This window comes from Crassostrea angulata, chromosome 3 (assembly GCF_025612915.1).
Source record: "Crassostrea angulata isolate pt1a10 chromosome 3, ASM2561291v2, whole genome shotgun sequence".
NCBI lineage: Eukaryota > Metazoa > Mollusca > Bivalvia > Ostreida > Ostreidae > Magallana > Magallana angulata.
In genome coordinates this window covers 44,241,048-44,513,384 of record NC_069113.1, presented here as the reverse complement: position 1 = coordinate 44,513,384, position 272,337 = coordinate 44,241,048, and the positions used below count along the sequence as shown (strand labels likewise).

The 272,337-nt window shown below is 34.6% G+C and overlaps 11 protein-coding genes, 1 long non-coding RNA gene and 86 other non-coding genes across 102 annotated transcripts; 6 read left to right on the top strand and 92 right to left on the bottom strand.

Moving 5' to 3' along the window:
* Positions 1-5,308: 5,308 nt before the first annotated feature.
* LOC128177607 (uncharacterized) lies at positions 5,309-20,922 on the bottom strand. The gene is made up of 5 exons (XM_052844379.1): positions 20,732-20,922; positions 19,056-20,458; positions 18,772-18,958; positions 13,469-13,617; positions 5,309-9,531 (listed from the first exon to the last, which is right to left on the bottom strand). Exons 1-5 carry the CDS (start codon positions 20,886-20,888, stop codon positions 6,175-6,177), a joined length of 5,253 nt encoding a protein of 1,750 aa, XP_052700339.1. The 5' UTR covers positions 20,889-20,922; the 3' UTR covers positions 5,309-6,174.
* A 4,215-nt stretch (positions 20,923-25,137) lies between these two features.
* Positions 25,138-26,029, bottom strand: LOC128177608 (complement C1q-like protein 4). Its single transcript, XM_052844380.1, has 2 exons — positions 25,772-26,029; positions 25,138-25,616 (listed from the first exon to the last, which is right to left on the bottom strand). Exons 1-2 carry the CDS (start codon positions 25,983-25,985, stop codon positions 25,168-25,170), a joined length of 663 nt encoding a protein of 220 aa, XP_052700340.1. The 5' UTR covers positions 25,986-26,029; the 3' UTR covers positions 25,138-25,167.
* An 18,799-nt stretch (positions 26,030-44,828) lies between these two features.
* On the top strand, positions 44,829-64,544 carry LOC128177689 (muscarinic acetylcholine receptor M1-like). Of its 4 annotated transcripts, none has more exons than XM_052844511.1 (3): positions 44,829-45,374; positions 57,314-59,508; positions 63,781-64,544. In XM_052844511.1, the coding sequence occupies exons 2-3, from the start codon at positions 57,651-57,653 to the stop codon at positions 63,951-63,953; spliced, it is 2,031 nt and encodes a 676-aa protein (XP_052700471.1). In that variant the 5' UTR covers positions 44,829-45,374; positions 57,314-57,650; the 3' UTR covers positions 63,954-64,544. The 4 variants fall into 4 exon arrangements, with proteins under 4 accessions (XP_052700471.1, XP_052700469.1, XP_052700472.1 ...); XM_052844509.1 differs by lacking the exon at positions 44,829-45,374 and adding an exon at positions 50,300-50,608; XM_052844512.1 differs by lacking the exon at positions 44,829-45,374 and adding an exon at positions 50,310-50,447.
* Positions 64,545-79,660: 15,116 nt separating this feature from the next.
* Positions 79,661-95,469, bottom strand: LOC128175383 (uncharacterized). The gene is made up of 16 exons (XM_052840953.1): positions 95,314-95,469; positions 93,517-93,696; positions 92,811-92,916; positions 88,629-92,503; positions 88,459-88,536; positions 87,958-88,137; positions 87,416-87,477; positions 87,182-87,289; positions 86,932-86,995; positions 86,263-86,334; positions 85,839-85,964; positions 85,624-85,745; positions 85,382-85,405; positions 85,112-85,190; positions 84,597-84,745; positions 79,661-83,443 (listed from the first exon to the last, which is right to left on the bottom strand). Exons 2-16 carry the CDS (start codon positions 93,641-93,643, stop codon positions 83,390-83,392), a joined length of 5,226 nt encoding a protein of 1,741 aa, XP_052696913.1. The 5' UTR covers positions 93,644-93,696; positions 95,314-95,469; the 3' UTR covers positions 79,661-83,389.
* Positions 95,470-95,590: 121 nt separating this feature from the next.
* On the top strand, positions 95,591-101,425 carry LOC128175385 (zinc finger C2HC domain-containing protein 1C-like). Of its 2 annotated transcripts, none has more exons than XM_052840955.1 (4): positions 95,591-95,740; positions 97,805-98,801; positions 99,129-99,734; positions 99,948-101,425. In XM_052840955.1, exons 2-4 carry the CDS (start codon positions 97,836-97,838, stop codon positions 100,200-100,202), a joined length of 1,827 nt encoding a protein of 608 aa, XP_052696915.1. In that variant the 5' UTR covers positions 95,591-95,740; positions 97,805-97,835; the 3' UTR covers positions 100,203-101,425. The 2 variants fall into 2 exon arrangements, with proteins under 2 accessions (XP_052696915.1, XP_052696916.1); XM_052840956.1 differs by lacking the exon at positions 95,591-95,740 and adding an exon at positions 97,573-97,698.
* Positions 101,426-102,353: 928 nt separating this feature from the next.
* On the bottom strand, positions 102,354-104,007 carry LOC128176906 (D-beta-hydroxybutyrate dehydrogenase, mitochondrial-like). The gene is made up of 4 exons (XM_052843429.1): positions 103,749-104,007; positions 103,245-103,328; positions 102,836-102,939; positions 102,354-102,578 (listed from the first exon to the last, which is right to left on the bottom strand). Exons 1-4 carry the CDS (start codon positions 104,005-104,007, stop codon positions 102,354-102,356), a joined length of 672 nt encoding a protein of 223 aa, XP_052699389.1.
* A 1,757-nt stretch (positions 104,008-105,764) lies between these two features.
* LOC128175387 (D-beta-hydroxybutyrate dehydrogenase, mitochondrial-like) lies at positions 105,765-124,857 on the bottom strand. Its single transcript, XM_052840957.1, has 6 exons — positions 124,602-124,857; positions 109,397-109,597; positions 108,837-108,989; positions 108,519-108,712; positions 108,013-108,243; positions 105,765-106,205 (listed from the first exon to the last, which is right to left on the bottom strand). The coding sequence occupies exons 1-6, from the start codon at positions 124,843-124,845 to the stop codon at positions 106,101-106,103; spliced, it is 1,128 nt and encodes a 375-aa protein (XP_052696917.1). The 5' UTR covers positions 124,846-124,857; the 3' UTR covers positions 105,765-106,100.
* On the top strand, positions 111,581-121,476 carry LOC128175384 (uncharacterized). The gene is made up of 3 exons (XM_052840954.1): positions 111,581-111,841; positions 112,260-113,595; positions 118,803-121,476. The coding sequence occupies exons 2-3, from the start codon at positions 112,443-112,445 to the stop codon at positions 121,223-121,225; spliced, it is 3,576 nt and encodes a 1,191-aa protein (XP_052696914.1). The 5' UTR covers positions 111,581-111,841; positions 112,260-112,442; the 3' UTR covers positions 121,226-121,476.
* A 1,849-nt stretch (positions 124,858-126,706) lies between the features above and the next one.
* LOC128175221 (uncharacterized) lies at positions 126,707-173,536 on the top strand. The gene is made up of 3 exons (XR_008242643.1): positions 126,707-126,836; positions 126,963-127,029; positions 173,064-173,536. It is a non-coding gene; the product is annotated as an uncharacterized LOC128175221 (long non-coding RNA).
* On the bottom strand, positions 132,302-132,390 carry Trnam-cau (transfer RNA methionine (anticodon CAU)). Its single transcript is given in 2 exon segments — positions 132,302-132,337; positions 132,354-132,390. It is a non-coding gene; the product is annotated as a tRNA-Met (tRNA).
* On the top strand, positions 133,257-133,329 carry Trnak-uuu (transfer RNA lysine (anticodon UUU)). The gene has a single exon. It is a non-coding gene; the product is annotated as a tRNA-Lys (tRNA).
* On the bottom strand, positions 134,037-134,109 carry Trnak-uuu (transfer RNA lysine (anticodon UUU)). Its single transcript has one exon. It is a non-coding gene; the product is annotated as a tRNA-Lys (tRNA).
* Positions 136,020-136,092, bottom strand: Trnak-uuu (transfer RNA lysine (anticodon UUU)). The gene has a single exon. It is a non-coding gene; the product is annotated as a tRNA-Lys (tRNA).
* Trnar-ccu (transfer RNA arginine (anticodon CCU)) lies at positions 136,440-136,512 on the bottom strand. Its single transcript has one exon. It is a non-coding gene; the product is annotated as a tRNA-Arg (tRNA).
* On the bottom strand, positions 136,874-136,962 carry Trnam-cau (transfer RNA methionine (anticodon CAU)). Its single transcript is given in 2 exon segments — positions 136,874-136,909; positions 136,926-136,962. It is a non-coding gene; the product is annotated as a tRNA-Met (tRNA).
* Positions 138,233-138,305, bottom strand: Trnaa-ugc (transfer RNA alanine (anticodon UGC)). Its single transcript has one exon. It is a non-coding gene; the product is annotated as a tRNA-Ala (tRNA).
* Positions 139,162-139,234, bottom strand: Trnak-uuu (transfer RNA lysine (anticodon UUU)). The gene has a single exon. It is a non-coding gene; the product is annotated as a tRNA-Lys (tRNA).
* Trnar-ccu (transfer RNA arginine (anticodon CCU)) lies at positions 139,595-139,667 on the bottom strand. The gene has a single exon. It is a non-coding gene; the product is annotated as a tRNA-Arg (tRNA).
* On the bottom strand, positions 140,029-140,117 carry Trnam-cau (transfer RNA methionine (anticodon CAU)). Its single transcript is given in 2 exon segments — positions 140,029-140,064; positions 140,081-140,117. It is a non-coding gene; the product is annotated as a tRNA-Met (tRNA).
* On the bottom strand, positions 140,530-140,602 carry Trnaa-ugc (transfer RNA alanine (anticodon UGC)). Its single transcript has one exon. It is a non-coding gene; the product is annotated as a tRNA-Ala (tRNA).
* Positions 141,459-141,531, bottom strand: Trnak-uuu (transfer RNA lysine (anticodon UUU)). Its single transcript has one exon. It is a non-coding gene; the product is annotated as a tRNA-Lys (tRNA).
* On the bottom strand, positions 141,891-141,963 carry Trnar-ccu (transfer RNA arginine (anticodon CCU)). The gene has a single exon. It is a non-coding gene; the product is annotated as a tRNA-Arg (tRNA).
* On the bottom strand, positions 142,325-142,413 carry Trnam-cau (transfer RNA methionine (anticodon CAU)). Its single transcript is given in 2 exon segments — positions 142,325-142,360; positions 142,377-142,413. It is a non-coding gene; the product is annotated as a tRNA-Met (tRNA).
* On the bottom strand, positions 142,821-142,893 carry Trnaa-ugc (transfer RNA alanine (anticodon UGC)). The gene has a single exon. It is a non-coding gene; the product is annotated as a tRNA-Ala (tRNA).
* On the bottom strand, positions 143,763-143,835 carry Trnak-uuu (transfer RNA lysine (anticodon UUU)). The gene has a single exon. It is a non-coding gene; the product is annotated as a tRNA-Lys (tRNA).
* On the bottom strand, positions 144,194-144,266 carry Trnar-ccu (transfer RNA arginine (anticodon CCU)). The gene has a single exon. It is a non-coding gene; the product is annotated as a tRNA-Arg (tRNA).
* On the bottom strand, positions 144,628-144,716 carry Trnam-cau (transfer RNA methionine (anticodon CAU)). Its single transcript is given in 2 exon segments — positions 144,628-144,663; positions 144,680-144,716. It is a non-coding gene; the product is annotated as a tRNA-Met (tRNA).
* Positions 145,124-145,196, bottom strand: Trnaa-ugc (transfer RNA alanine (anticodon UGC)). Its single transcript has one exon. It is a non-coding gene; the product is annotated as a tRNA-Ala (tRNA).
* On the bottom strand, positions 146,066-146,138 carry Trnak-uuu (transfer RNA lysine (anticodon UUU)). The gene has a single exon. It is a non-coding gene; the product is annotated as a tRNA-Lys (tRNA).
* Trnar-ccu (transfer RNA arginine (anticodon CCU)) lies at positions 146,498-146,570 on the bottom strand. The gene has a single exon. It is a non-coding gene; the product is annotated as a tRNA-Arg (tRNA).
* On the bottom strand, positions 146,932-147,020 carry Trnam-cau (transfer RNA methionine (anticodon CAU)). The gene is given in 2 exon segments: positions 146,932-146,967; positions 146,984-147,020. It is a non-coding gene; the product is annotated as a tRNA-Met (tRNA).
* Positions 147,433-147,505, bottom strand: Trnaa-ugc (transfer RNA alanine (anticodon UGC)). The gene has a single exon. It is a non-coding gene; the product is annotated as a tRNA-Ala (tRNA).
* On the bottom strand, positions 148,362-148,434 carry Trnak-uuu (transfer RNA lysine (anticodon UUU)). Its single transcript has one exon. It is a non-coding gene; the product is annotated as a tRNA-Lys (tRNA).
* Positions 148,794-148,866, bottom strand: Trnar-ccu (transfer RNA arginine (anticodon CCU)). Its single transcript has one exon. It is a non-coding gene; the product is annotated as a tRNA-Arg (tRNA).
* On the bottom strand, positions 149,228-149,316 carry Trnam-cau (transfer RNA methionine (anticodon CAU)). Its single transcript is given in 2 exon segments — positions 149,228-149,263; positions 149,280-149,316. It is a non-coding gene; the product is annotated as a tRNA-Met (tRNA).
* Positions 149,724-149,796, bottom strand: Trnaa-ugc (transfer RNA alanine (anticodon UGC)). Its single transcript has one exon. It is a non-coding gene; the product is annotated as a tRNA-Ala (tRNA).
* Trnak-uuu (transfer RNA lysine (anticodon UUU)) lies at positions 150,666-150,738 on the bottom strand. Its single transcript has one exon. It is a non-coding gene; the product is annotated as a tRNA-Lys (tRNA).
* Positions 151,097-151,169, bottom strand: Trnar-ccu (transfer RNA arginine (anticodon CCU)). Its single transcript has one exon. It is a non-coding gene; the product is annotated as a tRNA-Arg (tRNA).
* Positions 151,531-151,619, bottom strand: Trnam-cau (transfer RNA methionine (anticodon CAU)). Its single transcript is given in 2 exon segments — positions 151,531-151,566; positions 151,583-151,619. It is a non-coding gene; the product is annotated as a tRNA-Met (tRNA).
* Positions 152,027-152,099, bottom strand: Trnaa-ugc (transfer RNA alanine (anticodon UGC)). Its single transcript has one exon. It is a non-coding gene; the product is annotated as a tRNA-Ala (tRNA).
* Positions 152,969-153,041, bottom strand: Trnak-uuu (transfer RNA lysine (anticodon UUU)). The gene has a single exon. It is a non-coding gene; the product is annotated as a tRNA-Lys (tRNA).
* Positions 153,401-153,473, bottom strand: Trnar-ccu (transfer RNA arginine (anticodon CCU)). The gene has a single exon. It is a non-coding gene; the product is annotated as a tRNA-Arg (tRNA).
* Trnam-cau (transfer RNA methionine (anticodon CAU)) lies at positions 153,835-153,923 on the bottom strand. Its single transcript is given in 2 exon segments — positions 153,835-153,870; positions 153,887-153,923. It is a non-coding gene; the product is annotated as a tRNA-Met (tRNA).
* Trnaa-ugc (transfer RNA alanine (anticodon UGC)) lies at positions 154,336-154,408 on the bottom strand. Its single transcript has one exon. It is a non-coding gene; the product is annotated as a tRNA-Ala (tRNA).
* Trnak-uuu (transfer RNA lysine (anticodon UUU)) lies at positions 155,265-155,337 on the bottom strand. The gene has a single exon. It is a non-coding gene; the product is annotated as a tRNA-Lys (tRNA).
* Positions 155,697-155,769, bottom strand: Trnar-ccu (transfer RNA arginine (anticodon CCU)). The gene has a single exon. It is a non-coding gene; the product is annotated as a tRNA-Arg (tRNA).
* Positions 156,131-156,219, bottom strand: Trnam-cau (transfer RNA methionine (anticodon CAU)). The gene is given in 2 exon segments: positions 156,131-156,166; positions 156,183-156,219. It is a non-coding gene; the product is annotated as a tRNA-Met (tRNA).
* Trnaa-ugc (transfer RNA alanine (anticodon UGC)) lies at positions 156,627-156,699 on the bottom strand. Its single transcript has one exon. It is a non-coding gene; the product is annotated as a tRNA-Ala (tRNA).
* Trnak-uuu (transfer RNA lysine (anticodon UUU)) lies at positions 157,569-157,641 on the bottom strand. The gene has a single exon. It is a non-coding gene; the product is annotated as a tRNA-Lys (tRNA).
* Trnar-ccu (transfer RNA arginine (anticodon CCU)) lies at positions 158,000-158,072 on the bottom strand. The gene has a single exon. It is a non-coding gene; the product is annotated as a tRNA-Arg (tRNA).
* Positions 158,434-158,522, bottom strand: Trnam-cau (transfer RNA methionine (anticodon CAU)). The gene is given in 2 exon segments: positions 158,434-158,469; positions 158,486-158,522. It is a non-coding gene; the product is annotated as a tRNA-Met (tRNA).
* Positions 158,930-159,002, bottom strand: Trnaa-ugc (transfer RNA alanine (anticodon UGC)). The gene has a single exon. It is a non-coding gene; the product is annotated as a tRNA-Ala (tRNA).
* Trnak-uuu (transfer RNA lysine (anticodon UUU)) lies at positions 159,872-159,944 on the bottom strand. The gene has a single exon. It is a non-coding gene; the product is annotated as a tRNA-Lys (tRNA).
* Trnar-ccu (transfer RNA arginine (anticodon CCU)) lies at positions 160,304-160,376 on the bottom strand. The gene has a single exon. It is a non-coding gene; the product is annotated as a tRNA-Arg (tRNA).
* Trnam-cau (transfer RNA methionine (anticodon CAU)) lies at positions 160,738-160,826 on the bottom strand. Its single transcript is given in 2 exon segments — positions 160,738-160,773; positions 160,790-160,826. It is a non-coding gene; the product is annotated as a tRNA-Met (tRNA).
* Trnaa-ugc (transfer RNA alanine (anticodon UGC)) lies at positions 161,234-161,306 on the bottom strand. The gene has a single exon. It is a non-coding gene; the product is annotated as a tRNA-Ala (tRNA).
* Positions 162,178-162,250, bottom strand: Trnak-uuu (transfer RNA lysine (anticodon UUU)). Its single transcript has one exon. It is a non-coding gene; the product is annotated as a tRNA-Lys (tRNA).
* On the bottom strand, positions 162,609-162,681 carry Trnar-ccu (transfer RNA arginine (anticodon CCU)). The gene has a single exon. It is a non-coding gene; the product is annotated as a tRNA-Arg (tRNA).
* Trnam-cau (transfer RNA methionine (anticodon CAU)) lies at positions 163,043-163,131 on the bottom strand. The gene is given in 2 exon segments: positions 163,043-163,078; positions 163,095-163,131. It is a non-coding gene; the product is annotated as a tRNA-Met (tRNA).
* Trnak-uuu (transfer RNA lysine (anticodon UUU)) lies at positions 164,481-164,553 on the bottom strand. The gene has a single exon. It is a non-coding gene; the product is annotated as a tRNA-Lys (tRNA).
* Positions 164,913-164,985, bottom strand: Trnar-ccu (transfer RNA arginine (anticodon CCU)). Its single transcript has one exon. It is a non-coding gene; the product is annotated as a tRNA-Arg (tRNA).
* Trnam-cau (transfer RNA methionine (anticodon CAU)) lies at positions 165,347-165,435 on the bottom strand. Its single transcript is given in 2 exon segments — positions 165,347-165,382; positions 165,399-165,435. It is a non-coding gene; the product is annotated as a tRNA-Met (tRNA).
* On the bottom strand, positions 165,843-165,915 carry Trnaa-ugc (transfer RNA alanine (anticodon UGC)). Its single transcript has one exon. It is a non-coding gene; the product is annotated as a tRNA-Ala (tRNA).
* On the bottom strand, positions 166,785-166,857 carry Trnak-uuu (transfer RNA lysine (anticodon UUU)). The gene has a single exon. It is a non-coding gene; the product is annotated as a tRNA-Lys (tRNA).
* Positions 167,217-167,289, bottom strand: Trnar-ccu (transfer RNA arginine (anticodon CCU)). The gene has a single exon. It is a non-coding gene; the product is annotated as a tRNA-Arg (tRNA).
* Trnam-cau (transfer RNA methionine (anticodon CAU)) lies at positions 167,651-167,739 on the bottom strand. The gene is given in 2 exon segments: positions 167,651-167,686; positions 167,703-167,739. It is a non-coding gene; the product is annotated as a tRNA-Met (tRNA).
* Trnak-uuu (transfer RNA lysine (anticodon UUU)) lies at positions 169,091-169,163 on the bottom strand. Its single transcript has one exon. It is a non-coding gene; the product is annotated as a tRNA-Lys (tRNA).
* Positions 169,523-169,595, bottom strand: Trnar-ccu (transfer RNA arginine (anticodon CCU)). The gene has a single exon. It is a non-coding gene; the product is annotated as a tRNA-Arg (tRNA).
* Trnam-cau (transfer RNA methionine (anticodon CAU)) lies at positions 169,957-170,045 on the bottom strand. Its single transcript is given in 2 exon segments — positions 169,957-169,992; positions 170,009-170,045. It is a non-coding gene; the product is annotated as a tRNA-Met (tRNA).
* On the bottom strand, positions 170,453-170,525 carry Trnaa-ugc (transfer RNA alanine (anticodon UGC)). Its single transcript has one exon. It is a non-coding gene; the product is annotated as a tRNA-Ala (tRNA).
* On the bottom strand, positions 171,395-171,467 carry Trnak-uuu (transfer RNA lysine (anticodon UUU)). Its single transcript has one exon. It is a non-coding gene; the product is annotated as a tRNA-Lys (tRNA).
* Positions 171,827-171,899, bottom strand: Trnar-ccu (transfer RNA arginine (anticodon CCU)). The gene has a single exon. It is a non-coding gene; the product is annotated as a tRNA-Arg (tRNA).
* Positions 173,537-173,775: 239 nt separating the features above from the next.
* Positions 173,776-184,700, bottom strand: LOC128176905 (uncharacterized). The gene is made up of 17 exons (XM_052843428.1): positions 184,511-184,700; positions 184,015-184,178; positions 183,679-183,895; positions 183,136-183,219; positions 181,822-181,884; positions 181,023-181,571; positions 180,874-180,936; positions 180,227-180,612; positions 179,432-179,867; positions 179,083-179,320; positions 177,763-178,298; positions 177,297-177,512; positions 176,658-176,909; positions 175,834-175,910; positions 175,210-175,460; positions 174,634-174,882; positions 173,776-174,397 (listed from the first exon to the last, which is right to left on the bottom strand). The coding sequence occupies exons 1-17, from the start codon at positions 184,698-184,700 to the stop codon at positions 173,851-173,853; spliced, it is 4,518 nt and encodes a 1,505-aa protein (XP_052699388.1). The 3' UTR covers positions 173,776-173,850.
* Positions 184,701-186,164: 1,464 nt separating this feature from the next.
* Trnaa-ugc (transfer RNA alanine (anticodon UGC)) lies at positions 186,165-186,237 on the bottom strand. Its single transcript has one exon. It is a non-coding gene; the product is annotated as a tRNA-Ala (tRNA).
* An 871-nt stretch (positions 186,238-187,108) lies between these two features.
* On the bottom strand, positions 187,109-187,181 carry Trnak-uuu (transfer RNA lysine (anticodon UUU)). The gene has a single exon. It is a non-coding gene; the product is annotated as a tRNA-Lys (tRNA).
* Positions 187,182-187,540: 359 nt separating this feature from the next.
* Trnar-ccu (transfer RNA arginine (anticodon CCU)) lies at positions 187,541-187,613 on the bottom strand. The gene has a single exon. It is a non-coding gene; the product is annotated as a tRNA-Arg (tRNA).
* Positions 187,614-187,974: 361 nt separating this feature from the next.
* On the bottom strand, positions 187,975-188,063 carry Trnam-cau (transfer RNA methionine (anticodon CAU)). The gene is given in 2 exon segments: positions 187,975-188,010; positions 188,027-188,063. It is a non-coding gene; the product is annotated as a tRNA-Met (tRNA).
* Positions 188,064-188,470: 407 nt separating this feature from the next.
* Positions 188,471-188,543, bottom strand: Trnaa-ugc (transfer RNA alanine (anticodon UGC)). The gene has a single exon. It is a non-coding gene; the product is annotated as a tRNA-Ala (tRNA).
* An 871-nt stretch (positions 188,544-189,414) lies between these two features.
* Positions 189,415-189,487, bottom strand: Trnak-uuu (transfer RNA lysine (anticodon UUU)). Its single transcript has one exon. It is a non-coding gene; the product is annotated as a tRNA-Lys (tRNA).
* Positions 189,488-189,846: 359 nt separating this feature from the next.
* On the bottom strand, positions 189,847-189,919 carry Trnar-ccu (transfer RNA arginine (anticodon CCU)). The gene has a single exon. It is a non-coding gene; the product is annotated as a tRNA-Arg (tRNA).
* Positions 189,920-190,280: 361 nt separating this feature from the next.
* On the bottom strand, positions 190,281-190,369 carry Trnam-cau (transfer RNA methionine (anticodon CAU)). Its single transcript is given in 2 exon segments — positions 190,281-190,316; positions 190,333-190,369. It is a non-coding gene; the product is annotated as a tRNA-Met (tRNA).
* Positions 190,370-190,776: 407 nt separating this feature from the next.
* Positions 190,777-190,849, bottom strand: Trnaa-ugc (transfer RNA alanine (anticodon UGC)). The gene has a single exon. It is a non-coding gene; the product is annotated as a tRNA-Ala (tRNA).
* An 871-nt stretch (positions 190,850-191,720) lies between these two features.
* Trnak-uuu (transfer RNA lysine (anticodon UUU)) lies at positions 191,721-191,793 on the bottom strand. The gene has a single exon. It is a non-coding gene; the product is annotated as a tRNA-Lys (tRNA).
* A 359-nt stretch (positions 191,794-192,152) lies between these two features.
* Trnar-ccu (transfer RNA arginine (anticodon CCU)) lies at positions 192,153-192,225 on the bottom strand. Its single transcript has one exon. It is a non-coding gene; the product is annotated as a tRNA-Arg (tRNA).
* A 361-nt stretch (positions 192,226-192,586) lies between these two features.
* Positions 192,587-192,675, bottom strand: Trnam-cau (transfer RNA methionine (anticodon CAU)). The gene is given in 2 exon segments: positions 192,587-192,622; positions 192,639-192,675. It is a non-coding gene; the product is annotated as a tRNA-Met (tRNA).
* A 407-nt stretch (positions 192,676-193,082) lies between these two features.
* Positions 193,083-193,155, bottom strand: Trnaa-ugc (transfer RNA alanine (anticodon UGC)). Its single transcript has one exon. It is a non-coding gene; the product is annotated as a tRNA-Ala (tRNA).
* An 869-nt stretch (positions 193,156-194,024) lies between these two features.
* On the bottom strand, positions 194,025-194,097 carry Trnak-uuu (transfer RNA lysine (anticodon UUU)). Its single transcript has one exon. It is a non-coding gene; the product is annotated as a tRNA-Lys (tRNA).
* A 359-nt stretch (positions 194,098-194,456) lies between these two features.
* On the bottom strand, positions 194,457-194,529 carry Trnar-ccu (transfer RNA arginine (anticodon CCU)). Its single transcript has one exon. It is a non-coding gene; the product is annotated as a tRNA-Arg (tRNA).
* A 361-nt stretch (positions 194,530-194,890) lies between these two features.
* Trnam-cau (transfer RNA methionine (anticodon CAU)) lies at positions 194,891-194,979 on the bottom strand. Its single transcript is given in 2 exon segments — positions 194,891-194,926; positions 194,943-194,979. It is a non-coding gene; the product is annotated as a tRNA-Met (tRNA).
* A 407-nt stretch (positions 194,980-195,386) lies between these two features.
* On the bottom strand, positions 195,387-195,459 carry Trnaa-ugc (transfer RNA alanine (anticodon UGC)). The gene has a single exon. It is a non-coding gene; the product is annotated as a tRNA-Ala (tRNA).
* An 871-nt stretch (positions 195,460-196,330) lies between these two features.
* Positions 196,331-196,403, bottom strand: Trnak-uuu (transfer RNA lysine (anticodon UUU)). The gene has a single exon. It is a non-coding gene; the product is annotated as a tRNA-Lys (tRNA).
* A 359-nt stretch (positions 196,404-196,762) lies between these two features.
* On the bottom strand, positions 196,763-196,835 carry Trnar-ccu (transfer RNA arginine (anticodon CCU)). Its single transcript has one exon. It is a non-coding gene; the product is annotated as a tRNA-Arg (tRNA).
* A 361-nt stretch (positions 196,836-197,196) lies between these two features.
* On the bottom strand, positions 197,197-197,285 carry Trnam-cau (transfer RNA methionine (anticodon CAU)). Its single transcript is given in 2 exon segments — positions 197,197-197,232; positions 197,249-197,285. It is a non-coding gene; the product is annotated as a tRNA-Met (tRNA).
* Positions 197,286-197,692: 407 nt separating this feature from the next.
* Positions 197,693-197,765, bottom strand: Trnaa-ugc (transfer RNA alanine (anticodon UGC)). Its single transcript has one exon. It is a non-coding gene; the product is annotated as a tRNA-Ala (tRNA).
* A 597-nt stretch (positions 197,766-198,362) lies between these two features.
* Positions 198,363-198,435, bottom strand: Trnak-uuu (transfer RNA lysine (anticodon UUU)). Its single transcript has one exon. It is a non-coding gene; the product is annotated as a tRNA-Lys (tRNA).
* Positions 198,436-198,794: 359 nt separating this feature from the next.
* On the bottom strand, positions 198,795-198,867 carry Trnar-ccu (transfer RNA arginine (anticodon CCU)). Its single transcript has one exon. It is a non-coding gene; the product is annotated as a tRNA-Arg (tRNA).
* Positions 198,868-203,919: 5,052 nt separating this feature from the next.
* On the bottom strand, positions 203,920-205,536 carry LOC128176904 (uncharacterized). The gene is made up of 5 exons (XM_052843427.1): positions 205,254-205,536; positions 204,833-205,035; positions 204,617-204,718; positions 204,398-204,428; positions 203,920-203,995 (listed from the first exon to the last, which is right to left on the bottom strand). Exons 1-5 carry the CDS (start codon positions 205,484-205,486, stop codon positions 203,920-203,922), a joined length of 645 nt encoding a protein of 214 aa, XP_052699387.1. The 5' UTR covers positions 205,487-205,536.
* A 26,176-nt stretch (positions 205,537-231,712) lies between these two features.
* LOC128176686 (homeobox protein goosecoid-like) lies at positions 231,713-240,823 on the top strand. The gene is made up of 3 exons (XM_052843182.1): positions 231,713-232,308; positions 237,984-238,189; positions 239,939-240,823. The coding sequence occupies exons 1-3, from the start codon at positions 232,116-232,118 to the stop codon at positions 240,254-240,256; spliced, it is 717 nt and encodes a 238-aa protein (XP_052699142.1). The 5' UTR covers positions 231,713-232,115; the 3' UTR covers positions 240,257-240,823.
* Positions 240,824-272,337: the final 31,514 nt, after the last annotated feature.

The window sequence follows — 272,337 nt, the reverse complement described above, 5'->3', positions numbered from 1 at the left end:
TAGATAAAACTCCTGTCAGTATTTCAGTACTTCGATTTTATATGATGTTGATTTTTCGACAGCTTCCGCTTCATTCCCTCCAATAAAAACGGACAAAATCTAGCATCACACGAGAACCGCAATTGGTACTAAAGCTAAAGATTCTAGAGTATGATTACAACGCTGGAACAAAGGACTTTATTTGACATTGTCCTAAAATGGCCCCCTTAAATGAACATCATCAATTTGCTGTAATTCTTTTTTTTCTTCGTACAAATATATGTATATACGTGATTTTTGTCCATAATTTTCATTTTGATTCAAGTCCCACTATTTCGAAATTTTACATTATAAAGATAACCTTTTCCCGCCATTTTTGCATTTCTAGCATAAAACGGCTTGTTTTCAAGCAGTTTTTCTTTCAGAAAACATAGAGCGCGTGCTTGAACAAACAAAATACTTTAATCAGAGATCTATCTAGGCAAGACGCATAAGTGACAAAAATTTCCCTTGTTCAAAGCGTCGCTCTTTATTTGCCATTTGTTAAAAGATAAGAAAAATGTAAAATATTGATTTATTTTAATTGGATTATAATATAAAAATAGAGTCACTTCTGACGTCATATACTGCCAGTGCAAATAAATTAAATAAATAGGAGAAAAATATATTTTATAACAACTCTTTTAAAAAATAACATAACAATTTATTGTACCCGAAACACTTTTAAAAATGGCGAATTATGGGGGGGGGGGGCATATTTGACCCTTATCATAAATAGTTCTTTCATACCTATTTCCATGATGACTTGTAACCTAGACAGTAGATTGCTATAGAAAAGGGGTCTTCTCTACTTTAATATTTATTTTAAATGCACAATTATATCCATTTTATCATTTCCTACTAGCCAAAAAGATGATGCATTGTTACATTCCTATTTCAAATTAACTCAAAACGTGATTGTCTTGCAAAGCAAAATGATGCATTACAATTTATGAGCCTACAATTGATAAATTGTCAATTTTATAAAGAAAAAGAAGAATTTTTCATAGCTAAAAAGCCAATAAAACTTGTTAATAAAATTCTGAAGGAAAAAAACCTTTCAAACAAAGGTGGGCTGATAAAACACTTTTCCCATTTTTTCTAAAGTCGAAACGACATGTTCTATTTTATTTTATTACAGCTGAAGAGAATGAGAGCCAGCATTGGCATTCTGAATTCAAAATATGTTAATAAATCCTGAAGAACCATTTTATCGTCCATACCCATGCCATTGTTGCACATATTAGGTAAGATTTATATGTGATCTAAATTCACTGTTGTTGTAAAATAGTATTTCGAAATTTCAAAATTCTTTACTCAAATCTTCAATTAATGTATCCGAGTGGAACTGCTTGTTTTTGTTTGCAATAAGTATAATTCTACATAATTCTATTCTGTGAATATAGCATAATTGTATACAAGCCTGTATGGTTTAGATTTGATGACCTCACCATTACAGCTGATTGAAAAATGTTTAAGATTACAAAAATTTGGTACACTACTAACATAACTACTGACTAAAGTGTTTAGTTTTATTTGCTAAAAACCGATAATAGTAAACTTTCATTGTCATATATTATATAATTCATAAATAACAAATGTACTTGTATTATCTTAACGAGGCCGAGTACAGAACGAGTACGCACGCTTTCGCGCAGCGTTTCATTTGTATTGTGACGTCATATTTTTGCTTTGTTGACGCCATGGCGTAATAGTTTCAACTGCAGATATTCAGCAAAATTTGTTGCAAATAGCTCGATTGATGCGTAAAATTGATATTATATTGTGGAATAAACATAAATGTCTCGAAGTATAAGCTATATTTGGGCTCGGTTCGAAAACGTGAAGAGGGTTCAGCAAGCCTAGCCCTCTGTCACGTTTTCTTTACCCGCCTAAATATAGCTTAATTTCTAGCCTATATTTCAAGACAGTAACCATGTATTTTATATTAATGATCCTTAATATGCGATGTTATATATTTATTTATTACTTATATGCGTCTGAATGTTTTAATAATACTATAAATATCACCATTTCCGTCTTTGTCAAATAAAAAAATAGCCATTATCTGGCAAACTTGGAAATTGGGCATACAAAAAACAACTTTGATAAGACCCCTGGATCAAACCAGGAGGTAAAAGGTTTTTTTTATTTGACCATTTGATGTCTTTAAGCAATAACTTTAATATGTAGAACAGAAAAAGAAATCCCTAGGGCAGAAGTTTAAAAAAAATGTAAAAAAACGTGCAAAATTGATACATTTCAGGCAAAATCCCATAGGGTCCCATGTTAAAGATTAACAAACTTTGAGATGACCAGTTGAACAAACGGTGTGGTAAATGTCTGATTTTTTTTCCTTAAAATAATAATTATATCACTAGAAATTCATGTAAAAAATTTCATTAAAAAATCTAGGGCAGAAAAAATTAGACCCGGCCTCGTTAAAATGATTATAAATTTTATTAATCCTTTGGGCCTCACAAATAGATAACACAAGGGGACGATCGATTTTTGAAATTAGCCTAGTGCACTTTGAATTTAATGAAACAAACGTCCCGTGAACGACGAGGTACAGCGGCCCCCAGTTCCCTAGAGGATGGGTGTGTGCACGGAGCCGGTCCGGACAAATATCTTGTCCCCGATATTGAGTTGTGTGACAGCGGTTACTAAAGTTATCGTTGGTTCTTCAAATATTTACGGTGCAGCCTACCTAATGTCCAGGAAAATGCGTATAGACCTGGTACCGGGGCATTGAACCCATCATACACCGAAAAGTATGTATTTCCTTCGTTAAGGTGAATGTGATTGAACACCATATCATAAAAATTTTACATCTGTGTTATTTTTCTTGAGTCTAGGTAAGGGATATAAATCTTCAACAACTAAAGAGATAGAGGGAGTATGAGGACAAGGTTTTAAGAATTTGGTGACAATACAAATTGATTTCATCGATTTCATCGAATTGTTCCCCCTATTGGGTCACATAGTGAAAACAGTTAACGATGTGATACCTTTCAGTCTCACTGGACTATGTAACAGTTGGAAGCAAAAAAGTGGTCTGATTTGGTTCGTAATTTTAAGAGTAGAAACTTTATGCGAATTTAGCATTTTCTGCTTTACCTTGCTTGAAATAAAAGATACCACAGATTCTAAGTCTTCTATGTCACATTTCGATACTTTACTAGAAAAAGACGTTAAAATAAAACTAAATAATAAACATGATAATTTGAAATAACTTCCCATACATATGTAGCAATATACCATCATCACCTGCTTACGGGGTTTATGTTTCTCAGCTTATTCATTATGCAAAAACATGCTCTACATACGAACAATTTCTTAAACGAGGCAAGCTACTAAAACAAGTTTTTGGAACAAGAATATCAAGAACCCTGAATATTTACAGTTTCAACTGTTTTTGTCTGTGATAACATTACGAATCAATTTTGAACAATAAAACCCCAAAACTTATGAGTGATATAAAACCCAATAACTTCATGAATTATGAGTGACACAAAATGTATATTATAGCAAAACCGAGAAACGGTATTGACTGCGCCGCGTAGTAATACAAAGCATGTGCTGTGTAAGAAAATAGTGGTTTTAAAATAATATTGTTTTTAAGTTTACAAATTGGAAATAATATAAATATAAAATAAGGAATCATTCTTTAAATATTATGAGGTGATAATTTCTGTCAGAGTTTGGTCAAATATATCATCGGCTTTATTATATTTGACAACGCCCCGACCGAAATTATCACTTCATACTACTCAAAGAATGATTCCTTATTTCTTAATTAAAACATCTTTACGCAAGCACTATGGTCGATACAATGGCCTTGTAAGCAAGTACACTGTTCATTAAGACGCATTCTGACTGACGGTTTTCTTCATACGTGTAGACCATGATTATTTATACACCGGACTGACTACAGTTTCTTCCGTTTTTATCATCTTGACAATGAGCGCATAGCGGGTGCAACCGGTCGGTAGAGGATGCTCCTAGGCACCTGATCCCACCTCGTATGTATATACGTACTGAAGGTTCGTTTTGGCTCAAGGTTTGTATTTTGACCATCATTAGCAAACCAAATCATCAACGTTTTGGTTTTTTCCTATTATGACACTTTCCCGATTTTGACATTTACCTCGATTATGACATGCCAATTGTGACATGGAGCACACGGAAGTGCGACCAGTAAACAGGGGATGCTTATACTTTCTGGGCACATGGTTCCGCCTCAATTTTATTTTGGAGATCCGTATTGCTTTGCTTTGAATTTGTATTTTACTATATGGAAATTTTGGATGGTTGAGAGTTTGTTATTCTCATTTTTTTTAATTTTACCATCTAATATTTGTGTACTGTATTTTTCTTCATCTTATTTTATTACACGCTAGAATCCAAAAGTGCCTTGGGCATTCGCCCCATGGGCCCTACCAAGGCTTTGCCCTAGACCCTAGGCCTCAGTTCCTGCTTTCTTATTCCGCTACGCTGTTAGGTACCACTTGTTGAAAAAAAAGATAATAAAATTATACTTGATTTTATTGTTTATGGAAGGAAGTACGTCATGATATGGAGATATGAAGATATATTTAAAAAATTGAAAAAAAACCCTGATTATTAAGGTGTAATGAAATACATATACAATTGACGAAAACAAAACATGCATCCTCTCCAAAAATAAAAAAAATTAATTATCTTTTTAATTTAAGATATAATAATGAATTATGACATTTTTGTGAACGGTATCAATAACAAGAGGGCAATGGGCCACACCACTCACCTGAATCATTCTTCTTCGAAATGTTTATTAAAAGTATTGTAAGACTTTCATATATTTTCATATTTGACAATGTATTAAACAATACATAAAACAAGCCTTCATTTTTTACATAATATCGTAAGATTTAAGATACATCAATAGACCAATCCTAGGCCTCAATGTATTAAAGATAAGAAAATTGTAAAATGAACTATAAATAATTATAAAAGGCGAAAGAAGGTCACTGTGACCTTGATATGAGGATATGAAGATATGATGATGCTTACATAGTAAAATAAGTAAACGTAGCTTTTATTTCTTGAAATTTTTTTCAACATTTTTTCTAAATACTTTTATAATGATTTTAAGCCATCTCCGTGCATCATAATTGGTCGGGGGAGGGGGGGGGGGGGGTTCAGGGTTTAAGAATTTTGAACCTACATTATTTGAGGATGCTTGCATATTAAAATAAAAAATCCTAGCATTGTAAAATTTGCGAAAAATATTTTGAAACATTGTCCCTATATATTTCTTTGTTAAACTTTGAATCCCTCTTGGGGCCCCAGTATTACTCAGGGGTCACGGTTTTAACAATTTAGAATCTACATTATTCGATGATGCTTGCATCGTAATATCACAGCTCTAGCATTGTAGTTCGATGTAAACAATCATTCATTTCTGGTATATCGAAGATACACATCGTCTGTTCATCGTTTTGTAATTATCTCTCTGTTTTTAAGTGTGTTTGCCCTTTTTAAAATTTAGAATCCCCCTTACAATAGGATGCTTTATACCAATTTTGTTTAAATTTGGTCCAGTGGCTCTAGTGTCAAAATGTGAAAAGTTTACAGACAGACAGACAGACGGACGGACGTATAAAAGCTGTTTAGGAAATCTCACTTAGATCTGGTTTAAGTAAGCTAAAATATAATATATGAATTCATGAGTATCAATCGATATTAGATTCGCGCTATTGATCATTTATATATTCTTGATATTGTTTAAACATACTTTGATAATTTACTATTACATAAATGTAAATGGTCCAGTGGTTCTAGTGTCAAAATATGAAAAGTTTACAGACAGACAGACAAACGGACGGACAGACAAATATCAGATGATTTAAAAAGCTTACTTAAATCTGGTTTAAGTAGGCGAAAATGTAAGATATGAATTCATGAGTATCAATCGGTATTAGATTCGCACTATTGATTATCTATGTATTGTTGATATTTTTTAACCATACTTTGATCATTTACTATTCCATAAATGTTTTGTACATGTTAACATGCCGTAAATATTCACACTGTCTTGAGGCGAGAAAGTATGTATGAAAACTATTAATATTAAGGTTAAAAATCAATTATAAAAGCAATTCTCAATCTTATTTAGAAATTGTCAATAACGTTTCCAAAATACAGAACGATATCCCACAGATCATCAACGTAATTCTTGATTTCGTCATCAGTCGCTTTAGTGTCAGGGATGGGTGGTATGATTGCTATTTCAGTTCTTTCTGGAAGCTTTGTACAATTAGCACTATAAGGGCCCGCTTCATATTCACTGATCTTTGACATTTCTATTTGAAGAGACCGCCATACTTTATTTTCAATTCTTAAGGACCTGTTTGAGTATATTTCTGTTTCTTTTTCTCGAATATACTGGATTTTTTCACTTTTGACGATATACATTCCAGTCGTAATATTTCTATGGAAAAGCTTTCCACTCGAAATTTCGTCCATTTTATCTTCGTTTCCTTCTATACTTTTTATTCTATTTCGGTTTAAGTTTCTGTAAGATTGCATTTTGCACCTGACACTGACTTTATTTCTACGTGATTGGTCTGGTTTGCGAATTATTTGTCCGACGAACCATCTTATTTCAGGTAAATGAAACTGTAAGACATTTTGATGGTAATCCAGATCGCACATCCCATAATCACTGACACGGACTTTCACTATTTTTTCTGTTTTTGTTTTCAAAAAATGTGCCAAAAGAAGATTTTCAAATTTTTCCAAATGGCTGTTCATCGGTAAAAAAGAAAAGGAATATTCAACGCGACTCCTATAGCGAAATTTATTGGCCAAAAAAGCATCAAGTCTCTCTGGAAATGATCCCATGTATTCTTTTAACTCGGAAATTAAGAGGCTAGGTTCTTTGACATCAAACATGTAAAAATTTCCAAATGCAAGAACAATAGACAAATCACCGTGTAAAATAGTACTATATTTATTTCTAACGTTTTGCCACTGCGAAAGAAACATCCTTTGGAACGTATCTCTATCCCGAGAAGCATCTGGAGTAAAATGCAAAAGACGCGGAATATGTTTATCGATGTTTTCATGACCTTTTTGACACGGGCCCTGGTACATCTCAAATTGTATGACTTCGTGATCATCCGCAGCCCCCTCAAACAATATGGAAATGTTTTCTCCAACAGATAAACGACCATTTCTTGACGATTGCAAGGTTTTCGACTTTACTGCCAAAACGTGAAGAATCTCATACAGCTGGACTATTTCAGAATCCGTTCCAATTGCTTTCAATTGTATACCATCGATGTCACTAATTGACACGCAAGAGGAGTAAATATCGGCTTCAGAAATTTCCGTTAATTTAGAAGACGCATACGTTCTAGCGTAAACATTCGTGCCCCAAGATTCGACTGGAAGAAAAAAAGTTTCAGACAAGGGGCATGTATCACCCCCTTCTGTATGACAATCTACATTTAAACACAAGGCAAATTCCATGTAGATGTTCAGACACATTTGCAGAATGGTCTCCCTGTTTTTCGCAAGCCACTGAAGCGATATTATGGGCAATTCCCGGGAAATTAATAATTTTTGGATAAAGCATCTTGCGTTTTTACAACAAAATAGCAAAAGGTAAGAAATTGTACTTGGTCTTAGGTTGTGTATATCTACGCTTTCTTTTGATGACTCTTGTAAGAGCATGATAGGAATCATCCATGCAATGACGACATCATTTGGTTTAACAGCATCAACTTGCTCTAGTAGATTTTCTAAAATATACTGTGCAATAAGTCTTAGACTTGGATACTGACAAAGAAATTTATTCATATTTCTACTCATTTCAATTATCTTTTCATCTGTAACTAAAGTCATAAATCCCTCTAAAGATTTATTATTTTTGACTTGAATAGAAAAAGGAGCTTCTCTTGGAAAATCAGCTTTGAATGAAATGTCCTCAATGTTTTCCAAACAACTGATGCATTTTTCTAGATCTTCATTTTTTATTTCTAAAAACTCGATAAAGCATTTGGGCAAGATGATTCCGTGTTCGTGGCAAGTAATCCATTTTAAAGGAATATCATGAGGTATATTAGTCTGCACCGTTTGACGAAGGTGTTGAAGAAAAATGAAAGTCTGCTTTCGGTCCGATTCGTAAAACCTTATTTTAGTTTCAAGACTTCGGTCAATTTTTTCAAAGGCATCATCTCGCAAACCTTTCAGTTTCATCTGACATAAAATATCACCCACAGTCCATGGAAAACTCAATATCTGATTAGTCTGACTGTCTTTTTCTTCAAATGTTACTTTATACCATGCCAAAGCTTTCCTCAAAATCAACATACTTGTTAATACAGAGATGTTGTTAATTCCTCCGAATTCTTCGAAAAACTCTTTTCTCGTCCTTTCAAATAATAATGCAATTTGTGCACAACCTGTGCTTTCAACCTGATTGCCTTCATTTTCAAAGCAACTTCTGCTTTGTAGTGATTTGATTAATCCAGTAAACGCTTCATTCTCAGTTTCAATGCCATATACATTCATTATTTGAAGGAAATTCGTGTTGTATTTATTTCTTTGTGAAATGGCATGTTGAATGTCGCTTTCTGACAAAGGTTCAAATGTAAGTTCATACTCATCAGTTCGTGCAAAAGAATTTTGAAAGTAAGCTTTTGGATGAAATAACCGGCAACGGCTTTGAAGCTTTCCCAATACTTTTGAAAATATGAACCGGGGGGTACCACTCTTTCTCATAAAATATGGATACTTTTCTAAAGACCTGTATTTTTGAAATGAAGGTATATTGCCAAATTTTAAGAAGTTAACTGCTTCAGAGTACATATTGGCTAATTCAATACATGAGCTAGAAAATATTCCGTAGGTTTCTAGGTCTGCCATGACTAAATATGAATTTGCAATAGCATCTAAGTTGTCAATCTGTATGTAGTTTGCCAAAAACTCAATGATATCTTGGACAGTCATAGTATGGTTTAGATAACTTTTTTCTAATCTAGAATAGTTTTCCCGTGTTTCATTTTTAATTGAGTGAAGACGTTCATCCCAGCAAACAAAATATCCATCTCCATCAGAATCGCATTGATGTGGTTTTTGACCATGTTGGGAAAACACAATACAATCTACCATGTGTCCAAGACAAGGAATATCCACTGCCTCATATACTTTAAGATCTTCTGGGTGAAAGCTATTGCTTTTCATGACGACAACTTTACCCAATACAGTCCTCAAGTTTTTCATAAGATGGGATGGTTCTAAAGAATACTGTATAAATACTTGTCCAGATTCCAGTTTTTTAGTTTCGTCTACGCTGCCCATCATTAGTCGACCTTTATTAAGCGGTATTTGAATGCGTGACTCATCTTGAACACACTTGATCTTTCGATGAAAAATATTCATAAGAAGAGATCTAAAGAAGGGTTCGCAAACAAAACTAATCCCTTTTTGAAAAAGATTTTCAAAATCTATCTCGATTGATAGCTGAAAACAAAAACAGTCTATAGTGAATATCAAATATATCTATACTACTATATAAAAAAACAGACTCGAATTTCTGGCTTTTAATACGGATAAACTGGAAGAGTACTGTCTTTTGTTTTATATATTTTAAACATTATTGGTACTTAAAGATTACCAATTTGTTTTTAATTTTTTTTCAATCAAGCTTTGCTAATTAATAATAAACGAAAAATCTCGCAACACTCCTGATATTATCTGGATTTTTTTTTGTTTTTACAATCTTGCGCATGCGCATTAAATTCACGCAAATTATCTCATTTGCATGGATAAACTCAGAAACGATACTACAAATATATTTAATTTTTCATTGGAAAACTATATATTCTGTTCATCAAAGAAAATACTGGAGAAAACTCTAACACAGTGCATTTACAATGAAAATTTCTGAGAGTTTCAAATGTCAACTCGGTGTGTAAATCTAAAGCGAGTAAAAAACGTTGGTGAGAAAGTGTTGAATTCTTCAATAATATGAATATTAAGGTATTCGATGTATAACGACCACATTTTGTACCTTATAAATGAATGGTCCGATATTCTTAATCATGGTATCATTTTGAAGGTGTTATCAAATAAAAATACTCCACCAAAGGAATTTTTAAAATTTTGATTATGGTCCAACTAATGACACCTTGAATTTTGCATTGAAGTCTATGGGCAACGTATGTTTTATTCAGATATTGTAAAAAGTAACTTGAAATTCGTTAAACTCTCTTGGTAAATACATGCATAAACTTTCTTTTTATTGAAATATGAAATAAAATGAATCATTAACCGCAGATATTTTGATGAAATTAAAATTTTCTTTTTTTCATCAAGGGGAGATAACTCTAAAAAAAAAAGTTTAAAGTGCGAAATGGCAGCTCCTTATATGTTGTCTGTCATGTGAATTTGGTTCATTTCACTTTCATAGTTATCTAGCAATACATATTTAACTAGTTTAAAATGATTCAAAATTGGTAAATATCCCTTCATTATACATTGAATACCTTAAATAAATTTAAGATGAAAGGTGTTTACAGCCTCAAAATGGTTTGTTATGAATAATTTGACTCTTGTTTTCAATGCAGCTTCATTAATTTTCTCCAAAATCGTTGCGGAGCGATTCTGCAATTTTCTGCTACATTACAGGTATATGGGAGGCTTTTTTTAGCTGTGGAGAAGGACTGTCCCGACACACAATAAATTATTCTAATTAAGCAGAGTGTAGTGAAATTAATAGCATTATTGTAGGCTTGAAGCTTGGTTATGTAAATGTCAACAATACGGTGTGCTGATGTATCTATTTCGTAAATGTCCGATATCATATGCAATGTCAACCCGTGTTGTGTAGTATATATATATATATATATATATATATATATATATATATATATATATATATATATATATATATATATATATACACACACGAGGGTCAATAAAAAAATACGAAGACTTTTGTCATAGCTATGTTACTTAACGTCATATCATTACTAAATTTGGTAGACATAATTTAACAACAGTTTCAAACAATTTGCAAGAAAAAAAGTTAATAAATTCCTTTTTTTCTAAGAATTATTTAGAATATAATCCTGCAAAAATGAGGTCACGGCGCACGGTCAAAATTTGTGTTATGTCAACAATAAACCATATAATGCTGAAAGTAATATCTCTATAAATTGGGCTTAAAACCAAATAATATTGAAACCTCAAATTAAGTTTTGTCTTGTTATTCTATGTTCCAAATAAAGACGGGATATATTGTTTTGTCGAACAGATATTAGTAACTAAAGACAGATAGTCCTCTTTAGAATTGACTAAAAACATCGACGTCGCCGGACGTCACGGCGCAACGAGAGGTACAAACAAAATGGATTTAACCCAGGAAAAAGCCGACACAAACTGTGAAAATGCTAAATGGTGCAAAAAATAAGTCAACAATTATTTGCAAGTTTGTGTTTAACTGTAAAATATTTTGTGGGAGTGGTGGTAATTGTATTTTGAATATAAAACAGTCCGAAAGAGAGTAGAATATCTGTAAATATTTGGTCAAAAAATAAGTAACGTCAACCGACGTTCAGGGTTATCGTTACAGTAAACCAAGAGATAGACGGTTAGAAAATGAAAACTTTGAAGAACTAACTTATGATTCTCGAACAAATGTGTGCAAATAAGATATTAAGTGGTTCAGTGCAATTTTAAATTGTAAGGAGAGAGGCACAAGAGACTAAGCGTGATATAAAGATGGGGTTTATCTATAAACTGTGCGTGTTTAATATTGACGTCATGTTTTGAACGTTACCGTGCGCCGTGGTAACAAAACATGTTGTTTTTAAAAAGGGGTAACAAAAATACCGTTTCATCAAATGGACTAAAACTTCGCATATCAATAACATTAGTGTTGGTGCACAGATTAATCTGTTAAATATGACTTTCATGAAAAATATATGATAGACAGCCACATTGTCTTCGTATTTTTTGATTGACCCTCGTATATATATATATGTATATATATATAATCAGTTTTCCCGAAAAACAATTTCATAACTGATGTACGTTCAACTGAAGAAGGATGTAAATCCAGAAAGTGCTAGTGAATAGAAACTTAGGAACTTTTCATTTTCTTATTTTGATTATATATATATATATATATATATATATATATATATATATATATATAGAGGATATCTATAATATTGTGTGATTTTATATTTGCTTTATCCAACGAGTTGAAATGGTGTATATATTCGCGAGGCTTGCCGAGCGAATATAACCATTTCAACGAGTTGGATAAAGCAAATATAAAATCACACAGTTATAGATGTTCTATTTATCTCATACAATCTGATTTATATTATGAAGCTTTTGAGACAGTCCCTTGTGTGACCCAAATTGTTTTTTTTTCAAAGATTAAAAACGATGATGCAACGTTGTGTTATGCGGCTATTGTGACCTTGCGCAATACAATTTAGTACGTCATTCCTGAGATCTAACTGTTTTAATGTAAAGTTTCACTGAAATAAACCTTAAAATAATTTTTTAGCTCTAGATAATTTTTCTTAGAGCTTATTCACTTGATTAAATGGAAATTCCGATTAGAAGACTTGAATAATCAAGTTTGTTGACATACACAAAGTTGCGAATGCTCGTTAGTTTGAATTGACTCGAACGAGGAACAGATGTTGATGCATGATGTTTAATTAAACAAACACTAGGCTAGCCTTATGATTCAAAATTGAAAATAGTGAAAAAGGATGCTTACTGGTGGTGGAATAAAAGTCTCATGAAACATTATTTCGGTAAGTTCTTGTATATAAACACAACCAGAGCGCCCTGTTTTCATCGCGTCGTCAGGATGAACTCCTTCATAGTTAACGTAATTTGTAGTTTTATAAACTTCACAAAGCAAATAAAAAGTTGGAAGTGGGCTAAATTTATAAAAAATCTTGACAAACAATAAAAAAAGGGTCTTGTGGTTACGGTTATGAATAACTTTGCTAAAAAGGTGGGGGGGGGGCTAACCCCCCCACTCACAATAGCCCCCCGGTTCCGACGCCTGTGCTACGCAGTTATGTGTTTTCCTTCATATTTGTAATTTAAATCTTTGACAAAATCAATTTTATATTAATTTTTGTAGTATATATATAGTTATGTTGAAAGTACTAGCAAATCTTCGAAAATAGGTCACTGAAGCGTTGAAGCGAGGGGCTGTGTCAAAAGTAGTTCCGACCGGAAGTATTTGATATAGCATCACCCGTGTGATATAGCAAAGGTTTATCACACGGGTAATATACACCACACGTATGAGATAAATAAATAAATATATATATATATATATATATATATATATATATATATATATATATATATATACTCTGCGCGGTTTTACATAAAAATCCTCCGATATTTTAAAAGTTACCTTTTTGAGAGTTCTAAGGGCTACTTCATTGTCAAGAAGCATGTCTGACAAATCAAATAACATAGTCTCTTGGAGATCCTGAAAAAAATCGTCTTGAATCCCCAGTCCCGAAAGCAGAGTTATGACTTGACGGTTTAGATGAAGTCTCACTACAACAAGAAAATCTCATTTAAATTTGAATGACCTCCACAACATTATTATACAACTAGGTTTAAAGTATTGATTCAACTTAAATACAATGTATTTGATGTTTTACTTCACCAAATAACAATTGAAATGATGTTGTATCATACAATATAATGTCATAAAACATTTTATCATATCATTTTATATAATATAATATTATATGATAAAATATCATATCCCTAGGAATTTCATTTGATACAATATCATACAATACAAAGATATTTTGATTATATGAAATGACTTGCAGGCGGAAAAAACGAACAAGAAGCCCGTATGGTCGTATCGCTCACCTGAGCAACAATGACTTTATGTGGGCGTTTAAAAGATAGTGTACCATATGGCCCCTCGGTAGAATAACAAAAAATAAATATTGTAAAGTATTCGAATTTTACACTTCTATATTCATACACTCAATCTTTGACATTGTACCTTTATGGAATACCATTTTTACAGAAAATAAGAAAATTCTAGACCTATGCAAGATATACAACTAAACATTTGGTATGGGAACTCTGTTAACTTCCAATTCCCTAATTTTCGATCTGTTACATTTCTTCTTGAATAAGTCTACAAACTTGGAAAATGTCGACCCGGGTTTGCCTACCCATTTTACCAAGTTGGAATTCAAAAATCGTCAATAAATTCCAAAATACGCATCGTTATGCAGCAATATTTGCAGCGAATACAGGTATACCGGTGTTGTATAGCAGTTTTCCCCCATAGAAGCTTTTCCCCCCGGAAAACCTACTATATAGTAGCCTTCCCCCCGGGGGGAAAACTACTATATAGTAGCTTTTCCCCCATAGTAGGCTTTCTCCCTCACGTTTTTGGTTAAGATTTTATAAAAAATAATTATGGTAATCCAGCAAGAATTAAAATCAATGTTTCTACACTCCCATGTTAAATATATCTGCATTCATTTGTACAGGTTAAGTTTCGTCTTACCGATTTATTATTTTTATAGACAATGCTGAAAATTGAACATGTGTGTAATAGAACTACACATATAACTTTATTTAGGTAAATAGGTTAATAAAGTACTTGGTTTTACAAGATATAAAATTTTATGCATAATTCTCTGTTCTGAAATTGAAAGTGAAAATGTTTTAAGAATTTTTTGATAAATCTATCAGTCTGTCTGTCTGTTTGGGCAAATTTTATCCAGGCTAAACAACTGTTTTAGAGAAATTTTGTTTCCGATGTTTCAGAGCCCGATGTTTAAAATCCTATTATAATGATTATAGTGCATACTCTTCAGGGTCCAATATCCCATAAAATAGAGATGAACATATGATGTATGCTCACAGTGGCAGTGGTTTACCATTTGTAGATGACTCTGAAAATTTCAGCCCTCACGGTAGGGGCCCTCTGTGTCTCAGGACCCGATGTTTAAAACCCCATTATAATGATTGAATAGTGTTCCAAAAGTAGGGAACCGAATCTCAAATTCTAGAGATGACTACTTAGCCATATTTGCACAGTGGTAGTGGTATACCACTAGTAGATGACACTGAAAATTTTAGCCCCCATGGTAGGGGCATGTGCTGTTTCCGAACCCGGTCATTTAAAAGTAAAAACATCGTTTAAAAAATATACACACTCACTCAAATATTTCTTTATCAAAATGGTTAAAAATTACTTTGAATTCTGTATTTCTTTTTAAATTTACTAACAAAATTTTTTCAAAAGGTTCTCGGGTAAAATCAGTATTCTTCAAAACATTTAATCAATTCATAAATTGACTAATGATATAGGAGATAACTAGATAAATAAATCAATAAAATTTTATTCATAAAAGTAGCAACTGAAAAACAAAAATAAATAACCAACCTAAGCGCATTTGATATACGACTTTTTTTTTACTTGTTAATTGATTAGAAGAACAAGCTTTTATTTAAGAAATAAGTCAGCTCATCACAAAAGATGTGGTAGGTTTTTTATTGTTTTTTGATTTTTTAATTACCCTTGTTTCATTGTTCGTAGAAATAATATGGTACACAAATCTTTATTGCAAAAATATGAAATAAATCGTATAAAATTTTTTGGTAAGTGAATCGTATATATTGTTTTATGTCATCGTTTTTAAAATTGTAGATTTATAAATCACTTTGTAAACTAAAAAGCAGAAAAATTAGCAATTAGTGAATGATAATATATACATAAGGCTAGTTCAGGCTCCATTTCGCATTTTCCAAAGTAACCAGCAAAGATACCGACTTTGTTCTGGTTGTGAAGCCATTTCATTTTTTTTTTTAGATATTCACATCATAAAACCCCGCGTGTCGTAAAAAAATGTGTTTAAAAATATGAATATGAATATGCATAATTTTAAAACAAAATTGTAAATACTAACTTTACACATGCTTTTAATATATAATAAATTATAATTCCCTTTACCCATGATTTAGACCCCATCAATCAATGTAAAACATTTCAGTTTCTCATCATATCATTTAATCATGTCTCTCGTTTGATACTTAGAAGAAGAAATATATGATTGTATTTAAGACTGTTCATTCTTACGGTATTAATTTAACATTGATAGCCTTTTGTACGAAGGGAGTAAAACATTTCCACCTATTATTCCCTTCCTCTACAAAATTAAGTCAAGATTAGTCAGTTAGTTTCCTGGGAGGAGCTTATACGTATATGGTAATACATGGGAAAATTAAAGTTCCAAACCTGCGTATTTTTACTCAAATCATCGTCGGAACCCACTGGTTTTCTTTCTTTTCTGGCTTGGTATAATTATATTATATTATATTTTTTTGCCTTTGCATTACTGAGAAATAACCGTGAAAACTGAGCACCTGAAAAAATTCTTCCCCGCTTATCGTTCTTGATTTTGTGAATTTATGACGTCACACAGACCCACCGATGTAAACAATGCATCAAAACTAGTGTAATTTTTCAGTAGTTTATCGATTAAATTTTAGTAATTTTTGCATATATGAATGTGTCTTTCTTTTCAAATGAGATCATTTGATTTCGTAGTAGCCTACAGATGACTTAGTTTTAATTGGTCGTTAATGAATAAATCTAATATATATCAGCTTCTCACCAAAGTAAAATCATGATGAAGATCCCGTACTGCAGTGGAAATTTAACGAAAGAAATGCTCCAACATTAACAGCTGGTTAATGAATTATCCTTTTGAAAAAGTAACATCATTTTCTTCTTCAGTACGTATAATGATTGAGCTACATTTAAAGGGAATTAAAGCATTTTAAATGATTTGATTTATTTTGTCACATAAAAAAGTATAAGGCAGGCCAATGAAAATGTTTGAGGCATTGTGTACATAGTTTGTTTTTAAGAGCTGCTGTAAAATGCCGTAAAATTTTTCTTAAATTTTATTTTGAAATAATATAAATTTCTGACTTATTGATATATACATGTAACAATATCTTTAGAAAATACTTTGTGTACACGTGTATTAAATTTTTATTAAATAAGATCGCGGAAATATGGCATTTAAGGATTTAGAAATGTATCGGTAAAATAAATCGGTTGTTTAATAAAAATAGTTGTGAACGAATGTGAAGATTATCAACAGATTTTATTAAGAACAAGCATCAATAATGATAAAAAAAAAACAAAGAAAAAATTGCGGAAAAAACTGAGATAGAAGGGATCTGTGAGTAAACACCGCATATATTCACGTTGTAAAATCAAAACACCGCACATACAATGTACATGTTTCAAAATCAAAACTTTTGAAGAAATTTTTCTTAGACTAAAAATAATTAAATGGTAACATATTTGTGATTTTGAAAGCGAAACAATCAATATAATCGTGAAGCGAATGAGGCACCACGAGGCCTATAAGTTGTTTAGAAAAAAAATCACGTGCAAATGGGAAAAAAACGATCAGTTATTTTGAATTAAAAACATCGAAATAAAACATATATACATGCTTATATTAAAATCATATTATACTTGCATGTGGATCTATGAAGAAAATCATTCATTCTCCGTGCAGTCTCGAAACTGAATATGTACACGCTAAATATAAACGCACACGATTTCATTCCTTGAGAGAAGAAATACTGACGTGGTTGATTATTGTATAATTATACACGTTTTTATATAAAATAGTATTTTTTTCTTTAAAAATGCTGCAAAATGACATGGATATTTGTATTCACAACATAGCTTTATAAGGCTATTGGGTCTTACTGACGTCATAAGCAAGGGAGGTAAGCCGCGTAAGTCAATGTTCCTTTTCCCGATCAAGTGATTTTGATCGACTGTAGCGCTCACATTTTGCATAAAATATTCAAAAAACAATGTCAGTCTTATTAAATAGTCACTTATGAACTCATTCACGTATTATAACTCAATATGGTCAGGATTTCGTTTCATATGACTTTTAAAATGTAAAAAGTTTACAGACGGACGGACAAATTTTGTCAAAGGACATTGTGCGTATTATGCATTTTTTCCCGTAAAATTAAAGTTTTATAAAGAGTTTTAAAAATAAGGTGAAAGATAGTTGAAATTAACGAGACCGGGTCTAATTTGTTCTGTCCTAGATTTTTGAATGAAAATTTTTACATGAATTTCTACTGATATAATTATTATTTTAAGATAAAAAACTAAGACATTTACCACACCGTTTGTTTAAGGGGTCATCTCAAAGTTTGTTAATTTTTAACATAGGACCCTATGGGATTTCGCTTGAAATGTATCAATTTTGCACATTTTTTATATTTTTTTTAAACTTCTGCCCTAGGGATTTGTTTTTCTGTTCTACATATTAAAGTTATTGCTAAAAGGCATCAAATGGTCAAATAAAAAAAACCTTTTACCTCCTGGTTTGTTCCAGGGGTCTTATTAAAGTTGTTTTTTGTATGATCAATTTCCCAGATTTGTCAACTAATGGCTATTTTTTATTTGATAAAGGCGGAAATGGTGATCTTTATAGTATTATTAAAACATCCAGACATATTTAAGTAATAAATAAATATTTAACATCATTTATTAAGGGTCATTATACAAAATTCATGGTTACTATCTTGAAATATGTGAATTAAGCTATACAGTGTATTTAGGCGGGTTAAGAAAACGTGACAGAGGGCCAGGCTTGCTGAACCCTCGCCTAGCTGAAAATTTACCTGGACGAGAAACCTGCAGTACTTCTAAACATTTGGAGCTTGATTCGAATTTCTTCATGCTGTGTCGTATAACAAGTATCTCTCTATTCTCTCCCAGTGATGGATCCAGAGCAACCATTCCTTTACATCCACCGTAGCATATTTGAAAAACCGAGGGGACTGTATTTAAATTCATCTTTTTGGCAACCTAAAATGTGTATTTCATTCATGAAATAAACGTAAAAATTCATAAAGATTAAAAAGTATGTGATATTTGTATGTCAGATAAAACCAAAAAAAATTACCTTTGCTGCAAGTCTTCTTGAAATTTTCCCTATGCCGTCTGTAAAGCACAAGCCGTTTCTTCTGACATCTTCTTCAAAGCGAACTTCTTGATGTTCTTCCATGGTAAGCGTGGACAAAGACGGAGAAAAGCACAGCCCGATTTTTGACACATAAGATGCCACACATCGTTCCATGGATAAATCACCGCAGTTTTGTCTGATGAATTCAGCGGTGATTCCATCGTACGAACTAAAAAACCAAAAACTGTGATTTCGGAGTTCGCTGTTTGAACACCCCAGAAAATCGTAGTGACGGTCGTGAATTTCAAAACCATTTATAAAAAATCTCTTCATATCCTGTACCATTTTCACTGATCCATATGGGTGTATCCCGCAAACTTTGTCAAAGTCATCGTCTCGATAATCGAGTAGTATGAAATAATCGTTGTTGTATAGGCGTAATATTCTAGTCAGATGCACGGGTTTATTTGGCAGTAAAATGAATCTGGACGGAGAAAGTACAGCCATTCGAACACTTGTGTAGTTCTTTGGAATTTCATTAGAAAACTCACAATTTTGTGTTAGTAGAACTGCTTCTTGCATTTCCTCCATGAAATGAAAAAATGGTTTTTCACTAACTCTTTCTGTCATTTTTGCAAATACGTCCAAAGACGTGCATTTGGTAATTTTTTCCACAACATCCGAGTTCAAATGGTCGAGAACCTTATAACCTAACGAGCAGAGACATTTCCATGTGTAAACAGAGTCAAACTCATGAATTTCAGGATCCTTATTTTTCAACGCAACTCTGATATTCATTTGAGTATGAACAAGGCAGAAATGAGCCCTACGAAGACACCACTGTAGATCACATATTAGTGGACTCTTGTTTTCAAGACATAGGCAAAAACATGTCATTAAACCAAAGTGGGGGATTCCAGATTCACTACCTGGAATTCTAACTTTTTTCTTTCTAATAAGTTTTGAAAGTATTGGACTGCATTTTATGTTTAAAAACAAAATCGTCTCGTTGCCCTCTAAGTACACAATGACGTGTTTGTGTATAAGATCATGTGATAACTTGATCTCGATTGCAATGTCAGATATTGTTAAGACCAACAATGACAATTCTTCCTGAACTTTCACATTTGCATCAGCTTCCCAATGGTTAAGAAATTCAATGGGAGAAATCATACTTCCTCCCAAAACTTTGCAAGTGTGTTCGCCAGTTTCAAGTGAATCAGTTTTTGAAGTTTGTAAGGTATGAGTTTCAAGGGGCATTATCTGCAGCCAAGACATTTGTTCTATGGGTGGCTTAAAGGCCAACCAATGATTATAAATTGTTGCCAAGAATGCGTCATCCATTGATGTGGCAATGGTCCAAGAGCAGTCCCTCGTATATTTAGAATATTTTGGGAATTTTCCTTAAAATGAAAGTGGACTAATGTAAATGAACTTTGATTTCAAATTAATTTGTTATATTTCTAATCATATAAATAAGTTTAATCAGAATAAATAAGAGTAATCAGGTTAAAGTTTAACATTTCCAAACATTTAATAATAAGCTGATTTAAAAATTATTGAAGAATGATTTCAATTCATCGAATCTATTCCTAACATCTGCATTTGTAGTTTAGATCGAGTCAACTTTTTAGGAAAAAACCCTCCATTAATAGAGTACTAATTTAGATTCTTACCTTCTTTAGTCTTTATTTTGTCTTTTATTACTATTGTACTTGGAAGCCTGTTTAAAAATTCATGTACAGATTCTTCTTTCTCGAGATAAAATATATCTAGCTGATAAAAGTTCATCTTCTTATCATAGGATAGTTTGTCTTTTCTTGCTGTCGCCATTTCGAGTGATATCTTGAAACTCAGCTTTTGAATAAGGAAGTTCTGTAGTAGTTATATATACCTGCAGAAATTTCGAAGAATTTAAAACGCAACCTTAAAATTTAGATCCAAGTATTTATTGGTGTCTGTTATCTTTGGACTTCAACTGAATTTAAATGTCCAGGTGATGTTTTAAAGCATTTTCAGAAAATAAGATATTGCGTTATAAAGTACGCACATATACTTGCATTATATATATATATATATATATATATATATATATATATATATATATATATATATATATATATATATATATATATATAAACACACACAAACAACATGGCAATATATAATTGTCCCTATATGGAGTTATGAACGTTTATAAAATACAAGCTTTCGAAATGTCCTACTGAATCTCTAAAATTTCTCCAAAGCAATAATTATAAGGATTTGACAAATCAGTTCAAAATTACTACAAGTACATATGTATTTCCTTTATCAGAATTTTGTTCGTTTTAGAAAAGAAAGAACCAAAATATAGTTATGAACAGTGATAAATTTGGTGGTAATCTCAGCAATCGACCTTCGAATTCATTGCTGTTGTGTATTTCCAATGTCTTTTAAAGGTATTTAATCGTGGACATTCATTGTTTCAAAATGGCAATTAGGTTTTTTTTAATTAAGCGATATCTCTTACATCTGCCAACGTTTTTAAACATTACCCCACAAGGCCATTCACAAATAGTCGGTTTAGAGGTTAGAATGACACTATTAGTGTATACCTGCGTATTTTTTATTTTTAAAATATCAATATAATAATTCTACATATCATTGCTTAAATGAAACTAGTTATTTAAAAACATGATTGAGTTGCTTAGAGGTACGAACGTGTCTATAGTTCTTACATGAAATAGCAACACACAACTAGAACAACAGCAAAAAGAAAAGAATTATAGTATACGTGTCTTCAGTAAAAAGATAATTCATATAATATAAATTTTGAAATATACTACATGTATGTATGTTATCTGGTTTCGTTTACAACCATGTGAAATAAAATTTGGTGTCTGGTGGTTATAATTGATGGATTAGATTTTTTTAAATACATAGATGTATTTGTTATTTGTTCCTCTTGTTTGGCTGTACAACTGTTTAAGATTAAAATGAATGAACAGAAAAGTTTAGATCGTAAAACAACACTTAATGATGTTTTGCAGTTTCATACACTTTGGGTAAAACTCCGTTTACATTATTTTAGAGACAATGCATGTTTTCAGGAATTAACAGGTTTATATTTTTTTCAAGGAGGGGTGGTGGGTGTGTTGACAGTACATAATTGAAACCGTGCGTTGCAGTTATTAAGTCATAACAACGCCCATTTCCCTTCCAATAAAAAAATCTGACACTTGTTCATTTTACTTTTATTGTTTGACATGATTCATTGTATGTTTGAAAATACTTGTGTGTTCACAGAATTCTTTGTATAGAAGTATACTCAGTTTTTGCTGGTGTCCATTCAAAATATATGTTGATCTAGACACGATCTCGTTGCGAGCAACGAGGAGGTCTTCCGTCCGATTATTAGAAGGTGATGTGACATCAACGACTTTGATTTTTGATAACAAAACATGATTTGGAAAAGTGGAGTGAAGTACTAGTGCTCTTCTATATCGCTTTTTTATAAGTTCTCTTACTTTGCTTTTTAAAATACTTGCATTTCTTCCAATCAGATAGAAAAGATTAAACTTTATTACCTCTAGCCCCTTAAAACTCTAAAAACCCTTATTAGGTAAATGCATGAGAAAATCATTACATTGTTAGTATATAAAAACGTATTATACCAAATATTTCTTTTATAACTTTCACAAAATATGCTACAAATTAAAGACTTTAGAACTTCTAGTCCGCTAATTTTAGAGGTCAGTCCCTTTTTCTTAATATCAAATAAAAGGTCATATAATTTTAAACACATTCTGTTCAACAAGTGTTTAGAAATTCGTTACCGCTCTTGAGATATATGGGACAGAACGTTTTAGGGGCCCATCCCTTTTCTCCTTATAGAGGCCGTTCAGCAAATTTTGAAGACTGCATATCATTTAGTACATCATTTTGAGCATCTTTTCATCTATACAGCATTTCAAAATATTTTTCCTTTCTGAGATATGGGTGATCAAAATTTTGGATTTTAGGTTCCTAACAGCCCTAATTACGTAACACGTGATAAAATCAATACATTGTTTGGATGCATAACTGTAAGATAAACATATTTGCTTCTATAATGTTTCACAAAATATCCCTCAGTAAAGGGCTACAAATGAAGGACTTTAGAGCCATTTGGTCCGCTAATTTGAGGGGCCACCCCTTTTTCTTGATATCAAATGAAAGGTCTTGTAAATATAAACCTGTTTACATTACATGTCTTAACAAAATATTTTTCAAAAAAAAGAGATAAACAAAGAAAACCAGAAAAATTAACGACGTTTGTTTAATCTCAATTTTCGGGTCCAGGCGAGCTTCAGCGCCTTTTGACTCAGACAAAAATGAATGCCTAAAGACACATCTACTATCTTTCAACTACAATCCCTGAAAGTTGAAACTCAATATCTTTAATCGTTAAGGAGGAGATTTCAGGACAAACCGACCCTCTAAAAATCGCTAAAACGTCAATATCTCAAAAACGGATATGACATCATCAAAATAAAAAAAATACGTATAAAGCTTAGATCAATATCTATCAAATCTGAAAGTTTAATGAAAATCGATTGAGTCGTTTTTGAGAAATTGTGTGCACAATATTTGTTGAAAAAAAAAGGAAAAATAGGGAAGAAAAAGAAACAGAACGAAAACAAGTTGGAAACGGAAGACCTTAATTATCATTTAAATTGGTCCAGTAGAACATAACGTGTTAGATATGTTTGTATTAATCCCAGTGCTCCTGTAAATCAACCGCCCCGGACTTCACTCACTTCACCAAATCCCCACAACTATTAAGTGTTAGTCAGGAATTATCTCTCACCGTATTCGTTTTTTGAATATACTGAAAAACAACTTTTATTTATGATAGAAGGAACAAACAGTTATTACGTCAAGTCTGAAATAAGTGCTACGGTAAATGTTTACAGGTAATTTATTTAGGTTTTTTGACCTTCTGTCGACAATACATATACCTTCTGTTTAACTACTTCGCCAAATCCCCACAACTAAGTATTAGTCAGGATTTATCTTACACCGTGTTTATTTTCACAGGACACCAAAAACACAACATTTTCGACAGTGATTAACTTAAAAACAATCAGTACTTACATGTTATCTGAAGTAAGTGCTACGTTAAATGTTTATTGGTGCCTCGGTCGAAAATAGCTTTTGTTAATCATTATTCTTGACAATGTTTTGTCATCGAGTTTTTGAAAACGGAGAAATGTTATTTAACTGTAACGATGAAGATTTAGAATAGTTCTTATCACAGCACGCGTATTCAATGTAAAAAAAGTTCAATTAACGTTAATAATAATATTTAAAGACGCATATACTCTGGTTTGCTTGAATTTAATTAATTAATTAGGTTTTTTGTGCAATGTTACATGTATATCTTACGGCATTTCTTAAGTTAAATATGGATATTATATCGATGCTTTAGCGCTTGAGATAAAATATGAATTACATGAGAAGTCATTCGATAAATGTTGATCATTGCTACCCAACAAAGCCTTTATCTTCAGTAGTCGTTTATTGTCTTTGCTTATTTCAGGATTGTTCTCCAAGTTTTTAAGATATGGCGTATCTTTTAAACGATCGTGTGTTTTTTATTACGTTTTGAGAGGATTTTCTAGGATATCAAAAATGTTGTTACTACTAAAATAATTTAGAACAATTGAAAATAAATTTAGAACAAGAATTTGTAGTTATTCATTATAAAATTGAAAGCTATCTTTTATTGTAATATTTTCCGTAGAATCTACATTCCATATAACAGACGCGAAAGCACCATCAAAAACTTTCGATAAAAGGATACAACTTGCTGTATCCTTAGTCTGCAGTAAATTAATTGTAGTCAGCAATATTTCGTGTCTGCGGGTATTATAACGAGATACAGATTCTTGACAATTAAATGAGAAGGTTATTATAACAAGAAAAACTATATTTATTTACCATATCAAAATTTAGTTTATCTGGGATTTGACCAAAACTGCAGAGTCACAAATACAGATGTTTGATTTTCAAATTCAGCCAAAATGTTAGAAATCCATACCGAGAGTAAATCAGACAGTTTAAGGAAAGATTAAGCAGTATTTATAATTTAATGAAGCAAAAATCCAGTGAACGACGGGGTAGAAAGGCCTCCGCCTCCGTAGAGTGTGGGTGAGTGTACGGAGCCTGTCCGAACAAACACCTTGTCCCCGGTATTGAGGCGGGTGACGGCGGTTCCTGAAGAGATTGCGTAGTCGTCGTGGTTACACGCGTCGGCGATCAGGTGACCAAACACTTCCTGGTTTTTCATTAGTTGGCTCTCCATACATTTACGGTCCGGACTACTTAATGTCCAGGAAAATACGTAGAGACCTGGTACAGGGGCAATGAATTCACCGTCCACCGAAGAGTAGGCGTTTCCTTCATTAATGTGGATATGGTTGAACACTATTGGATGGTGATGTCCAAGGTTTGGTATATTTTGGGTTAGGTAAGCATAGAAAGCAACTTGCTGTGGAGAAGGATGTGCAGTTGGAAGGCTAAGTAAACGTTTCCCCCCTGAAAATATGAAACAGCTGAAAAGTGACCCATTTAAAAATTTTGAAACATTAAAATATGATGACAACTGCTTATCTTTTATCAATACGAATTAATTCTCTATAGAAAATTATTGATAGAAGAATTCTATCTTTAAATGTTTTATAAAAAAATACTGTTCTCGTCTTCCTTGGAAGATGAATGGCATCCACATTTTTCTACAGTTTCCGCCAAAAGTGCAACTTGTTGTTTTAAGACTTGGATTTCCTCCCCCTGTTGTCTTAGCCGTTCATCGTAACGCTCGTGGGTCCCCTCAGAATTAAGTCCAAGAACGTTAGAACCACTGCATGCAACCAATACAGAGAAGAAAAATACTTTTGCGTTATCCATGATATATTATAAGCTATTGACACTATAAGGTATATGTACATAGAATTAATTGACACTATCTAAGTGGAACAGAAAGATAAGAATTGTTTTAATATAAAGGCCAGGCAAACTCTGTTTGATAAATAATTACGCGAAAAACAATCCTTTTACGTTTTACTTTCTAAAAAACAATGCATTATCCCGCACAAATATATATATAGATTCCAAATTAATGTAAACCACACACGGTTTTATGTTTAGCTATATTGAGTTGTACCTCTGTTTAAAAATTGGATGTTCATGCAGGTTTATGTTAATGAAATCAATTTCAATTCATATCTGGTTGTTTCTTCCATGATCATCGTCTTTCAAATCGATAACATTGGAAAATTCATAACATAATGATATATTGCCAAATTGTCATAAAGTCAACGATTCAAGATAACGGCAGAGGTTAAGAAGATATCCGCTGAATAAAGGTCACAGTATACAATCTATGAAATGCTGACATATTAATATTAGATGATTTCTTCATTGGTTCATATGTGATGATTTGAAACATCTGTTTATTTATGTATAAAATATCTGAATTTAAAGATACAAAGTACTTAATTTGAGGTTTTTCTCAAAATTGAACACTTAAACGTTACCAATTTGTCATGCATATTTTTTCCATTTATGTTTTCTATATAAATATCTGTTTTTTTATGCGTTTTCTGAAATTTACTTATTTAAATATATTTTGCATTTATCAATCCTAAACCATGTGAATCCAAAAGGGGTCCAAAGTAACAGTATACTTCTTATGTAGGCAAAAAAAAAATTTCAGATATTCGATTAAAAATGTGCTTTGTATTTTGTTAAAGAATATTCAGTTATGTTCCATTCAGATCATCATAAACTTGTGTTATTTCATTGATTCAATATAACAAGGACTTTTTAGCCAGATATTTTTGAAATTTGCATTTTGTAAAGGTACATGTATTTAACTAAATGTTGTTTAAAATATTGAAAGTTTCTGATGTTTTATGTTGCGCTAAGTTTTAAAAGAAAGTGTACTGTACCTCTTTTAGTTTTATTTTCTATTTGATGAATTAAAAACAGACAAACTTGCTTTCTTTTTTACTAATTATTATTATTATTTCGAAAATAATAGGTTTGATAGAACAAAGAGCAGGACTAATTCGGTCCTTTGCGTTTATTTCTTTCCCTTTCTCACACGCGGTTGAGCCGAGTTATTCTTCTTTTCTCTTTGCCTTCATCGAGAAGCGATGAACAGTACATCAGTAGTTGTTTTTGTCCACGATATCTGGTCACATGAGGGATGCATCTTGGTTCCATGGTCATAAGAATAAATAAAAAGATACACTCTATGCACGCGCGCGCGGGCGAGCGAGCGAGCGAGAGAGAGAGAGAAATAATAAAAAGATGGATTTGTAAAAACTTTTACAAAGCCAAAAACTCGTTGCAGATAATATGTTGCTTCTTACATAAAGGAATTAGTTGAAACTCTCGTGATATTACATTTGTATGTAAGACATACATGTAATCGAATTACTTGATTGTAAATGCATACAATATTACATATCGTTATTTACATGTATGGTGTACACATATATCACTACCATTACATATGAATTAAACGACCACTTTGCAAGAAATAAAAATCTATTAACGATTACAGCAATGAATCGATGAACTATCCGTGGTGACATTTATGACCAAATATTGACAAGTACTGGTGAAAATTCATTTGTGATGAAACTTATAAGCATGCCTTTGTTTTGAATGCGTTAATTGTACTATTGTATAGCTGTTTGGACGTGTGGGAGACGGATCAATATCTTCACTTCACCCTTATTGTAGTTCACCCTCTAACAATCCCCCTTCCTGTTCTCTCTTTGTCATTATCACCATGTTTTTTGTTCGTGTTTTTGACGAGGAGGTGGCCGATGCGGACACAATTGTTTTGTTTGTGATACGGTGGGGGAGTGTTACACGTATGTTCACAATTATTTTGTTTGTGATCACAGTTCTTATATAAGTCTGTGAAAATTGTATTTATGCGTTTGTATTGTGTTCATATTTATGATAGCAGTAAGACCTGTAGAACCATGCACTTTTTATATATGTTTTAAGTACATGTACACAGATATCTCGAATAAAATGGATATGTCGAAGTGATTTAAAATTTGTTAGTCCCAACTACTTTTTTAAAAGGTATTTTATCCTCGATATCTCGAATACTTAGATATCTCGAAATTTTTAAACAGTCCCATCTAATTTTCAAGAGATAACGAAGTTTGACTGTATATGCTATTTTAATTACTTGAAAAAAAATATTTTTGTTTTTTTTGCTCTTACGATTACTATCAGCAATGTAGCATAATGAAATAAAACGTGTGGATTTCAACAGATTTTTAACCAGTTCTTTCGATATCTGAGCAAATATCATTTGATAAACAATCACAGTGCATGTGACCCACACATGCGGCTGAATCGTGAAGATTTTCTGTCGGTGTGTTGAACTATTGGCAACCACTTATGCGTACCAATTATTGAAAATATGTGTGACAAAGATGTAAAGAGGTACCAATAATAAGAAAGATATACATGTATACACGTTATAAAGATTATGTGGCTTTATGATGGCTGACCACTAAAATGAGCGTTTAATAGTAATTCTCAATTATTACAAAAATCGAACATCACAATTTTTTTTACAGTAGTTGCAATTGATACTTAAGAATTTCAATATAGACATACTTTTTACATGATTTTAAAATGAAGCTACATGATACGGTTCAGTCAACGTTTGGCATTTTTTTTTATAAACCTAGAAAACATTTTCTGAATTACGTTTTAATTGGTCTTTTCGATTTCCTGAAGGGAAACCCTCCCCCTGAAATCGTCGTAGTAAAAATATTTTTATCTCTTCTATATGTTAATAAGTAACGTCACCTTAAGATAGAAACTAGCATGTAACATAGCATAAACTTAAAAGATAGAGACCATTTTAAAAGTAAACATTGATAAAAGTTTTGTATATTGAAGAAATAGTAAACACGGATAAAGGTACTGAATATTGAAGAAATAATATGCATGGATAAAGGTACTGTATATTGAAGAAATAATATGCATGGATAAAGGTACTGTTAATTGAAGAAATAGTATGAATGGATAAAGGTACTGTATATTGAAGAAATAGTATGCATGGATAAAGGTACTGTTAATTGAAGAAATAGTATCCATGGATAAAGGTACTGTTAATTGAAGAAATAGTATGAATGGATAAAGGTACTGTATATTGAAGAAATAGTATGCATGGATAAAGGTACTGTATATTGAAGAAATAGTATGCATGGATAAAGGTACTGTATATTGAAGAAATAGTATGAATGGATAAAGGAACTGTATATTGAAGAAATAGTATGCATGGATAAAGGTACTGTACATTGAAAAATAGTATGAATGGATAAAGGCACTGTATATTGAAGAAATAGTATGAATGGATAAAGGTACTGTATATTGAAGAAATAGTATGCATGGATAAAGGTACTGTATATTGAAGAAATAGTATGAATGGATAAAGGTACTGTATATTGAAGAAATAATATGCATGGATAAAGGTACTGTATATTGAAGAAATAGTATGAATGGATAAAGGAACTATATATTGAAGAAATAGTATGCATGGATAAAGGTACTGTTTATATAATAGTACACTGCCATTACCTCTTATTTATGATGAATTTTAAAAAAATGGTCAACTACTACAACAAACATATGCAAAGACCATAATTATGTAATAGTACAATTTTAAGGTGTTTGTTTTTGTAATGAAAAAAGTATGTTTAAATCTTTGTTATATTTGATAAATCGTTGAGTATTCAAAAAAGTACGTATAAAAAAGTGAGTACAATCTTTAAAATTATTCATTTAGCATCATGGGATGAAACTGAGTCATTAAGCCAACAGAAATGTGAGTGAGAGATAACTGAAATGTGACTTAATGGCATTGTTATGTCATTCAGTCACATTCAGAGCTTTATCCTGTGCATTGCAATACAGTACCAGTTCTGGCCGACATGCATTAGTATAAATTAGCCTCTATGGTTAATCATCTGTTTGTAAAATCACCTTTCTGGCATATTAACCTAAGAACATCTGTCTATATGAAACAAAATTCCGATTTTGCAGAGGTAGGATAATTTTCCAACTGTTTGGTGCATGTTGATTACATTAATGATAATCTACGAACGCCATTCACGAAATTTATTATTTAACGCTATTCTTTTAAGCTTACTTTCAAAGTTTAGTAAGGAGACAGGCCTACAGGAAGAGCGTCATGTGTTTGTATCTATGTAAAATTCAAATCACGTTAATGAATCATCAACATTAAGATTTTTGTGAAAACGTCCCGTTAACATCACTCAAAACCAAATGAAATATTTCTTTTTGGCGAATCATTACCAAAAACATTGTTCTTTTTGGATACATGACAAGCATATGCATTTTCTTTCTAAAAATTGTTCAATTATAATAAGATACATAAACTGTTTAACAATTAAAGGAACATGACATGAGGGTTTTAATTCTTTTAGTTTTGTTTTCCTGCAAAAAGTGCTACTGTGATATGTCAACAAGCGAGAAGCCCGTCTCGCGAATTTTAAAATCTCGCTTTTCATTTTCGAACATATGTAAACTAAATGAAACTATGATAACATTTCGACATTCGCAATTTGATGGAAAACCGTTGAATCGCGGAATTAAGTACTCGCATAAAATAAGGAATCTACAGTAATGTATCCCCTTACGATAAATAATAGTATTACAAATCCTTATATATATGATAAAAGAGTACAGATTTCTGTTCTTTGGAAAACAAAGCAGACTATTTTAAGTACAGAACAATTATAATGCATTTCTTCCTTCAATGCAATCCTCTGCATAACTTTTCCTACATAAATATAATGAAATAAAAATGAAATTATTCTGATTGGTACTGGATCTCTACTGAAAACTTCAGATATCGTAGCAATAAATTTACCAAATGGTGTTGAATTATTGATGTGATATGCATGTATACATTTGTAAATTTATGCTCAGATTTGATATAGAACGCTATACGGATTATCAGTTTATGGCAAATGTTGATATTTTTAACTTCGCACCTGTCTATCAAGTCGATTACATATCATTTTACCCTAATTGATTCTCTGTTTAAATAGTACGAATTTATGGAAATTTGTATTTTCACCATCTATAAATAAGGTACACCTACATATCATGGTGCATCTGGTTCAATGGGAGAGGAAATACACTGTTATAACTATTAGTTATGGTCAGTGTACTTTTGCTAATTAAACCACATCAGCGGGATAACAAGTCCAATATCTGGTATATGTTGTCGTTTTATGAAGTCTAAGGCTCTGTAATACCACATAAGGCACTTTATAGAGCATAATCACCAAAGGTTAACCATGATATGTATGTTTTTTATATTAATCAATGAGCAATATCGGGAATTTGCATGCACATAGCACTCTCCAAAACGTCATCTATAGCTAGTTTAATTCTAAGATGAAGAGGCGAAATAACATACACGTACTTCAGAACCGTTTCTTATTTATCTGTTAATTTTTTTTCCAAATCTAAGAAGTCAAGGTTTAATTAAAATTTTTAAGTATTTTTAAAAGAAGCTAAAGCACATTCTATCATACACATTTAAGCCGACTGCTGGACGTCCACAGCTGTTTTGTTTGGTTGACAGACATTAAAAGCAATTGGCATTGAGCAGTGACATTGATTTTTTTTTCAGCAATGACATTAATGCCAATTAATGGCAAATTCTAAAACCGACCTAGAATCTAAACAGGTCGCCTGTATGACGTCGGCATTACTTGTCCAGACAGATTTCGGAAGGTTTTTTAAATATCTTTTTTAATTTTTAAGCAGGAGGGGAGTTGTCGGACGATCAATTTTGTTCCGTCGATCGAAGTTCTGATTTTTATTATATCAGTCGTCGTTTTTTTAAATTGTTGACATAATATTCCCTGAAAAAAACGAGCAAAGTAAGTAGATTTGGTCGACAGTCAGTCGGGGACTACCGGTTCACAGTCTGCCGATTGTCGACCGACTCAAACATCATCGCTGCAGCCCTTCGATAGTCGTGCAACGACCGATCAACTCTTTACCATTACTTCTTTTTGTCTTTACGGTCTTGTGAAAACATCTAATGTTACTTCTCTATTCCGATCAAATTTTTCGGCCGACAAATTGAAAAAAAAAATGTTTAAATTTCACAGAGGTAAAAGACCGTATTTTTTCTAATCGAATGATCGCCAAACGGCGAGTCGCAATCAACGAGCGGGATGACAATTAGATGGTACTTCTGACTGACTGAATATCAAATAACTTCTATGCATTTGCTTTTTTTCAGAATATTCCACGCAGTATCAGTCATCTAGAAATCGACGTTTGACGGGATAAAAACTCGACTCGATAAACACATACAGTTGATTTCGCACAAGTAAAGAAAAGCTAAAAAAAAAACTTCAAAATCGGACCATTTCAGATGACTGATGCTCTCGAAAGGGTCGCCAAATAACTCCGCCACTGGTCGCTTTTGGGTTCCGAAATATGGCAGATACATTCTACGACGCTACATGCTAATATACTAAAATGCTCTCTGTTTCATCTATGTATGCGAAAAAGAGAGATTGTGATATCATTTGTTTGCGTCTGCTTCGGACAAGAATGGCGTTATTTTTATATGTTTGGTCTAAGCAACAAATCGGCAGTTGTTAAAAAAATCCAATTATAAAACAGCATTACTTAACATGTTTGTTCAAAGCTTAGTTGAGCAAATTAGCTGTTTCTTGAATTGAATTGTTCATAAACATGTTATTGATCACTTTTTACTGTATTACATGTGCAAGCTTATACCAAGTCTAGAAAACTATACAAAAAGTAAATGAAATTAGAATATCATCTTACAAGACGTTATAGTATTAATTAAGGAACATGCACGCAAATCATTAGCTAAAATGACTTGGAGGGCAAAAAACACTTTGTTTTTATTTGTGGTCAATTTGAAGAACTTCGTTAAAGCATTTTATAGAAATTTATTGACATAAACCATCTGTTTTAAAAGACATTATTTTATTTCATTGTGATTAGGGTAATATGTATGCCTTGCATTTAAGCTGCATTAGAAATCTTTCTTATAAAACAGTCTTCTTGAAAAAGTTATCCGGATGAATTATAACATTATGTACATATGGTGACATATTTCTACCCTTACATGCAAGATAAATTATGTTCCATTTTGCATTTATGATGTCAGAATTTGACGATGGTAAAGAAGTTTACCAATATCAAAACATTTTCTGTACGAAGATTAATAACTTGCATGTCGGCATGAATATATGGCGTTAGGACATTATTATCTTGCATGGAAATCTACTTTCTGATTGCTAATTTATATCTTGCATTTAGAAATATGCCACCGTGTATATACAGTCATGTACTAGTGTTTTATCTAGTATGTTAATTTAGGTTTTTGTCTTATCCAAGAAAAAAAAATGATCATAATGATTATTGATAACGAAGGTTGAAGATATATTTAGAAGGTCTCTGCAGAGATATTTCCTCACAATCAACTGTACTTGTTCCTGAATAAAATTATGGGGGAGGGGGGGGGGACTAAGGTTAGTATTTCTAAAAGTAATAACATGGGTCGTTTAGTTTATACTATCCCAGCTTATTGACCACTATTTTCTTTCCGTGGGCGTTTGTTGATCCAGCTGTGTTTGGATCAACAGTAAATCCATAAGTACACAAGTCCTCAGTAGAGAATCACTGAACATCTGCTGTAGTAGAGGGCTCGGTGCATCGCATTATTTAGGAGTCGATGTGACAGGGATTGGCGAAGTCTTCTTATTCATGATATTTTTTTAAAATGAAGTAAAATTATTCATTTTGGTATTTCAGGTGAAGTTTATTTAAAATAAATGATGACCAAAAACCTAGAATTATTTTCCAAAATAACCAAAGGATTTCAATTTGACGAAAAAGAGATTAATTAGGAAAAAGTTGGATTTCTTAATGTGTATTTGTCAGTGAGAAAAACAGAGTTTTGTGTCACGCAGGTGCAAAAAATCGTGAAAATAACAAAAATATCAAAATAACCTCATTAATGAACAAGAAACCCCATAAACCATGCTTATTATAAGGTCTAATTAAAATCAAAACAAGATAATACTTTGATATGGTTAGAAATCAATAGAAAGCTATCCAGTAATGCAAACGGTGAATCAAAAAGTTTCCCTAATTGGCATAGTTAACAAAGAAGCCTATTTCTCTAACGAGTTTTATTCAAGTCCCTATCATTCATATTAAAAACGCGGTCGACTTAAAGAATCCTTATTTTCAAATTATAAAAGTGCTGTTTGTATACCGTGAAGGTATTCCACCTCTTTTCAATAGTAAATTGTTTTTATATCGTATTTCGTTTCTGGCACAGAAGACGCGGTCAGTGAAAATGTATGCCGAGAGATAAACTACTAATTATATCTTAAAAGATATCGCTTATCTTTGATACATGTATGTTGTTAAAATCGACAAAACAGCAGGACTGTGTATATAAAATAGTCAGTGTAACTTGGATAGCAAGGTTCAAATCAAGTTGGGTGATTCGGCCTTCCAACCGAAAAGAGGTTTTTTCCTTGTAAGTTCATTTAATTTAAATCCCAGAAGTAACTGAGGTCCTTATAATGTACACATTCGAAGAGTAAATATTCAGCATTGTTCTACGATCAAAACGTTACAAGGAAATTTCAGGAACTGTTTCTGAATTTTGTGAAACTCAATCACGGTTTTTATTTCTTTTTGTTAATTTAATTTCATAGAACAATCTTTTTTTTTTAAAATTTAAAAAAATATTTATGCTATTAATACTATTTTCTATGTTTACTAGTATATGTTGAACCACAAATCATGACCCTTGTTGGCCCTAAGCATCAGAGTAATCGTATGAATAAACCTGATATTTATTTTCCCCATTCATTTCCAAATTTTTAATCATTTATCATAACACGTATTTATTTGATTAGAATCATCCCACTTGTTTTCGGAAAAATAAAAAAAACAGACGGACCAGTCAAGTGTATAAGAATATGTATCTTTTATATGACGTATATTCAATAGGAAGTGCAATTGTTCAAAATATGTCATTATTGTAAAATAACATATGGGAAAGACCGATGCTTATTTGGGTATTTAAAAAAAAAACTTTAAAATCTCATGCAATTTTTGGTTGGTGCAGATTAAGCACAGTAACTACTCTTTAATTAATAGGGTAAACAAGATTCTGAAGATGTCGAGAAAATGTAATTAACCGTGTTGTAATTCATTTTTGCTGTGAAATACCCAAGTGCAAATCGACACCTTATTAATTAAGGTGAAGCAATTTGATTTGCTTTTTAACTTATATACATGTATATAGAGGGAACGTTCTATTTTGGTTCCGGTGCCTACAGCGACACATAACAAAATGGTCTCGTTCATTCTTCGCTGCTGAGCTAAATTCTTTCGTTAATCTGCAGTACACATGTTAGCGAGTGTGGAAGATAGATCGGTTTAGAAGTTCTAATCGCCTTTCGAAAATTTGTTGTCAATACTGGTACTCGAACCGACAACCCTTCGCACTAGAAATCAAACTTCACAAACCTTTCTTATTTCAGCTTCCATTAGTCTTTATTTGTAAAGACTGTTCAATCAATGCAAATACGTTACTGTGGAATCATTAGATTTCGTGGTGGCGCAATTTTCGTGGAATTCGTGGGTACATATCATCCACGAATTAACATCCTCAACGAATTAATACATTAGGGAAATAAAGTCATATATCTTCTGTAGGCTTAAGAGAATACACGAAATTACGCCCCCATGAACCTGTAAATTTTAAGTAATCCACGAAAATTGGCCCCCATGAAATTTAATGATTCCACGTTATTTGTTTGTACTCGTCAACGTCAAAACATGGCAGAGAGAAGGATATCACTACAAGGAGGAACGTAAACTCATCTACAAGTGTATCATTTCCTAGAATATCTTGGAATGTGCTTTGATAACCACAATTTGTGTTATTTCAATTTAAACAGTGAGTAGTTTTCACAACTGACGTTTCACCACAATGACAGTGGTTTCTGTTAAATTTCTTTTCTTAAAGTGCATGCTAAAATAAATTCGAATTGCATTTCTTGTGTTTCTGCGGGGAAAATAAACACTTATCATTTTTAAATATAAATAGGGAATTCTATGCCTAAATACACATGAAAACAGTTTTTTTTTCTATTCCTCTTCATCACACACAGAATGCTATCTGCATGTACTTTAAAAAAAATGCGTTAAGAGTTGGAGATGTTTCAAAATATACGACATCGATAATGATGGGCCCTTTTTTACTCCCTCGAAATTTGTTTCCCAATTAATATGGTTGAAGAGTTTATCTTGGCTGGCAAAATGGGAATCTTTGCTTTCTCGCACCTGGGACCGTAAACCTAGTTTCTTAATCACAATGAATTATCGGACAACGTTTCTATCGCGATATTGTTGATCACCCTCGTAGGCTTATTCTCGCTTCTTTACGGAGCTCTAAAGGGATGAAATAGTCTTGTTCATTGAACTAAGCAGTCTTTTCGTGCATCAACAAGCTTGCTATTGCACCTTAGCATATAACTGATAAAATGTACTTTTCCATACTTGTGAATAGTTTTTGTTTTACAAATACAATTTATTGAATATTTATCGCTTTGCATTTACAACTCAAAGATAATTTTATTACATAAAATAATTACTAATTTATACAAAAAATATTCTGTTTCAACTTGGAAAAAAAATTATGCCAACTGAATGGCATGATCAAGTTTGTTAGAGTTAGTGCCTACTGTATCTTCCAATATATATATATATATATATATATATATATATATATATATATATATATATATATATATATATATATATATATATATATATATATATATATTATAGAATTTCATCTATTTCATATGCATGAACTGAAGAAAAATAACAATATGTAAAATAAAACCCTTTCTTCGTTTGTTCATAGGGCTATGGTTGCAAGCATTGCAGAAAAATACCTTTCTATTTCACAACCAGCTGAAATCTACATGCTCTTTTGCATGGAGAAGGCTTACGTAGGCATTGTTTGCTGCATAATCCAATTATGTAATTTATTTGCATAATAAAATATGTTCAAATCCAATCAATCTACATGTTCTAGCTTTACAGCAAAGTTACGAGCATTATTGATATTTATAAAGAAAATTACAAGTAAGATCACAATTATATCTGTAATAAGTAATATTTTTCTTATTGCACATGTACCTATAATATCGAAACCTAAAAATAAACAGTGGATATGGCAGAAAACGAGAAAACATTACATTCTTACCATGTAAAAGACTTTCAATTCAAACGTATTTTTATGCTGAAAAAATACAGTAGAGTAATTTCTTTTACATTAACTACAAATGAACAATTTTGATTAGGATTCCCTTCCTCCAATTTCTTCTTTGCATCAATTTTGGTATTTGTTGGCATACAACTAAAACCTCATCGTTGAAACCTCGGATTCCTATAAATGCCAGGCACCTCAGCTGAGGAAACGATCGAGCCTGGCTTCCTGACGAAGTATTTTGATGCATCGTATAAATTAACTTGCTTAATATTTTTTGTTATATGTTTGCTAGGTTCTTCTTATTGTTTTTTTTTCTTGATGCAAAGGAGTTGGATTTTGTGGGTCAGCCTGAAAAAATCTTTCTAAAAAATTCAAGTTGTGTTACATAATTATCAAAGTCAAATAATTTGTATGTAAATAACGCGCTTGTTGCTTTAAGGTTCGTGTAAATACACTGACTGCTAAAATCAGCCATCAGAGATGAGCACAATTAAAAAACATTGTAAATCATGACAACTTGATCTAAAAATACACAGAAACTTACCTAAGCATTAAGTCTCTATTTTTTATTGCATTAGTTTTTAACATGTGGTCAAGAAGAAATACATGTAGATAGAAAGATTAACTATCTTGAACACGCAGCTGCCTCGAGACAAATCAGTACTTCCGGATCTTTTACTAAGATTAAGGGCATTCATTTTTTTCAACTGATCAGAAAAGTATTTAATATATCTATATAAAACTTAAACTGAAACTAAAAACATTTTTTTTCATCATCACTTGTTAAAACAAACGATGAATTTCTTAGTATTCCGAATTTCATGAAATGTGTAATTTTAAAACTTAATATATGTTGCCAAGATATATTTTTGTCTATAACTTTTTTTTTTTCAAAACATGGTTGGTGAATCATGTCTCTACTTGTAAACAAGATATGAAACAAGTTTCTGGTGATAGTTTGCTTTTGAGATTGTTGGAGTTCTAGATGTATCTGTAAAGAAATAAATGAAACACCTTTGTAAATATTTTGAGAGTATTGATTTGCCCTTATCTGAAGACGTTATAGCTAATAATAGAACGATTCATAAACACATAATCAAGTGTGTATATGAATTTAATGGCTGATTTATGTCCTAAAGATGAACTTTTTTTGCAGCATTCTTGTTATTTGCTTCATTAAACCTTTCAGTGGATAAAACGAAACCTAACCTTCCTGTACTCATCCTAATATCGCTTTGAACAGCGCTGGTCTTTGGACCTACTCATCGGAGCATTCTCATAATACATCACGGAGTTTATTAACATTTCATCAGTTTGGTAAAACATCGCGTGACGATGAAGTTGCATACGTCAACGGAATATATATCTACATGTACATTGCCTCTAAAATTAATGCCAGGCTCTAACCGCGCGATGCAAAATAAAAGTGACTTGTACACAATAGCTTTCAACGCAGAAAGGAAAACACACCTGCCTGAAGCTTGCATCCAGACGGGAAACACCTGTAAATACGGGAGGGGAGTTTATCGGTTTTCGCGGCAGTCCAGCAGGCGTGTCCGTGGCAATGGTTGCCAACACCGACCTATCAACGGCGCAATCTGACAGCATCCCCAAGCGGTCGTCATCGTTAGCTAATCGTAATTACACTTTCCTCGTTGGAAGCGCAATTCTGGAAAACATTTTTTAAGTTCATTAATTTTATTTAATCTAATCGATCTGATAATCGTGTCAGAATAATGGGATTGAAATGAAGAATAATACGCTTTTTTCTGAGAAATTTTCTTTGATGCGTTTTCAGAGGAATGTTAGCTGCTGTTAAATTAACCTGATTTTTCTACAATTGCGATAATTTTCCAATTTTGACCCATGCTCGCATCTGTTTTATTGAAACGTGTTATTTACATCCATGTGTTACGAAGTTTATGTAAATGAAAATTGTCCAATTCCTTTGAAATTGATTCTACCTTAGTCTGTAAACGCATGAAGGGAAAACAAATTGTAGACAATGGGGGCAAAGATGTTTATTAATAGCGTCATGAATTTGATATATGTGAAATAACACGTTTCGCCCTTCAATCTTGAGAGGCATCAAAACTTTACTTTTCTTTTCATTCCATGTTTATTATTGCTGTGCGCAATACCATGTATCTCCGGCTTCGGTTTATGATTATTTTGTGAGCAGTTGCCAGCCCTCCTATTCCAGATAATGGCTCTCAATCGGTCCAATATGCTATCATTCTTTATTTTTTCTCCCTGTGCGTGATTCAACTTTGTCAAATAATCTTTTTCCAATCTAAATGCAATTCATAAAGTTGTTATAAACACATCAAACTAACGATATAATTAACTTCACTAAAATATTGGCTATATTCGATTACCTACATCCCCAATTAAAATTCAATCTTTAACGAAAGAGAGACTCATGGACCCGATAAGTCAAACATCGCATTGCGGCTGCAAAATATTAGCACTATGCTAAATATGTATTCATCTGCACTTGTTGCAAGGGGGGTTCGAATTTATAATTCTTAGATGAACGGCATCTATATTGTAAACGTATGATACATGTATTTGGCGTGGCTTTTTTCAACAAGTTGGCGAGGATTTAAATTAACGCATTTCCGATTGTTCCTAATATATGCATGACATTTAGCAATGAACTTGAATCAGCGAAAGCGGCATTCCGCTAAAAACGCTAAATAGAATACACAGCCAAATGTAATACATTTGGTTTTCGGTTATTATTACCGTCTCTAGTGTTCAGATTCCCTGTAACCATGTAAAAGTCATATAAATTGGGCATTAAACAAAATGAGAACAATCAATCAATCAATCAAAAGCACGGGAGATAAGTTTTTAAGTTTTTTTTTAAATACGAATAATTTATATGACATAAAATTAGGTGTATATATTGAGTTTATGAAGTTCATTTTCAATCATTTCTGTTACCATCTCTAGCCTGCGTCTCCAAGATGTCTGACACATTTATCTTAAATCCAGTTCCTTTTCTTATTCGTTCATAAGCGTGTTTCGTCTTACACGTGGCCATCAAGGCAGTTGATAGGTCGTTTAGTACATCTGGTTGACAACTGTTTTACTGGTCTCGCCAGTAACCCGATCCCTCGAGACAACAAAACACCTGCCTCAAAGTAAAGATTATACCTGGCTGGTGGGTTTTTGTATCAGATATATCGAAGAGTTCATCAAAATAGTATATATCTAGACAACCGGAAGCCTTCCATCATTCTTGAGTTTCCATTTTTGGACAATGTAGTTATGTTATCGTAAAATATTAGATCTTCAATTACCATTATACATTTGGTATCATGCAAAATGCACTCTCACACAAATTTGTTGCTTTTAAACTAAAATGTTGAAGATTTGTCCACGTGTCACATTATGAGTTTTATCTATAACTTTGCCTGATATAATTAATCACGTATTTTAACATAAAAAGTACATCATATATTATATCAAATACCAGTACATGGATTCACATCTACTTTACATTATTATTGGAATGAGATATTGGTTTTTTTCCCCAAAACGTGCAGAGTTTTCCACCTTTCTGACATCTGAATCCAAAGCAGCGATTGTAGTATTGTTTTCATCTCTGTCATAATTACAGTGAGTAAATTATGTGAGAAAAGAGAGGTGGTTCAAGGTCCCATAATTATCAGTCACTTTTTGATCCACGTGCAGAAAAAAATCGAACTTGTGCCATATTTTTCTTACAAACCTCTAAAACATGCCAGACTTTTCATTGAAACTTTAGAGCACTAAACTCTAAGTTGTTTCCCCCTCCTATTACCATCTGTCATTGATTCACGGATTACTTACACTGAGGGGGGATTCGTTATCAGAAGCTAACTCAATGTTTGTTGTCATATGCACTGATAGACGACGTACAGTCTTCAGTGACAGATTTGAGAAGCGAAACTTCAACAAATATTGATAGAGAACAATGATTTCTTACCATAATCTTCCAAATCTTAAGAAACTAAGAGACCAACCACATCAGTGATAGCTTAACAGATACGGACTGGCAGCCTAAACACAATAGCAATACATCATAGCCAAAGGCTGACTGCAGATGTTGCACGCGGATTTTTACCGTTTATTTTCACTTATAGACAACCCGGCTGGTTTTAATGTTTCGCTGCCTAGTCATCGATTTCAATATTTGAAATGACCTAAATGTATGAAATTGATTTCAACATGAAACATATGCTATGGTATTAGTTTTAGTAAAAAATTTGCAAAGTCTACCATGCATATGCTTCAATTGGTTTTTTTTTACACGTCCATGCACCTACGAACAAATGGAATCTAATTAAAAAATGTTTACATCAATCTGAAAGTGTCACAAATGTTACACCGTGGAAATTTAAGAGCACATGTTGAGTGAATCATTACAGTAACCTTACTTCCATTAGTTAGAAAATCAGAAATAAATACCTTAGAGGATACACCCAGATTCGATCTCATCTAAGACGATCAAGTCGTAGTAACAAATAGCATGGGTATCACATGCAAGTGATCCTTTAAGTCAATGTGTGTTGTTTATGTCTCGATCGAGAATATTTCCATCACGTTTATATCTGTTCTTATACTGGGCTTCGTTTTGTACTCAAGACCATTGGTGAATGTGATTCTTCTGTATAGTAACGTGGTTACATGACTACCTTGTATATTTTATTTGATAAAATGAAATATATCAGAAAGGACAGTTCCGTACATTCGGGCCCGACTGTTATTTAAAGAACTAGATGCGCTAAGTATAATTACATATCGGCCCTGTTGAAATATGAAAAATCAAACACATGATATCTTTAATATGTTCGCCGGATTAGTTCATGTAGGACACCTCATGCATGGTTATAACTTTCGTTTGCTAAAATTCACGTGCGATTGGTAATTGTAGACTCCAAAACCTGACCATGTATACGGATTTTGTAAAATACAATGTATATAGGTTTTTGTCCAATTATCAAATTGTTTTAAAACTGGCTAATTCTCTAAATATTTTAATTAAAATTTCGAAAACACGGCCGATTTTTGTGTTTACGGTACCCAGTTCTTTGGTATAATTGATGAAGGTAGATTATGTTTTGGTCTCTCTGTATGTGTCTATGTACTATGTACATGTATGTGTTGTTCATTAAAAGATTGTCTGTTTTATCATTAGCCCATCAGAGGTCTACGAGGATTCTATATAATTTCTGTGTCTGTTGAAATAAAGAAGACTTCATACTAGTACTTAATAGTCTTAATGATTTTGCTTTCAATTAGTAAGTGGATGCTTGGAGCTATAATTGTATTGATGGACGTTAAAGGTAGGAGTTCGTGTAAAAGTTCAAATGATATTTGTCAAGAGTTAGTATGGTTGATTCGCAATCTTTTGTTACATTTAATTTTCGCAAAAGATTTGCTTGAACTTATTTAGGGAACTCGGCACAAAATTACAATTGTAAACATATTTGTTTTTATTAAAGAATCTGTTATTAATGACATATTTATGACATGTCTTTTTTAACTCCATTTGTCTTTACATGTATATTAATGCAAAACAAACGTATATCCACGTGTACAAAAAATTTAAACACGTGACTGAAGTTTTTATAATTTAACTTACCATGGTATACAAAAGTAAACAGACATTTTCGAGTAAAGTAATATAAAATAGTATATGTAAAAAATGATGTATGTATATATGAAAAGCCATCATATATCGCACTGCCAAGTCTATACAATTGTAAAACAAGGGGAAGCGATAAGTTCCTTGCTTATAATATCCCAACAGTAATGCTCTACATTGTATTTTATTTCAGATTTTTTTGAAAAAACATTCTTAATTGATCTCTGTATTATGCATGAACAATGTCGTCAGAATTCGATAAAGAATCAAGAATAAATGTGAAAAATGATTGAAGACGTTCGTGAAAAACAATAACACCTGCTTTTTATTTTCATAGAATATGCATGTCAAGTTTGCAGCGCCACCAACGACGGGAGCTCTTCACTCAGTTTTGGCGGAGGTGAAAAAACCTTACACATCACGTTAGCAGTTCCGCTTGGTCGCCATCCATAGAGCTGTCTGCGGATGCTGACACGTAGGTTCTGCTTCGAGTGGGTCTGCACGCGACCATGAACAGATAACTCTCTCTGTGGATGAAAATATGGACCCCAGGAAACACGATTTAAAGAGATAAACAAGAAGTTTCGAGAATTATTTCAAAAATAACAAAGAATACTGCCGTGACAGAAATGTCAAATGGAATACGTGTCTATGTTTGATTTTTATTGTATGATTACTCTACTATATGTGATCAATGCCGAATACGATTGAATGTTCAACTTGTTTATGATCATTTTAAGCATTTTCAATTTAGAAATGCAAAGGGGTCAGTTTTATTTGTGTTTGTACTACAAAAAAAACAACGCGTATCTACTTATTGAAAATTAGACTTTAAATTGCGTTTGATCATAGAATGCAATACTTATTGTAAATTATTGTATTCAGGTATGTGTTTTCTTTCAATGAGCATTTGTTTAATTGATGATAAGAATGTGGAAGAAATTAGATCAGAATGGTAACAATAGTAAAGATACGCATTTCTCCATTGTACAATTTTTCGCAGTTATTACATAATATAACGTACATGTAGGGTTTATTTTAGTTACAATTAAGTGTACACAAAATGTTACATCTATCTTTAAACTTGTATTCGAGACTTAATGTGTGGTGATAAATGGTGTAACACAAATTTGCAAATACTTTTGGATCCCCCACGCTAACATTCTCATGCTGTCTGTAATACAGAATGACACCAGTGTGTTCATTTGATCACATATTTTTACCTAGTTTTTAAAGCTTACCATTCTTCATAAGTGGCTTCATATGTTATTTTGAAAAACTTGTTACCTAGGTATTTCAAGAAGTCAGGACGTTATAGGCGTAAGAAGCCATTTCTGCATGATGTTGCTTTTTTGGTTGATACCTTTAAGCAGTATCTTCAATTTATAAAGCAAAATGTTTTTACTTATTTCAAAAATGCTCGTATACTTTGCTTAACAATCCGCCATTTATTATTTCTTATGATACCGGATGTGACAAATTATACTTCGGCAAAACACTTGAAATTTACGGGTACTCTTTGTGAAACTTATATAATTTTGTCTCAATTATATGAATCGTTTGAATATAGGTTTCAGCAGTTATAATGGAGGGATTGATGCAACCGGGGAAAGAGTTAAACACAGAGCTGTTAACTGTGAGGAACTTGACAATTTGCTAGACACCGTAATAGGTATGTATTATTCATATGAATAAGTCTATTATACACATACTCGGTAATATTATATAAAGCTATCAGTTGTGCGCGTGGAGACAAAAAGAAACTGTAAGATTTTATTAGATGTTATAATATTTAGACTTATTTACTGTGTACCGCAACCTCTCATGAATGAAAACAATCTCGATGCCAGTATATGATCACCTATAACGATATGACAGGAGAAAGGCAAAGCAGAGATGCAGAAGAAGATATCTGTCTTGGCTAATTGTATGGTTCTGATGCCATGCCATGGCGTTCCTGCTTCTACCAGAACCATCAATTAATTAGTTTTTAGAACAAACAGTGTGTCGTGTATGCATACAGCTTTTAAGTGTTGTATTGTCCGGACACTCCAAACCATCCAGAAGGGTATACTTTAGGATATCTTGAATGATGTGATTTTTTTCTTTACCTCCAATGGATTCACGTGGTCTGCCTTCAGATGTGTGTATTACTTATGTAATATGAATGTTTGGAATAGGCGGTAGGAAATATCTGTGATATAAACAGTTTACAGGACACGGTGGCTCGTGTGCTGTTTATCTTGAGAAGTGGTTAGCTAGCGCGATGTCTCGTGTGGACAAGGTAAGACTAATATTTACATTACATAGCTTTTTTCATTATAAACCTCCAGTTATTTCGTTGATTGAAAAAGATTAGGTTTTCAAAATATTCATTTCTCACATGACCCTTACTAATTGAATGGGGACCTACAGATGCCATGCGACCGGAACATGTAAATTCACTTAACTTGAATAGCCTCCTTAATCTTTGCTTAGGATACCTGTAAATAACATTCACGGAGTATCAGTGGGAAGGTCCCATTTTCAAAAACGGTACCATGTGTATGATATACTCTCGAATATATTTCACTGGACTTCCCTATGTTTTGGAAAATATTTATGAAACAATTGATATGATCATGATAATAGTTATCTGAAATTATTTAGTGTGATATATAGTTCCAAACGTAGACATTCATCACTTTGGATAATTTTACAATTTTCAAAGTTGCACGTTCCGGTCGCAAATTCGGTTTTCACTAGCTGTAACCATACTCAACACAGTATTGCTAGATGCTTTTTTCACATAATTCATGGGGCTGTTTGAGCAATTAGATACATGATCAAAACAGAAATTTCAAAGAGCCAAATCGCACATTCTCGTCATCACGAGAGTTTCCGCAACGCCGATGGTTCTTTGAGACAGAGAACAAGAAGACTTATAGCATCAGTGAGCAGTACTTATATCGTCACAGCCAATAATAAAACATACACGTGTTGATCCTTATCATTATGTGGGGATATCTATGTGTCGGATCAGTACTACAATAGATGTTATATATTTGACGTACAACATGCTGTAGCCATACTAGACATTACTTCATATGACTTACACAGTCAACACACAATATAACACACAAAAAACACACACCTTCCACTCCCCCCCCCCCAAAAAAAAATACATAAAAGCAAACAAACAAAACAAAACAAAACCAACAAAAAAGAACAAAAAAAACCCACATCAACAAAAACAACAACTTTAGGTTTAAAACTTGTAATGAATATGAATGAATTAGGTGGTATTGTACGCGAAATAAGACATAAATGCCGTGAATGCGTAGATAGGTCAACGTAGTAGGTTTCTTTTACGTTAAACCCTGGATTATTTACATGTTTCATGGCGAAACAAATACTGAGTACATTGTAATCTACGTATTCTTAACCAAGAAGTATCTAGAAGCAATCTTTTGATCGGTTTCTTATAATTTATTTAGAGGAAGTTGTTGGGTAGTATAATTTGCGTTGCCTAAATGTGGATATGGTTTTTCACAGTAAAAATCTTTTCTGGTGAATTTTTCTGATTTTAGATTAATATAACGGACTGATTATTTTTTCTCTATATAGCTAAAATTTTTATTATACTATCCAATTCTCTTATTTATACTGAGATATGGGTTATTCTTTTCAAAAAGTAATAATTGCCGATATGTGTCTATGTGTGTTCGTGGTGCTAATTAACCTTTAAGTAAAAAAAATCCTCATTTTCATTTTCTTTGGCGATAGAAAACAAAATTGATGCAAAACAAAATTAGAAATCCATTATCATAATGATATTTTATAATAATCTGCCTCTTCAGGGCACTCGCCCTGTGAATGCCAGACTTAGGGTTCCCGCGCGTTAAATATATTTTTTCTAAGAAATGAATTCTATTCTCGTTTTATGCCCTATGACCACTTATTACCGAATTTTAAGAAAAAGATATTCAATATTTTAATTCTTTTTTGATTTTTTAGCATTCCAATGCAATTGTTGATTGAGATACCGGTATCTTATTCAAATTTCCTACTTGAGTATTAGGTTGAGTGTGTTATAAATAAAATTTGTAAAGGTATTACAATTGGCTGTGTATTCTATAAGGTGTATTTGGCAGAAAGCGGCTTCCATATGAATAGTATTAAATAAATTCAGAAAACGCTAATATAAATCCACGCTAATAACTTGTTAAAAATCAATATCCGCCTAATATTGTGCACGCTAAATTTTATATACGTTTACAGTATTTTGTCATTATATAGCCGGGAGACTACAAATCGAGATTTGTGAGATTACAAATTGAATGCATAATGAGATATACAGTTGGAAAGTTATCGCAGTATATTTACATTTTCCAGTGTCTTTGCCTGTGATAACACTACGTATCGATTTTGTATTATATAACCCATAATACAAATGACGCCAAATTGAGGCGCCAGCGGGGTTTGCTTATTTATATTTTAAAATATTTAATCGTACGATGGCTTAAAATTATATAAATATAAGTAATAAGGAATCATTCTTTGAATATTATGAGGTGATAATTTCGGCCGGGGCGTGATCAAATCTATCATAAAGCTCTTCGGGCTTTATTGGATTTGATCACTCCCCGACCAAAATTATCACCTCATAATACTATGATATGATACATAATATTATGATACCAAACGACTAATTTAATGCAAAGTATCTCTTTTCTTTGTTAATATTGACGAGCGGTTTCTTTCATTCTGTGGCAGAGAACTGAAAATGTCAAGGCCGTTTTCCGAACTCTTCCGTTGCAAAGAAATGAGAATTCTTAAGTCGTTCCCCGAACCATTCTTTTGCAAAGATGTGAGAACAATGAAGGTTCGCTAGTATTAGTGTTGATAGGAGAAAAAGAAAGGAAGTCTTGTTTTTGTTGTTCGGGGACAACGATACCTTACAGAGAGAATTTCATTGATTAAAATATAAATACAATGCTACAAATGTTGAGTTATTAAGCGCGGAAAATAGGAAGATCCGTATCGTAGAACAAGAAGAGAAATGATATTCATGAAACAGTTCTTACTGATATGGTTTCGAATTTCAGACATCAAACAGTGGATCTACTTGCCATATCAGGTATCACTAATTGAATCTTGATACGTTTTCTTGTAGATTTTACGCCCTTATACTAGAAAATATATTCGAACCTGATAAATATGGTACATTCGAATACTAGTATTGGTCGTTATAAAGTAATACGAAAAAAGGTCTACATTTTAGAAAATGTATTTAGAAATGTGATCATGTGCGTCGAAAAGGGAGACAGATAATAATATAATATCTTTCTGCATGGTTAGAAACTATTGACGTCAGTCCAGTAATAATGACAACGTTTTTCTGCTGTTTGAGGGAGGTCGCCTCGCTAAGTGGACCTAATAGTGCAATACCGAGTGTTCGTGCTGATAATTAACCATTTTGATACAAACAGTCCAAGTCCTTCTGTTAAACACACCATACTGCAAGTTCTCTGCAATAGATAGCATCGTCTTGTCCAGATAAAGGCTTACGAAAAGAACGAAAAGTAATCCCTGGCAATGAATCTTCCGTCATCACTGCTGATTGGTGGGTTGTTTCACTAGAGACAGTACGTTTCTAAGTCATAAGTCGAAAATCAATCCAGCTTGTTTCTTTGACTTTCCTATACCACGTGTGCTCCATGTCGACCTCTTAAATCTACTTGAACCCAGACTTTCGGCATGTCTTGAATTTGTTTGGCTATGTACCGCGGTCATTAGATGGGAGCAGAGAGTCAAATCGCCGCGTCGCTTTCTTATTCATATGTTGGTCAGTGCATCTGGTAAATAGGTTCGTATGTCAATAAAGCTACATCTGTGCTGCATGAACAAGTCGCAAACCAAAGAAAGCCAAATAAATCTATAAGTTTGCCCCCTATTAACCTCTATCATTCTCTTTTCATTTCGTGGTTAATAATTTTACCAGTTGCAAGTAGGTATAAAACCCCCAAACCTTAGAAAGGTTTCTCATTTGTTTTGGCCAGTAGGTACATGTGTATGTAAAAAACACACTTTTCAAATTATTTTATGACCACTTCATTGTCCCATCAACATAAAATACATTGCCTTGGCCTCTACGCCCGTATCATGCCAATCAAGAATGGAGAAAGTATCACTAGGACGCTAATGAAATTATGTCAATTGCGGGTCATTTGGAGGAAGTTATATTGTATCAAATAAAACCGGAGTGAGTTCTTCAAGTTAATTTTATTAGCTGCCAATGCCCTGTTCGGGCCACTGACTCGGTTTATTTCTGTAAAGGATAGGCTAAAGCTGCTGAGAATGCTCTAAACAAGAAGTTTAGATTAGTCGGTTATACTTGGGAAAAAGATTGAGGAAAATACAACTTGTGAGCTCTCAACCAGAGTTGTTCTTCAACTGAATTGGAAAATGGGGTTCAACTTGACATTTAACCAATCGGATCTTTGGCATCAAGGATAAATCGTTGATTAATTCGTTCATTAATGATGGCATGCCGCACGGCAAATTGTCATGTTGCAAAATCTTTTCGCATTATTTTACCCCAATTGACAAGCGTATCTAGCAATTGTTTGAAAAATTCAATGAATAATTGAAGTCCTTAAATTTTATTTCTTCCAAGGTAACATCACAAAGTCAGATTACCCCGATTGCGTTTTAAGAATTGCGATCCCCGTGACTGAACTCAAATTGATGTTAACCAAGTACAATGATTACAATTATGTTTTCTTCCACAAAGTGCCAACCTTACGAATTACAGATTTGTAATCATCAAAGAATAGTTAACTTATGATATGGAGTCTCATTATTCCTAGACATTCTGACGAGTCTTGGGATCTGTATGCAAAACACTACCGCTTCCTTCAGCTGAGGAGTTCAGCATCATTTTTTTAATTATATGCCACGCAAGCTCTCTATGATACTCTGCAAAGCTTTTTTTAAATATCCAAACCATGACACTCTATTTACAAGCTTAACGCTTGCTTGCATGAAAAGAGCTGCAAGTTTTTATGTTATCATTCCATCACAAGATTAAATTTTCTACCCCAGTTCAAGTGTGATACTTTTGTAATTTCTATCCGCATCAAGACTATATGCCCTCATTAAACATCAAACATCACTCTATAACGCTAACTGCCCTCTGAAATTTTTCTAAAGAATTATCTTGCAACATCTGGTTTTTCTTGTAAGCATACCGTCATCGCATTATAGAAAGGTGGGACCTGTTTGGATCGCCAGACAGCTTGTATTTGACATGGCTGCACAGGGATGGCGATAAGTAGTAGCCAGGAACTGTTCGGTTTATTCGATTTACTCTCAGGTACTGATCTTAAACTTTAAGACACAATCAATGGGCAAATTCCTTCGATATGACGTTCGCTGTCGGTCAAGCTCTGAAACAGGTTTACCTAGGCAACAGGAAACACTTTTACTTTGTTTTTCACTGTGATTTGAAGGAATTCGTTATTGTAGGGTATTAAGGTAAGTTGTTTCAACTGTTTTACCGAAGTCCGAAATAATTTATTATTTCATATTATTTATTCTGCAACCATTTTTATATAGCGAAAAATCTAAGGCTATCAAGAAAAACTAGCACTACTGGTAGGCATACAGTTTTCAGTAATAATAGTTCCGTTTATTTCTTTCGTTTTCTTGATTTTAAATCTTAAATTTACTCTGAATATTGCTGCTTATACAAAACATTAATGTACGATTAATTAAAGATTTCGGCCTGTTTACATATAGCTGTCGCTGACAAACAGAAATAGATTACGTACATCACGATCATTGGGTGTAAATTGCGATTAGTATTCGATGCTCTATTTTTATTCAAGATGCAAATAACAGTTAATAGTATATTTACATGTACATATATATATCTTCGTTTACTTTATGTTTTTAAAATGACATATAGGCCAAAAAGCCCGTGTGTCAAATTTATATACTTATTATTGTTGATATACCATCTGAAAATGTATATACATGTAAACACATATGTCACTATAAATAAATAAACTACTACTACTTGTATACATATTAAAACGTTCCCATTAATCAGCAAAAACGAAAGAGAAAAAAAATTGTTTTTTTAATCAGACATTATGTATAAAAACATTGCCATTTTTCTGCGGAACATTGAATCAAAGTTCAGAATATAAATATGTTTGTATATTGACAGTTAAGCAATAATTTTCAGTAATATCTTTATTTTTTGTGTCTTTGTAATCTTAACACGCTCAGTCATTGGGTTTGTGTAATAATAGTACTGCAATTTTAAACGTTGTCATGAAAGTTACGATTTAAAAAAGACACCCCCCCAAAAAAAAATAAAAAACAACAACAAAACAAAACAAAACAACAACAAAACAAACAAAAAACTATAAACAAAATAATAACAACAAAAACAAAAAACATCAACAAGTAAAATAAACAAAAACAAATGTCATTTAAACTGACTTTTTATAGAAAACGATGCTGCAGTCTCTATATTTACTAAGTTTTTGAACTTGAGTTGAAAAGAAGTGCTTTGTTGATAAGGACAATACCTTCGAGTGTATGCAGAAGGAACGGCTTAAAAAGTTTCGCATTTGATGGAATATATTTAGATTTCAAATTTAAGTTAATGTATACAAGCATTTAAATGGTAATGGGATTCTAGCATTTGGAGTCCTCAATTTGCAGAAGAGAATCCTTACCAATTTGATATTTTCAAGCGTTATAAAAAGCTAAGTACTTTGAATATGTGTGGAGTTTTGCATACGAAAGAAACACTTCACTCTTATTTGAAAATCTTGACTTTTCGGAGTGTTTTAAAAAACAAGTGAATTTCACATATATATGGCGCTTCTAAACATAAACCTAGGCAAACACAAAAGTGATAAACATGTTTTCTTTCTTTTAGAGTGCATTTGTAAAGGTGTTATTAGCAATGATTTACCTGGCACCTATAAGTAAAATACACAATAAAACGGTTACTCTTTTACACGTATCCGTAAAAGTCAAATTCGAGCGGAGCGGATATGGAATTTTGGGGTTACTTTTACCTGTACTTTGACAATCTTGCTAGTAATACTATCAACTCCACAGGTAGATCTAACTAATAAGGGTCCAATTAGGAGTTGCAGAAAAGGCTGTCTCCACAAATACACGTAGAGAGGGATCAGCCAGCTAATTGGCGATGTTTGTTTAACGAAAATATTCCGAGTTCAGAAAACCATCGAATATTCCTTCTCATTCTGATTCATAGGAAATTATTTTTATATCGAATTAGCTATGAAGGTAAGCATACTGTATAGCTCGAGATTCGTATTTATGTTCTGTGTCTATGAAAACAAGCTTATTGAAAAGGGCTTATTATCTCAATATAGTTCGTGGTTAAATATTCAATGTATTTTGTCTACCGAAAATTTGTTGAAACCTTCTCGTGAGGTCCTAATTCTGTGGTAAGCAAACGATTTTTATAAAGATGGTTCTTTTAATCATTTTTCGTTGAGTTTTTTTTTTGGGAACGGACAATACGTCATAATTACGTAATATCTATTTAATTCATATCGTTTTAATGCCATATGTTCAGTTGTGCAGGATTACTCCTAAACAAAACCAATGGTAGGTTTCTCCCTTCCAAACGTCTTATGCGCATTTTCAATGAGTTAAAGGTTTTATCGATGTTGTAAGTTGTGATGTGCATGTGAAGTGCACGTGTCACTGCATGATACAGTAGTGTGTTAGGAAACATTGGAATCGTAATAAGATAATTGTGATATTGAAATTGATCCCCTTCTGAGAGGCCGATTCTTTAGGGGTTTCCATGCCTCTGTCATGTTGTAAATTTTGAATTAAATTCAAAATTTACAACATGACACTTCCATAAAAGGAGAGATGTATCTGTAAACAATGAAACTTCGACTAGCAATTGCTCGACGAAACAAACTACTAATGCAATCGAATAGATTAGTTTAATTTAAAAAAAGATTGGTCAACGTTTTCTGGGCCTGCTGTACAAGTATATCTAAAAAAAATTATATAGTTTTTGGGGAAAGAATGTGAACGAATTTTCGTTTAAATTGATTCATTTGCCAAATGGCAAGGCCTATTGGTATCAATAATGCGTTCGAGAATGAGGAGGAAATGGAGCAACGTGAAAATTAATCTTTGTAATTTTAATATGGTTCCGATTCCTGGCAGATTTAATAGCATTGCACGGAAGATAAGTCGTACTTTTTAAGCTGCATTTAACTTTTAATGAAGATATCAAATGAACTGGGTGGATTTTTTTTTTGCATCATTTTAATTTTGATTTCAATTCAGAGTTAACTTTAAAGAGTTTATTGAATGGTAAAATGTGACGACACTATTGTAAACCGTAATCCTTAAAAATATTTCCTTATTTCAAAGAATAATTACCGTTGGCGCATGTACATGTACTTTTGCTATGAGATGAGGTTATTGAACGAAATAAAGAATTGCATATGCCTCCACGTTGCATAAACTATTAACAAACATATTCCATACCTGAAATGCTAAGTCAAATTCATCATGTTTTAATTAATCTAGCGCTGACATTTTGAAATATGAACAAAATATATTTTGTTTAAAATGAACCAGACAATATTTGTGATAAATATGATGAAGATTCTAAAAGTGTTCAGATGTTTTGTTTTTATGAATGATACTGTGAAAACTATCCTAAGATGGCGAACTTTCTTAAATTGATACACACCAACGTACACGTACTGCTCCTATAAGACAAAGTCATTCACATTTGGTGTCAAATTTAGCTAGTAACATGGGATTTAAGTTGTCCTTTTATAATTAGATACGCATAATGGCTGATACCAGGTGACGTCTGCTTCTGTATAGGCACGTGCATATTTTGGACATACAGGTGCGTAACGAATGACAGGTAGGACAGCTGTAGTATACAAAATTTAACGTGCTTCCGCATTTCTTTTTGACATTTTTGTATCATTGTTTTCTTTACTCTATCATCGGTATAAAAGTTTTTGCGTTAACTTCATATTTTTAGAAATAAATCATTAAATTCTGCGTGTATCAATATAAGATACAAAAATCGTGTTTAAAATTTTTATGAGTCGTTTAAAGCTTCGCATATGTTGTCATTGGTCGAAACCTTCGACCCTAACCATCGTCAGTACACTGTCTCATTTCGCCGACTGGTGTAAAAATATCAACCATTTAAATATCCCCGATACGCCAAACGAGTGACGTATTCCACGCAAGTATGTCTGGTCAGAAATTATTTACGAATGTTTCATATCAAAAGCACCATATTGAATATTAGAGTCGGTTTATTGCAGTTTTCATTTCGATCTGATAAAGGCTTGACGGTTTTGGTTCCAGATTTATGATAGTAATCGTTCGTTTGTATTTAGAAAGCTGAAAGGAATGGCTTTGTTATGTATACGCGATAATGAGACTTATAAGAGCGAGTCGCTGCAGCTAGTGCGATCCTTTATTAAAAAAATGCTTTATGCAATATAAAATATACACCATTTTTTTAGTACGTTCCTATATGTACATTGTAGCATCATGGCCTTATATGTCTGATATGTGTTCATGAGAGTGAAGTGCGAGGGGTTAAATGATCTCTCAATCGGATTTCTAATGAGTCCTTTAACAAGATTAGTCAAGTTGAATGTAGATCATATTCCATATTTACCTATTAATGTCGTCATTTATTTAAGTAGGTCAGGAGATGTACTTTCTCAATACTTTTCTCCAAGATGGCCCCAATGCATTACTTCACAACCACTTTTAGTCAATACAGTTGTGGGACAGTATTAGTGTAGTACCCCCACAAAAAATTGATTGCCATTATTCATAAGATGAAAAATTCATAACCTTGAAACCGATTGTTCAAATAAAAATCCTTAAATAGGTATTGATTTTCGTTAATCACAATCCAGTTTTTTCATACTTCTTGAATTAACAATGTTTTCTGTATTGAATTCACGAAAACCTTTTAAACATTGTTTTCTTATAGCCTTAACCTATGGTAAAAATGAAAACCCAGATATCTAGCTAGTACATTGATCAATTTGCACAACTTTATGCACCATAAATATAAATGACACATGCTTTATATTCGTTGAAGCTTTTCGGAGTCATGATATATATAAAACTTCCTAAATACTACACCTGAGTGCATATTCTATACAAAATTCATATTTAATTGCATAAATACGTAGAACTTTTGGGGAAAAAATGATTTCGATGTGCAGGTATCTTAAAGAAGGAGACATAAATAAAAACTGCTTCTGTATTTAACATCCCATGTTTCCTATGTGAGAATACACGCTCTTACGATGTACGTATCTAAGCCATTGAATTACCGGCACGTTAGTCTCATCTAGGAAACAGATGCCCGGATCATATCAACCTCAGTAGTTGTCAACGGGTGTAATCAGTCTCGCTGGTAGTCAGTTTCCCCTTTCTCTCTCCACTGTCCAGTTTTTCTCTGATATCGATCGGCGAGTCAATCAGGTATCGGTGTTTGCTTTTTAGATAATCCGGGGACTTAGGCGGAATGCGGGAAAACTTTATTTACTAAGGTGCCTGAAGCACATCAGGCCAAAGTGGGAGACGGCCACTTGTTTTAGATCTTTTGTCGGGTTTAATTACGAATTTGTGGTGTAAGAGGTACTGTTTCTGTTTGGAAAGTGGATTTTGAAAGACATTTGCTCAGACATTTAAACCTAACTTCAGTGTTGATCGCTATTTCCCGTGTATTACATGTGAATTCGCTTTATGGTCGTGTATATAAACATGCATTTTTTACATGGGCATGGATAAATATTTTAACACTCTGTGTGTTGAAAATGTACAGGAAAGTTTCGTGAGCTGTTTTTCCTCATGATGAAACGGTATGTATTAATTAATCAGTCGCTCTCACGTCTATCATTAGCATCCTAATCTTCAAAGGCTATAATTAATGGCTCGAATTAATTTGGCACTTAAGGTAATTACATCAAAGGCCACACCAGAGTTGATGACCTTAATAGCAAAAAAATAATCCAGGTATTGCTGTCGTCTCTATAACTAATAAAGAATTTATTGTGTACGGTGGCTCTCGGTCCATGCTGTTTAACCAGTCGTTGGGGATTTCTCGCGTTCTAAACAAATACGAAAGTTTCATTCAGGTCTCGTTGAAAATTACCACAATAATGTAATTATTTTAACAAATTCTCGTCAATATCCTATCAATAGATTTAATCCTATTGGGTTTTAAATTCTCAACTAAAGAATGTTACATGCTTAATCGGTATACCATCTTGTCAAAAGCGCAAAATTGCTTGTTAAGTTTTTTTCTAACTACATGTATATCAAATATTGATATATCGAATTGCATTTGCACGATCTCATGTTGGAAACATGAACCAAATGGATTAGATTTAATGTTCATGTCCCGACGCATTAAAAATAATTAAAAATCAGGCACGTAACATCGTTTTGAAGAGTGTGTGGTGGGGGAGGGGGGGGCTTACCCAACGGCAAAATACAGCAAAACACTCGCGAATCTTCAAAATCCTGATCCATGGGGAATGAGGTGGGGGAGGGGGATTTTAATGTTCAGTGTCATGAAGGAAAAAATGGAAAAATGGTTCATTTAAAATGAAGAACAATTCACCAATATTCAAAATCGGAAAGGGGGGATGCGTAGTACCTAATACTTAAACTACTATTATAATACCAGCTTTATTACATTACCATTTTACACCGCACTACTTCAAAATTCAATGTTTTCTATACATACGTTATAAGAGAAATGAAAAATGAGAACTGAGGGGGTGGAGGTGCACCTTACTTTTTTTCGAAACAGACATGATGATACCTGCCTGGTTATCGTAATAACATATAAAAAATGAATCATCAAGCATTAAAATGTTTAAAAAGGAGCTGTTTCGAAAACTGGCCGGTACTATAATGGTATGCAAGAGAATCTAAGTTGAAGACTTTATCGGAGTAATTTCCTGGTTGACATACAACAGATAGGCCCCGTTGTATCGTTTGTATAAACCATTCAATGGCTATTGTAATTTCTTTCATGGTCCCAGTCGGACCTCCTATTGATACAATCGTACGCTTGTCTTTGGTGATTTTAATTTATATGCACAGTTCATGGACTGCATGTTCGGATAGCCTAAGATCGATAGTTTTTAATTTCAGGCAAAAGATTTCTTTCCATAATGAGGGAGACAAGAGGAGAGTCATCGAGAATTCCAAGACTGCACGTGACCGCACGCCATTTCAGGAAAAACTGACCTCTCGCACACCAAAGCATCAATGATTCAGTGTGTAACAATTATGGCGATCCACTTCTTGAATTCAAAAGAGGATAAAGAAAGGAAAAGTTGTAATGAACGTTGTCTTCTATTTTGGGAATTTACTTGATGAAATCGATGAAGTGTATTTGAATTAAGACGCAAGTACCTGTGTGAATTATGTATCCTTTTGTGCTTTACTCCGTTGTGTGAGGATTAAAGGAAAGTGATCTACATTTGTAATGGGTGTTGAAAACTCGTCGTCTGATAACCTGTTGGTGTCTGCTGTGGATAGTCTTCTTAGCAATGGAAGTACTCATTTCGGAGGAGGTTTGGAACTTCCTCAGCCCCATTGGAATTGCAGCTTGATGGATGTTTTAAACATATCGGATTGTGTTACTGTGATATTATCTCAAGATTTCCCCAAATCTGTTCCTAATTGTTCACTAGGAGATCATTTACCTTATAATTGTACAACGGACAACATTCCACACGTTTCGGACAAACAAGAAAAATCTCTTGCCAAAATTATCGCAATATCTATTCTGTGTGCAGTCCTTTCCATTCTGACGATTGGTGGTAACCTTCTAGTCATAATAGCTTTCAAAATGGACAAACAGTTGCAGACGATAAGTAACTACTTTTTGCTGAGTTTAGCTGTTGCTGATATGACAATCGGTTTTGTGTCGATGCCATTGTATTCAGTGTATATTATTATGGGAGAATGGCCCCTTGGTTCCATTTTCTGTGATTTCTGGTTATCTCTAGATTACCTAATGAGTAACGCATCCGCCGCTAATTTGATGCTTATAAGTTTTGACCGTTACTTTTCTGTAACTAGACCATTGACCTACCGTGCGAAACGGACGAGTAAAAAAGTTGGAATGATGATAGGTTGTGTATGGCTAATTTCATTGTTACTGTGGCCCCCGTGGATTTTTGCGTGGCCGTATATCGAAGGTGTTCGAACCGTTCCAGATAATGAGTGCTATATTCAGTTTTTATACACAAATGTGTATGTAACTATAGGAACCCATGTTCTTGCCTTCTGGCTTCCAGTAGCAATCATGTGTGTTCTTTATTATAAAATATACAGAGAGACTGAAAAAAGACAGAAGAGAATGCCAATGTTGTTGGCAACCAAAGATTTCAAAGGGTTCAAGAAAAACTTCTCCCCGGAACAAAACCTTATGTTTTCACCCAGGTCCTCGTCTTTGGACCTCGACGATGTGTACGACCTTGCTGAGAGTCTGGTTCCAGCTGAGAGGACATGTATGTCGCGTTGGTTTTGCTGCAAAATAGATCGCGATGACGAAGCTGATGAAATAAGTAGCAGCGACCCAGCTTCACCGATGAACCTGCTACAAGAGGAAGAAGAACCACCCGTTAGAACTTCCCACCATTCGAGATCTACCAACGGGTGCCATAGAAATGGCGGACCCGCGCGTTCAAATGGATTCGTCATTCCGCTAATTGCAATGGGTTCGAGTCGCGCATCATCTGTCATCACTTCTCCGGAATCATTAACCAAAACGTCCAGCGCGAACACAGATTTATCGGTAGTGACCAATGAATGTCAAAGTCCACTTCTTGATGATACCGACGAACTTTACACTATCGTCATTAATATCCCCAGGGAGGAATCAATTAATGTAACCCCTAGCCCATCTATTCAAATGATTGCGGACACGCCAGAAGTCAATCAAAAATACAAATCGGGACCAAGTCGGAAATCAGATTATGAACTAGAAAAAATATCAGAGGAAGCCATAGAACGTATCTCTGAAGGACAAGGTTTGGTGTCAAGCAGTGAATGCATACCGTTACCGAAAGGCACACCGGCGCTTGGGCGTCGAACTCGGTCAACCGACGCAAATAGAACTGCTCAGCAAGCGAGAATCGCTCAACAAGCTGCGCTCAAAGTTAAACAACAACAAAGGGCGAGAAAGAAAAGAACTGAGCGAAAGCAAGATAAGAAAGCTGCCAAAACACTGAGCGCCATTTTATTTGCTTTTATAATCACGTGGTTGCCATATCATGTTGCCACTCTCGTTGAAGTCTCGTGTCCGGGTTGCGTTCCACTGACTCTTTACTACTTTGGTGAGTACAATTGTCCAAATTAAGTTAAATCTCATTGCGTTCACCGTGACATGAACATCTCGTTTGTTCCAGCTGGTCTTAAGACGGCACGATCTCGGTTAAAAGGGCTAATTAAAATCGATATAAAAATGAATAAACAACAATTTCAGATTAATTAATGTCTCATTTGCGCAATTTGCACAATAAAAGATTTTTTTTCTATTATTGCGGAGAAAAAGGACAAATGTCACTCAGCTATTGAGATTTATTGAGAATAATCCCGATTTAGCCTTATGTGTGTAAATGTATTGAATTTTGATCTGTGTAAATGTATTGAATTTCGATCTGAAGCATTCAATTAATTGCCCCGGATTGATTTCCCCTTTTTTATTTTCTATAAAGAACCAAAGTAATTTAGAGTAGTTGCATTCAATTGGTCTTGTCATTGTGCTCATATTTCTCTGTTAGCCGGATTGCACGCAATGGTACCAAAAGCAATAGTTGAATTAGAATATTTCATTTTTGTAAAATGAGACCGATAAAAAAATACAAAAAATAAGAATAATCACATTTCAGATTGTTTATAGAACTGACATGATTTGAAAAAGAACCTATTGATTTCCTTTCACTTCCTCTTTTATGGTCATTTATTGGAAACCAATTTTAATCGTGTAGAGTCCTGTAACATATTAATTTAGAAAAAAAAACAAAGCAGAGAATGGACATTACATTCCTCAGTACTGTTGTCAGCATCCTGATAAAGGCACCTCAAGTACTTCATGATGCTAACACTCTTTAAGTCAGATATTTAATAAACATTACTTAATATTTTATTTCAAATGAAATAGGATCGGGATCGGACAGCAGACATGGTTTAGTTTTGTCCTCTCCTTACAAACAAGATCATGATAACATTGTGTAATTAGATTAATAATACAAGTATGGTGCATGAAAATAAATGATGTACAAACAATATTTGCATAGACATCAAGAATTAATGAATGAAAAAGGAAATAATGAAGAAACAAAATTGACAAAAAAAAATTAAAAAGTAATTTAAAAAATTGCAATACAAGCCACTGTCAGATCAGATACGTTATGGTAGATGATGGCACCGGCGAATACCACTCTATGCGTTTTGTATATAGATGTCCCTGATTCTTGTTATACAGTCAGCAACTTTCTACCCAAGGGATTGTTGGGGGTCTTATTTTAATTTTGAGGATTGCACTTTTATGGCATTTTAATTAAGAATTGTGGTTTGTAGCAGATATTAAGAAATAACCAATTTGTGAGGAGGATTAAATCTTACGCAAGATAAGACTAAATAGCGATCAACGCTGTAAATTGAATGTATCATAGAGTCCATGTACATACAATCCTATTATGTCTCTACACATCCTAAAAGGACATCGTAAAACTTTGTAATAGATAGGAAGCCATTTTATTATGATAATCTTTGTTTTCACTAAAATTTTACCAAAATTTTAAATACTGAGTTTCTAATACATTTTTGTTAAATTTACTCTTTGACACAATATCAGATTTCAAAGAATGTATTCTTTTCGCTTTAAATCAATTTAAACCATGCATACAGATGTAGTTTTATATTTTTCAGAATGCACTTTTATGAATTGCAGTGATTTGAGTTGATAATGTTGATATTGGCTAATATCGTTTTAATATGGCAGTCCATTATGTCCTAAATTGTCCCAAAGGATTTTATTGAAAAAGCAGAAGCTTTGTGAACGAAGTGATATGACGAAAAAGTTTTATATACTTAGTCTAGTTCATGAAGGAACAGACATGACATTTTGTAGGTTCTTTTGGCCTGTTTTATTTTTTTTCCTGGATTGATTTGCAAAGGGGTTCATTTTTTCTGGGAGGCATGAAAGTGTCGCTTGTCCTGCGCCTTAACGCCTGCAGACGTCACGGCCACCGGATGAAATTGACAGTTACCCGCTTTATAGCATAGTCTAATTACTATTACTGCATTATTACTCTTCAAAAAATCCAACATATTGCCGGCAGAATAATTCTCTGAGTAAGTTATTATCCTGAGGAAGCATCATCTTCGTGAATGCAAGACTAAGTTAGGTAATAAAATCGACGCTTTTAGCCGTCTCAAGATCTAATGAAGTAATGGGCACAGAAAGGGGGATTTAATTAATGTGTTAACTTGTATCTGTGTCGGAATGAAATTTGTCCTCTTAGGTTGGAAAGTATTTTCCTGAAAGAATATGTACATGACATTACATGTTCTCCTTCCCTCGCCTCTCATCGTGTACCGTTTTGTTCTTTTTAAGGACGTGGTCGATTTTCCACGCTATAAATATGGTTTCGTCGATTGTGAAGTCCTTGCATACTCGTCGAATGTAAAATCCTTGCATACAGTACTAAATTTTCGTATCCAATTTCGACTATATTTCTCATATTGTGGTTTCATAATATCTAATTACCAGTTACTAGTATATATTTCTTTTTACCATACACATAATTATTATCCTTCAGCAACAAACCAAGAATACCAACAACGTATACTCTGCATCCCACATATATACAAATTTAATTTTTTTAAAAACCGAACAATGTTACGCAGCAAATTTGCTACATACATATAGTCATGTTGATGAAACTGTAACAACATTGTGCGGAGTCCGTGTAACTCAATCGACGAGAGAGGACCCTAAATGTACAAGGAGAGAGAGAGAGAGAGAGAGAGAGAGAGAGAGAGAGAGAGAGAGAGAGAGAGAGAGAGAGGCTTGCTATAATGCTTTATTCGAAAACTTTAATTTGATAAGACTGCTTATTAAAAAGTCACAATTGTCGCTATGTACATGTAAAGTCTGTTCTACTGTAAATAATTTCTTCACGATAAGAAAAAAATATACATGTACAAGAAAACAGCAATTAGTATGTAATACATGTATAAATGCAAGTATCTCAGATTGTCTTTAAAGATTTGGAATGCTAAATGATATTTCAAAGTTCTTAGGGGTTTGGGTTATTTCGTTTCTAATGTCGGATGCCCCAGTCATTGCATTTTATCGAATGCACCACTCATACAATTGGAGAGTTATGGTAGTTTTACTACTTGCAAATTGTCATGATAGGTCAAAGTTAAGGTGAAGAAATTGATATAGCCGGTAACGGTAAGGTTAATAGCAATACTAGTACGTCCTGACATTTAGGTCAAACTCATTAATCGGAGTGAAAAGAGATTTAAAATATCTCTTCTAGTCATTTGTGGAAATACGGTAGACGTAAACTTAAGATATGTTGTGTAATGGACGATATTGGATCTATTGTGAGCATCGCCATCAAAACGGAGTAAATAAGTGAGGAAATCCCTTACACCATAAACCGGTAATGGTATTCCGATAAATCCTTATGTAACATATCGCAGTTTGCTGTAGAAACTTGCATCATCCCCCTTTTAATGAATGCGGGTACATGGCTGCTTACGTCACTGCCAAGAATCCAATGTCGTCAGGATACGTGCGAGCCAATTTTGTCCGATAAAAAAAAATGTGCTTCATACCGGGCTATTGTTTATTTGGACATCGATCAATGTGACGTGCTATCTAAATTCTTTTGTTTGTGATATAGTTAGCGTACATCAGAATGTTGATCATTTCTAGGTTTCTCAATATGACGATGTCAATATTAGTTAAACGAATACAAAGGAAGAAATTCGAGTGCATTGATATTCTTGGGCTGCTTGACAATCGGTGATTCTTATTGCAAACGATTGATATATTTTTGGAAACAATTATACTTTCTGTAGATTTTTTTGTTCTATATCAGTCTTCATCTATTTCACTAATATTACGCAAACATTTTTTTTGACAACTGCCCTCTATCCACCATAATATGGCTGTGTACGAACAAGTTGATGCAGTGAAATATTTAGTATTTTATTGACATTTTATTTTATATTCAAAAACAAATTATCCATCATCAGTTTGAATGAAAAAAAACCCGAAAAATAAAATGTCTTTACTGCAAAGAGAAGATATATCATTGATAAAGAATAGCAATTTCCCAGCCCTGTATAAATCGTACAAAGACTCTTTTTTCCCAGGAAATTTTCGAGACAATCATTATACTGTCCAGCTACTGTATCTTTTTCATCATAAATCTTCGTAATAACATTAGAATATGGTTACATTACATGCAATAAGTTGATAAATGATCGTATTCATTATAATATCAAACATGGTACCAACCAAAATGTATATCTAAATAAAGTTGATTTTTTTTTATATTTAATGACGTTTATTTTTATTTCAGCTTACTGGTTCTGTTACATTAATAGCACAATCAACCCTGTATGTTACGCCCTCTGTAATGCCAACTTTAGAAAGACTTTCTGGAAAATTTTGACTTGTCGTTGCGCACGCAACCGGATGTTGATGCAACGCCGAATGACGTCAACTTACTCATTTGGTGCTGCTAATAGGTGACATCACGGAAAAGCTGTAATTTAATCCAATGTTGTGCAAATAAACGACTTTATCATGACTGTTATACACAAATAGAATGCATGACTAAAAGTTTATTGTAAACGATGTACTTTCGAGAATTGACGTTGTTTGTATTTTAAGAAAACGATTGAGATCAGAATCTAAAAAAACGCACAATACTGAATCCGACCCTGCTTCTGTCTTAAAAAAATAAAATGTGTTTTATTCCTTATTCTGTGATACTTTGTGCACAATCATTTTTTTTATGAAGTGCACACTTAATGTTTATAACTTTCGTTATTTTCTTGACATAGGGTGTGAAAGCTACACTATCTAAGGACTTTTTATTGTGTGATAAAGAAATTAAGCTGCACGAACATAATGCACAGATAAATCCAAATGTTTACCGCATGTTTTGGTAACAACAGTTGCAATGGTCAAAATTTAAAATACATGTTATGATTGTCAAATGAAATAAATACTAGTATTATGAAAATATTTATATACAGGTTTTACTACCTTCAACATGTTGAAATGCTGTGTCATACGCAAATTTTATGTGTTCTACGTTTAATAAATGATACAACATTCTATGCTTGAATATATGTTTTTAATAAAACTCTCTCTCTCTCTCTCTCTCTCTCTCTCTCTCTCTCTCTCTCTCTCTCTCTCTCTCTCTTTTTCTAAAAGTCAAGAATCAAATGCATGTTATTGACGTTTATTTCCTTAAATTAATTGTAAAATAAATATTCGTAGCGATCATGATAAAAACGCCGAATAACCTATATTAAACTAATATGCTTTTAAGAATTTCCGGCGAACCGGATTCGGGGACTGTATTTGGTGAGAATTCAATAATCTCAAGCAATGGGATTTATGGCAGTCTTTTGAAACTGGCCAATCGGACGTTGCAAACTCTAGGAGTTTTAATTATCTAGGTTTGCAATATCCTGTGGGTATTTTTCAACGTGAAATAAAAACATTTCTGAAGTGAACAGGTTACATTGCAAAACTAATTAATGATTTAGTCTGTCGTTTTGGCTTCTGGGTGATTTAAACGTGCATTATACATGTAAAAACAGGCGTAAAATTGAAATTCTGTAAATACAGCTTTTTACTTTCTCCGCTTTTTACTCTATTTAATTGTCGACGACAACTTATGTATTTTAACTTTTATCATAAGTTGATATAGAATTACACCTTACATAAAATACTACCAATAATTAAATCATCTACAATTATTCTAAAAGATATAGAAATTTTCTAAATGCCCTATCTCTGGGGGAAAAAACCGAATGAAGAAGGTACATGTAAGTATCAAATATACCATGGATTCAACATTTATGTACAAGCAACATAATATTCCTCAGTTGGATTAAACAAAACCACCATGCACGAGCACACACGTGCGTATTGTCAGATGCAGACATCGAGCGTGCATCCTGCTGATTCGTCGGGTTGTTACATATTTAGAGTGCGTGTTTTGCCTAAAAGTCAGACTTATTTTGGTTACCAATGTTGGTTTTCCGAAGAGTTTATTTGAAAATAGCCCGAGGAGCTATTGCAAAATACGCTCGGGTTAGACTAAAGTTGATTAACGTAAATGAACTAAACAAGTATTCCACTACTGAACATGTCTGTCGTTATGTGCTGAATGTAGTATGCCTTGTTTCACAACACTTTTACTTTTATTCGTTATGGACATAAAAGGTTGCGAATCAAAGGAACTTGTGTACATAAACATGTATTAAAATAAATATTTTACATGGTCTTAAAAGAAATTACCAGAGACCAGATTTGATCTAAGTCTATTTGACAAGTCTCGACATTGTTCGGATTTTAAACATTTCTGAAAACATGCATTTCAAACATCATGTATACGAGGACTACACTTAGTATTAGCGATAAATTAATGCGAGCTATCTCTTTACTACAGTTTCTTTATGACAAATGGAGTCTGAGACACGCAAATGCAGGGTGTTAACGCTGCGTTCGTGCTCATACTGAATGCTTCCTACGACCATTAAGCAGGGACTGATGCGTCAGAATGGACAGTTTCCCATGTGTTTTTAAGTCTACATGAATCAAAGGCTACACGTTTTAGCGAAAATCGGGGCTTTTATAAAAGGCATCCTAAGTTGGTGTACATGGACGAGAGAGAGAAAGCATCATTGTTCGTTACGAATTCATGCGACAGATTAAGCACTGTAAGACATTGGATCGGAACGCACATCGCTGTTTCATTGATGAAGTAAATCTTGCAATGCAACTAAGATTTAAACATAAAAAGCACTGTAGTTTCATGAACATGTAAAAGGAGAGAAATATGAAACAACCTTAATCGTGTCATATGTCTCAATGGTTTTGTAAACCAAAGAAATGTCCCCATGCTGTTGATCATATATTCTACCCGGCAATTGCATTTGGACCTGACGGTTAATCACTGATTCAAATGGATTTATTTTAGCACTCAAACTTACATAATTGTAAATATGAATTCCAAGAGCTCCCATGCGACCCTTTAATGTGAGCTCATTGAACTTAAAATGTGGTACTAAATATGGACAGATCGTTAACAAAAATATCATAACATCCTCCAAGCATATTGTGACCGCGTAGATTTGTACGGTGCTAGGGAATTCTTTTGGATCTGCATCCGTCGTGTGCAGTACGAACGGGGTGAGGGAATGTTGGCGTAAAGGGTATAAGGTATAAGGTTGTGGCGCGTTGTAGGCCATAAGGTAAAAACGAAGGGTAGGTTTGCCGTATTCCCGAAGGTCCGCCTATATACAGTTCCAGAGAAATAAACAGGCAATTGATGCAGGATCATTCTGAATTTATTGGACGCGAATCAACGATGGCAACATTATAACAATTTAACAGACAGACATTTTACAAACAAGACGGAAATGGCCAGTAGTGGCCTCCGGACTCAAGACTCTGGGTGAGTCGGACGTGGCCGAGGCTGGCCGCCGTATTCCAGACTGCCGATTGACAATTGTACATAATTATTTATAAGAATCTGAACAATGAATATAAATTGACAGATGATGACATAAGTAAGCTATTTCACAGGTTCACAGATATTAGATAAACTTAATGAGTCTTTGATGTCCAAGACATGAAAAACTGATAATATCACAATGTTGTTTTAAGAGATAAGCAAATCTTGAGACATGCCACTCTGTCTCTTTGAAATCACATATAGAGTCCGAAAAGTGTCAATCACTAAAAGAACTTGTAACTTTGTAAGAAATAAATTGTGAGAAAATATTACAATATATTATAACAGATTTTGAATTTTAAAAGTAAAGTCCAAAATAAAGTTATAATTAAACAGTGAATTTTGCACGGTGATAATATGATCCACATATATTTTGTTATAAAATTAATATTTATATACCAATTCTAAAGAGAGTGAGAGGGATGTACTATAAACATGATGAAAGATCCACAAATCCTCTCACTAAAATTACGAAATAAATAATAGCTATGAGACCAAAGGAGAATAAAAATAGCGGATGGCCACTTTGGTTATGTAAGAGAGCTTCATTTATTCGATGGACGATTTCTTGTAAATGATTCCAACATTTATCAACACATTACTGGAGAATTGACATGGATGTTACACAACGCGGTGGAATCTTCTAAATCGAGTGTATTGATCACAGATACTAGTAAAATAAAGTCCAATAAACGCAACATTCAAAATGCTGGTTTAATACCATCATGGTACAAAAGTATGTTCAGGGTATATTTAAGTGGCAAAGAACGTTCCATTTAAACAGTCTTGAACTTAACTTTGAACCCGAGCATAGTTTTTATACAATCTTAATTTCCAGTATAAAATTTATAATATGTATGCATGTTTCAACTTATAAAATACTTGTAAACGACGATTTGAAAATTGAATTTAAGATCGTTTCCCCTATCTACAGAAGCATGTCCACGTGTACATATCAGTGACACATTGGCACTTTTTTAACTTTTAATTTTGATGCGATTGGCTAACTGTATTGTGTTGGGGTTTTTTGGTATGTCCTGCGACTGTTTGCATTGGTGTACTTAATTTCCAAACATAATCGTCACCCCCTTCCCATACTTCTGTGGCGTCAATACAATCGGGTAACCAAGTCAACGAGTCACGATGATATTTCTCCTTAGTTGTTCCCTAAAGATGTGTCATCATCATCGTATTAAATATACGCTTAGAGATTAATAATTTATAAAACAACCTATTTCAACTGTATCTTTTTATTTATTAAATGTTTATTACTATATACCTATATTACAATTGTAGTATCAGGATGAGGATTGCACACTTGACATGTAAAAAACATTTGGCCAGTTGAAAATCAATACACGTGCAACATGTACATGTAACTATATGAGCCAGGACAGAGCTACGCACATTGATATTGCCAACGGAAAAAATACTTAGCGTGATAACCGATATTGATATTTTTCTTCGAGAAAGGACAAAACTTGTGGGTTTGGGGTTCTCTATCAATTTTCTCATATTTTATGCCTGATTTTCATGTACTTTTATTTATATTAGTTTTTATTTCTGTAAAAATGTTCTTATTTCACTTTTACAATTTTTGGAGAGAGATACCACTCTGACGACGGCTGAATAACGAGATAAATAGAAGCTACAGAACCGTAACGAAACGGAAAATTCGGGTTGGCACGCCGGAAAGCTCTACTTCATGTATATCAACCCGAATTCTCCCATAGAGCTACATGTACATCTAGATCTGCAGTTAGCTAAAAACAAATACGTACATGTATATCACAGGATTCTTTGCAATTCGAAAGACAACATCATGTTGACTTTTCTCTTTTTTGTGACTTACGACAATATTTATCAACAGGATATCGACGTACAAAATGGATATTTCAATCTCGAATGCGCCCAGATTCCCGCCGAATGCAAACTCGATGCGCACAGGCTCTTTCAAATTGAAATTTCGGCTAAGGCTAGCGATATCTGATTTTTGTTCCTTTTTTCTTAAGTTAACCAGTAAGCTGGCTCTGGGTCTTGAACAAGACCAGATCTAGCCTGTTTAAATCATGACCATTTTGAGTGCAATTTGTCCGCGTATGAACAGCAAACCGGACAAAATACACTTTTGATGAGACATTTTCCCATATCTCTTTTTTTCAATTCTGCTCTCTTGCTCATTGTTTATTCAATTATTATTAATGAAATTTGATGATGTTGTATAACCATGTTATTTATTTAGGTTTACTCTTCGTGTATTTCTAAATTGAAATCGTTTAAGCAAAATTGTAAAAAAAAAAAAAAAAAAAAAAAAAAAATTGTAAAACGTACTACATGTAACTGATGAAATATATTTTTTCTATCCACATTTGGAACTTTTCGATAGTTAATACAGTTTCATTTTAATTATAGAAATCTTTAAAAGATATTTTGAATAGAGACATTATATACAGTGACAATGGTTCAAAGGATTATGAAAGTAGCGAATGATGACAACTTTATCCTGCAAAGTCAGCCAAAAAGGTTTTCTATTGTTTAAGTGACTAAATAAAATCAGCAACATTCTTTTCAATTAATTGTACAATTAAAATATATACAACCACGTGAATAGTTCTAACAAATAGGGTAGTGACTAAATCTATGTAGACTCGACACATTTTCTTGCTATAAAATTTAAGTGAAGCTTGGTCATTTACATGTATTTGGAAAAAGGCAATTTATTATTGAATATCGTCAGTGTCGTTAAATAATACGAGGTGATCTTAAAATTGTTTGTATTAACTGCATTGGCAATATTACAGTCATTGAAAATGTTGTCAAGATATCAAAACTGATAAGAAATGAAAGGGGTATAATGGAGGTCTTTTAAAAGACCGCTCGGCAAACATAGTTTGCTAAAGGAAAAAAGGTCAGACAATTCTAATATATATAAGTCCGATTAAGTGAGGCAGTGGATGATGATTTTTGCGATCTGAATCTGTTGTTAAATGACCGGTCGGCCTTTTGATGTGCATCCTGACACTTGGGTCTATAACCTAACACACACATGGTGTTTAAACAGATAATTGGTTTTACAGTACATCTTAAGCAATTCATTAAGGCCTTGTGGCGGGGCAAATATTGAGAGGAATAAACCATGGGAATTTTCGCCTCAAATAAACAGAACGCATTTTTATTCGCTGTTGTAATTAATTATTTTCCGACTCCATCAATATGTCGTCTGCTTATCTCCTGTGAAAATGCTGAAATATTTATGAAATCACTCCCGTAAGAGATTGCTGTGCGTCACAGAATGTATTATAATTGCATGATGTTAATAACTTGTTATAAAAATCAAGTCTGCACATAGATTATCAATTGGCGGCTGGACATCTTAATTTACACGATAATCGTTACGTCATTAATAAACATATCATGCACATATATGTATCAATGAAAATTAATTAACCCCTGTCTTACAGAGAGGTGTCAATATCTTAATATGTAATGACAATATTTTAAGATCAATAGAAGTATGAAAGATTGGCGTAATGGTATGTCCTGAAATACGACATCAACGACATTGATATAGAAATCGGTGGCAATAGTTGTGTGAATCAACAATCATCGCTAAATGAAAATTGACAGATTTGGGAAGGTGTGTATATGAAAGGGGGGGTCAATAGAAAGAAAGTGGACCTTGATATTTGCGTTTACATCGGTCATGGGTACTATGAAGTGTCGATTTATTTGTGAAGTATTCTCTTTATGGGCTCAATTTATATTCTTTGTTTGACGTCCCCAAATACTTCATATTCCTGACAGTGTTCCACCCCCCTCAATTTATGACCCACTCAAAGGCACTGGGTGAAAGAGGGTGTCCTGTAGGAGACGAGACTTTTTATATTTGTCGACAAAAAGATATCGAATCGTTTGGTTTATGTTTTCAGCATGAAACAATTCAAATATATACATATCGTTATTTATTTTTTTTGGGGGGGGGGGGCGAGAGTGCGAAGTTGCGAAGGCACAGGAGCGATAGTAGTATCGCTCCTTCGCCTTCGCACCTTCGCACTTTTGCCATCGCATATTCGCGCTTTGCCTTCGCAACTTCGCCATTTCGCTCCTTCGCCGTCGCACTCTCGCACTTTCGCCTTCGCAACTTCGCACTCTCGCATCTTCGACCTAAAGGCGAAAGTGCGAAGGTCGAAGTGGCCCCATCGGAACACCATACTTTTCCCACATCAATTTTCTTACTTAAAGGACCATTAAGCGAATTGTGTTTTTATTTTTCGCTGTTTATTCAAAACGCAAATACAAGTTGATGTACAGAAAAAATGGTCCCATGAATTAGTAAGAATGATTTCTCTATTTAATAACTTGTTTTGACGCATTTTTAAAAAATGGTTCTAATTTACAAAATAGCGGTATTTCTGAATAAAGTAGCCTTTATTTTTCCGATGAAGAGCATTTTTTAAATCATGTTGCTAAATAAAAGCTTACAATTTTTTCCTGAGAAATAATTGATACGTATTTCACGAACAAGGTTTCACAAGCATTAGAAATGGAAATTATTTTTTAATTAGATCATATTGTCGTACATTTCAACTACATGTATATATTCAAATTAATAAAACCAAAGCGGATTAATACAAATGACGAGGAAAATAAACATTCTGACTGTAAAATTGAGGATTTCTCAAGTTATAGCTAGATTAATTACAGTAAATTCTTGGGGAAGAAGAATTCCTTTTGAAGTTTACTCTACTGTCAGATAAACGACATCTTGTAGGGCGAACCGTCGAGTCTGTGATAATGGTAATACATGTACCTTTACAAGAAAACCGAAAAAGACAGAAAAAAACATTTTGAGAGGATTCCTGAATCCCCGACCGAGAAAAATAAACTAACTGAAAACAATTCTTCCGTGTCACATTTTTAACAGATAAATTACAAAGTTTAGGTTGCTGAAGAATTTTTTTCTAAATTAATTTCACGCTCTTGTCAAAATAAATCATCGTCGTTCCGACACAACTTTTTGCTGAAACGAATATCTGACTACTGTGTGATTTGGTGCAAGGTTCTTTGCGTAGATATTCGAGATTTAATTTTCTATGTCTTCATGAAAAATGGTGATTTTTCGTTCGGAAACAAGGCGAGATGCTCTCTGGTCGCCGTACTGGTCCGAGAATAAATTCATATTAAATCGGATCATTGCGAACGTTTCCGTATGTGGTCTTACCAGCTTTATTTATAATTGCAAGCAATGGAATCGTAGTCAATAAGATAATATCTCCCGCTTCTGTCTCATAAATCTATCATGGCTGCAGAAGCTCCGTTTGGTGGATAATAAATTAGCACGGCGCAAGAATGCAAGCATTAATAAATAAATATAGACCAGATAACGGAAATCTATTGAAATATCCTATCGTCTGTGCATTGTGAATAATGACAAATATTTCCGACCAATTCCAGCATAAAGTATGTTCCCAGAAGTAACTCTCACCAGATAAATAGTTCTAGAACGGTAAGTCTTGATTCTGGACCAATATCGAGATATGTCTCGCGAGTCGCTCAGAATCGCACAGCCAATTGCAGTCAGATTTATATCATCATTTATGGCTCGTTGATATGGAGTAAGGGTTTTTTGATATGGTTTAATAAAACGATAAGATGCCTTGCTTTTTGGAGATCAACACTGCAGACGTCACTACGCAGTGTTGGCTACATTAGTTCTCGGCCATAAAACTTGTCGTTTCATCTCAGTTTCATTTCCCCACTACTTGCACATGTAGCACTTTCTTAAACGTGAGGCTTATATTAAAAGCGGGCTTTCTACATTTAAGGACCCTTAATATTTTTCATATCTCTAAGAAAACTTCTCACCCCTAACTCAACATATACATTATTGCCGCTTCCGCGACAATGACGTCATATGTCTATATGTTCCTCTCCGTTCACCGTCTTTCTAGCAGAAATTGTGTAAAGGAGGAATTTATTTAGTATGTTGTCACAAGTACCTGTTTATCGGCATTAGATTTTTTTTACTGAATGGAATACATGTATTGTAAGTACATATGAACACGCATGTACAATGTAAAGAAAACCCTCATGTATACATGTATATTGCACGTCATAATACTTGCATCTAGTAAACGTTTTAGTCTAAAACTTTCATTATTTAATTCGCTAAGCATCTGTTACGATTCGTCCATTTATTACCCCATGTATCTGTGTACTTATTTTTACAACAATGAGAGACATTGGACACCGGACTGTTCTGTATTCTGGTTTTATGAGCGCAATCGCAATCACCCCAGCCTGCTTAGCTCGATCCCCATCTCTACTGTAATGACGTACTTCGATTTAAGCCGTTTGTCTATACATTGCTATCATATTATCATTTTCTTTGATACTGATTTATCATTTATTGATAAAGCAAACAAATCTGGGCCTTTTCTTCTATTGTCCAATTCCTGCATGGATAGGAATGACTAAGGAGGCTGGATGGTCAACAAACTACCCATTGGATCTACCTTAAACTTTAAGATATAACTTGTTTAGTTGTAAACTATTATTTACTAAAAAAGAATCATATTTAACTTTTTGATGTGGATAGTTTTCTTTATTTTTATATGGAGCTCTTTTTCTAAAGAAGACCAATGCGGTCTAAAAATGATCATCGAACCCTCTTAAAATATGTTCATATATGGTCTTTTCTTTAACCAACAACTGTTGTTAAGTTAGTACAATAGAATAGCACAACCTTTATTTCTTATATATGTTCATGTATATATTTGGATTCCATTGCTTTTAAGAGAACAGTTCCATGCTAATGGATTCCAGATCGTTCCATCAGAATCTTTGATAATTTAGCTTTGACAGAAGATAACAGTAATTATTCATACGAGATATTAGAAGCATTGTGCATTTTTGCAGACTTCTGCATTTGTTTTGAAGATATGAAAATAAGAGAGAGATTTATTATGGGACGTTGATGTATTTTGTCAGGGAATGGAGACATCTTCTTATCGTTTAAAACGTCATTTCATGGCCTACTCCAATCGAAATTTGAATCTCCGTTTAAAAGCCATGGGAATCTGCTTGCTAAAGGCTCTGACTTTCCAGCTTTCAACTGAAAAAGATCAAATATATCGTATCATATCCATGAATTGAAATATTTATTTAACGCTCAATATTTTTCTTTCATGTGTCAGATGAATATAAATTCCACTCGATAAATGAAACTTTTTCCATGATAGTTTTGCAACCATCAGATCAGTCTGGCCTATCTGTTTTATTACGATAAGAACACGTATCTCCCCGTCATGTCACATTACTTTCATCGCAAAAATACGATCTAAAATCTTTCAACAATTGTGGAGATATATTTGTAAACCGCTTGGTCATTTTGTAAATTGTTCAAGAGTTTTGTTTGTTTGTTTGTTTGGTTTTTTTTTTGCAAACCTTCTGGGTCTGGTGTATGTTGTATTTTTTTCTGTAAACAGCTATTTTTGGATTTTGGTCATTGTAAAGTTGAATGTCAACCCAAATAGTTTGAATACAATTTATAAGATTCAATCTGCATATTGGACCCCACACGTCAGCAATATTTTGTTTTTAATTCTTATATGACTTGCGTGCCATCACACATTTTTAACCATTATTGTAAATGCTGACACAATTATCTTGCATGACGACTCAATCCATAGAAAAATTACTAAATATGTCATAATACTTTTATAAACATACACTATTGATTTTTAAAAAAGATATTTCTTTTAATTCAAGGTGAACTTTCAGTGTACAAAATAAATTAGAGGTTTTTTTGTAAGAACTTCACCACAGAAAATGAAGAACTCGCCACAATACCACGTTAGACGATTCCCTATCTTAATTAAAGTATGCAAGAGCGAGAGCTTTTAAATGTTTAATCATCTCAGTTCGCCCACAGAGTTTCATTTGTCGTCGAGAGAGGAGGGATCGTCAGATTGAAGTCGTCTAGAAATTAGTGGAATATGCATACTAGTAAAATTTACGGCCTTTTGTAATGTGGTATTTCGATGATTATGTAATCATTTAATTACCAAAAGCAGTTTACCAAGCACGTAACAGATTAAGTCGTGACTGCGTAATATTACTATTGCGTGAGAGATGGCTATCCATATAAATACCTTTTGGTGTAAACGATTGTATTTGATATGCGTCTTGTAATGAAGCCATGATGGCACTGAGGAACCTGGCTTTTTGAATTCGATCAAGCACCTGCAAAATATCAAAATAATTATTATTTCAGTCCAAAGAAAAATTGTCATATACCGTGTAGTTATGATATTATAATGCATGCGTAACATGTGTTTATACATGTGCATGATTATCATTTTCATAAAAAAAAAAACACGGAATTTCGCTCGCCGAATTTATAAAAGCAAATTCATTCTGTCTTCATCTGTTGTTAATTTCGGTATTTATCGACAATCAATAAAGATACACAAATTATATCTATAATGTTTTAATCTTCGTGTTTGGATTTTTTTCAAAGTGTAGGCCGTACCTGTATATTTTTTAACCAAATATCTAATTATTGTTATAAAAGTATACATATATATGCTGCATTACATAGGATCGACTTTCTATATCATATTTAAGTAAATTATTATTACGGTTCTGAATCAAAGAAATATATATCTTTGAATAAACTACATAATTTGTCTGCTAAATCTACTGTAATTATAAACTAAAGAAAGTACAAGTTGATTGAAATTATAGCGGTATACGGTCAATGAACGTTCCCGTGGTTTTCACTGAATTACATGCAGTGCAGACAAGTGTCTTCGTCCTATCCATTAGAGAGGACTACAGGAGAGAATATCGTTTAAATAATAGAGTCCTGTCAAAATATCAAGCATTTTATCGATATCAATGAAGTGCACGTTCTAGCATGGCATTTCAACCCCCTATCGATCGACCTTGGTTAGATTTTTTTCTATTAAAAGAGAAAAGTAACAAAGCATAAAGTTTTACCCTCACCTCCTCGCGGTTGATATGATAGCATTTCCCCCTTCATGTTTTCGGATAGCATCCCCTCCCCTGATATCATTAACTTGATTTACGGAAGTAGTGTCGTGTTTAATGAGTTACAAAACAACTAAATCAACTACATGTTCAAATGTATTTGCTCTGAGACTATATGATGGACATTCTTACCCATCCATGGACGGTCTTTGGAAATATTGAAAATACATTATGGTTTTCAGAACCGTTTTCTTGTGGGGCAGGATATGGGAATTTTGGCTCTGGGTGGTTCTTCCTAAAAGGGATTCTAGATCTAGAGGCTGTGGGGGTGAGGAATGGATGGCAGTCTAACCTAAGACTGTTTTTCCTTGTGAGGTTAGCAAGAGCTTGCAAGGGGGGGGGGGGGTCCATGCTGCAAAGCGGTACGAAAGAAATGTTTTCGAATGTAACTCAAACAAGAAATGTCGATCAATCGTCTTGAGAAAGACTATGTAGGCACTTTGGTCAAAAAATAGTTTACCACCTATTATCAAATGGGTGATATTTTTACATTATGTATGCCGCCGAAGACTCGGTGTTGATTAATTGCTTGATAATTCAAGATTATGAAATTATCATGAATCTTTTTTAAAATTAAAAACAGGTGGGAAAACTATTTAGTTATAGACTTAATGCATATGTTTTTTGAAACTGCGTTTCTTCAGAACGTACACAAACCTCTTAGAATTGATAAATAGAGTCCAATTTGATTACATAATACGTAATATTTAGACCATCAAAATTCAATTTATATCAAAGATGTCAAAATTACTTCTAGGTTTTTGGGTACAAGAAGCAACAATCAGACAATACTTGATCTGAATATGTCTCTCACCATGTGCCCAGATATTGGGTGCAGGTAGATTTACCGTACATACTTCTGAGCGGCACAGAAACTTGGTGCGCGTTTTAAAAGTGTTTATGCGGTAAAAATAATTTCAAATCAGTATTGATGTATCTCAAATAAAATCAGAAAGTCTGAAAGGAAACGGAATCAAACTTGACATAAAATAACATTACCCAGTAGATACAGTGCATGTAACTCATGTTGGTATATTTAACAAAACGTTCACGTGAATATAAAATCATTGCCACCCTTGTAATTTAAAAGTTAAATTTACTTGCAGGGACACTTTTTCGAGCGCAAAGTGGGTTGGAGAGTTTATCAGAATCCGTGATCAGGCACGTAGCATCAGGGGGGGCCAGGGGGGGCCTGGCCCCCCACTTTTTCTCGCAGCAACAAATTTTTTAAAATTTACAAATAGAAAATGGAATTGTCATGGAGTTGGCCCCCCCACTTTTTAGGGAGTATGTAAAAAATTGATATGTAAATAAGGAAATGAGGAGTAAAATTGAAGTTATATAGTACGCCAGCCCCCCCCCCCCCCCCCCCCCCCCCCCCCCCCCCCCCCCCCACGGATTAGGATTTTGAAGATTTGGGGAAACTTAAAATTTTCCTTTTTTTTTTTTTTTTGCTTGTCAAGAATTTTTGGATGAGTCTGGCCCCCCCACTTTAAAAAACGATGCTACGTGCCTGGTGATGCATAAGAATTATTTGATAATTGTAATTAAACACTTACCTTACTACCGCTTGCACCATGTTGAATCAAAAGAGAGGCTAAAATGATAGGAATACAAACCGCAAGCAGCATCTTTATATTGGCTACAAGATGTGTGCATAAGCATTCCCTTTATAAGGTTTTCTTTATTTAATTAACTGGTAGTTTATTTCAAAAATTTGGCAGGTATTACGACACTAATCCGTAAACAGAAACAACAATGTGGGTCATTACCATAAACAAGTCTTTTTAACGACTTTTATAAAAAAAATTGTTGCAGAAATTAGCTCTCAAATTGATCGTTAAATAATATGTTGACATGCTTAAAATAAATATATGCAATATTTCATCAACCTAAACAACTAATGATATTGAGACGTTATGAAATTACAACTTTTTGCTGCTCTTTTGCTTAAAAATAAATATTTTATTCTTTGTTAAAAATAGAAACAGTCTTTAAGGTTAATGTTGAGTAAATTACAACATTGGGAACGATCAACTTGTGTAAGCAAAATAAAGCAAAACTCTTAAAAATTCTTAGTTTTGTTTTAACAAAAGAAGGAAACCAATCACGAGTTAGACTGGTTATTTGAAGAAAGGTGCCATGTGAAAAGGTAAAGTGGTTACTTGGACACGTGGGTTTTTTCTGGGTACTCCGGTGTCTCCCACATCAACCACTCCGGGATCCATCGCGCTAACATCCGTGCCAACGAAATATTAAGATATCAATACAAGTTACAGAACTTGTTTATTAACAATTGTAAAATAAATAAAGTTCAATTTCAAAGAAGGCATACATGCCTGATTGACCCTGGTTAACTCTTATCAAATTAAAACATATCTTCGTCTTATCATTGATCACGGTGAAGTATAGTAAATAGTAGCATCATCGAGTTTGGCTCAAATCAAAACAACTTTTAAAGGCTCAAGTTGAAGGCTACATAAGTGACCAGATTTAATTGTATTTAACTTAATATACCAAAAACATGGAGTTATAACATTAAAATAACCCCTCCAAGTTCTCTCAGTACTTTGATGAATTTATTTTTCTCTTTGTCTGTCTTGTTTGGTGCATCGTCGGTTAACCACTTGTGATTCACGTCGATTCTCTTCGTGTTTGAACCCTGCTTTGCGACGATGTTGGTTGCAACCCTCAGTCTGGTCAAGATCTCGAATAGAAGTCATAACATAACTGACAAAAACCCTCTCTCCTATTATGAACCATTCTATATTTGAGAAATGGACAACTCATTTGATAAATAACACTAAAAGGGTGTATGGCAACGCACTTTGCATTTTTGAAACTTTTGAACGACCATGCTGCTAGACACACTCCTTAATTGACTCCGTTTATTATATTAAATATTATAAAGCTAATTCTATAAGTTTTTAAATCACTTTGAGGCTTGTTTATCTGGCGATTTAATAGTAGGTGGATCAATAGTTGATAAATATAGATCAAGATTAATATATGAATGTATTTATAGAGACCGATATAGCTGTTTACAAAAACATGTTATGAAAATCTTCATTAAATACAGGTCATTTCAAACCAAAAAGGGGGTATATAAAGGACCTGATGCATGATAATAACAAGTAAAAAGTTAATGTTGCACGTGCATTATTAACATTTACACACTCTCTGGAGTAAGATGGATCATTTTTGTATTACGTCGATTGATTTGAGATTTTTGGAAACAAAACTTCTTCGAAGATTACATGACATACCGGCTTGCCAAGTCTTTGACACGCTTCCTCACAGGCAGTGAAAACGGTTCTGAATCAATGGTAATGCAATCATCTGATGTTTTTATTTTTAATCTTTTATTGGAAATTAGTATGGATAAAATGTGTTTATAGTGCACGTGCGTAAACAAATCAAGGTATTAAATTGGGGCACACATCGTTTGTGCGCGAAAAATCAAACAAAACATCATCATCATCACCATAATTATCACATAACGCACCAGCCAGAGAAGCCATTGTCGAAGAGTTCATGGCTCCGCTTAAAAATATATAATTCCGTTTAACCATCGCACCGGCTTTACTACCAGTACCTACTGTGTACAGGGGTTCATGATTATCCCAAAGTGCAAACAATTTTTTTATCAGAAGCAAGAAACAATGTAGTTGTCTTTTTTGTTCACATTTTATTGAAGCGACAGTTACTTGTATGTTTTTTGTTCAGAAAACAATATTATGAATTGTTCAGTACAAATATCACAGTCATGGCATCAGTACTATTTATCACAGCATGGTAGTGCAACACCAGACATAACTATATATATTAAGTAGTTATAGTATCTCTCTACAGTGTGTAAATATGAACAAAAATATAAGAGACTTTTTGCCATTTTGGTACACCATACATACTTCATATTTAGAATTTTTTTGTAAAAATACAGTTAAGAATTGTATCAAAGGGTAGATTTAACATAGTACTTATACATCTTGAGCTAGCTGAAAAATAAAACTGAACAACTGACAATCAGGGATTTGTTTGATGTACCAGCTGATGTGATGGTGGAAAAAGATTCAGATAAGAAAGCAACTTGCAATGAGAATGACAAACAGAATGACAATGGAAAGGCCACCATTAAATTGGATGAAAAATGCAGAACTTCTTGAAAACAGTTTACATCTAATGTAGTATTCCAGCAGATGATGCTTTAAAAAGATGTTATTGTTATACATGTATTATACTCCAACTACAACAACATACCAGTAAAAAACCAAAATCAAAAAAAAAAAATGAAAACAACAGCTGACTTAGGCAGATGACATTGAATAAAGGCAACTCCTTTCAAATTTTATACAGCAAAAATAAGCTGCCCTCAAAGTTAATGTTTGAAAATGGGATTTAAAAAAGTCTAATGCAGATTTGCAAAAAATGCCTACAAAGCACCTGTCCAAAGCTGAGGAACTCTATACTAGTAACCTGCTTATTCATAACTATTACGTATGTATTAATTGGAGCATTACACTCTGTGACATCATGAATAACTGGTATAAATAATTCCCATTGAAAGAGTAAGCAGCATACGTAAAGAGTATCTTTACATTTAACATATATCAGCAAAGTGTGGCTAAATGAACATGACATTAATCAACACATTAAAATGGCTCCAAACAAGTCCAAAGTTTTATAGCACTAACAGGCAATAAATCTATCAGAATAAATTAACAAGCACTTCAATGACCGACATGTATTTCTACACTTATAGCTGCCACAAGACCTCCAGCTTATTTTGAGTTGTTCTTTGTTCAAGCAATTATTGCTTGGAGTATTTGGCAATGAGACGAAGGGTGGAGATTTTCTGAGTGTGTAATGGAGATGTATATATCTGATGTAACTTTCAGGACAAATTCATGACAAAAAGTTGAAAATAAATGTATGCTATATACTGCTAAAGTTTCTAGATAAGGCACAACAATAATAAAGGCAATAAATATTTGACTATTATAACAAGAAAAACATATTTAGAATCTATTAAGTAAATACAGATTTTCATTTATATTCTAAATATGAATTACCCTTAATCATTAAGGCAATATTGTATAAATAATACCTAATTGTAATCACAGATTTACAATAAACAAAATATTAAAAAATATCTTAACAAGATACCTATCAGTGCACTTCAAAAATGCATACATACATGAACAGATGTTCTGAAAACCCTAGATCTTAATGTTAAATGATTTTCTCTGGTGTGGAAAAAAACCTTCTCGATGTACACTAATGGATAAGTATAAGTTTTCTCGTTGACTACTGTAAACATATTACATTTGGCTGTTATACTTTGTAATTTTTTGGCAAAAAGCCACTTCTGCTAAATCAAGCACATCGCTAAATGCCATTCATATATGTAAAAGAATAAATTCAAAATCCATGCTTAATTTTAAGTATCTAATCATGTGTGTAAATCAAACAATAGTCAGCACTATCAGTACAAACACAAATTTAATATCAAGAAAAAAAATTCAAAACAAAGTTACATGAAGAATTTCAGCACACAAATGAAAAAAATTCTCAAAATCAGTGATACTTAACGTTCACAAAATCATACAGAGAGATAGTGCTACCTCCAAGTCTATTTACATCTGAAATATTCTACTTCATAAAGCAGCCAACAACTTTAAGTACAGTACAAAAACATGTAAACTGCTGCACATGTAAAAACAAATACACAAACATTAAAATTTTCTGCATATGTGCACACCTGTTGAAATGTATTACAATCCTATAATTCTGTCATATAGAATTCATGTATCACTTATGACTAATCAGTACAAAGCGATCTCCATTACCTCTGACATTCAAAAAATATGTACATATATAAACATGTACATGTATATTTTTTGAAAAAAGTGAATTTAAATATACATGTTCACCTTGAAAATGTTCCAAGAAATAAATAAATAAATAGTTGGTTTTTTTTTTTAAAATACCTAGCATCTGTTTTGAGGCACAAAAATTATACATGTTATCAAATACCAGGTAACCAACGAGAAACGTTTTGCTGCATACATCACATAAGAAATAAACAGAGAACATTTCATCAGAGACACAAAGGACTATGTGCGGTATGATCAAATATCTGCCCCCGATTTCAACCAATTTTTAAATTGTATCATATAAAAATAAAATCTTCACAAATCATTGTATAGAGGATTTCTATAACTTTGATGTTGATTTTAGTCATCATTGCTCATTCGCTGTTTATCTATGACGTCACCTAAATGACCCAATTCCTGCAAATTTGCAAACAAATGAAAATATTCTCATTTTTGCTCTATATTTTGCATTCGGAAGTAAAGAGCGCAGGTCTGCTCAAGTGCAATTTTAACATATGTTTTTCTTCAGAGAGTTATACACATTATACTAAAAAATGGTACTTGAGCAAGCCTGCGCTCGATGTTTCCTAGTCGAAAAACCATTGGAAAACACCCATATTTTGCCACAAATCATCAATTTATAAAAATAATGCAATCTTCATGACGTCATTTCTACATTATGACGTCACTGTGGTGATAACCTTTTACACATTTATTTCCAACATGATTTTAACTATCTTTCACCTTATTTTTAAAGCTCTTTCTTAAACTTTGATTTTGGGGGCCAAAAATGCATAAATACGCACTTAGTCCTTTTAGCTTTGAAATACTTGATGTGATTGGTTTCTAGAAAAAACCCTGAACTTTTCATGCAGCTCATCATTTCTTATGGGTAAATGTAAATGGTTGTGATAATACCTGTTTTAACAAATAATAGGTGGTCATGAAAAAATGGGGGGGGGGGGGGGGGGGGGGGAAGAGGGGATATGATTCAACAGTTACAAAAATGGCACTATATTTTCAAAACTCTCAGGTCAGTCTTTTCATAAACAAGCTCTTTCTTTATAGATGTACTTTTACATCTTAACACATTATTACGTATCTCAAAAATATTATATAGACTTCTAAGTTTGTAATGTTATGGTGAGACAGGCTTTTGACAAATATCATTCATTTATAGTTTCACAATGAAGGTCACAGGATGACCAAACAAAAAACCCTTAAGCCTCTATGAGAAAAAAGAAAGATCTTGGCCAAAGGGGAAGAACTCCCATCTAGTCATACTGACTATCTAAACAATCTCTTATACATGAGTTTAGAGAAACTTAAATGTCCAACAAGAAAAATTGATTTGTAAAATTAAATTACCTTATACAAGTTTCCAGGTTCTTCCCAATTTTAAAACAAAACTGACTAGATTATTTCTTAAATTTTCCTCTGGGGAAAAATTTGTGACAACTCATAATGTGTTATTTTTTTTTACCACATTCTGTTAAATTAAGTTACTTGCATTGCAATTTCTGAGCAATTTTCCAAAGATTTGGTCTTCTGGTGACCTGCAAAGGAAAAAGCAATATCATTCAATAGTGCACTCCCGGCCATTCAAAATCTATAAAATATCTCAAATGTTCACTAATTCACCTGTTTATAATAATATTGATTTAATTCTGTGATTCATTTTGATTATCTGTTAAATCTACACAAAATACAAAACTGATGTATTGGATTCGTTTTGATATATACATGTAGATACATGTACATTATACCATGATCATGAACATAAATATTTTCAGTTTTTACACATACAATCTCTGCATTACTTTAAGGATACTTGACCCTCAGCCCATTCAATTTTGAAAGTGTTGTTACCTTCCCTACTGCTTTTGTCTGTTCTACATTCTTATATATACATATATACTTTTAATTTATTTCAAACAATACAAATTACTAAGTTCAAAGATGTTTTACAAAAATAACACTTTTGGCAAGCTGAAAAAAAAAAACATGAACATAGAGAAAATGGAGATATGTTTCAATTTATAGATGGTAACTGGAGGATCTAAACTGATAAACTTCATACACTGGATTTCACCAGATTCACAGTAATGTTTACTATTATATAATATATGAAGAAGCACTATTAGAAATCTATACTTCTCCTTTAAATCCATTCATTACTTTCCAAATGAAAGCTGAATACTATGATACTAGTAAATAACAACACACTATGTGGAATTAGCAACGACACGCTGCAGCTATTTAATATTTGGCATATTAAATGTACACATACATAATTATGGCATAGGATGGATCACATGATTTATTTATTTTAATAAAACAATTCTGAAAATTTAAACTTTCCGCCGTACGTGTCGTACTAAAATGGTATTTAACACCTGAGCAATTCTTTATAGAGCCTTGCTAATAAAACGGTTCTTAAGAACCAGGTGACACAAACAAGTATTCGAATAAAAACCTTTTATTTCCGGATATAGTTAATTCATTAATATACCAAGTAGAAATTGATTTCTGTCTAATTCATCCCTCAAACGTAAGAAATCATATTTATTCTAACACAGAATCAATTCTATGTTCTAAACAAAACAAAATCCTAGATCTAAAAATTATCAAACCCAAACAAGCAAAGGATCACACTACCTTAAACCAATTCTCACATGAAAATAAATCTAAATCTAGGTGATGGCTTACATATTTGTTGGTGAGTTTATCCGTAGCAATCAGTGGCATTACGGAGGGTCGGCCATGAGCACACTGGAAGGGGAGGTCACACAGGGAGAGGGACTGGAGGAGGTCCCCACACTCCTCCTGAGTCAGGGCGTCCCCAAACTTGATGGCACCTGTTGTCAGGTCAGAAATACCACAGTTAAAGACAAATCATAGAGTAGACATGTATACATACACATAGACATTTCCTAGCATCAATTCATAGCAACCTTTTTTAATATCTTATCACAGTTTTACATCAAAATTACAAGTTCTCACAATATACTGTAATATTTCAGAGTATAAACGGAATTAAAATGGAGATACTGATATATTAATTACATGTACGAGTATCAACAAGTTAGTTTTGTTGCCTTACCTAAAACACAGAATAAATCATTCAAAATTAGTAGTCTCACAAGTCTATATGCAAATAAAGCATTGTTACTAAAGAACTTAATATCTAAATTGAACTAATATTGTTTTTTAAAAGCATGTACCTCTACAAGCCAGGCCACACATGAGTTTGTGAATCGTCAGGGGCATATGATTCTTTGCACCTTTGGTAGACTTCAGGAACTGAAAAAAATTTCAATTTTATGTATGCATGTACATTGCATTAGAATGATTTATATGGACAGCTGAAATGTATATACTGATACTTGCGTGTACAAACATCGGATCTATTCCATCATTCAATAGATTCAATGTTTCAAAATACTTTCTGTTTTGTTAAAATTACTCTGTACAATGTCTTAAAAGTTTCTCACCTGTACATGTTCAGTAATAGTATTCTGAAATTCAAGAATAAAAAAAGAGAATGAAACAATTAAACTGATAAGTTAAAAAAGAAATTAAACAAAAATAAATTCTTTGAACATTTTAAATGCATTCAAATCAAAACACTTCATTAATGAAATATCAACACACACATCGTGGGTACATAAAACCTAACTTTGAATTCATCTTAAATCCTATGGCAGTATGTCTAATTCCAGAAATCAAGACTTACCTTAAGAATGTTTAAAATGACAATGCCCTCTCTTTGTTTCACTTCCTTTGTGGTGATGCATGTTGGGATTTCTTTGATCAACACAGAGTCTCTGGACAGCTGACTCCTTGAAAAACAAATACCTTCAAACACAGAAAAATAACAATTAGGGAAAATTCTGCTCCTCATTAAATGAAAAAAAAATCCACAATTAAAACATTGAAATGTTCTTTTACCAATCCTGCTGAATTCCTCTCGAAAGGCCTCCATAACCCTGACATCCTCCTCAGTCAGTTTCAGCTCCTCAGGAGGACTCAGGATGCAAGACTTGAATTGTTTCCCCTCACTGCTCTCATAACAATCTGTAAAATAAAGTGTTTATTACTGCTGATTCAAATATCAAACTAAGTTCATTATGCTTTATGATATTTTTTTCCATGAGCTCTTTTCCATGATAAGCATACAACCCACAATCATATCATAAGTGATAAGTTTTTAAATCGACATACATGTTTTATTCTCCCTAGGCAATGAAACCATAATTATATGATTATACCAAAGAATTATACTAGATATCAAAGTTAGCAAATCTTTTGTTGAGAACATCCTATTCATGAATTTAAATGAAAATCACTGTCATCACAAGTAAAGTACATGTACCTTTTGTAAACTGTTCCAGTCTGACTCTTTCATGGGCTGCATGCTGATCAAACACAACCAGCAACTCTGTACCTAAATAATCATCATACACCATCAAAGAGGAGTCATAAATGCAGCATTGTTTTGTCTCAAGATATTTATGCTGCACATCTGGACGATTTTTAATAAAAATACACATACCTGTGAAAGAAGTGCAATTGAAATCGATGGAAGGGAAAATTTTCAAGATAACTTCATTCACACATTATCATTTTTCCCTCGTAAAAATTTACAGGAACAAAAACAAATTTCCTACAGAGATTCATAATGGGGAATGTTGACATCTTTTCTCAATTCGGAAGTCACTCGGAATACCTTGCACAATTTTGCAACATTATCATCGGGGCTTAATAATGGCCGATGCATTGCAAAATTCTTGTAGACTTTCTATTTTTAGCCGTGTATTGAAACCTGACAAGCAAGAGGGGTCGTTTCAAAAGGGGAATCTTGGGATTTTTTCATACTATTGAATGAACATGTCTGCATCAAGAGGTATTTATAAATATCAAATAATTTAAGAAAATATGCGGCAAAAATATCTTGGGACAGACTATAGTCTATGGAATGAATTTTACTTATACAAAATGCACTTGTATATTTAAGTAGATGACAAGAAGATGTTGGACTTGCCTGTGGCTTGATCCTGTGTCGTCATGACACAAACTATAAACTTGTTATCCATCTGTCCCAGAACCTAAAATAAGTTAAAAACAAATTTTAAATTGTAGTTACCCTTAATAATTTCACTAGTGACAGTAGTTCACTTTGAAACACCATATGTTGCTCTAAATTGCTAGAAGCTATTGGCATGAATACATGTACTTTCTCATGGCTGCACTAAGAGAAAGACATTGTACAGATTCAATTCTGACAAACTAACCTGTATGTTTTTGAGCATCTCTTTGGTAAATGTACAAGGATTAAGTGATCTCTGAGCCTTGCTGGCTCCCGCTGTTCTCTCCTTTGGTGCTTCTGCATTTAATACATCCTGCAAAAACACAACACAAAGACTGAATATTCTTTCTTTGACACCAACTCTTTTCTGTACAAACATACCTGGTAATTGTTAATTTCAATCACTACAGTGATTTCACTGACTTTCATCTATCATTACCATTTCTGGTCTGAGAAACACTGGATTTTCCCATTCTTTAAAGAGATCTGCTACACATGGTCCTAAAAATGAAATAAATATTACTAAAACAAAGTATACGCAATCAGGAAATGCAGAATAGAACATGATACTTTCTGTGATTTCACAAATATTCTTTGAACATTTATTTTAGTGGTTTTTGTTGTAGGATTGATCTTTAAAATCAAATCTTCATCGCAAAACAAAACAAAGTATACGCAATCAGGCAAAGTATACGCAATCAGGCAAAGTATAGGCAATCAGGAAATGCAGAATAGAACATGATACTTTCTGTGGTTTCACAAATATTCTTTGAACATTTATTTTTGTGGTTTTTGTTGATCTTTGAAATCAAATCTTCATCGCAGTACAAAGAATTAAACAACAGATGTGATTAAGAAAACCCATTTTCAGTGAATTTACGTAACCTCAAAAGTTTTAGTTTGACAAAATCTGTGAAAATTGATGCCCATAAATATCATTGAAAGAACATTTTCAGCGAGTACAGAGAAAAGGTGGTCAACCTTGTGCTCCTTCAAGTGCTTCTTTATCCTTCCATTTTACAGAAATCATTTCATCGTCAGCATCAAAGTGTTTTTCTATCATTGTTCGAATGGAAGATGTGATGGACGGGGAGCAGGTGCTTGTCCTGTTCTTTACAAGTCTCCTACACTGTGAGGCCTCAGTCACATTACTCCTGTCATCTGAAACAGAACAGTTATAATCCCAAATCATTTCAAAAACAGCAAGATTCAAAATGACCAAATCTATACAATTAATGTTACTGTCAATTCCATATTTTATGCACATGTTACTTAATTCTGTTATTCTGGCATTTTGTGTTAAATGGCTAGAATATTAAATCCAAAGTGCAGAATTTTTTTTTTTATATTTTCTGTCAGAAAAATAAAATCAAATCTTCAAAATCAACACTGGGTGCTTCTTGCACTTTTAAGAAAATAGTATATCTTCATGTATAAATAGAGATCTACAGTATAACAAATTAAATGACGAATCCTTTATACCTTCTCTTTCTTCTTTAGGGATCAAATTCTCATCTGTCACTGTATGACCTGTGTTCTTGTTAACAAAAATATCTCTTCCTGTATAAAATATAAGAAACAGATCATATATACATGTACATACTACAAACTGAAACAGACACAATTCAACCATACGAAATCATTGAATAAACCTGTCTTTTTATCTGCAATTTTAATCCATATCTTTTGAGGCTCTGGATCTGATTCCTTGCACTGGTCAATATCCAAATTCATCAGTTCATCATCCGCTAGCTCTGACCATGGACTGGACACACCGGGACTGGATGAAACTGGATGATCACTGGTACTCTGGAGTAAATTCTTGTCTGGCTTGTCTTCCTTTTCCTGGCTACATTCAGATTCAAGTCTGCTTATGCAACTTGTGAAAACAGTGCCTTCATGCTGCTCTGTTAAAGGCTCTGCCTCTGTCAACTGTTTGTTTGAATCCTGGCCTCCATCTGCCTGGTGCTGTGGAGATAAGCTATTGGAACATGGAGATTCTAACAATGATCCATTAGGTACATTTACAAAGTCATTTTGTGTTCTTGAATTTTTCTCACAAGATGCACAGTTTGATCCAAGTGAAAACCAATTAGAAATATTGTCTCCTTCCTCACAACTTAAACATGGAGGACTTTGATCCAAACTGTCATTCTGTTCTTCTTTTTCCAAGATTCTTGATAGAGTAAGGATCTTTAAACTACATGTATCTTGGTTTTCTGATGGCGCTGAACTCATGTGATCTTCTTTATCAACTGCAGTTTCCATTTCTGCATTATTGAATAAATCTATATCTGGAGTAGGAGGGTGATGTGAATTAGGACTTTGTAAATCCAGATTAGGTGAAAATCCTTCTGATCCAGTTGGAGAACAACAGGTTCTCAGTTCAAACGTTGGCACAGTCAGGTCTGAGTTGGGTGTGTTGGGAGTATTCTCTCCACTTTTGCTGCCATTTATAGGAGAAAAATTAAAACCCAAAGAAGCCACTAAGGACAGATTAAGTTTTTTCCTGCTGGGCTCTTGGATCTCTCTTGAAAAGTCAGAGTCAAAAGTTAAATCGGTAGGAATGAATTCTTGGGACTCCTCAAAATTCCAAAAGGCCTCCACAAGTGGTTCACGGTGCTTCACTTCGTTGAATTCCTTCACCCTTCTAGTAGATGTCTCGATATCATCCAGTGTTTCATCACACATCAAGTCACACTCAAAATCCAACTCATTCTTTTTGGACTCAGTCTCCTGCAATTCTGATTCAGCACAAATTTCAACTTCTTGCTGAGATTCGTTTCGAGCATTTCTTGAATTGTATTGTGCATCATTGTGAAAGTCATCTATTTCCACAATAAAAGGATCTCTGATACGAGAAGTTAAATTTGGATAGCTTTCATCGAAAGTTTCATTCACTGTTGGAACTTCAGTATGGTCAATTAACTGATAAGAGTTATTACTTTTGGGGGGCCAAATTTCAAACTCCTCAATGGATCTCATTGATTTTTTCTTTTCAAAGACATTTCGAGTTATATTTTCTTTTTCAGCATGATTATTTCTAATAAGTTGTGCTGTCTGCAGAAAGCTTGGAGGTGAGATAGAATATTGCTCACCAGAGAGATTGCGGGATTCTTCATTGGTTGATTCACTGAGCTTTGCACTCTTAAATTGGAATCCCTTCTGTAAAGATACAGGTATGGCAAACTCATCCAAACCAAAATACCTTGATTGACTAGTACTTGAGGAAACATCATCATTTTTCTGTTCGGTTTCTCTATTTTCCTGAGCCAATTTGGACAGTTTTGATGATGTAGTTTCAGCAGCATGAACATTTTTTCTTTTGTTTGGCTGCAGATTTATACCATTCTTATCTCTGTCCAATGTTTCATGGGATGCAGTCAAAACATTTTCAGACTCCAAACTTGGATTCAGTGTTTGATGAATATCAGATCGAACATTGACTTCTCGCTGGGAATCGGTTGAGTTGGATATTTGATTTTCTGAAACAGGGGCCTCTGTGCCTCTGTTAGGTATCGAATCACAATCACTCACACTCTTATTACAACAATGACAAACTGTGCTTGTAGCTCCCTCTAATCTTAGACAATCGATTGCCCGAGTTTGCAAATGTTTTTTTAATCCATGCTTTAAAGTTCTATCTGTTTTTCTCTCTATGTCAACAGAATCATCTCTCAAATGAACAGTACCATTTTCATTGATGCTCCTGGTATTGTCCTTCAATGAAATACCAGATGCTGCTGATCTCGATTTTTGGCTCAGAGATTTCTCACAAGATGATTTATGATCACTTTTACAAGATGAACTGTCTTCTTCAGGAACATGAACTCTGGCATCTGGTAACTTTGAATGCCTTCCATGGTTTTCAGCACTCTTTCCATTGCTTTTTCTTTGCTTAAGTCTTTCCGCCAGGGATATTTTCTCTGAAGAATTTCTTCTACCAGTTCTAGTACCATGAATACTTTTCTTAAAAGTTGAAAGGGTGGAATTTCCACCTGGACTAATATATGGAGTAGTTATACAAATGTATTTTTTCTTTGGGATTTTCTGAGGCACTTCATCGTGAGCAGGGGAACCAGTGTTGTGAAAGTTTAATGGATCTTCCTCATCATATTCAACTAGGACATCTTCTGTATCTACTGATGCTGTTTGACTTTCACAAACTTTCTTGCAATGCAATCTGGGTGGTTCCCTTTCATCTATTTTGTTTGTCAAAGGTGTTTGTACGAGCCTTTCATCCTCCTCCATACAGATCTGTATTTGATCATTGTTCTTATCACAGTTTCCACTTTCAATACCAAAACGTACTCCATCATTCATTTCCTCCAAGTTTTCACCTGTAGGAATTTCTTCCACATTATCATTTGGTGAATGTATACCATGAGTTATGCTCACACCTTCTTGGCTTAAGTCATAAGTATTGCCTACAGGATCACTAGCTACAATATCATCACCATTCTCGGTGTCTTCCATGGGAGGTTGGTTATTATGCAATTCAATGTTTTCTTTATGATAAAAATCTTTTTTTCTTTTTACCAGTTTGGAGGACATCCCAGCACGGATCATACTGGTGTGAATATCCCTGGATATATCACTTGTATCTACTGAAGCAATTTCTGGCGATTCTTCAAACTCTTCCTTGTCACAAGAATTGTCCTTTGGGCTTGGGGAATTTGCCTTGGACAAAAGCAGGTTCTCCTTCACAAGGAAAGACTGAACAAGGTTCTCTAAACTATCTTTTAACGATTCCCAGTGTTTGAATTGAACAAAGGTCTTGGCTGGTTCAAATGTAATGTCATATTCTGAAAAGGCACAATCTAACAGGATAACAAATATTGGGTACCTGTCTACATGCTTTGTTGGGCTATCTTCCAGTAGTGCTTTAGTATAAGAAGTCTTGGCTTTCACAATCAGAGACTTTCCTAGTATGCTATTTACAATCTTGCTGACTTCTGTTTTCAGCACTATTCTTTTGTTCACATAAACAAACTGGTGGTCCTTCCTTGAGCTGCCTTCTTTTCCAAAGTATGCCTTAATCTTAAAATGTTCAGTTTCTGCCTCCATTGCACAGAGAGAACTTGATTTTGCAGCCCCAAACAAACTTGTGAAAGTGCTGAGCAGTGAGTTAGTTTTATGGGTCTGTAAAACCACTTGTCCTGAAATGTCATTGCGGAGACTTATGGATACATCGCAATGCACTAGAGCAATGGCCTCTAACTTCTGCCGGACTTTCTCAAATTCCAAATTCTGATTGGTATGTTTCTGCCTGACAGGAAAATTATAAAACACATTGTGGCTAGTTATAGTTGTTCCCACACTTGGGCGAGGCACAGTTGATTCAACAACTGGGAGTGGGTCTCCATTTTGGAAAATCTTGCAATAAGACTGTGGTAGGAACTTGGTTCTGGAGACTATCTCTAACACTGCAGATATCTCCCTTAGACTTGCCACTGCCTCCCCTCTATAGCCAAAGTAACACAAATTGTCAAGGTCCTTCACTGTGTGGCACTTACTTGTATAATATCTGAAAAATAGTTTATCATTTCTTAAATATTATGATAACATCACATTTCTTGATGACTCCATATTTGTTGATTATGTGGGTACCTGCCTTGTCCCACAAATTAACATTCTAAAAAGGAATGATAAAATACCATATCTTCCTCAAAACTAATCTGGCATGTAATTTCTAACAGTTAATTTAAAAGAATATATTACAGTGTAGTATTGATAACATGATCTGTGTAGATTGTGAGAGATACATTAGTCAGCTTTTGACAAACTTCGCAAGCTCTTTTGAACTTTAATTCCTTATTTACTTATTTTTTTACCTCTCAGCCACTGTTTCTAAGTCATCCTTTTGTATTCCATGTCCATTGTCAAACACCTGGATCTTAAAGCAGGACATGTCTACTCTCACAGCAATACATGTTGCTCCTGAAACATAAATCTTTGTGTTTGCAAAAACATTTGGCTGTTAATTTACAATATTTTGATATCAATATAATATCAATTCATAACTATAGTATCTAATATTGTATAATATTCATTTTTAACATAATATCTAATTAGTAAATATTATTTTAACCATTTTACTGGCTATGAAGACAACAGCAACTTTATAGCCAACCGAGACAGCAACTATTTCCTGAGTCGCTGTAATGCACCTTCCTATTTTTGTTTTTCAAATGTATGGATGTTGAAGCTCTTCCTACTGTACATTTACCCAACAGGCTTACCATATGAATTTACTGATTAGCACAATATCATTTTGAAATGAGTTAAATTAGCCTATGCAATACTGTGGAATTATCATTGTTAGTGGGAGACCAATGTTCGTGGCTTTTGTTGGTAACCTTTGCCCACGAATTCACATCCCCACGAACCTATACACAATCACTTGTTTAATACTAATTAAAATTATCCTGATTAGACTACCAACGAAATTACGTTCCTACTATCCAGAAAATTTTTGGCTACCCACGAACATTGACCCCCACAAATAAAAATGATTCCACAGTATATCTTTATACAGACCTGCATCAATGGAGTTCAGGACCAGCTCCTCCACACACTGAGATACACTAGTTAGTGCTACCCCAGTCCTCAAGAGAGACTGCAGGTCCTGTGTTAATGGCTGTAGCCTACTGTTATTTTCATCCATCACTCTGCTTTGATAGACATCTCAAGTGATTTCATCCTCTTGCATTGTCTTAGCTGGTGAAGTAACGGAGTAAAGTTTTAGATTGTGTTGGCAGAATTGAGTGCATGAACTTAATATATTTATAAGGCCAAAAGAAAAAATAGTCCTAGCTATTTCAGGTCGCCCGACCGACCTTATATTTTACCCACCAACCTAAAAAAGAATAATCTTACCATGACCAGGCTACGCTCAGGTCACAGTAAGAATTTGTCCCATATACTTGCAATGTATAGTCTGTCCCAAGATATTTATGCAGCACATTTGGATGATTTTTAATAAAAATACACATACCTGTGAAAGAAGTGCAATTGAAATAGTTGAAAGGGATAATTTCCAAGATAATTTCATTGACCCATTATCATCTTTCACTCAAAAAAATTCACAGGAACGAAAAAAAAATTCCTTAAGGAGATTTATAGTGGGGAATGTTTACATCTTTTCTCCATTTGAAATACACTCGGAATACATCGCGCAATTTTACAATGTTATCATCCCGGCTTACTGCAATACAAAATCCCCGTAGACATCATATTTTTTAGCATTGTATTGAAACCTGATAAGCTAACAGGAGCGTTTCAACTGAGAAATCTTGGAAATTTTTCATACTTTTGAATGAACATCGTTTGAACCCTGAGGTATTTATAAATATCATGCAATTAAGCAAAATGTAAATCCAGGATATCTTGGGACAGAGTATAGCAGTCGCAAAGTGGATCAGCTTCGCGTCGATTTCAAGTCTGTTAAAAATAATCTGCAGGGGAAAAATACATTTTTATACATTACAAAATTAATGTACATTATTATCATAATATTATATAATATATTATAATTAAATTATTAAACATGAATGTGTAGTTTAGTCCACAAAATATCCATTTAATGAGTCGTACCAAGGCATTTTGATAAAATACATGTTTGAATTTGCCTGCTGTTTTGTCGGAAATCGCACTCGGAATGTCTCGGATTTTATCATAAACATGGCAACCATAAACAGCGAATTTTATTATTTTGTACGTAGTATAATCATGATTATGGGATTATAAAAGAGCAACATTGTATTTAAGACCAATCGTATGACAATTTAGGCAAGAAACAGCACGTTATAATTTTTTTATTTGCTATGAAGCAAGTATATGGGACGAATTCTATCCTTAAACTGGGTCCTTAAGACGTACATCTGTCATTTAAATGACAAAACATTCTATCTACCTCCTACCCTAATCGGTGTTTTGTGATCGGTAATTTCACCAGAATTTCAACAGTAAGAGAAGTTGAAGTTGCTCTGGCTTCTGAGTTCACGATCATTTAAATTAACCTCCATTGCAAAAGATAGATGGTAAACTAGTCTTAAGACATATTCACTATAAATGTATTTAATTACTTTCCGACATGTTTGGTTAAATATGAGACATACTGACTGGGTATTACTTCATAAAAAATAAAGATCATTTTCGTGAACCAGAGTCATCATTTTCTTAACTTAATTTCCTTAATAAACATATCTATATATTTAGAATTTTCATTAAAACATGACAACTTGCACGCACCAACATGGATCAAGAGTACTTGATCAACTTTTGAAGTCCCTTAAAAATATGGGTTTACGACAATGCAAATCAAAGAGAATTTACCTTTGACAAATTATGATGACACCTGTGTATATAAATCGAGACAAAATAAGTCCCCTTCAGGGAAACATCCTACACAGTATTAGTCATCGCATGCAGACTTTCTACTTTCATATTTGAGAAATCGCGCGAGATGAATGCGAGATTTCGCTTGTTACCAAGTTCCAAAATAAAATTAATATTATCAAGATTACTTGATTGATTTAAACTAATTAACGCCTTAAAGTTTTTATTCAGATTATATTTTACTTGATAAGGGAGTCAACTGTATATAATCCCCGATTTTGTTTTTAAAAAAGACATGCAACATTTGTTTACGTATCAGTTGTCAAGCTAATGTAAACAACATGGCGGCGTCCATGTCATTCGTGACTGGGTTTTGACAACACACAGTCGGAGATTTGGACGGGGCACGTACTCCTTGAAAACGGTAAGAAAAGATAGTATTTTAGATATATATTAACGTTGTGAAACTGTCTCATATTTATATATAAAGAAAACACATCTAGTTGTAACACCATAGGTTTATATCTTAAACGTAATAGACAACTCTACAAATTGTTCATTAAAACTCATTTATTCATTTTTGATAGGCTCATATCTGCTAACACCTACGACAGAAGAATGTTTATGATCATGATAATAGTGTTGAATTTTTTTTAATAACAGACCGATTTTAATATTTTGAACAATTTTATCATATAGCCTATATTTAATTTGAGCAAGTCCTTTATTTTGTTATTTCGAAACTTGGATGTGTTTGATACAAGACAACATGGTTTTACTCATATATTTTTTTAAATGGTTGTAATTCCAATTAGCTGTACGGTATAACTGATGAAAAATAAAATTTGTTTTAACTTGATCAGATCAGAATTCATGCAAACACCTATAAATATAATATATAAGTTTGAACATTGAGTCACTGAGATTGTATATAGCTACTTATAAGTGTTATTCATTATTTTGATAGAACTTGTAATATAATCGGTTTTGATCTAATCTCATTTGTTTAGCATAATTGGTGGTGAAGTTTTGAAATAATGCTGCTATTGTGTTTTATCTTTTGAATCTACTGTGATGATAAGGCATGTTAAGACTTTTAAAAATCACAAACCTAATATGACCAAGTGCAAACAAACACATGACGTATCCTGACTCAGAAGTAATTGACATGTATAAAATGTCTGTAACACAGTAAATCTAAGAATATAGATCATATAATTATTCAAACAGCTTATATCCAAATGAATTTTTAAATCTTTATCAATCAACAAATAAATATATACATGTCAATAAGGTGAAATATTTTTTGGGTGTCAGCTTAATTGTCATAAACATATTCTGAATTAAGAATTTGCAGTGGGTCCAGTGCAGTCACAAAACTGTAAAAATATTATTTTCTAAAGGCAGATTAATTAATTTGCTAATTATAAGCTATATCTGCAGATTATATCATTGGCATAATTCAATATCGGTATTTATAATAAAAAGTGCAGTAAACTCATTTATATATCAATGTATATATTGCTTAAAAGTTAATAAAGAACTGAACTGATCGAACTATTTTAATTGATAATTAACAATCTATCATATTTTCAATCATAATCTTTGTTAATTATAATTAGTAAATGTATTTTCCTGCTGTGCAACTGATTTTTATCAAGTCAACCATATAATTAATGTTGAAATTCAATTTACCGATATGTCTTGTTGAGCATGTTGAGACCTGCTTTTGTTAATTATATTTTGTTATAAGTCATAATAATGCATCCAATTTCCCTTGATTAAGGGGTTTAATCTCCAGAGTTGATTAAAATAGGTTCAAGTATACAGGTCTTAATTAGTCTATTAGTATTGTCAAAACATATTTACAATAAACTCGCGCTTGATCCATTCTCAATTTTGATCTGGATGAAATTTTCTGTTTTTTACGATCTGCAGAAGTTGCAAATTTATACTTTATAGATACAGCATTATTAGAAGACATTCTTAAACTTTGAATAATTTACACTAGCTTGCCACATATAACAAACCCCCTCAAGTGTATATATGCATCATCAATTATTCACATGTTGCCTATATGTTGATGAAGGAAAGTTAATGGATTGAAGGAGATTGATTTTCATTCGTTGCTTGCTTGCGTATATAACTACAAGTAAACAATACCTTTCCCTGTACAGTATGTAGAGATGATTATATTGTGAGAGTACTGGTAACTGAATTGGTTTTATCTGAGGTGAGGAGATTAACGGTAGTATATTTCTCTCTACCTCGATCTATATCAATTTCAAAGTCACTCTACTGAAAGCATGCAGTGAAGTAATTATTATTCTCAAATCCAGACCAGGCATTTAAATTTGTGGGAATTTATTACTGCAGTGTAAAGTGAGATTTTCTTGATATATACCTGCATTGTACATCTATATGAAAGGAAATAGGAAACAGGCATCTTGAATTCCTGAATTAATAAATTTTCAAATCTCTTTTTCAGGAATTGCGATTAACCAGCATTGCCAGTCCAGATGAGCAGACTTGATGTGGATTACGCTCCGGCTTTAAGAGGAATGTCAAAAATACCCAGATTTCAACCTCAGTCACATCCCCTACCCCCTCTAGAGGCTAACAATGAAAGGGGGCCAGGGCAGAAACCCTCTCGGCTTCAGCAACTACAGTCAAATTACCAACAGAAAATACTCAGGGAAAAGGAGGAAAAACTGATCAATATGTATGAGGAAAATCAGAAAAGAGCTCTGCATAGAGTACAGGCCAAAGGCTCCATGAGAGATTTCTTCAAACAGAGAAGAGAGATTGAGCAGAATGGCAATATCCAGCATGTACCAACGATCAATAATCATTACAAGATGATAAAACAGAGTGGTCAATCTCAAAACGGAGGAACTTGGTCTCCAAACAATGGTAGTAGACAACATTCAGGAACTTCGGTTAAATCCATGGGGAGAGATAGGGGGAATCCATTGGCTCCTATTGATCGTAATGCTACAGTTCCCCAGAAGCCTCAAAGACATGGGCGCCCAAGTACCAAGGATTCCGTTGTTGAAGACAAGAAGAAACAAATGAATGGTTATCATAAGAATGTTCCTTCAAGGACTGGTTCCTATCGGTCTGAAAAATCTCCAGTTGATGAAACACCTCCTCCAAACATATCAAACCTGAAAAACATCAAAAATCAAAAAATGAACAGATCTGGGAAACCTCCATCAGGGAATTCACAGCAAGCCAAAATGACAGAATTCCAGAAATGGCAGATGGAACAAAATCAAGAGAGAGAGAATCGACTGAATGCTCACCGGCAGGAAAACTCTGGGTATGAGTACGAACCCAGCGAGGATGAGGGAGATGAAAATGATAACACCACCAATTCCCAGGATGAGATTGCGAGGAAACAGCGAGAGTTGATGGAACAAATTGCCAGACAACAGGCTGACCTGGAAAGAATCAGAGTGGAGAGGGAAAGGGAAGAAATTGAGGTAAATTATCTATACACATTACTTATGTTACTGTAATTGTTCATGGAATAAGGAATCATTCTTTAAGTATTATCATTTATGAGATCATCAAATCCAGTAACGCCCAAAAGGTTTTATGATAGATTTGTATTTGTCAAATGCAACCTACCCATAGTTTGATATTTAATTTGGTTTAAAGTCAAATCAATCTGGTTTTGAAATCTTCTAAATACTCCACTCTAGAGCACCATTGATTCTCTATTTTGTGTAATTTTTCTTACTGGTAAATATACTGCGAAGATGTTTGAATAAATGAACACCTATAATATTTTTAGTGATTATTTTTAGGAAAAGAAAGAAATGGAAAGAAGAAAAAAAAGAGAAGAGGAAAGGCGAAGAAGAATGAAAGAGGAGGAAGAACGAAGGAGAAAAGAGGAGGAGGAGAGAAAGAAAGAGGAAGAGGAATTCCAGAGAAGACTTGCTGAAACTGAAGCGAACAAGCCAAAATACAATGCCAGGCCTCAACATCAGGAAGAAGACTTCTATACCTCAAGCAACAAAATAGACAGCACATATAGGAGGTATTCTCCAGAGGAGCAGTACCAACCCACCCCTCCACCAAAGCCTAAACCAGCCAGGGTCCAGAAAAGGCAGCAGCCCCCCAAACACCCTGCCCCCGTTGAGAGAACCCCTTCCCCACAGTTCGCCACCAACGATATTTCAATGTATGAGAAAGCCAGTCAGGATGCCGATGCTTATGCAGATAGCAAGATCAAACTAGCAACCTGCAACAACTGTGGGAGAAAGTTTGCAGCTGACAGATTACAGCGTCACAAGAATGCCTGTGGAAACTTGACCAAAAAACGCAAGGTGATGGATCCAACCAAGATGAGAGTAGCCGGAACAGAAATGGAGAATTACGCTGATAGTCGAAACAGATCCAAGACTCCTCCAGTAAATAAACAGCCTTAATGCTTTCATTGTTCAGTGACATACAATAATTCTTGCATTAAAATCTCTATAAAAAGTGTATATGAATAAATCAATATACCGGTACAATAAATTTTATTCATAATGCACATTTGAAATATTTATTATAAAAATAAAATATGGTGTTTTTACAGTTTGAAGGAAAATTACATTTTGTATTCTTTTTTTTAACTGCAGAAAAAGAATGGTGATTGGAGAAAAAAGAGAGAGAGTTTCATCCAAGCTTTAAGGTATGCCAAGAAATGTGCAGAAATTGAGAAAACGGGAGGAAGCATTCGAGACATAACACCTCCACCCCCCTCAGAAAATCCCGACTACAAGCAGTGCCCCTATTGCTCCAGAAAGTTTAATCCTGATGCTGCTGCAAGACACATACCTAGATGTAAAGACCTCAATACTCGTCCTCCCCCGGCAAGGAAAGGGAGGCGATAAAGGAGTGCAGTTTGAAAGTATGCGTAACCTTAAATAACCCTTTTTTTCCCACTGGTTTTTATTGTGTGTTTATAAATGTCTTTGCAGAGGAGTATAAAACAAAGTGTGACAGTGCACAAGTTGAATGATGTTTAATTGGCTGATTCTTTATAGATGTCTGAATAAAAATTGCATTTGCTTTTAGAATGAGAGATTATTTTATTTTTAAGATTTCAGAAGTGCTATTTTTTTTCAATTGAAATTATTTGGTGGTTTTTTTTCTTGTATTTGAAAGTGGTAAACATAAATCATGAGTGCAGCATTCTGTGCTGTATAAATACAAATGCAGATTTTTTTTCCCCATAATTTTTTATTTAAGTTTTTATTGGACGTGTTTATATATTTAGACATGGAGCCACAATCTTTGCCTGTTATTGCCAATATCAATAATTTATAAGCTTCATAGTTAAAAGAAATTTAATGTACATGTCATTTCAATTTATAAAATGTAATGACAATTTTAAATCATGTGTAGTTCCTATCCTATATGATCAAAAATATCAATTTATAAGAGGGAGAAGGGGGGGGATTAGGGGCAAGAACAATAAAATTTTTGGTTGAAATTAAATACTGTTTTAATGATCATAAATAATGCAAATTTTAAATTTGACAAAGATTGTACAATGTACATTCATTTATTTCATTGCAATACTAGACATTTATCTGAACATTACATTCATTGTTTGTAAAATTTGTACAGTATTATTGTACGTACATTTTATTTCATTCTTGGTTATGCTGATATAAGTCATCAAGTGTATGTCTTTATGTTTATTTCAGTTGTACTCAAGGTTTTATTTTAATTTTCATAAATATTTCTATGATTATATATGATTTTATTATTATCATATTATAATAAAAAATCTTTTTACAAATGAAATCTGCTGCACTTCAAAGATGCACAAAAGAATTAGTCCCATGAAATTGTGATATAACTTGATGTTTTTGAGATTGTAAAATATATATACAATGTACATTTCAATTCATATATACCAATTAAACCAATTGTGGATGCAAAAGTTATGCATTTAAAAACTTTTTTGTATAGAAAAACAATTTTAGAATATAATGCATGTTATTTTGATTTTGACCAAACATGTGTTCCTAGGAAGACAAGAGCTTGTTATACAACAGTTAAATTTTTATTAATATTTGAATTTTTGAAATAAATTTCATCAATGTGATTATTGTTTGTTGAAGTCTTTATTGAATTGCACATACCGAGACCTTTAGATTGCTGGGAATGAAATGTTGAAATACTTATAAACAAGTACTTTCAGTCGGATGTATTGAATTTCACTGGTACTTGTATGGAAAACGTTAACCAGTATTATGTAGAATGAAGATAGAAGTTACATGTGGCTTCACAATGTCTGAAAAGATTAGTTGCACGTTACAGTCAATAAAATATTGCATTCATGGAACAGGATATATCCACAGTGTTAGCTCTGGTGATTCTTTAGAATTTTCGCAAGTGTATGGGCTCCGGTAAACCATATATATACACTACAACAGAGACAATTTCAGGAAAGTATCCATTCAATCTGGCAAATATCTGCAAAATAAATTCAAGAAGTAATGAAAACGTGAAAAAGAAACAGATTGTTTTTGAGTTTGTATACACATGTAAACATTCAGATATAATATTAACTAAGAGGAGATTGAATGACAGTTAATGTGTATATATATTGAGGTAATATATGTGATGCAATTCCCTAGCTACTGTTCTTCAAGGCTTGCTATTTTGATTTAAACGAAATAAATAATTACATGCATGCATTATGACTACTATCAATTAAAAACTGAAGATGTGTATTTATTATGATTAATTAAGTAGTCGTAATGCATATTTTTATCAATAAAGTTTAAAATATATCAGAAGAACATATTACTTCATTCATCACATGTAACTCTCAGTCTTTGTCAGTTGATTTCAATATTCGACGCGTGTACACGTGTATACGTGTATATATACAGGCTTCTTTATCGCCTGTAAATATATCTAAAAGCTTGCGTGCATACGTATAAATCCAGAACCCCCCCCCCCCCCCCATCTACATTGATTTGTAGATCCGTGCATGGCGTGTATATCTAAACTTACCGCGTATATATCTACAAGCCTAGTCTAGAGCTGCCGGGGACCAAATAGCGCGCCCTAGGGGTCTCGTTTAGAAGGGCGTCCACTACAGCCTCAATTACTTTGTCCGGAGACTCCGCGGAATTCTCCTGGTTGTCTTTCAGGAAAAACCGGTAAAAGTAGTCCTTTCCGTAAAAGCTCTTCACTTCCTCCGTAGCTGGTTCCCATGGGATGTCCACTTCATCTCGACGAATTTTCACCTGGAAGAAAAATGAAATTTTACCGCATCTTTTTCTGCAATTAATTGCTTTAAAGGAAAAGTATTTTTTGTTGAATATGATTTCACAATCATACATATTTAAAACCTATTTAAACTTTTCATAATTTTAGATGATCTTTTTTCCGAAAAAAAATCATAGCTGAAACTGGTTTCTGTACATGTAATACTTTATCTAGATCCATCAATGTCTATCGGTATAATAGAACTGTTAATGTGTCATTGCCTGACGTTAATTACGATTTCTGGGTCACTGATGGTCGTAGTGGCGTCGAATTTCCCTGGCTCTATGATGCTGACCCCAACCCCACAGGGACGCATTTCTAGTCTCAGACTGTCCGATACTGAAAGCAGACTTCGACATGTGATAAGCGCTATCTCCCTGTGCCGAGTATCTCCCCTTGACGCTGGAAATATTGACGATTCTTCCTGTGAAAAAATAAAACTTTTTTCTTAAAATCCGTGACAGAATATGTATGACTGCACATTAAATTTCATAATAAATCATGATGCCCCCCCCCCCTCTCTCTCTCTCTCTCTCTCTCTCTCTCTCTCTCTCTCTCTCTCTCTCTCTCTCTCTCTCTGTGTTTTACCCTTAGACTTTCGTATCATTGGAAGCACTTGCTGAGTGACCCGAATCATCCCAAACGGCATCGATTAATCTGATCTATCGGGGTCGTCTCCATATCCCCCACTACGTTTACTCCAGCGTTGTTGACAACGCCCCATAATCCTACAATTAATTAATGGTCTATCATTATCATAAGACTATATTGTTGCATAACTTATAGCATCGAATATTGTATTGCAGCTAGATATGTTACTGGCGCTGCATGTAACAAAATTCCCGTAGCGTAGGAAATCATTAGTTTCATCCCATCCCCCCCCCCCCCCGACACCACCACCACCACCAGACAAGTCTTGGACAATCGAAGAACACCGTCTGTTCTTCTGTTTACCAATTAAAAATCGTATAAAAATTCGTTTATATATAATGTACCAGGGACGTACGTATATACGTCCCTGCTAGTATATACATGTATAAAGGAAATTAAAAAAAAAATACCCCCCCCCCCAGATTTTGTCAAAACCCTGTGGTATAAACGAATAATATACTACATTGTTTATTAATAAGTGTTTCCGATCTATTGACCTTTGTTTTTGGAGTGTGCAGTGATGAAAGCTACAGCTTCCTTGATGTCGCTATCACAGGTGACGTCCAGTTGAAGCACGTGTAGTCTCTTGGAGCTGTGGGACTTCAGCTTCTTTGCGCCTGCGCTATCTTTGTGTAAGACTGCTGCATACACGGTGAATACTACGTCGTCTAAATGTCTGGCAAAGTGATGACCAAAGCCTATATATAAAGAAAGGTTCAGTATTACAGCGTTTGATGACAGACGGAGATAAATCATTTCAGGCACGTAGCATCGTTTTTGAAAGGGGGGGGGGGCGTTCCTCTAAAAAATGTTGACAAGCCAAAAAAAATTCTCAAAATCATAAAAATCCTATTCGTATTTTAAACCACCGAAAGAGAGAGAGAGAGAGAGAGAGAGAGAGAGAGAGAGAGAGAGAGAGAGAGAGAGAGAGAGAGAGAGAGAGCACATACATGTATATGTAAGATGATGTATTGTAGATTCACACACCTACTAGTATTGTCAGATCAAGTGGGACAAAAATCTCCTTTTATATATAAATAAATAAATGTACATTTACTTATGTTCTAAAAGATGAATGATCAATAGAATGTAATGACATTTAATTCTTAATGAACAATAAACAGATATTTTCAGTGAGTACATGTAATTTTATGTACCTATATAAGAAGGGGGGGGGGTAGTATTCCTTGTAACTTTAATTTGACTATTGAAATCCTTATTTTCACTTCTGTTTCTTTCTTGCTTCAAAAAATGTATGGGGCCAACTCCATGATATTTCAAATTTTTAAACGTATGTAAATTTAAGAAAAATGTCTTCTGCGAACAAAAACTGCTCCCCCAATGGTACGTGTCTGTATTTATTAGAAATTGATTTATTACAATGTTCATATCTGTCGTTTTATTTTTCAGTTAGAATATTACTTCGACACACACGTATACAAGTATAGTTATTAGTAGCCTCATTTTCATTTTCAGCCAAAAAAAAAAAAATACAACTCGCCCCCCCCCCCCCCCCCGCGGGCAAAATTCCTCAATCCGCGCATCGCTAGATTGGTTGCATTATTTATTTACATACAAAATTCTAAATGATGGATCTTTAGATCTAATTTATTTTTAGGAATTGAGAATCCATCAAAGCACAATAATTCAATTTCATTTAAATGCATTTTAATGCTTTTTTAAAAATATAAAATACATTCAAATGTTAGAGTGGTCAACAAATTAAATTTTTGATTTCATGAAATCATTCGACAAGAGTTCCTATACACGTGCATGTATACTCTTACCTCTATCGCACCCGGTCACAAGGACCGCCTTGCTTTTTACAGGCAGTTAGTAGTTTTTTGTTTTTAAACTGGATAAACCGGAGTACAATGTATAGTATCAAAAATGACGAAATAAAATAAATGTTTAAGAAAAATAAAACGAGCAAGAAAATGTAAATCCAAGAAAAATGGCCCATTCCAGAATTATTTCTTCCGAAATTTTAAAAGAACAGAACGTGTATAGATAACGATCGACGTTTAAAAGAGTCCCAATTATAGATAAAAACATGAATTCGATCGCCGACATATGACATACTAATAGTAATATATGCAGCTGTCCATTTCACATGTACATGTACATTGCTTGTTTTTGAAAACATATCGTCGGTCCTATATAACACAATAGGCTGTGCAGACAAATTGAATACCGCGCGGTGGTTTTTTTTAAAAGAAACAATGCATGCTATTTTGATTTTGACCACAGACATGAAAGATGTGTTCCTAGCTAGGAACACAGGTGCTTGTTATACAACAGTTCAAGTTTTATCAATATTTGAATTTTAAATCATATTTTTGAATCAACATAGTATTTTTGAAAGGTCTTCATTGAATAGCATGTAACAAAACTTGCTTTGAACCAGAGTGAAGTACATGAACTTATAAACAATTTATGTAAAATATATTGAATTTCACCTGTACTGGTTTTATAATAAGCGTGCGGTATGTTGAATGCAAATAAGGGTTACATCATTTTTTTAAAATTTATTACAATTTTTATCAGCAATACAAAGTTACATGTACATGAAGATAGAGTCTAAACTACAGTCATACACAAACTATACATTGTAAAGTATTCCGCCATGACTAGGGGACTATACACAGTCAACTCCTAGGTCCATGGAAATATACCCCCTTGTGAACTGAGGGACCACAACCCCTTTCCCCCACCAAAAGGGGAAACATACAGCATTTGGGATAATTGCTGACTACAGTCCATAGAATATTGTGTATGTATAAAACATGATAAACCCACTGTCGGCTTTAATCGTAGAAATAGAATTGTAAGAAGTAAAAAGTTAGCTTTTAGTGATTCTTTAGAATTTTCGCAGGTTTATGGGCTCCGGTAAACCATGTGTACACTACATCAGAGATAATTTCAGGAAAGTATCCATTCAATCTGGCAAATATCTGCAAAATAAAAATCAAGAAGTAACAAGAAATCATATTGACGCAAGCGTCAAATAGGCCGCAAAAAATATAATTGTTGTATGAATCATTGGTTGTTTACAAAAAAACACACCACAAAGAAGAAAATAAGAGTTGGTTGTATTAATTTTTATGGTAAATTTTAATATACTATCAGCAACTTGTTTTGAAGTTTAACATTTTACTATTATCATAAAGAATCGATTTCGTTACTGTAAGCATTTCTAACGGAAATTGTATGATCATTGCCATAGTATGAAGTAATGGAGAAGACACTGCATGATTTGTACATTACTCTAATACAAAGTTCAACTCATCATTTTTCTCCTGGAGATTATGTATTTTAAACCATTTTGTTTTGTTTTGTTTTTTTGTTGCATTGTATTGAATGAATGCATAAGTTCAATATATGATTTCAAGGGACCCCATAATAAAATAAAAATGGATTAGTTCAAATTTTCCAGTCAATTCAAATTTTCATTTCTGTCATATTCTTGCGTAAATAATTGATATAAAATTAAAAGTCATTTCATGATATTCTCTACCACTTTTTACATGAAAATATAATAAATACACACACAAAGTCATTTTATTTGACATGGCACATGGAAATTCAAATATATCATTTATATAAAATTTAATGACATTCAGGTCTTTAGTATTTCAGGTCTTTAGTATGTCCCGCATACCGATCCTGATGCATTGTTTAAAGAAAGAAAAACTCCGAAATTTTCCGAATAGATTATCGTCTCGATAACAACGCGCCAAATACGACAATCTACTAAGTATGACCTACTTTTCATTTACGAGTAAAACAAAAAATATGTGATATTTTCTAAAAGGCATAAAACATATTTCTACATTCAAATTTACTTTTAATTCATAAAAGCATAGTATTAATTTTATTAAAAAAGAACTATCCCACAGAAACGCAGAAACAATATTTAAATGTGTGTCAAATAACGGACTGCCGTCCGGCGGCCCGTAATGAAATAGTGAAAAAGAAACAGATTGCTTTTGAGTTTATTAAAAAAAAAATGCTTTCTTTGATGATTTATTCGGGATATGGTAGTAGCGACATTGCAGAAAAAAAAATACGTTAGCGGGTTATGTAAATTTTTGCTGCAATGATCGCTACCTTCATAACCTGAATGAATAATCATTGTTTATATTAACATCTTTCTTTTACTAATTAATAAATTGATTATGAAAAGTAAGTAAGATCCACTAAATTACTGTTAATGTACGTTAACTAAAAGAAACAGCCATTTCTCCTGTGAGACTTTGAGTCTGACATCAGCATGATTATTTCGTGCAGTCCGTGATAGTTCGTAGGTCGCTGTAGGTTTTGACCAATCGATAAACAGGGCTAGTCAATTTCAGTCCTGTTAATTTCTTGTCAGTTTCAGCCGCTAAAAATTTCGACCAATCGATAAATACGGGGCTTGTAGATCTCAGTCTGGTTGTTGCTACAGAGCTATGATTCAACAATGAGTTTTCGTAAGAAACAGTGGGAATAATACTTGGTAGATGTAAATATATACATGTATACATTCAGGAAAATATTAATTCAGAGCCCTGAGATTGATGCCGCAAAAGTCGCATGCATCTCCTGTAGCTCTCAGTCTGTGTCCGTTGGTTTCACTATAGGCGAATGTATAGTGTGTTTCTGTTTGTGTACCGTAAATAAACAGGCTTAATTACCGCGTGTATATCTACAAGCAGACCCCCCATCCCCGACACCAAATATAAATCTAGATCCGCACATGGCGTGTATATCCAAACTTACCGCATGTATATCTATAAGCCTAGAGCTACCGGGGACCAAATAGCGCGCCCTAGGGGCCTCGTTTAGAAGGGCGTCCACTACAGCCTCAATTACTTTGTCCGGAGACTCTGCCGAATTCTCCCGGTTGTCTTTCAGGAAAAACCGGTAAAAGTAGTCCTTTCCGTAAAAACTCTTCACTTCCTCCGTAGCTCGTTCCCATTGGATGTCCACTTCATTTTGACGAATTTTTACCTGGGAGAAAAATGAAGATTTTACCGCATCCTTTTCTGCAGTTAATTGCTTTAACGGAAACTATTTTTTTTTTTATCAAATATGATTTCACAATCAATAACCTATTTAAGCTTTGCATTATTAATTTTTTTTCAGAAAAAATGCTTCGGTTGCAAACAAAATAGTAATTAATGATACATTTCTTGGCATGCTGATGTAGAGCCACCTTGTGCCCCTGTTATCCGTTCTTGTGTTCCTGGAGATAAAAGAACTGTTAATATGTCATTAATGATTACGATTTCTGGGTCATTGCAGGTCGTAGCGGCGTCGAATTTCCCTGGCTCTATGATGCTGACCCCTACCCCACAGGGACGCATTTCTAGTCTCAGACTGTCCGATACTGACTCCAAAGCAGACTTCGACATGTGATAGGCGCTATCTCCCTGTGCTGAGTATCTCCCCATTACGCTTGAAATATTGACGATTCTTCCTGTAACAAAAACAAAAACAAACTTAATTCTTTAATTTTTTTTATCCGTAACTGTTACAGAATATCTCTCTCTCTCTCTCTCTCTCTCTCTCTCTCTCTCTCTCTCTCTCTCTCTCTGTTTTACCCTGAGACTTTCGTATCATCGGAAGCACTTGCTGAGTGACCCGAATCATCCCAAACAGGTTGATGGACAGGCATCGATTAATCTGATCTATCGGGGTCGTCTCCATATCCCCCACTACGTTTACTCCAGCGTTGTTGACAACGCCCCATAATCCTACAATCAATGAATGGTCTATCATTATCATAATGATGCACTATATTGTTGCATAATTTATAACATCGAATATTGTATTGGAGCTAGATATGTTACTGGCGCTGCGTTTTAAAAAAAACTTTCTGTAGCGTAGAAATGCAGAAGTGTCATCTCCATACCCCTCCCCACCCCACCACCCCAATCAGCCGAGTCTTGGACAATCGAAGAACGCCTTCTGTTCTTCTTTTATACAGTTAAAATCGTTAAAAAATCGTATATATAATGTCAGAGATGTATTTGAAATACGTTTCTGATAGTATATAATACAGAAAATAAAAAAAAATATTTTTAACCAGGTTTTGTAAAAACCCTGTGATCTTAACGTATGATATACTTCATTGTGTAATTAGTGTTTCCGAGCTATTGACCTTTGTTTTTGGAGTGTGCAGTGATGAAAGCTACGGCTTCTTTGATGTCGCTATCGCAGGTGACGTCCAGTTGAAGCACGTGTAGTCTCTTGGAGCTGTGGGACTTCAGCTTCTTTGCGCCTGCGCTGTCTTTGTGTAAGACTCCCGCATACACGGTGAATCCTACGTCGTCTAAATGTCTAGCAAAGTGATGACCAAAGCCTGTATATAAGGACAGGTTCAGTATTACAGCGTTTGATGACAGACAGAGATAATTTAATAGTATTTGTGTGTATTCACAATACATCACCTAAAACAATCTCTCTCTCTCTCTCTCTCTCTCTCTCTCTCTCTCTCTCTCTCTCTCTCTCTCTCTCTCTCTCTCTCTCTCTCTCTCTCCGTGTAGGTGGTTTATAAATACGAATTGTCCAATAACATGCATTATATAATAGCTATCGGTAATATGTATCAATGGGCAGCCGCCGATAACGTCTGCTTATTCACAAAATCTCTAGCTCTACAGGGGGTCAGCCATCAAAACTCATAAAGGTTGGAGCCTTCTTTCCAGCAAACAAAGTACAAAGTTATCACTCGGACCCCCCCCCCCCCCGGGCAAAAATTCTAAATCTGCGCATTGCTAGATTTGTTGTATTATTTATGTATATTCAGAAATCTGATTCAATGGATCTCTAGATCAAACTTTTTTAAAAATTTAGAATCTACATATATGTATTAAAGCACAATTCAATTTGATTTAAAAGCAATTGAATGATCTTGTTTTTTTTTTTATATATACAATGTATATAACATCGGCGGATCCAGAGGGGGGGTTCCGGGGGTCGGAACCCCCCCTTTCTCTGGGACATATGAATTCCTATTTAAAGGCAATTTTTCCCATTTATAATAGAAATACTGTAATTATTTCAAATAAATGCTTTTAAAATTGCTTATTTAAGGAATTTCGTACACTGCGTCCCATAATTTTGTTCTTATATGAAAAAAACCCTATCGATATTTTATCGAAATAAAATACATTGTACTCCTTCAGCATCTGGTGTTTACTACACTGAGTAAACATGTGGAAAATTAAAGAAAAAATACATGAAATTAAGCAATATCGCTAAAAACGCAGATTTATAATAACATCTACAATGTATTTTTTACTCTATTTTTTTTTTTAAAAATTGATTATACATGTAGTTCATACAATTTGAACTGACATGCCATCGAGTAAAACTGTCCTTTCCGATATATTTTATTTTATCAAATAAAACATACAACATGACTACTTGATATGATTAATAACAATATATGTGTGTCTTAATTAAAGATAAATGTTTTTTTATTTTTTGTGTAGAATTTCATTAGAGACATTATTTAGCCAATTAGTGTGTTTGATATGTAGTTTAGAATATTTTTTATTGATCTCATATTTTACTCAGGTTTACCATTATCAGCAATGCACATTTTAATTTTGATTTTTTTTCTCCATTATATAAAATACATACAAGACTTTAATGTCGGCATATCTAACAAATATTGTTACAGAGTTTTTGAACAAAGTCAGATGGTTCAAAGTAAATAGCTTATTTTTGTCAAATTACTTATCTAAACATTATCTGTAAAACATGCGGAGTAACAATGTCACAAAAATGTATAATTATGTAATTGATTAATCCGAAGACCTAAGAAATTTACATATGGGTGCTTCAATGTTTGTAATTGTTATTACGGTGTCTTTTTATCTTTTTACCTGGTGTCAAAAACAAGATGTGCTCAGGTGTCAACAGATTTTTCTTTGTCAAGGGATTATCTATGTTAACTCAATTATTTCTTCATGGCCAGTGTCCGTCGATAAGGTCACGTGGGTTAATTTTTTAATTACCAAAATTGTTCCGAACAAAGAATCTAATTTTTGATTGGTCGAAATAGATCAGGGAAGCCCAGGTCCCCGATTGAGATAGCGTGCCCTACCTCGGCCATTCTAATCGGAGACCTGCATCAATAAAGTTGTTCAGTTAATTAATCAAGGCTTCCCTGTATCTGATTTCAGGTAAATTATGGTTTACGTTCATTTTTGTTAAATTCATTCATACAAAGTTCAAATATTTTTCATTTTCTTTATTTTAATGAAATATAAAGTATTTCTTATTATTTTTAATGTTTAAATGCACTTTTAAGAAATTTGAGCTTTCATATGAGTTAAAGTTTTTATTTGACCTTGTTTATTTTCATTAAGCCAGTTTTGATATTTTTCTACTTTTAAATGTTAAGTTAGTTGAAAAAGGTTTTTGGCTTGATTATTCATTTTGTTGATTAGTTAAATTTATTTTTAACAAGTTTCATAACTGACACCAGGCGGCATAAGCGTTTTTATATTCTCTTTATAAAACCGGAAATGGTTATTCCGTTTTGGTTTTTCATTTTACTATTTCTTTAAACAATGCCGCGTGAAACGTCTACATCGTAAGTTTTATTTGTTATACTTATTTGATTTTTATCTCAAGGAAGAAACGGGTAAAATTATACATGCTTTTATCAATGGGTTATCGTTGTAAAGTTTTATTTATCAAATCACTTGTTTACCTTATTTACTTCTATACGTTCGAATTTCCTCAGCATTTGTTTACTTTAACAACTATTTAGAAATGTGTAATTGTTTAGATTTTTTTTATACAGAGTGAGTATTTTTATATTGTTTGATCACTCTGATAGTCACCAGCGTTAGGTAGGATAGGGCACCTACATTTGTAATGCTTAAAGCAGTTAGAAATATTTTTTTATTGTGCCTGGTGACTATTATGTTGTTTGCATTCTAATCGGAGACCTGCATCAATAAAGTTGTTCAGTTAATTAATCAAGGCTTCCCTGTATCTGATTTCAGAGTCGCTAGTCCCAAACCTTTTGGACCGGATTTAGTGACTAAGGGTCCTCCACTGCCAAGCGAGTTGCTATTCCCCGTACTTATAGTGTCGCAAAGTCATAACATCAATAACATCTTAAACACGACGCGACAAATTGGTGGAGTTCCGAAACCCGGAGGATAAATCTGAAAGACAGATCAACAATGCCAGCCCCGGCAAACAGAGAGGAAGACACAAGCACTATGCAAACCCATGACCAACATGAGGACATCGATCATTTAAAACGAATACTGGAGGAGAAGGAAAAAGAGATTGAAGCCCTCCGACAAGAGAACGAGGAAATTCAGTTCCAAGACTTGGAAAACAGGCGGAGAGACCGTTGGCAGATTGAAGACCGAGAGGAGGAGATTATACGCCTCCAAAATGCCATCCAGAACCAAAGACCAGAAACAAACACCGTGACAGCGTCCTCACCAAAGGTTAAACTGGAGAGTTACGATGGACGCTCATCCATCATCCACTGGTGGGTCAAGTTTATGACATTTATTAGTTTACAGAAATGGTCAGAGAAAGTGGCGATTGACACCTTGCCATTTTATCTAAAAGGCGCCGCAGAGTCCTGGTTTTATTCTGTGGATGACGGAGTAAAGCAGTCCATCTCAACCATCAAACAAGCTATTCATAATCGATTTCAAGAATCATCCAGAAATCGACTAGAATTGATGGATGTGAAACAGAAAACAACCGAGTCAGTCGAGGATTTTATACATAGGGTGACTCAAATGACAACAGACAGACGCGTGGACCAGGAATGGCTGATCACAGTAATCATCAATGGACTAAAACCGGACATAGGAGCAGACGTAATTAAGGTGGACCCGAGGACCCTGGAAGAACTGAGGAACGTGGCCATCAGATCTGAGGTCGCAGAGAGGAGACGCAACAACTCTACCACCATTCAGGAGAACACCAACCTTGCGCTCCTCAATGCTTTGCAAGACATAAGGGATGATTTGAAGTCCAACAATCAGCAACCACCTCAATACCAACAACAACCCAGACGATCTGGAAGACAGAGACCACCACACCCAGGCTTTCATCATCAGCAGCCGCAGCAACAACCCTGGTGGCCAGACTTTCAACAACCCCAGTGGCAGCAATCTCGGTGGACAGATCAACAACAACCTCGGTGGTCAGCACAGCCGCAACAGCAACCTGAATGGCAAGAACCTGATTGGCAGCAACCTCAGGGGCAGCAACATCAGTGGCAGCAACCCCAGTGGCAGCATGGACCACGGCCCGCCGGACCTCCTCATCATGGACCTCGCAGACCAGCCCAGTCCTACCACAAGAAGGGTGAGTTTTGTGATTCTGGTCAAAATTACAATAATGATTCTTTAGTTAGATGTTTTTATTGTAGAGAGTTGGGTCATTTTAAGAAACACTGCCCACACAAAAACACTTCTTACAGGCCACACATTCGCCACACTCCACAACAAACTCCAGCACCTACACAGTACATGTCACAACAATAGGGGTACGCGCCTGTCTTTGGAAAGTTTTCTGAAGATGGGCACCACACAGACTTCTCCGTCCCACAAATCAATTTGGTGGCTCACATGACAAAAAACACAATCCCTGTTCATGTGGGAGGTCGTACGACTAGTGCTTTAATTGACTCTGGTGCTTCCGTTACAATTATTAACAAAGAATTCTTTAAAAAAACTCATTATGCCAGTCATCAGTTGTCTCCTCCAGCCTTTCAGTCAGTAAAAGGGGCAAGTGGCAAGTTACTTCCGGTCTTGGGGCAAATACAGTTAGAAATAACTATCAATGGGAAGGAATACTCATTCAAAACTCATGTTGTAGACGGCATTCATCATGCATTCATTTTAGGGGTTGACTTTTTATGTGCTCATGACACAGTGCTAAGATTTTCAGCGTCCAACACTTTACACATCCCGGACCAATATGGTGAGAACAATGTTTGTGTAATAACAACTGAAAATGGGTATGCTAGGACCAAATGTCCTGTTTCAATTCCAAAGAGGTGTGAAATGAATGTTCTGGTTCATATTTCTCGCCATCAGAATGGTGAAATTGTTTTATTAGAACCACATGTAGAATTAGAATCTTTCAACATTTCTGCAGCAAGATGTTGTGTACAGGTGAACCACAGCAGTGCTTATTTTAGAATTATTAACCCCACTTTTGAAACGGTTGAACTACCTACTAATTTTGTTGTTGCACAGGTAGTTGACATTGATCAAGACAACATTTTGTCATTAGAGGGTGAATCAAGAGAGGTCAGTGCGCTGAATCCAGACAATTCAAAAACAACAAGTCAAAATCAAGTTCAGTTTGATTTAGGAAATTCAGATTTAGATCAAAATCAAAAAGAAATTCTTCTGAAATTTTTGTCAAGATACAGAGAAAACTTTGCTTTAGATCTCAGCGAATTGGGTTGCACAAAGGCACACAAACACAAAATTGAAATTAAACCAAATTCAAAACCTGTTCGACTTCAATTTTACAGAACTTCTCCACAAGCTTCCAAAGAAATTGAAAATCAAGTTTCGGAAATGCTAAAGCATGATATCATTCAACCTTCAAATTCAGAATGGCATTCGCCAGTTGTTTTGGTAAAGAAAAAGAATGGTCAGTTTCGGTTTGCATGCGATTATCGCGCTCTCAACAAAATTACAGTGCCAATGTCCTTCCCACTTCCGCATTTAGAAACAGTTTTTGATGCGATAGGAGAGGCAAAAGCCAATTATTTTACCAATTTGGATCTAATGTCTGGATTCTGGCAGATGGAGCTTGATGAGGATAGTAGACAAAAGGCAGCATTCATAACTCAAGGTGGAGTTTATGAGTGGAAACGTATGCCTTTTGGCCTTACTAACTCACCAATCTCATTTCAGACCTTGATGTCTAATGTGCTCCGCGGTCTGAATTGGAAATCAGTGCTCGTGTACGTTGATGACATTTTGATTTTCTCGCGTTCTTTCGATGAACATCTCACTCACTTAGCACAAGTGTTTGATCGTCTGAATGAGGCAAATTTAAAGCTACAACCAGCCAAATGTCACTTCGCAGTCAAAGAAGTCAAATTTTTAGGGCACATTATTTCACGTCAAGGTGTACGAGTGGACTCAGAGAAAACCGCAGCAGTAAGTGAGTTCCCCACACCCAAAACGCAGAAACAGGTTCGTAGCTTCCTTGGCATGGCTAACTACTATCGGAGGTTTGTTCAAGATTTTGCCAAAATTGCCACTCCTTTAAATTCGTTATTAAACAAAGACAAGAAATTTGAATGGAATATACAGTGTCAGAGTGCATTTGAGACTTTGAAAGAAAGATTAATTTCAGCACCTATTTTGGCCTACCCTGACACTTCAAAATCATTTATTTTAACATGCGATGCCTCCGATAGTGCAGTTGGTTATGTGTTAGGCCAAATTGACGACGAGAACAGAGAATATGTTATCTGTTACGGAGGTAAGTCGTTGTCAACAGATCAAAAGAAATTCAATACCACCGAAAAAGAGTGTCTTGCAGTACTAGAAGGTATAGCTGCGTTCAGACCTTACTTGGTACACAGTCGATTCACTGTGGTAACAGACCACAAGGCATTGGTTTGGCTACAAACAGCTAAACACACAGGTCGTTTAGAGCGTTGGGCATTGAAGTTACAGGAGTACAACTTCCAGATAGTTCATAGGCCAGGTAAGAGCAACTTGGTAGCTGATGCTTTAAGCAGACGAGACTACCCGAAGGAGGTAAGTACCACAGAAATCAATTCAGTACAAACACAAACCAGTCAAGATGTTGCAACTCAATGTTCTACAACAACTACCGACCCGCAGACATTGTATAAATGTGCAGCAACTCAAACGTGCTCACAGGGGGTAGAAACGAACAATCAGGAGACAGACACTAAGGTGAGTACTCAAGACAAGTCTACAACTACAATAGCCACGGTAGCTATACAAACTGGTGAAATCGCTGAACAAGAAAAGGTGGTATCTGAAGAAGATAACACTACATCGGAAGTCATGGCAGTGGTAAGTGATTTAACAACTTCAGAGAGTGAATCAAAGATATCAGAAACCGAAGCAACAACAGACGATGAAACTTCCATAGAAGACAACTGTTGCATACAGGTATCCTTCTCTTATCAGTCTGACAGTCCAATGGTCGCTCCAGTACAGGATGTACAAAATGATGATACACAAGCCGATGTTCAAGCAGATCAACAGAATATAGGTGAGTTGCAAAGAAATTGTCCAGATTTTCAACAGGTTTATGAATACCTCCTGGATGGTACATTACCTGCAGAGTCCAATGCGCAAGACTTGATTATCTCAGAGGCCAAACATTTCAGTTTAGTGGAAGGTATCCTATACCATTGGTTTCAAAGGAGATGCAAAAAGCCCAAAGGTGAGTTTAATTTTGTAAAACAAGTAGCACTCCCAAGGGTTTTGCGCAAAGATGCCCTGCTGTCTTATCACGACAGTTTAGCAGGTGGAGGTCACCTCGGTATAGAAAAAGTCAAAACAGCGTTGTACCGAAAGTACTATTGGCCGCGAATGCATAGTGACATTGTCGAGTATGTCAAGTCATGTGACCGTTGTCAACATGCAAAACGCGATTTCAACCCAGCAAAACCGCCGATGCAAGCATTACCTCCCGCGAAAAAGTTTGAGAGATGGCACATAGACATTCTAGGTCCCTTGTACAAAACAAAAGAGGGGAATGAGTATATTTTGTTGTGTGTAGATGCATACTCTCGATGGGTTGAGGGATTTCCACTCAAAACTCAGAGTGCTGAGGAAACTGCAAGAGTGCTTTTCAAAGAAATTTTCTCTAGGTATGGGGCACCTAAAGTTTTATTTTCGGACAGAGGTAGAAATTTCATGTCAAAATTGGTAAATGCCCTTTGTGAAATTTTTGACATCACTCAACATCACACTTCGGCTTATCATCCAAAAACAAACGGTTTAGTGGAAAGGCAAAATAGCACACTTGCACAATCTCTCAGAGCTCACTGTGGAAATGCTCAAGAAAAATGGCCGGATCTGATTTCGTCCATTTTGATGGCTTATCGAAAGTCACCTTCTATGCATTCTACAGAATTTTCCCCTTTTCTGTTGTTATTTGGGGAAGAAATGAATCTTCCATACGATGTTGCTCTTGATCCGCTTGAAAGCATGGCAAAAGATGCCAAGGCCTACATTCGAGAATTTCTTGCAAACATGAGGGTTTTTAACAAAATTGCTAAAGAAAACATTGAGTGGCATCAGACTCAAAACAAAATTCGTCATGACAAAAATTCAAACATTCCAAATTTTCAACAGGGTGATCAGGTTTTGATCAAGGTCAATAAAGTTCCAAAAGGGTTATCCAGTAAACTGTATGACAAGGCAGATGGACCATATAGAATTGTAGATGTTGGTCCAAATTTTACGTACAAATTGCGTAGATGTTCTGACAACAAGTTGCATGGTTCTATGATGAATGCATCAAATCTGAAATTGTATCATGATCCAGAGGTCATGAGACCCAATTTTGAGGTTCCCGAAACACAAAGTCAGAATCAGGGTCAAACGCAAGATCAGAATCAAAGTCAAACTCAAGGTCAAATTCAAGGTCAGATTCAAGGTCAGAATCAAGGTCAAATTGACGGTCAAGTTCAGGTTCAACCCCAACAGGAGGTGGTAAGTGATGATGACACAGATACTGTGCAAGATTTACACTTAGATCAGTTTTTCGATAATCAGCAAACAGATGAGTCCATGGACTCGGGTCAAAGTTCAGATGATGAGGATGATGAAGTAGATGCTTCACATGAGATTTATGATCCACAGAAAAAGTGGAAATTCAAGAAGTTTCTAAGAGGTCGCTTCAAAAATGGCAGGAGAGAAATCTATATTGAGTGGGATGATGGTTCCAAAACTTGGGAACCAGATCAATGTTTTGATGGTGAAGTCTTAGACATGATAAACCGCAAGTTTACCAAACTTGGCACAATTCGGAAATCTTGTTTCAAAAGGAATTATTAGTTTCATTCAAGTTTTGTGGGTGTATTGTTTTTAGGGTGCTCAATACTTCTTTTACAATGCCAAAACATTTTTGTACTGCATTTCAGTATTGAGGGTACACTATGTCAAAGATTTTGTACTACATAGTGAAATAGTGAGTTAAAAGTTACTTTGGTTGTTGTGTTTATATGTAATATTTCATAGTTGAACAATTCAGTGGATGAATTTTCCAAGTTTTTATATCAGTTGGGTTTTACATTGTTTGAATAAGTTACATGTAATAGACTAATATGTGTGTTGAATTCCTACATGGCTAGCCAATAAATTTTACATTTTTTTATTTCATTATATTTTCAAAATTCTGGATAAAGAATTTATTGATGTGATGTAGTCAACCCTTTTGTAAATTTAATTTGCAGTTTTCTTAGTGCTAGAAAATTTGAATAACGATCGGTTCATATTTTCATGACAAAAACATCGCATCCCTAAAGTCTTTTTTCTATTTTTGTAATTTTGTAGGGAACTTTGGAATTCAACATTACATGTTTGGGATATTCATGGTCCTTTCCTTGTGTATGGTGATGGTGGAATCAAGTAAAGTGGACACATCAGCTTCTGAGGTCGTACAGCGAATCAACTATGGGGTCATCTTTCAGGAACAGTCAAGTCTAATGCTAGCTCAAGAATATTGGCTCCATACCTTTCATATTCCTCTACCAACCAGGTTTCATGTGAACAAAGTACCATTTTGTAATCTAAGTAGTACTCACCAAATTACCTCTTGCCTATTACTTAACAATCTGGCTAACTTCATCCATGGTTTACATGAACAAACTCTTTTGAATTTTAATGAAACTATTAGATCCATTCATAACATGATCCCTCAAACCAAAATTACCAGTAATCAACGTCAATCAAGATCTTTATTACCCTTTATTGGTTCATTGTCAAAAAGCATATTCGGAACAGCAACCATGGATGATGTTAATATCTTAGCAGGTCATATTAACGCTTTAAATCACAAAACTGAAAGATTAGCTGTTGCCTTACAACAACATGGTGCACATCTTTCTTCTTTCATTTCACTAACAGATAAACGCATGAAAAACTTAGTGCATGGAATCAAGGCTAACTCTGACTATATCACAAAAGTAGCTTCTGAATTCAATAACAAACTCTTTGATCTTGAAAATGCTTTTGTTAACGTTTCGGAAATTCTTACTAACCAGGTAAACCAAGCTACTCTTCTTAGATCTCAATTTACCAAGTTAGAAAATTCAGTTGAAAGTCTTTTAGAAGGAAAAATCAGTCCATTTCTTATTCCTAAACACTTATTGTCAGAAATCATCGCCAATATTCGGCACAAACTTCAAAAATCTTATCAAAAATTTTATTTAATTCAATTGGATGCTTCATTTTATTACTCAAGTGGTAAATTCATTTTTGCGCGCCACCACAATGATTTGTTTGTAACAGTCAAGTTCCCCATTTCTTCTCAAAGACTTCCACTGAAACTGTATAAGGTCATTAGTTTACCTGTTCCCACCTCAGAAAATGTAACATCTAACATGCAAGCTACCCAATTGTTGTCCCTCCCAGATTATTTTGCCATCACCCCACACCATGATTATTTTATTTCACTACAGTCAAATGAGTTGACTGATTGCATTCATTCGAGTTCATCCATATTGTGTTTGTCTAATTGGCCGCAGTCACCTATCACAGTACCAGATTGTACTATGGCGTTGTTTGCGAACAATGTTAGACAGGTCAAGGAGTTATGTAATTTTAGGTATCTTCAGTCGGTGCTGAAATCAAATATCATAGAGTTGTCCCCAACTTCAGTTTTGTTGTATAATACACCCACAGTGGTCCTGGATTGTCCACAGGAGAAGAAAATTTTGAAGGGTTGTGCATTTTGTGTACTGCATATTCCATGTAGATGTTCGTTATCTACAGAGGCATTGTTCTTTGCACCAAGATTGGTCAGTTGTTATGAAAAGTTATCAAATTATTCTGTCATTCATCCTGTCAACTTAGCATTGCTACAACAGTTTTTTGATGAATCTTCTTTACAACAGATTTATGGCAATACATTTTTTCCAACACCTGTCAACATGTCCATACCTAAGTTCACATTTTTCAATCACACTATCAGGGATGTGTTAGCCAATGATCACAAGGCCCATTTGAATTTGAAGAAAATAGCCTCTGCTGTTAAGAATGATCAGAAAATCTTTAAATCTCTTGCTGAACCATTATTAGATGGACAAATTCAAATTCCTCAAGAATGGCCCAATACCTCAGACATCATTACATTAGTTTCTCTGATTTTGGCAGGTATATGCTTAGCATTATGCATTGCACTATGTATCAAGGTACGGAAAATTTGCACTACATTGTTAATTTTGAAGGAGGTACAGCATGCAGCTTCTCAAAATGTTCCCTCTTTTATCTATAGACAGCCCACTAGTCAAACCCAGGTTGAGGAGACTTCTGATGTGTTTATTGAATTTACTTGGGTACATGCTTCAGTCATTATTTCGGTCATTGTTTTGGTCATCCTTTTAATTGTGATGTATCTTTTGTACAAATCTAAGTCGCACAAGGGATCAATCATAGCACTAGAGTTAACCTCAGGTGGAGATTGTGTCATAGTTCCAATTACACAGTTGTCTCTTTGCCCATCATACTATGTCATTACAAAACCAACCATTTCAGATATCTCTGCATCAAATTTCCCTTCCTGCAAAATCATTGCGAAATGGTCCAAATTTTCTGTCACTGACAAACAAACTCAAACAACAATCAAAATTCCTCACAAATTCTCTGTCAACCCTTGGTTACATTACAAAGTAAGCAAAATTCTTCAACAACCTTTCAGAGCTTATGTCATAATCATTCACAACAGATATGCATTCCACTTGCAAGATACACAGTAAATATTTAGGGCAACTTCTTTTAATGACCACAAAAAAAAAAAAAAAGATTAAATTCAGTTTAAATTCTCATTATTCTTTTTGGATATAATTTTTTTTTGTTTCAAACCGTACAGAATCACAAAACTTTGCCAATTGGCTCTTATTGTTACATGTACTAACATTTTTTTTTCCACTCTCTATGAATTAATAAACTAAACAGCAACAATTTTTTCCCATCTCAACCTCTCCTAACTTCTAACATTTTGTTTCCTTTTTTTTCTCTCAAATGTTTATTGACAAAGACATTTGTATGGTTTCAATGTGAATCATCTCACATTGTGAAATTTGTGTACATGTATATATTTTGTGTTCAAGTACAGGTTCAGTACAATTTTTTTTCGCCCCTCCCAGCATACTGAGAGTTGGTACATACCAGTAGTTAACTTGTAGAAAAGTAAATTTTTTTGTTTTTTTTTCCATTTCTTTTTATGTAAATAGCTAAAAGTTAAATTTTTCTTCTTTTTGGTTAAAGTTACATATTAGTGGTAGAAATTTGAGCTTTCGAGGTCGAAAGTAATTGGAGCAAGGGGGAAAGTAGTCATGTTGTATGTTTTATTTGATAAAATAAAATATATCGGAAAGGACAGATATGATTAATAACAATATATGTGTGTCTTAATTAAAGATAAATGTTTTTTTATTTTTTGTGTAGAATTTCATTAGAGACATTATTTAGCCAATTAGTGTGTTTGATATGTAGTTTAGAATATTTTTTATTGATCTCATATTTTACTCAGGTTTACCATTATCAGCAATGCACATTTTAATTTTGATTTTTTTTCTCCATTATATAAAATACATACAAGACTTTAATGTCGGCATATCTAACAAATATTGTTACAGAGTTTTTGAACAAAGTCAGATGGTTCAAAGTAAATAGCTTATTTTTGTCAAATTACTTATCTAAACATTATCTGTAAAACATGCGGAGTAACAATGTCACAAAAATGTATAATTATGTAATTGATTAATCCGAAGACCTAAGAAATTTACATATGGGTGCTTCAATGTTTGTAATTGTTATTACGGTGTCTTTTTATCTTTTTACCTGGTGTCAAAAACAAGATGTGCTCAGGTGTCAACAGATTTTTCTTTGTCAAGGGATTATCTATGTTAACTCAATTATTTCTTCATGGCCAGTGTCCGTCGATAAGGTCACGTGGGTTAATTTTTTAATTACCAAAATTGTTCCGAACAAAGAATCTAATTTTTGATTGGTCGAAATAGATCAGGGAAGCCCAGGTCCCCGATTGAGATAGCGTGCCCTACCTCGGCCATTCTAATCGGAGACCTGCATCAATAAAGTTGTTCAGTTAATTAATCAAGGCTTCCCTGTATCTGATTTCAGGTAAATTATGGTTTACGTTCATTTTTGTTAAATTCATTCATACAAAGTTCAAATATTTTTCATTTTCTTTATTTTAATGAAATATAAAGTATTTCTTATTATTTTTAATGTTTAAATGCACTTTTAAGAAATTTGAGCTTTCATATGAGTTAAAGTTTTTATTTGACCTTGTTTATTTTCATTAAGCCAGTTTTGATATTTTTCTACTTTTAAATGTTAAGTTAGTTGAAAAAGGTTTTTGGCTTGATTATTCATTTTGTTGATTAGTTAAATTTATTTTTAACAAGTTTCATAACTGACACCAGGCGGCATAAGCGTTTTTATATTCTCTTTATAAAACCGGAAATGGTTATTCCGTTTTGGTTTTTCATTTTACTATTTCTTTAAACAATGCCGCGTGAAACGTCTACATCGTAAGTTTTATTTGTTATACTTATTTGATTTTTATCTCAAGGAAGAAACGGGTAAAATTATACATGCTTTTATCAATGGGTTATCGTTGTAAAGTTTTATTTATCAAATCACTTGTTTACCTTATTTACTTCTATACGTTCGAATTTCCTCAGCATTTGTTTACTTTAACAACTATTTAGAAATGTGTAATTGTTTAGATTTTTTTTATACAGAGTGAGTATTTTTATATTGTTTGATCACTCTGATAGTCACCAGCGTTAGGTAGGATAGGGCACCTACATTTGTAATGCTTAAAGCAGTTAGAAATATTTTTTTATTGTGCCTGGTGACTATTATGTTGTTTGCATTCTAATCGGAGACCTGCATCAATAAAGTTGTTCAGTTAATTAATCAAGGCTTCCCTGTATCTGATTTCAGAGTCGCTAGTCCCAAACCTTTTGGACCGGATTTAGTGACTAAGGGTCCTCCACTGCCAAGCGAGTTGCTATTCCCCGTACTTATAGTGTCGCAAAGTCATAACATCAATAACATCTTAAACACGACGCGACAAAACGACGTTCAAGTACGAGTACACGCATTCGTTTTACTCAAGTTTAAAAGTATTGTTTAGTTAACTGACTAAAGTAATTATAATAGATGAGTTTTACTTCGTTTCATACGAAAAATATACAATGGAAATAACTTGACCCGCTTATGCGGGTTATATATATGCTATTTTTCTGGAATGCTAGCTACCTTCATACACACATGAAACACAAAAGAAAGCCTTTTTTTTTTTGTTTCCAAGAATCGGAAATTCTGTTACAAAAATACCATGTAAAGGGTTTAGACGTTAACCACTATAAAAATGCCCAACTTTTCAAAACTTTTCTAAATATGATCGCATCTGTACTAGTGCCGGATGATGTAGCGCACCCATTAAAGAGGTCACATCAAGTTCCCTGGGACGACAATTGCTTTTACCATTGTATTACACACGTACTATCTATTCAGCAGATAAATTATCCCCATTCTTTTGTCATATCTTATCATTTAGACCTTTATTTAAGAAGGCAATCGATAGAAATCAAAATCGATATATAGTTCAGAATAGTTTTAAAAACATCAAAGACATAAAAAATTACCAAAATATCCATTTTCATAATAGTTTGTCGTAATTAGTCTGAGATATTATTTGTTTCTTAGTGTGTCTTTTCTATCAAGCATAGACGCACTTTCTCATTGCTGGAGACTTGGGTTTCTTGATGCTAGATATTATGCAAATCTTCCTTACCTAAACCAAAACGCTCAATAATGCTGTTGAAATAGATGTGAAATAGATAGTGATGAGATAAATGTTTATTAAATACAGTTGTATTCGCACGGAAATGTTCAAAAAGCCCTTGTTTACTGACAAATGATGAATTTTGCAAATATTGGTTTTTATCAGATGGAACCCCCCCCCCTTTTCCAAATTGCTGGATCCGCCTCTGTATAAAATACATTCAAATATGTTAGACTGGTCAAATAATTACATTTTTGATTTCATGAAATCATTTGACAAGAGTGCCTATACATGTACATATATACTCTTACCTCTATCGCATCCAGTCACAAGGACAGCCTTGCTTTTTACAGGCAGTAGTTTTTTGTATCTAGACTGAATTATCCGGAGCATAACGTACAGTATCAAAAATGACAAACATAAGTAAATGTTGAAGAAAAATAAAACTAGCAAGAAAACGTAAATTCCGATGAAAATGGTCCATTCCAGAATTAGTTCTTCCGACATTTTTAAGGACAGAACGTGTAAATAACGATCGATGGCGTACAGAGTCATGTAGATAAAAAGTTGGATTAGACTGTTCAATGCAGATGTCCATTTCACATGGACACATTTGATAGGATCCGGAGATATTAACTTCACAACTTCAAAAGTCAAAAAAGTAAACGTGGATAAAATCAAATATTCTGACTTTTAATTAAGCACTGAATGCCTGTTTTCGGATTATCGTCGGTCCTGGGCGTGTGTCAGAATAATGCGAATTACTTTTTATATTTGACCAAACATGTGTTCATGGGTAGATAGGAGCTTGTTATTCGAAGGTTTAAGTTTTATTAATATTTAAATTTTTAAAATTGATTGCAACAACGAGACTTTTTTGAAAGTCTGTATTGAATAGCAATTTCCCATCACGTTCAGTTTACATTCGCGATGCTGACAACCCCCCCCCCCCATAGTCATACAAGAAATGGTCTATCATTATCATTAGTTCACCAATGATGCTTAACATTGCACAATTGAATATTTTATTAGAGACATGTTACTCACTGTCGCTGCATGTAACAAACTTCACATAGTGTAGGGAATTATAAACCCTGTATGCATAAGTTTCATCTCCATACCCCCCACCTCCCAATCAGCCGAGTCTTGGGCATTGAAGTCTTCTGTTGAACTCCACCCCCCCCCCCCCCCCCAAAAAAAAATTACTTAACAACTTATGTTACCTTGTGTAAGCTTATTATTTACAAATAAGATTTTAAATTTTTTAAAGAGTTTCACAGAATCTATAAGATTAATCTCTGTACAAGCGAGATATAATAAACCTTGGTTTTGTGTGCAGTGATGAATGCTAAGGCTTCCTTGATGTCCCTATCGCGGAGACGACCAGTTGAAGCACGTGTTGAGTTTTTTGGATCTGTGGGATTTCTAGGATCGGACAACATCAATGTTACTCTTCTTATATCAATAACTTGTTTGAGAAAAAAAGTAATGGTAGAGGCCAATGTGTTTATTCTAATCAACATTAAAGGTCACAAAATATTTTTGCTTTGTTCAAATTCCGATAGTGAAAATTTCCCCTATGAAAAAAATTGAGTCCTATATAAACAAACAACACATGCATGAAACTCTACTCTAATCAAGAAGTGATGATTAATGACCATTGCTGAATTAAATTATCGGAGAATGCAACGTTGCAGTCTTTCACAAAAGACATAAATTAAATTAGACCGTGTGAAATGTTATAAACGGCAGGACAGGCAATTAATCTGACCCCATTGTAGCAGATGAGCGACAGAAAAGGGGGATATCAAATTTCGGCTGGGGAGGGAAATTTGGGCTAATTGATGTACATGTTGGCAGGGAAATTTAGCAAAGTACATTACACATTGATAGAAATTTGATGCACATTAATCCTTCAATCAGCTCAGTCTCTTATAATGATGTTTTACTTTTGAATTGGGTGGGGGGGGGGGGGTTGGCGGCTACATGTAGCTGGTTGCTTTGGTATTGTCACAAATTAATCCATTCTTTGGCAATAGTAAGAGCAGTGCTGTACATGCATGTCATAGGTATTTATTGTGTGTTTATACATGGATTAAATAATTTAAATTTAAACAGTCGGTCACTTAATGTCATATTTATATTTCTACGTGTAACGGAGCGTGAAGGGGGGAGGGGGGCATACAATGTGACAACATGCATATATCCCCAACACTTCAACCCCGAAGAAAAAATAAGTCTCGGATGCCATACATACATATACAAACACATATTAATAAAAAAGTATGTAATATACATCCGTTGACGACAGAAACACGTTTATATAACCCCCCCCCCCAACATCTCTTTCCTTGCATGCCTTATACCGGTACTCGATCAGATCGCTCCCTCGCTTCTCTTGCTCGTGACATTGCGTAACGCCGCACCTGGGCTTAGAGTGCGACGCTAGCTGACTTACGGCGCGAATTTCAGCAGTGTGGGAAAGTTACAGCTAGCGGGTTAGATGCGCGGACCTCGATGCAGTGGAATGGAGGATCAAGAAACGGGTAGGTTAAAGTGATTATTAATTACTCAAACTTAGTATGCTTTAAATCCTTGGTTGTGCATTTACTTTAATTCTCCATAAATGTGTGTAAAAATACGAAATACATTTTGCATCTTTATTACCGTAGTAGCATGCTGGACAGAGGACATGCGCATTTCATTTTTCGGGACTTTCGTGTCCAACCGCATGTGAAGGTACGTGTATTTTTTACGTATTACATTGAAACTAAACACGTCGTAACTGTATTTTATATAAATGAATCTTTGATGCATCAAGCCGTGCATGCATGGTGTAGAAAATCGTTGAATGCACAATATACATTGTACATGGAATAAAATGGCTCTGAAATTAAAGTTGGGTTCGATCAGCTTCGTATACGGTATGGGATAATTTGACAGTTGGATGATCTATAGCATCATTTCTCGAAATGGGGACAAGTTGGTTCTCAAATTTGTGAACTACAGTATTGGGGGTGGGGTACTCTTTACCCAGTTACCCAAGCCTTGACAATCTACTTGAATCCATGAAATGACCCACAGCTACTGATTTGCCATTAATTTGATTGGGTTGTTTTTAAATCAGAGGTAACACTTTATCTGTTGGTGTCTTGGGTATAGGAGATTTCACCAAATGTAAGGCAATTAACTGGAATGCCCGCTTCCAAGAACCAATTAACCCCCCCCCCCCCCCACCCACCTTGTATTCCCATTATCGCTTCTTAAAAAGAAATTACTAGTAATTAGATATTGCTTTGAGTAGAGGGTTACATTATCAGAGACATATATATTGTGTTATTTACGTCTAATAATATTTAGTGGTCTCTAAATCCAGAACTATTACATTTAATTGTAGTTATTCAAAATAAATGCATGCATGGATTTTAATGTAATGTTGAGGGATTTTAGTAATATATGCTTTTTTGAGCTACACTGACACAGTAAGTAATTCACAGATAGCTTTTAATTTTTTATTAAAAAAAAAGATGTTGTTACAAATAATTCTATGAAATGCTTTCTTTGGTGGTTCGTGCAGGTTTATTTGGTAACAGATATTGCAAAAAAAAATTAGATAACTCACAAACGTGGGTTATGATATTTTTTCCTGCAATCATATGATAGCTACTTTATTAGCCAGTATGAACCCCCAAAAGATAGCAATTTACTGGTATTACTATTAGCTTATATGAACTTATAACTCATATGAGCTTTCTGAACACATTTGGCTGGTGTCTGTACTGAGTGTTCATTCATCTAAAATTTTCACACTGAGTGACTTTTAACCAAACTTTGCACAAATTATTTTTATGCAAAGTGCTTTGAAGTGTGTTTAAATGAAGGGCCATATACTCTCTGCCAAGGATATACATAATTAATTAAAAACGGAAACAAGTTATTCTTATCAAGAAATGAATAGCCAGCTGTTAAGCTTCTAGATATGAAATGGATTAAACTTTGTTTAAATCATGATCCCCAAGGGTCGGGTAGGGATCCTATGGGGGCGGTTCCAATTTACATGTACATGCACAATTTAGAAATAAATCAAATACGAGATTAATTTTTTTCCCTCTGATAAGCATGATTAAAAGATTGTAAATTTCTGAATTGACAGTTTAATAATCATGCAGAATTGTTAAGTTTTGTTCTGCTGTTACCCCTGTTAGGTCCAATAGAGGCATGTGTTGGATGGGAGGGGTTGTCTGTAAACATATGTAACATGTATGGCTTTATCTCCAAACCATTATAGCGACCAATTTCACTTATAAGTAAACTTGACAAAAAGCATATAAGTTAATTAGATTATTAAGAAAGAATAAAAAAAAAGGTAGTCAGAAGGGGCCCTAATTTGGTTTAAAGCTTCTATTCAATTGCAAAGGACAAAACTTATTTTTGAAAAATTTAACTAGCATAGAAGCTCTCACTTGATTAAAAATTATATATAATTAAATGTACGTATTATATAGATTGATCAGCAATCTGCAATTATATATATAGAAATATTTAAAGTAAAGTTAGGTAAGTTGTGAAATAATTGACATATGTTTAATTAACACCATCTGAAGATGTGCTCCTGCAATTTTCATTGAGATTTTGACAAGATTTGTTGATTGTTTTACTTTCTTTGATTTTGCATAAATATAGATACATGGAGAAAGGGAGATAATCCTTACACATTTCCTTGGAAAAAAAATAAAATGCCCTAAATTACAGATACCTGGTATTTGTTTATTCACATATTACAAACAAATATATGTTATATAAATATTCAATTAACTTGCAAAATCAACATTATGGTTTGATAAATTTATCAGAGTTATCACTAAGAACTTCAAAGAAAACTTTTACCAAAATGATATACCGGTAGATTAATTTTGAATGCGCCATTTCACAAAATTGCCTTAAAATGACTGATTTTTCAGAACACTTTAAAACTTGTTTGCTTTGCTTTGCTGGTAGTGTCAAACATTTGCTACTTTTACCTCCATTTTCTGTTTAGAGTTTATCAGAAACTCAATTTTGTTTGTATATGTGTTTATAAATTGTCAGTATAAGAGCTGTATAAGGGAATTAAATCAACTTTTTGCACACTCCTGAAAATTGACATGAAGATTACAACAAACTTTTTTATTGTTTGCTAAAGATTTGGATTAATTAAAAAAATTGACTTGTTTTTTATAACAGCAATTTATTATAATTGTAGCATTATAGTTTTCAGACAGCAAGTTTAATCAAAATTTACATATCAACATGTACATCACAATTAAGTATTAATTATTTCAAAATATTAAACATCGTATTTAATGCAAATAACTCGATCTAGAGAGGAGTCTTATAATTTTAATTTTGAATCTTTATAACAAGCGAAAATTTTAAATTACTGCAAAAAACCCAAGGGGGGGGGGGGGGGGTAGGAGGAGGGATTGGGGTAACAGGTAACAGCAATTACTGGTGAAATTTAAATGACAGATTGGTATGATTCATAGAAGAGATTAAGAGCCTTTTTATCCTTATGAAGGTCACCCTACCAAATGTTTATATACCTCATTTGATAATCTTACATCAGTTCATGCAGCTGATTTCTGTGCTCAAACAATGTATATAACTACTAGTATATTATGTATTAAAAAAAAAGAAAGCATGAGATAATTAAGACATTTTATTATACTTTCATGTTAAATACTGAAATCTGATTGGTTTAGACGCAGTTGATATTAATCTGTTCTATTACCCTCAGTGCTAGCAGCACACTTCGCATTGGGTAACACAACGAATTGTTACATGCACGTAAGTTATGCGCGTACGGTTCGCCGTAGAATTCACTTAAAGCAGTAAAGAAGTCTCTGAAATTAAGACATTCAGTATAATAAAATAAATAGTGCCTGTTTGGGAAGATAACAGTTGAAATTGACACCCCTCAAAAACCATTGTCAACCTCTGCTTCGCGTCGGTTGACAATGGTTTCCTCGAGGTGTCAATTTCAACTGTTACCCTCCCAAACAGGCATTATTTATATAATGCATCATCATTCATTTATATACTTGTACGGCCTATATAGTGTATTATTATTTTTAAGTATTTGAGTTGTCATTCAATGCACTAAGATATGTTGAACACAGTTTCCCTTGTTAAAAATAAATATATTTAAGTACACAAAGCAACATAATTCAAACTGGCTGAATAGAGATTTGATTTTCTTATAGTACATGTACATGTAATACCAAAAACAAATCTGTAAGAATATTACCTTGTTGACATTAAATTATTTAGCTTTAAGTTGTAATTAAGTGTGAGAAAGCTTAATGGATAATTATTCTGCCATAAACATGTATAGTCCTTTGTAAATGTGAAATATATGGAAATCACTGACTGAGGTGTACATTTATCTTATGTAATATGTTATCATTCAGCTATAAAAGCACTGTGATGTGATGTAATAACTGGTTCAGTTGTAATTGTAATATGATGTAATGTATCCAATCACTGGTTGAACAGAATTACTGTACGTATTATATATTTTCTGTAAGCTCATGGCTAGATGTTACTATAATATGTTATATGTAATTAATGTAATGACTTGTTAAGCTGTATAATTGTAATGTACAGAAATATAGACTGCAATTATATATATTTGGTTCAGTAATTGTAATTGTGCTATAATATATTTATATCTCAGGTCAGGATGTAATAATTAATGTATATTATATCATTAGTTCATCTGTAATAGTAATAATTATGTCATAAGTACTGTTACAGTACTGTATATATATATAATTAATGGTTTTGCTGTAACTGCTGTATGCATTGAACCTTAATCTCAGGGCCATGCAGATGATAATTCCTGTAAAGTTAGTAATGCTATATTTGGTTCAGCTTTAATTGTACATGTAAGTTAATGTGTTATTATCAGTGGTTCGGTTGCTATTGTAATGTATTATAATAAAGAAAACCGTTTCATTTGTAACTCAATGTTATGTACAGTTCTGTATAACCACTCTGTCATGCAATGTAATCATTGATTCAGCTGTAATTGTAATATATGTTCTACATAATTAGGATAACTTTAACTTTTAAGTGATCTGTAATTTTTCAGTCTGGACAGCTGTGATCGACTTTGTGATGTACTGTAATCACTTAGCGATGTTAAACTGTAATACTTGGTCAGCTAACTGTTACTAGCTAGCTATTGCATGGTCAACTGACACTATGATAATATACTAATCTATAATCTCTAGGTCAGCTGTAATTTTTTAATGACATACCATTTTAAAACATTTATATATATATTACGTATTTAGCTATAATAAGATTTCAATGTGCTGTAATCATTTTGTTGGCTGTATCAGGTTAATTTATTGTGATTACTAATTTGTAAGACGTACAGCTAGGGGCAAGTGTTGTGCTCTTATTTCTTAGTCATAAATATGTTATACTGTTTATGATTGTTTGTATACATGTATACCTGTCAGTCAGTAGTGTTATAAATTTTTATTTGTTGGATTGAATCGATAACTAGCAATTAAGAAGTCTTATATTTTATGTCAATAAAATTAAAAGAATTTAATTTTTAAGTCACTTTAATCTTAACTCAAACTTTGATGGTGGAGGGCAACAAAACATAAATGTTTAGAGATTATTATTACCAGTTAAAGATATATACATCATGTTAAAGTCTTCTACATATGATTACCTTGTAATACCTGTATCAGCAAATAATTATAGGCTCAATTTAAGGCAGTAGTACAATTAGAAGCAAATTACAGGAGGAGAAATACATGTAATCTGGTAGATTAAATTTCTCATATGAGTATAAAAGTGCATTTGTGATTCCTGGAATGATATTGGTTTACATGATTTGTATGTCCTCTTCTCTTTAGACCTGAAAGAAGGGGAAACAGTGATCAGAAAAAAAACCAATAAAAGGAAAGTGACAATGAAAAGATGTGAATAATTTGAAAAAAAGAAAAATATATGCCCCGGGTGAGGATCGACCTCACGACCTTCAGATCGCTCTTTTGTGTGATTATGAGACTGACGCGCTACCTACTGCGCTACCGAGGCACTTATTCGCCTATCCGAAAAGTACCAATTTCTATCAGAGACATACGTATATGTCTCTGTTTGTATGTAATAATTTGAGAACGTTTATTGATTATTAATCTTCTCAATCAAAAGTATTCTGAATTGCTTGGAGAACTGATAAATGTACCACCAAAGGTTCAATGATTCGCGAATCTATTTTCAGATAGAAGAACGCTTTGGTTGTCCCCCGGAAATTAACTCTATATTTATCGCTTACATCATGTACATATAATAAGGTAAAATTCAAGATCTTGTAAACAGGTAAAGCAGTTGGTAAAATAATGTCCCTCAAATTGGTTTCAGTAGAACTGAAGAGAGAATTTGTCTTAAGGCCGAAAAAATATGCCTTACTTAAACTATACAGTAGGCCTATTTAACATTTACCTCGTTAAAGGCCCTAAACTTAACGTTATATAGATACCTTTAAGATAAATGGAGGTAGATGTAATTTGAGGACTATTTTCTTAAAAAATAGGAATACAGAACTTATTCAATCATAGTTGACCATTTTCTAGAAATAATCCTGCATAATTGTACAGAGAAGATTGCTTTTATCGCAACAGCTTCAATTTTTCCACCGAACATCGGGTTCGTTCTGGATGTTTCTGTGTAGGCGATAATCTTAAAATAGTCTAATGATGTACTCTTCCCAACCGGAACTTCGCAAGCACCTGAATATCCATAACTTCTCATAACGGTGTTGTGTATACCTAAAGTTGCATTTTCTACCTTTTGGACGATGAAGAAGCTTATTTTCTAATTTATATCGTCAACTAAATGAAGTCAATGGTTACAATATATAAAAATGTTGAAGGTATCATATTCTACTTAAGAGTATGTAAGTAGCCCGCGTAGCTCAGTCGGTAGAGCATCAGACTTTTAATCTGAGGGTCTTGGGTTCGAGTCCCAACGTGGGCGAATTGTTTTGTGCCTGTTAACAACCTTTATTACATCTATTTTTTTTTTAAATTCTTGTATAGAGTCTGAGAAATTCGTATAGACGACCTAGGAAGTACAGTTATGTTGCAATTATAACGTTTTAAATGTGCAAGTACTGAAGTAGTCTTGCATCGAAATTACGGAGGCGAACTTGATGTGTTACCCGTAAAATCAGAGGCACTTTAAGTCACAACATGTATAGTAAATTAAAAAAAAAAATCGATTAAAAATGTAGTACAGAACGTATTCGGAAACAGAAGATTAGTTAGTCCAAAACTAGCGCAAGTTTTTGGACACTTATGAATACATTCTAGTATTTCATAATAGAATAGGAAATAAGCGTGTTGAATACATGTCTTTAAATTATTAAGTTAGAATTGTCTTCGACGGTATCGCGAGAATTTTTTTTTTACAGGGAAATATCTTCCATGTGAGATAACCAAATTTGAATCAGAGGTCTAAGCAAACAGAACTTAAAAAAAACAATTTTTGATTTACCTGACATTATAACAATACACGACATGCTGTTCTGTTAACGTCACAATACGTATCGGACATTCAAAAAAGGATGTGAACTTCGATACGTAAACGAATGAGTTTTGTTGATAAGAATTCCGCCAAACTATTTGAATAAGTAGTCTGTTGTACTTTACTTTGGTGGTTTTGTAGCCTAAATAAAAATTGATCGCCCACGTTGGGACTCGAACCCAAGACCCTCAGATTAAAAGTCTGATGCTCTACCGACTGAGCTACGCGGGCTATATGAATACATCAGAATAGACGTACGGCTGGACGTACTTTTGTTGATGTATTGGTATTGCATAAAAGTTGATTGAATGTCAGTGTTCTTCCACTCATTACCAAAGGTTGAATGACTTAAGGTAAAGAGAATCCAAATCTCTGATTGTAGGTGGACTTGCGAGTTGAAGGGTTGATAGATTTAAATTTCTTTTTCGTTGTCAGTTAGGGTTATTTGAACAACAAGCCCCACTTTGTTTCACAGCATGTATACTTGGCAGATGCTGTTTAATTCACAGTCTAACAACTCATCCTACCAAATGAGGGCAAAAGATGTCTTTGACAAAAGAAATAAAAGAGAGGATCAACCTCCGGCGGGACTCGAATCCCAGCTTAGGAGGCCGATGCCTTATCCACTGGGCCACGGAGGCGGTGGGCATTGATGTGTTTATGGTGACATTTAAAGGGGTACTGGCGTGCGACCAGAGGCGTGTTTAACAGAGCGAGCGCTCGCGATCGCTCGCCAAAATTTGTGTTGCGAGTAGGGAATTTTGGCGAGCGCTTGCTCTATTGAACTCGCCTCAGTTCTTGCTGAGTACCCTTTCTCGCCAGTACATTGTGACGTCATTTTTCGTATATTATTTAATTTGTTGATAAAATGACGTCACAATGTACTGGCGAGAAATGATACTCGGCGAGAACTGGGTCCACTGCCATAAAACTCGCCATATCATGATTGTAGAAAAGAACAGGGGCGTACAAGGTGTTGCATATCCCCCACTCGGAGCAATGAAGACGAAAGAATTTCAATTCAAGTTAAAATATTAATTTTGGACTTTTATGCATTGTTTTTATTATAAATTTCACGATTGAAGTCAATATTGTGCTTTCATTCTATTAACTACAGGTTTTGGTTTCCAAATTAAACTGCACATCGTATTTTGCCTAAATCTTGGATCGTTCACTGTTATTAATTGCAAAATTGGGTATGAATGGGCCCCGACTCCATCCTAAAAGTACTTTTATTTAAAGAATAAGTTTATTTTGATTTTTAGGTCACCTGAGTCACTCAGGTGACCTATTGCAATTGGTCTTCGTCCGTCGTCGTGCGTCGTGCGCCGTGCGTCGTGCGTTAACAAATGCGTTATTAAAATGGAGTCTAGACCCATAATGGGTCAAATTTGTGATTTTTACTTTTTCTACTTTATTAATTATTGTGAAAGAGTTAAATTTATTCACCTGTACTCTAATGTGTCAACGTAGCTCACTGAGATAGGCGGAGGCTCGTAGTCCATCCTTCTCCATACACAAGGTGTTCGAATCGTATAGACGGCGTTTTATTTTTAATTCATTTGCCTTAAGTAAAACGCGATTTGCTTTTTTATTCGATTATTATGAGAAATATATCTAATACCATTTATATAATGACAATAATTAACGGTAATGTTCATGTTCTGTACATACAATGTTGGATAAAAATAGCGCTAGCACAGATATGAAATCATGCTGTAATGCTTAGAAAGCATCAAATAAAACAAAGGAGATAAGTACCTAGTACATGTATTATTGTATATTATTTATTTGTCAGAGAATGCAGTTCTATATTAAACATGTACTGATGCACAGTTTCAAAAGTAAAGATTTTGTTTATGTTCATATGCCATTTCAAAATCCTGGGTACGGGGGATTTGTCAGGCCTTCTACGCTCTTGTCCTTTATAAAAAAAATTGTTGTAATCATATGCATTCAAAATATGAATTATCAATGCTGCATTTTGTCCTCCTTGTATATTTTGTTTGAATGTCTTTCGTTATTTCTGAACGTCTGTTTTGATAAGTAAACGAATGAGTTTTGTTGATAAGAATTCCGCCAAACTTTTTGACAAGTGGTGTGTTGTACTTGGTGGTTTTATAGCCTAAATAAAAAGTGATCGCCCACGTTGGGACTCGAACCCAAGACCCTCAGATTAAAAGTCTGATGCTCTACCGACTGAGCTACGCGGGCTATATGAATACATCAGAATAGACGTACGGGTGGACGTATATTTTTTGTTGATGTATTGGTATTGCATAAAAGTTGATTGAATGTCAGTGTTCTTCCACACATTACCAAAGGTTGAATGACTCAAGGAAAAGAGAATCCATATCCAGATTTCTGATTGTGTGTGGACTTGCGAGTTTAAGGGTTGATAGATTTACAATTTCAGTTAGGGTTATTTGAACAATATGCCCCACTTTATTTCACAGCATATATACTTGGCAGATGGTGTTTAAAACACAGTCAAACGACAGATCCTAACAGATGAGGGCAAAGGATGTCTTTGATGAAAGAATTAAAAAAAAAAGAGGATCAACCTCCGGCGGGACTCGAACCTGCAATCCCCGGCTTAGGAGGCCGATGCCTTATCCATTGGGCCACGGAGGCGGTTGGCATTGATGTGTTTATGGTGACATTTAAGGGTGTGAACGAAAAGAACTTTGAAATTTGACCTTTAGTGTGCTGCAGTTGAAGGTTTTAGGTACCACAGATTGATTTGACATGTTCTTACTTGGGTAGGATAAGAGAATGATTTGCTCTATTACATGTAGTAGCGTTACGTGAATGTCATATGACATGTAACAGGACCCCAACCCATATAGACTTGCGTCGCAGAACTGTGGTTGACATAAAACGAAGAGATAACGGAATCAGGTACGCGATATGGTCGTACCTTTACAACGTGATTAATTGTTATCAAATTGTGAAGTATCAGTTGGAAGGATTTTGGGGTCATTGTAAAAAAGTTTGCCCCGGGTGAGGATCGAACTCACGACCTTCAGATCGCTCTTTCATGTGATTATGAGACTGACGCGCTACCTACTGCGCTACCGAGGCTCTCTGTATTTTATAATAGAGACTAGAGGTGGATCCCAGATGTGAAGAATTCTATCATGTACGTACCTCAAGTGAAAGAAATGTCACCTTTACATTGCATCAACTTCATACAGAAGTTTGATATTACTCACTGTAAATGACAGGTTATACAAAGCCAGTGATTAGTTAGGTTTTTGCAACCGTAATTAACGTTCATACCAATATTCTAAAGGAACTTTAACCTTTTTTTGGACGGACACATCTCCGTGGCTTGTAATTGATGTAAGTGATGTGTTGAACAAGGTGTTTCATTTGACAGTTGTAGATGATTAAAGCTGACATGAATTCTTAAATACGCATTATTTCCCTTTTATCTCTGACTACCGCCATATTAGTTGTCGATTTCTATTGTTCTGCTCATCGCTAAACACCCCCTATATAAGGCCGAGAGAACTATTCATGCTTCACCGCATTCAGGTATTACATACACCCGAACACGTTACCTTGGACGAAAAGACGTGTAGAAACGCGTTTTGAAGAAAAATAAAATGACAGCCGCTGCACTGGCAAGATAAATCCAATAAACTGCGAAACAAGACAGATTGAAATCCAGGCGCAGATACTTATAAAATTCCTCGATAATTGTAGACCGTTTTCCTGTGTACAATGTATGCTATAACATCGCACATGCGCAAACAACACTCAGTGGCAGATCGAGCAATGTCAATGATCGCATGGGTTTTAGAAAAAGCGCTTTTGTAGAAACGGATGGAAACGATGCTACGTTGTTACTTTCTTGGATTTACTATCATTTATTGACTGTGTTGGATGTAGTGCCGCCGGGGTTTTCAAAAAGACGCAGACGTTATTCACTCTGTATGAACGACACACGTGTTCGATGTGAATGCTAAGTGAGGCATCACTGTCTGTGCAAAATAATAAAGATATCTGGGAAATCCATTCACAGAAGAAATATATTTTGTATTTCATTGATTGTTGTTTTCTTTATTCTTTGCTACAAACATTTTACAACAATGTGTTTTTCATGCATTTAGAAGTCCGTGCAACCTGAAGGCCTCGATCGGAAAGTAACCGACCGTAACTTTTTGAACCGGTATATATACCCCAGTGACAGTAGAGGAGCGTTCGATACTAATATGGCGACCAAATGCTTTTATGAATTCATGTCAGCTTTAAAGTTGTGTTTTTCAAAACAATCTCGTAGTACAGCAAGAGATCAAAAGAGGTTTTACCATAAGGAAAGGTAGTGCAAAGGGTGAAAAAAAAGGTCTGGAGAATCCGGGTATCGATCCCGGTACCTCTCACATGCAAAGCGAGCGCTCTACCATCTGAGCTAATCCCCCTTGATTTCAAAAGGAGTTTGCAATGGGCAGTAAAGAGAGGGGAAAAATGATGAAAGGTATTTTACCCAATATTCAAGAAGAAAACGCTAAATTTCTGAGATTCGGTACATTTGTAAAACGTACCATATATATTTTAAAAAGTGACAATGTTTCAGCTCTGCAGTAGCCAAATTGTAAAGGTGGTCACATCGTTTCATAATTTGATAGTTGTGTTCGATTCTGATTGTAGAAAATTTAATTTTGACCGTTAATTTGGGGACGCGGTTACTTTCAAAAGCTACTATTACTAATACTGCTGCACTACATCTATTACTACAGTAAAACACGGTTATAGCGAACACACTTATAATGACTTGCCGCTTACAGCAAAGTGGTTTTCAATCTCCATGATTATATCCTATGTTGTAAACTTGACGGATACAACAAATTTCGCTTATAACGAAGTAGAATCACCCTCCCCTGGCACTTCATCTTTAGCTTGTTAACTGTACTAAGGTACAAGTAAATATCAATTGTTTGCCAAAAAATGAAATTTGCAATTCTTATGTCGTGACGATAGATGTCAGCTATTCAGGAAAGGACTGAACTAAAAGAGTCGATTAATCAGTGGACTTTTCAAGCATTATGAATGAATTACTGTGATGTTTTATGTATATCATATATTGTTATAGAAGAAATTGTTCAAATATGAATTATCAATGCTGCATTTTGTCCTCCTTGTATATTTTGTTTGAATGTCTGTCGTTATTTCTGAACGTCTGTTTTGATAAGTAAACGAATGAGTTTTGTTGAACTATTTGACAAGTGGTTTGTTGTACTTTACCTTGGTGGTTTTATAGCCTAAATAAAAAGTGATCGCCCACGTTGGGACTCGAACCCAAGACCCTCAGATTAAAAGTCTGATGCTCTACCGACTGAGCTACGCGGGCTATATGAATACATCAGAATAGACGTACGGGTGGACGTATATTTTTTGTTGATGTATTGGTATTGCATAAAAGTTGATTGAATGTCAGTGTTCTTCCACACATTACCAAAGGTTGAATGACTCAAGGAAAAGAGAATCTATATCCAGATTTCTGATTGTGTGTGGACTTGCGAGTTTAAGGGTTAATAGATTTACAATTTCTTTTTCGATGTCAGTTAGGGTTATTTGAACAATATGCCCCACTTTATTTCACAGCATATATACTTGGCAGATGGTGTTTAAAACACAGTCAAACGACAGATCCTAACAGATGAGGGCAAAGGATGTCTTTGATGAAAGAATTAAAAAAAAAAGGAGGATCAATCTCCGGCGGGACTCGAACCTGCAATCCCCGGCTTAGGAGGCCGATGCCTTATCCATTGGGCCACGGAGGCGGTTGGCATTGATGTGTTTATGGTGACATTTAAGGGTGTGAACGAAAAGAACTTTGAAATTTGACCTTTAGTGTGCTGCAGTTGAAGGTTTTAGGTACCACAGATTGATTTGACATGTTCTTACTTGGGTAGGATAAGAGAATGATTTGCTCTATTACATGTAGTAGCGTTACGTGAATGTCATATGACATGTAACAGGACCCCAACCCATATAGACTTGCGTCGCAGAACTGTGGTTGACATAAAACGAAGAGATAACGGAATCAGGTACGCGATATGGTCGTACCTTTACAACGTGATTAATTGTTATCAAATTGTGAAGTATCAGTTGGAAGGATTTTGGGGTCATTGTAAAAAAGTTTGCCCCGGGTGAGGATCGAACTCACGACCTTCAGATCGCTCTTTCATGTGATTATGAGACTGACGCGCTACCTACTGCGCTACCGAGGCTCTCTGTATTTTATAATAGAGACTAGAGGTGGATCCTAGATGTGAAGAATTCTAATTCTATCATGTACGTACCTCAAGTGAAAGAAATGTCACCTTTACATTGCATCAACTTCATACAGAAGTTTGATATTACTCACTGTAAATGACAGGTTATACAAAGCCAGTGATTAGTTATGTTTTTGCAACCGTGATTAACGTTCATACCAATATTCTAAAGGAACTTTAACCTTTTTTTGGACGGACACATCTCCGTGGCTTGTAATTGATGTAAGTGATGTGTTGAACAAGGTGTTTCATTTGACAGTTGTAAATGATTAAAGTTGTGTTTTTCAAAACAATCTCGTAGTACAGCAAGAGATCAAAAGAGGTTTTACCATAAGGAAAGGTAGTGCAAAGGGTGAAGAAAAAGGTCTGGAGAATCCGGGTATCGATCCCGGTACCTCTCACATGCAAAGCGAGCGCTCTACCATCTGAGCTAATCCCCCTTGATTTCAAAAGGAGTTTGCAATGGGCAGTAAAGAGAGGGGAAAAATGATGAAAGGTATTTTACCCAATATTCAAGAAGAAAACGCTAAATTTCTGAGATTCGGTACATTTGTAAAACGTACCATATATATTTTAAAAAGTGACAATGTTTCAGCTCTGCAGTAGCCAAATTGTAAAGGTGGTCACATCGTTTCATAATTTGATAGTTGTGTTCGATTCTGATTGTAGAAAATTTAATTTTGACCGTTAATTTGGGGACGCGGTTACTTTCAAAAGCTACTATTACTAATACTGCTGCACTACATCTATTACTACAGTAAAACACGGTTATAGCGAACACACTTATAATGACTTGCCGCTTACAGCAAAGTGGTTTTCAATCTCCATGATTATATCCTATGTTGTAAACTTGACGGATACAACAAATTTCGCTTATAACGAAGTAGAATCACCCTCCCCTGGCACTTCATCTTTAGCTTGTTAACTGTACTAAGGTACAAGTAAATATCAATTGTTTGCCAAAAAATGAAATTTGCAATTCTTATGTCGTGACGATAGATGTCAGCTATTCAGGAAAGGACTGAACTAAAAGAGTCGATTAATCAGTGGACTTTTCAAGCATTATGAATGAATTACTGTGATGTTTTATGTATATCATATATTGTTATAGAAGAAATTGTTCAAATATGAATTATCAATGCTGCATTTTGTCCTCCTTGTATATTTTGTTTGAATGTCTGTCGTTATTTCTGAACGTCTGTTTTGATAAGTAAACGAATGAGTTTTGTTGAACTATTTGACAAGTGGTTTGTTGTACTTTACCTTGGTGGTTTTATAGCCTAAATAAAAAGTGATCGCCCACGTTGGGACTCGAACCCAAGACCCTCAGATTAAAAGTCTGATGCTCTACCGACTGAGCTACGCGGGCTATATGAATACATCAGAATAGACGTACGGGTGGACGTATATTTTTTGTTGATGTATTGGTATTGCATAAAAGTTGATTGAATGTCAGTGTTCTTCCACACATTACCAAAGGTTGAATGACTCAAGGAAAAGAGAATCTATATCCAGATTTCTGATTGTGTGTGGACTTGCGAGTTTAAGGGTTAATAGATTTACAATTTCTTTTTCGATGTCAGTTAGGGTTATTTGAACAATATGCCCCACTTTATTTCACAGCATATATACTTGGCAGATGGTGTTTAAAACACAGTCAAACGACAGATCCTAACAGATGAGGGCAAAGGATGTCTTTGATGAAAGAATTAAAAAAAAAAGAGGATCAACCTCCGGCGGGACTCGAACCCGCAATCCCCGGCTTAGGAGGCCGATGCCTTATCCATTGGGCCACGGAGGCGGTTGGCATTGATGTGTTTATGGTGACATTTAAGGGTGTGAACGAAAAGAACTTTGAAATTTGACCTTTAGTGTGCTGCAGTTGAAGGTTTTAGGTACCACAGATTGATTTGACATGTTCTTACTTGGGTAGGATAAGAGAATGATTTGCTCTATTACATGTAGTAGCGTTACGTGAATGTCATATGACATGTAACAGGACCCCAACCCATATAGACTTGCGTCGCAGAACTGTGGTTGACATAAAACGAAGAGATAACGGAATCAGGTACGCGATATGGTCGTACCTTTACAACGTGATTAATTGTTATCAAATTGTGAAGTATCAGTTGGAAGGATTTTGGGGTCATTGTAAAAAAGTTTGCCCCGGGTGAGGATCGAACTCACGACCTTCAGATCGCTCTTTCATGTGATTATGAGACTGACGCGCTACCTACTGCGCTACCGAGGCTCTCTGTATTTTATAATAGAGACTAGAGGTGGATCCTAGATGTGAAGAATTCTATCATGTACGTACCTCAAGTGAAAGAAATGTCACCTTTACATTGCATCAACTTCATACAGAAGTTTGATATTACTCACTGTAAATGACAGGTTATACAAAGCCAGTGATTAGTTATGTTTTTGCAACCGTGATTAACGTTCATACCAATATTCTAAAGGAACTTTAACCTTTTTTTGGACGGACACATCTCCGTGGCTTGTAATTGATGTAAGTGATGTGTTGAACAAGGTGTTTCATTTGACAGTTGTAGATGATTAAAGTTGTGTTTTTCAAAACAATCTCGTAGTACAGCAAGAGATCAAAAAGAGGTTTTACCATAAGGAAAGGTAGTGCAAAGGGTGAAGAAAAAGGTCTGGAGAATCCGGGTATCGATCCCGGTACCTCTCACATGCAAAGCGAGCGCTCTACCATCTGAGCTAATCCCCCTTGATTTCAAAAGGAGTTTGCAATGGGCAGTAAAGAGAGGGGAAAAATGATGAAAGGTATTTTACCCAATATTCAAGAAGAAAACGCTAAATTTCTGAGATTCGGTACATTTGTAAAACGTACCATATATATTTTAAAAAGTGACAATGTTTCAGCTCTGCAGTAGCCAAATTGTAAAGGTGGTCACATCGTTTCATAATTTGATAGTTGTGTTCGATTCTGATTGTAGAAAATTTAATTTTGACCGTTAATTTGGGGACGCGGTTACTTTCAAAAGCTACTATTACTAATACTGCTGCACTACATCTATTACTACAGTAAAACACGGTTATAGCGAACACACTTATAATGACTTGCCGCTTACAGCAAAGTGGTTTTCAATCTCCATGATTATATCCTTTGTTGTAAACTTGACGGATACAACAAATTTCGCTTATAACGAAGTAGAATCACCCTCCCCTGGCACTTCATCTTTAGCTTGTTAACTGTACTAAGGTACAAGTAAATATCAATTGTTTGCCAAAAAATGAAATTTGCAATTCATTTCACCGGTACTTATGTCGTGACGATAGATGTCAGCTATTCAGGAAAGGACTGAACTAAAAGAGTCGATTAATCAGTGGACTTTTCAAGCATTATGAATGAATTACTGTGATGTTTTATGTATATCATATATTGTCATAGAAGAAATTGTTCAAAAATGAATTATCAATGCTGCATTTTGTCCTCCTTGTATATTTTGTTTGAATGTCTGTCGTTATTTCTGAACGTCTGTTTTGATAAGTAAACGAATGAGTTTTGTTGAACTATTTGACAAGTGGTTTGTTGTACTTTACCTTGGTGGTTTTATAGCCTAAATAAAAAGTGATCGCCCACGTTGGGACTCGAACCCAAGACCCTCAGATTAAAAGTCTGATGCTCTACCGACTGAGCTACGCGGGCTATATTAATACATCAGAATAGACGTACGGGTGGACGTATATTTTTTGTTGATGTATTGGTATTGCATAAAAGTTGATTGAATGTCAGTGTTCTTCCACACATTACCAAAGGTTGAATGACTCAAGGAAAAGAGAATCTATATCCAGATTTCTGATTGTGTGTGGACTTGCGAGTTTAAGGGTTGATAGATTTACAATTCCTTTTCGATGTCAGTTAGGGTTATTTGAACAATATGCCCCACTTTATTTCACAGCATATATACTTGGCAGATGGTGTTTAAAACACAGTCAAACGACAGATCCTAACAGATGAGGGCAAAGGATGTCTTTGATGAAAGAATTAAAAAAAAAAGAGGATCAACCTCCGGCGGGACTCGAACCCGCAATCCCCGGCTTAGGAGGCCGATGCCTTATCCATTGGGCCACGGAGGCGGTTGGCATTGATGTGTTTATGGTGACATTTAAGGGTGTGAACGAAAAGAACTTTGAAATTTGACCTTTAGTGTGCTGCAGTTGAAGGTTTTAGGTACCACAGATTGATTTGACATGTTCTTACTTGGGTAGGATAAGAGAATGATTTGCTCTATTACATGTAGTAGCGTTACGTGAATGTCATATGACATGTAACAGGACCCCAACCCATATAGACTTGCGTCGCAGAACTGTGGTTGACATAAAACGAAGAGATAACGGAATCAGGTACGCGATATGGTCGTACCTTTACAACGTGATTAATTGTTATCAAATTGTGAAGTATCAGTTGGAAGGATTTTGGGGTCATTGTAAAAAAGTTTGCCCCGGGTGAGGATCGAACTCACGACCTTCAGATCGCTCTTTCATGTGATTATGAGACTGACGCGCTACCTACTGCGCTACCGAGGCTCTCTGTATTTTATAATAGAGACTAGAGGTGGATCCTAGATGTGAAGAATTCTATCATGTACGTACCTCAAGTGAAAGAAATGTCACCTTTACATTGCATCAACTTCATACAGAAGTTTGATATTACTCACTGTAAATGACAGGTTATACAAAGCCAGTGATTAGTTATGTTTTTGCAACCGTGATTAACGTTCATACCAATATTCTAAAGGAACTTTAACCTTTTTTTGGACGGACACATCTCCGTGGCTTGTAATTGATGTAAGTGATGTGTTGAACAAGGTGTTTCATTTGACAGTTGTAGATGATTAAAGTTGTGTTTTTCAAAACAATCTCGTAGTACAGCAAGAGATCAAAAAGAGGTTTTACCATAAGGAAAGGTAGTGCAAAGGGTGAAGAAAAAGGTCTGGAGAATCCGGGTATCGATCCCGGTACCTCTCACATGCAAAGCGAGCGCTCTACCATCTGAGCTAATCCCCCTTGATTTCAAAAGGAGTTTGCAATGGGCAGTAAAGAGAGGGGGAAAATGATGAAAGGTATTTTACCCAATATTCAAGAAGAAAACGCTTAATTTCTGAGATTCGGTACATTTGTAAAACGTACCATATATATTTTAAAAAGTGACAATGTTTCAGCTCTGCAGTAGCCAAATTGTAAAGGTGGTCACATCGTTTCATAATTTGATAGTTGTGTTCGATTCTGATTGTAGAAAATTTAATTTTGACCGTTAATTTGGGGACGCGGTTACTTTCAAAAGCTACTATTACTAATACTGCTGCACTACATCTATTACTACAGTAAAACACGGTTATAGCGAACACACTTATAATGACTTGCCGCTTACAGCAAAGTGGTTTTCAATCTCCATGATTATATCCTTTGTTGTAAACTTGACGGATACAACAAATTTCGCTTATAACGAAGTAGAATCACCCTCCCCTGGCACTTCATCTTTAGCTTGTTAACTGTACTAAGGTACAAGTAAATATCAATTGTTTGCCAAAAAATGAAATTTGCAATTCATTTCACCGGTACTTATGTCGTGACGATAGATGTCAGCTATTCAGGAAAGGACTGAACTAAAAGAGTCGATTAATCAGTGGACTTTTCAAGCATTATGAATGAATTACTGTGATGTTTTATGTATATCATATATTGTCATAGAAGAAATTGTTCAAATATGAATTATCAATGCTGCATTTTGTCCTCCTTGTATATTTTGTTTGAATGTCTGTCGTTATTTCTGAACGTCTGTTTTGATAAGTAAACGAATGAGTTTTGTTGAACTATTTGACAAGTGGTTTGTTGTACTTTACCTTGGTGGTTTTATAGCCTAAATAAAAAGTGATCGCCCACGTTGGGACTCGAACCCAAGACCCTCAGATTAAAAGTCTGATGCTCTACCGACTGAGCTACGCGGGCTATATGAATACATCAGAATAGACGTACGGGTGGACGTATATTTTTTGTTGATGTATTGGTATTGCATAAAAGTTGATTGAATGTCAGTGTTCTTCCACACATTACCAAAGGTTGAATGACTCAAGGAAAAGAGAATCTATATCCAGATTTCTGATTGTGTGTGGACTTGCGAGTTTAAGGGTTAATAGATTTACAATTTCTTTTTCGATGTCAGTTAGGGTTATTTGAACAATATGCCCCACTTTATTTCACAGCATATATACTTGGCAGATGGTGTTTAAAACACAGTCAAACGACAGATCCTAACAGATGAGGGCAAAGGATGTCTTTGATGAAAGAATTAAAAAAAAAAGAGGATCAACCTCCGGCGGGACTCGAACCTGCAATCCCCGGCTTAGGAGGCCGATGCCTTATCCATTGGGCCACGGAGGCGGTTGGCATTGATGTGTTTATGGTGACATTTAAGGGTGTGAACGAAAAGAACTTTGAAATTTGACCTTTAGTGTGCTGCAGTTGAAGGTTTTAGGTACCACAGATTGATTTGACATGTTCTTACTTGGGTAGGATAAGAGAATGATTTGCTCTATTACATGTAGTAGCGTTACGTGAATGTCATATGACATGTAACAGGACCCCAACCCATATAGACTTGCGTCGCAGAACTGTGGTTGACATAAAACGAAGAGATAACGGAATCAGGTACGCGATATGGTCGTACCTTTACAACGTGATTAATTGTTATCAAATTGTGAAGTATCAGTTGGAAGGATTTTGGGGTCATTGTAAAAAAGTTTGCCCCGGGTGAGGATCGAACTCACGACCTTCAGATCGCTCTTTCATGTGATTATGAGACTGACGCGCTACCTACTGCGCTACCGAGGCTCTCTGTATTTTATAATAGAGACTAGAGGTGGATCCTAGATGTGAAGAATTCTAATTCTATCATGTACGTACCTCAAGTGAAAGAAATGTCACCTTTACATTGCATCAACTTCATACAGAAGTTTGATATTACTCACTGTAAATGACAGGTTATACAAAGCCAGTGATTAGTTATGTTTTTGCAACCGTGATTAACGTTCATACCAATATTCTAAAGGAACTTTAACCTTTTTTTGGACGGACACATCTCCGTGGCTTGTAATTGATGTAAGTGATGTGTTGAACAAGGTGTTTCATTTGACAGTTGTAAATGATTAAAGTTGTGTTTTTCAAAACAATCTCGTAGTACAGCAAGAGATCAAAAGAGGTTTTACCATAAGGAAAGGTAGTGCAAAGGGTGAAGAAAAATGTCTGGAGAATCCGGGTATCGATCCCGGTACCTCTCACATGCAAAGCGAGCGCTCTACCATCTGAGCTAATCCCCCTTGATTTCAAAAGGAGTTTGCAATGGGCAGTAAAGAGAGGGGAAAAATGATGAAAGGTATTTTACCCAATATTCAAGAAGAAAACGCTAAATTTCTGAGATTCGGTACATTTGTAAAACGTACCATATATATTTTAAAAAGTGACAATGTTTCAGCTCTGCAGTAGCCAAATTGTAAAGGTGGGCACATCGTTTCATAATTTGATAGTTGTGTTCGATTCTGATTGTAGAAAATTTAATTTTGACCGTTAATTTGGGGACGCGGTTACTTTCAAAAGCTACTATTACTAATACTGCTGCACTACATCTATTACTACAGTAAAACACGGTTATAGCGAACACACTTATAATGACTTGCCGCTTACAGCAAAGTGGTTTTCAATCTCCATGATTATATCCTATGTTGTAAACTTGACGGATACAACAAATTTCGCTTATAACGAAGTAGAATCACCCTCCCCTGGCACTTCATCTTTAGCTTGTTAACTGTACTAAGGTACAAGTAAATATCAATTGTTTGCCAAAAAATGAAATTTGCAATTCTTATGTCGTGACGATAGATGTCAGCTATTCAGGAAAGGACTGAACTAAAAGAGTCGATTAATCAGTGGACTTTTCAAGCATTATGAATGAATTACTGTGATGTTTTATGTATATCATATATTGTTATAGAAGAAATTGTTCAAATATGAATTATCAATGCTGCATTTTGTCCTCCTTGTATATTTTGTTTGAATGTCTGTCGTTATTTCTGAACGTCTGTTTTGATAAGTAAACGAATGAGTTTTGTTGAACTATTTGACAAGTGGTTTGTTGTACTTTACCTTGGTGGTTTTATAGCCTAAATAAAAAGTGATCGCCCACGTTGGGACTCGAACCCAAGACCCTCAGATTAAAAGTCTGATGCTCTACCGACTGAGCTACGCGGGCTATATGAATACATCAGAATAGACGTACGGGTGGACGTATATTTTTTGTTGATGTATTGGTATTGCATAAAAGTTGATTGAATGTCAGTGTTCTTCCACACATTACCAAAGGTTGAATGACTCAAGGAAAAGAGAATCTATATCCAGATTTCTGATTGTGTGTGGACTTGCGAGTTTAAGGGTTAATAGATTTACAATTTCTTTTTCGATGTCAGTTAGGGTTATTTGAACAATATGCCCCACTTTATTTCACAGCATATATACTTGGCAGATGGTGTTTAAAACACAGTCAAACGACAGATCCTAACAGATGAGGGCAAAGGATGTCTTTGATGAAAGAATTAAAAAAAAAAGAGGATCAACCTCCGGCGGGACTCGAACCCGCAATCCCCGGCTTAGGAGGCCGATGCCTTATCCATTGGGCCACGGAGGCGGTTGGCATTGATGTGTTTATGGTGACATTTAAGGGTGTGAACGAAAAGAACTTTGAAATTTGACCTTTAGTGTGCTGCAGTTGAAGGTTTTAGGTACCACAGATTGATTTGACATGTTCTTACTTGGGTAGGATAAGAGAATGATTTGCTCTATTACATGTAGTAGCGTTACGTGAATGTCATATGACATGTAACAGGACCCCAACCCATATAGACTTGCGTCGCAGAACTGTGGTTGACATAAAACGAAGAGATAACGGAATCAGGTACGCGATATGGTCGTACCTTTACAACGTGATTAATTGTTATCAAATTGTGAAGTATCAGTTGGAAGGATTTTGGGGTCATTGTAAAAAAGTTTGCCCCGGGTGAGGATCGAACTCACGACCTTCAGATCGCTCTTTCATGTGATTATGAGACTGACGCGCTACCTACTGCGCTACCGAGGCTCTCTGTATTTTATAATAGAGACTAGAGGTGGATCCTAGATGTGAAGAATTCTATCATGTACGTACCTCAAGTGAAAGAAATGTCACCTTTACATTGCATCAACTTCATACAGAAGTTTGATATTACTCACTGTAAATGACAGGTTATACAAAGCCAGTGATTAGTTATGTTTTTGCAACCGTGATTAACGTTCATACCAATATTCTAAAGGAACTTTAACCTTTTTTTGGACGGACACATCTCCGTGGCTTGTAATTGATGTAAGTGATGTGTTGAACAAGGTGTTTCATTTGACAGTTGTAGATGATTAAAGTTGTGTTTTTCAAAACAATCTCGTAGTACAGCAAGAGATCAAAAAGAGGTTTTACCATAAGGAAAGGTAGTGCAAAGGGTGAAGAAAAAGGTCTGGAGAATCCGGGTATCGATCCCGGTACCTCTCACATGCAAAGCGAGCGCTCTACCATCTGAGCTAATCCCCCTTGATTTCAAAAGGAGTTTGCAATGGGCAGTAAAGAGAGGGGAAAAATGATGAAAGGTATTTTACCCAATATTCAAGAAGAAAACGCTAAATTTCTGAGATTCGGTACATTTGTAAAACGTACCATATATATTTTAAAAAGTGACAATGTTTCAGCTCTGCAGTAGCCAAATTGTAAAGGTGGTCACATCGTTTCATAATTTGATAGTTGTGTTCGATTCTGATTGTAGAAAATTTAATTTTGACCGTTAATTTGGGGACGCGGTTACTTTCAAAAGCTACTATTACTAATACTGCTGCACTACATCTATTACTACAGTAAAACACGGTTATAGCGAACACACTTATAATGACTTGCCGCTTACAGCAAAGTGGTTTTCAATCTCCATGATTATATCCTTTGTTGTAAACTTGACGGATACAACAAATTTCGCTTATAACGAAGTAGAATCACCCTCCCCTGGCACTTCATCTTTAGCTTGTTAACTGTACTAAGGTACAAGTAAATATCAATTGTTTGCCAAAAAATGAAATTTGCAATTCATTTCACCGGTACTTATGTCGTGACGATAGATGTCAGCTATTCAGGAAAGGACTGAACTAAAAGAGTCGATTAATCAGTGGACTTTTCAAGCATTATGAATGAATTACTGTGATGTTTTATGTATATCATATATTGTCATAGAAGAAATTGTTCAAAAATGAATTATCAATGCTGCATTTTGTCCTCCTTGTATATTTTGTTTGAATGTCTGTCGTTATTTCTGAACGTCTGTTTTGATAAGTAAACGAATGAGTTTTGTTGAACTATTTGACAAGTGGTTTGTTGTACTTTACCTTGGTGGTTTTATAGCCTAAATAAAAAGTGATCGCCCACGTTGGGACTCGAACCCAAGACCCTCAGATTAAAAGTCTGATGCTCTACCGACTGAGCTACGCGGGCTATATTAATACATCAGAATAGACGTACGGGTGGACGTATATTTTTTGTTGATGTATTGGTATTGCATAAAAGTTGATTGAATGTCAGTGTTCTTCCACACATTACCAAAGGTTGAATGACTCAAGGAAAAGAGAATCTATATCCAGATTTCTGATTGTGTGTGGACTTGCGAGTTTAAGGGTTGATAGATTTACAATTCCTTTTCGATGTCAGTTAGGGTTATTTGAACAATATGCCCCACTTTATTTCACAGCATATATACTTGGCAGATGGTGTTTAAAACACAGTCAAACGACAGATCCTAACAGATGAGGGCAAAGGATGTCTTTGATGAAAGAATTAAAAAAAAAAGAGGATCAACCTCCGGCGGGACTCGAACCCGCAATCCCCGGCTTAGGAGGCCGATGCCTTATCCATTGGGCCACGGAGGCGGTTGGCATTGATGTGTTTATGGTGACATTTAAGGGTGTGAACGAAAAGAACTTTGAAATTTGACCTTTAGTGTGCTGCAGTTGAAGGTTTTAGGTACCACAGATTGATTTGACATGTTCTTACTTGGGTAGGATAAGAGAATGATTTGCTCTATTACATGTAGTAGCGTTACGTGAATGTCATATGACATGTAACAGGACCCCAACCCATATAGACTTGCGTCGCAGAACTGTGGTTGACATAAAACGAAGAGATAACGGAATCAGGTACGCGATATGGTCGTACCTTTACAACGTGATTAATTGTTATCAAATTGTGAAGTATCAGTTGGAAGGATTTTGGGGTCATTGTAAAAAAGTTTGCCCCGGGTGAGGATCGAACTCACGACCTTCAGATCGCTCTTTCATGTGATTATGAGACTGACGCGCTACCTACTGCGCTACCGAGGCTCTCTGTATTTTATAATAGAGACTAGAGGTGGATCCTAGATGTGAAGAATTCTATCATGTACGTACCTCAAGTGAAAGAAATGTCACCTTTACATTGCATCAACTTCATACAGAAGTTTGATATTACTCACTGTAAATGACAGGTTATACAAAGCCAGTGATTAGTTATGTTTTTGCAACCGTGATTAACGTTCATACCAATATTCTAAAGGAACTTTAACCTTTTTTTGGACGGACACATCTCCGTGGCTTGTAATTGATGTAAGTGATGTGTTGAACAAGGTGTTTCATTTGACAGTTGTAGATGATTAAAGTTGTGTTTTTCAAAACAATCTCGTAGTACAGCAAGAGATCAAAAAGAGGTTTTACCATAAGGAAAGGTAGTGCAAAGGGTGAAGAAAAAGGTCTGGAGAATCCGGGTATCGATCCCGGTACCTCTCACATGCAAAGCGAGCGCTCTACCATCTGAGCTAATCCCCCTTGATTTCAAAAGGAGTTTGCAATGGGCAGTAAAGAGAGGGGGAAAATGATGAAAGGTATTTTACCCAATATTCAAGAAGAAAACGCTTAATTTCTGAGATTCGGTACATTTGTAAAACGTACCATATATATTTTAAAAAGTGACAATGTTTCAGCTCTGCAGTAGCCAAATTGTAAAGGTGGTCACATCGTTTCATAATTTGATAGTTGTGTTCGATTCTGATTGTAGAAAATTTAATTTTGACCGTTAATTTGGGGACGCGGTTACTTTCAAAAGCTACTATTACTAATACTGCTGCACTACATCTATTACTACAGTAAAACACGGTTATAGCGAACACACTTATAATGACTTGCCGCTTACAGCAAAGTGGTTTTCAATCTCCATGATTATATCCTTTGTTGTAAACTTGACGGATACAACAAATTTCGCTTATAACGAAGTAGAATCACCCTCCCCTGGCACTTCATCTTTAGCTTGTTAACTGTACTAAGGTACAAGTAAATATCAATTGTTTGCCAAAAAATGAAATTTGCAATTCATTTCACCGGTACTTATGTCGTGACGATAGATGTCAGCTATTCAGGAAAGGACTGAACTAAAAGAGTCGATTAATCAGTGGACTTTTCAAGCATTATGAATGAATTACTGTGATGTTTTATGTATATCATATATTGTCATAGAAGAAATTGTTCAAATATGAATTATCAATGCTGCATTTTGTCCTCCTTGTATATTTTGTTTGAATGTCTGTCGTTATTTCTGAACGTCTGTTTTGATAAGTAAACGAATGAGTTTTGTTGAACTATTTGACAAGTGGTTTGTTGTACTTTACCTTGGTGGTTTTATAGCCTAAATAAAAAGTGATCGCCCACGTTGGGACTCGAACCCAAGACCCTCAGATTAAAAGTCTGATGCTCTACCGACTGAGCTACGCGGGCTATATGAATACATCAGAATAGACGTACGGGTGGACGTATATTTTTTGTTGATGTATTGGTATTGCATAAAAGTTGATTGAATGTCAGTGTTCTTCCACACATTACCAAAGGTTGAATGACTCAAGGAAAAGAGAATCTATATCCAGATTTCTGATTGTGTGTGGACTTGCGAGTTTAAGGGTTAATAGATTTACAATTTCTTTTTCGATGTCAGTTAGGGTTATTTGAACAATATGCCCCACTTTATTTCACAGCATATATACTTGGCAGATGGTGTTTAAAACACAGTCAAACGACAGATCCTAACAGATGAGGGCAAAGGATGTCTTTGATGAAAGAATTAAAAAAAAAAGAGGATCAACCTCCGGCGGGACTCGAACCTGCAATCCCCGGCTTAGGAGGCCGATGCCTTATCCATTGGGCCACGGAGGCGGTTGGCATTGATGTGTTTATGGTGACATTTAAGGGTGTGAACGAAAAGAACTTTGAAATTTGACCTTTAGTGTGCTGCAGTTGAAGGTTTTAGGTACCACAGATTGATTTGACATGTTCTTACTTGGGTAGGATAAGAGAATGATTTGCTCTATTACATGTAGTAGCGTTACGTGAATGTCATATGACATGTAACAGGACCCCAACCCATATAGACTTGCGTCGCAGAACTGTGGTTGACATAAAACGAAGAGATAACGGAATCAGGTACGCGATATGGTCGTACCTTTACAACGTGATTAATTGTTATCAAATTGTGAAGTATCAGTTGGAAGGATTTTGGGGTCATTGTAAAAAAGTTTGCCCCGGGTGAGGATCGAACTCACGACCTTCAGATCGCTCTTTCATGTGATTATGAGACTGACGCGCTACCTACTGCGCTACCGAGGCTCTCTGTATTTTATAATAGAGACTAGAGGTGGATCCTAGATGTGAAGAATTCTAATTCTATCATGTACGTACCTCAAGTGAAAGAAATGTCACCTTTACATTGCATCAACTTCATACAGAAGTTTGATATTACTCACTGTAAATGACAGGTTATACAAAGCCAGTGATTAGTTATGTTTTTGCAACCGTGATTAACGTTCATACCAATATTCTAAAGGAACTTTAACCTTTTTTTGGACGGACACATCTCCGTGGCTTGTAATTGATGTAAGTGATGTGTTGAACAAGGTGTTTCATTTGACAGTTGTAAATGATTAAAGTTGTGTTTTTCAAAACAATCTCGTAGTACAGCAAGAGATCAAAAGAGGTTTTACCATAAGGAAAGGTAGTGCAAAGGGTGAAGAAAAATGTCTGGAGAATCCGGGTATCGATCCCGGTACCTCTCACATGCAAAGCGAGCGCTCTACCATCTGAGCTAATCCCCCTTGATTTCAAAAGGAGTTTGCAATGGGCAGTAAAGAGAGGGGAAAAATGATGAAAGGTATTTTACCCAATATTCAAGAAGAAAACGCTAAATTTCTGAGATTCGGTACATTTGTAAAACGTACCATATATATTTTAAAAAGTGACAATGTTTCAGCTCTGCAGTAGCCAAATTGTAAAGGTGGGCACATCGTTTCATAATTTGATAGTTGTGTTCGATTCTGATTGTAGAAAATTTAATTTTGACCGTTAATTTGGGGACGCGGTTACTTTCAAAAGCTACTATTACTAATACTGCTGCACTACATCTATTACTACAGTAAAACACGGTTATAGCGAACACACTTATAATGACTTGCCGCTTACAGCAAAGTGGTTTTCAATCTCCATGATTATATCCTATGTTGTAAACTTGACGGATACAACAAATTTCGCTTATAACGAAGTAGAATCACCCTCCCCTGGCACTTCATCTTTAGCTTGTTAACTGTACTAAGGTACAAGTAAATATCAATTGTTTGCCAAAAAATGAAATTTGCAATTCTTATGTCGTGACGATAGATGTCAGCTATTCAGGAAAGGACTGAACTAAAAGAGTCGATTAATCAGTGGACTTTTCAAGCATTATGAATGAATTACTGTGATGTTTTATGTATATCATATATTGTTATAGAAGAAATTGTTCAAATATGAATTATCAATGCTGCATTTTGTCCTCCTTGTATATTTTGTTTGAATGTCTGTCGTTATTTCTGAACGTCTGTTTTGATAAGTAAACGAATGAGTTTTGTTGAACTATTTGACAAGTGGTTTGTTGTACTTTACCTTGGTGGTTTTATAGCCTAAATAAAAAGTGATCGCCCACGTTGGGACTCGAACCCAAGACCCTCAGATTAAAAGTCTGATGCTCTACCGACTGAGCTACGCGGGCTATATGAATACATCAGAATAGACGTACGGGTGGACGTATATTTTTTGTTGATGTATTGGTATTGCATAAAAGTTGATTGAATGTCAGTGTTCTTCCACACATTACCAAAGGTTGAATGACTCAAGGAAAAGAGAATCTATATCCAGATTTCTGATTGTGTGTGGACTTGCGAGTTTAAGGGTTAATAGATTTACAATTTCTTTTTCGATGTCAGTTAGGGTTATTTGAACAATATGCCCCACTTTATTTCACAGCATATATACTTGGCAGATGGTGTTTAAAACACAGTCAAACGACAGATCCTAACAGATGAGGGCAAAGGATGTCTTTGATGAAAGAATTAAAAAAAAAAGAGGATCAACCTCCGGCGGGACTCGAACCCGCAATCCCCGGCTTAGGAGGCCGATGCCTTATCCATTGGGCCACGGAGGCGGTTGGCATTGATGTGTTTATGGTGACATTTAAGGGTGTGAACGAAAAGAACTTTGAAATTTGACCTTTAGTGTGCTGCAGTTGAAGGTTTTAGGTACCACAGATTGATTTGACATGTTCTTACTTGGGTAGGATAAGAGAATGATTTGCTCTATTACATGTAGTAGCGTTACGTGAATGTCATATGACATGTAACAGGACCCCAACCCATATAGACTTGCGTCGCAGAACTGTGGTTGACATAAAACGAAGAGATAACGGAATCAGGTACGCGATATGGTCGTACCTTTACAACGTGATTAATTGTTATCAAATTGTGAAGTATCAGTTGGAAGGATTTTGGGGTCATTGTAAAAAAGTTTGCCCCGGGTGAGGATCGAACTCACGACCTTCAGATCGCTCTTTCATGTGATTATGAGACTGACGCGCTACCTACTGCGCTACCGAGGCTCTCTGTATTTTATAATAGAGACTAGAGGTGGATCCTAGATGTGAAGAATTCTATCATGTACGTACCTCAAGTGAAAGAAATGTCACCTTTACATTGCATCAACTTCATACAGAAGTTTGATATTACTCACTGTAAATGACAGGTTATACAAAGCCAGTGATTAGTTATGTTTTTGCAACCGTGATTAACGTTCATACCAATATTCTAAAGGAACTTTAACCTTTTTTTGGACGGACACATCTCCGTGGCTTGTAATTGATGTAAGTGATGTGTTGAACAAGGTGTTTCATTTGACAGTTGTAGATGATTAAAGTTGTGTTTTTCAAAACAATCTCGTAGTACAGCAAGAGATCAAAAAGAGGTTTTACCATAAGGAAAGGTAGTGCAAAGGGTGAAGAAAAAGGTCTGGAGAATCCGGGTATCGATCCCGGTACCTCTCACATGCAAAGCGAGCGCTCTACCATCTGAGCTAATCCCCCTTGATTTCAAAAGGAGTTTGCAATGGGCAGTAAAGAGAGGGGAAAAATGATGAAAGGTATTTTACCCAATATTCAAGAAGAAAACGCTAAATTTCTGAGATTCGGTACATTTGTAAAACGTACCATATATATTTTAAAAAGTGACAATGTTTCAGCTCTGCAGTAGCCAAATTGTAAAGGTGGTCACATCGTTTCATAATTTGATAGTTGTGTTCGATTCTGATTGTAGAAAATTTAATTTTGACCGTTAATTTGGGGACGCGGTTACTTTCAAAAGCTACTATTACTAATACTGCTGCACTACATCTATTACTACAGTAAAACACGGTTATAGCGAACACACTTATAATGACTTGCCGCTTACAGCAAAGTGGTTTTCAATCTCCATGATTATATCCTTTGTTGTAAACTTGACGGATACAACAAATTTCGCTTATAACGAAGTAGAATCACCCTCCCCTGGCACTTCATCTTTAGCTTGTTAACTGTACTAAGGTACAAGTAAATATCAATTGTTTGCCAAAAAATGAAATTTGCAATTCATTTCACCGGTACTTATGTCGTGACGATAGATGTCAGCTATTCAGGAAAGGACTGAACTAAAAGAGTCGATTAATCAGTGGACTTTTCAAGCATTATGAATGAATTACTGTGATGTTTTATGTATATCATATATTGTCATAGAAGAAATTGTTCAAATATGAATTATCAATGCTGCATTTTGTCCTCCTTGTATATTTTGTTTGAATGTCTGTCGTTATTTCTGAACGTCTGTTTTGATAAGTAAACGAATGAGTTTTGTTGAACTATTTGACAAGTGGTTTGTTGTACTTTACCTTGGTGGTTTTATAGCCTAAATAAAAAGTGATCGCCCACGTTGGGACTCGAACCCAAGACCCTCAGATTAAAAGTCTGATGCTCTACCGACTGAGCTACGCGGGCTATATTAATACATCAGAATAGACGTACGGGTGGACGTATATTTTTTGTTGATGTATTGGTATTGCATAAAAGTTGATTGAATGTCAGTGTTCTTCCACACATTACCAAAGGTTGAATGACTCAAGGAAAAGAGAATCTATATCCAGATTTCTGATTGTGTGTGGACTTGCGAGTTTAAGGGTTGATAGATTTACAATTCCTTTTCGATGTCAGTTAGGGTTATTTGAACAATATGCCCCACTTTATTTCACAGCATATATACTTGGCAGATGGTGTTTAAAACACAGTCAAACGACAGATCCTAACAGATGATGGCAAAGGATGTCTTTGATGAAAGAATTAAAAAAAAAAGAGGATCAACCTCCGGCGGGACTCGAACCCGCAATCCCCGGCTTAGGAGGCCGATGCCTTATCCATTGGGCCACGGAGGCGGTTGGCATTGATGTGTTTATGGTGACATTTAAGGGTGTGAACGAAAAGAACTTTGAAATTTGACCTTTAGTGTGCTGCAGTTGAAGGTTTTAGGTACCACAGATTGATTTGACATGTTCTTACTTGGGTAGGATAAGAGAATGATTTGCTCTATTACATGTAGTAGCGTTACGTGAATGTCATATGACATGTAACAGGACCCCAACCCATATAGACTTGCGTCGCAGAACTGTGGTTGACATAAAACGAAGAGATAACGGAATCAGGTACGCGATATGGTCGTACCTTTACAACGTGATTAATTGTTATCAAATTGTGAAGTATCAGTTGGAAGGATTTTGGGGTCATTGTAAAAAAGTTTGCCCCGGGTGAGGATCGAACTCACGACCTTCAGATCGCTCTTTCATGTGATTATGAGACTGACGCGCTACCTACTGCGCTACCGAGGCTCTCTGTATTTTATAATAGAGACTAGAGGTGGATCCTAGATGTGAAGAATTCTATCATGTACGTACCTCAAGTGAAAGAAATGTCACCTTTACATTGCATCAACTTCATACAGAAGTTTGATATTACTCACTGTAAATGACAGGTTATACAAAGCCAGTGATTAGTTATGTTTTTGCAACCGTGATTAACGTTCATACCAATATTCTAAAGGAACTTTAACCTTTTTTTGGACGGACACATCTCCGTGGCTTGTAATTGATGTAAGTGATGTGTTGAACAAGGTGTTTCATTTGACAGTTGTAGATGATTAAAGTTGTGTTTTTCAAAACAATCTCGTAGTACAGCAAGAGATCAAAAAGAGGTTTTACCATAAGGAAAGGTAGTGCAAAGGGTGAAGAAAAAGGTCTGGAGAATCCGGGTATCGATCCCGGTACCTCTCACATGCAAAGCGAGCGCTCTACCATCTGAGCTAATCCCCCTTGATTTCAAAAGGAGTTTGCAATGGGCAGTAAAGAGAGGGGGAAAATGATGAAAGGTATTTTACCCAATATTCAAGAAGAAAACGCTTAATTTCTGAGATTCGGTACATTTGTAAAACGTACCATATATATTTTAAAAAGTGACAATGTTTCAGCTCTGCAGTAGCCAAATTGTAAAGGTGGTCACATCGTTTCATAATTTGATAGTTGTGTTCGATTCTGATTGTAGAAAATTTAATTTTGACCGTTAATTTGGGGACGCGGTTACTTTCAAAAGCTACTATTACTAATACTGCTGCACTACATCTATTACTACAGTAAAACACGGTTATAGCGAACACACTTATAATGACTTGCCGCTTACAGCAAAGTGGTTTTCAATCTCCATGATTATATCCTTTGTTGTAAACTTGACGGATACAACAAATTTCGCTTATAACGAAGTAGAATCACCCTCCCCTGGCACTTCATCTTTAGCTTGTTAACTGTACTAAGGTACAAGTAAATATCAATTGTTTGCCAAAAAATGAAATTTGCAATTCATTTCACCGGTACTTATGTCGTGACGATAGATGTCAACTATTCAGGAAAGGACTGAACTAAAAGAGTCGATTAATCAGTGGACTTTTCAAGCATTATGAATGAATTACTGTGATGTTTTATGTATATCATATATTGTTATAGAAGAAATTGTTCAAATATGAATTATCAATGCTGCATTTTGTCCTCCTTGTATATTTTGTTTGAATGTCTGTCGTTATTTCTGAACGTCTGTTTTGATAAGTAAACGAATGAGTTTTGTTGAACTATTTGACAAGTGGTTTGTTGTACTTTACCTTGGTGGTTTTATAGCCTAAATAAAAAGTGATCGCCCACGTTGGGACTCGAACCCAAGACCCTCAGATTAAAAGTCTGATGCTCTACCGACTGAGCTACGCGGGCTATATGAATACATCAGAATAGACGTACGGGTGGACGAATATTTTTTGTTGATGTATTGGTATTGCATAAAAGTTGATTGAATGTCAGTGTTCTTCCACACATTACCAAAGGTTGAATGACTCAAGGAAAAGAGAATCTATATCCAGATTTCTGATTGTGTGTGGACTTGCGAGTTTAAGGGTTGATAGATTTACAATTTCTTTTTCGATGTCAGTTAGGGTTATTTGAACAATATGCCCCACTTTATTTCACAGCATATATACTTGGCAGATGGTGTTTAAAACACAGTCAAACGACAGATCCTAACAGATGAGGGCAAAGGATGTCTTTGATGAAAGAATTAAAAAAAAAAGAGGATCAACCTCCGGCGGGACTCGAACCCGCAATCCCCGGCTTAGGAGGCCGATGCCTTATCCATTGGGCCACGGAGGCGGTTGGCATTGATGTGTTTATGGTGACATTTAAGGGTGTGAACGAAAAGAACTTTGAAATTTGACCTTTAGTGTGCTGCAGTTGAAGGTTTTAGGTACCACAGATTGATTTGACATGTTCTTACTTGGGTAGGATAAGAGAATGATTTGCTCTATTACATGTAGTAGCGTTACGTGAATGTCATATGACATGTAACAGGACCCCAACCCATATAGACTTGCGTCGCAGAACTGTGGTTGACATAAAACGAAGAGATAACGGAATCAGGTACGCGATATGGTCGTACCTTTACAACGTGATTAATTGTTATCAAATTGTGAAGTATCAGTTGGAAGGATTTTGGGGTCATTGTAAAAAAGTTTGCCCCGGGTGAGGATCGAACTCACGACCTTCAGATCGCTCTTTCATGTGATTATGAGACTGACGCGCTACCTACTGCGCTACCGAGGCTCTCTGTATTTTATAATAGAGACTAGAGGTGGATCCTAGATGTGAAGAATTCTATCATGTACGTACCTCAAGTGAAAGAAATGTCACCTTTACATTGCATCAACTTCATACAGAAGTTTGATATTACTCACTGTAAATGACAGGTTATACAAAGCCAGTGATTAGTTATGTTTTTGCAACCGTGATTAACGTTCATACCAATATTCTAAAGGAACTTTAACCTTTTTTTGGACGGACACATCTCCGTGGCTTGTAATTGATGTAAGTGATGTGTTGAACAAGGTGTTTCATTTGACAGTTGTAGATGATTAAAGTTGTGTTTTTCAAAACAATCTCGTAGTACAGCAAGAGATCAAAAAGAGGTTTTACCATAAGGAAAGGTAGTGCAAAGGGTGAAGAAAAAGGTCTGGAGAATCCGGGTATCGATCCCGGTACCTCTCACATGCAAAGCGAGCGCTCTACCATCTGAGCTAATCCCCCTTGATTTCAAAAGGAGTTTGCAATGGGCAGTAAAGAGAGGGGGAAAATGATGAAAGGTATTTTACCCAATATTCAAGAAGAAAACGCTTAATTTCTGAGATTCGGTACATTTGTAAAACGTACCATATATATTTTAAAAAGTGACAATGTTTCAGCTCTGCAGTAGCCAAATTGTAAAGGTGGTCACATCGTTTCATAATTTGATAGTTGTGTTCGATTCTGATTGTAGAAAATTTAATTTTGACCGTTAATTTGGGGACGCGGTTACTTTCAAAAGCTACTATTACTAATACTGCTGCACTACATCTATTACTACAGTAAAACACGGTTATAGCGAACACACTTATAATGACTTGCCGCTTACAGCAAAGTGGTTTTCAATCTCCATGATTATATACTATGTTGTTAACTTGACGGATACAACAAATTTCGCTTATAACGAAGTAGAATCACCCTCCCCTGGCACTTCATCTTTAGCTTGTTAACTGTACTAAGGTACAAGTAAATATCAATTGTTTGCCAAAAAATGAAATTTGCAATTCATTTCACCGGTACTTATGTCGTGACGATAGATGTCAGCTATTCAGGAAAGGACTGAACTAAAAGAGTCGATTAATCAGTGGACTTTTCAAGCATTATGAATGAATTACTGTGATGTTTTATGTATATCATATATATATTTATAGAAGAAATTGTTCAAATATGAATTATCAATGCTGCATTTTGTCCTCCTTGTATATTTTGTTTGAATGTCTGTCGTTATTTCTGAACGTCTGTTTTGATAAGTAAACGAATGAGTTTTGTTGAACTATTTGACAAGTGGTTTGTTGTACTTTACCTTGGTGGTTTTATAGCCTAAATAAAAAGTGATCGCCCACGTTGGGACTCGAACCCAAGACCCTCAGATTAAAAGTCTGATGCTCTACCGACTGAGCTACGCGGGCTATATGAATACATCAGAATAGACGTACGGGTGGACGTATATTTTTTGTTGATGTATTGGTATTGCATAAAAGTTGATTGAATGTCAGTGTTCTTCCACACATTACCAAAGGTTGAATGACTCAAGGAAAAGAGAATCTATATCCAGATTTCTGATTGTGTGTGGACTTGCGAGTTTAAGGGTTGATAGATTTACAATTTCTTTTTCGGTGTCAGTTAGGGTTATTTGAACAATATGCCCCACTTTATTTCACAGCATATATACTTGGCAGATGGTGTTTAAAACACAGTCAAACGACAGATCCTAACAGATGAGGGCAAAGGATGTCTTTGATGAAAGAATTAAAAAAAAAGAGGATCAACCTCCGGCGGGACTCGAACCCGCAATCCCCGGCTTAGGAGGCCGATGCCTTATCCATTGGGCCACGGAGGCGGTTGGCGTTGATGTGTTTATGGTGACATTTAAGGGTGTGAACGAAAAGAACTTTGAAATTTGACCTTTAGTGTGCTGCAGTTGAAGGTTTTAGGTACCACAGATTGATTTGACATGTTCTTACTTGTGTAGGATAAGAGAATGATTTGCTCTATTACATGTAGTAGCGTTACGTGAATGTCATATGACATGTAACAGGACCCCAACCCATATAGACTTGCGTCGCAGAACTGTGGTTGACATAAAACGAAGAGATAACGGAATCAGGTACGCGATATGGTCGTACCTTTACAACGTGATTAATTGTTATCAAATTGTGAAGTATCAGTTGGAAGGATTTTGGGGTCATTGTAAAAAAGTTTGCCCCGGGTGAGGATCGAACTCACGACCTTCAGATCGCTCTTTCATGTGATTATGAGACTGACGCGCTACCTACTGCGCTACCGAGGCTCTCTGTATTTTATAATAGAGACTAGAGGTGGATCCTAGATGTGAAGAATTCTATCATGTACGTACCTCAAGTGAAAGAAATGTCACCTTTACATTGCATCAACTTCATACAGAAGTTTGATATTACTCACTGTAAATGACAGGTTATACAAAGCCAGTGATTAGTTATGTTTTTGCAACCGTGATTAACGTTCATACCAATATTCTAAAGGAACTTTAACCTTTTTTTGGACGGACACATCTCCGTGGCTTGTAATTGATGTAAGTGATGTGTTGAACAAGGTGTTTCATTTGACCGTTGTAGATGATTAAAGTTGTGTTTTTCAAAACAATCTCGTAGTACAGCAAGAGATCAAAAAGAGGTTTTACCATAAGGAAAGGTAGTGCAAAGGGTGAAGAAAAAGGTCTGGAGAATCCGGGTATCGATCCCGGTACCTCTGACATGCAAAGCGAGCGCTCTACCATCTGAGCTAATCCCCCTTGATTTCAAAAGGAGTTTGCAATGGGCAGTAAAGAGAGGGGAAAAATGATGAAAGGTATTTTACCCAATATTCAAGAAGAAAACGCTAAATTTCTGAGATTCGGTACATTTGTAAAACGTACCATATATATTTTAAAAAGTGACAATGTTTCAGCTCTGCAGTAGCCAAATTGTAAAGGTGGTCACATCGTTTCATAATTTGATAGTTGTGTTCGATTCTGATTGTAGAAAATTTAATTTTGACCGTTAATTTGGGGACGCGGTTACTTTCAAAAGCTACTATTACTAATACTGCTGCACTACATCTATTACTACAGTAAAACACGGTTATAGCGAACACACTTATAATGACTTGCCGCTTACAGCAAAGTGGTTTTCAATCTCCATGATTATATACTATGTTGTAAACTTGACGGATACAACAAATTTCGCTTATAACGAAGTAGAATCACCCTCCCCTGGCACTTCATCTTTAGCTTGTTAACTGTACTAAGGTACAAGTAAATATCAATTGTTTGCCAAAAAATGAAATTTGCAATTCATTTCACCGGTACTTATGTCGTGACGATAGATGTCAGCTATTCAGGAAAGGACTGAACTAAACGAGTCGATTTATCAGTGGACTTTTCAAGCATTATGAATGAATTTCTGTGATGTTTTATGTATATCATATATTGTCATAGAAGAAATTGTTCAAATATGAATTATCAATGCTGCATTTTGTCCTCCTTGTATATTTTGTTTGAATGTCTGTCGTTATTTCTGAACGTTTGTTTTGATAAGTAAACGAATGAGTTTTGTTGAAGTATTTGACAAGTGGTTTGTTGTACTTTACCTTGGTGGTTTTATAGCCTAAATAAAAAGTGATCGCCCACGTTGGGACTCGAACCCAAGACCCTCAGATTAAAAGTCTGATGCTCTACCGACTGAGCTACGCGGGCTAAATGAATACATCAGAATAGACGTACGGGTGGACGTATATTTTTTGTTGATGTATTGGTATTGCATAAAAGTTGATTGAATGTCAGTGTTCTTCCACACATTACCAAAGGTTGAATGACTCAAGGAAAAGAGAATCTATATCCAGATTTCTGATTGTGTGTGGACTTGCGAGTTTAAGGGTTGATAGATTTACAATTTCTTTTTCGGTGTCAGTTAGGGTTATTTGAACAATATGCCCCACTTTATTTCACAGCATATATACTTGGCAGATGGTGTTTAAAACACAGTCAAACGACAGATCCTAACAGATGAGGGCAAAGGATGTCTTTGATGAAAGAATTAAAAAAAAAAGAGGATCAACCTCCGGCGGGACTCGAACCCGCAATCCCCGGCTTAGGAGGCCGATGCCTTATCCATTGGGCCACGGAGGCGGTTGGCATTGATGTGTTTATGGTGACATTTAAGGGTGTGAACGAAAAGAACTTTGAAATTTGACCTTTAGTGTGCTGCAGTTGAAGGTTTTAGGTACCACAGATTGATTTGACATGTTCTTACTTGTGTAGGATAAGAGAATGATTTGCTCTATTACATGTAGTAGCGTTACGTGAATGTCATATGACATGTAACAGGACCCCAACCCATATAGACTTGCGTCGCAGAACTGTGGTTGACATAAAACGAAGAGATAACGGAATCAGGTACGCGATATGGTCGTACCTTTACAACGTGATTAATTGTTATCAAATTGTGAAGTATCAGTTGGAAGGATTTTGGGGTCATTGTAAAAAAGTTTGCCCCGGGTGAGGATCGAACTCACGACCTTCAGATCGCTCTTTCATGTGATTATGAGACTGACGCGCTACCTACTGCGCTACCGAGGCTCTCTGTATTTTATAATAGAGACTAGAGGTGGATCCTAGATGTGAAGAATTCTATCATGTACGTACCTCAAGTGAAAGAAATGTCACCTTTACATTGCATCAACTTCATACAGAAGTTTGATATTACTCACTGTAAATGACAGGTTATACAAAGCCAGTGATTAGTTATGTTTTTGCAACCGTGATTAACGTTCATACCAATATTCTAAAGGAACTTTAACCTTTTTTTGGACGGACACATCTCCGTGGCTTGTAATTGATGTAAGTGATGTGTTGAACAAGGTGTTTCATTTGACAGTTGTAGATGATTAAAGTTGTGTTTTTCAAAACAATCTCGTAGTACAGCAAGAGATCAAAAAGAGGTTTTACCATAAGGAAAGGTAGTGCAAAGGGTGAAGAAAAAGGTCTGGAGAATCCGGGTATCGATCCCGGTACCTCTCACATGCAAAGCGAGCGCTCTACCATCTGAGCTAATCCCCCTTGATTTCAAAAGGAGTTTGCAATGGGCAGTAAAGAGAGGGGAAAAATGATGAAAGGTATTTTACCCAATATTCAAGAAGAAAACGCTTAATTTCTGAGATTCGGTACATTTGTAAAACGTACCATATATAGTTTAAAAAGTGGCAATGTTTCAGCTCTGCAGTAGCCAAATTGTAAAGGTGGTCACATCGTTTCATAATTTGATAGTTGTGTTCGATTCTGATTGTAGAAAATTTAATTTTGACCGTTAATTTGGGGACGCAGTTACTTTCAAAAGCTACTATTACTAATACTGCTGCACTACATCTATTACTACAGTAAAACACGGTTATAGCGAACACACTTATAATGACTTGCCGCTTACAGCAAAGTGGTTTTCAATCTCCATGATTATATACAATGTTGTAAACTTGACGGATACAACAAATTTCGCTTATAACGAAGTAGAATCACCCTCCCCTGGCACTTCATCTTTAGCTTGTTAACTGTACTAAGGTACAAGTAAATATCAATTGTTTGCCAAAAAATGAAATTTGCAATTCATTTCACCGGTACTTATGTCGTGACGATAGATGTCAGCTATTCAGGAAAGGACTGAACTAAACGAGTCGATTAATCAGTGGACTTTTCAAGCATTATGAATGAATTTCTGTGATGTTTTATGTATATCATATATTGTCATAGAAGAAATTGTTCAAATATGAATTATCAATGCTGCATTTTGTCCTCCTTGTATATTTTGTTTGAATGTCTGTCGTTATTTCTGAACGTCTGTTTTGATAAGTAAACGAATAAGTTTTGTTGAAGTATTTGACAAGTGGTTTGTTGTACTTTACCTTGGTGGTTTTATAGCCTAAATAAAAAGTGATCGCCCACGTTGGGACTTGAACCCAAGACCCTCAGATTAAAAGTCTGATGCTCTACCGACTGAGCTACGCGGGCTAAATGAATACATCAGAATAGACGTACGGGTGGACGTATATTTTTTGTTGATGTATTGGTATTGCATAAAAGTTGATTGAATGTCAGTGTTCTTCCACACATTACCAAAGGTTGAATGACTCAGGGAAAAGAGAATCTATATCCAGATTTCTGATTGTGTGTGGACTTGCGAGTTTAAGGGTTGATAGATTTACAATTTCTTTTTCGGTGTCAGTTAGGGTTATTTGAACAATATGCCCCACTTTATTTCACAGCATATATACTTGGCAGATGGTGTTTAAAACACAGTCAAACGACAGATCCTAACAGATGAGGGCAAAGGATGTCTTTGATGAAAGAATTAAAAAAAAAAGAGGATCAACCTCCGGCGGGACTCGAACCCGCAATCCCCGGCTTAGGAGGCCGATGCCTTATCCATTGGGCCACGGAGGCGGTTGGCATTGATGTGTTTATGGTGACATTTAAGGGTGTGAACGAAAAGAACTTTGAAATTTGACCTTTAGTGTGCTGCAGTTGAAGGTTTTAGGTACCACAGATTGATTTGACATGTTCTTACTTGGGTAGGATAAGAGAATGATTTGCTCTATTACATGTAGTAGCGTTACGTGAATGTCATATGACATGTAACAGGACCCCAACCCATATAGACTTGCGTCGCAGAACTGTGGTTGACATAAAACGAAGAGATAACGGAATCAGGTACGCGATATGGTCGTACCTTTACAACGTGATTAATTGTTATCAAATTGTGAAGTATCAGTTGGAAGGATTTTGGGGTCATTGTAAAAAAGTTTGCCCCGGGTGAGGATCGAACTCACGACCTTCAGATCGCTCTTTCATGTGATTATGAGACTGACGCGCTACCTACTGCGCTACTGAGGCTCTCTGTATTTTATAATAGAGACTAGAGGTGGATCCTAGATGTGAAGAATTCTATCATGTACGTACCTCAAGTGAAAGAAATGTCACCTTTACATTGCATCAACTTCATACAGAAGTTTGATATTACTCACTGTAAATGACAGGTTATACAAAGCCAGTGATTAGTTATGTTTTTGCAACCGTGATTAACGTTCATACCAATATTCTTAAGGAACTTTAACCTTTTTTTGGACGGACACATCTCCGTGGCTTGTAATTGATGTAAGTGATGTGTTGAACAAGGTGTTTCATTTGACAGTTGTAGATGATTAAAGTTGTGTTTTTCAAAACAATCTCGTAATACAGCAAGAGATCAAAAAGAGGTTTTACCATAAGGAAAGGTAGTGCAAAGGGTGAAGAAAAAGGTCTGGAGAATCCGGGTATCGATCCCGGTACCTCTGACATGCAAAGCGAGCGCTCTACCATCTGAGCTAATCCCCCTTGATTTCAAAAGGAGTTTGCAATGGGCAGTAAAGAGAGGGGAAAAATGATGAAAGGTATTTTACCCAATATTCAAGAAGAAAACGCTAAATTTCTGAGATTCGGTACATTTGTAAAACGTACCATATATAGTTTAAAAAGTGGCAATGTTTCAGCTCTGCAGTAGCCAAATTGTAAAGGTGGTCACATCGTTTCATAATTTGATAGTTGTGTTCGATTCTGATTGTAGAAAATTTAATTTTGACCGTTAATTTGGGGACGCGGTTACTTTCAAAAGCTACTATTACTAATACTGCTGCACTACATCTATTACTACAGTAAAACACGGTTATAGCGAACACACTTATAATGACTTGCCGCTTACAGCAAAGTGGTTTTCAATCTCCATGATTATATACAATGTTGTAAACTTGACGGATACAACAAATTTCGCTTATAACGAAGTAGAATCACCCTCCCCTGGCACTTCATCTTTAGCTTGTTAACTGTACTAAGGTACAAGTAAATATCAATTGTTTGCCAAAAAATGAAATTTGCAATTCATTTCACCGGTACTTATGTCGTGACGATAGATGTCAGCTATTCAGGAAAGGACTGAACTAAAAGAGTCGATTAATCAGTGGACTTTTCAAGCATTATGAATGAATTACTGTGATGTTTTATGTATACCATTTATTGTTATAGAAGAAATTGTTCAAATATGAATTATCAATGCTGCATTTTGTCCTCCTTGTATATTTTTTGTTTGAATGTATGTCGTTATTTCTGAACGTCTGTTTTGATAAGTAAACGAATGAGTTTTGTTGAACTATTTGACAAGTGGTTTGTTGTACTTTACCTTGGTGGTTTTATAGCCTAAATAAAAAGTGATCGCCCACGTTGGGACTCGAACCCAAGACCCTCAGATTAAAAGTCTGATGCTCTACCGACTGAGCTACGCGGGCTAAATGAATACATCAGAATAGACGTACGGGTGGACGTATATTTTTTGTTGATGTATTGGTATTGCATAAAAGTTGATTGAATGTCAGTGTTCTTCCACACATTACCAAAGGTTGAATGACTCAAGGAAAAGAGAATCTATATCCAGATTTCTGATTGTGTGTGGACTTGCGAGTTTAAGGGTTGATAGATTTACAATTTCTTTTTCGGTGTCAGTTAGGGTTATTTGAACAATATGCCCCACTTTATTTCACAGCATATATACTTGGCAGATGGTGTTTAAAACACAGTCAAACGACAGATCCTAACAGATGAGGGCAAAGGATGTCTTTGATGAAAGAATTAAAAAAAAAAGAGGATCAACCTCCGGCGGGACTCGAACCCGCAATCCCCGGCTTAGGAGGCCGATGCCTTATCCATTGGGCCACGGAGGCGGTTGGCGTTGATGTGTTTATGGTGACATTTAAGGGTGTGAACGAAAAGAACTTTGAAATTTGACCTTTAGTGTGCTGCAGTTGAAGGTTTTAGGTACCACAGATTGATTTGACATGTTCTTACTTGGGTAGGATAAGAGAATGATTTGCTCTATTACATGTAGTAGCGTTACGTGAATGTCATATGACATGTAACAGGACCCCAACCCATATAGACTTGCGTCGCAGAACTGTGGTTGACATAAAACGAAGAGATAACGGAATCAGGTACGCGATATGGTCGTACCTTTACAACGTGATTAATTGTTATCAAATTGTGAAGTATCAGTTGGAAGGATTTTGGGGTCATTGTAAAAAAGTTTGCCCCGGGTGAGGATCGAACTCACGACCTTCAGATCGCTCTTTCATGTGATTATGAGACTGACGCGCTACCTACTGCGCTACCGAGGCTCTCTGTATTTTATAATAGAGACTAGAGGTGGATCCTAGATGTGAAGAATTCTATCATGTACGTACCTCAAGTGAAAGAAATGTCACCTTTACATTGCATCAACTTCATACAGAAGTTTGATATTACTCACTGTAAATGACAGGTTATACAAAGCCAGTGATTAGTTATGTTTTTGCAACCGTGATTAACGTTCATACCAATATTCTAAAGGAAATTTAACCTTTTTTTGGACGGACACATCTCCGTGGCTTGTAATTGATGTAAGTGATGTGTTGAACAAGGTGTTTCATTTGACCGTTGTAGATGATTAAAGTTGTGTTTTTCAAAACAATCTCGTAGTACAGCAAGAGATCAAAAAGAGGTTTTACCATAAGGAAAGGTAGTGCAAAGGGTGAAGAAAAAGGTCTGGAGAATCCGGGTATCGATCCCGGTACCTCTCACATGCAAAGCGAGCGCTCTACCATCTGAGCTAATCCCCCTTGATTTCAAAAGGAGTTTGCAATGGGCAGTAAAGAGAGGGGAAAAATGATGAAAGGTATTTTACCCAATATTCAAGAAGAAAACGCTTAATTTCTGAGATTCGGTACATTTGTAAAACGTACCATATATATTTTAAAAAGTGACAATGTTTCAGCTCTGCAGTAGCCAAATTGTAAAGGTGGTCACATCGTTTCATAATTTGATAGTTGTGTTCGATTCTGATTGTAGAAAATTTAATTTTGACCGTTAATTTGGGGACGCGGTTACTTTCAAAAGCTACTATTACTAATACTGCTGCACTACATCTATTACTACAGTAAAACACGGTTATAGCGAACACACTTATAATGACTTGCCGCTTACAGCAAAGTGGTTTTCAATCTCCATGATTATATCCTATGTTGTAAACTTGACGGATACAACAAATTTCGCTTATAACGAAGTAGAATCACCCTCCCCTGGCACTTCATCTTTAGCTTGTTAACTGTACTAAGGTACAAGTAAATATCAATTGTTTGCCAAAAAATGAAATTTGCAATTCATTTCACCGGTACTTATGTCGTGACGATAGATGTCAGCTATTCAGGATAGGACTGAACTAAACGAGTCGATTAATCAGTGGACTTTTCAAGCATTATGAATGAATTTCTGTGATGTTTTATGTATATCATTTATTGTCATAGAAGAAATTGTTCAAATATGAATTATCAATGCTGCATTTTGTCCTCCTTGTATATTTTGTTTGAATGTCTGTCGTTATTTCTGAACGTCTGTTTTGATAAGTAAACGAATAAGTTTTGTTGAAGTATTTGACAAGTGGTTTGTTGTACTTTACCTTGGTGGTTTTATAGCCTAAATAAAAAGTGATCGCCCACGTTGGGACTTGAACCCAAGACCCTCAGATTAAAAGTCTGATGCTCTACCGACTGAGCTACGCGGGCTAAATGAATACATCAGAATAGACGTACGGGTGGACGTATATTTTTTGTTGATGTATTGGTATTGCATAAAAGTTGATTGAATGTCAGTGTTCTTCCACACATTACCAAAGGTTGAATGACTCAAGGAAAAGAGAATCTATATCCAGATTTCTGATTGTGTGTGGACTTGCGAGTTTAAGGGTTGATAGATTTACAATTTCTTTTTCGGTGTCAGTTAGGGTTATTTGAACAATATGCCCCACTTTATTTCACAGCATATATACTTGGCAGATGGTGTTTAAAACACAGTCAAACGACAGATCCTAACAGATGAGGGCAAAGGATGTCTTTGATGAAAGAATTAAAAAAAAAAGAGGATCAACCTCCGGCGGGACTCGAACCCGCAATCCCCGGCTTAGGAGGCCGATGCCTTATCCATTGGGCCACGGAGGCGGTTGGCATTGATGTGTTTATGGTGACATTTAAGGGTGTGAACGAAAAGAACTTTGAAATTTGACCTTTAGTGTGCTGCAGTTGAAGGTTTTAGGTACCACAGATTGATTTGACATGTTCTTACTTGGGTAGGATAAGAGAATGATTTGCTCTATTACATGTAGTAGCGTTACGTGAATGTCATATGACATGTAACAGGACCCCAACCCATATAGACTTGCGTCGCAGAACTGTGGTTGACATAAAACGAAGAGATAACGGAATCAGGTACGCGATATGGTCGTACCTTTACAACGTGATTAATTGTTATCAAATTGTGAAGTATCAGTTGGAAGGATTTTGGGGTCATTGTAAAAAAGTTTGCCCCGGGTGAGGATCGAACTCACGACCTTCAGATCGCTCTTTCATGTGATTATGAGACTGACGCGCTACCTACTGCGCTAAGGCTACTACTCGTTAGTCTTTGCCGCGGAAACCATGCGCTAAAAAAAGAAAAAAATAAATTAAAAAAAGAGGAGAGAAAAAATAGTTAATTTTTAAGCCTTCAGGAAGCAGTTTTCAATGCAAATTATTCAGTTTTATAACTTTAATTTAAAAGTTACCTTTTTACAGGCATTATACAAGTAATTATAAATTAAAATTATAAAATATAAAGTATATTAAATTATATATAAAAATATAAAATTATAAAGTAAAATAAGAAAGGTATCAGGAAGATGGTAAAAATGATAACTTTTAAAGCAGCTTTTAAAATGTTAATAAATTGTAATTTAAAACTAGAGATAATTCAACCAAGAGTAATTTGATTAAAAAAAAAATAAAAAGTAAAAATAAATAAAATTAAAAAGAGGAAAAAATAAGCATGGGAGAAGCAGTTTTCTGAAATAAATTTGATAAAAATAAAAAGTAAAAATAAATTTTAAAAAAAGAGGAAAAAATTATAACTTTTAAAGCAGAAGAGAAATAGTTTTCAATGTATAATTTTGTTTTAATAATTATTACATGAAAGTAACTTCTCAGAAGTCATTAAAAATTAAGTAAAAAGTAGAAGTATATAAAAACAAGAGGATTGAAAAATAATAAAGGTAATTAAAAAATATTTTTGTCAACTGATGCTCTATGTATGTGTTTATCTTAACTTTTTCTGTTTGATTTTGTTTAAAGGATGGTAAAGCAGAAATCCCTAAGATGTGAAAGAGAACAGTTACAGTTACAGTTTCCAAGCCCAGAATCTGAGCTGCAAATAAATAAGATATAAAATAAATTATGGAGAAAAAGACACATTAATAATAAAAAAAAAGTTTCTGTTATTGTGTATTATTTAATACTAATGATCAATAAATATGTAAAGTTTAAAAAGTAAAGCCTATTGAATATAGAATTTATTTGAAACAGTGACTTTTATTAAACCATTAACCCAAACATATGCCTCTGCCAAGACTTGAACTTGGATCTCTTTTTTCTTTGAAGAAAGTGTTCTACCTTTGAACTACAGATGCTTGTCAATGGGTTTGGTTCTAAATTAGTGTTGAGCTTTTCTAATTGTCATAAATATAAACATTAGATTCAATTGCAAATTTAAATCACATCTTCATACTTTTAAGAACAGAAATATGTTTCTAGGAAATGTAAACGGAATAAAATCTACCCTTATTCCATATATATATATTTATGTCAATAAATATAGAACACTTTGCACAGATATAAAAGTTAAAAATTCTTTTCCTCTGCTTTTACAAGGGCTTGGAACCTTCTAATGCATATCTGAGAAGAGCAAAACACTGATCAGAAATGCATTAGGCAGCATTAAAAGATTTTTTAAGCTGTCTTTACACTTTTTGAATGTTTATCTTTCCTTTTTTGTTGTTTCTTGTTTCGGTATTACTATGGTGCCAAAAATTCCAAATGCTGTTGAATGTTTTGAATCCTTAAATTGCCAAAATTGAAAATATCAGTTTCCTTTCTTCTTCCTCGCTACTCCTGCATTTTTCAGTTGTTCCCTCCACTCTGTAAAAGGTGTGTTGTCCACAGAGGAGCAGTATCTGTACCCCATGTATTGTTGGTGGCCAGGTGGGGTCCTCTCTTCTCCACATTTACCGCATCTCTTCGGTTTCTTGGCCTCCGTAGCAGCAGTCCTCACTTCCTCTCCTTTCCGTTTCATTCCTCCCTGGCTTGTAGAAGGAACACTAGCTGGTGGGACACTTGATAGTACGAGTACTGCTGTGTTCCCTGGACCCGTGACAAGTTGGAATGAGACAGCTGGATTGGGGGACGGCAATATCTTCAAATATGATGGTTTGTTCTTCCTGTCCTTAACCTTGGCCAAGCCAACAGAAGACGGAGGACTATGGAAAGGATATGGCTGAGTGTCCCCGGTCGGAAGCACTGAAGGTTTGGACAGGGCAGCAGGAGCCTTGCTAGTTGTCAGTGAAGGACTCGGTAGCTCTAAACCTTGAGATAAAACCTTCTTGTCCTGCTGCTTACTTTTGTCATTAAACCTATAAAATGGAAAGTGAAACTTTAACATAAAATTGTGTTCAACAACTTTATCTAAATTTAATTTTCATTCCAGCAGTCAGAAGACAAGGAAATGTGTTCTAAATTTATTTAATTTACTACTAGATGTATTTACCCCTCTTTGAATGAATGAGTAATAAAAGTATCCCAGAATAGCCTTAACTATCATACTTTTTACAAAATAAATCAAAGGAAATAATGATGAAAAATTAATTACCATTGGCTAAGCGTCTTTTTGTTCAAGAGGGGGAGCTGTATATCGGTTTCCTCCATAGCTTCATGGTTTTCAAGGATTGTATGCCTGATGTGATGGAAGGCCCCAAGAACCAATGAAAACCTGGTTACGGACCTCCCTCCCCTCCTAAGATCGCTCCTAAAAATCTGCAGGAGTTGATGAACTGTGGCCTCTGTGTAACGGTTACAGTTTGGCCATTGTGCGGGTCCTTGATTCGGACCGAGTACAACTCTGTCAAAAGAAAAGAGAAAACTGTAACTTACTGATTTTCAGGTATATTTTTTCAAGGTTGAAACTGAACTAATAAATAACATGTTTTATGGTACGACCTTAAAAAAATCACTATCAGATTCATTGGAAACATGATTTAAGGATTTCTTATGAAATTATGAAAATGTTTGGATTTAATTATACATTAACAATTTAATTTAGATGAGACTTTTCCCTCTATCAAATAGAATTTGCGGCCGCGTGCATGAATTTTTTAATGACACCATCTCCTTTATGGATCAATAAATTTTTCATAAAAATGAAAATTAAGGTATAATTTATAAGTACCTTTCAATACTCTCGACCCCAGGTGCCACCTTTTTCCTCGGGCTTTTAAATCTGCCCTGGAGATGTCCCTTCTGATGTCTTGGAGAGAAGACAGTCCTCAGCTTGTCGTAATCACTGAGGGCCCTCCACAAGTCCTTCAATTGTTTCAGCTGTGCTGGCAACAATCCCTTTGCATCCCGCAATGAAACAAGGAAGGTTGCAAGGCGCAAGACATGGCCGTAACCAGGAATGTTGTCTGGACCAACTACATCCTGATAAAAAAAATATATCAAATACATAAGTATCACCTTATTTCGACTAAAAACCATCAAAAGGGGGAAATGAATCTATCAAATACAGTTTAACAAATTACAGCATGCAAATTTTTTTAAATATTTCACTGGTATTGGAATGTCATTCTTTTAACAATACTGGGAGATGACAGTTACATGTAGGTGGTTGCAAAGGAATCTAAACTTGAAATTATGAATGGATTGCATGCAATGTATGATGCTGCTCATGGCAACAGTACTGTTCAGATGAGTACCTCTAGGATATTAAATCACAAAATATTAGTAGATGACAAGCAATTTTAAGTTGTTTGATAAATATGGTGTAAAAACATGTTGATAAAATATATCTTACATCATCAGCGGCAGTGTTCTGGGGTTTATCTTTAGGGTCTTGGTGTAGAGGCACTAAAACTGGCTCTGCTGATTCTGCTACAGAGAGATTGTTTAAAAAAAGTTATGAATATGACCTACATATTTAATTTTATATAAATTGCAAAGCATTATATGCAATAACTAAGTGCAAATTTGAATTTCCATTAGAATAATTAAGAAATAAACAACATTATTTAGTGAACATGGCGTTATGAATAGCAATTGCTCTGTTGGCATATTCCATGATGCGCGCTAGCGCATCATGGAAAATATGCCAGCAGAGCAGTTGCTATTCATAACGCCATATTCACTAAATATTCGTTGTTTATTACTTATATTTGCATTTTACCACTCTCAAATACCTTGACATTTAGTTATTGCATCAAAAATAATCATGTAGACTGTAATGTATCATTTTAATTCACATAGATTTGTTAACAGAATCGATTTGTTAACAGAATCAATGATATGTTATAACAGTAATTCCTTTAAAATGTTATTATAAGACATGTTTTAATATCAAATAGGCAACATCAATTTTATGGAGTTGGAGAAAAACATATGATGTATTGTATAGTGGTTTTAATCTTTAACGCCATGGAAAAGTATATGACGTCACACCTTTATGACGTCATAGTATACAGACAGAGCAATTGCGATTATAGAAATATAATTGCAGTTCCTCCGTATGGACTTATAGTGGGAAAGAACAATGGATATGCAAATATTCTGATATGAAATAACATTAAGAGGGCTGTTCGATTCAATTATAAGATATTGTTTGAATAAATATGCCATATGTACCTCTGCATGTGTCTTCCAACATTTTTTCATAATCTGCCATAGACGGGATGGGCAGAATGGGAGGCACTGGCTCAGGATGACACTCAAGGGCAGGGATTGTAGGATCAATGACGTCTTCTATCTCTTCGAAGCCTTCATCTTCTTCCTCAACGTCACGGTTGTCTTCCTCAGAAATTGATAGAACAGCCTGTGCATAATCAGTTGATCCTTTTCCTGTTTGGGAGTATAAGTACTCAATGCCTATGAGCTCCCCTGTAATAGTACATGCAAAGTTGTTATTTATAAAAGCAATCTTTAATGCACATGTAGTCAACAAAATTGGTGAGCAAAGGCAACAAATATAACAACATAACCATGAGCCAATGCTCACCAGTGATACCCAAGCTCTTATGTGAATAAACAAAATTATAAGCAGTGTCGACATTTAACATGAAGTTTACATTAATATGGACAAAAAATAAATCATATCTTGTGGCATGACTAAACAAAGAGTGTGTAAAAATTTCAAACACCTTTTAAAAAAAGTTGCTGAGAAATTTGTTACAGATAGACAGACAGACAGACAGACACACAAAGGTAAAACTGTATACACCCCTCTCCTTAGGAGTGGAGGTATAAAAATCAGTGTCATAAATTCACCTGTATACATCCCTGGTGGTCGAAAGTCCCCGAAGAAAGGTTCCCCTAAGATTTCTAAAGACAGTTTATTGACCGAGTTTTTAAGAGGACCACTGTATGTCCTTGGACAACGTTCCCTGGTATCTGTCCTGACAGCAGCAGCCTCCCTGTCTAGATTCCAACGGAACAGGCCATCCAGTAAAAAAACTTGGAAATTTATGTCGTTGGCCAGGGTCCCTGTTTCATTTAAAGAGAAACATTTTTCATTAAAATGTATTTATTATCAGATCAGATCTCAAAATTAACTACAAAATTATGTTAAATATTGATTAATATGATTAGGAGTCACAAAGACATCCCAAAACATATTTTCATGAATGTGCAATTGTTTTAATAAAGAAAGGCAAATGATTGCCTATTTTGATTGGAAGGTAAAATTTTATACTGTTGCTGGGAATTGCAGTATGTGTAATATATCTTTTCCTACCTGGTATAAACCTGTTCATGTGGAGATGAAAACTTTCGAGGGAGGTCGATCCTCTGGCACATCTGTACACAGGCAGACTAACCCCACCTTTCTTCAAGGTACCGGTCTGTGTGTACAGATGAACACCTTCAGGGTCCTGGATGCAGGAAACATGTTGTTGTTGGACCCTCCACACCTCAGCTATCCTCTCGCTTTCAAACAATGGGACACCTAATGTGTCGCACCCTTTGGGGCCATCCAATGACTGTATCAAGCCTGATATCAGCGTTTGGGTCTCCTCTGTTCCTCGGGTGACACGCTTACAGTGGAGTGCCAGTTCTGTTGAGGAGAGGTTTCGCCTGACATCCTTTTCAGGGGGGTTGACGACTCCCTGGAGGATCATCTCTTCCCGCTTGGCTGTTGTTAGCAGCTGGAGATCATCCTCATCCCATTTGAAGACACACTGACTAAGCTTGCCCATGAAAATGCTGTACAAAGGATGCTTGTCAGTGGTACAACCAGAGGGGAACCGTCGCATAAAGTGCCAGATGTCTAACCTGAGGATAGTAATTGTTTTCTATGATTAGATGTCAATGAGAGGCCTCGATCCTTACAGATAACCTAAGTATAATAAAGCCCTTACTCTTGAGAGTATGATTATAAGTCATAGAAAAATTATCATCACTATATGCAGTAAAATTATTGTTATAGTACACATTTTTTAAATGTTACATATTCTTAATACCCAGCTTTAATGATATACAGCAAAACTCGAATATAACGAACACGGATATAGCGAATTTACGGCTATAACGAATTATTATTCATGTCCCGGCAAATTTCTTATATAAACCTTTATAAAATTAATGTATATAACGAACACGGCTATAACGAATTTACGGCTATAACGAAGTAATTTGAAGACCCCCGCTGGCTAAATCTTAACGTATTTTATCATTTTTATAACGAATTTTTTTCCATTTCAAATTTCATTGAAGATACATGCAATGTTAAGATGCATATATAAGATACTCAAATTCAAATAGTATACGGATTTTTTTTTCATTAAAATGAAATGGTTATATTGACATTTTTTTGAAAATTGCGGTAAAAACCAATTTTATAACTTACGATAGTGTGGAAAACTGTAAGCCGATTATTTTATAACGAATTCGCTATAATATTTTAGACGAATTCGTTATAAACGTATAGCGAATTACGGCTATAACGAAGTTTTTTCTACGGTCCCTTGAAATTCGTTATAAACGAGTTTTGCTGTAAGCATAAAAATCATTAATTAGCAAATTAGAATACCATGGCATACTCATTGTGTCTCCCTACCTTATGCTAATATTTGGCCAATTTTCAAAGTACTTGTGTACTGTTGCCGGTCCACAGCAATCTCTGTCAACATACAGGACTTGAGGAGGATCTACTGCTGCCTTCTCATAGCGTGACATAATGCCTTCGATCATTGGCCTCAAGGATGCCCCCTCTCCCTCAGTCAATACGGACATGAGTATTTGTCCGTATTCATTCCCTACATTTGTCGCCCACATTGCCGTCTTTCTGCCATGACCTGAAAAATTCATAATAATTCATGTAAATAATAGATGGAAATAAATTTTTAAGTTGTGCAAAATAAAAAAAATGACATATATTGTGGCTAATAGTGAAAAGTAAGAAATACCTGCAAGTTTGTTTGTAATTTTTTTAGTTGAATCCATCTTCAGTATGGCACCAAACTGGGATGTTATGGATGCCTTGATGTAATCCAGTCTGTTTATGACATCCAGTTGGTACACTTTCATGAACCAACGGTGTCTTGGCACTGGCGGTTGGGGTGGTGGCCGTTGAAAGTGAAGGATGCCAAAGAAACCTCTATGAGCAGAAGATTGGAAAGATTTGCAGTTGGAGAAGTAGCTTTCTAAGCTGGTGACATACTTCTCACCATGCTGCTCCTCTATCACCTTGCTCACAGCACTGCTGCTATTTCCCAAGGTTCTTTGACGAAGGAGCCTGACAACCCTCAGGTCGCATGCATATTTTGATGTCAAAATACATGGGAACTGATTCCTGCTGGTGTTGTCAAGCTGCCTAAGTATACCCTCACTCCAACTGATGACCTAGAATGGGCAAAAAGTTTCATAAGAAATACATTTTTATCTACCATATTATGAGTATGCATATGTATAGATTACAGATCATTACCTTAAAGGCACCAAAATTATTTACAACGTTACTAACCGGTATACATATATTACCTTATCACATGTAGAGTAACATAATATATAAGACCGAAATGAATAAAACAGATAAAAGAGGAGGCAAGTAAATTTAAGGAAAGGGACAACAGTCCTATTGCATCTTGTACGGGGATTATAGATACTTAAAAAATAAGGTATCAATTTTTTATGTATATAAAAATGAGTTGGTGACATGATCAAATCTAATTAACAAAAATCTAAATATAGAAATAAATTACCTTTTTGGAGCATTTTGGGCAACTAAGGTACTCTCCAGCCATGTTGTAGAAAGAGTCTACATCCAACACCATGCGGGTTTTTTGATGGACTCCGGCATTGGTCAGTTTTCCATTGCATTCCTCCTGAGGACAAACAAGGTCCATGTGGAACAGGTGGCGGGGCATCCACAGGAAAAACCGATGAGCAAAGTACCGATCTGGTTTGTTGAGGATACTTGCTGAAAGGCTTGGCTGTGGTGGCTGGTACCAAAGCTTGGAGACTTTAGTGAAATCAAATTCAGGGCCGCGTTTCCCCATCCTGAAAAAAGTCTCTGATATCCACTTGTGATCCACATCGGGCAGAGTTTTCTTCCATCCAGCCAGGACAGTCAGAGTGTCTGATGTGTCTGAAAAAATTGATGTTCATTAGGCTCACCATAAACAAAATATACAAACATTGACCTATTGTAAAAAGTCTACTTTACAAGTTAAGTAAGTTTTAAATTTTCATGTCCCTCTTCTCAAAGTGCTAAATCTTCAAAGAATTTTCCATTTAATTTTTCAAAAATTTAATTGTTAAATTGTAATGTAAGACAACACACAATGACCTATAAGTACCACTTGAAAAAGTTAAACAGGATGCGCTTGGATGAGATTACAAAACTTACCTCTACTGGCTGTCGATGGGGCCTCAAGATCATGTTTAATAGAGGCAGATGTTGTGGCAGACACTGAAAATTAAATTATTATATTGTTAAAATATGTAGAATGGCATCAGATAGCATGAAAGCAATTACTTAAGAAGACACAAGCTTACATAGTCTTGGCTCTGCAGTGGAAAAAGCAGGAGCAGCAGTGGCAGTTGTGGAGGGCCTCACTAAGGCAGGAGCAGCAGTGCTGGAGGTTGCGGAGGGCCTCACTAAGGCTGGAGCAGCAGTGGCAGTTGCGGATGGCCTCACTAAGGCAGGAGCAGCAGTGCTGGAAGTTGCGGAGGGCCTCACTAAGGCTGGAGCAGCAGTGGCAGTTGCGGAGGGCCTCACTAAGGCAGGAGCAGCATTGCGGGAGGTTGCGGATGGCCTCACTAAGGCAGGAGCAGCAGTGGCAGTTGCGGAGGGCCTCACTAAGGCAGGAGCAGCAGTGCTGGAAGTTGCGGAGGGCCTCACTAAGGCTGGAGCAGCAGTGGCAGTTGCGGGAAGCCTCACTAAGGCACGAACAGCAGTGCTGGAAGTTGCGGAGGGCCTCACTAAGGCAGGAGCAGCAGTGGCGGTTGCGGGAGGCCTCACTAAGGCAGGAGCAGCAGTGCTGGAGGTTGGGGAGGGCCTCACTAAGGCAGGAGCAGCAGTGCTGGAGGTTGCTGAGGGCAGGGCTAAAATTACACATAAGAACATATATTTTTGAAAATAAATGTATATCATGTTCTTTTGCAGTAGAAGAGAAACAGGATATCATCACTAAATTTTCTCTCGTAAGCAAGTAACAATTAAAAATTGCCAAAAAAACAAAAGTATTAAGTTTTCTTTATGAGTCTTTATGCTTATTTCCTGTACTATATTTTTAAAATATGAATTATTTTGTACATAAAGGAAACTTATCATAACAATGTAGATGTCATTTACCCGATTCTTGCAGAAGCTTTCTTCTCACTTTACTAATTTCAACTTCTGGGGACTGTAAAACACCTGAAGTTCACAAATGATGCAATAATTAGAAATGAAATAGAAATAATTGACTAAATGAAAGTGTACTAATTATTTGAATAATGAATCAAAAAGTCTGAAAGTGCTGAAAAATGGTTAGCTTGCTCCCCATACTATCAGAATATGACAATTTCCTTTAACATTTACTGTGGAAAACTATTAAACAAGTATGAACTCACTGATTGGTCACATTAGCGAGGTGGGAAGCAAGTTCTATTAATAAACTGGATGTAGGTAGCACTTTGACAAAGCTTTGAGTTAAATATGCTTGATCGAGCTTATGCGAGAGTATTGATGAAGTGATAGTAAGAGTTTTGAGTATATAAAAACATGTAATAACTGCTTAAGAACTGGCACATTTGAATTTTATAGATGAAAAATGTATGAGTGTCGTTACACTACTTATAAATAATCCTGAAAATATTTTGAGCATAAATTTCATAATGAGATGTGTAATGGATATGAAAAAGGATGAAGTGATAGTTCTGAAACATAGTTTAGAAGAAAAATTACAGGTGATATATCCATGTGGCTATCCCGGTATGTTAAGACAAGGTGAAGACATAAAAGCATAGATATAGCATGTATTAGAGGTGTAAGGATTATGGAATCACTTGAAGCTAACACCATTGTAAAGATTATAGTATCATTTTAAGCCAACACCAATTATGGTCACAGCACCACACGTACACACAAGACTACATCAATTTACTTGTGGTGTACTTCATCCATTGCCATAATAGGTTTTCAAAGTTGTTTATTTCTTACTACTGCTTACAGTAAAGTACCTAGATTAATTTTTCAAAAGACTTTAAAATAAAAAAAAATTCTTTCATTTCATTCAAAATTCACTTCACTTAAACTTCACAATTTTGAATTTAACCTATATGGCACTGGTGAAACTCTCTTACCTGAAATAATCTGTAAAATCAATGAGGTGGTTATGATTTTAAAAGAGGAATATTTATTAAAAAATGAAATTTCATCACATTTATTTTCATTCAGTTATGGTTTTCAAAATATATGACCTTGCAAACATTATTTGAAGCTGAAAAATTTGTTCCGTCCACTATTTATTTAATTAAACATAGTTTATTTGTTTTGCCTTTGATATACTAGTAAACTCAAAAATATATTTATCATTATAATGTATTTATCAATGTGTATTTCAATATATTCTTTTTCATATCATTATTAACAATGATCTAGATTTAATTTTTCAGAAAACATTACCAGACTCCACTTCAAATTCTTGAACAGCTTCGAGTAACCTCATGTCATCTGCTGTTGCTGGTGACCTCGAAGGCTGCTTTAAATCTGAAATTATAGAAAAAATGATAAACTTCTCTCAATGAATATCTTTAATATTATAACGAGCTAATATTACAGTTATTGACTATTTCTCTATATAGAGTTATATAGTGAGAATATACTACTGAATATAACAATAGTGTATGTGTTAAGAAATAAAGAAATAATTCTTTGAGTATTGTAAGGTGATAATTTTGGTAAGGGTGATCAAATCCAATGAAGCTTGAAGGGCTTTATGATAGATTTGATCATAATTTTCCAAACTTTTCATATTTTAAATGTCTCTTATCCTAATGATACTTTACACCAAAAATGGTAACTATAGCATTATATTTGAGAAGTTAAAAACTTATGGTAAAATTGTTAACTAATTAATTTTAATGACACAAACAGCACAAGATCAGTAACCCAAGTGACCTAAAAAGGTAATGAAATTGTTTACAGTAAATAATTTGAGCAACTTACTTGGTGTTACTCGTTTGGGAGTTGCAATCCTTCTGACCTTTCTCCGAAGCGCTTCTGGGGACAGCTCTCTTCCAGAAAGAAGCAAATGAAATTGTTGCCCAGGTACAACATTCCTTTTCTCACAAAGTCTCTTCCATTCATCTTGAATTTTCTTGCTCCTACCAGATAGTTTTTGGCTAACAATGGCCCGAGACTCCTCAAACATGGAACAATACATCTGCATAATGTCAAAACTAATATGAATTCAGGTACCTTTTTATAGAATTTCATAGTAATGTAAATAAGTACACTGTACATGACATTGGTAATTATTTTTTAAATAATAATCAGGATTACCAAAAGGGAATCTTTGTTTGCCATTTGAGTGACTGAGGACTTGTCGCCTTTCACTCGGTCCTCCAAAATCGACCCAACAAACCAGCCCACATATCCAGGACAATTTTCCAGCAGCCAACAAAACTTCTGCCCTCTGTATTTCCCACTTTGCAATACGAACTCTCCTGCAGTGAGAAATATAAACTATACTAAATGTTGCTTGATAATTATATGCTGCGTCAAAGCAGACAGAATTAAGTTTTCATTTTTCATGGGTCAGGTTTTCATCACTTTAAGAGAGTGGTGATAGGGAATCAGAAAAGCACAGTGTGATGATCCGGAAAATTGGATCACACTCTGTAAAATTGATAGTACTGTATTAAGAAGGGAAAATTGATGGGTATATGATAATTATATACATGTATATCTATTTTTAAAACAGTAACTTGATCCAAAGGGTCAAATCACGTTCAGTTGACACTTCATAGATTCTATAAATACCAAATGAATACATTACCTAGCACGTCTTTTCTGTCATTGACATCCCCACCTCTCTCTCTTACACATTCCTTGGCAAGATTTTCTACCTGGGATGCTGTCTGTGGAGGAAACCAAGCCTTCTCCTTAAACTGCCGAGCAGCATCACTGTCGTATAGAACAGGTATTCCATCCCTTCCCCTCCTAATTGAAGGGTACTTGGGTGGCATTTTCCTTAAAAAAAAACAAAAACACGGTTTTACATGTAATAAATATTGATTACTGACAGACCATATCATGATTCAAACTTATAGTCAAGTGCTCTACTAACTGAGCTACCTGGCACCCGTTTTCGAACCAGTGACTGCAAACATCTATGAAACTAATGTACTATATTCTGTCCGATGATATTTATGCAACACATTTTGATTAATTATTTGAGATTTATATATGTGGAATTAAAACAGAATATAACACACGCACATACATAATTATTTTACTTTCGGTTAGCATCAATTACTGTTTTCATGGTCAGTTTTAATCCAATTAGAAATAATGTTTAAAGACTTCTGTTATAGGCTACCTTAAGAAATGTTTTCGTTTTTCATTTTGCTTTATAAAAATGATTGAGGAATTTGTACTAACAATGAACAAATTATGTCATTATCATATCCCACATCACTTGTTAACTTATCAGCAAACTCACGACACTGGGTGGTGATTTTGCAAGTCTACAGTACACAAAATCAAACCTACAATGTTATTGACCTATATATATAGGGCTATAGAAGCAGCGTTGACTTACCATTATTTGTTGTAAGTTGATACTAAGGAAATAATTGATGTATCGTATACAATTTAAATGCTTAAATAGCATAACTTTCATTCATGAAGTGTCTAATTATTAATTAGTATCATTGTAACGAAACGAGTGACAGTACCACTAAAGTGCGCTGGAATTTCCTCTGTGTTTCCTCCGCTTTAGGGTGTAAATGACCGAGTACAATCGGTGAAAAGGCAATATAAACACAGACTGATATAATCTAGGAAAATCTAAACATAATACAAGTAAACAAACACTAAAATACTGCAAAATATAAATGTAAACAAAGTCTAAATTGTATCAATAGACGCCTGTCAAATAGACCAAGATGGCGACGATCCTGCTGTGCAGAAAACCAAAATATACAATCCTATGGTTCTGATTGGCTAGTCTGGTATGGTTTTCCATGGTTCTGATTGGTCGAGAAACCACGACTAGAGAGTGAAGTGAAGCGCTACTGAGGCTCTCTGTATTTTATAATAGAGACTAGAGGTGGATCCTAGATGTGAAGAATTCTATCATGTACGTACCTCAAGTGAAAGAAATGTCACCTTTACATTGCATCAACTTCATACAGAAGTTTGATATTACTCACTGTAAATGACAGGTTATACAAAGCCAGTGATTAGTTATGTTTTTGCAACCGTGATTAACGTTCATACCAATATTCTAAAGGAAATTTAACCTTTTTTTGGACGGACACATCTCCGTGGCTTGTAATTGATGTAAGTGATGTGTTGAACAAGGTGTTTCATTTGACCGTTGTAGATGATTAAAGTTGTGTTTTTCAAAACAATCTCGTAGTACAGCAAGAGATCAAAAAGAGGTTTTACCATAAGGAAAGGTAGTGCAAAGGGTGAAGAAAAAGGTCTGGAGAATCCGGGTATCGATCCCGGTACCTCTCACATGCAAAGCGAGCGCTCTACCATCTGAGCTAATCCCCCTTGATTTCAAAAGGAGTTTGCAATGGGCAGTAAAGAGAGGGGAAAAATGATGAAAGGTATTTTACCCAATATTCAAGAAGAAAACGCTAAATTTCTGAGATTCGGTACATTTGTAAAACGTACCATATATATTTTAAAAAGTGACAATGTTTCAGCTCTGCAGTAGCCAAATTGTAAAGGTGGTCACATCGTTTCATAATTTGATAGTTGTGTTCGATTCTGATTGTAGAAAATTTAATTTTGACCGTTAATTTGGGGACGCGGTTACTTTCAAAAGCTACTATTACTAATACTGCTGCACTACATCTATTACTACAGTAAAACACGGTTATAGCGAACACACTTATAATGACTTGCCGCTTACAGCAAAGTGGTTTTCAATCTCCATGATTATATACTATGTTGTAAACTTGACGGATACAACAAATTTCGCTTATAACGAAGTAGAATCACCCTCCCCTGGCACTTCATCTTTAGCTTGTTAACTGTACTAAGGTACAAGTAAATATCAATTGTTTGCCAAAAAATGAAATTTGCAATTCATTTCACCGGTACTTATGTCGTGACGATAGATGTCAGCTATTCAGGAAAGGACTGAACTAAAAGAGTCGATTAATCAGTGGACTTTTCAAGCATTATGAATGAATTACTGTGATGTTTTATGTATACCATTTATTGTTATAGAAGAAATTGTTCAAATATGAATTATCAATGCTGCATTTTGTCCTCCTTGTATATTTTTTGTTTGAATGTATGTCGTTATTTCTGAACGTCTGTTTTGATAAGTAAACGAATGAGTTTTGTTGAACTATTTGACAAGTGGTTTGTTGTACTTTACCTTGGTGGTTTTATAGCCTAAATAAAAAGTGATCGCCCACGTTGGGACTCGAACCCAAGACCCTCAGATTAAAAGTCTGATGCTCTACCGACTGAGCTACGCGGGCTAAATGAATACATCAGAATAGACGTACGGGTGGACGTATATTTTTTGTTGATGTATTGGTATTGCATAAAAGTTGATTGAATGTCAGTGTTCTTCCACACATTACCAAAGGTTGAATGACTCAAGGAAAAGAGAATCTATATCCAGATTTCTGATTGTGTGTGGACTTGCGAGTTTAAGGGTTGATAGATTTACAATTTCTTTTTCGGTGTCAGTTAGGGTTATTTGAACAATATGCCCCACTTTATTTCACAGCATATATACTTGGCAGATGGTGTTTAAAACACAGTCAAACGACAGATCCTAACAGATGAGGGCAAAGGATGTCTTTGATGAAAGAATTAAAAAAAAAAGAGGATCAACCTCCGGCGGGACTCGAACCCGCAATCCCCGGCTTAGGAGGCCGATGCCTTATCCATTGGGCCACGGAGGCGGTTGGCGTTGATGTGTTTATGGTGACATTTAAGGGTGTGAACGAAAAGAACTTTGAAATTTGACCTTTAGTGTGCTGCAGTTGAAGGTTTTAGGTACCACAGATTGATTTGACATGTTCTTACTTGGGTAGGATAAGAGAATGATTTGCTCTATTACATGTAGTAGCGTTACGTGAATGTCATATGACATGTAACAGGACCCCAACCCATATAGACTTGCGTCGCAGAACTGTGGTTGACATAAAACGAAGAGATAACGGAATCAGGTACGCGATATGGTCGTACCTTTACAACGTGATTAATTGTTATCAAATTGTGAAGTATCAGTTGGAAGGATTTTGGGGTCATTGTAAAAAAGTTTGCCCCGGGTGAGGATCGAACTCACGACCTTCAGATCGCTCTTTCATGTGATTATGAGACTGACGCGCTACCTACTGCGCTACCGAGGCTCTCTGTATTCTATAATAGAGACTAGAGGTGGATCCTAGATGTGAAGAATTCTATCATGTACGTACCTCAAGTGAAAGAAATGTCACCTTTACATTGCATCAACTTCATACAGAAGTTTGATATTACTCACTGTAAATGACAGGTTATACAAAGCCAGTGATTAGTTATGTTTTTGCAACCGTGATTAACGTTCATACCAATATTCTAAAGGAAATTTAACCTTTTTTTGGACGGACACATCTCCGTGGCTTGTAATTGATGTAAGTGATGTGTTGAACAAGGTGTTTCATTTGACCGTTGTAGATGATTAAAGTTGTGTTTTTCAAAACAATCTCGTAGTACAGCAAGAGATCAAAAAGAGGTTTTACCATAAGGAAAGGTAGTGCAAAGGGTGAAGAAAAAGGTCTGGAGAATCCGGGTATCGATCCCGGTACCTCTCACATGCAAAGCGAGCGCTCTACCATCTGAGCTAATCCCCCTTGATTTCAAAAGGAGTTTGCAATGGGCAGTAAAGAGAGGGGAAAAATGATGAAAGGTATTTTACCCAATATTCAAGAAGAAAACGCTAAATTTCTGAGATTCGGTACATTTGTAAAACGTACCATATATATTTTAAAAAGTGACAATGTTTCAGCTCTGCAGTAGCCAAATTGTAAAGGTGGTCACATCGTTTCATAATTTGATAGTTGTGTTCGATTCTGATTGTAGAAAATTTAATTTTGACCGTTAATTTGGGGACGCGGTTACTTTCAAAAGCTACTATTACTAATACTGCTGCACTACATCTATTACTACAGTAAAACACGGTTATAGCGAACACACTTATAATGACTTGCCGCTTACAGCAAAGTGGTTTTCAATCTCCATGATTATATACTATGTTGTAAACTTGACGGATACAACAAATTTCGCTTATAACGAAGTAGAATCACCCTCCCCTGGCACTTCATCTTTAGCTTGTTAACTGTACTAAGGTACAAGTAAATATCAATTGTTTGCCAAAAAATGAAATTTGCAATTCATTTCACCGGTACTTATGTCGTGACGATAGATGTCAGCTATTCAGGAAAGGACTGAACTAAAAGAGTCGATTAATCAGTGGACTTTTCAAGCATTATGAATGAATTACTGTGATGTTTTATGTATACCATTTATTGTTATAGAAGAAATTGTTCAAATATGAATTATCAATGCTGCATTTTGTCCTCCTTGTATATTTTTTGTTTGAATGTATGTCGTTATTTCTGAACGTCTGTTTTGATAAGTAAACGAATGAGTTTTGTTGAACTATTTGACAAGTGGTTTGTTGTACTTTACCTTGGTGGTTTTATAGCCTAAATAAAAAGTGATCGCCCACGTTGGGACTCGAACCCAAGACCCTCAGATTAAAAGTCTGATGCTCTACCGACTGAGCTACGCGGGCTAAATGAATACATCAGAATAGACGTACGGGTGGACGTATATTTTTTGTTGATGTATTGGTATTGCATAAAAGTTGATTGAATGTCAGTGTTCTTCCACACATTACCAAAGGTTGAATGACTCAAGGAAAAGAGAATCTATATCCAGATTTCTGATTGTGTGTGGACTTGCGAGTTTAAGGGTTGATAGATTTACAATTTCTTTTTCGGTGTCAGTTAGGGTTATTTGAACAATATGCCCCACTTTATTTCACAGCATATATACTTGGCAGATGGTGTTTAAAACACAGTCAAACGACAGATCCTAACAGATGAGGGCAAAGGATGTCTTTGATGAAAGAATTAAAAAAAAAAGAGGATCAACCTCCGGCGGGACTCGAACCCGCAATCCCCGGCTTAGGAGGCCGATGCCTTATCCATTGGGCCACGGAGGCGGTTGGCGTTGATGTGTTTATGGTGACATTTAAGGGTGTGAACGAAAAGAACTTTGAAATTTGACCTTTAGTGTGCTGCAGTTGAAGGTTTTAGGTACCACAGATTGATTTGACATGTTCTTACTTGGGTAGGATAAGAGAATGATTTGCTCTATTACATGTAGTAGCGTTACGTGAATGTCATATGACATGTAACAGGACCCCAACCCATATAGACTTGCGTCGCAGAACTGTGGTTGACATAAAACGAAGAGATAACGGAATCAGGTACGCGATATGGTCGTACCTTTACAACGTGATTAATTGTTATCAAATTGTGAAGTATCAGTTGGAAGGATTTTGGGGTCATTGTAAAAAAGTTTGCCCCGGGTGAGGATCGAACTCACGACCTTCAGATCGCTCTTTCATGTGATTATGAGACTGACGCGCTACCTACTGCGCTACCGAGGCTCTCTGTATTTTATAATAGAGACTAGAGGTGGATCCTAGATGTGAAGAATTCTATCATGTACGTACCTCAAGTGAAAGAAATGTCACCTTTACATTGCATCAACTTCATACAGAAGTTTGATATTACTCACTGTAAATGACAGGTTATACAAAGCCAGTGATTAGTTATGTTTTTGCAACCGTGATTAACGTTCATACCAATATTCTAAAGGAAATTTAACCTTTTTTTGGACGGACACATCTCCGTGGCTTGTAATTGATGTAAGTGATGTGTTGAACAAGGTGTTTCATTTGACCGTTGTAGATGATTAAAGTTGTGTTTTTCAAAACAATCTCGTAGTACAGCAAGAGATCAAAAAGAGGTTTTACCATAAGGAAAGGTAGTGCAAAGGGTGAAGAAAAAGGTCTGGAGAATCCGGGTATCGATCCCGGTACCTCTCACATGCAAAGCGAGCGCTCTACCATCTGAGCTAATCCCCCTTGATTTCAAAAGGAGTTTGCAATGGGCAGTAAAGAGAGGGGAAAAATGATGAAAGGTATTTTACCCAATATTCAAGAAGAAAACGCTAAATTTCTGAGATTCGGTACATTTGTAAAACGTACCATATATATTTTAAAAAGTGACAATGTTTCAGCTCTGCAGTAGCCAAATTGTAAAGGTGGTCACATCGTTTCATAATTTGATAGTTGTGTTCGATTCTGATTGTAGAAAATTTAATTTTGACCGTTAATTTGGGGACGCGGTTACTTTCAAAAGCTACTATTACTAATACTGCTGCACTACATCTATTACTACAGTAAAACACGGTTATAGCGAACACACTTATAATGACTTGCCGCTTACAGCAAAGTGGTTTTCAATCTCCATGATTATATACTATGTTGTAAACTTGACGGATACAACAAATTTCGCTTATAACGAAGTAGAATCACCCTCCCCTGGCACTTCATCTTTAGCTTGTTAACTGTACTAAGGTACAAGTAAATATCAATTGTTTGCCAAAAAATGAAATTTGCAATTCATTTCACCGGTACTTATGTCGTGACGATAGATGTCAGCTATTCAGGAAAGGACTGAACTAAAAGAGTCGATTAATCAGTGGACTTTTCAAGCATTATGAATGAATTACTGTGATGTTTTATGTATACCATTTATTGTTATAGAAGAAATTGTTCAAATATGAATTATCAATGCTGCATTTTGTCCTCCTTGTATATTTTTTGTTTGAATGTATGTCGTTATTTCTGAACGTCTGTTTTGATAAGTAAACGAATGAGTTTTGTTGAACTATTTGACAAGTGGTTTGTTGTACTTTACCTTGGTGGTTTTATAGCCTAAATAAAAAGTGATCGCCCACGTTGGGACTCGAACCCAAGACCCTCAGATTAAAAGTCTGATGCTCTACCGACTGAGCTACGCGGGCTAAATGAATACATCAGAATAGACGTACGGGTGGACGTATATTTTTTGTTGATGTATTGGTATTGCATAAAAGTTGATTGAATGTCAGTGTTCTTCCACACATTACCAAAGGTTGAATGACTCAAGGAAAAGAGAATCTATATCCAGATTTCTGATTGTGTGTGGACTTGCGAGTTTAAGGGTTGATAGATTTACAATTTCTTTTTCGGTGTCAGTTAGGGTTATTTGAACAATATGCCCCACTTTATTTCACAGCATATATACTTGGCAGATGGTGTTTAAAACACAGTCAAACGACAGATCCTAACAGATGAGGGCAAAGGATGTCTTTGATGAAAGAATTAAAAAAAAAAGAGGATCAACCTCCGGCGGGACTCGAACCCGCAATCCCCGGCTTAGGAGGCCGATGCCTTATCCATTGGGCCACGGAGGCGGTTGGCGTTGATGTGTTTATGGTGACATTTAAGGGTGTGAACGAAAAGAACTTTGAAATTTGACCTTTAGTGTGCTGCAGTTGAAGGTTTTAGGTACCACAGATTGATTTGACATGTTCTTACTTGGGTAGGATAAGAGAATGATTTGCTCTATTACATGTAGTAGCGTTACGTGAATGTCATATGACATGTAACAGGACCCCAACCCATATAGACTTGCGTCGCAGAACTGTGGTTGACATAAAACGAAGAGATAACGGAATCAGGTACGCGATATGGTCGTACCTTTACAACGTGATTAATTGTTATCAAATTGTGAAGTATCAGTTGGAAGGATTTTGGGGTCATTGTAAAAAAGTTTGCCCCGGGTGAGGATCGAACTCACGACCTTCAGATCGCTCTTTCATGTGATTATGAGACTGACGCGCTACCTACTGCGCTACCGAGGCTCTCTGTATTTTATAATAGAGACTAGAGGTGGATCCTAGATGTGAAGAATTCTATCATGTACGTACCTCAAGTGAAAGAAATGTCACCTTTACATTGCATCAACTTCATACAGAAGTTTGATATTACTCACTGTAAATGACAGGTTATACAAAGCCAGTGATTAGTTATGTTTTTGCAACCGTGATTAACGTTCATACCAATATTCTAAAGGAAATTTAACCTTTTTTTGGACGGACACATCTCCGTGGCTTGTAATTGATGTAAGTGATGTGTTGAACAAGGTGTTTCATTTGACCGTTGTAGATGATTAAAGTTGTGTTTTTCAAAACAATCTCGTAGTACAGCAAGAGATCAAAAAGAGGTTTTACCATAAGGAAAGGTAGTGCAAAGGGTGAAGAAAAAGGTCTGGAGAATCCGGGTATCGATCCCGGTACCTCTCACATGCAAAGCGAGCGCTCTACCATCTGAGCTAATCCCCCTTGATTTCAAAAGGAGTTTGCAATGGGCAGTAAAGAGAGGGGAAAAATGATGAAAGGTATTTTACCCAATATTCAAGAAGAAAACGCTAAATTTCTGAGATTCGGTACATTTGTAAAACGTACCATATATATTTTAAAAAGTGACAATGTTTCAGCTCTGCAGTAGCCAAATTGTAAAGGTGGTCACATCGTTTCATAATTTGATAGTTGTGTTCGATTCTGATTGTAGAAAATTTAATTTTGACCGTTAATTTGGGGACGCGGTTACTTTCAAAAGCTACTATTACTAATACTGCTGCACTACATCTATTACTACAGTAAAACACGGTTATAGCGAACACACTTATAATGACTTGCCGCTTACAGCAAAGTGGTTTTCAATCTCCATGATTATATACTATGTTGTAAACTTGACGGATACAACAAATTTCGCTTATAACGAAGTAGAATCACCCTCCCCTGGCACTTCATCTTTAGCTTGTTAACTGTACTAAGGTACAAGTAAATATCAATTGTTTGCCAAAAAATGAAATTTGCAATTCATTTCACCGGTACTTATGTCGTGACGATAGATGTCAGCTATTCAGGATAGGACTGAACTAAACGAGTCGATTAATCAGTGGACTTTTCAAGCATTATGAATGAATTTCTGTGATGTTTTATGTATATCATATATTGTCATAGAAGAAATTGTTCAAATATGAATTATCAATGCTGCATTTTGTCCTCCTTGTATATTTTGTTTGAATGTCTGTCGTTATTTCTGAACGTCTGTTTTGATAAGTAAACGAATAAGTTTTGTTGAAGTATTTGACAAGTGGTTTGTTGTACTTTACCTTGGTGGTTTTATAGCCTAAATAAAAAGTGATCGCCCACGTTGGGACTTGAACCCAAGACCCTCAGATTAAAAGTCTGATGCTCTACCGACTGAGCTACGCGGGCTAAATGAATACATCAGAATAGACGTACGGGTGGACGTATATTTTTTGTTGATGTATTGGTATTGCATAAAAGTTGATTGAATGTCAGTGTTCTTCCACACATTACCAAAGGTTGAATGACTCAAGGAAAAGAGAATCTATATCCAGATTTCTGATTGTGTGTGGACTTGCGAGTTTAAGGGTTGATAGATTTACAATTTCTTTTTCGGTGTCAGTTAGGGTTATTTGAACAATATGCCCCACTTTATTTCACAGCATATATACTTGGCAGATGGTGTTTAAAACACAGTCAAACGACAGATCCTAACAGATGAGGGCAAAGGATGTCTTTGATGAAAGAATTAAAAAAAAAAGAGGATCAACCTCCGGCGGGACTCGAACCCGCAATCCCCGGCTTAGGAGGCCGATGCCTTATCCATTGGGCCACGGAGGCGGTTGGCGTTGATGTGTTTATGGTGACATTTAAGGGTGTGAACGAAAAGAACTTTGAAATTTGACCTTTAGTGTGCTGCAGTTGAAGGTTTTAGGTACCACAGATTGATTTGACATGTTCTTACTTGGGTAGGATAAGAGAATGATTTGCTCTATTACATGTAGTAGCGTTACGTGAATGTCATATGACATGTAACAGGACCCCAACCCATATAGACTTGCGTCGCAGAACTGTGGTTGACATAAAACGAAGAGATAACGGAATCAGGTACGCGATATGGTCGTACCTTTACAACGTGATTAATTGTTATCAAATTGTGAAGTATCAGTTGGAAGGATTTTGGGGTCATTGTAAAAAAGTTTGCCCCGGGTGAGGATCGAACTCACGACCTTCAGATCGCTCTTTCATGTGATTATGAGACTGACGCGCTACCTACTGCGCTACTGAGGCTCTCTGTATTTTATAATAGAGACTAGAGGTGGATCCTAGATGTGAAGAATTCTATCATGTACGTACCTCAAGTGAAAGAAATGTCACCTTTACATTGCATCAACTTCATACAGAAGTTTGATATTACTCACTGTAAATGACAGGTTATACAAAGCCAGTGATTAGTTATGTTTTTGCAACCGTGATTAACGTTCATACCAATATTCTAAAGGAAATTTAACCTTTTTTTGGACGGACACATCTCCGTGGCTTGTAATTGATGTAAGTGATGTGTTGAACAAGGTGTTTCATTTGACAGTTGTAGATGATTAAAGTTGTGTTTTTCAAAACAATCTCGTAGTACAGCAAGAGATCAAAAAGAGGTTTTACCATAAGGAAAGGTAGTGCAAAGGGTGAAGAAAAAGGTCTGGAGAATCCGGGTATCGATCCCGGTACCTCTCACATGCAAAGCGAGCGCTCTACCATCTGAGCTAATCCCCCTTGATTTCAAAAGGAGTTTGCAATGGGCAGTAAAGAGAGGGGAAAAATGATGAAAGGTATTTTACCCAATATTCAAGAAGAAAACGCTTAATTTCTGAGATTCGGTACATTTGTAAAACGTACCATATATAGTTTAAAAAGTGGCAATGTTTCAGCTCTGCAGTAGCCAAATTGTAAAGGTGGTCACATCGTTTCATAATTTGATAGTTGTGTTCGATTCTGATTGTAGAAAATTTAATTTTGACCGTTAATTTGGGGACGCGGTTACTTTCAAAAGCTACTATTACTAATACTGCTGCACTACATCTATTACTACAGTAAAACACGGTTATAGCGAACACACTTATAATGACTTGCCGCTTACAGCAAAGTGGTTTTCAATCTCCATGATTATATACAATGTTGTAAACTTGACGGATACAACAAATTTCGCTTATAACGAAGTAGAATCACCCTCCCCTGGCACTTCATCTTTAGCTTGTTAACTGTACTAAGGTACAAGTAAATATCAATTGTTTGCCAAAAAATGAAATTTGCAATTCATTTCACCGGTACTTATGTCGTGACGATAGATGTCAGCTATTCAGGAAAGGACTGAACTAAAAGAGTCGATTAATCAGTGGACTTTTCAAGCATTATGAATGAATTACTGTGATGTTTTATGTATACCATTTATTGTTATAGAAGAAATTGTTCAAATATGAATTATCAATGCTGCATTTTGTCCTCCTTGTATATTTTTTGTTTGAATGTATGTCGTTATTTCTGAACGTCTGTTTTGATAAGTAAACGAATGAGTTTTGTTGAACTATTTGACAAGTGGTTTGTTGTACTTTACCTTGGTGGTTTTATAGCCTAAATAAAAAGTGATCGCCCACGTTGGGACTCGAACCCAAGACCCTCAGATTAAAAGTCTGATGCTCTACCGACTGAGCTACGCGGGCTAAATGAATACATCAGAATAGACGTACGGGTGGACGTATATTTTTTGTTGATGTATTGGTATTGCATAAAAGTTGATTGAATGTCAGTGTTCTTCCACACATTACCAAAGGTTGAATGACTCAAGGAAAAGAGAATCTATATCCAGATTTCTGATTGTGTGTGGACTTGCGAGTTTAAGGGTTGATAGATTTACAATTTCTTTTTCGGTGTCAGTTAGGGTTATTTGAACAATATGCCCCACTTTATTTCACAGCATATATACTTGGCAGATGGTGTTTAAAACACAGTCAAACGACAGATCCTAACAGATGAGGGCAAAGGATGTCTTTGATGAAAGAATTAAAAAAAAAAGAGGATCAACCTCCGGCGGGACTCGAACCCGCAATCCCCGGCTTAGGAGGCCGATGCCTTATCCATTGGGCCACGGAGGCGGTTGGCATTGATGTGTTTATGGTGACATTTAAGGGTGTGAACGAAAAGAACTTTGAAATTTGACCTTTAGTGTGCTGCAGTTGAAGGTTTTAGGTACCACAGATTGATTTGACATGTTCTTACTTGGGTAGGATAAGAGAATGATTTGCTCTATTACATGTAGTAGCGTTACGTGAATGTCATATGACATGTAACAGGACCCCAACCCATATAGACTTGCGTCGCAGAACTGTGGTTGACATAAAACGAAGAGATAACGGAATCAGGTACGCGATATGGTCGTACCTTTACAACGTGATTAATTGTTATCAAATTGTGAAGTATCAGTTGGAAGGATTTTGGGGTCATTGTAAAAAAGTTTGCCCCGGGTGAGGATCGAACTCACGACCTTCAGATCGCTCTTTCATGTGATTATGAGACTGACGCGCTACCTACTGCGCTACCGAGGCTCTCTGTATTTTATAATAGAGACTAGAGGTGGATCCTAGATGTGAAGAATTCTATCATGTACGTACCTCAAGTGAAAGAAATGTCACCTTTACATTGCATCAACTTCATACAGAAGTTTGATATTACTCACTGTAACTGACAGGTTATACAAAGCCAGTGATTAGTTATGTTTTTGCAACCGTGATTAACGTTCATACCAATATTCTAAAGGAACTTTAACCTTTTTTTGGACGGACACATCTCCGTGGCTTGTAATTGATGTAAGTGATGTGTTGAACAAGGTGTTTCATTTGACCGTTGTAGATGATTAAAGTTGTGTTTTTCAAAACAATCTCGTAGTACAGCAAGAGATCAAAAAGAGGTTTTACCATAAGGAAAGGTAGTGCAAAGGGTGAAGAAAAAGGTCTGGAGAATCCGGGTATCGATCCCGGTACCTCTCACATGCAAAGCGAGCGCTCTACCACCTGAGCTAATCCCCCTTGATTTCAAAAGGAGTTTGCAATGGGCAGTAAAGAGAGGGGAAAAATGATGAAAGGTATTTTACCCAATATTCAAGAAGAAAACGCTTAATTTCTGAGATTCGGTACATTTGTAAAACGTACCATATATATTTTAAAAAGTGACAATGTTTCAGCTCTGCAGTAGCCAAATTGTAAAGGTGGTCACATCGTTTCATAATTTGATAGTTGTGTTCGATTCTGATTGTAGAAAATTTAATTTTGACCCATAATTTGGGGACGCGGTTACTTTCAAAAGCTACTATTACTAATACTGCTGCACTACATCTATTACTACAGTAAAACACGGTTATAGCGAACACACTTATAATGACTTGCCGCTTACAGCAAAGTGGTTTTCAATCTCCATGATTATATACTATGTTGTAAACTTGACGGATACAACAAATTTCGCTTATAACGAAGTAGAATCACCCTCCCCTGGCACTTCGTTATTTCTGAACGTCTGTTTTGATAAGTAAACGAATGAGTTTTGTTGATAAGAATTCCGCCAAACTATTTGACAAGTGGTGTGTTGTACTTTACCTTGGTGGTTTTATAGCCTAAATAAAAAGTGATCGCCCACGTTGGGACTCGAACCCAAGACCCTCAGATTAAAAGTCTGATGCTCTACCGACTGAGCTACGCGGGCTATATGAATACATCAGAATAGACGTACGGGTGGACGTATATTTTTTGTTGATGTATTGGTATTGCATAAAAGTTGATTGAATGTCAGTGTTCTTCCACACATTACCAAAGGTTGAATGACTCAAGGAAAAGAGAATCCATATCCAGATTTCTGATTGTGTGTGGACTTGCGAGTTTAAGGGTTGATAGATTTACAATTTCTTTTTCGGTGTCAGTTAGGGTTATTTGAACAATATGCCCGACTTTATTTCACAGCATATATACTTGGCAGATGGTGTTTAAAACACAGTCAAACGACTGATCCTAACAGATGAGGGCAAAGGATGTCTTTGATAAAAGAATTAAAAAAAAAAGAGGATCAACCTCCGACGGGACTCGAACCCGCAATCCCCGGCTTAGGAGGCCGATGCCTTATCCATTGGGCCACGGAGGCGGTTGGCATTGATGTGTTTATGGTGACATTTAAGGGTGTGAACGAAAAGAACTTTGAAATTTGACCTTTAGTGTGCTGCAGTTGAAGGTTTTAGGTACCACAGATTGATTTGACATGTTCTTACTTGGGTAGGATAAGAGAATTATTTGCTCTATTACATGTAGTAGCGTTACGTGAATGTCATATGACATGTAACAGGACCCCAACCCATATAGACTTGCGTCGCAGAACTGTGGTTGACAAAAAAACGAAGAGATAACGGAATCAGGTACGCGATTTGGTCGTACCTTTACAACGTGATTAATTGTTATCAAATTGTGAAGTATCAGTTGGAAGGATTTTGGGGTCATTGTAAAAAAGTTTGCCCCGGGTGAGGATCGAACTCACGACCTTCAGATCGCTCTTTTATGTGATTATGAGACTGACGCGCTACCTACTGCGCTAAGCCTTCGGGCAAATACCCGTTCTTAAAAAAAAACCGCCGAAACACTCTTTACTATATTACTATGTATATATACAATTATGTATCAAAGGAAAACAAAGAAAAAAATGTTGTGAATTTTGGTTTAGAGTGTCGGGTCCTAGTAAATTTCATGGACGAGTTTGGCTGATTGATGTCCTTTTTTTCACACCAACTCTGTAAAACCACCACACTCTGCACGTTGTGCTACAAAGACTGAGTCGACTCTCTCTTAAAAAATCAACAAAGGGCGGCGCCATGGAGGACGATTTTGAAATGCCATCCAACCAGGAGGCCCTCTCCAAGATTGATGAGTTAGATTTAACTATTCGACTCCCCGACATTGGTCCGACCCAGAACAGAGTAACGGAGAGTGGATTGTGTGAAGTAACCCAGGTCCTCAGGGACCGACTTGAGTTTTCCAAGAGACGTGAAGGCCTCATTCACGGAAGCGAGACCGGAAGGTGCCCATCTTGGTACGGGGTAAACACAAAGTGCTTTTTAAACCTGCCAAGCAGGCAGGGGGACGAAAAATTCTGAGGCTTTTGGAAAGAACTCACCGACGCCATTCAGAAGCGGGCTTCGCAGAAAGTCATAGACTTCCTCTCGAACCAAATCAAGGAGAGGGAAAACGAGGCGAACGGAGTTGGAACAGAAGCAATAAAGAAAATAGGATTTGCCACCCAGGAGGGCTCCTCTATCAGAAAGCAGCTGGATGGGGTTGTGCTGCAGCTGCATGAGGAAAGTGCAAAGGAACTCGAGGAATTCCGTAGACATCTCAACGCCATGCAGCGGGGCTCCCCATCTACTTCAAAATCAGCACCATTATCCAGAACCCCAGGAGAACCCCCGAACTTTCCCCGGAAGGACCGGAATTGCCATGACCGGAGGACCACAGGCCCGGCGTGTCGTCCTCAAGAGAGCGGAAGTTGCTTCAAGAGGCGATCCTGCCCCTATTAACAATCAAAAGTGAAATAACGATCAAACTTTTGGCAGTGAGTTCTGCAATGTGTTTCGGCGGATTTCTGTTTCATTTATAATATGGATTTTATATATTATACAGGTCATATCATAGTATTTAAACATGCTATTGTTTGTGCATTGCAGCTGTTTGGACTTTTATGACCCATTGACTTTTTCAAAGAATTGTTTCTTTGTTATTTTATATGAATACTGTTCCTCACATTATAATCTTAAATTTGTTTACATCTTGTTGCTTTTTACTTACACATTTGACCAGCGACTTGGTCACTCATTGGTTGATTTTATTAGCTTCAACTTGATTGAAAGGAGGCGTAGAGGCGTAGCTCCTCGCCGGAGCACGTTTTTCTGACATTGCTTCAAGTGAGATCTGTGCGATTAAGCACCACTCTATGCCAGTTGTTTGTTTGCTTTGCATTCTCAAATATCGTATGCATTTTGCCCTCTATTAATACGCTCAGACGTATTATAGACGTGGCTCTGATGATTTCCAATTGGCATTAATCAACCTATTAGTGTTGATTACTTACATGCCACATACCCTCTATAAATACGCTCGGACGTATTATAGGCGTGGTAATATAACTTAATCAATTGGTACTTACTAGCCTGCTTATCTCTATTATTACGCTCAGACGTTTAATAGACGTGGTATTTTATTTTTGATTATCGACAAATTAATGTTATCATCTAAGGTAATTAACTCAATCCTAAACCGTTACTCCCGCTCCCTACGATGGCACGACGCTTTAAACGACAGGATAAACAAAAGAAAAGTGCGTTTAGAGCATCTAATGCTTGTGCTCATAAACAACGCATCCACAAAGCAAGCGTAATAACTGCAAAAAAGTATGTTCTCAATTTATCTTCATATTCTCTCAAAGATAATGAATACATACTACTAGCCAAAGGACTTAAGTTCATCCCGTCACCACAAATGAGCAATGTCAAAAGGTTTCTCCTTAAGGACTTTGATAAGTTTGCAAGAAAACTTAGATGCAAATTCCTGTTTGATACCGGAGAAAATAGTAAACTTCATCCCTTCAAAACATCGACTGGTTACAAACCCGATCCGGTTTGTGGCGCACTTGAAAATTACATTGATAAAACTAAACTAGAAATATCATCTTTGCCGATAAAACAATTTCAGGATAATACGTCAACTTAAATCAAAGCACTATGTTGAAGTCGACAAACCCGATTTGTCACGTTTACATAATATCGTACAAGAAAAAGTATGGGATATGCATATTAGAGGAACATTGGACAAAGAAACATATCGTTATCTAAATGATAACGAGTCGTCCCTTAAATGCGCACATTTGTATCTGCTCCCTAAAATCCACAAGATCAAAGATAATATCTTGACTGCCCTCACGAATGGCACTTGCAGCCTCAGACAGTTACCACCTGGGCGACCAATTATCTCGCAATGCGATACACCAACACATAGAATTGGTGCTTACTGTGATTACTTTCTAATCCCAATAGTTAAAAAACAATCGACCTACATAAAGGATACAACTGACTTTATCAATAAAATAGAAACTTTACGCTTACCTACGCAGATTTTACTGATAACTTATGATGTAACAAGTATGTATACTAACATGGAGATCGATGAATTATTAAGCGCAGTTGAAGAAGCCTACAAAAATAACCAAAGAGACGTATCAGATTTACCCTATCCCGATGTCTCAGATCTCCTCTTTCTTGTAAAATGCATACTCGAAAATAATTATTTTGAGTTTAATGGAAAATATTACAAGCAAATCATCGGATGTGCAATGGGTTCAACAGTTTCACCGGAGGTATCTGATATTAGAATGTTCCAGATAACCCAATCAATCATGGCCCAGTTTCAATATGCTTATAAAGTCTTGTTTCACGGCAGATTTAGAGATGATGGTTTCATCATTTTTAATGGGTCTAAGACTGAGATTCTTGAGTTCTTTGAACTTGGCAATCGATGCCACCCGCATTTAAAATTCACTTTTGAAATCTCTGTTGATTCAGTGAACTTTTTAGACACAACAGTGTATAAAGGAAAACAATTCCAAGAACTCAACAAACTAGATATCAAATCATACATAAAACCAACAAACAATTTTCAGTATCTACACAGAGAAAGCTCTCACAACCAAGCGGTATTCAAAGGTTTTATTAAGGGTGAATGTATAAGACATGTGAGAAATACCAATGACATTTCAGCTCTCAATGAAATTCTACAAGACTTTAAGAAACACCTGTCAAAGAGAGGCTACTCTGATACAGAAATAGACCCTGTTATTACAAGCATTACTGGAGCAGACAGAAATGAGATCCTGAATAAAAGTAACAACAAATCGAAACTCCAAAATAAATTAGTTATGGTCACCAAATATAATCCGAGAATCAAAGGATTAAAAACGCGCATCTTAAAATATTGGAACGAAATGAAAACAGACACGAGATGCAAAGAAATCTTTACATCGGAACCAATTATAGCCTATAGCAAGGACAAAAGCATAGGCGATATGATCATTAGGACACGTTTACCACAAGAGTACATTGCTAAGGTGGACCCCTGAAGAGGCGGGCCTTCGGGCAAATACCCGTTCTTATAAAAAAAAAACCGCCGAAACACTCTTTACTATATTACTATGTATATATACAATTATGTATCAAAGGAAAACAAAGAAAAAAATGTCGTGAATTTTGGTTTAGAGTGTCGGGTCCTAGTAAATTTCATGGACGAGTTTGGCTGATTGATGTCCTTTTTTTCACACCAAAAACATGTTCATACCCTATCATATTCTTTATTTCATTGACAGTATGTCAAAAAAGGTTTAAATTCCTGATTTAAAAAATTGAAAGGCATACCCTTCTTATGGCAGTTGGAACAGCTAAGATATTCAGCTGCTATATTGTAGACAGAATCTACATCCACAACACGCCTGGTTTTCTGATGGACGCCTGCATTTGTCAACGTTCCGTTACAACCACTATGGGGGCAGTGAAACTGCGTATGGAACAAGTGGCGTGGCATCCAAAGAAAGAAACGATGTCCAAAGTATCGGTCCGGCTTGTTCAAGACAGCTCGGGACAGACTTGGCTGGGGTGGATCGTACCATAGCTTTGACACACGGCTGAAATCAAATTCAGGACCTCGCTTCCCAGCATGAAAGAAGGTCTCCGATATCCACTGATGGTCAACTTCAGGAAGCGTCTTTTTCCAGCCAGAAGGAAGTGCTAGGCTATCCAACTCCGGTGCTGGAACAAAATCATTTAACATGCAATTACATTCATACCAATGTTCACATGTCATATCTTCGGATAAGAACTTTTAGATATTAAAGTGTAAAATACACATTCAAAGTTTTAGATATTTTTGTAATTGTATTTTTACCACATTAAAGTAATTTGGCTAACCTGTGGATGAACTTGACTCTTGCTACTGATTTCTTCCAACCATGGCAGTTGAAGTACTACTAGTCGGCCTGGAGGAAACGGAATCTTCTAAAATAAAATGTTAATCCATATTTGATATTCAAGTGTTATAAAATGTTGCTGCAGACAGGAAATTAAATATTTTTGTTTCTTATTAGAATATGTATTTTGGTATTAAAATATTACCAGATGTAGAAGTAGATGTAGATGATTTCCTCCCAACAGCCGATGCAAGATTTGGCGTAGGCTTTGGGAGTCCTGTTGTTATGTAATTTACAACATGACTTAATATTCAACATGTAAGAATTTTAAACAATTTACAATAATAGCCATATTATAAGCACGATTTCGTATAAGAAACAAAAACAATGCTTAGATGAATACACATTTTCTCTCGTTGTAATTAGAAAAATAGAATAAAAATAAAATGAAAATCTGATACATTTCCATAAAGTAATGATACACTATATACAGAAATGATTACATTTTGATGTTACATGTATGAAGGATTACATTGTGATTATGATTGATTTCACAAGTGCAAAACAAATGTAAAAGGAGACAGACACCACATATAGCCACTCTATATTTACTCGCCATAACCACACAGTACAACAAGCCCAATTGGTAATATATAACAGACAAATTACCCTTATATACTTACTGATGAAGACCAGTATGTAGGAAGATTCTGTTATTCGAAGATAAATTTTAATATCAAAACTATTATAACAAACATAACAAACCCTATATTTTAATACACTATTGTTTGAAAAATTCAAATTGCTTTTTAAATGTTGACAGACAAAATAAATAGCCTCTCATTTTTTAGCAGATTTTCTGAAAGAGTAAGACATGTAATTGACATGTAGTCCTCACCTTTGCCAGCTTTGCCTTCCACTTCCTCTAAGCATGCTATCAGTTCAGAGTCATCAACATGAACATCAAGGGTTCTGGTCTCTGAACTTGGCTTCTGATTCCCTAAAATGCAAGTAATAATTAGCTTCAATATGAAGTATCAAAAACTTAATACATGTATTTCAGTCCTAAGGATTAAACATGTTAAACATATCTTATTTTAATATTCGAACGTACCAGGTGTCCTTCTCTGTTTTTCTTCTCTTTTCATCCTCACTAATTCCTTGCTCTCTTCAAATAGATAGACATATCTTCGGAGGGCCATCTTGTTAAGCCATCTATTGCCAACACTCTGGGTCTCTCCGGAAGTTTCATCCCTGGCAATCAAAAACGCAACCCACCCCGGAGCATTTTCAAGCAGCCATTTGAAAGTCATTCCTCTGAAATAAAACAAGATTTTCTCAATAAAAACCATAAAAAAGAATTCTTCTAATTTGAATAAATTAAGATGATGATTGATTGTTTATGAAATTATCACAAAAAGTTAAAGAACAGAAACTAACATTTATTTCTATCTTAATGAAATTAATTATTGTTCGGTATTACCGGTACATGCACTTTAATTGACTTAATATTGTCACAATAGAATGCCAATTACCGAAACTGTCCAAACTGGATTGTATGTTGTCCGAGCAGATGCTTTACATTCTTAACATCTCCCCCCAAGGCGTTTACGGATCGCTCTGCCTGGGTCTTTATCCGGATGACACTCTCGGATTCTGCTCGGTTCTGTTCCCTGTGTTCCGTTTTCACGGCTCTCGCAGCAGCACTGTCACTGAGGGACAAAATTCCTGAGGGCAATCGTTGGAATGTGGGCACTAAGGAACTCATGACACTGAAAAATAATCATTGTTATTTTATCAAATTTATCTTGTTCTAAAATGATGACCGGAAACACATGAATGTACCTAAGATGGAGATAAACAAAATGCTTCCGGAAAAATTTTCCTTATGTGACTTCAAAATAAATTTTGAAACATTCAATAAAAAATCTAAAAAGCTCTGAATAAAAGGAATTGTATTTTAAATACTTATGTTTCAAATAAGTACCCGGTATAAATTTAAGTAAAACCAAAATATTTTTTCGGTGTCCTTAAATGTCATCTTACATCATAGCAGATACAGTATTATAGAAAGATGATAGAGTAATAACAACACTTGTCTTGAAAATCTAACTAATTACTTCATTATAATTTCATTATAAAAAAATTCAAACAATTTACTTGTCAATGAATTTATTGCTTCAAAATTATTCATATAGGCCTACATGATTAATTTAAAAACATTAAGTCCATTTAATAATGTTTTGAGAAAAAGTTAAAATGAATTATGATTTTTAATATAAATATGATATATACTGGTAGATATATTTTGTAACGGTGATCCAAAGATTAATACACACAAATGATATGTATAAATCAAACTATAAAATACATGAAATTCCGATTAATACTTACGGAAAATAAGTTGTTATAAAAATCCAGAAAATTAAACAATGCAAAAGTGCATGCAGGTATCAAATGGTGATTTGCGGTAAAGCGTCTCTTCATACAGCGATGGGAGAAAAGTGAACAGTTCCTAAGAAACAAATATCATATAGATTCAAACCCTGACACCTGACATCCAGGTATATACTTGTAAACACACATGGCCTACCCCACACTGTCAACCTGCCTAGCAAATTCTGCACAGGTACATAGGTATACTGACTTTATTAACAGGTACACTGATAATGATGAATTAACAATGGGATGTCAGAGTACCCCATCAGTTGCACCTTTCACACATGGCCAGTCTCATACTGTGACAAACTAAATGTGATGCAGTATTTGGACAATGATCAAAGGTGGAACACATGTCAACACCCCCACCCCCCACAACTCATTTCTGTAACTACTTACTGTGGATAATGAATTCAACCATCAATTAATTCAACAACAAAATGTTATTCTATGCCTAACATCTGCATTTTTAACTTAAATCACTTAAAACATGTTTTACCGGTGTTGATATATTTTTTATTATTTCCAGTACATTTTCCAATTCTTTGACATAATCAATTAAATATCTCAAGAAAACATGCAACCTTACCTGAGATAAGCAAATTAATTCCCTTATACTTTGCATAAACTAAATCAAAATATCTAGGGCATCTGTAACACAATGGCGACCATTAAAGATACTATTTTGGAAGCTGATAAATAACAAATTCTGATTGGTCAAAAACCTCAATTTGAGGTTCGGACGCTGCCTGAATTTGTGGTTGAAGTGCCTGTGATTGGATATCCAAACCACAAATTTTGTGGTTGAATTGCATGTGATTGGATATCCAAACCACGACTCATGAGTGAATCTTAGAGCTACCGAGGCTCTCTCTTATTTATAATTGAGAATAGAGGTGGAACCTGGATGTAAAATTCTATCATGTACATATCTCAAGTGAAAGAAATGCCATCTTTACATTGCATCAATTTCACACAGAAGCTTCATATTCCTGGAAATGACAGGTTGTACAAAGCTAGTGATTAGTTATGGTATGTGCAACCGTGATTAACGTTCATACCAATATTTTAACGGAACTTTAACCTTTTTTTTTACTGACCATCGCCATGGCATGTAAATGATGTTAGTGGTGTGTTGAACAAGGTGTTTCATTTGACAGTTGTAGATGATTAAAGTTGTGTTTTTCAAAATAATCTCGTAGCAAAGCAAGAGATCAAAGGTGGATTTTAACAAGAAGAAAGGTAGTGCATGGTGTGCCGAAAAAAGGTCTGGAGAATCCGTATATCGATTCCGGTACGTCTCACATGCAAAGCGATCGCTCTACCATCTGAGCTAATCCCCTTTGTTTTCAAAATGAGTTTGCAGTGGTCATTAAGGAGAGGGTAGAAATGATGACAGATATTCAAGAAAGTGAACGATGAATTGATGTGATTCGGAATATTTGTAAAACGTGCCATATATATTTTAAAAGGTGACAATGTTTAAGGTCTGCAGTAGCCAAATCGTAATGATGCTCACTTCGTTGCACAATTGGCTAGTTGTGTTCGAATCTGATTGTAGAGACTATAAGTCGACGAAAAATTAGCCTGTACTAAAAATAAATTGTGAATTTCACAGTTCTCTAAAACTACTGAGTTATGAAACATGTTAAATTTTCTTGATGAAAACATTCCGCCACAAATATTGCCTTGTAAAAAAAACCCTGTAAAGTTCATTTTTCCTTTTACATTTAATTTTATTTAATATAGTTTTAAAGGCGTTGTTTAATATAAATATACGAGTAGAGTTATTATTTTTTCGATGAGAGGTGATCCAAAATGGCCACGCAATAACAGAGGAACGAGCATCTTTAACCTGCTCTCACCTACTCCAGATATGACTAGAACAATTTATATAGTTCACTTGTTTTCACCTGAAGAAAACTTTAGCATCGGAGAAGTCTACTTTTTTTTGTCAAATTCAAGCAAAACCAAAACATCTGCCCCACTTCATTTCACAGCATACATACTTGGCAGATGGTGTTTAAAACACAGTCAAACCATTCGTCCTAGATTTTGTGAAAGACCACTCGCAGAAACAAAACAATACATTTTGCATGTATATTTTGTTGTTGTTGTAATAAAAACAGGAAAAACACAAAGAGTTTTATTCCTTATTATAATAATGGATAGTACTTTAAAAAAGTTCTTGATTGATAAAAATATAATTGGGTTACAGAGTGTTACCAAACCTATAGAGGATGAACTGTTTATGTATTTTAAACTAATATGTATTCTTTTTTATGCTGACGATTTACAAAATGCTCTGAACCAGTGTCATTTATACTGTGAGCAATGGAAGTTAACGGTTAATATAAATAAGACAAAAATATTGGTATTTTCTAAAGGTCCAATGATAAAAAGGAATTTTACGTTAGAAATGTTATAATTGAATATGTGAGAGTTGTTTTTTCACGTTCAGGGTCTTTCAGAAAAGCAAAAACACATCCATGTGAACAGGCACAGAAGGCTATGTATGGGGTCATCAGGAAAATAAGGCAATTTAATTTACCTGTCGATTGTCAGTTAGACCTTTTCGATAAAGTAGTAATGCCGGTATTATTATACGGATGTGAAGTATGGGGCTTTGAAAACATAGAAATTATAGAACGTATTCATTTGAAATTTTTGAAAAATATACTGAATTTAAAAAGCTGTACCCCATCATACATGGTTAATGGAGAAACCGGAAGGTTTCCGTTATTTGTTAATATATATACTAGAATGGTTTCATACTGGGCAAAATTGTTCACCGGGCCAGAAAATAAAATTGTTCAAATACTTTACAAATACTTATTGAGTCAATGTAATAATGACTTTTTTAAAAACCCATGGATTGATTGTATACATTTTATTTTTGATAACGGTGGTTTTTCAAACATTTGGAATGAACAATGTACTGTAAATGTTAATTGGATTACAAATGCTGTCAAGCAAAGGCTTAAAGACCAGTTTGTGCAGAGATGGTCGGCTGATATTGCAAATTCTTCAAAAGGTCATATATATAAAACTTTCTACTTTACTTTTGGATATGAAAAATATTTGAGTATTCTACCATCAAAACTTTGAAAAATACTTGTTAAATTCCGTACGTCGAATCGCCGACTTCCTGTAGAAACTGGTAGATGGTTAGGCATTCCTCTAGATGAAAGATGTTGCACATTATGTAATAACAATCAAATAGCTGGTGAAATGCACTTTATATTAGAATGTAATGCTCTTTCATGTATTAGACAAAAATACTTGGAACCTAGATTTTGTGACAGACCAAACACTTAAATTTTCAGAATTATTGTCTATTTTAAAACTTTAAAATCTCAAAAACCTCTGTTTATTTATAAATGAAATTTTTGAATCAGTCTGTCCTCCTTGAACATTTGTACTTTTTTCTCATATTTTTTTCTCCAATTTATACTGTACATGTACCTCTGACTCTATACCTACATTTGTAAATATTTATATATATATGTACCTCATGTACCGTCATGTTGACGGTTTGAGTGAAATTAATTGAATTGAACTTTATAAGCATTGATTTTTAAGGAGCCTAATGATACCCTTGGTAATGAAAGGTAGATGAAGCTCCCTTCCGTGGTACATAATATATGTAATATCAGCATCTTGCATTGCATTTCTGTAAATAGATATGTGACTGATATACATCTATTAAGTTTAATTACCTATCAGTTATTTAAATGACTAAAATGTAAGCTATTTTTTACAACTGTAAACTAAATTAAACCAATATCTTGATCATGAAACATAAACTAAATCAATGCAAGACACTTAATTCTGCAAAACTTTTAATGTAGTAAGGTGGAAGGTAAAGTTCTTTTTTTGTAATGAAATGAATGAATTCCGAAGATGGATGTTAAGATGTAAAGAACATCTTTTCACATTATATAGGGATTATGCATTCACAGTTCAGTTTTCACCAGAATAATAATGGCAGACTTATTTGGCTACTTCCAAATAAAGATGTGGTAATAGTGTACAAACCATACCAAAACCTGCAGGTAATTTTAATATAGTAATTTATTTATTATTTATTCATTTCTTTCTTTTATTTACTTATTTGTAATTTATCATATTATTTATTTATTGATGTTGCCCTCTTTTGGCTCTCTGCAAACCATTTACTAGTATGGTGAGAATAATCTTTTTTAGGTTACTACCCCTTGATAAGGCCATTGCAAGTTTTTTCTTTGTTTAGCGTCCACCCAATCTTTCTGTCAGGAAAAAAACACAAACCTTAGAAAAAAACCCACAACTTTAAAGGTTCAACAAAATAAAATTTGTTATATATTTTGAAGTATTTTCTTCACTTTGTAACAAAAATAACAAATACTTATTACCCTCAGCGTTAGTAACGCACTTAGCAACGGGTAACATTAAAAAATGTTACATGCGCGAAAATTATGCGCGTACGGTTCGCTGTAGAATTCACGTTATTCCTATATAAAAGCAGTAAAATTTTCTTAAAAATTAAGACATTCAGTATAACAAAATAAATAGTGCCTGTTTGGGAGGATAACAGTTGAAATTGACACCCCTCGAAAACAATTGTCGAGGGGTGTTACCCTCCCAAACAGGCACTATTTATATAATGAGACATGCATTATGATTGATCTGCTAATCTGGATAAGAGGATGAATGCTGTTCTTGATGATGATTCTTATGATTAATTACTGATGAATGAAATAGATATACATCAGAAACTACATGTATTAACACTTGTTAATCAAAGATTATCGCTTCAAATTGTTCTTCAAATTTGTTGTTGCTATTGAATGGTTCTTCGATATTGATTAGGTATTTAAATATGTTTTTCTTTGGCTTTTAATTTAAGATTTTGAGATACACTGCAGGTAAGTTTTTAATTATGAACAAAATCAATGTTCGCTATTGCTTAATTGTAAACTATATGTGTATTTTAGAAATTGAATTTGTTCACTAAAAACTGAGCTACTCCGATACAAAATAAGAGATATATTTTTCAAATATTAAACTATTTTTATCACATGACTTTAGAGCCTTAAAACCCATACACTATAGTGAGAAAACCATAAATTATAATTTAAAAAGCTGAACTTTAGAGATACATGGCAAAGTTTACATATCATTAACCCTATTTGTCATATAAGTAAATTTTAAGGTGTTGCAATGGTAGCCGAAATAATTGTTTTCAATAAGTTAAACGTCAATAAATGTAGTTTATGGTCCGTGAACCATTGTCTGCAATCAGTTAAGGTTTAACTTATATAAGAGTTATCGTTCTTTCCTTAAACTTACAGTAAAACAGGGCTTATCCAAATTTAATAAATCTTGTTGTCTTCATTTCTGAGCCTTTTGTATTGAAATTATCATAGGAATTAAGATAATGTAAAGCATTTACTAAATGTGCAATATTGAATTGAAGCTATGTTTTAGATAAATATATCGAATACAAATCGGTATGTAGATATATTATTTAATTTGAGGCCTGTTATGGCAAAGAACTGTGTAATTTTTCTCCTTTTTTCCTATAGAACTTAATTAGCCATGCATCGTACATAAAACATCACAGTAAGATTTCAATTATAAAGTTGCTGATTTACTAGTTCTGATTTTAAAGGATATAGTTATGCAACAGTCTGGTATTACTTATATATTTTTTTATATTATATCGGATTGTGTTTTTTTTTTTTCCATGATAACACTTGACTTACAGAATTGCTTTGACAAGATGTTTATTTCTTGATATCTTAGGTTATATAAAAAATAATTTTAAATGGAATTCTTGGAGGCATTGTCTCCTACATTATTAGTATTAGTTATTATTAAACATTTCACAGTTAAATTTATCACTAAAAATACATTTCAAATGCCAGAAAAAAAAAGAAATTGTTTATGAAAAACATTTTAAATTTTTTATCAATGTTATGCATGCATTTTGCATATTTTTTATCAGACTATCCGCATGTTTTGAATTTGTTTAAATGACTTGCTTTCTTTGTATCAAACCAAAGGGTACTTTACTGGTAAAATCCAAAATATTTATAACTTAATGTTCTATTGGAAACTTTAATAACTAAAGGACCACACGTGCATATATATTTTTGCAAAATTGAAAGGTTGGCTCATTGGACGGGTAGATTAATTCTATGGGTCCAAGACCAGTGGTATAGCTATAGAGTCCATTGAAGCGTGTTTACAAATTTTTTTGGACCTCAATTTTTTAAACATTGATATTTTTTGAATTGTAAATACTGACTGCGTTTGTGTCGGAAACTTTTCCTGAGGTACACCAAACTTGTTCTGATAGTTATACACTTTCGAATGAATTATTACTGATTGAGTCTTAAGTTTAAGATCTAGATCCATATGGTACAAATTAACAAAATTGCGTTTCATTACATTGCTTTTTCAGATCACAGCTTGGATAAAGTGAAAATTAATTGCCTCAGTTATTAATTGCCTGTTTTAAAACAGGCAATAAATACGTTTGCATCACAAGATAACCGTGAAATACAACATGTTTTCCCTTATCAAACAAATACAAGTATAAAATTGATTCAGAAATACAGTACTGCCGACAAATATGATAGACCCACATAGAACTTTTTTATTTTTTGAGATTTACTTTCTTAATTCTAGAATGGTATCTGTTGGTGTGTGTTTTGTTTTACATTTTCTTTGATTTCTTGTTCCCTGATATTTGATTGTTGAAAAATCATACACAAAAGACATAAAATAGGACAAATATCCCAAAATTATCAACGCTGACCGTGATTTTTTTATTTATTAAAGCTTTTTATGTAATATCGATAACAAATTCATGACTGAGGGATTCAGACTAATATATACCAGATCAATACGGCCGTTGCAATTGAAATATGTGTTCAGCTTCGGAGGGACTGCGACCGCTTACAATTATTTTGACTATATCTACATGTACGCCACTGCTGGCATTGCCGAGATTAAATTCGTAAAACGTAGAAATAGTACGCATTTCAGGGGGTTCTTTTAAGGTCTGAAACGTTTCAAAGTAAGCTACAAAAGTGATGATCTATTCATCTAGTCAAAACCGAGTAACCCATCACTGCCAGAAGGCGGTATACGTTGTCAATACATTTCGCACAGTTTGTCAGCTGTGTAAGAAGTGTAGAGTTCTTTGTCGATTCAGTTACCCCGATAAACCCAAGATAGCCTTTAAGATGTTATATACCAGCCCTCTAGGTTATATCTTCATTGTCCAGTCCATTTAAATGATCAACCCTCTCCATTTCAGTTATTGCACCCGATAAATCTTATCATGTCTATCGCATTTAGACGCTTTCTTTTTAATAAAGAAATTAATGGACTCTAAACACTTCAGTGACTAAGAATTTGCAAATGCCTATCTGATTAATCCTGACCATCGCCTTTCTTATATTAATGTCCTCTATTGGAGATGATTTTGTTCATTTGATTACAATATTTTTTTTAAAGTTGTCTCTTTCTTTGAAACCCCAAAAATTCGACTTATTTTTCTTGTCATTGTTGTAATTTACCATCTGCAAAAACCTGCAGAAGCATCCCGGACTATGCTTTACGCTACAAACAGAACTTTTCTGTCTAACGGTCAAACCTATGATATTGTATCACTGCGCGCAGGGACTTATTAAAAAGGGCAACACCTAGAGTAGCACAGCAGATAAAACCATCATAATTGTAAAATGTCACAAAATCAGGGCAAACGTTTATCTATGTAATTGGTCGAGACGGGGTGCTTATTGTTTTGTCGCAATAAATTAATGTGAAAACGTAAAAACTAATTTCCACTTAATTAAAACATGCACAATTAATTTTTTCGAAGAATTTCTATAACACAATTTTCCGGTTTTTTCTCGGAAATGCTATATGTGATCTACATTGCAACTTTATATTTTAATTATTTATTACCAACTTTATTCTTTATTCAATTTCACTACTCTTGATGAAACCAGTTTTTTTTTGTAATCAAATGAGTGAAGTATATCAAAAATTAATCAAATGCGTCATACGCACATTAACTTTATTTTATTGATTGTCTCTGCCAGGAAATGATTAACCATTTATTTATGATAATAAATGAGCTGACCATTTTTAATGAAAGTATAACTATAAAATTCTTTTACCTTTGATAATTGAGAAGTCGATAAATCTAACGATAAAACACCATAGGAATTGGATAGTACACTTCAAATTTAATGACAAAAGAAGTTAACTGGGAAATACATTGGGTCAAATTACATCATTGCTTTCATTTGCATCATTTTTAATAAAAAGGCATTAAGATGTCTATAAAAATTTAATAAGGTTTCTTGCGTTAATAATTCCCAAGTCTACCCCCTATTTTGTTTGTTTAGTCAATATGCTGAATCTGTCCACTAATTTATCTGACTATGGCTGTGGCAAGAAGCTCCCCAAGGCTGCATGGAAGACTCAGATAACAATCGGACTATCTGTATCTCCACACTCAAAAGGCTTCGGCCCTTGTGTCCCCAAGATACATTAGCAACACAGTTTGCGACCAAATATTATTATTTGTCCAGAAATCTGAAATTAAGTGAGATTAAATTCCGTCGATCTTTTCTTAATCTAAACAAAACCGAAGAAAGTCACTCTAAATTCGATCACCGCCTCCCTCTCATAGTCTTCGTCTGTTTTCATAGGCCAGGAAGAAAAACAAGTGATAGTTTTATTAGGAAATTTGTATTGAGGATGGCATTCGGAGCAGAAAATAAATAAAGCACTTTCCAGACGTTGATCCATTTACATGTGGATGGTGTTGTGCGGTGCTGGGTCGTTTTGTTTACTCTGGGCCTGACACGGGTATTTTAGAACCCCGCCCTGGGCGCTCTTTGGCATCATGGCACGCTTCTGTAAAGATTTGCAGTGTTTATCTATGCCATATGCATATTCATACTTCATCAACTAAATAAAATTCAGCAAAAGCAGCATAAATAAATCGGAAAATTTCCTCACTCCTGCAGATACCATATATGCGGAATTTACCCCTCTCAAAGATGTGTTCTCTGAATAATTATTTCGGATAGGATTTAGGGGTTCGATAATGAGTTCATTTACAGCATTCACATTAAATGTATTTTCTCTCTGAATTGTTGACATTCTACATGAATGCTACAAATACATTCGTTTTAACAATAGCCTTTAGTTAATAATATACATTTTATATGATTTGATTTAAAGCTGTTTGATCCGATATTTTTGGCTATATCAGTTTCCAGTAATTTTCCGAACAAACCAATTTACTTAGCAAGTTACATACATTTACCTATTTACGCCTCCAGAATTTTGATCTTGTTTCAAAGATAGAAAAATCTAAAGTGTAAAAAAATAATTTTTGTAATGGAAAACCCCCTAAAGCAAACCACAGAGTGTTAGAGAAGGGAACCGTTTTGGTTTCGTTCACCAATTGATTAGGTTTATTTAATCCGCATATTATGGATCAATTGAAAACAAAACATTGTGAAATGACAGATTCAAATGGCATTTAACATTTTACGGTATCATCTTTTCCCTTATTATTATTATCATTAGTATTATTATTATTATTAATAAATATATATGTGAGATAGGCAACATTTATAGCTGTTTATATTTTGTCACCTACGTTTCGTAAAACTTTTGTTCCATTTACACGACTTCTCATTACGCAGCAATTTACGATGTAGAAACTGTGAATTGGTTTTTGATGAATTGTAATGCTAAACTCACTTTAGAAAAAATAAAATCCTTTCTTTATAATTTTCTACAGCTAAAATCAGAAAATAAGACGAGTTATATGAATATTTTTAATTTTTAAATGACGTCAATTTTAACAAATTTTATGTGACGTCAAGCGGATTAATACTTTATAATACCCGTATCAGTTCAAGTGCTGATACTGAGTCTGTAGGGATGATATTGATCTGCAAGGCTAATACAGGCCCCTCTGGCTGATATTGGAGTCTCGGGCTGATACAGGGTGTGATATGGAAAACGATATGTATTATTTAAAATTCTTTATATACGATATAGATGAATTTGTTTTACGAAACAAATAAACCGTCACAACCAGAATTGGACTATTATTCTGAAGCAGTTTTTTTGAATTTAAATTTTCTATTAGGTTTACTTCAAAACTATATGTTTTTTCCCGTGGTACTTATGAGACACACATTGTAGATGTATTTAAATTGAAAAAAATAATGATTGAGAAACAACAAAAGGATTTAATTGAGAAATTACATGCATATTAACCGATACAACTTTCAGTTTCTTTAAGAGGTCTTGTAAAATGGGAAGAAAATATGACTTGTTTTTATAGTATTACATGAAGAAAATGAAAGAGCGGACTGTAAAGTGATATTTTTTGTTATTTTGTACTGTTTAGAAAATACAAAAGATTCAAATAAAAAAGTACGATTTTCTTAAATACTAGCATTACATACCATTATTAAAGTTCATGCAAAAGTAACCCAGGCGTTCAGTGTACATTTATTTGATAAAATCTTTTTTAAAATTATTCTATAGTTTGTGTGAAATTTAAGTTTTTGGAATTAGTTATTATCTTAATTTTTCGCTCTAAAATATGATTAATATTACTTTTTAAATTTTTCAAAACATAGGGTAAGGATAGACGCTGTACCTTGGAGAAGTTATCAAATTGTGAAAGCTTTTCTAAATCGAAAGTAAAAGTAATGGTCCTAATGCATGCCATTCTTTTAAAGGTTTCATTTTTTTTAATTCATGAGACAATCTTCCGGGTTAAAATTTGCCTCAATAAAAAGTTTATGATTTTATATTGTAAGTATATTTTAAGGAAATTTATTTGGTTAATGCAAAAACCCAACAATTTTTCAATAAATTCTTATTACTTGAATGCTCGGCCTGTTGGATTTTTCATGACCTTACACCGACCTTGGACATTAGCTCTGCAAGTTCCGAGCTTCTTTGGTGACCAGGTAAAGAGCATTCTGACCCTAACCGCTGATATATCGTCCCATACATCTAGATCTGTATGATGGATTAGCCATATAATCGGACTAAGAGGGTATATCGCCCATTAAACATAGAGTACCCTCACCCGAATCGCCACGGCCCTCAGCTGTTTATAGAAAAAATATCTGTCTGTTAAATGTAACGCATTTCAATGTTAAAGACAAATGACATTTGAATATCTGGTCAATCCTTCAATCAGCTTGTCACTTCTATCCTGGAACATACCGGAACCGTTTAGATTATAAGTTGATAATGGGATTTCCGTACCAACCATTTCTTAAAAGCATTATCTTTCAATGTCAGGTTTTCACATGTCTGACACCAGCTATTCCAGTGTTAGTAACAATATTATTGCAGTCTGAACGAACTTTGCTTTTAAAATAAGTTAGAATGTATAAAAAGACTTAATTTCATTTGTGATTTCCACAAATATGCCTTCAAAGGTATATCTTTTTAAAACAAAATAAAATGAATGAAACAGTTTCTTTCAAAATCCTAGAATTCGAACAAATCTATGTAAAACATTTTGGTGACTTTATCACTGGTTAACAGTTTCAAAAAAAGTTTTGAAGAAATACAAAAAAAAAATGAAGCTGATAAAATAGTTAAAGGAAACACCATGCTACATATAAATAATTTTTTTTAATGTTTTATACTCAGAAGTAGGAAAAGTTTTGTGTGGAGCCTTACGTTATTCCGCACGTAGAGGTCTAGTTCAGATGGTTTTATATATAGTTGTAAAGATAGCAGTGAACTTTTATAGAAGAGGTGATGTTTATTATCTGAAGATGTGGCTGTGTCATTGTTATCAAAATGCACATTGCATAGTCCTAAATGAATCTTTTCATTTGTGGATTAATTGAACTTCAAGTATTCTAAACAAACCCGCCTATGCCCCCACCCCTCGCTTCAACCCCCCCCCCCCCAACCACATAAAAAAGGAATAGCTTTTAGATCGAAATTTGACTACCATAATATTCTTTTGACACGCCAAAATAATGTTTGAAATTTTTACGACTTTTTTGTGAATTCCGGTTTAGAATTTCAAGTGAAGTCTTAAAGAAATATGATATTCATGACCATATATGTCGATTAACGGTCAAGAAACAATATTGCGGGGAAAGGCTATTCGGAGACCTCTCTAATCTGTAAATCGAGCGATTAGTCTTTATTGGTGATCGTGTGAAAATGAGACACTGCTTGGGAAGGAGTTGATTTAATTTGACGGGACATTTAGTCCCACGGCGAACCCAGCGACAATTTGCTACAAAGGGATATGGTAAATATCGTTTTTCATAAAGGATCGAACACTAACATCGGTTTTGTGATAAAGTCGCGAAAAAACTTCGTGTCGGATGACTGAGCAATAAAAAGATGCTGTTTCATGTACATTAATCTTTGATCATATAGGAGACAGAACACCAAACATAAATCAAAGTACTGAAGTACTGACGGGAGTTGATTTTATCGATTATTATTTATCTTAAAATCATCGATATGTTAATTTGCTGGGCAAGTAGTTTTTAATCTGTATTTGAATTACGCACATTTTTATAATATGAACTCTCGGACTTTTCCGACAAGAATTTCGAGAAAACCTCTAATGAATCATGTTGTGTAATATTTAAAAATACAATTGATTTCATCAAATTATGTATCGGTATTCGAAATATTTCAAAAATTGTATGGATCCAACCAATAATGAACTCTAGTCTCGTTCAATCAGATGCTCAGCTATCTCCGTAAATTCCGACAAGTAAGAGATACCAGGTCACTGATAGTTTGATGATGCGACCTCTAAATATAGACTGACTCTGCTTGTCGGAGATGTACGGAGACAGCCGATGGTTGAACGATACTGTATTAAACTCTGGCGTAGGAATACATACGACATCAAAAAAACTTCAAAATTGTTCGTACTTTTAAATCTGACTATTTACAAGGTAATAATAAGTAGGTTCCCTTTAAAAAAATGTTTCAGCGTACATTTCATCGAATTTTTCGATTATTTTCAAGAACTAAGTCTTGTTAGCGGTGATGATTTGTGCTTAGGTCCAAACACTGTTTCAGTTTTGGTTTGCCTGAGTAACTGCATAGGAGAGTTGATTAGAATCAAGTTCCAAAAATTGGTTTATTTTTTCTTAGTTGTGAACAATTTTTTTCCCCTCACTTTAAAGAGTTTCGTTTTGAAGAAAGTAAAATTACCATTGACAATTAGAAGTTTCGTTATAAACCATATCATTTACAGTCTCCTAATGGACGTTCAACGTAAGCGTTCTCGTTCCCGAAGACTGTTGCCAAAACCATTACAAGTTCCTGTCGCCACCCCCACCGGCCACGGTAACCACAGCCCTGACGGTTGTCTGCCTAGCCCTGTTTATCACCAACCCCGTGGTAATTGAAATGCGGTCTTACAGGGATTATCTGCGCAAAAGCGTGACACGAGATGTGGCTTTAAAGGTTCCAGCTCGCCGTCGGTCGCTGTTCCTACATTTCCAATTACCTTCCACATCACGGCGACATAATTTCCCAAGGTGCAAATAGATTTGCTTTTCCGTTATTTCTATATTGTTCCAAATCTGAAAAATTGGCCGATACGACTGAATTTGAAGCCGTTTGATCACTCATTTGCTTTCCATCTTTAAATGATGATCTGAAGCAATCCAAGCCTAATTAGAAATGCAATCATCATTATTTGCGTGTTTTTGTACCATCGCGGTGTGAAAAGTAATGACTTGGAGTGATTTTGGCCGCTAGGGGCGCTGCAGTTTGTTTCACCGGCGGGTATTATCGCGTTTTGTATTCCCTTTTGTGTTTATATTGCTTATTTCTGTTCAGCACGAATCTCGTTCAATTTGACATTCAATCAACGAACTGCTTAAATGTAAAGCAATAATTACAGATTACACAATGTGACAGAAATATATAGAGGATTCAGGTATAAATACGGCGCATTTATTAGTTCCAAAGGGAACTGATTTTCGTACAGTTTGCTTCACGCGCTATTCTTTTAAATGCCCCTCTCCATTTTTTATGTAAAAAAAAATCTTAATACAATAACTGTTGTAGCATTTATCTATATATGTTATTTCTTTATCTGATAAGGACTGTACAATTTTTATAGTATCAATTAAGTAAGCTGACAAATTACAATAAAACGATCACAAATTAATTTCTTCGAAAACATGCACATGAGATTGAAATGTAACATTTTTTTTCATATAATTGGTTTCACTGAAAGTCAATGGTCTGGAATTTCAATTCATGTAACAGTGTGCACAATGCTTTCATGTATATTTTGTGTTAAAAATGAGTTCAGTGGTCAGTTGTATGTTACTGGGGACACTGGATCAAAACCTCTAATATCCTCGTGCATAGATTGCTAATCATCTACGCATCAAAGCTGCAATTTTTGCTAAATGAATTTGCGAGAAATATAATGAGTTTTAAAACGTTTTGATTTTTTCAAAATATGCCAAAAGGAACATAAAATCATCAACATAATATTGACGTCATTAGTATACTTACGCGCGTCATTATCTAATTCTTTCATTTTTTTGTCACTATCTTTTGAATCCTTTCCCTTCCACAGCAAATTTGATTTTAAAAACGTTTTTGTTCAAAACACACAGTGAAAAAGCATTACGTTTGTAGCACACTTTGCAAATTAAATATTAAACGGTTATCTGTTGGAAAGTCAGGAAAGTATCATACGGATGTTTGATAATGAGGTAAGTTTTCTTTTTCTCTTTTAGCAAAAATATTGAACATATTAGCATTTCTATTGTACTTGTCAATGCCAGAATCAGAGAATAACTTCAGTTAAAAAGAGCATCCTTGTCAATTCATGAATTGATCCTACAGTTTGGAGAATTATGGTGCTCTCCCACGCTAAACCTTGTCCCTCTACCAATGATTTTATTTATTGGAATCTCGACAGCGACAAAAGGCGATCGTTGTCGATCAGAATATACTCACTGAAATGTTTTTATTGGATTATTACTTAGGGAACTCCAAACGAAGTAAAAATCAAGCGGATTTCCCCGTATTGCGCTGATTTTTGTTAATAGTTCACTAGCTCCGTTCCCAGCGCGCCGTTCTCTACAAGGTTGATAACCTTGTAAACAGATGAAATATCTCGTGATCACTGACTGTGTGTTGTAAATATTTTTCAAGATTATTTTTGTATTTCGTTTAATTGCTTAAAAATATAGCTCATTTTGATTAGTTAAGAGATACGTTGCATGCACAACATGTGTGTTTTTATTTGCTATACTTCATCGCAGTTTTGCTAGTATTTTACTATGATGATTTGAAAACGATGAATGCAAAGTACATTTGACAGTTGTTAATTTTTTTGGTCTAGTCCGCACCCTTTCAACTATTTTTTTAAAATATATTTTTGGACTTTTTCAACCATGTGTAGTTGATACATGTACTACAACTATTATGTACCTTTTCTTGCATATATAGGCACTCTTAGGTATCCTTGGTGTTAAAACGACTATGAACAACATACATGTAACTGACAACATTGCTTTTTAGATATACGTTTAAATCTGCAGTACATTTCTTTGAAAGTACATCACGCACCCCCTACCCCTCCTCCTCCCCCCCAAAAATGAAAAGGTTTAAACGATGACACCCTTGAGCCAATTTCGCAAACAGTTCACTAATTTCTTTGTTCTTTGATTGTGTTACTTTTTTAAAGGGGTATCCTTCTTGTGAAGTTTGTGCTTTTTTTTTTAACAAAAGGAAGCTACAAAAGTTATTCCATATTTAGATTTCAAAATACAGATATCACTTGAGTCAGGCTTTATCCATACTGAAATCATCGTTAAATGCAACATTTATTATCGAAGACCATCCTTTCTTCAATCATAATAAAAAAAAACTCTCTTCCCAAAGACAATGCTTTTAAAGAAATATATTACGTTTATCAAGATGTAGGGTGCCGCTCTCTGAAAGTATATTAAATTGAATACTACCAATTCTCTTTGTTAACATTATGCATTATCATAATGCATTTTTATCAGAATCTTATCAACATTTACATATTGAAACATATAAAAAACAAAAACATAGATTAAAAACAGTAATAAATACTGAATACCAAGTATATCATTAACTTAAAAGATGCATTAAAAGACATTAGTTTTGGAATAATTTAAAGATCAGCAGAACATTTGCGCTTTCCGCGGCCAGCTAACAATAATAATCTTCTGTAAAGTGAAAACAGAGCAAATTACTACGTTTCAAAAGTACTTACTTTAACAATCCTATACATGCATAATAAATATATCCTTTTTGAATTTTTGCCCAATTTTACATTGTACTGAAAGCTACAACAAATGAACTTATATATTTATGGGCTTTCGAAATAATAACACCTTCACAAAGAGAAATGCAAATAACTATTCAATAGAGCACCTGCAAATGACATAAATTCTCACGTGGATGTTGTGGTTCAATTTCAATCTCCCTGAACATGTTTCCCTATTACATGCACTTGTACGTGTATATCAGGGTGTTACCATATAACTGAGCAAAGATGCTTTTCAATATGAAAAGGCAAAAGACATAAAATTTATTACAACTGGCCGAATTATATTGTTTATGCAATAAACAGTCATGGCGAACTGAAAATTGTCGATTTTCCTTAATCCAAAAGCGAATGATTTTATCGATTGAGATCGATTCCCCCCCCCCATACCGTTTTTTTTTTCTGGTTAGCAAGACGATGGCGAGTGTTATCCACAGTCAACACGTAATGATTGGACGATGCTCTGTCTGTTTTTATCACAGATTAAAATTTGTATTGCATTTTTGTTTTGTATGTCACGTGCATGCACAAGACATCATGAAGTGAGAAGTCATCAAAGATTGGAAGATTTCGAGAAGCGATATGTGTACATTTTATTACCTCAGTCTCTTAAATCTTGATTTGGTCGAGACGTGATTCAGATTTCAGGTATTTCTGATAAAAATTAATATTTTTGTGGATAGATAAATCGGTATAAGTATTTAATGACAGACACGAAGTCTGAGTTCAATGTGCAGTACTTACCTACCGTGTCAGTACGTACAGTAAAATGTTAGTCCCGGTATTAGTTGCGGGGCTTAGTATGCTAGACTTTACTTTCTATTTCTACACTTTTGTAAAGTGCTATCAGAATGATCGGTTTAGTAATAGTCCATTGCCGTCTTAAAAAGTATATTCACAAGGGGTATTAAATTTATCAGATTTTTTGGTAATTCATTTTAAATGTTAGAGTACATATATTTCATTTTACTGTTTTGAAATTAAATGATGAATATATTTTTCAACGTCTACTATCAAAGTCTGGAAGCACGAAAAATTATCTAGAATACCTGTAAAAAATTTGAAATTCAAAGTTTCAATGAATGACCTACTAATATAATGTGTCTGATTTCAGGGTTTTTGTTGGTATTAAAATGAAACCGTTACAACAACAAAATGCAGAACTGATCTATTTACAATTGAACAAAGATTAGTTCAGTTATGTTTTATTAAATCAATGTCAGTCAATTGATGTTTGTGGTGCGCATGTGAAAAAGGCATGACGTGTCAAACAACATTGTACGCTGTGTAGATATTAAGAATGACGCCACGATTCGTCAAACTGGTTCAACATATTACGTAGTGGAAGCCATCACACTGAGAGATTTTGGATGGTTTACTCTGATTTTATCGAGAGATCAAAGAAAATTTAGTAAACAGTGTGTTTATTTAAAAAAAGAAAATAACAAAAAAATATAATAATTAATTTCCGTCAAAACAAACTATTTTGTCAAGGTCCAGTGCGGATTAGAGATATAGCAACGGTTTGCTGAAAATACCACACAGGAAAATCGTCAATAATTATGTCTAAATGTAAATGACATCATCCCCTTTTTTAATTTTAGGGTTTAATACTTATTAATTGTAGACACAGTAATTTTATTTAGTGAATTTGTACGAATTGCATAATTAAAATTTTGATAAAATGCGAAGCGATCCAAGTAGAATTGTGCAACAGCTGTTTCATGCACCCGTGAGAGCTCATCCGGGGAAAGTTAATCGAGCGGAACGCGATTGTGATGTCATTCATACAGTTGCAATTTCTATACCCAATCCTTTCGTCGCGTCCTCAGTGGACCTTTGGGATTTAGCGTGCAGATGAGAGTGTAAAGAAAAATGAAATCTTGCAATAGATTTTAATATTGTGGTAACACCATGATTTAAAGCCACTGCTAACAAAGTATGTTTAATAATAAATGATATCACTTTATGAAAAGAATTGATTCTGTAGGTGATTACACGTAACTGGGAAACGCAATGGAAGATAACTTTTTAATTTTCTTCATCAAGATTTGAGGTATAATTTTGATTTTCTTACGGTGTTTCTTCTCATCATTAGTACATTAAAGTGACTTTGAAGCTAATCACCCTTAGCAAATATATAATGTACTTCAAACTGTTATTATATCTTTGGGCAAATAAAAAAAACTCGTAATAGAGATGAATTAAAAAAAAAAAAATTCACAATTGGCGTTTTAAGTCCGAACACGCTTTTCGATTAAACATATGTAACCTTTTTTCCATTACGTAAATAAAACCAATAAACCACCATGAGTAAACACGACCTACGCCACTTCCGGTGCCAGCGGCCGAAATCAAGTGTTGCACTGCCGCAATCAAACGAGGAAAAATATCCAGTTAATGTTAACGGATGCTGGAAAAGTGTCAATGGTGATGTTTTAGAAAATTAATCGTATCCAGGTTTTCAGCATTTACAAATATTTGTCAGTTCAAGCATTTGTCTCCAGGAAACATGACTTGTCGGAATTTCTTCCATTATTTAAATTCTAAATGCCAACAATTGGAATTTAATAAATTTCAAATTAGCGGGGTACGCGGTCAATTTTTACAAGTTTTAAATAGCAACTCTCATTTGATATCTTTTTTTAAATATTTAAAAAATTATTTAAAAATTATTTTTTTTAAATCCAAGGCCAAGACCAGTGGAATAAAATTCTTTGTCAAGTTCAATTATCATTTGATGTATAAGAAATGAATCACCGACACTTGTATCATAATTTGCTTTATAGTTTGATTTGATTTGTAATGAATAGTTATATGTTTGGGAATATTTAAGATAGCAAATTAACGGGTTTTTTTTTTTTACATTCGAGCAAGATGATTTTTGAATAACAGACAAATTTAAAAAATGATTGCCGTTTTTATCACTATTCCATCGCGCAAATGTGTGTATAACTAACTTCTATTCATTTCCAAAGCTCTTGGGATATTATTGCTTGAGAAATGGATAATTACCGGGAAGATCTTCAACTTAAAGTTAAGGCACATATTAACATTACAACATGTAAGTTAGCAAAATTAAATTAAATCAAAAGCTTACTTTTAATTTGCATTTTTTGTTTTAAAAAGTGACAGTTTTAATCAAATATGATAAATAATAATTACATTAATTTGTTAAATTATGGTTTTTATGCTCGATATTGATATTGCATGGCTTGCTTCATGATCGTCCAGCGTTTGAGCTGCATTGAGAGAACATCGGACTGCATGGATTAACATCAGACTTCCGAGCAGGTTTTTTTTATTCAAAAATCTCGTATTTACAAATTTCGAAGAAAAAACTGTTCTTTGAAACGTTCTGATCTACAGTAAGACAATTTGCATACTTTTAACCACTATATATGGACTACACATCGTTTTGTTTATACAATTTTTAAATGTAGTCATTGCATATGACTTTTGAAAATGAGAAATAGAATGAAATTTTAAAATAAAGACAAAGGGAATTGAACAGACATATGTTTCGGGCTTGTATACAATTTTAAATGATGGAAAGCAAAATTAACGAGTTAAAAATTTATGTTCCATTCGGTCAGGCAACGGATCGATGCCATTCAAAAGGGACCAAATTACAGAAAAGTTCAATTCTGAAACTTAATAAATATAGTATCATTTCCCAGTAAACAGTTGCACGTCTGTTTAATTTTGTTTAAAACCTATTACTTTAGTAAATTATACTGAAAAAAAAGAAACATTAACGGTAGTAAAAATAATGGCGTAAGCTAAATGTAACTACATGTAAATCATTCGTTTTATCTGAAAATCACCTTTCTTTGAAATTGAAATTGGTGAGCAGAATGATATCTTACAAGAAAAACCGCATAATACGCTGACGTGCTTGTAGTTTATTGGCTTTTTTGTTGTTGTTTTTTAATTTTACGATTTTATTTTTAATCCAGTTTTTTTTGGAATTTCCTTTTCTTTTGGGTATTTTAGGTCATGTTTTGTTTTCTCTTTGTTTTTTTCTTCTTCTTTTTCTCTCTCTCTCTCTCTTTCCTTTTTTTTTTTTGCCAATTCTTCATATAAACTTATATGAGGAAATTATTTTATAGTTAACATTAATTACAGCCAAACGGACAAACACTCGATCAACTGTTTAATCCTTGGTCGATGTTCTGTCTTTAGATACTATGGGTATCTGGGTCGACACAGAAATAAATGATTTTTATAGCATTTCTATAATACCCATTGTGCAGATTAATAATATTGCTGCAGCATAACCATTTGTTTATTATTTCGTACTAATAAACGTAGTTTTTACTTACATTTTCTTGTTCTAAAGGTAAAAAAAACTTTGGTTGTCTGTGGGTTTTTTTTTTCCAAATTATCACTCCATTTAAAATATTCAAAAGATAGAGCAGTGAAATGTAACAGTGGCGGACAGGAGAGAAAACTTAGGAAAAGCCAGCAATACACGTAAAATATCGCTTAGTAATTTTAAGCTTTCGATAAAAACTGCAATATGTTTGAATATTTAAAAAAGGAGCACGTAAATTCTCTCACAAGGCAGAAAATACATATGTACATACTTGTATTATTAATTTTAAAATGTTTGAAAAAAAGCATGGTGAAAATTATTTGTAGTATGTGCAGAAGTTTGCATGTTTCAATGCTTTCCGGGATGTTTTCAATAAACATTTTGGCACATCTGCTTCTAACTATGCGGTTGTTAGGACAAGAATGTCACCGATCCCAGAGCAATCAGTGACGTATCGTAACGTTACCAAATTCAAAACCGGAAATGACTTGACTGGGGAGAACTGCAAATTATACCCGTAGGATAGCGAGTTTGTATAATATGTTGCAATGTTTACGTTAAGAAGCGAAGTTGAAAACAAATATAGATGCAAATGGATGAATAAATAACTAAAAAAAATTTGAGATTTGCCCAAACTTGTAATGTGTTCACATTTCATGTTTATGGATGATTTTTATTTATAGTAGTTAATGGGCTCTAGAATTTATTTACATGTACATGTATCTAGAATACAAAGTTTTGCTATCAACTTTGCAGTATTTGGTATTGTCCTTACATTTTTTTTTCATTTTGAAAAAAGTATTGTAAATCATCTTAACGTTTGTAGTATTCGTGATAAACTTAATAAGATGCAAAATATTTTATAACTTTTCAAAAAACAAAGCTGCATCCGATTCAGACGATTCGTGATTTTAATATAACTCAAAATTACATCTACGTTTCCTTAGAATTTAAAAAAAATGATGAATGCATAGCATAGATAAATACTTTGGCTCCCATTAAGCATTGTTATCTAACAGAGCCTAGCAATTGGTATTTTACAAACGTAAATGCGCGCTTTTCAAACCTTTGAAGTTTGAATTCGTGAAATGTATATACTTCGGGTAAAAAAAGTTTTATGAATGAAACCTCACTGATCATGTAACAGAAAAGTGCACATTTGATAGAGGGTGTGTGGTAATGGTTTGGCCTTGCCAGAGGGATGTAGATAATCATATAAAAAACTGTGTCATTATTTTGCAATAGGATGTTCTATAACATTTGTAAACTTTTCATCGTCGTTTGTGGAAAAAAAATGTATGCTTTCTAATGGCCATGCTTAAACCTTATACGTGAAGCCATCTTTGTGTAAAATTTAAATACCATTTCATAAAAATCCAATTTTAAAACAAGGGATTAATTTAACTTTCAAAAGTTTTCTTAATGCTCGATGTACATGTCTAACATTCGTCACCCTTATTTATCTTGACGTCCTATCTACCAACAGAATAAAGAATTACTTTTGTATAGAGTTTACATTGACTTTTCTCCATCCCAATATCATTATTTTTCAAAGCATTTAGTGAAGACAAACATGTTTTCAAAGTGCGTTCTAGCACTCATGAAGATGATTATTTTTCTATTCACACATTGGTCGCTCTGAATTATTTGTTTGGCCACATTGGATGAAAATCTACAGTGCTTAGAGCAAACAGTTTTAAGCAATATAAAAGATAGAAAATAATTTATTCACATGGTACCCTAAATTCTTTTGAAAATAGCGGATTATCGGTTATTCTTTGAGTAAACCTCTTCTTTATGGCCAGCTTTGAGTCTTTATAGTAAATAAATGAGACCAAAATCCTTAAACAAACACTTTTCTATTGGAGAGACATGATTTAGTCTAGATATGTTATGTTGACTTTAATGTCCATTAGTTCGGCAAATGCCGTGAAAGGGATACTATACAAAAACAAACACCTTGCATAATCCTGTTGGGGATTCCATTTAAAGAAATCACCCCTCGCAAAACAAAGTTGTGGTAATCTTTTCACACATGCGTGATGAAGTGTGCTCTTGTCTTGTAATTACGACACATTGTCATGGCGACCGGAAGAGAAGTTCCGAAAACGAGGCGATGTTCAATTTTTCAGAATGTCACCTCAAGAGTCTAAATAAGATTTTGTTTACTCTTCTACGTGTGAAACAGGCAATTAACTACCGTATTGAAACTGTCCTTTGTTGTTTGTTTTCGTAAAATTACAGGTATTAGAGACCTGTGAAATCGACAAGATGTGAAATTTACCTGTTAATCTGGCTATTATTAACTGAAGATTTTGCATTTAGTCAATGAAAATCGAGGTTTTAAGAAAGACAAATAAACTATTATTCAACCGGAAATTAATTGAGTCAAATAGTGAACTTAAACATTGCCTGATAAGCTAAGAAAAAGCATTTTTTAACACTGCTACATTTTAAATGTAGTTAAATTTCTTGTAGATTTTTATTAGAAGTCATAAGTTTTTTTATCATTATTTTGAATTCGCCATAGGAAATACTAGTGAATCATTTTGTTCTGCAATTTGATTCAATACTTATTTATAAGAAAAACGGTAAATATTGTATATATAAAGTTTATGCAATATCACACGTGAAACAAAACTTTCCCACCTTTATAAAAGTAGCTTTTTATCCTCGGACTCAATTTAGTTACATGTACATCTGCATGTACTTGTCATATGTATATTTGTGTATATCTGTTTTATTGTTTGCATAAAGAAAACAATGGCATATTTTAAACATGCTACAAATGCAAACAACAAAATGCCTTTCAAATCATATTTCAATCGACACTTGATATGAATGTCAGACATGACCTACACATGTTAAAGTGAAAAACCTGCTAACTGTAAAATTTGGACCCGCCCCCGGGAACTGATAAACAATTCCGATTATAAATCTGAATAACATTAAAAAAAATATGTTTCTCTAATTTGTTTTTACACATGGAGATAATGCCGTCTTGACACCATAGGTCGCAGTGTCGTGCCTCGTACAATACCCGTGTTACAGATACTATCTGTCCTCGCGGACGGGGCCGCATCACTGCTTTTAATCGGAGTAGTAATATTGAAGGGACAATATTGTTTTAGACACAGATATGACAAGTTTTTGATGACTTATTTTCGCCCGTTGGGTTAGATGCTAATCAAAAATTATGATTGTGTTACAAAGTGGGTCGATGATTAAGACATATTTTTGCTGTGAGTCTATGAATAATACAAATGAACACACACATTTTATCTAAGAAAAAAATCCATAAAGGAACATTTCAGAAAATTCCTAAGATGCATTAAAAACTGTTTGATTTTATTTTACTGTAAACACTTGTCACGTGTGGTTACTACGTAACCGTATAATATTACATGAAATAAATAATTTTACAAAAATTATATCACTTTCATATGCTTTTTTTTTTTTTTTACATCGTATTATTTTAAAAAAGGGTGTTCTTTTTATATAAATTATGTGAATTTAAAAGGATGATTTTTTTTATTAAAAAGTTCATAAATGGAAAATGGATTTGTGAAATAGCTGTATGCCAAGAACAGTTTTAAAGATTTTCTCATAAAAGAATGAATAAAATTTAAATTAATAACACAGTCTTTCTGAGTTAATATTTTCATAGCCCGATCTGGAAATAAAATCTGAATAATAGTACAAGCTAAATGTTAATGATCCTAGTTCATGATTTTTTTTCTGCATATGTAGATCTTATCAATTGACAACACCTTCTTTTAAATTGCATAAGCTTTCTAATTGTATACACTAGAAGAACCACAAAATACAAGAATTAAAATATTAAAAATTTATAACTCTTGAAAATATCGTCACAGAAAATTGACTTTCTGTGATCTTTTTCGATCTTGGCTATAAAAAAGAATATCAGTCCCATCGGCTGATGCGACAGTGTAAAAATAAGAAAAATTTTAAAATTTGGCAGATTTTGGTGATGTGATTTAATCTATAATTAGGGTGAAAATGGTTCGAATGTGATTGCAAGAGATAGCTGAACAAAGGCGGCGCATTTACTACCCAAAAATTATTTACTATAAAATATAATTTGGAGGAAAATGTGAAAAGAAAGTTAATTCAGTGGAACACATAAATGTGATGGGCGATTAAATATAAATTAGCTCGCCAGGGATTTTATGTTATTTGCTTCTTTAGCAGTCGGGGACATCATCACCTGTCCAGATAGTTTAGAGGTTTTCAGCCACGATTGCAAAACCTTTTTTTTTCTAAAATAAGAAGGATGAAATATCGGTATTTTTCGAAAGACTTGTCACTGGTAATGGAAAATTGAATCTCGGTTACAATACATTTTAAGTTGCAATGCATTACCACAGAGGTGCAATTTCATAAAAAGCAAAATTACCTGGGCTGAATGGTTTGCATGAATTATTAAAACTGTATTTATTAGAACTAGATTGCATATTTCAACGAAGCGTGCCTCTTAACACAATTTCTGTCGTCTCTGTCGCACAGGCATCCAGCTCCCCCCACCCGCACATGTTTCTCTGACGCATAAAACAGCAGGCAAAACCTCTGGGTACAGCTCATAAAATAAACGGCATCTACCAGTGTAAAGTGCTAAAAATTTGTATACGCCTTAAGCTTAAATGTTTATATGAAAGCATACACTTTAATTTTTGTCGATAATCAGAAGGGCGTAAAAACAACATGGCGTGAAGATGATGTCGCTCGATTTTGATTGGTTGACAGAGCTGTCAATCAAAGTAAAGGAACAATAGCAAGAGGAGATTTAGACTTGAATTACCGATTACCTATGACAATAAAGAAAATAAAAGTTAAAGTTTCTGAAAATATAGATACTTTATCCTTGACGAACAATACGAAAGGATACCACCTTGTCCCGAGTTCATCAGAAGACCCACAGTTTACGATAGTTGTTGTGTTTTTGTTGACACCTGTGTATGTAGATAGCGCATCGACAGTGTGTCAAAACCGCAGGACTTTATTTACCAATCCATCTAAAATCTCTATATTTCTTACTAAGTAAACGGCGAACGGAAAAGTTGATGTAAAGAACGAGAAGTCAGAACTTTGACAATCTTCAGAAACTTCGGTATTCTTCCCAGAGAGAAACTAAGATGATTCGAGTGTAGTGATTTGTCTTTGGAATTCGCTTTGTTTATCCTTGAATATTTAGCATTGCTCTCCAGCTGTCGAAGAGTGACAGAACATTTCGACCCGTGGTCTACCGTGAAAATGCATCACCTACCTTACTACTACTCCCCAGAGCAGCTGAAGTCTTACCACAACAGCATGCTAGCGGCCGCCAGTAGCAGTCCCCCGCTTTTTAGCATCGACAACATCCTGGCCCCACGGCCTTACCTGACCCACAGACCATCACCCTACTTCCCGTACCCCGGTCTTGCTCATACCCCACAGGAGCTCTTTGGTAAGTCTCAAATCAAATCAATTCAATTTTATTTCACTTACAACATCAGTATGACGGTATATAGAGTACAGTGATACATGCATGTATGTTTACAATTCTTAAAATAATGTTAGAGGTACTGCATAAACTTTAGAAGATAAAAGGTACAAGTCTAAATGGCAATATCAAAAACCTAGCTTTAGAATAAAATGATTCTGGAACCGCTGCCTACAACTTATAATTAGAGCGATTTTAAAAACAAATTGAAAATTTTTACTTCAATCTGTATTTTTGCCCTTGGTTTTTTTTTTTTTTGATTTTAAAAAAATTATGCGCATAATTTCCGATTGGAAATAAGTGATTTAATGGGTGATACTACAGTTTTTGATATAATTTGTTATAAAATTATTTATACAGACTAGTAATTTAAATCTAGCAGATTTTTCTGTTCTTCTCAAAAGTTTCCACATATAATAAATTTATATAAAAGTAATATCTGCTTCCAATTCAATTAGGTTAATGTTTAATCAATTAAATGAAGTTTACTTATCAAAACATTAAATAACTTTGGTGTAGTCTTAGCCTTCAGTGATAAAAACAACTGAAAAGGGAAATATTAAAAATATTAATAAATATGGAAATTTTCACAGTTCACCGAAAATATGCACATAAAGAGAGAGAGCTTATAATATTCACAAAGCAAGGAATGTATTAAACCTACAAAAATGTGTGCTAAAAATGAAAACACATACACATTCATCCTTCTGTCAGGGTACCAAGCATATGAAAAATGAAACCTAGATAATTTTTTAGCTATCAATCTTTCTTTACATGTTTTACTACTGAAATTGTTTTTAATAAATTGTAAGAACTCATTAAACTTCCACTCATTGTAACAACTCGAGCTGTAGCATTGATGTACCACTAAGAGTTTGATTTTCCGTGCATTGTAAGGCAGTATCATTGCCCATAATATCACAAGACAACTCCTTTCTGGGCGGGGGGAAGGGTGTTTAGGATGTGGTAACACATTGGATGACAAGCTTGAGAAGAATCTCCTTAATTCAAATGGAGAATGTCCCCTTAATTCTCCGCAAATGTGATTCTAAGTAGCTAATATTTACTTTATTCGTCTCAATCTGATAAGTTCGGGTTTGTACCTGTTTATGTACAAATTACGGTCACTCCATTTTCAATTAACAATTGTAAAGGCCAGGAGTTAATTTCGGACATCATTTTGACGGGGATGGACATTGGGAAGCCCTCAGGATTCATCTCGCGACATCTCCTTTATATCGGAACGACCTCGGCTTTTAAGTGGGTGTCAACTCCAATAATCGAAACACCGGACTAGCAAATTCATCCCTTTGTTCTGGTCATCTCCGGCAACAGTAAAGCATTAATCGAATTTAAAGCTGTCATCTTGTGCAGAATCGTGTAGTTAATTAGAATAAACAATCCCTAGAACATGGTAATTCTTGAATGAGAATCCTCAGTGATAGCCTAATGACGTTTTGAAATATTAAATTTTAATTTTTGTAATGTGTTCCAACTCCCAGTTCGGCAATATCACAATAAGAAATAAGACTAAGCGAACGCACGATTATGCTAGAAAATTAATGTTGTTATCAATGAAAAGATTGGCTAGCTAAACTATAAAATTTTGATGAAGCTTCCTCAAGTTAATCCCCATGCATGAAATATTTTCCTCGTTTTATTTTAAATAACCCACAAAATGTGTGTAAGCTGATGGAAATTAAATTGTGAAAAAATATTTTTATTATCATTCTAAAGAAAATTCAAAACATGAAACGATAAAAGTTTTCCCGTTTCGTACTTTTAATTTCCCATGTATTGTATAATTAATATTGATGGATAAATCTCCAAGTGATCCGATTAAAGATGTACACCATCACATGAGCGCCACTCGTGGCACGCCTGTCTCTAAATGGCGGTTTGTCTGATCTTACCCTAACATCACACTTTCATTGTTAGGGAAGAAGACTACTTTGGCTTTTAATGGACTTATCACAGTTTTAATTGTATCAGTTCAGATAAATAAGTAAAAAAACAAATATCCGTTGAAGAAACAACGCTTCGTTTTTTGTTGTTTTCTAAATCAATTAATACTCTTCTATGTAGCCCAGTTGTTTTTGGTGGTTTAGCATTAACAAGATTGGCGCGAATTATATCTATACTAACAATCCGGTCGGCGAAGATCAATGGTTTAAAGCAATGGTACCTAAATGGATAACGATTTAAGCTCATAAAATATATAAAGCACTTATCTTCTAACCGACTCGCAGATCTTTTAGATTGATATGTTTCTGAAACGCACACTCTTTATACCATTTGGGCGAGGATAAGGCTGTTGAAAAAGTGAAAACACTTCATTTACATGTTTGCGTAATTTTTCAAATCGCTATTTTGCATTTTATTTTTAATGTTCACTGGCTTGTTAATTTTTTTTCATTCTTCCCACTTAAATAGGCCTTTCTTGCTTGCCACCTGTATATATTATTACTATGAGGAACTCATCTGGTCTCCAATACATTTTGCTACAAAAGAATTCTCAAAACACAGGACGAGGAATCTAAATAAAAAAAACCCAAAACAAGAATCCCAAAGTTTCTGTAAAGAATTATTGTCCTTTTAATGTAATTCATGCAAAACGCCAATCTGTATGTATAATTTCTTTGTCCTGGGAGTTGCCAAATACGAGTAAACGTTTTTTTTTTTAAATAAATGCTTCGAATTTTTCCGTTAAGAAGAGTAACGGCTATCATAAGTACATTCAGTGAGTTCCCGCTGCGAATCCCTGGTGTTCGGTTAATTTAAGGATTACGGTATTGAGTAATATAAGAGTAAACCATTTTAAAACACACTTTCTATAATTGCTATATAAACTGGATTAGTCGAGGGGTGACTTTCACAAAATCAGATTATTTTTGTGGTATTAAGGGATGAAATGCGAAATTAGAAGGAAAAATATTCCCTCTGATTCCTAAGCAAATGCTTTGTGAGAAATGTGGCGAGTTACACGGAAAAATCAACTGTTATTTCAGCTAAGCGGAATCTTGTTCATAATCTTATTGACGTCTCCTTAATCGGGTTTGGACAGTATAATGTGGGTAAATACGCATGATCTAGATTGGGAGTAATGTTTGGAAATACTTTTTACAACAATGTAAGACCTTGTGTTAATTTTCTAGCGGAATTCGGGTATTCAATATTGGAACTTCAGTCCCAATCTGAATCTGAATTAGTTTTAAAAAGTCAGAAATTTTTCAGATCAGAATAAAAATCAACAGCATTCAAAAGTTTTCAATCTAGCAGATTAAGCAAAACCGTGACCAAGATCGGCATTATTTACATACTTTGAATTAGAGAATTAGTGTATAGGTGATAATTTCATCAGATATTGCAATATTAAAGAAATGATATTTCATTTTTCCTCTGTATTCTTAACAAGACCACGAACATTAACGACAAAAAAGAGTCTATATTTATCTCTGTAAATACGCGTTTTCTATGCTTTTTAAAAAATGCCGTTACGACGAGATCTCGCCCTGTCACGTGACTCTTTCATTCCCACTCGGGAGTCATTTCTCACAACGACTTCATTCCTCGCACAATACATTCATCTTGATATTAATTCAAAAATGGCGATATTCCTTGTAATTCGTTGAAGGTCGGTCATATTTCAAGAGGATAGAGTTGCGATATAACAGATAAACCGAATGCAAACAAGACTTCATATTAAAAGAGCCATTCTTATTCCACGGACGATTTTCCTCAAGTCCCAATTTATGTCTTTTAAGTATGAAGGGTATTACAATTTCATCTTTATGTATTGCTAAAACTGATTTACATAATTGCAAGCCCTGTTTCATCACATTCAATCCTAATGGTAGATGAAAGGGTGATATATAATGTACAAAGGGGGGTTGCGGGGTGTATAGATTATGATTTATACGGTAATACTATCGAGGTGGAACCAATTTTATGCAAACATGTGTATTTATAATGAATTAACTCGTAAACTTTGAAAATAAATTAAACAAATTGTTTCATATGCATATAGTTTCCTCCCATGAAATGCGATACTGGACGCATCTAATCCCAAATAATGAAAAATTAAATTCAGTAATGTCATTATATAATACGATATAATCAGACGGGTCTTATGACCCGGGTCGGGGATGATGAACTATTCGGTAATTTAATCTGTAGAGCTGTGTACTTCGGTAAACGACATCCCTGAATCGATTTGTGTTCCCCGCTACCCATCCCAGAGAACTCAGTATAAAACCGCCAGTTCAGATTTATACAAATATGAATATTAAAGGAAACTGCAATTTTTTTTCTTTTATGAAACTCTAAATAAATTATTAAACGTTTTGAATGTTATGCAAATGGCTAAAACTTTTAAGATAAATAAAATATTTAGAAATGATTAAGATCGCCATTTTTTTCTTTTGAATGAATGCTGATTTAAAAAAAAATAAAAGTTATGTTAAAACAATAAAGAAGAGATCAACATTTGTTTGTTCCTGTGATGAACGGAAAGTTTTTCATTAGTTTTGTCTTTGTGTTACTTTATTTGCACCACGCCTGGCAGAAACGACATAATCGGGTTTTTTTTTAATTTCCTAATTTTTTGAAATATGAGTTTTAATAATTTTACCGAGTCCATAACGCTTTGAACAAGGGGTCTTATCAGTCAATATTCAAATGAATGCTGTAATTAAACGGATAAAACTGGATTACATAAAATATGTTATGAATTAACACGAAAGTCAACGTTATATCACATACAAAGATGAATAGAGTTATTATTTAAAAGAAGACCGTAATTCACATTTATTTTCCGGGTATCTTATAGCAATAATTAAAAAACGTGTATAATTTGTGCAGAAAAATCGAATGAATTAAAGACTAGAGATTAAAGTTTTTGTTAAAGTTAAAAGAAATTCGGATATTGAGTTTTATCAATTAATGAAAAGGAGTTCTGATTTTATTTTTCCTGTGGTTTTATCTTCTTTCGCCCCATTAGGCCGTCATGCTTCTATGAACACATATCTGCAGTTATGAAGATTTTTGTCAACTTCAAAGTGTTCAGTCATATTTCATTTTATTTTTTCGACGATGAAAGATTTACAACACAAATCGAGGGAGAAGTAATTTTGAACAACAGAGGTGAATTATCACCCGTTTCTTATTTATTAAATCAATTTCCAGGCTCTTCTGTTACACATTATATGGACTGAATCATTTTTAATGATTTAATTAGAAGCCTATCCCACAAGAGAACATTACTTTAATCATATTTTATCGGTAGCTGAAAGAAACGAATAGCGAAATTACACCTAAGGACTTAGGTTTATTTATCTATATAATCTACATGTTCATATAAGATTTTGATTTCAATATTAACCTTTCGTCAATATTCAAGTGGGCAATTTTATAGCTTCCTGTGTTTCTGTAAGGTTTTTTTCTACAATACCTCTTCTAGATGCTTTTATGTCAGAAAAAAAATACATACATATTTTATTATACGGATAATACCATTTTCAATTCTGTTATAAAATTAAAAAAATGTGAAATATGGATGTTGGAAATTCATTCCAAATAATTAAGAACTGTAATTCATTTCTATTGCTTTATTGATGAAAGGATAATTATTCTAATTACAGCAGCTGCATACAGTCCGTTTCCTGGATTAATGACTGCGGCTGATTTAGCTCGGGCCGGACAAAAACGGAAAAGACGGCATAGAACAATATTTACCGAGGAACAACTGGAGGAACTAGAAAAGACTTTCAATAAGACCCATTACCCCGATGTGTTACTGAGGGAGGAACTGGCAATGAAGATTGATTTAAAAGAGGAAAGAGTGGAGGTAATTACTGACATACATGTATTTAATTTATAGACTTAAACAATAAACAAACATTCAAATAAAGAAGAAAATACCTATAATACAGTAATTTTTCGTGTTTTGCTTAAAAAAGCTTACCGATTTTTTTTAAATATGTATGTTTATTTAGCAAAAAAATTTAATTATTTGGAATATTTCCTTTAACAAATTTAATAAATATATATACGCAGTTGTGTTTATGTATACAAAAAGAAAACAAAAAAAAAAAGCTTTTTTTTATTAATTAAAATACAAAAACTTTTTTGAAGAGACACGATAGTGTGTTCAGTGTGAATTTGATATTGGCCTTCCTTCCCTTTTATACTCGCCGCTGAGACACTTGTCGCGTCAGAGACTTTTATCACTTGTCCACAACATAAATATCAAGAAGTAGAAAAATCTCATAATTTTTAGCCCAACTGTTCGCCCCCTGATCAAAAGAAACACTCTGAGGTTTCATCTGATAACTGCACAGATCTGCCCGTCATCATTTTCCAATAACGAATTTTATCACTGTGGCGTTTTCGTCCCGGGTTTTATCTTTTATTTTTTTTCTCTCCCTTTCTCTTCCGAATTGGATTTTTGGGGTTATTTATTTATTATGTTCAAAGCAAGAAGAAAGATTTAAGATGATATCTGAGAAATTCGACGAACGCTTATCAGTGTGGCCTAGCGTTCCTAAATTGGCCTTAAATGCTCGAAAACCTACAGAATCTTACGCAAATTTTATTTATCAGTGTGCACCAACTCTACTTTATGTGACGGGCGATTATTTTTGAAAATTATTACCATGCATTCGTGATGTGCGTGCTTTAATGTGTTGTTAAATTGAAAGCAAACATGTAATATCTCTTTCTTAAAAGGAACTTAACACATTAGGAGTATTTAAGTCCAAACGCTACCGGAAGTTGTTTATTTTCTGAACCAATGACGGAATAGCATTTTAATTACAGACCATCCTTTCTGCGAGTAATTTCGTCACCTTAGAAATTGACGGCAACAAGAGACTATTTTCTTGTACTTAAGCAAACCGACTACTGATTTTATAGAACCTGAATTGAGATCAAAGATAATGAGCCACAAAAAACACTTCATTGTTTATACAAAGGCACTCAAACAAAATTGACGCGACATTTATAACTCAGCTCATAATCCAAGTATTATTTTTCAAAGCAAAAAACAGAAACAAACATTTGATTGCGCGATATACAGTTGTGAGCATATTCTTGATATTGTCACTCTGGGTGTGAATCCCCGAACTTTTGTCAACACGCAATACAACGATCTGAAATTACTTCAAATGGAGCACAAATGAACGCTACATGACACTGGCCTTTCCCGCATAGACCCCAGTTTTATCACCATACCAAAAATTAGATAAAAATCAGACTCGGAACTGCAAACAGACTAAAAAGCCAGCGTTCCCAGTGCTACAATCGATGCTTTTTCCGTCACTAGAAATTAATTCATTTAGTTGGAAAATTCCATGAAATCTGCACGATCTGCAGATAGAGTATGACACAAGTCATTCTTCATACCGACCGTGTAAGCAACAATCTCTTTATTCTAAGCTTTAAAACAGTCATCAGATTAACGTTATCCGTCCCAGAATGCAAACCAACCGTCAAAATAATCGTAGTCAGACAATAAATTAAGGTCTCAGATCATAGAGTTGTTGCATATCAGATGAGACAAATCATTTAACGATGTAAAATTTATTTTTAATTCCAGGTCTGGTTCAAGAACAGGAGAGCCAAATGGAGAAAGGTTAAGCGTGAGGAAGAAGCGGCTAAGAGAACGGCAGAAAGCGGTAGTACAGGAAGCGACAAAGAAAAATCATCAAAATCATCTCCCCTCGAAAGTGAAACCAAAGACAATACGTCCGCGTACAGCGATTGTATGAGTGATAGAAGTACGGACTCGCCCAGAATAGATATTGAGGAAGATGATGCTGATCAAGTGTCCAGTAGCGCAAATGAACTTACGCCACCCTCTACTTCCGCTTCCGTTTCTAGTCAAAGTGCTCCTACGTCACAAAATTCGCCATGAACGTCACTGACTTTCTCTTTGTCGTCGTGTTACATGAATTAAAGCAGTGCATGCTCTAAACGCAACTCTGGGTCTGACTTGGCTCCAAGACCTTTCTTGAAATTCAAGCTGTATACACAAATCTACAAGTGCTGTGGAGTGAACTGGTCTACGTTCGCTGATTGGCTCTCTTAGTCAGACACCCGCCAAATTGAAACACTTCGTGACTAAAGACAATTTCAAATAGTGTTAACAAATTAGGCGTTTTCATTCATTTTTGGCTTAAACTCGATATATGAGTATGGGCTAAGTTAGTAAAATTTCATAATGCATACATTTTCACTATCATCAGATATTGAGAATTTTTTAAATGTACTTTCTCATAACGACGATTTCACTTTTAACAAATGAATAACGACTACTTCATGTAATTTAGTATTAAAGAGTTTGTATGAAATGTCGAACGAACTCCACCGCAAAAGTCAAACTTTACACTGGGCCTGTGGAAGTTACAGGCTTGTCTGATTATAATCATATTTATGAAATTATATTCACATTAGAGATTACGAATAAAAGAATAAAACAAAATGTGTGTTCATTACTATTTATGCGAGAGAGTGAGTTTTAATAAATTAGACATATATGTCAGTTCTTTCTTGTAAATACTGTATGTAATTGTTTGGATTGTTTGGGGGTTTATTCAATCAATATGAGCACGATATGAGATATTTAGAAATCCTAAATACTCCACAGAAAAAAAAGAAAAGAAAATGTTTCCAAACCAATACGTTGTAATGATAACTGTTAAATGAATTGAATATAATTAAATACTTATATACATAAACTATGCATATTGTTATACTCATGTCTGAAAAAAAAAAAATTTCAATCCCGTTTTAGCTTAAGAAATCATCAGATTTCAAATAGCAAAACATCAATATAAAGTTACGGTGGAAAAAAAAATTGTGCTTCGAAGTTAAGAATCATAATTTAAACTACATTTAGTTATCTATATATGAACATTAATTGTTGGAGTCTTTAATGGAGTTGGTAGTTGGAGTTGTACTCTAATTGGAAACAATTTTGTTGCTGGGTCGCCAGAAATTTCAATTATTTCTTCTTTCCCCCTGTTTCCCGGGCCATCTAGCGACGTATTCTTTCAAATTTAATTTTTATTTCTAATCTTCTTGGATTTTTTTTTTGTACATTGCCATACATATAGGTCTTAATAATGGAAAAATTATGACAGTCTGAATTTGAAACGTCAAAGCGATAGTGTACCAGATATTCTAAAATTAAGATAATAAAACACTTGATAATTACAAAATTTTTAATGCAGTGAAAGTACAGGTTTTTGTTTGGGTTTTTTTCGGGGGAGGGGCAAACTGTTACAACAATTTTATAATGTGAAAACAACAATTTGACGAGTTGATTGTGAAAAAAAAATACACGGAGAGGTCTTTGCAAAGCAATCGCAGGTTCTCAACCCTTTACGACCGGCGAAAAATAAACCTCGAATGTACTATGAAGGTGTCCAAATAAACGCCCCTTTTCATAAAGAATTAAATAATTAAAGAGTTATTTATTATCTACTGCAATATGATATACACTTATCAAATCTAATTGAATAACTTTAAATATACAACAAAATATATATCCAGTACTTCAAAAATGTGGGTTGAAATTATTCATTTGATAATATATCCATTTAATGATATTGTACCGTAAACGAATTCTTTTAATTACATGTATTAATGTGTTTAACAGTTCTTCTTGGTCAATGCTCAGGCACAAGACAGGTTTCTCTGAATAAGTTGTCCATTTGAGTAAGTTACTCGCACAGCATTACCCGTGTAGCTGCAAAAGGTACAAAAAAATTTGTATCACGGTAGGCGTCAGTACGCCAATGAATCAAGCATATGCATGCCTTCAAGTTATCTGCGGGAGTTTGATATGAAGCGTAAAGACACCAGAAGTTTAATGAAATTCAGCATTTGAGTGCAATTATATGGTTTCCGAAAAAGAAATATGGATAAAGAGTATATACAAATTCATCAAAAGAGTTAGCTTTCAGCCATCAGATCGTATTCTACACTAACCTAGCGAACTTCCGTTTAGATATCATTTTGTACGTTTACCTTTGTAAGTAGAAACTATTGGCGTCGATCAAGGAAACGATAAGCAAGGCTACATGTATATATATCTTCATTCTGCTGTAGTCCACATTCATTTAAGGGGACTGGATGGTCGTGGCCATTTCTAGGCTACATTTACCTCCTTTTGACGAAGAGCTCTGTATAATATCATAAAGCTAAAATAATTGAATTTTTTCTTCACAAAATGAAAATTTATGTCCAAAAATATAATATTGAAATATTTTAGGCGGCTCAGAGGTTAGTTTGCTGACCACCCAGCCTCCTTCACTGATAATTATGCTTTTAGTGAAGATCCTGTTGAACATACCAATATAATGATTTTGTGTTTTAAAATTATCACTAATATTTTGCCATATGAATATCTATGTTTTCACCTTGACTTTCATTTACATATATATGTATATATATGCAATGTTTTTTTTAGAATGAATTCCGGTTTTTGATAATTTATAAAACTATGTTATTTTTACCTATTTGCACTTGATATCACTACTTCGTCTTCATTAAAGAAGATCAAATACGGTCAATGTCAAAAATTGTGATCTGGTAAATCCCTACATCACAATCAGAACCTCAATCTTTTTTCTTTTGATTTACATTTGATACACATGTATTCAAGCCACATATTAATCTAATATACCATATGGATATCAAATACACAGGTTTCCAAATTTAGCTTATTTGAGCTCTATAATACAGATAGCGGTCTGATAGTATTAGTATGTACGATCGCCATCGATTGACTTTTCTCTTTCGACCTGTATGCTCGACAAATTATTGATGTCACCTGCGAGAGTGAATTGTACACCATAGTCAAGACATTATCATAAGGACACGGAACAAAAGTGAAACAGATAATTGATATGAATGGTTTTTTTTTATTCAATCCAATAGAGTAATTTTAGTGGCATCGAATAATTCCTTTTTAATTGGCTCTAAAGAATGTAAGTTATAGTCAGGCATTTTGATATTTGCATTTCAAATGGTCTTCTCCTCGGCTTTTTTAAATATAATGTCCCTCTTTCTGGCCATCTTAGTTTGTTTTTGATGCATAAACTGGTATGATGATGATGAGAGAAAAACCAAATTACATTAAGTGACAAAATTAGAAAATTCATTTCCTTTGGGAATTACTGCAAAAGACATTCGGTTTTTCTCTTTAGGTTTTGTTTTATCTAATCATGGACGTCGCCCGCTATTCGATTATCAAGAAATTTATCAACCCGCCAATCGGCACGATATACCAGAAAAAAAGGAAGCGCGAATACTCTTAACAACCCGGGCGTTTGTCATCGGCTGTCAACGGAACGTTTGAAGTCTGACTTGCGCACGAGAATCAGCGGTCACGTGACTTAGCGTTGTTGATCTTTGAAGAGTTTTTGGAAATTTAGAATGAGGATTTTATAGCAAATAGCGTAATTATATTATTACGGAGTTAAAATCACCGGAAGTCGACTGGTATGTCAGATAAAAAAGAAAACCAATGAACTTTCAACTGATGGCAAATCTTGAGAAACAAATCAACGGCAATGGCGCATGTAATAGATGAATTGGTCGTAAATGACGTTTTTATCATAAAGTGCTGAATCATTTTGACGACTTTTTATGACAATGATTAATACTTTATGACAGTGAAAGAGGCATCGTTTATAGTAATTTCAATCACAGCGAGTGTCTTTTTTGTTTTCTTTGCCAAAAGAGCAGCTAAAATTAATTGTAAGATTGTAATTTGATAGAATTGGCGCTGGTGATGACAATTGTTGGGTTCCTAACCAAAGACTCAAAAAATAACAAAATTACCCTTTTTTTAATTTGTCTCGCATGAAATACAACTAATAAAGAAATGATTGATGAAACATTTGTATTAGAACAGACTAACAAATTACGTCCATTATTTATGAAATAATTCTATTTATTCTAGGAAGAACCCGGTTCATCCAGGAAAATTTGGAATATACATGGGATATCATAATCAATTCGAAGAACAATGTGGATTCCATTAGGAATCTCTTTCATCCCTCTGTTCTAAGACTGAAATTGCAGAGTAGTTCGGGGAGCGTATCCTTTTTATGGCATTTTATCATAAAAATCTAGTCAGCATTATCGAATATATTGTTAGATTTCGTGCTAGCATTCCCCCAACTTAATTCTCTGTTCATATCAATATTTAAAACGCTAGGACGAACAAGAAGCGCGTGCGAGTCTTGCGTGAAAAAGCATCATTATATAATAATGTCATTTTGTTTTGATCAAATAACGTTGATACATCACAGTTCGGACTCCCTCGGGAGTTTTTATACATGGTATAGTAATCTTAAACATAGAAATTACTGTTTTAACATGTTGTAACGTTCACTAATTAATATCTCAGATTCTACAGAAGTTCTAAGATATCTGTAGTTCCGTATCGCCTTGCCTGACACTTGCTCTCTCCGTCCGTGTTAGTATCGTTTCATCGTAGAGTGATAGCAAACAATTCTCTGATTTGTGCGGCACGTAATTTTATTACTGATATGCTAGATGCCTATTTAATCTATAATTAACCAGTTTAATGGTTTCGTAGTCGGTGTAATTTTGTTTTTCTGCAATCTGCAGAGAACTTATATTTTGCCATTAATCATCGTCTGGCGCGCTCTTCCTTTTTAATTGACCACCACGGTAGGACTCTGGAGTATATAGAGCCATTTGTTTTCTTACTCATGTATCTCTTGTACTCAATTATGAATAAGATTCTGTAATAAAATATGTTGGGAAAATATGGTGGCGGAGCACGGAAATTGAGCGAAAATTCACCGTAAAATGTAACACAACCTTGTAAGAGGAGGGACTTATACGATGTGCGTACTTTTAGTTGTCGCCAGCCCACGGTATAATGTTCATTATTGAATTTCATTAAAATAAACATTATCTAAAGTTAAATGAAAAATATTATATTTATAACACAAGACACCAGTCAAAATGTTTATTTACATATACATACATACATAGTGCGTGTATCTACTAGTTCGTAAATACAATGTAGTACCACTATCTTCCTCTTTTTGTCAGGATTAGATCTGAAGAGAACTAGATCTGAGAGAGAGAGAGAGAGAGAGAGAGAGAGAGAGAGAGAGAGAGAGAGAGAGAGAGAGAGAGAGAGAGAGAGAGAGAGAGAGATACAAGGGTTACTAGTATCCCTTGGATTTATTCGAAATATTTTTAGTCCATTGTACGGATCTGAAAATTGCTTAATATCCAGCTTAGGTCAACAAATATTGTCACGTGCTCCATGACAATATGCAACTTCAGAGAATATCTGTGTTGATCTATTATATTATTATCAATTTCAATATTTTCAGCGTTCTTAATAAACCTCTGTAAATCATTTATGTAAATTAAGGAACTTAGCTTGCATTAAGGTCTTATTCATTCCATGGTAGTACCTTAAATTGTGTCGCAACAAAGTAACTTATTTCATTTGGCCATTAAGATTTTAAAATAACAAAAAAACATCTTAAATCGCGGATTTTCTTTTCAATGAATATACTTGCGATATTGTACCCTTGGCAAATATCTCTTAGGAATTAATAAAGATTTTCTAATTGTGTTCAAAATATTAGACCTAATTTTGATTAAAAATATTATCATAGAATAAATTGAATCTTGTTTGTAGTTTCTTCTTGGGGTGTATTTTAAAAAGTGTTTTCTTTTTTTAAAAATGTCGGTCTTTTGAACAAAGTTTACAGAAAAGCTTAAGAATTAAAACGGAACGTCACACACATCCATAAATTAAATAAACTTGTAATAACACTTTAGTAAGAAGACAAGAAATCAAAACTGTTGCAATTCGGGATGTCATTTATAGTAAAGTAGTCACTTCATCTGTGTTAAAGTTATGAAAAAACCTCCAAACATTTATCATTTATTGGTCTAGGTCCTTATCTGTACGCCCTTGTATTCAAGTTAAGGTTTTTTTTCAAATAATTTTCAGAAGAAAAACAAACGCCTTCAATGATGCTGAAATGGCTCTAAAAAATCTGAATTTGAATAGCGATCCCGATTCAATTACAGTATAAACAGAATTTTACAACGTGAAAAAGAACTCGATCGGGCGCGTTTGACATAGAAGCAGGCTTACAATAATCTTGACCGATAACTCCTCATTTGATACAGATCAAACTACATGTACAAACCATTTGTAATCAATTCTGGATTGTGTATTTTTTACACCAGAAAAAATATTGCTTACATTTCCTCATAAGCAAATACTTCATTTAATGATCGATTGACTTATACTGTACTTGTAATATTTACATTACTTTACATATTACATTTAATATACTTGGCATTCATGTCCGTTTCAGTACATATATAAATGCAATTTTTTTTACATCTTCTGAGTATTTCGGTCCAATATCTTTGAAAATCAGATTTTGCTTTCACAATTACTGACAAAACTAGAGGTACTGTGAGCAAGCTCACAATTGATACCCCCCGCTAAGAAAATCATAACTCATGTATTTTTTCTATTATAGAAAACATTGGATGAATCTATTTCACTGTCCATTCTCTATATATACATAACAACTGCTCTATTTTTTAATAAAACTGTTAATGCTAATATGAGTACACAAACCAATTTCTATTCTTTAAATTCCATTTTAGTTCAAGTTAACTGTTAATGCATGAGGACATTTGTATCCTTATGTTAACAAACATGACTCGAATCAAACAAAATTCCACATGTCAAGCAGCCATTTAATATAAACATTTTGAATTATAAGTATACTGAGCCCAATTTTTTTTAAAACAATGACCTTGAACTTCCTCAATTGACCTTGGGTCACACCCTTAGGTCATAAGCAATCTTTGTTTGAAGTAAGTACTTCCAATGTTTCTCCATTAAAAAGATATTGACCGGACACGAATTTTGATTTTTTTCTGCCAGTGACCTTTACTTTGCCCAAATGACCTTGGGTCAAGATCATGACACACCCTTACCTCATAAGCAATATTTGTGTGAAGTAAGAACTTCCAATGTTTCTCCATTAAAAAGATATGGACCGGACACGAATTTTGAACTTTTTCTGCCAGTGACCTTGACCGAATGACCTTGATTCAAGGTCATGACACACCCTTAGGTCATAAGCAATATTTGTGTGAAGTAAGAACTACCAATGTTTCTCCATTAAAAAGATATGGACCGGACAAGAATTTTGAACTTTTTCTGCCAGTGACCTTGACCTTGCCCAAATGACCTTGGGTCAAGGTCATGACACACCCTTAGGTCATAAGCAATATTTGTGTGAAGTAAGAACTACCAATGTTTCTCCATTAAAAAGATATGGACCGGACACATATTTTGAACTTTTTCTGCCAGTGACCTTGACCTTGCCCAAATGACCTTGGGTCAAGATCATGACACACCCTTAGGTCATAAGCAATATTTGTGTGAAGTAAGAACTTCCAATGTTTCTCCATAAGAAAGATATGGACTGGACACGAATTTTGAACTTTTTCTGCCAGTGACCTTGACCTTGCCCAAATGACCTTGGGTCAAGGTCATGACACACCCTTAGGTCATAAGCAATATTTGTGTGAAGTAAGAACTTCCAATGTTTCTCCATAAGAAAGATATGGACTGGACACGAATTGAACAGACAGACGGACAGACGGACGGACGGACGGACGGACGGACGGACAGACGGACGGACGGACAAGGTGATTCCTATATACCCCCCAAACTTCGTTTGCGGGGGGTATAACTAAATCACGACTCGTCCGCGATGTCAATCTACATGACGTCTACAATCTACGTACATTTGACGACACAGGACTATACGCATTCCTCCAACTTTTTAAAAATGCTTGCATCAACAAATTGACGCATCAAAAAGTAGTGTGAAATTTATTAAGTGACAAATTTTACTCATTTATTTTTTGTGAATAATGCTTTTGTTGTTCATCTTAAATTTTAGAAGATTACTATGTATGCATGGATGATTTCGTGATGGATCGAAACGATTGATACACTGAGGCTGCACAGACTGCACGGACAGTTAGCCCACTTACATTGTTCTTCCGATGTTCAAAAATTTGATCCGTTCGGTATAAGTTCTATTCAAGTAATTTTTGTGAAAATGAATTCTTCGACGTCTGCTTAATTTTCGCTCTACGTATTTCTCAAGCAATTAATGCAAACATTGTAAAATTACTCGTTGTATAGAATTGTATACACGTTTTATGCTATACATCATGTTTTATTTCCTTTGATGACCTATGCATTTAGACGTGTAAATATTAAACGATGTCTAGTTTATATTAAAAACAACAAATATTCGGATTCTTGGAATTTTGATGGTTAAGGTGATGCGATTACCACTGATCATAGCGGTACTGAATACTTACAATTTTTATGGTTTATGCGGCCATTATCTTGATAGGGTTGTAGCCCCATAAGTAAAATAACAGATTCAGCTGAGTCGCACCGCATTGATATAAAACTTTAATGCAAGATATTTTAAAAGATTAAACTAACATAAATTTTATGTTGATTATATCTTTTTAACGGAATGTAAATGCTTTAGAAAAAATTGATTATTGTAGACCTGAAGCATGCTAACACTCAACATGGTTAGCACCCATAAAACCAATCCATATTTTCTAACATGCCATATTGAACTCTAAATAATAAAAATAAAACACCAAATCAGATTCACAACAGATTTATTCATTTTCATGTATTGTAATCCACCCCCCTCTGTGGCATTATTTGGTCTTGGCTTCAAGACAATGAGTAAAATATGTGTAAATAAAGTATTTGTAAATTACATCATAATTTTACAATGGAAATGCCATTAGTGCATTGACACCAAATGGGTATGGTCAAAAACACATCATTGTCTAAAAAATTCAACAATTTTCAAACAACCAACTGTGCAAATTTATTCTTTCCGGTTAACGGCAAAGAAAATATTTGCAACATAAAAAATTAGCAAATGGCTCAAAAAGAATATTACATCTTCAACAATTGCAATCAATATAAATGCAAAACACCAACTTGGTCAACTAAGATTCCGGTAAACGGCAATTCGAGCCAAAAATTGTTCAACTTCAAATTGTCATTATCAAATAATTTCAACTGCACATCAATTGTGCACAAGTAGATCGGGAACAACACGCGCATTCATCTGGTATGACGGGAAGACAGGAACAACAAGAAGCACATTCTTCAAAATGCAATTTTCATGAAGTGGTGGGTGTCTAGTCGAGACTCCTTAGTTGAACTTTAGTCAATTGAAAAACTGTGAAGGTTAACCAATACTGAATCTGTGAACTTTTTTCCAACCAATGATTTCTTAAAGCTCATCCTGAAATACAAAGTTCAATACGCAGTAAAATTCTTATATTTAAACAAATCAAAGGGGTAACAAGGGTGGGAGGGGAAAATATTTTTCTCACAACTTTTTCATGTGCATCCCGGTTGCTGCCTTTTTCAAAAAGGAAGTTTGTTAAACGTAAACCAAACCTGTACAAATTTCCGGAATAAATATTCCGGAATAATTAAAAAACTAAGCTTCACTCTAAAATAAATTGATTTATTTTTTAATTAATAAATCTTATTATTGTAGACCTGAAGCATGCTAACACTCAACATGGTTAGCACCCATAAAACCAATCCATATTTTCTAACATGCCATATTGAACTCTAAATAATAAAAATAAAACACCAAATCAGATTCACAACAGATTTATTCATTTTCATGTATTGTAATCCACCCCCCTCTGTGGCATTATTTGGTCTTGGCTTCAAGACAATGAGTAAAATATGTGTAAATAAAGTATTTGTAAATTACATCATAATTTTACAATGGAAATGCCATTAGTGCATTGACACCAAATGGGTATGGTCAAAAACACATCATTGTCTAAAAAATTCAACAATTTTCAAACAACCAACTGTGCAAATTTATTCTTTCCGGTTAACGGCAAAGAAAATATTTGCAACATAAAAAATTAGCAAATGGCTCAAAAAGAATATTACATCTTCAACAATTGCAATCAATATAAATGCAAAACACCAACTTGGTCAACTAAGATTCCGGTAAACGGCAATTCGAGCCAAAAATTGTTCAACTTCAAATTGTCATTATCAAATAATTTCAACTGCACATCAATTGTGCACAAGTAGATCGGGAACAACACGCGCATTCATCTGGTATGACGGGAAGACAGGAACAACAAGAAGCACATTCTTCAAAATGCAATTTTCATGAAGTGGTGGGTGTCTAGTCGAGACTCCTTAGTTGAACTTTAGTCAATTGAAAAACTGTGAAGGTTAACCAATACTGAATCTGTGAACTTTTTTCCAACCAATGATTTCTTAAAGCTCATCCTGAAATACAAAGTTCAATACGCAGTAAAATTCTTATATTTAAACAAATCAAAGGGGTAACAAGGGTGGGAGGGGAAAATATTTTTCTCACAACTTTTTCATGTGCATCCCGGTTGCTGCCTTTTTCAAAAACGTAAACCAAAACTGTACAAATTTCCGGAATAAAATATTCCGGAATAATTAAAAAACTAAGCTTCACTCTAAAATAAATTGATTTATTTTTTAATTAATTAAGGTCTTCCGTTTCCAACGGAAGACCTTATTGTTTTCGTACTGTTTCTTATTATTATTATTATTATTTTTTTCCACAAAATTTGTGCACGCGGTATCTCGAAAACTATTCGGCCGATTTTGACCATTTTTTCACAGATGATTGCCAGTGGTCATAATTCTAGAAGTTTTTTGAAATTTTGAAATCGTCACTTCCGGTTCCGATTTACGGCCGATTTTGTAAGTTTTTACGACCCATTTTGTGCAGACATAAACTCAGAGACTATAAGAGATATAAATATGAAATTTTCAGGATAGGTAGACCATAGTTTGAAGATGTGCAGAACCTATTTTTTTTGCGCCAGTGGCGCCATTCCTTTGAGCTCGCCTAGGCTCGAAAATTGGATACGAATTTTGCATCATAAACTTCATACATTTTGATCTGTATCTTTTTATCAGTTAATATTTTGTTAAGACATATATAACAAAAGTGGTAGATAATCAAAAGTTCTTTCCATCAAATTTAAGAAATAGGGGCTGGCCCCTTTATTTAGGGGCCAAAACACTTATAAACTCTAATACAAATAACTTAAAAACGATAAAGATTTTGTAATGCATTATAGAAGCAAAGTTGTTGATCGTACCAATATCTATTAGAAAAAATCATTGCCACGCCCATTTATTACGTAATTAGGGATTTTTAGGGGCCAGAGTATTTAAACTTTGACGCAATATAACTAGAAAAGTAACTAGATACGATCTCGTTACGAGTAACGAGTAGGTCTTCCTTGCGATTTCTGTTTTAAATCATACCATGAATAATCGATACAATTTTAGAATTATCCCCCCCCCACTTTCAGATAATGTATACAAATCCATTATTACGTAATAAATGGGTGTGGCAATGAGTTTTCCAGATAGATATTGCTACAATTAACAACTTTGCTTTTATAATGCATTACGAAATCTTAATCGTTTTTATGTAATTTGTAATAGACTTTACGAGTTTCTTGCCCCCCCCCCCCCCAAAAAAAAAGGGGACAGCCCCTTTTTCTTGAATTCTTTGAAAAGGTCTTAAGAATACTAACAATGTTTGTTCTTACACCCATCTAAAATTGTTGATCATTTTTGAGATCAAATGTATGAATATTTTAGGGGCCAGCCCTCTAGATCCTTAATGGGGACAGAAATTCGTGTTTTGATAAGTGGAATCGATTTAAATCATTTATTCAAACATTTTCTTTTCTATGATGTCTAACAAAATATGTATACTTCTCTAGTTATTTTTCGTCAAAGTTTAAGTACTTTGGCCCCTAAAAATCCCTAATTACGTAATAAATGGGCGTGGCAATGTTTTTTTCCTAATAGATATTGGAACGATCAACAACTTTGCGTCTATAATGCATTACAAAATCTTTATCGTTTTTATGTTATTTGTAATAGAGTTTATGAGTGTCTTGGCCCCTAAAAAAGGGGGCCAGCCCCTATTTCTTGATTTTGTTGAAAAGAACTTTCGATTATCTACCACTTTTGGTATATATGTTTTAACAAAATATCAACTCATAAAAAGATACAGATCAAAACGTATGAAAAATTTGATTCGAAATTCGTACCCAATTTTCGAGCCTAGGCGAGCTCATAGAAATGGCGCCACTGGCGCCAAAAAACTACATTTTGCACAACTTCAACCTATGGTCTACCTATCCTGAAAATTTCATATTCCTATCTCTGATAGTCTCTGAGTTTATGTCTGCACAAAATGGGTCGTAAAAACTGACAAAATCGGCCGTAAATCGGAACCGGAAGTGCCGATTTCAAAATTTCAAAAAACTTCCAGAATTATGACCACTGGCTACCATCTGAGAAAAAATGGTCGAAATCGGCCGAATGGTTTTCGAGAAATCGCGTGCACAAAATTCGTGGAAAAAAATAATAATAACTAGATACGATCTCGTTACGAGTAACGAGTAGGTCTTCCTTGCGATTTCTGTTTTTAATCATACCATGAATAATCGATATAATTTTAGAATTACCCCCCCCCCCCCCCACACACACACACACACACTTGCAGATAATGTATACAAATCCCTAATTACGTAATAAATGGGTGTTGCAGTGAGTTTTCCAGATAGATATTGCTACAATTAACAACTTTGCTTTTATAATGCATTACGAAATCTTAATCGTTTTTATGTAATTTGTAATATACTTTACGAGTTTCTTGCCCCCCCCCCCAAAAAAAAAGGGGGCCAGCCCCTTTTTCTTGATTTCTTTGAAAAGGTCTTAAGAATACTAACAATTTTTGTTCTTACACCCATCTAAAATTGTTGATCATTTTTGAGATACAAATGTATGAATATTTTAGGGGCCAGCCCTCTAGATCCTTAATGGGGACAGGAATTCGTGTTTTGATAAGTGGAATCGATTTAAATCATAAATTTAAACATTTTCTCTTCTATCATGTCTGACAAAAAATGTCTACTTCTCTAGTTATATTGCGTGAAAGTTTAAGTATTTTGGCCCCTCAAAATCCCTAATTACGTAATAAATGGGCGTGGCAATAATTTTTTCTAATAGATATTGGTACGATCAACAACTTTGCTTCTATATTGCATTACAAAAACTTTATCGTTTTGAAGTTATTTGTAATAGAGTTTAAGAGTGCCTTGGCCCCTTAATAAAGGGGCCAGCCCCTTTTTATTGATTTTGTTGGAAATAACTTTTGATTTTCTACCACTTTTGTTATATATGTCTAAACAAAATATCAACTGATAAAAAGATATAAATCAAAACGTGTGAAAATTTTGAATGAAAATTCGTGCCCAATTTTCGTGCCCAGGCGAGCTCCAAGAAATGGCGCAACAGGCATTAAACAACTACATGCTGCACAACTTCAAACTATAGTCTACCTATCCTGAAAATTTCATATTCATATCTCTTATGGTTTCCGAGTTTATAGCTGCACAAAATGGGTCGTCAAAAATTACAAAATGGCCGACAATTCGGTACCGGAAGTGACTACGAAAAAATTAAGAAAAATGTATGAAGTTTAGATCACGCCCAACAATCTGTGAAAAAATGGTTGAGATCGGTCGAATAGATTTCGAGAAATCTCGTGCACAAAATTTGGAAAAAAAAAATAATAATAACTAGATACGATCTCGTTACGAGTAACGAGTAGGTCTTCCGTTCAATTTTTTAAACGATTCGATTAAAATATCAATGAAATTTCAGAATTCTCCCTCAACCACCTCCTTTTAGATAATGTATACGATTGTCAATATCTTTTAAAATGCTTAACAAAGAGTTTTGCTTTTTAACATACAGCACATTAAAGATTTAAGATTTTAGTCCCCTAAAATCTCTAATTACGTCATCAATGGGTTTGAAAATGAGTTTAACAAACAGATATTGCTGCTATCAACAACTTTGCTTCTATAATGCATTACAAAATCTTGATCATTTTTAAGGTATGAGTAATAGAGATTAGGAGTCCATTGGCCCCTAATTTAAGGGGCCAGCCCCTTTTTCTTGATTTTATAAGAAAGGTCTCATGAATACTAACATTTTTTGTTCTTACATCCATCTAAAATTGTTTATCACTTTTGAGATACAAATGATTGAATATTTTAGGGGCCAGCCCTCTAGATCCTTAATGGGGACAGAAATTTGTTTTTTGATAAGGGGATTCAATTTAAATCATAAATTCAAACATTTTCTCTTCTATGATGTCTAACAAAATATGTATACTTCTCTAGTTATATTGCGTCCATGTTTAAGTACTTTGGCCCCTTAAAATCCCTAATTACGTAATAAACGGGCTTGGCAATGATTTTTTCAAATAGATATTGGTACGATCAACAACTTTGCTTCTATAATGCATTACAAAATCTTTATCGTTTTTAAGATACTTGTAATAGAGTTTACGGAGGCCTTGGCCCCTAAAAAAGGGGCCAGCCCCTTTTTCTTGATTTGTTTGAAAAGGTCTTAAGAATACAAATATTTTTTGTTCTTACACCCATGTAAAATTGTTGATCATTTTTGAGATACAAATGATTGAATATTTTAGGGGCCAGCCCTCTAGATCCTTATTGGGGACAAAAAATCGTGTTTTGATTGATAGAATCGATTTCAATCATTTATTCAAACATTTTCTCTTCTATGATGTCTAACAAAATATGTATACTTCTCTAGTTATTTTTCGTCAAAGTTTAAGTACTTTGGCCCCTAAAAATCCCTAATTATGTAATAAATGGGCGTGGCAATGATTTTTTCTAATAGATATTGGTACGATTAACAACTTTGCTTCTATAATGCATTACAAAATCTTTATCGTATTTAAGTTATTTGTATTATAGTTTACAAGTGTCTTGGCCCCTAAAAAAAGGGGCCAGCCCCTATTTCTTGAATTTGTTGGAAAGCACTTTTGATTATCTACCACTTTTGTTATATATGTTTTAACAAAATATCAACTCATAAAAAGATAGAGATCAAAACGTATGAAAAATTTGATTCGAAATTCGTACCCAATTTTCGAGCCTAGGCGAGCTCCTTAACTTTGCGCCTCTGGCATAAAAAAACTGCATTGTGCACAACTTCAATCTATGGACTACTTATCCTGAAAATTTTATATTCATATCTCTGATAGTCTCTGAGTTTATGTCTGCACAAAATTGGTCGTAAAAATTTACAATATCGGCCGTAAATCGGAACCGGAAGTGACGATTTCAAAATTTCAAAAGACTTCTAGAATTATGACCTCTGGCAATCATCTGTGAAAAAATGGTCGAAATCGGCCGAATAGTTTTCGAGATATCGCGTGCACAAAATTTGGGGAAAAAAATAATAAGAAGACTAGATCTCGTTACGAGTAACGAGTAGGTCTTCCGTCCGATTTTGTTTTCATATGATACGATGAAATATCGATATTCTCTGCCAAATCTGCGATCTTGGTGAATCTAGGTTTTTTGTCTCGAGACCGAAAACGGACGAACAAAAGAGGTTTATGAAAATAAAAGCTAGGGTTTTTTATACATATGTTTAGTGTACACTACTGTTAATCATAGCAGATGAAACACCAAAGATAATCAGTTAAACTTGTGAAAAAAATGAATTGTTTGAACTCTTCTGGTGAGTACCGGAAGTGACGGTTGACAAAAGAAAACTCGTTAAATATATCTTCAATCGATTGTCTATCATTTATTATAGTTTGTGTCTCAATCACTTACAGTGACTAAAATCTCGCTGGTATCAATTTTGTAAAATAGGCTAAGTACCAAAGATATTTGAAATCTTGATTGTTTTCAAGTTATCTGTAATATAGTTTACGAGTGTCTTGGCTCCTCATTTAAGGGGCCAGCCCCTTTTTCTTGAGTTCAATCGATAGTTCTCACGAATACTAACATTTTATGTTCTTACATCCATCTAAAATTGTTGTTCATTTTTGAGATACAAATGATTGAATATTTTAGGGGCCAGCCCTATAGATCCTTAATGGGGACAGACTTTGGAGTTTTGATTAGTGGAATTGATTAGAATCATCAATGCAAACATTTTCTTTTCTACATTGCCTAACAAAATATGTCTCCTTCTCTAGATATATTGCATCAAAGTTTAAGTACTTTGGCCCCTAAAAATCCCTAATTACGTCATAAATGGGTGTGAAAGTGATTTTACCTGATAAATATTGCTACAATCAACAACTTTGCTTCTATATTGCATTACAAAATTTTGATCGTTTTTAAGTTATTTGCAATAGAGTTTACGAGTGTCTTGGCCCCTAATTTAAGGGGCCAGCCCCTTTTTCTTGATTTTGTTGGAAAGAACGTTTAATTATCTACTATTTTTGTTATATATATCTTAACAAAATATCAACTGATAAAAATATACAGATGAAAACGTATGAAGAATTTGAATGAAAATTCGTACCCAATTTTCGTGCCTAGGCGAGCTCCAAGAAATGGCGCCACTGGCGTAAAACAAAATAATAGTGCACAACTTCAGACTATAGACTACCTATCCTGAAAATTTCATAGTCATATCTCTGATAGTTTCTGAGATCAGCTCTGCACAAAATAGGTCGTAAAAATGTACAAAATGGCCGATAAATCGGTACCGGAAGTGCCGACAGGAAAAATCTCAAAAATGTATGAAGTTTACATCAAGACTCATCTTCTCTGAAAAAATGGTCGAAATCGGTCGAATAGTTTTCGAGAAATCTCGTGCACAAAATTTGTGGAAAAAAATAATAATAACTAGATACGATCTCGTTACGAGTAACGAGTAGGTCTTCCGTTTAATTTTTTAAACGATTCGATTAAAATATCAATGAAATTTCAGAATTCTCCCTCAACCACCTCCTTTTAGATAATGTATACGATTGTCAGTATCCTTTAAAATGCTTAACAAAGAGTTTTGCTTTTTAACATACAGCATATTAAAGATTTAATATTTTAGTCCCCTAAAATCTCTAATTACGTCATCAATGGGTTTGGAAATGAGTTTTACAAACAGATATTGCTGCTATCAACAACTTTGCTTCTATAATGCATTACAAAATCTTGATCATTTTTAAGGTATGAGTAATAGAGTTTAGGAGTCTATTGGCCCCTAATTTAAGGGGCCAGCCCCTTTTTCTTGATTTTATACGAAAGGTCTCATGAATACTAACATTTTTTGTTCTTACATCCATCTAAAATTGTTGATCACTTTTGAGATACAAATGATTGAATATTTTAGGGGCCAGCCCTCTAGATCCTTAATGGGGACAGAAAATCGTGTTTTGATAAGTGGAATCAATTTAAATCATTTATTCAAACATTTTCTCTTCTATGATGTCTAACAAAATATGTATACTTCTCTAATTATTTTTCGTCAAAGTTTAAGTACTTTGGCCCCTAAAAATCCCTAATTTCGTAATAAATGGGCGTGGCAATAATTTTTTCAAATAGATATTGGTACGATCAACAACTTTGCTTCTATAATGCATTACAAAATCTTTATCGTTTTTAAGTTATTTGTAATAGAGTTCATGACTGTCTTGGCCCCTAATTTAAGGGGCCAGCCCCTATTTCTTGATTTTGTTGAAAAGAACTTTTGATTATCTACCACTTTTGTTATATATGTTTTAACAAAATATCAACTCATAAAAAGATACAGATCAAAACGTATGAAAAATTTGATTCGAAATTCGTACCCAATTTTCGAGCCTATGCGAGCTCATAGAAATGGCGCCACTGGCGCAAAAAAACTACATTGTGCACAACTTCAACCTATAGTCTACCTATCCTGAAAATTTCATATTCCTATCTCTGATAGTCTCTGAGTTTATGTCTGCACAAAATTAGTCGTAAAAACTTACAAAATCGGCCGTAAATCGGAACCGGAAGTGCCGATTTCAAAATTTCAAAAAACTTCTAGAATTATGACCACTGGCAATCATCTGAGAAAAAATGGTGGAAATCGGCCGAATAGTTTTCGAGAAATCGCGTGCACAAAATTCGTGGAAAAAAATAATAATAACTAAATATGATCTCGTTACGAGTAACGAGTAGGTCTTCCGTTCAATTTTTTAAACAATTCGATTAAAATATCAATGAAATTTCAGAATCTCCCTCAACCACCTCCTTTTAGATAATGTATACGATTGTCAATATCCTTTAAAATGCTTAACAAAGAGTTTTGCTTTTTAACATACAGCACATTAAAGATTTAAGATTTTAGTCCCCTAAAATCTCTAATTACGTCATCAATGGGTTTGGAAATGAGTTTTACAAACAGATACTGCTGCTATCAACAACTTTGCTTCTATAATGCATTACAAAATCTTGATCATTTTTAAGGTATGAGTAATAGAGTTTAGGAGTCTATTTGCCCCTAATTTAAGGGGCCAGCCCCTTTTTCTTGGTTTTATACGAAAGGTCTCATAAATACTAACATTTTCTGTTCTTACATCCATCTAAAATTGTTGATCACTTTTAAGATACAAATGATTGAATATTTTAGGGGCCAGCCCTCTAGATCCTTAATGGGGATAGAAATTCGTACTTTGATAAGTGGAATCAATTTAAATCATGTTTTCAAACATTTTTTCTTGTATGACGTCTAACAAAATATGTATACTTCTCTAGTTATTTTTCGTCAAAGTTTAAGTACTTTGGCCCCTAAAAATCCCTAATTACGTAAAAAATGGGCGTGGCAATGATTTTTTCAAATAGATATTGGTACGATCAACAACTTTGCTTCTATAATGCATTACAAAATCTTTATCGTTTTTAAGTTACTTGTAATAGAGTTTACGAAGGCCTTGGCCCCTAAAAAAAGGGGCCAGCCCCTTTTTCTTGATTTCTTTGAAAAGGTCTTAAAAATACAAATATTTTTTGTTCTTACACCCATGTAAAATTGTTGATCATTTTTGAGATACAAATGATTGAATATTTTAGGGGCCAGCCCTCTAGATCCGTAATGGGGACAGAAAATCGTGTTTTGATAAGTGGAATCAATTTAAATCATTTATTCAAACATTTTCTCTTCTATGATGTCTAACAAAATATGTATACTTCTCTAGTTATTTTTCGTCAAAGTTTAAGTACTTTGGCCCCTAAAAATCCCTAATTACGTAATAAATGGGCGTGGCAATGAGTTTTTCTAATAGATATTGGTACAATCAACAACTTTGTTTCTATAATGCATTACAAAATCTTTATCGTTTTTAAGTTATTTGTAATAGAGTTTATGACTGTCTTGGCCCCTAATTTAAGGGGCCAGCCCCTATTTCTTGATTTTGTTGAAAAGAACTTTTGATTATCTACCACTTTTGTTATATATGTTTTAACAAAATATCAACTCATAAAAAGATACAGATCAAAACGTATGAAAAATTTGATTCGAAATTCGTACCCAATTTTCGAGCCTAGGCGAGCTCATAGAAATGGCGCCACTGGCGCAAAAAAACTACATTGTGCACAACTTCAACTTATAGTCTACCTATCCTGAAAATTTCATATTCCTATCTCTGATAGTCTCTGAGTTTATGTCTGCACAAAATGGGTCGTAAAAACTTACAAAATCGGCCGTAAATCGGAACCGGAAGTGCCGATTTCAAAATTTCAAAAAACTTCTAGAATTATGACCACTGGCAATCATCTGAGAAAAAATGGTCGAAATCGGCCGAATAGTTTTCGAGAAATCGCGTGCACAAAATTCGTGGAAAAAAATAATAATAATAATAATAATAATAATAAGAAACAGTACGAAAACAATAAGGTCTTCCGTTGGAAACGGAAGACCTTAATAATAAGAAATCGTACGAAAACTATAAGGTCTTCCGTTGGAAACGGAAGACCTTAACTAGATACGATCTCGTTACGAGTAACGAGGAGGTCTTCCGTTCAATTTTTCAAACGATACCAATGAAGTTTCAGAATTTCCACTCACATTTCACATACAGCACATTAAAGATTTAAGGTTTTACTCCCCTAAAAATTCCTAATTACGTCATCAATGGGTGTGGTAATGAGTTTTACAAACTGATATTGTTACGATCAACAACTTTGCTTCTATAATGCATTACAAAATCTTTATAGTTTTTAAGTTATTTGTAATAGAGTTTTCGAGTGCCTTGGCCCCTAATTTAAGGGGCCAGCCCTTTTTTTATTTCCTTGAAAAGGTCTTAAGAATACTAACATTTTTTGTTCTTACACCCATCTAAAATTGTTGATCCTTTTTGAGATACAAATGATTGAATATTTTAGGGGCCAGCCCTTTAGATTCCTAATGGGGACAGAAATTCGTTTTTTGATAACTGGAATCGATTTAAATCATTAATTCAACCATTTTCTCTTCTATGATGTCTAACAAAATATGTCTACTTCTCTAGTTATATTGCGTCAAAGTTTAAGTACTTTGGCCCCTAAAAATCCTTAATTACGTAATAGATGGGCGTGGCAATGGTTTTTTCTAATAGATATTGGTACGATCAACAACTTTGCTTCTATAATGCATTACAAAATCTTTATCGTTTTTAAGTTATTTGTAATTGAGTTTAAGAGTGCCTAAGCCCCTAAATAAAGGGGCCAGCCCCTTTTTCTGGATTTTGTTGGAAAGAACTCTTGATTCTCTACCACTTTTGTTATATATGTCTCAACAAAATATCAACTGATAAAAAGATATAAATCCAAACGTGTGAAAATTTTGAATGAAAATTCGTACCCAATTTTCGTGCCTAGGCAAGCTCCAAGAAATAGTGCCACTAGCGCAAAACAACACAATAGTGCACAACTTCAAACTATAAACTACTTATCCTGAAAATTTCATAGTCATATCTCTGATAGTTTCTGAGATCAACTCTGCACAAAAAAGGTCGTAAAAATGTGCAAAATGGCCGATAAATCGGTACCGGAAGTGACGACAGGAAAAATCTCAAAAATGTATGAAGTTTATATTAAGTCTCATCTTCTGTGAAAAAATGGTTGAAATCGGTTGAACAGTTTTCGAGAAATCGCGTGCACAAAATTTGTGGAAAAAAATAATAATAAGAAGAAATCGTACGAAAACTATAAGGTCTTCCGTTGGAAACGGAAGACCTTAATAATAATAATAAGAAACAGTACGAAAACAATAAGGTCTTCCGTTGGAAACGGAAGACCTTAAAAATATTTTGTTAGACATTGTAGAAGAGAAAATGTTTGAAATTATGATTTAAATCGATTCCACTTATCACAACACGAATTTCCGTCCCCATTAGGGATCTAGAGGGCTGGCCCCTTAAATATTCATTTGTATCTCAAAAATGATAAACAATTTTTAATAGATGTAAGAACAAAAAATGTAAGAATTTGTAAGACCTTTCGATTGAATTCAAGAAAAAGGGGCTGGCCCCTTAAATTAGGGGCCAAGACACTCGTTAACTCTATTACAGATAACTTAAAAATGATAAAGATTTCGTAATGCATTATAGAAGCAAAGTTGTTGATCGTAACAATATCTATCTGGAAAAATCATTGCCACGCCCATTTATTACGTAATTAGGGATTTTTAGGGGCCAAAGTACTTAAACTTTGAGACAATATATCTAGAGAAGGAGACATATTTTGTTAAGCTTTGTAAAAGAGAAAATGCTTGCGTTGATAATTCTAATCGATTCCATCAATCAAAACACCAATATCTGTCCCCATTAAGGATCTAGAGGGCTGGCCCCTTAAATATTCAATCATTTGTATCTCAAATATGATCAACAATTTTAGATACGTGTAATAACAAAAAATGTTAGAATTTGTGAGACCTTTCGACCAAATTCAAGAAAAAGGGGCTGGACCCTTAAATTAGGGGCCAAGCCACTCGTAAAGTCTTTTTCATATACCTTAAAAACCATAAAGATTTTATTATGCATTACAGAAACAAAGTTGTTGATCATAACTATATCAGTTTGTAAAACGCATTGCCACACCCATTGATGACGTAATTATTGATTTTAGGAGACTAAACTCTTAAATCTTTAATATGCAAAATGTGAAAAAGCAAAACACTTTGTTATGCATTTTAAAGGATATTGACAATCGTATACATTATCTGAAAGGGAGTGTTTGAGGTGGAATTCAGAAATTTCATTGATATTTTAATCGTATCGTTTAAAAATTGAACGGAAGACCTACTCGTTACTCGTAACGAGATCGTATCTAGTAAATCTTATTATTGTAGACCTGAAGCATGCTAACACTCAACATGGTTAGCACCCATAAAACCAATCCATATTTTCTAACATGCCATATTGAACTCTAAATAATAAAAATAAAACACCAAATCAGATTCACAACAGATTTATTCATTTTCATGTATTGTAATCCACCCCCCTCTGTGGCATTATTTGGTCTTGGCTTCAAGACAATGAGTAAAATATGTGTAAATAAAGTATTTGTAAATTACATCATAATTTTACAATGGAAATGCCATTAGTGCATTGACACCAAATGGGTATGGTCAAAAACACATCATTGTCTAAAAAATTCAACAATTTTCAAACAACCAACTGTGCAAATTTATTCTTTCCGGTTAACGGCAAAGAAAATATTTGCAACATAAAAAATTAGCAAATGGCTCAAAAAGAATATTACATCTTCAACAATTGCAATCAATATAAATGCAAAACACCAACTTGGTCAACTAAGATTCCGGTAAACGGCAATTCGAGCCAAAAATTGTTCAACTTCAAATTGTCATTATCAAATAATTTCAACTGCACATCAATTGTGCACAAGTAGATCGGGAACAACACGCGCATTCATCTGGTATGACGGGAAGACAGGAACAACAAGAAGCACATTCTTCAAAATGCAATTTTCATGAAGTGGTGGGTGTCTAGTCGAGACTCCTTAGTTGAACTTTAGTCAATTGAAAAACTGTGAAGGTTAACCAATACTGAATCTGTGAACTTTTTTCCAACCAATGATTTCTTAAAGCTCATCCTGAAATACAAAGTTCAATACGCAGTAAAATTCTTATATTTAAACAAATCAAAGGGGTAACAAGGGTGGGAGGGGAAAATATTTTTCTCACAACTTTTTCATGTGCATCCCGGTTGCTGCCTTTTTCAAAAACGTAAACCAAAACTGTACAAATTTCCGGAATAAAATATTCCGGAATAATTAAAAAACTAAGCTTCACTCTAAAATAAATTGATTTATTTTTTAATTAATAAATCTTATTATTGTAGACCTGAAGCATGCTAACACTCAACATGGTTAGCACCCATAAAACCAATCCATATTTTCTAACATGCCATATTGAACTCTAAATAATAAAAATAAAACACCAAATCAGATTCACAACAGATTTATTCATTTTCATGTATTGTAATCCACCCCCCTCTGTGGCATTATTTGGTCTTGGCTTCAAGACAATGAGTAAAATATGTGTAAATAAAGTATTTGTAAATTACATCATAATTTTACAATGGAAATGCCATTAGTGCATTGACACCAAATGGGTATGGTCAAAAACACATCATTGTCTAAAAAATTCAACAATTTTCAAACAACCAACTGTGCAAATTTATTCTTTCCGGTTAACGGCAAAGAAAATATTTGCAACATAAAAAATTAGCAAATGGCTCAAAAAGAATATTACATCTTCAACAATTGCAATCAATATAAATGCAAAACACCAACTTGGTCAACTAAGATTCCGGTAAACGGCAATTCGAGCCAAAAATTGTTCAACTTCAAATTGTCATTATCAAATAATTTCAACTGCACATCAATTGTGCACAAGTAGATCGGGAACAACACGCGCATTCATCCACATGGCGAAAGTGAATGCATGCACTGTATGTATTCAGTGAAGCCACCGCCACCATGTGGGGGAAGCGGGTAGTTCCTTAAGCCTAGACCTTGCCACATCCCACATGAACAATAAACTTGGTTCAAAACTAGTAGAGTTTGGGATGAACAAGTATCCCAGTTTTGCTAAATTGTTAAATAGCTGCACAAATTGTATTTAAAAATATTTCAGTTCCTTTTTCAGACAAATGAACACCATCCCTGTCAAACAACAGCTCATCATTGGGTTTAATATCTGGGTACTTAATGTAGCCACCAATAACAACCATTTTCCCCTTTCCCCTTTGATCAGCTTTGGAGTGTTCCAGATATAATTTTTAAAGATTTATCCAATGACAACTACAGGTTTTTAAACTGGACTGCATGACATACAGCTTGTTTCCTCCCCTCGGTTATCTCAAATATCCACACACAAAAAAACTAAACTATAAGCAGCTGCAAAAAGTTTTGCTTCATAAATATCATTGCAGACAATTGGCAATGATTTCAATATGCTCTCCAAAATGTTTAATGTTATTGGCAATCTGATATCTTTAGACTTAGCCTTTCTTCTTTAACCTTATAATAATTTTCTGACTATAACATTTTGAGTCACATCTGTGTAATTATACAACTTGAGATAGTATGAAATTCCAGACAGATAGGTCTTTGCTGTAGATTCTCCCAACCCTCTTGCTGACATGTAACCAACAAATTGTATAATTTGCTCTAAAGGAGGGGGCCAAAGCCTCTCAAGGGTAAAAGTATCACGAAATTCACCGCCTATTAAAATCCCTTGCATTTGGAACACCTTTGCTAAAATTTGTTTAACTCCCAACAATACTCTGAATTTCTTGAAGCTGGAGAGATTTTTTCATCAAACTTGATGTTAGAAGTGAAGTTAATTGCTGTATTTTTTCTGGTGGGATTCTTACATATATGGTAGCCCGACGCCCGGGGCTAGTCAGTTTAAAACTCGGGCATGCTCATTTTTACCAACTGATAGTCCATCGGGCTAGCAAATCAGAACTCAGAACTGTATTATGATATGAACTGTATTATGATATGAAAAAAGTTTGAACATAAAATGTGTTGTCTCTGAGAAGAATTCATTTCAAAATAAAATAAACAGCAGTAATTGTGTTATACATGTATTTTTATTTTGCATCTTAAAATGGTTGGGCTAGCTGATTTGAACTTTGGGCTAGTAATTTTTTACTGACTAGTAGCCCCTGGGCTAGTGAGTTTTCCTGGAATATTTCAACCCCTGAACCATGTCTGAGGTGTCTATTTCTAAACCTAGAAAAATTATGTTTGTACAAGGACCCATTGTATTTTCTTGTGCTAAGGGAACAGCAATGAATTCACACAAGTCCTGGAACCCTTGCATCAGCTGAACACACTCATCTGAACCAGCGGCTCCCAAAAATAATTTTTTTTTTTTTTTTTTTTTTACCCGTTTCAATTCGTCTTTTCAATTCCCACTGCAAAAATGTTGAAATTTTTTCAAATAGATTACAAGAAATTGCACACCCCATTGGCAGGCACTTATCAATGTAATAATTTCCCTCAAACTTGAAACCTAGGAGGTCAAAATCTCCTGGGTTTATAATCATTAGTCTAAATGCAGACTTTATATCCATTTTTGCCAAAACAGTGCCTTTACCTAACCGTGCAACTTCCTGTAATACCTGATCTAGAGATGTGTATGCAACTGAACAGTCCTCTGGGTCTATGAAATGATTGACACTATTCATTTCTGGATAAGAAAGATGTGTTATTAGTCTCCAGCTACCTACGGACTTGGGGACTATACCTATTGGCGAAAAATCATAAGTTGGATATTGGTTTGTTTGAAAAGGGGCCTGCAATTCTGCCTATAAAAGAAACCTCACTATTTATTTTTTCCTGTGCTGCTTCTGGAAATTGCAAAAAAGATTTTAATATTTTTTGACTTAGCCTTGGACCCTTATAGCCAATTCTAAAACCAAACTGAAAACCTTGTAATAATTCAGTTCCTATAGCCTTATTTGAATAATTTTGTAGTAGTGGTTTTAAATTATGAATTTTGATTGGGTTATATCCCAACTTCCAGACATTGAGCCTAGTAGTGATTGCCCCTACCCCCCCCCCCCCCCCCCCAGAATGGAATGCTCCTCTACTCCCTGTATTTTGATACTGTCCCCTATATCCTCTATTGGAGCCCTGACTACGAAATGGCTGGCCCCCCCCCTGGATGACTGCATCTGCTATTTCTTTGGGCAAATTGCTAGTGGATGCTGGGCATTACATTTCATACATTGATGCAAATAACTGCAGGGTGCCTTGAAACAAGACCCCTGAAAATTATATGTATAACACTTACTATTCTGACTCTGGTTTTGTGTATCAGCAGCCAGAAATGACCTACTTATAGGTGTAATGTAAATTAACCACAATTCCGGGTCAACTGTCCCCCATGCTCCCGATGGGTTTTTTGCAAGCTTTAATCGAAATTGCTGGTCATACTCTTTAAATCCTAAACCGGATGATCTAGCTGCTGCTAACCTAACATTATTCATGTACTTTAAGAGATCTAAGGCTTTAGTAGGATGACCCTCCAAATTAATGCTTGCAAATATGATAAAAGCATCCGTCCATTGTTGAATATTAGTAATATTTTTTGCATTTTTTTCGGTAGCTTGAAGCTCGCCGTTCACCATAACAAGTGATTGTTTTTGAGGCTCATTGGAATTAACAAACATTTTTGCCAAATCTACGTACTGACCGTTAATTATCTTGTTCTTCAACTCTTGAGAAACATTTAAACCTAAAACGTTGTTATAGCTAACAATCATTTGAGGAATATCATTGTGTTCAGTAAAATTTTGAACTGTACCTGATTCCGGGCAATGTTTTGTGTTTCCAACCACATGGTCAACCTCCGGGGATTTCTCCACTGTCACCGAAGTGTCCGTGTTGACAGATTGCCCCCTCTTTTCTTTTGACTGCTGATGATTTTTTGTCGGACCTTCTCTCCGCTCTGCAATCCGTTTGCTCTTCTTTACTTTCGGCATGATGTGCGCACGCTAATGTCAGGCCAACAGAAATCCACCAACATCGACTTAATCCTTTATTTTTTTCGACTATCGACGTAAATATTGTCACTGTAAATTGTTACTCGAACCAGTTTCAATAATCTCGCACGATATTTTGTACAAAAGATTCACTAATTTGAAAATATTTTTCTCACAACTTTTTCATGTGCATCCCGGTTGCTGCCTTTTTCAAAAAGGAAGTTTGTTAAACGTAAACCAAAACTGTACAAATTTCCGGAATAAAATATTCCGGAATAATTAAAAAACTTAGCTTCACTCTAAAATAAATTGATTTATTTTTTAATTAATAAATCTTAATATGCCAAATTAGTTCATTTAATACATCATTACGACAGCGTGGAAGGGTCGTTTAAAAATAGCTACATGACCAAGAGAGAGAGAGAGAGAGAGAGAGAGAGAGAGAATTTTATATATATATATATATATATATATATATATATATATATATATATATATATATATATAGTCGGCTGGTGACATATAAACCATGTAAAAGACAATAGTGCCATACAAATTTCTGTTGATAAATTATCACTAACATTTTCTCTCTCTCTCTGATCGAAATGTAGATCGGGCCAATATTTTTAAAAATGCAATTTGCAAACAATTGATATCGTCAAACTCCAGTTCGTATGAAAAACTTATTTGTCTGAATATTTCCCTAATACGTGTAGTTTCTTTGAATAATATTAATAACCTTGTTTTTTCCACGGGAACTTATTCAATTTGATTCAATTCAATTTGATCGAACAATTAAACATTTGTTATATGGCTTTTAAACGCTGCCTTAAATTTTAAAAAAATGTTACAATGTGCATTTTATAGTCCTTGCTTTCGGAGAATTTGAAAAGCCTGAATACAAAAAGTAGAAGATGATGACACTGCAACATGACAGTGAAAAATTTCATTCAAATTGTTCAGCAAATAGGTACCAATAAATGGGCACGTACAAAGTTTTAACAATCTTCCAACAATTATCCCTTAATGTTTAAATCGAATCACAAAAAGTGGTACAGCATCGGTCATCTCACCCCCTCCCCTTGACAAAAAAGGAAGAAAGTAAATCAAACAGGTTTGTTAGAGGGTGGGTATATCTTGAACTCCAAACACGACAGCATATGGTATAAGTGATATCGTGGAATCGTAATATCGGTATCGTGGTATCGTGAACTCCAAACACGACAGTATATGGTACACTGTATAAGTGATATCGTGGAATCGTAATATCGGTATCGTGGTATCGTGAACTCCAAACACGACAGTATATGGTATAAGTGATATCGTGGAATCGTAATATCGGTATCGTGGTATCGTGAACTCCAAACACGACAGTATAAGGTTTATATAAAATGGAGTTTTTTTCATGTACGGTCAAGTGTATGCATGCTAAGTTATAGCCTGAGTACTACAGTAGTTAGCAATACGCCTCGATCACTTTCAAAAATACCAGTTGTCGTATAATTCTGATTCGTTGCCGTATTGCAAAGCTTCAATTTTATGTTTACAAATTGTAAAATGTACACGTAAACATTTGAATTTTTTACATATAAACAGTAATGTGTATATGTTTAAAAAGCAATGAAACGAATTTACCCTTAAATTAATAATTACGTTATCTTGACCACGTTAGTTATATTTCACTGGTCACTTATCGTGATGAGAGAACATTATTTGTACGTATCATATGTTAAAAAAAAATCCCAGTTCAAATCCATTTCCTTTTACACTTTTAAAAAAAGATATTAAATAAAAAAGCATGCTGTAAAAAACCCATAAAAAAAAACAAGCGACAAAGCCTCCTGCGTGAAGCTTGATCAAGGTCAACAACACGCTCTGTTTACGTTAACGTCAACTTCATGACACGACAACGAGATTTGGCGAGATTTTGCGTAGATACTGACAAAGTTAACAAAGAATACCAATAGGAAGGTCTTTTTCTCCGGTAATTATCCATACCATCCTTTTAAAGTAATGTAGTATTAAAATATGCATAAAAAATCGTTCTTTACTACAACTGTTTCTGCTAAGTTCGTTCCAGGGATGTTAATTTCCGGATTCAGGTTTAGCAAGTTGGCAACAGACGCTAATATGTGAGTGATGTAGAGCGCATCAATCACGCCGTAGTAATCTGTTGTCTAATGCTCTACAATCGCAAAATATTCCACTGCCAGATACTTATCATCGGTTAATCGCTTCAGCTTTAATTGTATTTAAAAGATCAAGGGACTGTATAATTCACCTACCACCCGTATATTCCATTCCGGGAATAGCGATCCCGACCATCAATTCAATTTATAGCGGCTATATCGCTGCAAATTGCACTTAAACGTATTAGAGACACAGATTATCAATTGTAGTAAATGCAATGCGAATGCTGTGTGATAATTAAGCAGATAAAGTTTTGTCATCATCCTCGATTAATGTGCGTTTTCGTGACTGTCATATTGAAGTCAGGCCGTTACTGATCGAATCAGTTCCAACTCTGCTGTGTCGGGGAATATGGCTAAGTAATTGACCGGCTTACGGTTAACACTTTGGGTAATCGCTCCCTTATTTGCTTACCGTGTACTACTATTGCCGGGTTTCAGACCAATTACAGAGGTTGGATGCAGGTACATTTATTCAAATGTATTTTAAGCTATTACAATGCGAACCTTCTTTGATGGCACTAGTATTACTGCATGTAACTTCTACAGAAAAATTATTTTTATTATTTTTTTCTATCATTTAACCTTATTTCACAAATCAAAAGTTACGAAAACCTTAAAAAAAATGTGTTTGCAACTTGTTTCTGGAAAGAAAGTTCGAAAAGTAAATTACTTTTCTTTAGTTTAAACCATAGTTTATTATGAATACAACGTACAACATATATACAATGATGCATAATTAGGCAATGATTCGGAAACAAGTAAACACTTATATTAATCCGTTTCCTTAAATATAATTTATAAATTATAAATCACTGAAGTGCCCAGGTTGGAATGTCTTTGTAATCACGTTTACGAAAAATTTACGTCTAAACAAACAATGTGTATGAAAAAAATATGTTATGGGAAAAAATAAGATGCAGGGTGAGTAAGATAATAGAAAAGATGTAGGATGTGTGAGAAATGTTTATGTTTGAAAACGTTTTGATGCTGAAATAAATTTGTGAACTGCTTTGAAAATTGTTTCATTATTTGCTGAAGAAAGATTTGTATCTCCATATAGTAATATGTGGACGTCAGTTTGGAAAGGTATAGTATCCAGGTGCAACATTCTTGCATTGGTATATAGGGGGCATTCAAGAAGATAGTGTTCGTTAGTTTCGGGTTTACCGCATGTGCAGAGTGGGTTATTAACTATATTGCGACTGAAAAAGTGATGTTTTAAAGTGCTGCATTTTAGTCTAAGCCTGGTATGAAGAATCTGTTCTCTACGGTGACCGAAGTAATAGTAGTTGGGAATTATGTTTTTGGTATGCAGTATGCGCTTTAAGTTTGATAGGGAAGGATTTTGTTTCGTGGCAGAAGAGAGATTATTCCAGAGTTTGGTTGTTGATGAAAGAAATGAGTTTTGGTAGTACATTGTGTTGCATTTGACCTGAGTGATACGTTCTGCATTTCTTGTAGGATAATTGTGAGTATCGCTACCTCTCGGGGGGATTAGGCTGGTGAGGTAAGGTGGTGCGAAACCGTGAACTATTTTGTGATACTGCAAAATCTTATGGTTGCGACGCCTACTTTGAAGGGTTTCCCATCCCGTTTCTGTATAGAGATCTTGGATGCTGCTTAACTTAGTTGCTCCTGTGATGATTCTGGCTGCTTTAATATTAATGTGTTCTACCCTTTGTGCTAGTTCAGCTGTAGTATTATCCCAGATGACGTCGGCATACTCAAGAATTGGTCGAATGTACGAAAAATAAAGAGTTTCTAATGATTTACGATTAAGCTCATACTTGTGTTTTCTTAAGATTTGTAGACGCGAGGAGGCTTTTCTAACTATATCATCTATGTGCATTGCCCACTGTCCGTTGTTTGAGAAGTTTAATCCAAGATGTTTATGCGTAGACACTTCTTGTATTAGACTTCCATTAAAGTATAAATTCGGATGTTGATTCCTGTGTTTTTTGTTAGTTATGAGGAGAGACTCGGTTTTGGTTGGGTTGAAGGTAACAAGCCATTGTTTAGCCCATATATTGATTTTTTCTAAGTCACTGTTAAGAACATGTCCAGCTGACCTAGGGTCATCAACAATAACGTATAGCGTTGTGTCATCGGCAAACAGTCTAATAGATGATTTGATATCGGAAACAATATCGTTAATATAAACTAGAAAGAGTAAAGGCCCTAATATAGATCCTTGTGGCACACCGGAGTTTATATAACCCCAGTCTGACTTTTCCGAATTGAGAACTACTCGTTGTTTTCTGTTGTTCAAATAACTTTCAAACCACTTTAATAATAAACCAGATATCCCCGCGTTTGCAAGTTTGTACAGTAGGCCCCTGTGCCACACTCTGTCAAAAGCTTTGCTAATATCACAAAATACAACTCTGATTTCTTTTCCGGAGTCAAGAGCTTTGCCTATGTCATTGGTGATATCTATTAATTGATTTACTGTGGAATCACCAGGTCTGAAGCCTGATTGATTTTCACAAATGATATTGAATTTCTGAAAATATTCGTAAATCAGATTGTAGACACATCGTTTCTTTCATATGAAATGTAAAATAAATACCTAAAACCTAAAATATACAAAATAATGTTCCTAGATCAAAATGACCATCCACGGGACATTGTGTGTGAAAGATACACTGATTTAAAAAAAAAAAAATCTTTTTCGTGAAAGTGTATGCAACTCATCTATTGTGTATACATAAAAACTCATTCCATGAATATTCACAGTATCATTACAGTTAGTTATGCCCCAATGTTATCATTAATGTCCTACTGATCTTTTGACCCCCCCC

Excerpts from the sequence above, each read along its gene's own strand:
- LOC128177607 (XM_052844379.1), bottom strand. The coding sequence starts at position 20,888 with ATGGCGACAGCAAGAAAAGACAAACTATCCTATGATAAGAAGATGAAC. Across the intron at positions 18,959-19,055 it reads CAAGAAGACTTGCAGCAAAG|GTTGCCAAAAAGATGAATTT; the intron begins GTAATTTTTTTT and ends TACACATTTTAG. Across the intron at positions 13,618-18,771 it reads ACTGCAGGTTTCTCGTCCAG|TGAGACTTCATCTAAACCGT; the intron begins GTAAATTTTCAG and ends TTCTTGTTGTAG.
- LOC128177608 (XM_052844380.1), bottom strand. The coding sequence starts at position 25,985 with ATGGATAACGCAAAAGTATTTTTCTTCTCTGTATTGGTTGCATGCAGT. Across the intron at positions 25,617-25,771 it reads TTCCAAGGAAGACGAGAACA|GGGGGAAACGTTTACTTAGC; the intron begins GTATTTTTTTAT and ends TCATATTTTCAG.
- LOC128177689 (XM_052844511.1), top strand. The coding sequence starts at position 57,651 with ATGGGTGTTGAAAACTCGTCGTCTGATAACCTGTTGGTGTCTGCTGTG. Across the intron at positions 59,509-63,780 it reads ACTGACTCTTTACTACTTTG|CTTACTGGTTCTGTTACATT; the intron begins GTGAGTACAATT and ends TTTTTATTTCAG.
- LOC128175383 (XM_052840953.1), bottom strand. The coding sequence starts at position 93,643 with ATGGATGAAAATAACAGTAGGCTACAGCCATTAACACAGGACCTGCAG. Across the intron at positions 85,191-85,381 it reads CTATTACTGAACATGTACAG|TTCCTGAAGTCTACCAAAGG; the intron begins GTGAGAAACTTT and ends AATTTTTTTCAG. Across the intron at positions 84,746-85,111 it reads GTGTGGCCTGGCTTGTAGAG|GTGCCATCAAGTTTGGGGAC; the intron begins GTACATGCTTTT and ends ACCTGACAACAG.
- LOC128175385 (XM_052840955.1), top strand. The coding sequence starts at position 97,836 with ATGAGCAGACTTGATGTGGATTACGCTCCGGCTTTAAGAGGAATGTCA. Across the intron at positions 98,802-99,128 it reads GGGAAAGGGAAGAAATTGAG|GAAAAGAAAGAAATGGAAAG; the intron begins GTAAATTATCTA and ends GATTATTTTTAG. Across the intron at positions 99,735-99,947 it reads ACAGATCCAAGACTCCTCCA|AAAAAGAATGGTGATTGGAG; the intron begins GTAAATAAACAG and ends TTTTAACTGCAG.
- LOC128176906 (XM_052843429.1), bottom strand. The coding sequence starts at position 104,007 with ATGATTTATCTCCGTCTGTCATCAAACGCTGTAATACTGAACCTTTCT. Across the intron at positions 103,329-103,748 it reads TGCACACTCCAAAAACAAAG|GATTATGGGGCGTTGTCAAC; the intron begins GTCAATAGATCG and ends AATTAATTGTAG. Across the intron at positions 102,940-103,244 it reads AGATCAGATTAATCGATGCC|TATCGGACAGTCTGAGACTA; the intron begins GTTTGGGATGAT and ends GTCTGCTTTCAG.
- LOC128175384 (XM_052840954.1), top strand. The coding sequence starts at position 112,443 with ATGCCAGCCCCGGCAAACAGAGAGGAAGACACAAGCACTATGCAAACC. Across the intron at positions 113,596-118,802 it reads CCAGTCCTACCACAAGAAGG|GGAACTTTGGAATTCAACAT; the intron begins GTGAGTTTTGTG and ends GTAATTTTGTAG.
- LOC128175387 (XM_052840957.1), bottom strand. The coding sequence starts at position 124,845 with ATGACTCTGTACGCCATCGATCGTTATTTACACGTTCTGTCCTTAAAA. Across the intron at positions 108,713-108,836 it reads GATGATACGAAAGTCTCAGG|GAAGAATCGTCAATATTTCA; the intron begins GTAAAACAGAGA and ends TTTTTGTTACAG. Across the intron at positions 108,244-108,518 it reads CCTGCAATGACCCAGAAATC|GTAAAAATTCGTCAAAATGA; the intron begins GTAATCATTAAT and ends TTTTTCTCCCAG.
- LOC128176905 (XM_052843428.1), bottom strand. The coding sequence starts at position 184,700 with ATGCCACCCAAGTACCCTTCAATTAGGAGGGGAAGGGATGGAATACCT. Across the intron at positions 180,613-180,873 it reads CCCATCGACAGCCAGTAGAG|ACACATCAGACACTCTGACT; the intron begins GTAAGTTTTGTA and ends CAATTTTTTCAG. Across the intron at positions 175,911-176,657 it reads GTTGGAAGACACATGCAGAG|CAGAATCAGCAGAGCCAGTT; the intron begins GTACATATGGCA and ends ATCTCTCTGTAG.
- LOC128176904 (XM_052843427.1), bottom strand. The coding sequence starts at position 205,486 with ATGAGTTCCTTAGTGCCCACATTCCAACGATTGCCCTCAGGAATTTTG. Across the intron at positions 204,429-204,616 it reads GGAAGGCAAAGCTGGCAAAG|AATCTTCCTACATACTGGTC; the intron begins GTGAGGACTACA and ends TTCGAATAACAG. Across the intron at positions 203,996-204,397 it reads ATACTGGTCTTCATCAGTAA|GACTCCCAAAGCCTACGCCA; the intron begins GTATATAAGGGT and ends ACATAACAACAG.
- LOC128176686 (XM_052843182.1), top strand. The coding sequence starts at position 232,116 with ATGCATCACCTACCTTACTACTACTCCCCAGAGCAGCTGAAGTCTTAC. Across the intron at positions 232,309-237,983 it reads TACCCCACAGGAGCTCTTTG|CAGCTGCATACAGTCCGTTT; the intron begins GTAAGTCTCAAA and ends TTCTAATTACAG. Across the intron at positions 238,190-239,938 it reads TAAAAGAGGAAAGAGTGGAG|GTCTGGTTCAAGAACAGGAG; the intron begins GTAATTACTGAC and ends TTTTAATTCCAG.